The sequence below is a fragment of the Equus przewalskii genome, chromosome 22, assembly GCF_037783145.1.
Source record: "Equus przewalskii isolate Varuska chromosome 22, EquPr2, whole genome shotgun sequence".
In the NCBI taxonomy this organism is placed as follows: Eukaryota; Metazoa; Chordata; class Mammalia; order Perissodactyla; family Equidae; genus Equus; species Equus przewalskii.
Window position 1 is genome coordinate 53,205,076 of NC_091852.1, and position 257,016 is coordinate 53,462,091.

The window sequence follows — 257,016 nt, forward strand, 5'->3', positions numbered from 1 at the left end:
ACCTTCAACGTGAGCTCGTTTCTCTGAACGTCAGTTTCCAAGTTAGTCCCAGGTGGTGGAGGGACCTAGCTCCGGGCTGGGAGGGAGTCACTGATGGAATTCGCAGGCCCAGCAGCCCAGGAGGACTGAGATGTGGCGGCCGTGTGGGGCTCCGGCCATTTCCTGCCTTGGCGTCGTCTCCTCGCCGGTGGGACCTGCCCGTGGAGAGGGGAATGGCCCTGATCCAGGGGATCCGTCAGTCCCCATTTCCACAGGGGACTTGGACACTCGGGGGTCTTGGCCACAAGCTCAGGACCACAGAGCTGGTGGGAGGGGTGTGGGCCTGTGGCTCCTGTGGACGGAGCAGAGAGAGGGAGCGTGGGCAGCTTGGCGGCCACAGGTCTGGCATCCGCCTGATGGGCCTGGTGGGGGGTCCTCAGACCAGAGCCCACGGCACTGTCCAGGACAGGGCCTGACAGGTGGCTGAAGCAGGTTGTCCTGCCAACTGGGGTGGCTGACGCAGGCCCGGGGGTCATAGGGGTCTCTCCCACCAGAGTTTCCCTGGCACTCAGTGGGCCCCTGCAGCCCGGTGATGGCCCCGGGCCACACCACTCTCCGCACAATGTGGACGAGGCTTGTCCTCTGGCCGGGCACCCCACCTGCCCAACTTGGGATTTTTCAGCAGGCTCAGTGTGAATGGGGTGCCGGCCCCAGGAGTGCCTGCTCGTCCAGGCTGAAGAGGTGCCGGGTGACATAACGCACCATCAGACACCTGCTGGCCTACTGTGCGCAGACCCAGTGTGCACAGCAACATGGAGAGTGACCACATCGCACAGGGCACTGCCCGCTCAGGGCAGCAGGGGGGCCGCCCGATGGAGGGGAGGCCGGAGGAGGAAGATGAGAAGCGTCACTTCCTAAAGGACTCCGGGGGGATGCATTCTGAAACTTGGTCCTCCATGTGCACTGTCGATCCCTGTAACCCACAGTAATTACGTCCGTAAAGTCCCTGCGAACACTGGACCAGCGTGCACTGAACTGCTGCACCGGGGAAGACGCAGGGTGGGTGTGCACGGGCCCCAGTCACAGCGTCCCCGTCAACCAGCCAGCACACAACTGTCCATGTGTTTCTGGTCACTACATCTCACGCACGCGTGTTGATTCGCTTGGGCAACAGCACTGCGACTCATGCTGAGAGGCTAGTCCACACCTGCTCCCTCCGTGAGGCCCCCTTGCACTCGGGAGCAACAGACAGTGCAGCTGCACCACTCAGGGCCATTGAGACAGTAAAGCCACCAACAAAAGGCACAAAAAGCAAAAACGTGGTGTGAAGAGCCTGCCAGGGGGACGCTTGTTCACAGCCTGGGAGCTGGACCATGGCGGCTGGCTCCACTTTGTGCCCCTCAGCCGGGGATGTGCCCATCGGGCGACTTGGGGTTTTCATCGCTCTGCGCACGTACACAATGGCCTCGAGAGTGCGGCAACTGCCGGTTCTGGGGGCACAAATAAATTTTAGCAAGAAGGTAAGTTGGCAAATACAGAATCCTCGAATAATGAGCGTCGACTGTGTGTTATCTGTGTAAAAGATGAATTTAATTGTCTAAGACTCTGCCTAGCAAAAAGTACCATAAAGCAGAAGGACACAGGACACATTTCCTTAATTCATCCAGAGTTCCCAGAAATCAGTAAGTTAAGACCAACGATCCAACAGAAAAACAGACTAGTGATATAAATAGAAAATTAACGATGACAGAATACAAATGGCTCCTAAATATGAAAACAGTGAAACTTTGCTCATAGCAAGATAGTTGCCCCCAGGAGCTAAGGGGACCCTCCCAACGCCGCGCTCCAGGGTCAGCCCGGTGATGGAAAGGACGTGATGGGCACTGTGGCCGTGGGGACAATGGTTCGTGGTGGCGGCAGGCGGTGGCTCAGATGAACGACAGTCACACCTGCCCTCGAACGCCAAGACCCTGCCCAGGAGTTCACCTGAAGACACACGGAACATTACCCCTTCCTGAGCCAGGACAGACGTTTATCGTTGTCGCTTTCCTTTGCTTCTCTTCCTCTGGCAGAGGGTGTCATCCAGACCACTTCAGCGATGTGCACGGGAGCGCTTCACCCCACATCTCATCTCCTCTGACGTCTGCCCAGTGAGGCCCGCAGCTTTCAGCCTCTGAGACCTTCAGAGTGGTGGGTCAAATGGCTCAGGGATGGGTCCCCGCTGGGCTCCCTGGGGGAGGAATCAGCCTGTGGGTTCATAGCATGGGTCCCGGGTGCCGGGGAGGGTGGGTCCCAGGGCTGAGCTTGCTCATCCTTTCCCTGGAGGCCTGGGTGGGCTGTGCCCCATCTCCCCACCACCACCACCCAGGACTGGCAGATTGGGGACACCATGTGCAGTGTAGACACAGTGGGGCTGCCAGACACGGCACAGGGCATGTGCCCCCAGCACCCTGCTGGCACTGACCGTCATCCCTGGGCTGGTTGGTCCAGGTCGCATGCACACGTCCTGATTTAGGGTCCTGCGACCAGCCCATGAAGTGGGAATTGTGACTCTGCATTTGCAGATGGGAAAGCTGGGTGCTGGGACCCAAGCTCCCTCCCGAGGTCACACGGTGGGGCCTGGGGGGCAGATACAAACCAAGGCAGAGGCCGCCCGCCCGCCAGGTGATCCACTCCTGGGTCTGCTCTGGGCAGCAGCCCCAAAGCCCCTCTGCGGCCAAAGTGGGATTGGCACAGGCTTGTTCTTGTTTTTCTCAACTTTGATTTTGAAAAATTTAAAATTCACAAGGAAAGTTGTGAGATTTTGCCACATTTGCTTTTTATTCTCTCTTCTCCACGCACACCACACACCGGCCACGGCTGCCGCTGCACCTCTGTCCCCTGTGCCCTTGCCCGTCCCCTGGGCTCGCCGCCTGGAGTGACCTGACAAGGCTGTAGGTCCCCTCCCCTGCTCGTAGACTCTGGGATCAGAAGTGGGGCTGCTTCTAATTCTGTTTCTGTCCTTCTAAGGGTGCACATCACCCAGGACACTTTCTTACAAGTGACAAAACTCTGGCTCAAACTGGCTTAAGCCAAAAAGGGAATTTATTGATTCACATAGCGGAAAATCTGGTGGGCAGCCACAGTTTTAGGTGTGGCTGGATCCAGGAGCTCCATTTCTTGTCTTTCAACTCTGCTTCCTTCTGTGGTGACTTCATGCACAGGCTGACGCTTCCTGGGGCACCACCCACAGCCCCAGGCAGCTCCAGGCTGAGGTTCCGGCTTCTCCCTCCACAGTCCCGTGAAAAGCCCTGGGACTGGATCTCTTTGGCTGACAGGCCACATGCCCATCCCTGAACCATCCCCGTGGACAGGGCTGGAATGCTCTGATGGGCCAGACCCGGGTCACGTGCCTCCCCTGGATCCCAAGAGCTGAGTATGAGAGGAGGGTTTCTCCAAAGTAAAGGCAAGCATGCCACCCACACCCTGACCTTGACCCTGGGGAAGCAGGCTTGGGTCCCCCTGCAGGTCTGTGCCCACTCCCAGGGGTCCCTCGTGGCCTCAGCTTGCTCATCTATTAAATGACTGCCTCCTCCATGCGAGGGGGATGGGAGGGTCCCGGACGACCTTTCTCACAGGAGGGGCTCCTTAACACTACCCGCCTCCCAGCTCAGCGCTCCCCACTCACCCGCCAAGGGAGGGGTCGCAGCCTCGTGGACCGCGGGCCACACGCCTGTCTTCGGGAAGGTTTTGTGTGAGCTGCACATCAGGGCGAAGCCATCCATCAACAAACGGCAGCCGCGACCCTTAGACGAGTGAACACTTGGTGGTCTTACACACAGAAGAGCCGTTTTGCGAGATAACTGGGCTCTGACACCAGAAGCATCCTCTGCTTTAAAGCAAGGCCTGCCGACCCCGGGCTCCACAGGCAAGGCAGGCCTTCCCACGGGGAGGGCTCCACATCAGGGCGCAGGGGCGGCGGGCGGGAGCGTGTGGCGGCCGGCGCTCCGTGGGTCTGACGTGCCCCAGTCTGTGCCACTGAGGATGTGGGGCTGGGGGCCTGGGCCTGAAGCCGAGGGTCAGAGGTCAGCACAGACACCAGCGAGAGCAAAGCAGCCCTTTTCACAGGTGAAAAATCGAGGCCCGGAGAGGCAAGGGAGGTGCCGAGGGCAGGCCACGAGCAGACGCAGAGCCAGGGCTGCAGGCTCAACGGAGGCCTCCGCCCGGCCCGGGGAGCTTCCCGAGGACGCGGGCCTCCAGCGAGAGATCCGTGGGCCTGCGGGGGACTTACGGAGGAAAGGCCAGACCCCTGGAGTGGAGACATTCAGAAACAGGACTGAAGGGTGGGCACAGACCTGAGGAAAATGTTCGCAGCAGATATGAGAGGTGAGGGGTCGTTGCAGAAATGCGAAGCTCACGTGAATCAATATGGGTTCAATATGGGTGGAAAAGGCCAAGTTCCCGAGGAACAAGCAAAGGATGAGCCTCATTTTCATAACAAGCCCAGAGCCGGGGGTGGGGGGAGGCTGAGGGGGGTGGGTGGTGGATGGCAAGGGGCCGCACAGCCTCCAGGAGAGCCGCTCGCAAAGTCTCCGACTTGTCCCCACTCCTGGAGCCAGTTTCAGAATCTACCCCAAGGACAGCAAGGATTCAGGCCAGAGCTGTTTGTCCCAGAATCTCTAAAGATCCCGAAAGATTGGAAAACGATCCACTTCCCACAGGAGGCCTGGCTTGCCCTTCAGCATCCAAGGCCAAGGACTGGAGGTCGCCTGTTCCCGCAGCGGATGCTGAGTGGGACTCTCGGCACTGGGTCCTGGCACCACAGGAGAGCTCGGAGCATCGTGGAGGCTCTCGGGACAATTGTTAGAACAGCAGACAGAGGAATGATCTCAGAGGAAAGTGCAGATCTTTCTCCACTCACGATGGGGTTACGTCCCGATAAACCCACCATACGTTGGAAATATCGTAAGTCAAAAATGCATGTAACACAACCTACAATCGTCATAGCTTACAGACCTCCAAAGTGCTGAGCGCACTTACGTGAGCCTACAGTCGGGCAGAATCTTCTCACACAAGCCTGTTTCCTAATAAAGTGTTGAAGATCTCATTCATTCTACTGAACGCGTGTCGCTTTTTCACCGTAATAAAGTCAGAAAATCATAAGCTGAATCATCGTAAGTCGGGGACCATCTCCACTGCAAGAAGTCACCCTGGATGTCAGCAACGGTTATTTCTGTTAGGGCGAATTTCATTTTTTTCTTTGTGCTTTTCTGGCGTTTTAAACGCCTGCCACAGCTGTGCCAGGCGCCGACCCGCTCGGGTGGGCCTGAGTGAGCCGCTGGCTCAGAAGTTTATGCTTTGTGGGTCGGCCCCGGGGCCGAGTGGTTAAGTTCACGCTCTGCTTCAGTGGCCCAGGGTTTTGCTTGTTCGGATCCTGGGCGCAGACATGGCACCACTTGTCAGGCCACGTTGAGGCAGCGTCCCACATGCCACAACTAGAAGGACCTGCAACTAAGATATACAACTGTGTACTGGGGGGACTTGGGGAGAAAAAGGAGAAAAAAAAAAACGATTGGCAACAGCTGTTGTTAGCTCAGGTGCCAATCTTTAAAAAAAAAAGAAGTGGAAGCTTATGCTTCGTAATTGTGATAGATTTTGCCCCATCACCCTCGGGAGGGGTCGTACAGTCAACACCCCCACCAGTGCTGCCCCCACAGAGCGTGTTAACTGACTTTCTCGTTAGGGGAAACTCGGTTCCAAGTGCGGCTTTAACTCCACGCCCCTGTTGCGTGTGAGTCCAGCCTCTGCCACGGCCCAGGGCCGCTTGGCCGTCTCTCTTCCTCCAGCTGCCCACACAGGGCCTGGCGTCCCCCTGCCCCCAACACCTCCCCTCCATTCTGCGTGGCTGTTCTGTCTCCTCTGTGGGCCCTCAGTTCAGAAGTCACCCTTGCAGAGGGGAGGTCTCCACGGGCCCACAGCCCGGCCGGACATCACCATCATGCTGCCTCGGCCTCTCTCACCCCACAGTCCAGCCCAGCAGAGCCCGAGCCGGCAGAGGGACCCCGTGCTGGTGAATGAACCCACTTTGCTCTTCTGGGGACCCCACTGAGCAGGATCTTCGCCCCGAGACGGAAGCCAGAGTGGTGGTCATCAAGTACATGGCCCGGATTCAAGGCCAGCTGCCCGAGGAGCTAAGCCAAGGCCGGGGCCTCAGTCTCCCACCTGCCCACCCCCTGGGGTGACTGTGCGGGTAGCAGAGTGGACGCCTGCAGTGCGTGCAGCAGGCAGCTCAGGCCAGATCGGAGGAGGGTGGGTCGCTGCAGCTCCAGGTGGCCAAGACCCCATGCCACTGAGCCCCCAGCCTCCCTTGGATCACTCTGGGCCAGGTTGGCATCTCCCCTCTAGGGCCCGCTGTCAGCCTGTGCCCCAGCTGGGATGGGAGCTGCTGGATTGGCCACTCAGTCCATACCTGGTCCCTGTAGACCTGACCCCTAACCCCCAGCCCCAGGCCTGCCTGCAGCCCACGCCAGCACTCGTGGCAGAGGCCAGGGTCCCCTACGCTGTGGGGACCGATGACTGTGGGTGGTAATAACTGGGGTGCAGGGTGTTCTCGGGGTGGCATCTGGGGAAGGCCCAGCATGACCTGCGGCTCATGAAGCACGAGCACTGGCATTCACACATGGGGTCCAGGCAGCCGGGGCCATTGTCACCCCTGCAGAGGAGGTGGCCGGCTGAGGGCAGGGACCTCGTCAGCTTGCCTCAGCCAGGGCTCTGCGAGGTTGTGCCAGACGCCATGGCCCCTGCCTGCCTGCAGCCCTGGCCGGCGCAAACACCACAATCAGGTGAGTGGGACACCGGCTCGGGACATCATCACGGGTGTTTGATCCCACCCTTCCTGGCAGGAAGAAAGAGCAGGGCTCCACATTCTGGGCCGGACGGTGGCTCCCCCATCTCCCTCCAAGGGGCTCAGAGGCGCCAGCTGCCGTGTGCCCAGAGGCATTTCTGACGTGGACCCTTTTGGCTGCGTTACCCACGTAGGGCTGGCCAGCCACGCTGCTCCGTTCCTGAAGATGCCGGTGACTTAGCGGCTTCTGATGCTCGCGGTAGCCTGTCCTGCTGTGGAGAAGCTCCCGTACCCGGGAGAGTGCCTTACGCAGCAGCCATTGCTGCTGAGCGCACACCCCGGGGCCTGGTGGATCTGCCCTCCCCTCTCAACCCCTCTGAGCCCACCTTGCTGATCTGCAAGACGGAGATGGTGGTGACAGAAGGGGATGCCATCCTGGATTCCCAGTACTGGGATCCCGGGCCCAGCGTGGTTCCGGCACATTCCTGGGCTGTGTATTTTGGGAAGCTGGCCATCGTGGGTGCTTTACACAAGGTTGTGGGCAGCACTCGGTGTGCTCCTTGCTGTGCTGGGCTCACAGGGCAGGTCCAACTTGGCCTCACTCTGACCTCAGCAAGGCCCAGAGGTCAGAGGTCGTTGCAGGCAGTCAGGCAAAACCAAGAGATTGCTGACCAGGATGCACCTTCAGCTGCTCTGTCCCAGGGCCAATTGCAAAGCAGCATTTGTCATTCAGCTGAAGAAATTAATCTACTCCAAGGTACCCTTTGTAACTTTGGAGCTGTTTTAAACATGTGCACATGGAGCCGCCCCGTGGCCTGGTGGTTAAGATCACATGCTCCACTCAGGTGGCCCCAAGTTCACAGATTCGGATCCTGAGCATGGACCTACACTTCAAGCCGTGCTGTGGTGGCACCTCGCATAGAAGAATTAGAATGATCTACACTAGAGATACAACGATGCACTGGGGCTCTGGGGAGAAAAAAAAAGAGGAAGATTGGCAACAGATGTTAGCTCAGGGCCAATCCTCCTCACCAAAAAAAGCACACACAAAAAATCCCAAATAAAGAAAAAGGAAAATAATAATCAAGTATTTTTAAAAATCCGAAAAATAAAGTAGAAAAAATAAATCAAAAGTGTGCATATTGTGAAGACACAGACAGTCGGTGTGTGGGGTCCGGTCCCCGCAGACACAGGAAGCTCCTCCCTCGGGTCCATCGGTCCCAGTGGAATCTCTCCAGGACAAGATGCCCAGACACAACTTCCTGCACACCTGACCCTCCTCTACTGTCGCTGCCCTGGGGCAGCCTGGCTGGGTCCCGGGCACAGTGAATACCCCAACCCGGGCTCACACAGCCCGGCCCTCACTGTGCCCCAGACACAATCCTGTCTGCCAGATTGCAATTTTCCATCACATTTACCCCAGAGAAAGAATCACGGGGTGAAATGAATGAGAAGGTGAATTGACAGAAAAGCACCCATCAGGCCTCAAAAATGTCTGGAAACTGGGCAGAAATGCTTAACAGCGCCCTGGGGGGTGCCACCAGCCAGTGTTGCAAGGACATGCCCACCCTCAGCCACCATACTTTCACACTGACCAAAAAGTGTTTTTTTAAATTGAGACGTTATTCATATGCCCTAAAGATCCCCTTTTAAAGTGTACTGTCGAGTGGTCATGAGCACATTCACGGACTGCGCAACCATCACCAGTAAGTCCAGAACATTCTCATCACCCCAAGAGAAGGCCTGGCTTTCCTGCCGAACCCTGAGGGCCAGAGTGGGAGCAGGGACCAGGACAGCCTGCGACCACCACGACCTGCCACTCCAACGGCCGAGATGAAAAGAATTTGCGGAGTTCATTGTCTGGCTTGAAGATCAGAAAACCAGACACCATGAGATGGAAGACAGAGGTGACCTGAGGAACGTCCCGGGGCGGTGACCAGCCCACGCTCCCTGAAGAGCATCTCAGAGACATTAAGTGTCCTTCAAGGTTCCAGACGGACAAGGGTTTAGCTGTTAGACTTGAATATGGACATGATGCTCCGAATTCAGAGACTTTACCCAATAACACAAAAAATGCTGACCATGTAACTAAAAATGTAGACCCGCGGTCCGGCCGGGTGTGAACGACCCTGCCTCCAAGCCTGGCCTGGCTCTGGCCAACCTTCCGAGGCAGCGCTCCAGGCCGGCCACGTTTTGGTCCGGGAGCCTGACGCAGGAAGCAGTTGGGACGCGAGACTTGCCTGCCCCTGCGGACCAGCGCGGTCTGGGCTCTGACCCGGGAGAGGCAGCTCCTCACGAGGTGCCCACACTGTGCGATGAGGAACTCAGGGAGCTGCAGATGAAGGCTCCTGAGGCCTGGGCAGTGGTTCAGGCAATTGCTGCCCATGCGAGTCGGCCCGGGGACTGGGGCCGGGAGAGGCATTCTGGGGTTGCAGCCTCTCGCCACCTTAGTGCGCTCCGGCTCGCGTGTGGAAGTCAGAGGCCACGTTTTCGAGGGAGGAATCCTAGAAAATTGGTGATGTTCTAGAGAGCCACCCATCATTGTCTTTTCTTTAATAAAGTTTGGGAAAGCGGAAAAAAAGAAGACCCGAGCCCGTCAAGCGGTCTCTCCACCTCCTCCCCCAGCTCACAACCACTAATCCACTTTCTGTCTCTGGATCGGCTTTGTGGACGTTTCACATAAATAGAATCACACTACGCGGCCTTTTGTGTCTGGCTTCTTTCACTCAGCAAAATGCTTTCCAGGTTCTTCCGGTTGTCAGCACTTCACTCCCTTTATGGGTGGCTCACGTTCCGGTGTGTGGACCAGTCTGTTTATCCGTTGCCTGATGACGGACACTCGGGCGTCTCCACTTTCTGGCTGTCATGAACACTCATGTACACGCTTTCGTATAAACCTCCGTGGGGTTTCTGGGCCAGAAGGTCATGCTATGTTAGCCATTTGAGGAATCCACAGTGGCTGCAGCATTTCACACTCCCACCAGCAGTGCGCAAGGGTTCCAGTTTCTCTGCATCCTTGCCAACGCTTGTCCTCTGTCTTTGATGGTAACCGCCCTAACGGGTGTGAGGGGCGTGTCATTGCGGCTTTGGTCTGCATTTCTCTAACTTTAGTGATGTTGAGCATCTTTTCATGTGCATATGGCCCACTTGTCTATCTTCTTTGGAGAAATGTCTGTTCTAACCCTTCTCTCACTTTGGAACTGGCTTGTTTGTCTTTTTGCTCCTGAGTTTTAGGGGTTTTCTATATATTCTGAACGCCAGACCCTGGTCAGACCTGCGACTTGCAAATATTTTCTCCCACTTTGTGTGTGGTCTTTCGCTCCCTCAATAGTGTCCTTTGATTCACAAGAGCGTTTAATTTTTTTTTTTAAACATCTCTCTTTATTTTTTTAAAGATTGGCACCTGAGCTAACAACTGTTGCCAATCTTCTTTTTTTTTCCTACTTTTTCTCCCCAAATCCCCCTAGTACGTAGTTGTATATTTTAGTTGTGAGTACCTCTGGCTGTGCTGTGTGACACGCCACCTGAGCGTGGCCTGATGAGCGGTGCCATGCCTGCGCCCAGGATCCGAACCGGTGAAACCCTGGGCTGCCGAAGTGGAGCACACGAACTTAACCACTCGGCCACGGGGCCAGCCCCAAGAGCATTTAATTTTGATGAAGTTTACCTATTTTTCCCGTGGTTGCCTGTGTCCAACGTAATCTTTCACTGAATTCTCCACGCTCCTCTGGCCAAGTCCCCCTCGCCCCCAGTCCTGGACTTCGCGGCTCCCATGCCCGGGTGCGCTGCGCCCCCTGCTGGCACCGGCCGCACTGGATGCCCTGCGGGGTGGGGTCAGGACGGCTGGACTCGGGGGGCCATTGGCTGGGGCTGCTCTCTCCCTCTGGGAAGAGGGGAGAGGAAGCCGCTCCAGCTTCCCAGTTCTGCCCACGGCAATACGAGGTGAGGATGCCTGTCGCCTTCTACGGAGGAAGAAACGGAGGCTCGGGACGTGCAGGAAGTGCCAAGGTCTGGAGTTCCTGCTGGGGCTGTGGGGATGACTGGTTCATTCATTCATTCAAAAAACACTTATGAGGATGCATCCCCCACAGACCCCGGCTGAGCCCTGGTGAGCACACAGCATCGTGGGACAGACCTGAAGATCACTGCCCTGGGGACTCCAGGTCAGGGCCCCGAGGAGTCCCACCTGCCCGGGGTCAGGCTTTGGGGTGGCGGGATCGTGGGAGAAGGGACGTCACTTTCTCCGGGCTGGCAGCCCAGAGCTGACAGCTGACTGAACAAGCCCAGGAGGGGATGTTGGAGGCCTCACTGGTCCTGCTACTGCTGTGAGCAGACCTGTCGCCCACGGAGCCCTGAGCCCCCGGGGGCTGGTCAGGTGGCCCCACCACCAGACAGAAAACTCGGGCAGAGGTGCCGAGTGCAGGACCATGAGGCTGCGGGCTGCTCTGGGCCACGCGCCAGGACAGAGAACGTAGGTCTGTCTGCTTCACCCCTTCCCAGCAAGAGATTCCAGATGGAAACACAAGACCCGAGGACAGTGGCACCGGGCTGTGGGGCGCTGAGTGGGCGGGGCAGGCACAGAGGGGAGGCCTTAAAATGTTTAGGTCGCTTGAAGGTGACCACTTGAAATTAAATTAAAAATAAAGAGGAATGATCAAAGTGTCTTAGAATGGATGATGGTGACGGATGCACAGCTCTGAATGCACCTCCATCAGCGAAGGTGCACGTGAAGAGGGTGAAACGTATGGAATAGATTATATCCCAATCAACTGTTCAAAAAGGGAGCTTGAGGCCAGCCGGGGAGCCTAGTGGTTAAGTTTGGTGGGCTCTGCTTCGGCGGCCTGGGTTCAGTTCCCGGGCGCAGATCCATACCACTTGTCAGCCACACTGTGGTGGTGAACCACATACAAAATTGAGGAAAGCTGGCCCAGATGTTCGCTCAGGGATGATCTTCAGCAAAATAAAAGGGAGGGGATTGTCTACAGTCCTGAGTGTTGCTCAATGAAGCAGCGAGAAGGACAGCATGAGTTCTGGGCTTCCAGCGGCGCAGACGGGCCGGGCCTCTCAGGCAGAGAGGTGTCTGCAGGCTCAGGACCCCCGCAGGTTGGCCAAACTGTTTCCTGGTCTCGCCCCCAGACCAACTACTCAGCGGATCTGGGGGAAGATTCCCCATGATGCTGGTCCGGATCTGGGACCCACCTTGAGAACTGCTGGCCCAGAAGACCTCTGGTGGCGCTGAGCACCCCTGGGGGCAGTAGCACGAGGGAGAGGTCCCCCCACACCCTTTGAGTCTCATCGGGTGTGATTAGGCTACTTAACAAAAATATAGAAATAAGATTTGAACTTAAATTATTAGAACTTCTTAGAGTTGGGGATGTGTACAGAGATGGCTACGTGTCCTCCACTCTCCGTTCTCTTCTTCCTCTTCATAGAAACCCTGAACTTTATCTTGGAACATGGATGCCTGGAATAGGAAGTACATCTCCCTGCTTCCCTTCCACCCAGGCAAGGCTATGGGGCTGAGCTCTGACCGTTGATGCGAGAGGAAGTGTCCAGAAACTTCCAAGAAGTGTCTTAGAGTGTAGAGTGCACCATTCTTTCTCTCTTCCTCCTTCTTGCTGTCTGGGAAGCAAGCATGATGGCTGGAACTCAAGCAGCTATCTTAGGCCTTGAGGTGGAGGCTACATATTGAGAATGGCAGAGCAGAAAGGTAGGAAGAACCTGGGGTCCTGACAACATGGAACTGTCACACCAGCCCTGTCCTGCTCACCTTGGCACATCCTCTATGTGATAAGAAAGAAACGCCTTTCTTGCCTAAGCAGCTGGTACTTTAGGATTTGTATCACTTGTAGTCACACAGCATATAAAGTACCTGGCCTGTCCCAGGCGTCCTAGCTGAGGAGCTGACGCAGTCACATGGCTACCATTGGGGTAGAGTAGAAACCAACCCAGGCCTGAGAGCCTGGGAGGGCAGCTGACACAGAGAAGACCGTGAAATCCCAGCGCCCCAGCCCCACCCAGCTTCTGGGCTGTTGGTCCTTGGTCTCTGAAGGCCAGCACCACCCAACAAGACGACATGTGTCAAGCCACATGATTTTCTGACCGTACATTCTGCCAAGTGAATTAGATTTCCCTCTGGTTGGTACTAGAGCGAGTCTTCATTTCCTGACCATCTGTTGTTTGGGTGGCAGGAAAGTCCTCTGTGCGCCAGAGGAGCAGCCAGCATTGAGCACGCTCTGCAGACGCCCAGGCGCAGAGGGACCGGTGGCAGTGTTCCAGGAAGGCCCCACGGCCGTGCACAGGGAAGCTCAGGGGCTGCCAGCCCAGGGTCTGAGCCACGTCCACAGGCCTTCCCACTCCAGACACTCATAATATTCTTCCATTTAAAAAGGAAGGAAGTTCTGACACCGGCTACAACACGGACGATCCTTGAGGACACTATGCTCGGTGAGGTAAGCCAGTCCTCATATGGCCCCACTCATGTGAGGCCCTCAGGGGCGTCGCATAACAAAAACAGAAAGTAGGACAGTGGTGCCAGGGGCTGGGGGAGGGGGATGGTGCGTGAGTGTTTAATGGGGACAGAGTTTCAGTTTGGGAGGATGAGAAAGCTCCAGATCTGTGAATCACAACAATATAAATACACTTAACGCTACTGAACTGTGTACTCAAAAATGATCACAATGGTAAAAACACACGCATCTCGTGTCTCGCTGGTCACAGGCCTTCTTGGACGGTGTCTCTGTGACTGCATTGGTCTGTGTCCAGTCAGGCAGTAGGGACCACACAAGGACCCTAGCGGGACGTTTAATATGACCAGTTGGTGAGCACCGATGAGACGACAAAGCTCCAGGGAACCCAAGCGCTGAGGGCAGGCCAGCTGGGGAAGGGCTAGGCCTCCAGGGAAAAGGCTCACCTGAGCCCACTAGGCACCAGGGAAGTCGGTCTGCAGCCCCCACAGTGCAGGCTCTGGTGGCTGGTGCACAGCGAGCTTGGTGGGTCAGGACGCGGGGGGAGGCCTGGAGAGCAGAGCCTGGATCAAGGAGCCATGGGAAGGCCATCACCAGGCTGGGGTGGGGCTGTGAGGCTGCAAGGGAACACCATCCAGGGTGTGTGGCTGGGCACAGACGTCCTCACCCCACATCTTGGACCCCCTGGCAGCGCCCTGTCCTGGGAGAGCCTGACACTGGGCTCCTCAGGGGAAAAAGAGGCCTCCTGGACAGGTTGCCAAAAGAAACAGCCACAAAATCTGATAAACTGGACTTCATAAAATTGAAAACATCCTCTTATCAAAAGAAACCGTTAAGAAAAGAATAGACAAGATACAGACTCGGAAAAAATATTTATAACGCCTCTATCCAAAAAAAGACAGGCATCCACAATACAGAAAGAGCTCCTGAAACAGTCAAGCGACAGATGAATGACCCGGATTTTAAAATGAGCCAAAGACTTGAACAGACACTTACAAAGGAAGATATACGAACGGCCGAGCACAGGGAAGTGTGCTTGATGCCATCGGTCGTCAAGGAAATGCTCGGGGAACCCCAGTGAGATTCTTCTCCCAGTCTCTGCAATGGCTGAAAGTCTGAAAGACAGAAAATGCCCAGCGTCGGGGCACAGACGGGGCGACTGGGACTCCAGCTTTGCTGGTGTAAAACGGTACAGCCACTTTAAAAATTGTCTGGCAGCTTCTTATAAAACTAAATACACACTTAACCAGAAATTCCACTCCACTTGCCCAGGAGAGGTGAGGACATGTGCTTACACAAGTCCTTACCCACAAGTGCTGAGAGCGGCTTCGTTCCTATCAGCCCCATAAGGGAGCCGCCTCCGGGTCCATCAGCAAGTGAACATGTTGTCGTGCCGGATGCCCCACTATCGAGCACGGCTCGGGGAAGAGGGAGGAGCCGCGGGTACAGGTAACAACACCGATGAATCTCACAAACATTCTGTGAGTGAAAGAAGCCAGACACATAATGATTCCCTTTCTTTGTGGCTCCAGAACAGGCAAAATGAATCAGAACAGGGTGCGCTCTGCAGTGGGGCAGAGGGCTTGGCTGCAAAAGGGCCTGCAGGGACTTTCCAGCGCAGCGACGTTCGAATGTGTCTAACGTTCTTGATATCTGTGATGGTCCGTGTGTACGATTTTCAAAATGCATCAGTCTGGACCTCCAGCACGGGTGGTTTCTTGGTGTTTGTGAGTTATAATTCAACGCTAACATCTAAAACGTGGCTCACTGTGTCCAGCCCCGCTCAGCCACAGGATGCCACAGGATCCCTCTTTGAGGGAGCCCTGGACCTATTTGAGAGAAGGACCATGATGGAGAGGGACTGAGCACGCAAAAGGAAGGTCTACGGATGGTGAGAAGGTTTTGTCTGGAGAAGAGAAGCAGCCCAGGCCAAGGATCTGAGGAACGATGTTTCACTCAGCCGACCAGCGGGAAGCCAGGGTGGTGGTCTTCCCACATCAGCGCCTCCCTAACAGCCACTGCTCCCCTCCTTCTGATGAACGAAACTCGTGTGTTGAGGTGGTGGGTTAGAACTTAGTTACGTGGGCACGGCTGGCTGCCTTCAACTTAAATAGTAAATCAGCCAGCCGTCTTATTTGCAAAACAAATTTATTCAGGAATAGCCAAAAGAACTGCAATTCAGGATGTGCAGGCTATGGTCGACCACAGGCAAGTCCAGAGGACAGAGGAGGGAGCTGCATTTATGGAGAAAAAGGGGGAGAGGGAGGGGCTGCTCTAAAGGAAAGTCCACTGGGGAAGTGACAGTTCAGGGAGGCAAAGGCTTCTCATTGGCTGGGCTGCAGCATTTCTCATTGGCTGGGCTGTGGGATTTCTCATTGGCTGGGCTGTGGGATTTCTCATTGGCTGAGCTGTGCGTTTCTCATTGGCTGAGCTGTGCGTTTCTCATTGGCTGAGCTGTGGGATTTCTCATTGGCTGAGCTGTGCGTTTCTCATTGGCTGAGCTGTGTGTTTCTCATTGGCTGGGCTGCAGCATTTCTCATTGGCTGGGCTGTGGGATTTCTCATTGGCTGAGCTGTGCATTTCTCATTGGCTGAGCTGTGTGTTTCTCATTGGCTGGGCTGTGATGTTTCTCATTGGCTGAGCTGTGCGTTTCTCATTGGCTGAGCTGTGTGTTTCTCATTGGCTGAGCTGTGTGTTTCTCATTGGCTGAGCTGTGTGTTTCTCATTGGCTGGGCTGTGGGATTTCTCATTGGCTGAGCTGTGTGTTTCTCATTGGCTGGGCTGTGGGATTTCTCATTGGCTGAGCTGTGTGTTTCTCATTGGCTGGGCTGTGATGTTTCTCATTGGCTGAGCTGTGGCATTTCTCATTGGCTGGGCTGTTGCCAGGTGGGGAGAGAAGTCTTCTTGGTAGTAAAGTACTTGTACTTCCTGTCCCAGGTGCAAGTCAGTCTCCTCCTGGTTGGTGTAACTGAGGATGTGTGACGGGTGAGGGCGCCCCCTTGCAGGCCTCCCTGATCCAGTTTCGTTAAGGTTTCTTTTATTAATTTCCACGTTGTCTGGGAGACAGAGAGATGTGGTCTTTGTGCTACTGAATCTGAAGTTCCCTCATGCATCACACGGCAAGCCAGTCTCTGACACCAGGTGCAGTGGAAGAAAGTCAGAATTTCACTGCAAAGCTCTGAGCAGGGAGAGCAGGCAGCTCATGCCATGATCCCCAACTCCCTGAAAAGCTACAAGCAGGGGTTTTTATCTGTGGTTTTAGGTGGGGGAGGGGGAGCACGTGGCCTTGGGGCTGGGGTTCTGAGAGGCCTCTGCGCAGGCGTGACTGTTCTGCGTGTTGCACGCGGTGGGTTTTCAGCCTGTGACGGCTAGAGTTGACCATGAGTCACTTTAGCTTCTCCGTGCTCGTGGGGACGCTTTGTCAGGCAGCGGCTGTCAGCAAGCTCCTCTCTTATCAGTGTCCTCCTGCTGTTCTGCAGAACGAGCTCAGAAAGTAACTTTGGTCACTTTGTTTCCCACGTTAACCTTGTGGGTACAAGCACAGTGTCACCCCAATCCAGGTAAAGTTTAACTCCTTCATTCCCAGTTTCATTTATTTGGGGTAACCCAGATAAGCTGTGGGGGTTCAGTTACTAAAAATCAAGAGGGAAAGAATGGATATTGGGTGGCAGTCTCTGCCCCTGGGACAGCATATCTGACCCAGGGCACAGGTCAAGACTGGGCCAATTCTGTTCCATATTTTCCACCCTGCCTTGCAGCAAGGGGTGGCCCTGCGACCTAAAGGGCAGTCTACTGGGGAAATTTGGGGCTTTTACTTTTAGGATAAAAGAGAGCAGAGATGACTTGTGGGCTCCTCCTTGTTTCTCCCGGGCCTGCACAGACATGATGCCTGGAGCTGTAGCAGCTGGATTGTGACCATGAGGCATCAACCCTGAGAAGGCCAAGAGGGACCAAAGCTTCCACCTTGACAACATCAAGCCTCTGGGCAAAGCAGCAGCTACCCAGGTCTGATCGCATGATAGGAGGGAAAAACTATTTCTATTACGTGAGCCCCAGCCATTCCTAAGGGGTGGACACGTTCAGCTTGTAAACCAGCTCTGACAGCTGCCCCCAAGGAGGAGTTCTGAGGATTCAGTGAGGGTTGCACGTTCTCGGGCCACACCCCCCAGGTCAGCTGCAGACCAGAGGGGAGCACACACGTTTGGTGGCACAAGTGCTGCCCAACCTCAGGCAAAGGGTGAGCATCCCGCCCACCTCCGTGTCCCCGTGGCCGCAGCTGTATTGCTCCTGGAACCCGTCTCCAGCGAGTCCAGTGCTGCCCTCCCGCCTGATCAGCTTGGGCCAGGAGCCCAGTGTGGAGGGAAGGAGGAAAGAGGTCATTTGGATCCACTCTAATTGGCATGTGTTTCCTAAGCAATTTCTGGAAAACATTAAAAAAAAAAAAAAGGCAGAGAAATAAATGCTGCTATTTTCAAACATGGCTGTAATTTCTGAAAAAGAAAAGAGCTTCTGAGTCCTTGGTCCTGATGTCCTTTGGACACCCGGGGCCAAGGGCCAACAACACAGGCAGACCTAATGTCATTTGTTGCTTTTGGTCCCTCCACACAGCCGGGGGCATCAGTAAGCCCAAGGGAGTGAGGGCAACTGTTAGGACCCACGCCTGGCCTCTGTGAGGCCGGGCCCCCCCAGGGGTGTCCCCCATCGTGGCCTCAGTGCAGGGGTGACATTGCATTGCTGGCCTGAGTGGAGGTGGGCGCTATACTGAAGGAGGAACTTCCACGCCAGCGGGGAGCTGGACACCAGGGTCCAAGGGCCACGGGCAGAGGGTGGACCCCGGGCCCAGGAAACCTGTCGCAGGGCGGCCTGCAGGAGGCCTTGTGTCACGCAGGCCAGCACTGCACCACAAGCCCATCCCTGAGCCCGTCACTGGACGTCTCCCTCTCTGGAGGAGCTAGGAGCTGCCAGACACCTGTGCAGGTCAGCAACGAGGTGGGCGGAGGCTTCCCTCTCCCCATCTCTCTCTCTCTCTTTCTCCACTGTCTCTCATTTTTGTCCTTCTCTGTGAAGCTTTACAAGAACCCTCCTCCTTTTCATCTTTTTTGTTTTCTCAGATCCTTGACAGCCGGTGCAGGCTGTGGGGTAGAGAGGGACCACGTGTCTGGGCGATGATGGACGGAGAGCTGGGCTCGGCGTGAGGACCCCCTCGTGGTGTGTGGCCCTGAGCGGAACATCCCTCCGTGACATGGAGCTAGAGGGAAGCCCCGTGTGGCCATTCACACGGTGCCCACAGGTCTGGGTTCGCTCTGCTCCCGGTTGCCCTTGCAGTGCTGGGCTCGCACCACATCTGTCTCTCAGTCTGGGCCGCCGGGACCCATCCAGGTTTCCCACAGGCCCTGAGTGGAGGCCTATGGCCTTGGGGACCTTGGGCACCCGGTGGCCTGGCCAGCACCCTCCTCTCCTCCTCCCCAGCCCTCTGCAGCCCCCACTGCTGATGCCCGTGACCTTCGCCGGCCCTCACTCCTCCTCCCTGGGAGGCACCAGCCACTGCCCCCAGCCGTCCGGTGCTTCCCTGCTGTCTGAGCTTGCATGGCGTCCCGGATCGTGGCCAGGGCCTGAGCCCTACCTGGGCTCCCATCCGCATAGATCTGGCCTGTGCCAGCATGGGGCTGGGGACCACCCCTGGCAGGTGCCATCCCCTCACTGCCGCCATGTGAGAGTGCTCTGCACGGCCCTCTGAGCTATCAAGCCTTCCCTTCCACACACCAGCTCTTCCACTTTCTGGGCCTCAGTTTCCTCGACCTGTGGTCCTGGGGAATGGTGCCCCTGCAGGGGGCGGGGCCGGCCTGCACAGATCCCTCACAACCAACCAGGCGTAGGTGCTATTGTTCCATTGTATAGACGAGGAAACAGGCCCAGAGGGTGGAGGCCAGCCTTGGTGCAAGCGGGTCCCTCAGGCCCCCTCTACCTGCCTCCAGCCCACACCCTGGTGACTGAATTCCAGACCTAGGGCCTTGCCAGGCCTCGCTCCTCACCCCCAGCCCAGGCAGGTACTTCCCTGGAGGGCGCCTGGTGGACAGAGCAGTCAGTGAGAGGTGGGCTGGGAGCAGAGGCCACCACTGGGGCCCCCACAGTACCATCAGGGTGCCGACAGCATTGTGGGGTTGTGCACACCATGGGGGGTAATAGGAATCATGGGGTGGTGGACATCACGGGTGCCATGGTCGCCGGGGGCGGTGGGCATCATTCGTGAGGGCCATCAGCATCTCGTGCTTGTGAGGTGGGAGATGTCCCCAGGCTTAGGCTGGGCTCTCACTTGGGCCTGACTCCCAGGAGTTCAGGGTGGTCTGCGCCTGGTCCCCAGGGATGCAGGCTCTCAGACGCATCCCCACTTCTGCCCAGCCTGTGCCCCAACCTGCGTCCACTCCTGGGGAAGCTTCGGGAATGCTAAAGAGCTGTTGCCCGGGAGGGGATGGTGAAGCCAGGGATGTGCCTTTGATCAGGGATCCAAATGCCAGCATCGCCTTTTAGTTGTTTCTTTTTCCTTTTTTGCCTGCTTATCAAATAACGTGGGAAGCAGACACACAGAACTGTACCTGACAGAGGCACGTCCCCTAAAGAAGGGCATTTTAGCTAAGAAATAGACAGAGGGGCAGAGAAAAAGTCCAGTAGGCTTACAGAGGTGCCACGGCCCACGGGGGAAGCGTGGCAGCCAGCGGAGGCGTGGGGCAGGCAGACCTGCTCCCGCCCTGAGGCACCCGGACGCTCTGCTTCCTTCCCTGTAATGTTTGCATCATTGTGTTTGAATGTTTGCATCGTTGTGTTTGCTCAGTCTGCCGCCTTCCCGCAGGACACAGCAGCAGCCGCCGTGCCGAGTCGCACCGCCAGCCCCGCTCCTGTGGCTGTGTGGTGTTCTGTCATGGAGATGCCGTGGTCCGTCCCCTCCGGGGCATAAGCTGAAGTTGCCCACAATTTGTCTTGCTTCGTATAACACTGAGGCGATTGTGCATGAAGCTCCCCAGATGGAGCAAGACCATCCCGGTGGCAGCATTGTCGGCCGGAGGGTGTAGATATTTTACCGCCCTCGATACAATCTGCGGAATTGTTGCGCAGAAGAGTAGCTGTGGTTGCAGGTGTTTGTCCTGCGGCAACTGTACATGTCCGGATACTCTCAGGTTTAAAAAGAAAGAAAGGTTTTATTTATTCCACAGGAAGTGAAAAATTGTGGATCATGGTTTCAATATGTATGTCTTTAGTTCTGAAGTTATTAAAAAAAAATACGTAGTAGCCGTTTCTAGCGTTTTTGGTTCACTGTGGCAGAGACAGTGCTCAGAAGTTATCCAGTTATTTTCTTGGCCCCGAGTCTGGGTGCTATCACGTGACTAATTCTCACCCCTGGACGTGAGGGGCAGTGACCCCCTACTGGACTGAAACACCCTGGGTCCCTGGCACCTCGGGGTGACAACAAGTTGTCACAACAACATCCTACCCCCCTCAGACGAGCACGAGTGAGAAACAGACCTGACTGTGTTGGGCGTGGAGACACTGGGGTCATTGATGCCACCACTGAGCTTGGCCTCATGACCAGAACACTCATTGTTTTAGTCATCACTGTGTAACAAATTACCCTAAAAGTTAGTGGCTTAAAAAAGCCATAATCATTTAGTGTCTCTAACAGTTCCCATGGCTCCAGAATTCAGGAGCGACTCTGCAGGGTCTCATGAGGCTGCAGTCAGACGTCGCTGGGGCTGCGGTCTCTCCTGAAGCCTTGACTGGGGCTGGGAGCCACTTCCAAGTCATTCGCTCCCTCGTTGCAAGTTGGTGCCACTGTTGACCGGGGGCCCAGCTCTGCCCCCACGGGGCTTCCACGGCGCAGCCTGAGCGTCCTCGGGATGCAGCAGAGGGCTCCCTGGAGCGAGTGACCCAGGAGAGAAGGCGGAAGTCACAATGCCCTTTATGACCAGCCTCAGAAGTCATGCCATCACCTCTACTGTACTTTATTTGCCACCCAGACCAGCCCTGATCTACCGTGAGGGGAGACCACCCAAGGGCGTGACTACGAACGCAAGGATCTTGGGGGTCTTGAGGCTGGCTATCCACTCACTGAATCCACTTTCAGAAATTTATTCTTTAAAAAATCACAGATGCTTGCAAAGATTTAGCTACCAGGAGAGGATGTTCGTTGTAGTATCGCTTTTAGATGGTAAAAAAGGAAAACATCTATGTCTGTCTGGTGGAATAAGTCATGACGTGACCATGCGCAGTCGTGCGTTGCACAGCGTGGAAGGATGTGTTGATCACACACCAGGTGACAAAATGGCACAAGGAGAATGATTCTGCTGTGTAAAGATCGCGTCTTTATTCAACAGAAGCATAGAAAAGGTGTGGAAGGCTGTGTACCTGTGGCAGCCTGGCGGGGGTCCACCCGCCTCCCCTTGCGCTGTGGGTGAAGGACACTCTCCCGCCACATCTGTCGACCTTGGGCTGGGCCTAGTGACTTGCTTTGTGCCGTGGGACGTGGCAGCAGCAGGGTGCCAGTTCCGAGCCTGGACCTTCAGAGGACTGGCTTGCGTGCTCGCTTCTCTGAGAGCTCCAGACCCCGACAGGAGGAGCACCCTGAGGAGCGGGGTTCCCGGGAGAACGGGAGACCCGGGCAGCAGACATGCACGGAACCTCGGCCGAGCCCCTGCCGACCCACAGCGCACGAGCAGGACCAGCTGCACGCTTGGGCACCGCCAAGCAGTCACGGTGGCCGTGACCAAGGACACAACATCCGACTAGGAAAAGCCATCGATAGAGTCACTTCCTCCTTTCCTCCCAACTTCACTTTCTAAATTGCCTACAGTGAAGACATTTTTATTATAATAAAACTTTATTTAAGCAAGTTTTATTTATTATTATATTATTGTATTTGTATTTGTATTTATATATTTTATTAAATATATCTATTATTTATATACAATATATCATTTTATTATTACTTTATGTACATTTGTATTGTTAGCATATTTTATTACTCATGGAAATGTTACTATTTTACATAAAGGACGTGTGTGTGTGTGTGTGTGTGTGAGAAGTTTTGGGGAAGTTTACAAAGTTTAAAGCAGAAACCGTGCCTGTGAGGTGGCGCTGTCTCTGCTCCGCACGCAGAGGCTGGCCCGCCACGATGGGCTTCTGAGTCCCTCCCGTCTTTCTCCGCGGTGCGGCTGTAAACACCTCTGCCCGGAGTCTCGTTCAGAGACTGACAGCATGTCCCACCATGTGAAGACGTCACAGCGTGCTTGTGGGTTCCCTCTGGTGGAAATTTGAGTTATTTCTAAATTATCCGGCTTAGTGATCACGGGACCATGACTACACCCCTGCGTGTGCATTTTGTTTCTCCCTTTGAGTTGTTTCCCAGACATAAAGCCACAGACTTGGTTCTATACGGGAGGGAAGGAGTTTTCTCCCTCTCGATACTTATTTAAACGTTTGCCTTCCAGAGAGAATCAGCTACTGCACCCTCCACCAGCTACTCACAGACGCCAGCCTGCGGCAGACACCACAGATCACCCACCCCATGTCCTTCAGGAAATGAGCCCTGATTTATTCTGGGGGCAATTTGCCCAGCCCACCCTGTAGCTAGGGGTAGCTAATGAGATGTAAGGAGAATTTATTGAGTAAGTCATCTGAAAAGTTCCTTAAGATAGGACAGACAACTGGAAATCAGCCCCTTTTTGCCTCCTATGCCTGCTTCTTGATGTGATGGTTGGCTCTCCAGCAGTCATCTTGCACCATGAGGCTACTTTGAGGATAGAAGTTCCAAACTATGCAAGGCAGAGAAGAAAGATCCCCAACAACATTGTGGAGGAGCATGCCAGCCTTAGATTGCCTATCTTCAGGATTGTTTTATGTGAGGGAAAATTAATCCTGTATTAGTTAAGTCTTTGAGTTTTAGATCTCTATTGCCAGCAACTGAGCTGGTTCTTAACCTCTCTAAAACATTACTAGCATTGGTCTCAGTACATCAAAAAATTATTTATAGGTGTCAAGTGGGACTTAGTTTTTGCTTAATTGTATAGTTTGGGAGGGACTTTATAGGCAGAAGGAGCGGCACAAGCAAAGCTGTACCAGCTGGAAGGACGGACGTTCCAGGATGCAGAAGTCACTTCCTGTAGCCTGAGGCAGTCTGCGTTTGTCTTGGTGGGAGGGAGTTAGAGGAGACACACCCACATGTCATTCACGTCACGGGGACCACTGAGGCAGCGCCTCCACCGGACACTTCCCCTGTGCTTACACGCTTCCATTCTCCATCTCTCCCTCTCCCCTCCTTCCTCCTGCTCTCAGGAGAGGGAACAGCCAGTGCCCGCTGGGACTGGGTGAGACCCTCACCACGAATATGCAGGCTGCACAGCCCAGAGAAGGAGCCGGAAAACTGACACCCTCGGAGCAGCAGAGCCCAGCCCTGCTGGAGCCCTGTGAAAGGCTGCTTCTGTCCTCCCCTCCTTCAGACAGAGACACGCCGTCCAGTCGATAAATGAATGCCCCTTTGTGCCCGATGGGCTTCCACCAGCTCGTGAGCAGCCCTGGATGAAAGCCACGGCGTGCTGCCCAGCAACGGGCCTGCGGGGCCGGGCCTGGCCAGGCGGACGCCATCAGAGCCAGGGGCGGGAACCGCAGTATTTCGGGGAGCTGCCCAGAGACTGCAGCCTCTGCACAGCACAGACAACATCCACGGGCTGGACAGGCAGCTAGCCTCACGGCCGGGCCGGTGGGTCGCACGCAGGGCCTGGCTTGCGGACCTGCCTTGAACGTGCAGCTGGGGGCCCAGCCACCTGGCGGGTCTGCCCGGAGCAGCGGTGGCCCCAGGACAAGCCCCTGGGGCCAGCCAGCACCCCTGCCCCTGCCCTGTGCTCAGCATGAGGATGCACTGCCTCCTACCTGCTCCTGACGGGACATCCCCAAACCCCCGCGCCCCCCAGCCTGCTGGTGGCAGCTCTGGAACTGGAATGACCTCTCAGCTCCCAAATTCTTCCCATCGGCCTCAGCAGAGAGAAGAAAAGAACCAGAGGCCAGCGACCGACCAGGAGTCCAGGGAACTTGAACACGAGGCCGTGGGGACCCGCGAGCACAGACCGAGCACAGGGCAGGCGGCCCGGCCGGCGCGGCAGAGCTCTCCCTGCGCCCTGCACCTCTTTTCAGCAGACAGGGGACCCTGGGTCCTGCTTGTCGACCCGGACAAGGGCAGCCTTGCTGCTGGTTGAACTGAATTTGCTCATCGACCACCAGACGTGACTGGGGACAGGACTCCAGCTGGTCACCAGGAGCCCAACCAGCGTGAAAACCGTGTCCACCGCCCAGGGACCTGGTCAGGATCTTCTTTCCTCCATGGATTTATGCAGGGAAATAACTGAGCACGAGCCTGTGCAGGACACCATTCCTGACAAGTGACACTGTGGAGCCTCGCTCTCCACGGCAGAGGGCACGGCCCGGGCTGGGGGGCATCAGCGACACAACTGTGCGAGGTGCCGGGCCCAGGGCTGGTGCTCAGAGGTGGGGACCCTCCCCTCGGTGCCCCAGTCAAACCCATGACTTAACCCAAACTCCCACCTCGGGGGTCTGGGGAGTGCCGGGACCTGGGTGGAAAGGCAGGGCGGCCGGCGAGCCACGTCCCTCAGCCCCTCCGAGGTTGGCCCATCCAGAAGCGGCACAGGACGTCCCTCGGGGCCGGGACGCATGGGGTCTGGCAGGCACAGGGCTGGTCGCTGTCCTCTCCCCACCTCAGAGCAGGGATGGGCATGGGAAGGGTCCAGGCCTGGGCTCACAGCCCCCGCCCGCCGCAGCTCCTGGGCGGCTGCCAAGGTCTGTGTGCCCAAAGAGAACGAAGCCAGGGGTCAGCCTGCGGTCTGAGGGGCTGCGCTTCTCCTGGGAAGAGAGGAACAGGCCTCGCCACCGCCTTGAGGTACCTCCCCATGTCACCACCCCCGGGGGGTCATCTGCCCCCACAAGATATGCCAGCAGTCGAGAGGCAGGGTGGGAGGAGAGGCAGGGGGAGGATGGCGGACTCATGTCGGAGAGAACCCTCTTCCAGAACAAAGACCACTGGTGGTTATACGGGGGGCTGGTCTCTGAGTGGGGCCGACATCTGGTCACAGTTCCTGGTAGTCCTTTGTTTCACGGGATGTGCATCAGAGAGAGGAGCAGCGCCCGGCACCCTGCTCTCTTGGTGGTCACTGACGACGGCCATCAGCACAGGCTCTCTGCCCGAGGTCATCACGTCCCTAAGGGTCTCAAGAGCAAAATTATCGATTTATCGCAGCTGGGAGGGGCCATAAAACCTGCAGAGCACGTCTGGGCTAGTTAATCGGAGGTCATTCACAGTTACAATACAATTTCTCCTCTGCAATATGGCTTCCCTCATGCCAACCGGTGTGGAGCTGGTACCACCGCACCCATCGAGGGCAGGCGGGTGGACCCAGGAGACCTGGATTCAGCTCTCGGCTCTGGAGCCTCGGTTTCCCCACCTGTAGAACGAGGCAGCGCCCACAGTGAGAGAGTGCACACTGAGGCCCAGCCCAGGTCCTCTGGCAATGCCTGCCAGCTCCATCCTTGGCCTCTCGGTGGTGGTGTCTCCATGTGGTCATAGCGCATGGGCCGTGGTGGAACTCAGGGCCTGTGGACGGCCCCCCAGCAGGGGTGAGAGGTGCCTGGAAGCTGTGGTGCCCAAGGAGGCAGCCCCTGGGCCTCCTGAGCCCTGGTGGGGGAGGGGCCGGAGAGACCTGGGGGCTTCCTGGAGGAAACAGTCCCAAGACTTGGAGAATGAGGGGGCTCTGTCCTCGGGCAGGGGGACACAGGCAGACGGAGCTGCGGGCTGGAGTGCTCGGGCCCCACTGGCCCCTCAGCAACTGTTCTCTGAGCTCCTGGAGTGGAGTTTACTAAGGAGGAGCTCATGGGGCCTCCTTGTGGCCCAGGTTTGGGCCCTCAGCCCAGCCGGCTCCCTGAACAGGCCAAGGCCAGCAGCTGACCTTTGGGAGAGGAAGGGGATCCCCAGACTAGACATGACCTAGCAGGGAAATCTCTTCGTCAGACCACAGACCACCTGCCCCACCGGGGCTCCAGACACCCGTCCTTGCTCCAATGCTCACCTGTGGCCCAGCGGCTTCGTGGCCTGAGTCTGTGGTCAACGTCAGGGCCAAGAATACGCAGCCCTGTCATTAGTGGTTTTTGGAGCATGGGCTGGGTGAGCCAGCTGCGCTGAGGGACACCTGGAGGTTGGACAAAGCAGACATGGCCAGGGCATGCCCCGGGCAGCCACCTGGCGTGGGCAGAGGGTCAGCCGTGCCTGGGACTCTGCGTCTGGGCGGGGCGGTCAATACACCAGCAAACAAGCACAGTGCTCCCAGGCGCTGACCCAGGACAAGAGGAGAGGGCTGCTGCAGACAGGTGTCTGCAGTCAGGGGACAGGAAGGAGCCAGCCACTGGGACGGAGGCCTGAGGGCGGGAATCTCAGGTGGGAAAATGGGAGTGCAAAGGCCCCGAGGTAGGGCAGTAGGGGACGAGGGGCGGGGGATGCAGGGTTCCAGGAGTGTGGAGTTTTGGGAGATCTCAGAGGGATTGAACCTGGCCAGTGACATAATCTGATTTACTTTTTCAAATAGGATTGAAGGGGAGAAGGGAGTGTTACAACCCATGTTCTGTGTTTTAAAAAGAAAACATTTGTTAATGAAAAATATAACACATATAGAAAAATAGGCTTGAGATCTGCTGTATCAGAAGAAAACAAGGGGCCAGGAGTGCAGTGGGAAGCCAGCCCCCACAGGTGGGCCGGAGCGGAGGCCTGCCTGCTCAGCCCAGCGGTCCAGCCCGGCTCTCCCCCTGCGACGCAGAAACGCATCCCCGCCTGCAGCCTCTGGGCGAGGGAGAGGGCCCCCCCCACCTGCCCTGTGGTTTGTCCGGACACATGTCTTCCCGGCCCCAACGACGTCGGCGCTGGGCGTCCTGGATTCTGACTCCCCTGGGGTGGAGCCCGCCGCACTCTTGGCTTCACACGGGCTGGGTCACTTCATCACGGCTCAGACGGGGCAGGTGACCTCGACCCCACGCTGCGCGTGTCTGCGGTGCCCACACTCTCTCCTGGGACCCTCACCGACGGTCCCTTCCCCCTGGGTCCTCACCATGGTCCAGTGTCTGAGAACCAGTCTTGGACACCCACGCCGGTCTCTCCAGCAGGACATGAAACCACGTAGATGTGGGGACACACGGTGGGCACAGCCCCTGTCCATCTGTCCTGGGAAGATTCAGGGAAACAGGAGACACTTCACAGACAGAGGAGAACAACTCGGCAGACCAGGGAAGTCCCTCCCTGAGGACCGCTGCGAGGCCGGGGGGCCTGCCGGACGGAGTCCAGGTCTAAAGGCCCCACTGGTGCATCGCTCTGGCCTCCTGGACGGAGGGAACAGAGCACCTGGGCTCGGAGCTGCTGTGGGGCCCACAGGTGAGACCCAGTGCCCTGAGCCTTCCCACAGCAGCCCTGCACTGCCCACCAAGACCCCCGCCTCCCCTCCGGCCCTCCTGGCCCTCCCCCTGCACCTGCACTACCCCAGCCTCCCCCGTACCCTCAGTGCCCTCTCTCCTGCCACCCTCTCCCGGGCCCCTGGGGGGGGGGGGTTGGCCCATACGCCCATGGGAGGAGCAAGTGCTTTTGCAAAAATGGTGCCAACATTTTAAAATCTAGATTTCCAGCTGCTTGCGATTGGCAGGCGTGGTTTCTGTGGGAGTAACAGTAACGGCTGCTGCAACGGCCATGCCCAGACCTGCCTGAACCCCCGCCCCTCATCTTGGGCTGCTTGTCCCTGCTCACTGGACCCCTGAGGCAAGATCGAGGCAGTGCCACCTCTGTGAGCCTCAGTTTCCCCAGCTGTGAAGTGAGTCAATAGCAACATCTCCTTCATGGGACAGCCGTGCGTGGGCAGACCCGATGCCCCTTGGACCAGCCAGCTGTCCAGTGAGGCCACCGGGGCGACCTGGGGGTCCACGCCTGCCCACCACGGAGGCCTGGGAGCCTGACCCATGGGCTGCGGACTTTGGGGCGTGGTCAGGGCGGCCTCCACGCCCTTGCCCCCAAGCCCCCCGGATGGGCAGATGCTGAGGGGTCAGTCGAGTCCAGCCACCTCCTAAGCAGACGGGGAACCAGCCTCCTCACTCAGCGGGCAGGCCCAGCTGGGGTTGGGCCAGGCCCTCAGCACCCCGCTGCCCCCAGCCCAGCCCCAGCACAGGTGGTGTGGACATGCCTTCGGGTCAGGAGCAAGGTCCAGACCAGGGCTTAGCGGAAGATCCCTTTTTTCCGATAAATCTCCAGAGTGACTTGCATTTTCCATACTTTCACTTCCACTTAGAAAATCCCCCTGGCAGCAGGGGTAAGGCAGGGGAGACCAGGAGGCTCTGCCCCCAGTGTGGAGGGCCATCACTGGCAGGCAGGCACTAGGTCCCAGCACCCACGGTGTCCACGTGCCATGCCTCAGTTTCCTCCTGGTCGAGTCAGGGGGCATGCCGACTGTCCAGGGCTGTAAGAGAAGCAAAGCTCCTGGCCCCACACAGGGCCACCCCACACACCTCCCGCCTGCCCCGGCCCACTCAGCTGCCTTCTGCAGCCCCAGCACCTAAACAGGGCCTGGCACATAGCGGCTGCGCCGTGCCAGACCCAAAGGACAGCCTGTACCTGGGGCCACCCAACGTGTTGCGTCCTGACCTTAGCCCTGCTGCTGACTCTCTCTGATGCCATCCCATCATGGATGGGGAAGCTGACGCACAGAGAGGTCAAGCCACCTGCCTGAGCCCACACAGTTACTGCAGTGGTTCAGGGTCTAGAGTCGGCCAGCCCGGCCGGCGGGAGGGTGACCCCTCCCCAGGGCCGCTGGGAGGACGCAGGGGGGCCGAGGCTCAGCTCCCCGCGCACTCGGGGCCTTTGTGGAGACGTCGGCAGACGTCGGGGCGCGACTCAGGAGGGGCGCAAGGCAGCTGGGCCCGGGGCGGGGCCGAGGTCAGGCCGGGGGGACACAGCGGCGCGGGGGCCTTCGTACCAGCGCGGGAGATACCTCCCGGCCCCTGTGGCCCCTCGGGCCCGTCCGCACCCGGCTGGCCTGGAGGCTCGGCCTCTCTGGGACACAAGGGCCGACCGCCAAGGGCCGGAGGAGCGAGCGGCGGGTGCGGGTGCGGGCGCAGGGCACCCGAAGGCCAGGGGCCCGGCCTCCCCGGGGGACACGGGGGCCGCTCGGCGGGGCGGGGCCGGCACCAGCGGCGCGCGCTCTCCTCCCCGCCCCGGGGGCGGGTCCCGGGCGGGTCCGGGGGCGGGAGGGCCGCCGGGTCCCCGCTGGGAGGCGCGGGCGGCGCTCTGGTCCGGAGCGAGGCGGCCAGGCGGACGCAGCATGGACTCGGTCCCCGAGGACTTCGAGCTTAACGGCGAGCTGCACCCGGGCTCGCTCGCCTCCCCGGACGTCCGGGTGAGCCCCCAGCCCCGCGCCGCGCTGCGAGCCTGGCCGGCGCCCGCGCCCCGCGCCCCCGGGCACCTGTGCGCGCCGCGTCTGCCCTTGGGGGGGAAGGGGCTCCCCGCGCCCCGGGCCTCGGCCGCGCCGTCGGGGGCCCGGGCGGTGGTCCCGGGGGCTCCGGGCACCCCTCCAGGTGAGCGGGCGCAGGGCGGGCCAGGTGCGGCTCACGCAGAGCCGCGCGGCCGGGGGCCTGGCGCCGCCTTCCATCCCGCTCACTTGAGTCCGCGGGCGGCGCAGGATCCGGCCTCCGGCCCCGGGCCAGCGGCCGGCAGACGGTTACGTCACCCTCGAGTCCGCCGCGGCCGCGCAACCTGGTGCGCGATGGGGAACTCCGGCCGCCGTGGCCGCTGCTCTCGCCACCCGCGCGCCCCGCGGCCTGTGCAGAGCCTGCCGCCCGCCTGGAGGCCGCGGGCACCGGGAGGCCCCCGGGGTCCCGCCCCACGTGGGAGCCGGCGCCCTCCCGCCCCGTCCTGCCCGCGGTGCCTGCTCTCCCGCCCCCACTGCCCGCGCCTGTGTGTGCGGCCAGCCCGGGGCACAGCCTGCGGGTTACTTGTTACTTTGGACCTTCCTTCGGTTTCTGGCCCCCGGGGCTGGGGGCAAGGACGGTGGCCCCTCAGCGACGTGAACCACATCGGGGCAGAGACTGGCACTGTCCAGGTGTGAGTGACCAGCGGTATGCCATGCTGTGGGGACAGGCCACTTTCAGGGATGAGGACCAGGGGCTGAGCTAGGCTGGGGACAGGGATCGGAGTGGAGGGGGCAGGCCTCCCTGTGCCCCTGGCCCTGCAGGATAATCCTCTCCATCGTTGGCGGAGCCTTGCCGAGGAGACCCCAGCCGCTGTGCAGGCCCTTCAGTGGACCTGACAGCCCTGGGGTGACACAGGCTGTTCGTCCCTGGGTTAGAGGCGAGGAGACTGAGGACTGATGGGAGGTGCAGTGACCCCTGCGTGAGCACTTTGCAGCAGTGGGCTGTGTGTGCTCGGGGAGGCTGCTTCACCTCTCTGGGCCTTCTATCCATGGTCTGAAAAGGATCAGCCCTGCCTGCCTTTGGGCAAGTGGGGGCAGCACATCAGGGGACAGACAGGTAACAAACGGGGCAAGTGCCCAGAAGCCAGTGTGAAAAGAGGGGTTCCTGCTCCCCTCGACCCTCGGCTGTGCCCTTCACCCCGAGCCCGCTCTGCTCCCTGTGGCCTCAGCAGGCAGGACCAGTGCATCGCTGGTGGGTCCCGGCACGTCTCAGGCCCAGGGAGGGCAGATGGATGTGCTCGGGGGTCACGGCGTTGTCTGGGCCGAGCAGGGGAGACACGACCACGGAGCCCCCTCCCACAGAGCTGACCGCAGCCAGGCGAGGAGCCAGGGTCAGAGTGTGAACTCCCCGAGGCTGTCGTGGGGGTGGAGAGGTCAGGAAGGCTTCCCCACAGTGGGGACCTCGGCGCCAGGCCCTGGTGGACTGAGCGGGTGGTGGGCACGGCCCTGTGCCATGTGGGGAAGGGCGTCCCAGGCAGAGGGAGCAGCCGTGAGGGGTCTCCAGTCGAGGCCGGGAGGCTGGGAGGGTGCTGGGCTCCAGGCTCTTGGCTCACTCACCTGGGCCAGGCCCCCTCAGGCCCTGCCTCGTGTTCTCCGCTTGTGGCTCTGATCCCGTGTCTTGTCTGTGAGACAGGGCATGAGAGGGCTGGTGTGGAGACGTGGAGGTCTCCTCACCTCCCGCCTGCCACTCCGTCTCTCCCGGGATAGCGCCAGGCAGCACCTCCTGGTGCAGGACCCCCAGTGGACAGGCACGGCCTCCCCCGGCGCCTCTCCTGGTTCTTCTGTGACACACGCCCCCTGGTGCCCAAACCTGAGGGACAAACCCCGGGGTCTTGGGACACATCCGCACTCGAGCGGGAGCCCCGGACAGCAGGGTGGTGCTGCCTAGCCACCACCGCATCTGACGGGGAGGCCCAGGCTGAGAGCCCCTGTCGGCCTGGGGAGGCCGTGCTGCGTGGCCTTGGGCACGTGCAGACCCTCAAGCCTCAGTTTCCTCTTCTGTGCAGGGGAGCGGGTCTCACACCTCCCAGGGTGGCCGGGCTCGATGAAGAGTCACAGGTGTAACCCCCGGGCAGACGCGCCTGCTGGGGGTCCTGCAGATGCCCCTCTGCGTGCCGCGCCCCCACAGCCCCCACGAGAGGCTGGGCTCCCCAGGGCCCTGCGGGAGGCGGTCAGCGTCCTCCTCACGTCAGTCCCTTTTGGCCACTGGCAGGAAGAGCAGTGAACATCACCTTTATTGTGAAAATGACTGCAGCTGTGTCTTGGCTTGGGGGCAGCCGTGGGGACACAGTAGGGACGGGGCCCAGTGGCCGCTTCTGGGCTGTACATCGTCTCAGCTGCTGGGGAAGTTAGCTCTTTTTCCCATTTCTGCTTTCCTGGCAGATCCCGAGGCCACCAGGGTCTTGGCCAAGTTCTAAAGGCAGCCCTGACGTGGCTGCCAGGTCACTGCTAGCCACTGCTGAGCCCACAGGAAGCGAGGCTGCCCAGCCCAGCCCGGCCCCGAGGCCCAGCTGCTGTGGGAACCCCCCCGGGGGACTTCCTGCCGGGCCGGGGCAGTGGGGAGGGCCTGTGTGGTCCGGGGCGGGTGCTGTCACGCTGAGCCCAGGCCGGGGCACAGCAGCTCGTGCCCATGCAGGTGGGTCGGACGAGGGACAACACAGGCCTTCCCAGACCCTGCTCCGTCTTCAGGTCCCACCTCAGAGGGGAGGGCCCCGCAACCCCCCATCCGTTGGTGCCTGCTGAGCCCGAGGGGAGGGCCCTGCACAGGAGGGGCTGCATCTCGGGGCCCCGGGGCCCTTCAGCTCACACGGCCGTTTCCCGGGCTCGTCCTTTCCTTACTTGGTGCAGATTTGTGTCAGGCGTCAGTTACGACTCGGTGCAGTCTTTCAAAGTGGTGAGGGCTGGGTGGCGAGGGAGAGGAATGTCCAGCCCTGCCTCGTGCCAGCTGTGCTCCTGGGGGCCACCCAGTCCCTGAGTTCCCATTCGGTCCCCTGTCTGGCTGTTTCACAGAGGAGGAAACTGAGGCACAGAGCCGTCCCCCTGCTGGTCCGTGGTGTGGCGGGATTCAGGGATGATAGAGAGGAGGTGGGTTGTTTGTTGGGGGCCTTGGTCTCAGGCTCTGGGAGGGCAGGTGGGAAACCTCATGTGGGCTCCTTGCTCCAAACTTGTTCCCAGGATTTGGAGTCCATGGCAGAGTCGGGGCAGGCAGGGTTCTAGGGAGTCAGTAATCAACACCCCACGTCCTGCAGGGGCTCAGCGAGCGTCTGCCTGGCCTGTCCTTGTCTCCCAGGAAAGCAGGGTATGTTCGAGCAGGAGGCTGGGGGTGGGCCAGACCACCCCGGCTAAGCTGGAGGCCCTGAGCAGCCCCCCATCTTCTCCCACTGCAGCCTGGGCTGGACCAGAGCATCACTTGCGCTGCGCCCAGAACTGGTGGTTGTGGTGCCGTAGACCTGGGTTCAAATCCTGCTTCTGTCCCAACTCCCTCCCTGTCCAAGCTGAGGATGCCCCGCAGTGTGGCCCTGGCCCAGGTGGCCCCGCTTCCCCTCCAACTTCCTGTGAACGGCTGCCACAAGGCCTCCTGTCCTCAGAAGGTGGGCTCCGGAGCCGGCTGCCTCCCCACAAGGCTTCTTCCTGGCATGAGGAGAAACCCCGCGTCCCAAGCTCAGCCAGCTCGCCCAGTCCTGGGACCTCCACTGAGGCCCGTGGCTCCGGGACGCATTAAGCAGGATGCCTGTTCCCTGCTCTGCACAGGCCGTGGTCTCTGTGGGAAGTTCCCAGAGTGGCTCCTGGCAGCCCGGGGTGAGGGGGCAGATGGTCCAGGCCCACAGGGCTCTGGACCTGTGGGAGGGGGCCCCCAATTGCCCTCCGACCCAAGTGGGCCTCCCAAGACAGTGGCCTCCCTGGGACTTGCCCACAGAGGGGTCACTTCCATGGCCCAGAGCTCGTGGTGGGGGAAGCGGCTCAGCCCTGCAGCCCCCTCCCCAGGGGGGACACGAGGATGTGCCGTGTCCCGGGCAGCTCTGGGCTTTGGGGCAGACAGGTGGGGTCTGAATTCTGATCTGCCCCTTCCTCAAGGTGGCCCTGGGCAGCCCCCTCTGAGCCCCGTCCCCACGCTGTAGAAGGGAGAATAACGCTCCCTCTCAGGTTAGTGGCAGATTCGATGGGAGCACAGCTTTCCAGAGTGCTGCCGGCATAGAGATTGGGAGCCCGAGGCCAGCAGAGGGGGAGTGCGTTGTCAAGGCCACAGAGAGGCTGTGGTGAGCTGGGGCTTGACAGGCCCCCAGCCCCCCGGCCTGCAGCCTCCAGCTGGCCGTTGCTCCTTATCACTACAGGTTGAACTGGAAGCAGATGGCCGCGTGGGCAGGAAGCGCCCTGCATCTGGAGGGGCCTGTGGGCCAGGGCCCTTGCTTGCCACCCAGGGCTCTGAGGCAGAGGACAGACCCCCAGAGCCTCCCGTCGCCTGCTCCTTTGCTCTGTGGCTCCGTGGGGACTGAGGCCCAGAGGGGCTGGCTGTGCTGAGGCCACGCGGCTGGAGCCTGGGGCAGGGCCCTCCCAATGCTCAGCCCCCACACAGGCCTGACCCCTGCCCCCTCTGCCGGGACCGTGGTGTGAGCCACCAGCACTTCTGTGCCCTGGGGCCTGGGTTGAAATCCCTGCACAGCCCTCACTTGCTGTTGACTTTGGACAAGGCGCCTCCCTGTGTGGCCTCAGTTTACCCACTGGCAGTGGGTGTGAGCACAGCGGGGGACAGGCTCCCTGTTGCTGGGGGTGCTGGCAGTGTCATTCTGTATTTCAATCTTCATGTGGCCACATGGCTGTGAAATAAAGGTTTAGGGAGCTCAGAATAAAAAGACGTTCCACCTCCTGCCCGGGGGCCCGCGCGGCAAGCCTGGGTGCACACGTGTGTGCACGAGTGTACACACGTGTATGTGCAGGCATGTGTGTATGTTTCCACGCGTGTGTGTGTGTGGCTCCCCCACCCCAGCAGGTGGCATTTCCTCTCGAGCTCGGCACCCGGCTCTTTTCCGGGACTGGGGACGGGGGTGAGCGCTGGGGGTGAGCCCACTTTGGCATTTCTGGTTTATGCGTGTTGGGAGCACATACGTGACGAGGTGTCACCAGCCACACGGCTTTGCGAGAGCGGAGCATGGGGACAGCCTCGTGCCCTGGGCACGCCGGGCGTGGGGGCCGCCCACCCAGCTGTGAGTGCAGCTGGAGGCCCCTGTGGGAAGGCAAAGTGGGGTGCTGGTGGGGCTCGGCTGTGTGTTAAGGCCGCAGAGAGCGGGACCAGGGACCTGGGCCTTGGAGGAGGCTTCCCCTTGGACTCTGGCGTCTAGAATTTCAGACCAGGTGGATATGCTGCTGAGAGTGCCGTCGGCGAGGGGAGGGGGGGCAGGGAGCAGAGCCCACCCTCCCTCGCTCCTGTGTGTGTTAGTCTGGGTTAAATTTAAACTTGAAAAGACACAGGTAAAAGCGAGGCACTGCCCTCCTGTAGCTGTGTGTTTTCTGCTGTGACAGGTGACATTTCCAGAGGTGGAGCAGAGGCGTGTGGACACCGGGTCCACCCGTAGCAGGGCTGTTTCGGCGCCCCCTGGGCAGCCTGCCTCCGTCCCTGCATCTTTCATGAGTCTGGAAACAGGATCTCCCGAGTGACCCCAGGAGGCCCGCCAGGTGACGGGTCCCGGGAGGCCCCAGTCCTGGGCCTGGTGGTTCGGGGGCGCCTGTGGACAAGGGCCAGGGCCGAGGGGCACGGGTTTGTCCTGGGGGCTGGGGTGGGGCCCGGCAAGGGGCAGCTTAGAAGGGCCTCCTGCCAGCGGAAGTCTGGAGGCTTCCTGGGGGCAGTGACCTCTGGGCGGGGCCTCAGGGCATGGAGGTCACTCGGGGGTGCGGGGACCTGCCCGAGGCCGGAACGCTCTCTGAGGGAGGAGGTGTCAGAACGCGTGTTCCTGTTTTCTGATGTTTGCGTGAAGGAAGAGTGAGTCCCAGAGGTCAGTGTGCAGCACGTGCGCTGGCCGCCCTGTGAGGGCCGCCTCACGTGCAGTGTCCTTAGCACAGGGAGGAACAGGAACCACCAGGCGGGAGGGGACTTCTGGAGCGGGGATGTGGTGGCCTGGACGGGCGCACTTAGCTCCAGGCTCTTCGAGCTGTTTGCAGTCATTCTGTACAGCTTTTTGTACGGCAGTCGTACCCAATAAAGTGGTTAGAAGTTGTTCTTAAAAATAAAAATTAAAGGGGCCGGCCCCATGGCTGAGTGGTTAAGTTCACGTGCTGCATTTCGGTGGCCCAGGGTTTCGCCGGTTTGGATTCTGGGCACAGACGTGGCACCGCTCATCAGGCCATGCTGAGGCAGTGTCTCACATGCCACAACTGGAAGGACCCACAACTAAAATACACAACTATGCACCGGGGGGCTTTGAAGGGAAGAAGAAGAAGAAGAAAAAGACTGACAATAGATGTTAGCTCAGGGTCAATCTTTAAAAAAAAAATTAAGGCAGATGCTAAGCTCAAGTGCAGGGTAGATGTCAGGCAGCTATTGAGCGCCTGCTGTGTGCTCTGCACAGCTGGGAGGGATGGCCGTCAAGGAACGTTCGCTTCACATCTGGGCGTGTGTGCAGGAATCCGGGATCCAGCTCTCGTCCCCACACGTCAGTTCCCGCCCTGGCACCAACTGTCAGCCCGACGGGAGGAGAGGCGGGCCGGGCACCTCGGCGAGGGCGTGCAGGGAAGCCTGCCAGATGGCCTCGCCCATTGCGGGCGGCCCCAGGCAGCGTTTTCCAGCCTGAAAGCAGAGTGTGTGCTGAGGCCGTTCTGGCTCCTCTCTCCTGGGGGCCTGGTTCCCAGGAGGGGCCTGTGGCGGCTGCACACGTCCTCTGGCCTCTGGTTCTGTTGAGGAGCACTTCTCTTTGGAGCCCTCACCAGCACGCACCGGCCCCACACCCCTGCCCATTCCTGGGGAGGAGATCGAGCTCAGAGGGGGCTGGGGACACAGGGCAGGGGGTGGAGGGGGCCAAGCCTGCAGCCCTGCCCTGCCCCCTGCCCAGGCCCAGGCTGACCACCCCCTCCCCGCAGCGACCCCGCAGGGGCCCGAACCGGCCCATCAACGTGAACCATTATGCCAACAAGAAGAGTGCAGCCGAGAGCATGCTGGACATCGCGCTGCTGATGGCGAACGCCTCCCAGCTGAAGGCCGTGGTGGAGCAGGGCCCGAGCTTTGCCTTCTTCTTCCCCCTGGTGGTCCTCATCTCCATCTCCCTCCTGCTGCAGATCTGTGTGGGCGTGCTGCTCATCTTCCTCGGTGCGTGCAGGGTGGGGCTGGTGGTGGGAGGGCCCTGCAGCAGCCCCAGCCGACAGTTGGCTGGTGTCTGCTTGCACATCGCTTGTGACGGAGCGCTCACTGCCTGATATGCTCTGAGCATATCAGGGTTTGTCAGTCCTCCTCACTCAGCCACACGGTGCTGGATGTGGCTCCCGGTTCACCCCTTGGTGGGCCCCCATCGCCCTGTCCTTTCACTCACCCAAGCTGAGGACACAGAGGAAAGTGTCATAAACATAGTAAGACTTGACGTGTATGGGGCACTGAGTGTGCACCAGCTAGTCCTTACGGTGGTCGACAGGAACTCGATGGTGGTGCCGCTCCCCAGGTGCGGGTCAGGGCTAGGAGCAGCAGGGCGCTGGGCTCACCCCCACCTCTGCCTGGCTGTGTGGCCTCGGTCTCCCTGTCTGTAGAGTGGGTGTCGGGACAGGGCCTGGAGTAGGTTTGAGGAGCTAGATTACCGCGCACAGGCGCTCAGCACGTGAGCCTGACGACCCAAACCCTGGCCTTGGGCTGGCGCCTTCCGCTGCCTGACTGGGTGCCAGGCCCTGGGGTGCATGTGCGGAGCGAGCGGAGCTGCAGAGGTGAGGGCACAGACGGCAGGCAGCCCAGGCCAGGCCCCGTTGGCAGCGTGTGGAGTGGGCGTGTCTCTCTCTGAGGGACAGAACTCTCCCCACACGGGGTGTCCGTGGCTTGGTGCTGGGCTGAGTGCAGGCGGCCCGACAGTGCCACTTGCTTTCACTCGCAGTCAAGTACGACCTCAACAACCCTGCCAAGCACGCCAAGCTGGACTTCCTCAACAACCTGGCCACCGGCCTGGTCTTCGTCATTGTCGTGATCAACATCTTCATCACCGCCTTTGGCGTCCAGAAGCCCGTGGTGGACGTGGCCTCCCAGCAGTAGGGGCTCAGGTGAGCTGGGAGGGCCAGCCGGGCAGGCCTTGCTCCACCACGAGCCCGCGCACCCTGTTGGGCTGCTGACCTACCAGCAGGCCTGGGGGCTCAGGGCCTTTCAGTTGGAGCCCTTGTGACCTCATGTCTGCCCCTGCCCGGCCTCACAGGATGGGTGCCCTGGCTGCGTGTACCCCCACACCATGCTCAGCCACTGTCTTTGCTCAGAGAGCCCAAGGGTCTGCCCAAGTTTGCCCAGCTAGGGAGCTGGGGCCACAGGGAGGCCAGGTGACCCTCGTAACATGCTCAACAGAAACATCTAATGTATGGAGCCCAAAGGGGGTGCCCAGACACAGGCACCCCCAAGTGTCGTGAGGGCAGACACAGAGGTCACAGAATTCGATGCTATGCTGAGCCTGGTGCAAGCTGCCAGGCTGTGGGGCACAAGTGTCCTGCATCTGGGGCCCTGGCCAGAGCTGACCCCATGGGTCCACAGGCCCTCAGGCCCAGTGGTCACTCCTTGGGCCTGCCCCAGAGGACGGGTGGGCACCACTGACAACATCTGTCCCGCAGTGACGCCCTACGGCAGAATGGACAGGGGCTGTCCCAGCCCCGTGTGTCGGGGCGTATGAGATCTTCCAGAGTGGCCCAGCCGATGATGAGGCAGGACACTGGGAGTGGGGCCTTTGAGCGGCCCAGCTGGAAGTTTCTGGCCTCCACTGGCCCACACCGTGGCCATCGGCCCCGGCTGGCGTCCGATTTGCTGCCCAGCTGCTGGCCCCAGTTTGCTGTTAAGTCTGTCCTCCACAGAGCCCTCTGGACCCTCGCTCATGGCGTGACAACCTGGCCATTTATTAACTGCCTGCTGTGTACCCCAAGTAATCCTGACTCTCCCCGAGCATCAGCCCAGTGAGGAGGCTACGAGCCCCACGGCACCGGCCCCTGCTCTCCGAGGACCCTGCCAGAGCGTGTGGGGCCAGTCTCTAAATCTTGACCATGACCCAGGAGGAGAAACTGAGGTTTGCCCAGGTCAGAATTGAGCCTTTCTGGCTCCAGTGTTGGAGCGGTGCCAGTGCTCGTGGGCTGCTCGCTGGACACACGGCTAAGGCAGGGTCCCCAGGCAGGACGGGAGCCCCTCCAGCCCAGGCCCTCATGCCTCTCCTCTCTCTTCTTTGCAGATCCCCCCACATCGTGCCCAGGAGCCTCCTCACCCTTGGGACCCGCTGCCCTGTGGGCAGCTCTCCCCGAAACCACCAGAGCCCAGGCTGACTCCACTGGACCTAGTCCGGGACAAGCCTCACGTGGTTGGGTCACTCTGGCCGGCGTGGGGCCTGTTCTGTCCTCGGCTGCTTCTCCTCCTGGAGCATGGGGCGGAGAGCCCCTGGAAGGTTCATGGCCACCACGGACACATGCAGGCCCGAGGATGGGCAGCAAGGGGCCGGGGCCACCTCGGTCTCAGGATGTTTCCAGAGGGACAAGGAGATGCCGCTCACTCTACCAGCCTCCTGTGTGGCCACTGTGGGTCACCCGCAACCTCCGTGCTTCCTGACCCAGGACACTGGACCGCCAGGCCCCCTTGGTCCCCGCAGTGGCCACAGGCCCTGCACATACTCTCCACCAGCAGTGACTGGGCAGGACCCCAGCTCCTCCTCAGGGGTCCAGGCCCCCACTTTTCTAAGCATGAACGACCAGTAAAGCTGATGCTCCTCCTCGGCTCCCAGTGCCGTCCTCCCCTCCTCTGCAGCCTGAGCCCTGCCCCGTGACCACTGCCCCCTGCCAGCCCCCCAGCCTGTGACCTTGAGGGGACCAGCCTCCATTGGCATCTCGATGTCACCCCCACGTGTCCTCAGGGCACTTGGCCTTGTGACCCCTGACCAGCCCCTATGGAAAGTTCCAGCACTCTCATGTTTCCTGCAGTCTGCATGCCCTCTATCCACAGTGCTGCCCAGCGCTGCCCTTCGGCCAGGCCGAGGGAGCCAAGGAGAGCAGGCCTGGAACCAGGTGGGCCTTGACCCTGTGGAGACCCCAACAAGGGCCAGGTGCTGTCTCTGGGGGGCCAGCCTGTCCCAAGGGTCCTCACCTAACCTGGCTAGAACCCCCAACTCCTTCAGTCCACCCGGTGGCCCCCTTGTCCCCTCCTTCCCAACCTCCACCAGCCCCACCCCTCATCTCCCTGAGGGAGCAATGCCCTTACCAGGTCCCCTCCAGGTGGGATACCTGGGAACCCCCACGGCCTTCTGCCCCCTCCTCCAAGCAGCCTTTGGGGCCTGGGGTGGGCATGTGGCCTTCCCCTTTGCTTTTCTCCCTGCTCTCATGTGGAGGGGGTTGCCCTCCAGGTGACCCTGTGGTGGTCTCTGTGGGGCTGAGTGATCAGCTCCCACATAGTGTTTATGGGTGGGATGATCCACTTCTGGGATTTGCTTTAAAAAATTGCAGGAAAAATCATAGGGACGTGGATGACATAGGATTGAAAAAGTGCTGGGGACTGCAGGACACAGCAGCACTCCGCTCCTGTGAGCGTCGGGATGTCCCATAAAGAGGGTTTGCAAGGTGATCCCCCCCACACTGGTTACCGGGGGCACATCTGACCTTCCCCTCCCTCTTGCCTAGAAGCAGCGGGGTCAGGGGGTCAGGCTCCTGTCTATGACCTGGCCCTCTGCCAGCCCCGCAGTCCACCTGGTCCTGTCCTCCTTGCCCCTCACCCAACCATCACTGTGCGTCTAGGACGGTGTCTGGGCCCAGGCTTCCAGGCCCAGCCCTGCCCAGGGCCCGGCACTGCCTCTGTGGGGTGGCCTGTGGTGGCCAACCTGGCTGGCAGCCCCGAGGAAGAGACTCACAGGGCAGCACTGTGGGCGTGGCCAACAAATGAACAAGTGGCTCAGTTCCTCCTTCGGCCAGGACAGGAAGTTCTCCCAGAAGCAGCCAGAGGGAGTGAACCCAGATGGCTGGCCTGAGTCCTGGGCCACCAAGCCAGGCTGTCCTCCATGGGTGCTGGGGGCATTGGAGACAAGGCATGGCAGTGGGTGGTCCTATGCATCCCAGCCCCCCACAGCCCCTGTCCCAGGTGCCCCCTGCAGGCACACATGACAGCCTCCCACCTCCCCACCCACCAGCTCCCAGGCTCCCACCTCAACAGCCCTCCAGCCCCAGGGCTTTGGCATGTGCTGCCGCTCTCCGGGGTCAGGGCTCAGCTCTCGGGTCCTCCACGTAGGTCCTCCCAACCACCTCCGCTGGTCACTCATCCAGGCAGTTTCAGTTGACTCTGCCTTTGATGCCATGGACTAATGTCACCATCCACAGTGTCCCCATGGAGCCTATATCTGAGCTTCACCACACCCAGCCCAAGGCCAGGGCTGCTCCCCAGACGGAGGGTCCTGCCCTTGGCTTAGGCTGGGGGAGGAGGTGGCCCCTCCTGCATGCCTGCCTATGGACCTACTTACAGCACCTCGGTATGGCCATGGCACCATGTCTGGCATACAGTAGGTGCCCAGTAACTCTGCAGTAGGCCCACTCGGCCGGGTAAAGGTGACAGACTTCCAACTATCCGTGGCCCACCGAGTCTTGCCTGCTAAGCCCAAAGCCAGCCTTTGAGCCCTCCCTCACAGCCTCCTCACACTCCCTCACATCCACCTCACACCCTCCTCGCACTCTTCCTCACATCCTCCTCACACCCTCCTCGCACAGGCTCTCACACCCTCCCCACACTTCCTCACATCCTCCTCACACCCTCCTCGCACAGGCTCTCACACCCTCCCCACACTTCCTCACATCCTCCTCACACCCTCCTCGCACAGGCTCTCACACCCTCCCCACACTTCCTCACATCCTCCTCACACCCTCCTCGCACAGTCTCTCACAGCCTCCCCACACTTCCTCACATCCTCCTCACACCCTCCTCGCACAGGCTCTCACAGCCTCCCCACACTCTTCCTCACATCCTCCTCACACCCTCCTCGCACAGTCTCTCACACCCTCCCCACACTTCCTCACATCCTCCTCACACCCTCCTCGCACAGGCTCTCACACCCTCCCCACACTCTTCCTCACATCCTCCTCACACCCTCCTCGCACAGGCTCTCACAGCCTCCCCACACTCTTCCTCACATCCTCCTCACACCCTCCTCGCACAGTCTCTCACACCCTCCCCACACTTCCTCACATCCTCCTCACACCCTCCTCGCACAGGCTCTCACACCCTCCCCACACTCTTCCTCACACACTCCTCACACCCTCCTCGCACAGGCTCTCACACCCTCCCCACACTCTTCCTCACATCCTCCTCACACCCTCCCCACACTCTTCCTCACATCCTCCTCACACCCTCCTCGCACAGGCTCTCACACCCTCCCCACACTTCCTCACATCCTCCTCACACCCTCCTCGCACAGTCTCTCACACCCTCCCCACACTTCCTCACATCCTCCTCACACCCTCCTCGCACAGTCTCTCACACCCTCCCCACACTTCCTCACATCCTCCTCACACCCTCCTCGCACAGGCTCTCACACCCTCCCCACACTCTTCCTCACACACTCCTCACACCCTCCTCGCACCCTTATCACACCCTCCCCACACTCCCTCACATCCTCCTCACACCCTCCTCGCACCCTTATCACACTGTCCCCCATACCCTCCTCACACCTTCCTCACCCTCCTCACACCCTCCCCACTCCCACCCTGTTGGACTTCATTCATTCCAGGTCATGGGCACTAAATGGCCTAGTGGTTGGTAAGGTGAGGGCCTGATGGGGGGAGGTGTGCCCAGACATAATGCTCCCTTGTTCCCCGTCCTTGAGCCCCAGCCTAGGAGAGGCTTTGCAGGCTCAGACCAGCCAGGGTGGCAGATAGGAGAGGGGCCTTCCCAGAGGTGTGGGCGTCACAGGGCTCGGCAGCAAGCACGAAGACCAGGCTGGGTCAGGGAAGGGCCATCGAGGCTCAGAGCTAGGGAGGAGTCCAAGGACAGCCTGGGCTTGGGCTGGCTTTCGGCCTTAGGGGCAAGGCCTCAGTGGGTCATGGGTGGAAGGAGAAAGTCAGCAGTCAGGGCAAGTGGCCTGACCCGATCCCCAGGGTCAGGCATACTGGACCATCACAGCTCACCACATGGGTCCTGAGGCCCCTGGACAGCACTGACCACCCCTCGCTGGGGGTGGGACACTGCTGGGGCCCCGGGAGTTGAAGCCCAGTGGCTTTCAGGGTGGCAGCCAGGCCCACATGTCCCTCAGATGTTCCCTCAAAGACACTGTCTCAGTTCGGGGCTGCTACTGCAAAGTAGCACCGACTGGGGGCTCAGAACCACCGACACGCAGTTCAGGAGTGGAAGTCTGAGGTCGAGGTGCTGGCGGATTCTGTGTCTGCTGAGAACTCGCTTCCTGGATTCTGGACGGCGTCTTGTCCGTGTCCTCACATGGCAGGAGGGGCTGGAGAGCTCTGTGGGGTCCTTTATAAGGGCACTGATCCCATCATGGGGGCTCCACCCTCGGGACCTAGTCACCTCCCAAAGGTGCCACCTGCTGATACCACCACACTGGGGATTACGATTTCAACACATGAATTTGGGGGCACACAGACCTTCAGAACATGGCAGGTGTCTTCAGCTCAGGTAGAATTTTAACACCTCACAAACCCCCCTCCCCTCTGGCGAATCCTGCCCTGTCTGCACCCTTCATACAGTGGCCTCATTTACCTTTACCCTGGCATATCTGTCACCTTCATCCAGGTGTGTCTGTCAGAGAGCAAAACAAGCATCGAGGACAGATCTGGGCAACTGCCCCGGGAGAAATTTACCCCAGGAATCAGGATCTTGCCTGCTCATGATGGGCAAAAGGGCTGCGGACTGGATAGGACATGCCACTCTGAGCCTCCGGGGTCTGCTGCCCCGAGGAGCCCTGCTGACTCTCAGCTCTGAGTCCAGAGCGGGGTCAGCACCAGCCCCCTGGTCTGGGGAGGCAGCCTCCAGTCCAGCCTCTGCAGCGATGGGAGCAGTTTACATGACGGCCTGTCTGCAAGGGATCTGGAGCACAGCGCATCTTTCCAGCCCTGGACGGGCCCCTGAAGAGGGCTGGAGGGGAGTGGGCAGGCTCACCATGTCCCTCACCCTGGACCCCAAGCAAGGTCAAGAGAGACTCCGCACGGGCACAGCCATTGGGGGCCCCGTTATGCCCACCTGGCTTAGGGCCGCACCTGTGTCCTCACCACTGAGCACTGGCAACTGAACCAGCTCCACCCAGTGGGGGACTGTCCCAGAGAGAGGCATGCATCAGCTGTGACTTCCAGAGAGCGGTAAATTTTCACTTTGTGAGTGGAGCCATTTCCAGCAAACCACACTTTCACCGAAGGGGCTGTGCTCAAGGGGCAGTGCCCAGTCGTGTCCCATTGGATGGATGGGCACACCAAGGCTCAGAGTCTGGAGACACGCGCCCAGGTCCTGCAGCTCAGGGTGGAAGAGCGTGGTCAGCCCTACCGTCCTGCGGTGTCCAGGCAGGCGAGGCTCGCGGTAGGGCTCCCTTGCCCTCACCCTTACTGCTCCAACTGGGCACGGGGGTGGGCACCGTGCCCAGAGCTGATTCCTCTGCCCATCTTGTCTCCCTCCCACGTGCCCCACGAGCCTGAGACCCGGCAGCAGAGCCCTTCCAGGACCCAGCGGCGTTTCCCTCCTGGAGTCAGCCTGCCCTGGCGCCTCCGGAAATCCCCGTGGGAAACGCAAACTCATGATGACATGACTCTTAGGTTGACAAATATGTTTCTGTTTCCCCAAAAAGAGGCTGTAGAGAAGGAGCCGACAAGGGGAGGCAATCAGGAGAGGGGCCCGTCGGGCAGCCTGTCCCTTGTGTGTGTGTATGTACCCGTGGGGAGGGCAGAGGGAACCCCACTCTTGGCGGCCGTGTGGTCCCGGGCTCTGAGCCTCAGCTCCTCCTCTGCTGTGAGGTGGTGACAGGGCCCCACACAGAGGATGGCGCTGTGTAGTCATAGCCTGCAGGGGGGCTGTGGGCATCCACCGGCCCGGTGCCGGGGACTGGCCAGTCACAGGGCCCCCAGGGGTCTGACCGCAGGCGCCAAGGGCAGAGCACCAGGCCCCTGGGACTAGTGAGCTCACCTTCTCACGTCCACAAGGGAGGGACATTTCCACGATGGGATCCTGAGTCTGAGGCCAGAAGGTCGAAGGGGCACTGTGGCCCGTGTTCCCAAGACGAGGACAAGGGGCCCAGTGCAGCCAAACCCCAGATTGGGGAATGAGGAGCCAGAGCCCAGGAACTCGGACAGCACAATGACGTTTTCATCTCTAAAAGTTCTAGAAAGTTCTGTGGACTGTTTTGTTCTGTCTCGATCTCTTTCCCTCTGGGATCCAGGACAGGACTGTGTTCATTTCCAGGCTCTGACGGTACTTACTATACTCCTGTGAGCCTGCGAACCCGCCCCAGACCCCCGAGCCCATCCCAGGTCTGCAGAGCCAGGCAGGGGCTGGGACCGAGGTGCCAGCTCTGGTAACTGAATGGGGCCAAGGGAGCCGGTGGGGGGAGGGGTCCTCCTCGGGATGTGTCACAGGAAAGGAACGAGGTCACATGCCAGTCCCCCTTTCCTGGCTGAGTGACCTCCCCTCTCGGCCTGTTTCCTCATCAGGAAATCGGGGACAGCAGCTCCCACCTGCTGGGGCTCCTGTGAGAAATCAAGTTAACCCCCGTGGCACCGGGCATCACAGGGTGTGTGGCTGGCGCCCCTACGTCCACGGCCCATGCTCCCCATGGGGCTGGGGCTGGGGAAGGAGAGGCAATGGGCAGAGCTCGAGGTGGGGAGGCAGGAGCTCAGGAGAGAAGCAGCAGGAGGGCCATGGACGGAGGGCAGAGGGACGTCTGGGGGATAGTGAGGTGGGGGAACATCTAGGGGTGGGCGTGGGGGGATGGCAGGGGTGGGTGGCCTGAGCAGCAGGCTGGACACAGGACACCAAGAGCCCTCAGGGTCAGTGTCAGAATCATCCAGAAAACACTCCTGAGAAGGGACAAGACTCGAACATTTAATATCATTGAGCACCTTTATGAGGCGAAGGTGAAGTGCTTCTTACACAAGTTATAAATAGTGAAAAATAAGCATTTAGAAAAAAAGCAGGCTCCTGGGCGGCGTTCTTTGGTGGGCGATGGGTGGGCCTGGGGTCTGTCAGAGCCCCCCCAGGTCGTCTGTGAGGAAGGTCAGCAGGAAGCGGCTGACGTGCCTGTCGATGATGACAGGGGAGAAGCCCAGGACGCGCCGGGACCCCGGCAGCACCTTGGGGTCTGCAAGACAAGGGGTCTCAGAACTGCCACCACAGCACCTCCTCCCGGCCTCATGGCATCGCCAGCCCCACACCTGAGGGACAGGTCCCCCAACCACGCGGGCCTGCTCGGCAGTGGCTCCCCAGGACCTCGACAAGCTCAGTGTGGCAGGAAAGGGACAGCAAGGCCACCATGCTGGGCCGCAAGGAGGGGGCCTTGGCTGGGTCCTCTCGTCCAATGGGGGTACCCCAGACTGCGGGGTGCCCTATTCTAGACCCCATGTGGGGCAGGGCCTCCTAACCCCAGAGCCCCAGCTGCACCCCTCCTCCTGCAAAGGACTGTCACTCTGACCCCTGGGGTTGGTGGCCACTCAGGGCTGGGCCTGGTCGCTCCGGCCCCACACCCCCTACCTGTCCCGTGTCCTGCAAGGGGGCCCCTGCCACAGCCCCACTGTGCAGGTGAGGTGTGGGGAGGCCGGGGACTCGGGGCCTTCCTGCAGAGCCGAGTAAGCAGCGAGCCCGGGCACGTGGGGGCTGGGGGCAGCAGGCCCAGGGTGGGGGCCCCTCTCCTGGGGTCGGGGGCACGCACCTGGAGGGCAGCAGTAGAGGAGCAGCGCCAGCCCTGCGGCCAGGCCGAGGCAGGCCAGGAAGGCCACGGGTCCTGGGGAGACACGTGCGTGAGCGGCTGCCCAAGCCCGGAGGGGGGAAGGTCAGCCTGGCGGGGATGCCCCCAGCGAGCACCCTGGGGGGTCTGTCCAACGGGAAGCCAGGAACAGAGCCCGACTTGGAGTGGAGAAGCCCCCGCGGTGGAGATGGAGCCCTGGGTTGGGGGGCAGGGGTGGAGGACGCGGGAGGCGGTTACCCCTGTCACTGAGTTCGCCACTTGCAGCGCCCGAGTCTAGCTCTGTGCAATCTGAGTCCTCTGGAAACAAAATCACAGAGCACGGTTAGTCGGCAGCCAACGGCGAAGGCGGTGCCCTGGCTGCAGGAACCAAGGGGGCTGCCAGGACCCCCGGGGAGCCCCCAGGTCCCCAGGCAGGGCTGGACCAGGCTGTGCGGCACCGAGCCCTCCACGGGGCTGCATTTGGGGAGTCAGTGCCAGCGCTGGGGAGGGGACCCTGTGACCAGACTCGCGGAACCCTGCAGTTTTGGGTCTTTGCCTTTTGTCCACTTCCTGGGACCTGGAGAGCCACGGGGTGGGGGACCATCGTTCCCTGGCAGCCACGAGGCACCAAAGGCAGCATGAATATCTGCCTGTCCAAAGTCTGAGCACATCCACATGAGGGCAGGGGGCCCCCCTCTCCCCAGACCTCCCGGGGGCTCCCCAGCCAGCCAACTGCTGGCCGGCCCTGAGGGCACCAGGGAACCCAGAAGGTGCTTGACTCCCACCAGGGCTGTGGGGCCCCGACAGCTGGCGTGAAAGGACCACCCCGTGCCAGAGCTCAGGGCTCAGTCCTGCTGGCCTGTCCTCGGGGTCAGAGACGCTGTCCCCGGGCCGGGCTGAGTGGCCTGGGGTCAGCCACTCCCATTCCTTGTCCCTTGGGGTCTCCAGCCTCTCGAATGTGAGGATCAAGGGACAGCCACCACTCTTCCTGGGGACCAGGGCACAGGGGCCTCAGGACTGAGCTGCCATCCCCTCTGCACCTCCCCTTCCCCATCCCAGCAGCTCAGAGGATCCTGCAGGACTCATGTGCCTCCTAGGCCCAAGGGCAGAACCCTCTAGACCCAAATGCACGTGCCCTTGACCAGCCATTCATGCCTGAGACTGTTCCACAGAAACACCCACACGCTGTGGTCCAGCTGGGGGAGGGGTGGACGCAACCTCGGTACTCCCCGCAAGGGTCAGTTCACACAGGCGGGCACCACCCACAGCTGGGAGCTGCTGACATCAGAAGTGCAAGGATGCCCAGCTGCACCAGTTACAGAGGGGAGGGGCAGAGCCCCATGGACGTGATGCGCCTTCTGTGCAAAAACTGGCACAAGAGACCGAGATAGAGGTGGAGAGACAGGGACACAGAGAGAGACGGGGAGAGACACCTGCGCCGCCCCGAACACCCTCTCCTCTCTCTGGGGGCCACTCGAGACCCGGGCAGAGGTGGTCTCTGGCGAGGGCCCGAGTGGGTGGGGTCGAGGCCTGGGGACCAGCCGCGCACTTACGCAGGGCGTGCCGGCTGGGCAGATGGCTGTGCAGGGGCTGGGCGTGGATGTACAGGGCGCGGTAAAACTCCTGGCAGTCCCGCTCACCGCTCCGCTGCAGGTGGCCCAGGAGGTCGCAGAGCCGCATGCGCAGGGACGCCTTGGGGCTCCGGAACTGGGGACGCAGGGGCGCAAGGAAGGTCAGGTGGGAGGGGCCGGGCCCAAGGCGGCTGTGGGGCAGCTGGGACTCCGGCTTCCAGGTGGGGGGCGACGCCTGGCCTGCCACCTGGGAGCTCGGCACACCTGGGAGGAGGCGGCGACGGAGCCACATTCACATTCACAGCACACACCACCCTTGCACTCCCTGTGGAGGCCAGAGGTCACCAAGAAAGATGGCAGCGACATTATTCCAAGTGTGGCGACTTAGCGGCTTGCTGTGTGACTTCAGCAAGTCGCTTCACCCCTAAAATTCGGTTTCCTGATTTGTAAAAAGGCAATAAGAAACCCACACAGTGGGCTCATCACAGACAACCAGTGAGGTGACGGCATGATAACTTCTTGTAGTTTACAGTCTAGAGGAATATGACTCAAGTATTTAAAAAACAATTCAGGGTCAAGGAGAAAAAATCTGATTCTTTTGACGCGTGTAACTGAGAAAGGTGTGGTTCTAAAGGTCGGTGGACAGGGCTCTTGGTATTGACACTCCAGGACCTGGAAGCCGTGGCCCCGTGCTGCCACCTGGTGGCAGCGTACCATTCTACATGGAACACGAGCTGAACCACAGAAGTGCAGAACTTACAAAGCGGACTGTGGCAGGGGCCAGGTACCTATGAAGAGAGGCATGTGTGGGTATGTGTAGTTTCCTTTTCCTTGTAGAAACGTCTGGAACTTCAAACTTTTTTACAATGGACGTATATTAGACTCTTAATTACAAGATATAAATTTGAGCCCTTTTAAACCTACTGTACTGCTTTCATAACTTGAGAAGCGTCTGGGCTAGGAGCAAGGCTCATGTGGACTCCAGTTCTGTCAGGGATCAACCTCACCCATCCCCAAGAGAGGGCCCAACCATCCGGACGGCCCTGCATGTGGCACTGTCACCCTGTGCCAAGGGAGGAATCTGCAGCTCCCAGAAGGAAGGGCTCACTCAGTCACCCAGCTGGGAGGCAGGCTGCTCTCTGGCACCCACACTCCACCCCTCGGGGAGCCAGACACGTGCTGGGCAATCTCACCCAGGGCCCCGACCAGGAGGGGCTGGTCCCACCCCAAAGGTGCACATTCTGCACCTTCAGAAGAGGTGGAGTGAAGAGCCCTGTACCTCAGGGGTGGAGCCTGGCCTGTACCCCTGCCCCAGCCTCCTCCCCTCCCCCTGCTCCCTCTCCCACCTCAGCCCTCCTCCTGCCCCCTCCCTCCTCACCTCCCCTGCTCCCCCTCCCACCCCAGCCTTCTCGCCCCCTTCCTCCTCACTTCCTCCTGCTCCTCCCCCTCCTAACCCAGTCCTCCCCTTCCTAACCCAGCCCTCCCCCTGCTCTCTTCCTTCACCTTCCCCTGCTCCCTCCCTCACCTTCCCCCGCTTCCCCTCCTACCCCAGCCCTCCCCCTGCTCCCCTCCGGCCTCACCTCCCCCCTGCCCTCCTCCCTCACCTCTCCCTGCTTCCTCTCCCACCCCAGCCCTCCCCCCTGCCCTCCCTCCTCACCTCCCCTCACTCCCCTCCCTCCTCACCTCTCCCTGCCCCCTCCCTCCTCACCTCCCCCGGCTCCTCCTCCCAGGTTTGTGGCGTGCTGTCATGTGTTGTCTCCTGTGATTCCCCCCAGCACCTCCCGATGACATATGAAGACACTGAGGCTCAGAGAGCTGATGTTCTGGATCCAAGGGCACCCCCAGGAGACAAGCTTCCACCTCGGAGCTGTCCTGCCTCCCGCTCTCTCCAGCCCAGAAAGGAGGGGCAGGAGAGCAGCCTCTGGCCCACCCCTCGGCACCTTTTCCGCGTCCTTGTTGCTGAGGATCTGGGGGTAGTAGCGGTTCAGCTGGAGGATGATCCTGTCCACCTGCTGCTCACTCAGGCGCCCAGGGCCCGTGAGGAAAGGCGTGTCCTGGACCAGGCGGTCACAGTAGGTCTGCTCTGAAACAGAAGCAGAGAGTGCAGAGGGCATGAGCCAGCGTGGCCTGAAGAGGGAGTGGCGAGTTCCACACACAGGACGTGGCGTTGGCGCAGACCCCTCCCAGCAAGGCATTCCAGCACACGGGAGGCGCACTCACTGCAAACAGCTGGACAACTGCTGACATCCTAGCCCCGTGGGCTTGGCACACAGCTCAGAGCCCCGGGGCCTCCGGGGCCTCCTGACCCCTCGCCAGAAGATGGGGATGGGGGTGGGGCGGCAAGAATGGTCCAGAGTTCTGAAAAGCAGAGCGGAGCCTCTGGGCTCTCTCTTCTGCACCTGAGAGCTTCCCACAGAAAATAAACTCAGAGAGGCCGAGGGCCGCTGCCCACGGGTCCCCGCAGGGCCCTCTGGAAATAGCCAGGCCTGAGGAAGGGCAAAGGGCAGGCAGGATTGCAGAGGAGTCAAGCTTTGTATATAATTGAAGTTGGTATCAATTCAAATTAGACAGTTATAACTTTAGAACGTTACAAGTAATCCTCATGGTAACCACAAGAAATATGTCCACAGAATATACACGAACCCAAATCAAAATGGGGGCCAGCCCAGTGGTGTAGTGGTTAATTTCATGCGCTCCACTTCAGCGGCCTAGGATTTGTAGGGTCGGATCCCGGGCATGGACCTACACACCACTCATCAAGCCATGCTGTGGCAGTGTCCCACATAAAATAGAGGAAGATGTTAGCTCAGTGACAATCTTCCTCACAAAAAAAAGAAAAGAAAAACGTCTTACCACAGAAAATCAACTAAACACAAAAGCAGTACTAGAAGAAATGAAGGACTTTAGGCTACAAGACGTACAAAAGACAAACAGCACAAAGGCAGCACAGTTAGTCCTCGCCTAAATGTAAATGGAGTCAACTCTCCAACCAGGAGACAAGATCAGCAGAATGGACTTGCGATACTGTGATTTACAATAAGAAACACAGACTTGGTCTTCATCCCACTTCCTGGCACACAGTTTCTAAAACCCTTGGAACTTCCTAAGTGCTAAGAGCCAGGGGAAAGGGTATCTTTTGTTACTCATAACGAGCCCCGAGCCCCATTCAACTTCATCTGAGTGTGTGTTAATGAGGCGACTTCTGCAAAGCCCCTAAATAACCACAGGCTGGGAGCTGGTCACCAGGAACCAACCCCAGGATGGGAGGGGTGGGACTTTCGGCCCTCTGCATCCCCCCACCCCCAGCCTCCCAGGAGGGCAGAGGGGCTGGAGGTTGAATCAATCCCCAATGGCCGATGATTTAACCAGTCACATCTACATAATGAAGACTCCATAAAAACCCAAAGGACAAGGTGGTGCACTTGCGGTCAGTGAACACGTGCAGGTGCTAGGAGGGCGGCCCACCTGGGAGGGGCATGGATACTCTGCGCCCCTTCCCACAGGCCTGCCCTGTGCATCTCTTCCAGCTGGATGTTCATCTGTATCCTTTGAAATATCCTTCTAATAAATCGGCAATAGTAAGTAAAGTGTTTCCCTTAGTTCTGGGAGCTGTTCTAGCAGACGACCAAACCTGAGGAAGGGGTGTCATGAGTCAATCAGAAGCTGGCTCAGTTCAGCTGACAACCTGAACCTGTAACTGGCATCTGAACTGGAAGCAGTCCTGCGGGACTGAGCCCTCAGCCTCTGGATAGACAGTGTCAGACTGAGTTAAATTGTAGGACCCCCAGGTGGTGTCCACGGAGAACTGGAGAATTGCTTGGTGGGGAGGAAAATCACACACTTTGTGACCAGAAGTGTTAGAAGTATGAGTGTGTGTGTGTAGGAGTAGAAGAGAAAAAGAGTTTTTTTCCTCTCAGGATTGGAAAAAATAAGACTCAACTATATGGTATCTTCAAAAGACTCACTTTAGATCCGAAGACACAAATAGGCTGAAAGTAAAAGAACGGAGAAAGCTATTCCATGCAAATAGTAACCAAAAGACAGCTTAGTGGCTATAGTCATATGAGAAAGAACAGATACTAAGTAAAAAACTGTTAAAGAGACAAAGAAGCACATTATATGTTAATAAAAGAGTAAATTCACCAGAAGATATAACAAACATGTGCACCAAATATCAGAGACCCAAGATATATGTAGCAAACACTGGCAAAACCGAAGGGAGGAACAGACAGCCTCACAATAATAGCTGGAAACTTTAATACCCCATTTTCAGTAACAGAACAACCAGACAGCAGATCAGTAAGGAAACAGAGGATGTGAACAGCCTCACAAACCAACGCTACCTAACAGACACGTACAGAACACTCCACCCGACAGCAGCAGAATATACGTTATCCTCAAGTGCACAGGGAACATTCTCCAGGATAGATCACAAAACAAGTCTGGCCACAAAACAAGTCTTAATAGATTTTAAAAGACTGAAATCATACAAAAGATCTTTTCTGATCACATGGAATAAAGCTAGAAATCAATAACAGAAAGAACACTGGAAAATACACAATTACATGGAAATTAAACAACCAATGGATCAAGGAAGAAATCATGAGGGAAACTAATACCTTGAGACAAATGAAAATAAAAACACAGAATACCAAAACTTAAGGAATGCAGTGAAAGCAGTGTTGAGAGAGAAATTTACAGCTGTAAACGCATTAAAAAAGAAGAAAGATCTCAAACCAGTAACTTAATGTTCCACTTAAGGAACTACAAAAGGGAGAGCAAACTAAACCCAAAGCTGGCAGAAGGGGACATCATGAAGGCCAAAGTGAAGACAGACGCAACAGAAAACAGAAAATCAGAAAAAATCAACAAAACCAACAGCTGGTTCTTTGAAAAGATCAACAAAATTGACAAACTGTTAGCTAGAGCGACAAAGAAAAAAAGAGAGAAGACTCAAACTACTAACATCAGAAATGAAAGTGGGACCATTACTGCCAATTTTACAGAAATAAAAAGGAGCATAAGAGAATACTATGAACATTGTACGCCAACGAACTAGACAACTTAGATGACCTGGACACAATTCTAAAAACACAAAATCTACCAAAACTGAATCATGAGGAAATAGAAAATCTGAATAGACCTATAACTAGTAAGGAGATTAAATCAGTAATCAAAATTGTCTCAACATATAAAAGCCCAGGACCAGATGGCTTTGCTAGTGAATTCTACCAACACTTAAAGAATTAACACCAATTCTTCTCAAACTCTTCAAAAAAATTGGAAAGGAGGGAACACTTACTTCCTAACTCATTGTTTGAGGCCAGCAGTACCCTGATACCAAAGCCAGACAAGGACACTCTGAGAAAAGAAAACTACAACCAACATCCCTTATGAACATCAATGCAAAAATCCTCCACAAAATATTAGAAAATTGAATACAGCAAAATATTAAAAGGATTATATATCATGACCAAGTGGGATTTATTCATGGACTGCAAGGATGGTTCAACATATGAAAATCCATCAACGTAATACACCACGTTAATAGAACAAAGGGGGAAACACACACGATCATCTCAAGGGATGGAGAAAAAGCATTCGACAAAATTCAACACTATTTCTTGATTAAAGAAAAAAAATTAGGAATAGAAGAAAACCTCCTCAACATGATAAAGGTCATATAATAAAAGCCTACAGAAAATATCATTGTGAATGGTGAAAGACTAAAAGCTTTTCTAAGATCAGACAAGGCTACCCACTCTCACCACTTCTATTTGACACAGTACTGGAAGTTCAACAGATAAATTAGGCAAAAAAAGGAAATAAAAGGCATCCAAATTGAAAGGAAGAAGTAAAATTATCTGTTTGCAGATGACTGACATGATCTTATATATAGAAAATGCCTCAGATTTTTAAAAAACAACTGTTAGAGGGAATTCAGCAAAGTAGCATGATACCAAATCAACACACAAAAATCAGTTGCATTTCGAGCCAGCCCTAACGACCTAATGGTTAAAGTTCGGCGTGCTCTGCTTCGGCGGCCTGGGTTTGGTTCCCAGGCGTGGAACCACACCACTCATCTGTCAGTAGCCATGCTGTGGCAGCAGCTCACACAGAACTAGAAGGACTCACAACTAAAATGTACAACTATGTACTGGGGCTTCAGGGAGAAAAAAAACAGAGGAAGATTGGCAACAGATGTTAGCTCAGAGCGAATCTTCCCAAGAAAAAAAAACAGTGTTCTGGGGCTGGCCTGGTGGCACAGTGGTTCACATGTTCCACTTTGGCAGCCCGGGGTTTGCAAGTTCAGATCCCGGGTATGGACCTATGCACCGCTTGTCAAGCCATGCTGTGGCGGTGTCCCACATATAAAGTACAGGAAGATGGGCACAGATGTTAGCTCAGGGCCAGTCTTCCTCAGCAAAAAGAGGAGGATTGGCAGTGGATGTTAGTTCAGGGCTAATCTTCTTCCAAAAAAAAAGGGTTCTATAGTCAGTCCATTTTAAAAAAAAATCAGTTGTATTTCTATACACAAACAATGAACAATCCAAAAAAGAAAATAAGAAAACAATTCCATTTACAATAATGTCAAAAAGAATAAAATATTGGGGCTGGCCCGGTGGCACAGTGGTTAAGTTCGCACATTCCGCTTCAGTGGCCTCGGGTTCAACAGTTCAGATCCCAGGTGCAGAACTATGCACCACTTGTCAAGCCATGCTGTGGCAGGCATCCCACATATAAAGTAGAGGAAGATGGGCACAGATGTTAGCTCAGGGCCAGTCTTCCTCGGCAAAAAGGGGAGGACTGGTGGCAAAGCTAACCTTCCTCAAAAAAAAAAAAGGAATAAAATATCGAGCCGGCCCTGATAGCCTCACAGCTAAAGTTCAGTGCACGCCACTTCGGCAGTCCAGGTTCAGTTCCCCAGCGTGGAGCAACACCACCCATCTGTCAGCAGCCATGCTGTGGCAGTGGCTCACACAGAAGAACCAGAAAGACTTACCACTATATACAAGTATGTACGGGGGCTTTGCAGGGGAAAAAAGGAAAAAAGGAGGAAGATTGGCAACAGACGTTAGCTTAGGGGGAATCTTCCCCTGCAAAAAAAAAATAAAACAAAATAAAATATTTAGGAATAAATATAACCAAGGAAGTGAAAGAGTGGTACAGTGAAAACTACAAAACATTGCTGAAAGAAATTAAAGAAGACCCAAACAAATGGAAAGACGTCCCAAGTTCATGGACTGGAAGGCTTAATATTGCGAAAATGATAATCCTATCAAGGTGATCTACAAATTCAATGTAATCCCTATTCAAACCCCAATTTTTTTTTTCTTTTAGCAGAAATAGAAAAACTCATTCGAAAATTCATATGGAATCTCAAGGGACTTTCATAGCAAAAACAATTCTGAAAAGGAAGAACAAAGTTGGAAGACTCACACTTTCTGATTTCAAAACTTACTGCAAAGCTACAGTAATCAAAACAGGGTGGTCCTAATATAAGGACAGACATATCCACCAATGGAACAGTAGAGACAATAAACCCTAGTTTGTGGTTTGTGTTGTTGTTGAGTTGCAGGAGTTCTTTATTCCAGAAATAAACCCTAGTTTGAATGGTAAAAAAAAAAGAGAGAGAGTCAAAAGAAAACCCATACAATGGGAGAAAATATTTATAAATCATACATCTGATAAGGGATTAATATCCAGAATATATAAGGAACTCCTACACCACAACAAAAAACCCCCAAGCAATCCAATTCAAAAATGGGCAAAGGACTTGAATAGGCATTTCTCTAAAGAAGATATACAAATGACTACTAAGCACATGAAAAGATGCTTAACATCACTAGTCATTAGGGAAATGAAAATCAAACCACAATGAGATCCCACTTCACACTCATTAGTGTGATATATATGGACGAGGATGTAGAGACATTGGAACTCTCATGCGCTGCTGGTGGGCACGTAAAACGGCACAGCCACTGTGGAAAACAGTACAGCAGTTCTGGGGAAAGGCAAACAGAGTTATTACATGACCCAGCAATTCCACTTTTCGGTACAGATCCAAAAGAACTGAAAGCAAGGACTGAGATACTTGCATACCCATTTTCATTGCAGCATTAGTCACAATAGTCAAAAGGTAGAAATAACCCAAAAGTCCACGGACAGATGAATGGATAAAACAAACCCGGTATATACACAAAATGGAGTATTACAGAGCCATAAAAAGGAATGAAATATTCAAATACATGGATGAACCTTGGGAACATTATGCTCAGTGAGATAAGTCAAACACAAAAGGACAATGTCGTATGATTCCACTTAGGTAAAATACCTAGCATGGGCACATTCTAGAGGCAGAAAGTAGAATAGTGATTACCAGGAGCTGAGAACAGGGGAGAAAGAGGAGTTACTGTTTAACAGGGGCAGAGTCTCTCTTTCGGATGATGAAAAAGCTCTGGAAATGGATAGTGATGATGGTTTCACAACATCGTGAATGTATTTAATGCCACTGAAATGGTTAAAATGGTAAACTTTATGTTCTGCATATTTTACCACACACACAAAGTGAATGGATAATTAAACTGTGGCTCATCCATACAATGAAACATAATTCAGTGATAAAAAGAAAAGACCTATGAAATCTGAAAAGATAGGTAAGAAACTTACGTGAATATTGCTAAGAGTAAAAGAAGCCAATTCGAAAAGGTTACATACTACGTATGATTCCAACTATACAATATTCCAGAAAACGCAAAACTATGGAGACAGTAAAAGGGTCGGTGGTCGACGGGGGTTAGGGAAGAGGGAGGGATGAATAGGCGGAGTACAAAGGATTTAGGGCAGTGAAACTAATCTGTATGATACTGTAATGGTGGATCTAGGACATTATGCACTTTCTAAAACTCACAGAACGTACAGCACGAGGAGTGAACCACACCGTGAACCACGGACTTCAGTTAGTAATAACGCATGCACAGTGGTTCATCAGTCGTAACAAAGGCACCACACCAAGGCAAGACGCTGAGGACAGAGGACACTTGGTGGGGGTGGTATGGGACCCTCTGTGCTATGTGCTCAATTTTCTGTAAACAAAACTGCTCTAAAAGTAAAATCTATTAACTAAAAAGAAATATTATTTGGAAACTCCATTGTTGAATTTTAATGAACAAATGGGGGTCACGTGAAAGCAGATGAATCTGTGGGTCAGTGCTGGGGCGATCTCTTGACATCCAGACTTTCCGCCCCTCTAACTGACACACTTATTAACTGTGCACTTAGCTGCATCATGTCTGTTCCCGGCCAGGCTCACAAGGGCAGGCCAGAGGCTATCCTGTCTAGTGCTGCCTCCCCACCGTGTGCACCTGTGCACAGGAGCGGCACACAGTAGGTGCTCACTAAAGATTTCTGGAATGCATGGACATAGGCCCAAGGCCCAGGGGCAAGGGCTGTCAGTGGATGGCAGCCAGCACCCTGCAGCAGCTCCTCCGCCCTGAGGGCCACTAGCCAAGCAGGCCCTGCAGGCCTCTGCTGCCCAGCCATGAGTCACCTGGCACAGCGGCATGGCACAACACAGCAGCACGGCGAGGCGGCACTGCCTGGGGGCCAAGGCTCCAGGCTTTGCCACACCCTGTGCTTCCTGTAGTCGCTGTGAGCTGTGTACACAAACCACACCCGGATGGCCACTTGGAGGCATGAAAAAGCACGGAAAAGGAAACCAACCACCTTGGTCCTGGGTCCTGATGAACAGTCTTTGCCGGGTTTTATAGAATAAAGGAAGAGGAACGCTCTGGCACAAAACTCACCAGGCTCTGCCAGCTCCCTTCACGAAGCCCCATCTCCCCGACCTCTTTGCCCAGCTGCACCACAGGCCCCCAACCTGTTATCCTGGCCTGGCACTCAAGGCCCTGTGGGAGCTGGACCATCTGCTCTCACCTGGCCCCCGACGTCCTTGAGCCATGGGGGCTGCACCGTACTGCCTGGGACCCCTGCCAGGGGCCAAGAAGACCTGTCCCTGTGGTTTCCACCTGACTAACTCGTGCTCAGCTTACTGTCCTCCCCTCAAGAGGCCTTCCTAAGTTCCCCTGACCCTGCCCCCCTGCAGTCCAGATGCTTGGGCCTCAGCTTCCCCTGCTGCCCCAGCACCCGCCCCGGCCTTGGCGTGGAGCTGAGACTGCTCACCCCCAGCACACCACACGGCAGGGATGCTTCCAGAGCAACAGGCACAGCTGCGGTGACCCCTCACCGGTGCTGGCCCTATGCAGACACCATCCCAGCCTCCAGGATGCACTGTGTCCCACACTTGCTCACCCTGCAGCCCACCATGGAAGCCCCAGAACTAGCACGAGGCGGGCCCCTGTCAGCACCCAGGGCCAGTGAGCCAGCAACGCCAAGCATGCAGCCTTGCACGGCTGCCCATCTGACCCCCAAGGCCTGCACTCTCTGGGCCTCAGTTCCACATCCCGAAAATGAAGGGCCATGAGGGAGGTCTCTAGAGGCCCAGCAGATGGCAGGAGGAAAGGTCATCAGGGGCCGGGCAGGACACAGGTCTAGTCTGGACTCTGCCACTGGGTTTTTGTTTCCTCATCCACACAGAGAGAACATTCCACGTGTCCCCCCATGGCAATTCTGGTTGGGCCGTGCCTGACATAGGGCCGCGCACACAGTAGGTGCTCAGAAACAGCAGCCCCAAATACAAAGGATTCAGAGAGACGACAGGGGAGCAGTTGGCAACTGCGGTCTCTTATGGACTAGGCTGGGATGCTGGTGTCCCAGAAGTCATCAGGTTCCAACCCACGAAATCCTATGCGTGCAGGACCCAGGCTGCAACTCCAGTGAGCTGTGGGGAGAGAGAAGAGGGACTTCTGGGGTCTCCCTGACCCCCTGGGCTACCCCTTGGTGAATTCTGCTCCACCAGGCAGAAGAGTGGGGCCCTCAGGAATAAGGCATGGCTTCTGGGAAGCCCCACAATCCCTGACCACCTTGCTATGGGATCTCGTCCGTCATCAGCCCATCACCCTAATGGGGCTTCTCCAACTGAGAAAGGTTCATAGAGCAGGGTCACTCTGCTGGGCTGGGCTCAGGAGGATGACGGGCAGGTCCTCAGTATAGAGAAGGTCTCAGAGGATGGCTGGGCTGGAGACCTCATCCTGGGAAAAGCACAAAGCCTTGGGGAGCCCAGTCTGGGTCCTTGATTCTCCTGGTCTATCGCCCCGGAAGGGTGTGGCCGGGGAGGGAGCACAGAGTCCCAAGGATGCCACACACGGCCCAGGAACACACGGCCTGCTGGGGCGTGGCGTCTACGGCTGAGGATGGAGCTTCTGGATCTCCCGCCAGGAGCCCAGGAGGACCGCAGAGCGCTCCCGGCCCGTTTTCACTTTCACCTCCCACTCTGTCAGGCTGCATGCCCACCCCAGCACCTCTGCACCCACAGATGCCTAGTGGCCCCCCGGCCCCCAGAACCCTCGTGGGCCCGACGGCGGCCCCCGCCTACCGCGCGGCCCCAGGCTGGTCGCCGCTCTGCCGTCGTCTCGCCGACAGGGAGGCGGTCGCGGGCAAGGTCACCAGGCCGCCGGCGAGGAGCGGCCCCGGGCGACGTGGGGGCAGCCAGTCCCTGGGGGCCACCGGGCCGCGCGCACGTCCAGGGACAGCAGACACCACCGGCCGGCCCGCGCTCACCTGTCATTGCGGCGGCACGGCGCGCCCGGCCGCCGCAGCCCGTCCTCCTGCCGCGGTCCACCTGTCAGTCTGTCCGTCTAGCCACCGCCCGCGGGCCCAGTTACCACCGCCCGCCTTGCTCGGCCCGCCCCATCCCGGAAGGCCCCGCCCCTGGCGCACGCGTCGTCGCCACGAGCAACCCTCCCGGCCCCGCCCGCGGTGAGCCCGCCCCTTCCCGGGAGGCCCCGCCCCCGGCGTACGCGACGTCGCCGGGAGCGCCCCAAGCCACGCCCCCGCTGAACCCGCCCCTTCTCGGGAGGCCCCGCCCCCGGCGTACGCATCGTCGCCACGAGCAACCCTCCCGGCCCCGCCCGCGCTGAGCCCGCCCCATCCCGGAAGGCCCCGCCCCCGGCGTACGCGACGTCGCCACAGAGCCCCGCCTCCGAAGCTACGGGCCTCCAAGCGCCTCGAGCCTCCCTCCCGCCGGGGTGGGATACTGAGTTCTCAGGAGGCCTTAGCTCCGGCCCTCACTGAGTCCCGCCCCCGCCGCCTGGACTTGGTCGCCACCTGAGCTGTAAGCCCTGTCATCCCACTACCGCTCGAGCCCCTCCCCTCCGGCGTCGGCTACGTCGCAACCGCCCCTCGCCCCGCCCCTCGCCCCAGCCCCGCCCCCGGCCCCGACGCCGTCTCCGCGACAGCCAGTGCGCACCTCCCGTTTGGCCCCGCCCACGACGCCACGCCCCACATTGGCCACGCCCCACATTGGCCCCTCCCCCCCCGCCCCCGGCGGCCGGGCTGTGGGTCCAGTTGGCCGGGCGCTGCCCGTCACGGTCCGCTGCTCTGCCCGGGGCCGCTGCGCCCCACGCCTGGAATGAGGAAACTGAGGCTCTGAGACAGGAAGTGACTTACCCAAGGACACGCCGGAGGTCAGGCCGTGGAGGGTACGGGGCCAGGCCTGGGGCAAGAGCCGGTGGGCGTACGGTAGCCCAGAGGGATTAGTGACCGGGGCGGTGCCGAGACAGTGACGTTCCCCAACCCGGGGGAGACTCGGACTCAGCGGGTGACTTGAGTGCGGCACTCCCGCATCCGCAAGAGGGGACACCAGCCCGCCGGTGTGACCCCGACTAGGAGGTCGTCTCACTTGCCTGAACCTGAGGGTTCCAATCTGTAAAGTGCGTCACCTCCAGCCGACCTCTCCTCCCTGGAGCCCCCGCCCCCTGCTGTCAGGAAGCCCCCAGCCCCAGACACGCGCGTGCGCACGGTCCCAACGCAGAACGGAGAGCGTGCGGGGAGGAAAGGGGCCTTCTCCGGCAGCCACAGAGTCGGTTTGTGCCGCGTTCCCCCACTCGCCAGCTCTGATCTGAGATGCTGGGACCTGGACTGGGGCTCAAGCTCTGGGTTCACTTTCGGACAGCACAGGAACGCTCCACTCCCCAGGGGCCTGTCAACTTAAAAAGCAAATCTGCCTGTTACTTTATCTCAAAACGAGTTTATTCGGGAATAGCCCAAAGAATTGCAATTCAGGATGTGCATGCTCTGGCAGACCAGAGACAAATCCAGACAAAGCAGGAGAGCTGCCTTTATAGAGGAAAGGGGGAGCAGGGCTGGGCCGTCCTAAAGGAAAGGCCATTGGCGGGGAGTAACAGATCAGGGGGCCAGCGGCTTCTCATTGGCTGGGTTGTTGCCGGGTGGGAAGAGAAGGCTCCCTTCAGCAGGAAAGTAGTAGTACTTCCTGTCCGAGTTGCAAGCCTCTGTCTCTTCCTGTTTGGTGTAATTGACCATGTGTGATAGGGCGTGAGAGCTCCCCTTGCAGGCCTTCCTGACTCCAATTTAGTTGAGGTTCCTTTTATTAATTTCCACAATTGCATACATGTATGTGCGTGTACACGTGGGGGCCTTGGGAAGGTGTAACCGGCTGGTAGGCAACTGAAGGTGTCCTTTGTTGTGTTAACGAGGAGACTTTTGGAATGCTCCTAGGTCACCTAAGATGAGGGCTGGTTGCCGCGAGAACCAACCCTATAACTGGAGGGTTGGACGTTTCAGCCCCAACCCCTGACCTCTGGGGAGGCGACAGGGGCTCGGGGGAATTGATCACCAATGGCCAAGGCCTTAATCAAGCATGCCCATGTACTGAGGCCTCCATAAAAACCCCAAAAGGATGGGGCTTGGAGAGCTTCCAGGTTGGTGAACACGTGCAGATTTGGAGACAGTGGTGTGCCTACCTTGGCTTATGCATCTCTTCCATCTGGCTGTTCCTAAGTTATGTCCTTTTACAATAACTTGGTGATCTAGTCAGTAAACTGAGTTCCATTAGCCACTCTAGCAAATTAATTGAACCTGAAGAGAGGGTCTTGGGAACCTCTGATTTATAGCCAGTCAGTCAGAGGCACAGCTGAGAACCTGGACTTGCAACTGGCGTCTAAATTGGGAGGGGGGACAATCTTGTGGACTGAACCCTTAACCTGTGGGATCTGATGCCATCTCTGGGTAGATAGTGTCAGAATTGAGTTGAATTGTAGGACCTCCAGCTGGTGTCTGAGAATACCTTGTTGGATGTGTGGGGAAGCCCCCACTCCACACGTTGGAAACTGGGTGCTCAGAACACAAAAGACCAAGTGAAATGAGCCAGTCACAAAAGGACAAATACCGTAGATTCCACCTATATGACGGACCTAGAGGAGGCAAATTCATAGACAGAAAGTAGCATCATAGGTGCCAGGGGCTGGGGGTGGGAAAAATGGGGAGTTACTGTTTAATGGGGACAGGGTTTCATTTTGGGAAGATGAAAAAGTCCTGGAGATGGATGGTGGTGATGGTTGCACAATGGTGTGAATGTACTTAATGCCACTGAACTGTACCCTTCAAAATGGTTAAGATGTTAAATTTTATGTTATGTATATTTTACCACAATTACAATTTTTTTTTAAAAAAAGCAACCCTCTGGTAGCTGTGTGGCAAGTCACTTGGTGGGGGTTGGGGGGCTTGAGAGGAGGCTAGGAGGAGACCAGGAGATTCCTGCAGAGATCCAGGTGAGCAGAGGGGAGGCTGGAACCAGAGGGGTGGTTGTGGAGGAGGGAAGATGGGGTGGGTTCCGGATGGATTCTGAGGTTGAGCCAAAAGGACTTGCTGTGGGATGGGATGTGAGGTCCAAGAGAAAGTAGACTCGGGGTTCTTGGCCTGGGGGGTGGCGGGAGGGAGGGAGAGTCAGGAGTTCTCTGGCATGCTGAGTTCAGAAGTCTGACACATTTCAGTCTCCACTGCTCAGCCAACAAGGGATTGTTCTGGGCTCAGGCCTTAGGAAGCCCCTCTTCCTGTTTCTTGGGACCCTTACTCTTGAATCCCAGCCACCAGGCAGAAAGGACTCAGGCCACATGTGGTGTTTCCACCAAGAGCCCCAGCTGAAGTCCAGGACAACTAGCGTGAGCTGCCACACATGTGGGTGGAGAGGCCTCTAGAAGATTCCAGCCTGGCCTCTGCTAACTGCAGTCTCAGGGGAGATGCCCTAGCAAGAACCCACAGAACCAGGAGGGAGAGCGACAACATGGCAGCCGCAGTTTTAAGCCAATGAGTTTTGGGGTGACTCACTCTTCAGCAGTGGGAAAGGGACACATAAGTAACCAAATTGTTGAGGAATCCACTCACGAGGCCCAGTTTTTTCCCAACCACTACCCCCAACTGGGATGTTCTGCCTGGTAATGAGGTCCCCTCTGTGACATCTTGGCCTGATTCTGCTCAGCCACTTCTGGGGACAAGAAAAGCACGCTCCAGTATTTAGGGCTGACCGGTGTTTCTCTGATGACTTAGCTGTCAAAGCTACTGAAAACCACGGGCCTCGCCAGCACCATCTGTGAAAGAGCTGACACAGGCCTCAGAGGACATGGGTGACGAGAAGGATGGCATGGGACATGAGCTGTCCCCTCTCCTCTCGCACATGGGGGTCACCCTCCTGGCCTGTGAGGTCGGTCTGGTTGACATGTCATGCACACAAGTGAGGAGCGTCCCCACCAGGCCAGACCACTGCATCCCTGGTACAGGACACTCAGCGCCCCTCCCCTTCCTGGAGACTGAGGATTGCTCTGGACACACAGTGTGAGCAACGAATAGATGAGGCTGTTGGAGACCCTGCGACTTGGGGGGTTCTTATAGACTGAATGTGTCCCCCAAAATCCATGTATTGAAGCCCTACCCGCTGTGTGGCCTTTGGAGATGGGTGTCTAAGGGAGTAAGGAGGTGAAATGAGGCGTGAGGGTGGGCCCTGATCCCACGGCATTAGTGTCCTCATAAGGAGACAGCACACTCAGGCTTGCCACCCTCTCTGCACGCACACTGAGAAAAGGCCCGCGAGGCACAGTGAGGTGGTAGCCACCTGCAAGCCAGGGCGAGAGCCGGCACCACAAACCAAATCGGCCAGCACCTGGATCTCAGACTCCCAGCCTCAAGAACTGTGGGATATAAGTCTCTGCTGTTTGGGCTGCCCAGCCTGAGCTGACGGAGACAGGGGTCGTGTGTTTCCGCAGCATAACCCGGCCTTGCTGGATGCTGTGAGGACAACAGCAGGGGTGAACCTGAGTGGGAGGGAGCCGTGTGGCCGGCAAGGGAACAGCAGGTGCTAGGACCCCTGGTGGGAGTGAGCTTGGGGTTTTGAGAAACAGCAAGAAAAGCTTTACTCTCTCTTCCCAGTACGAGTTGGAACTGATTTTAGAGGGGATCCAGGCCCAGGTCCCCTCCCTCCCCCTCTAGGGCTGGGTGAAGCCCCTCTGCTCTGAAATGCCTGTGGGAGGTCACAGCTCTCTCCTCCCTGCTTGGCCGGGATGGCTCCCATTCCAGCTGAGCTCCCCGGACCGCAGCACAGATAGACCGGGGTGCAGCAGGATACACTGCCGAGGCCTCCCGCCCCCAGCTCTCCTGGGAGACGGCTCTGCTATCCAGGCTGCACCCTCTCCAGCTGGGCACCACGTCCTTTCCCTCCTGCCCCTCTGCCCTGCAGCCCCCTCATGGCCGTCTGGACACCCACCTCTGTAACTCTCAGCTGCAGGGAGCTGGAGTGGGTGGGGCTGCCCACCCTTCACCACCTCCCCCCAACCCTCCTGTCCTCTGCTCCAATAGCCCAGGGTCAGGCACCAGGGATAAAACCCACCTCCCTTTGCAAGCCTTCGTGACAAGCCTGTCATCACCTCATCTGGACAAGGGCTAGGAGTTGAGAGTGCCTGGGGGGACTAGAGCGTAGCCAAGAACTGCGAGCCTTTTCCTGTCAGCACCAACCGCTGCAGAGCTGCTGAGGCCCTGGAAGGAGCCAGCGGAGCCTGACAGCATCAGTATGCATTGATGTCACCCTCCGCAGGATCAGGGCGGCAGACCCCACCAGCCCCCACAGCTGAGCCCACAGGACCCTCAGAGGCACCTGGCAAGGGGCACCACTTGCCACTCCTGAAAAAGCTGGGGGGAGCCTGAGTCCGCTGTGACCCAGCATGTGAACTCCCTGCTGCTCTGGCTGGGGCTGGGTCTGAGCTTGCCCACCCCGGTCCCACTGCATCCCCCAAGGAGCACGAGGTGAAAACCTCCGTGGGCCAAAGCAAGCACCACACACACCCTCGGGCCTCACGACCCCACTCCAGAACCCACGCTGTCGAACAGCATCCCAGAACAGAAAAAGGTAACAGCCGAAAACATGGAACCACCCACGCGTCCCTCAGTGGGGGCTTCCCATGCAAATCACGGGACAGACGACTGCTCTGCATACCCTGTATCAGGACGTGTTTGTAAGTGAGGGGAAAACATGACAGAGGTGGCTTCAGGGGGCAGCACAGGCTCCTTCAGGACGGCTCGCTCTTCTTCACCAGGCTCCCCTCCTCGCAGCCCCAATGTGGCTGCGGGGCGTCCAGGCAGGAAGCAGGGAAAGTCAGAGGGCAGACCTCAGCGATGATCCTCAGTGGCCAGACAGGTCGCACCCCAAAATCGCACCCCAAATCGCAGGGAGCTGGAGGGAGGACTGACGTGGGCTCCGCTGGTGAGGGAGACACAGAGGGTGCGGCCTGGAGCCTGCCCTCAGCCATGCGGACGAGGTGGATGTGGCTCCAGAACAGCCCCGAGACCGTTTTAGACGCAGCACACAAGCTGCGCGCCGGCAGGTGCAGACGTCTAGAGCGTACCCGCGGGGCGTCCACACGGGCGCCGGCGGTGGGGGGGAGGCTGAGAACACACGGGCGCTGGCGGGGGTCGCGGGCACAGGGACATGGGGACACAGGGGCGCCGGCGGTGGGGCACCGCGGGGACACAGGGACATGGGGACACAGGGGCGCCCGCGGGGGATGGGGTCGCGGGCACACGGCGTCCCGCCCGGGCTCCCGCCAGCGCTCCCTCGCGGAGCGGAGCTGGGGAAAGAGACTGGCCGCTTTCCATCTTCCTGCGTCCACCAGGGGCCGGGTCGGGGCTGTGGCGGCCGTGGAGGGGCCTCCATGCCTGGCGCCCCCGGGAGCCGCGCCCGGCTGCCTGCCCTCGTCGAGCGGGACCCGGCGGCGGGGCCGCAGTGCGTCGTCCACGTGGGGCTCCGGCTGCCGGGCGCGAGGCGGCCCCGTCCACGCGGTCCCCGCGGCAGCAGCGTGCGAGCGGCGCCGGGGTGACCCAGGGCCAGCCGGCAGCTGCGCGGGCGCCACGCGGGGCCCAGGAGACCCGCCCAGCCGGCTGGGCACGGAGGTCACACGGGACTCCAGTTCACGCCGCTCCCTACGCTTGAGGTTTGCTTTCTCAGGGATTAAAAATCGAGATGGTGATTTTTACCTTTGTATTTTTCAGGATTAGAAAAATTACTGCGTATGTCACACCCCTTACCACAACTTCCAGAGAGAGGGTGCGGCACCCCGCTGGGTCCCTGCGCACAGGCAGCAGCCCCGGGAGGGCGGGCCGGGGAGGGGGCGAGGCGGCAGCTGCGACCGCTGCGGAGGAGTTGGCGGCCTTCCCCCTCGCTATGCAAAACTAGATGCGCTTAAAACGTCCCCAGCATCTGGAAAGGAGCCTGGGCAGAGGGAGGGCAGCGGTTCTGTGACCCTCACCGGCTTCAAGCCTGCCTATAAAAACTGCTACAGCTGGGCTCCCTCGGGACAGGGCACCCCAGCCGGGGTCCCAGCTCGGCACCCGGTGGGATCCCTAAACCCGGAAGCTGCTTTCACTGACCCATCTGGAGCTGGAGACATGTCGAGATGCAGGCGGCAGGCTGGTGGGGCTGGTGGGGCTGGTGGGGCTGGTGTGGCCCTCCATTGTGCAGGGCGAGCTCCAGCCTCGGCTTCAGTCACCCTGGGATGTAGGTGGCGGGCTGTCTGGGCATCCTCGAGGTGGGCCTGGAGGCAGGCAGCCTCTGCCCTGGGTACACCGTGTGCACCATCACCTGGGTGTAGGGTGAGTCAGCGGGGCCACTGGGAGCCCAGGGGTCCTTGTCCACGCCACAGGCCACGCCGGCCAGCTCTCTGGTGCCCTCACCGATGTCTCTGCAGAGAGAGGAGGTGTGAGCTGGGGGAAGAACAAGGACCCTGTTTAACCCCAACTCCATCCCGTGCTGAGCACCCAGGCCCCAGCCTTCACTGGGCCTGGGCAGATAGCTGACCCGAGGCTGGGGAGCCCGCTTCTCCCGCTGGAGCTGCCCTGAGCCTGAAGAGGCCCTTTCCCCACACGAGGAGGTGGTCCAAGGAGCAGCATGCCTGCCTTGCAAGGGCGGGAAGGGCCTCCCGGAGCTATGCTGGGGAAGGGCTTCTTCAGAGGGTAGGCAAACCAAGGGCCAGGCTGCCCGGCCGGCCAGGATGCCCAGGCAGAGAAGGGACAAGGCCAGGCACGTCCTTGGCATACTTCTGCTCTGGCTGGGCGGTCCTCTGCAGTCTGGGGCCAGACCACCCCCTTCTACCCCCTTCAGTTCCCTGTGGCCCCCGAACCCTCCAAACACACACCAACCCATTCTCCAGGCTGTTCAGACGCTGGTCCCACCCCATCCACCTAGTCTCTGCTCCCAAAGGCCAGAGGGAGGGGGAAGGAGAGGTGCAGACCCACGCCCTGGAGCCCTGGCCAGTCCTGGCGAAGGGAGTACTCCTGTGCTGAAGCTTCGCCTTCTCTGCAGGTTTGAATTCTCAAGACAGGGCATGGGTGGGGTCAGCGCCAGGCGCTGGGGTGTGGGGTCTGGACCAGGGCCAGAAGGACAACCAGCCCCCATCTTAGGGATGGTGGCTGAGGTCCCAGTGAGCCTGGACAGCACGTGGGGCGGTGGCACCCCCGGGTCCTGGTTCTCAGGCCCGGTGTCCTGACCGAGCCAGGGTGGCCCTCGCCCCCGCCCCCCTCCCCCCTGCCTCCAGGCCCATGCCCACGTGGTGAAGCTGTGGTTGTCGTGCGCCTGGCCGTGCCGGCTCCCCAGCTCCCCGCCACCACCGCCGTTGTTTCTCAGGCCCTTGAGACCGAGGTAGGCGGGCTGCATGGTCTCCAAGTCCCCCTCTCTCAGCTGGAGCCACAGCTGGGCCGCCCTGGGGAGAGACGGGTAAGACGGTCAGGGGCCTGTCTCCAGGACATGGCCGCGGCCCCTGCAAGGCCGGCTGCCCGTAATTTAGGGCCATACAGTCCCTGTCACAACTACGCCGCTCTGCCGCCGTGGGGCGGGGCGATCAGTCAGTGCCAGGACAGTCTGCTTACAGAGACGGACGGGGAAGGTCTGGCGATGGACGTGCCAATGGTGGCACAGCACCGTGAGGGTAACTGATGCCCCCGGAATGTACACAAAGGTGGTCAAAAGGTAACTTTTGTGTTATAAATATTTTGCCACAATTAAAAGTTACAAAGAAAGGATACATTTCAGTGAAAAAGAAGTGGAACATGGGCCAGACCCGGCCTGAGGGCTGCAGTCGACCCGCTGGCCGGCTCGCATGCCCCACTGCAGGGCGCAGGCTGCACAGTGGACAGGCGGCAGGATGGCACAAGCCACGTCCCCACGTCCCGGCTCAGTGAAGGCCACGTGCCCATGTGCCCTCCAGGCCACAGTTCCCCATGAGCAGCAAGATGCCAAGTCCCCGGAAGCCCCACTCCATGCGTCCCCAATGCCCTCGGGAGGCCCAGAGCGGCCCAGGCTGCTGCACCTGTCTGAGCGCCGCTGCTCACTCCTCTTCACGCACTTCAGGAGGCAGCAAGTGAGGAAGGCCATGGACATGAGCAGGATGATGGCACTGCTGACGATGGAGGCAATCACAGCCACCCGGAAGCCGAAGGTCTCGGAGGGAGGCACGGCTGTGAGGGAGACATGACCAGCTCCTGGGAGCAGCTCGCCCAGACCTGCTGGGCCCAGCGGTGGACAGGCCCAGCCCACCCTCAGCGAGCCCCATCCCGTAGGGGAGGCAGGGAGGCACTGGTGGCTAAGGTGAAGGTCTGTGCAAACTGTTGTAGGGGTGGAGCTGTCAGGGAAGACTTCCCCCAAAGGAGGGGTGTCTGAGCAGGGTTTTGGAGGGTGTGTAGGAGTTCATGGTGGCACAATGGGAGAAGCTCTGACACGGAGTTCAGTGATGGCCCCCCTGGTTCCCACCCACTTTGGCCTGGGGCTCTGAGACCAGATGACAGAAGATGGCCTATGGTCTGTTGTCACAATGCTCTAAGCTGGCAAAACCCTTCAGGGGCCTACATGTCTTCTCAGGTCACTTTCCAGGAAGGCACGAAGGCAAGTACAATGCCCATGTTTGGGGTTAAAGGGCCTTCACCACATATCAACCATGTGACATCAGCCATGCACCAAGAAGTGGTTCTATCAGCTTCTAAAGGACATTCTGGAAAAACAAGGCCTGGGATCCTGATTTGAGCAACGCTGCATACTCTCCCCCGTGCCGGATGGCTCACATCCCCCGGTGCCCCGTCCCCTGCCCTGGCTGGACACCAGCCATTCAGAATGAAGACTACATCTCCCAGCCTCCCTTAAAGCTGCCTGTGGTCATATGACTACTATGTTCTGTCCAGTGGTGGACAAGGGGAAGGGGAGTGGGACAACGTCTGAAAGGCTTCCTTGCCCTGACCCTCACCCAGAATTACTGCCTAGGACACAGTTGCTGCCATCCTGGATCACGCAGTTGAGGTCATGCCCAACAGAGCCACAACACAGAAGGGGCCTGGGTTCCCACAATGGGACCAGCCATCCGAGCCATGTGAGCCTAGGACTGCCCACCTGAGGGCCAAGGGCAAGAGAAAGCTCCATCTCGGCCAAACTCTGTTATCTTGGGTTTTATGTCTCTCGGAATGGAATCCTGATGGACACCATCTTTCTCAGAGACTCACCCAACACGTGAGTGTTTTAAAGCCTCTGAGAAGTCCTGTAGCCTATTAACCCAGCCTTTTCCAAACTGTTTTGACTACAGAGCCATTTGTAGTGCACAACACAGATTAACACAATACACATGGCCTCAACTTGGAAAACACTATGCTGGGTATTATCCTTTAACACCCCATACAACAGACATGAGAAAACCATCTCTTCCCCTGACTGAGGCCCCAGGGTGGGCACATCCTGGCCCTTAGTGTCCCCAGTTCTAGAATTCTTGGCACGTGGAATATCCTATTAATTTGCCATATGCACGCAAGAAAGAATGAATGAACACATGTGTACCTTCCCACCCCGCAGGTGACAAAGTGCTAGCTCAGAGAGCACAAGTCACCTCTCAGAGGTGACAGGCCCTGTCAGTGGCAGAGCTGGGGTTCTGGCCACCTGCTAGGATGTAAGTCCACACTGCAGACATGGAGCCCTGAGGGCCACCAGCCACTGTCCGGCCATCAGCCCCGGAATCAGGACCCTACACAGCTGCCCAGCTAGGACTGGCCACGCGCCACGCCTCCACCTTGGACACCCACGCTGTCCATGCGACAGAATCGGCAGCCCCAGGGCAGCTGCTGAGCTGGGGGCGGCTCAGGGGAACGGGTCTCACCCTTGCACACAGGGGTCCCTGAAGACCACTCAGCAATGCTCCCCTTCCAGGTACAGGTGAGGAGGCCGGACCCCACCATCTGGTGGCCTGAGGGGCAGTGGAACACGATGACAGTCCCCACAGAAGCGCCATCACCACGAAGGAGCTGGAGCGTGCCCCGCGGGGGCGGCTGCACTTGTGCGCACGTGCCTAGGGAGGGAGAGAGGAGAGACGGCTGAGGATCCCACCTGGAGGGCAGTGGCTGGGCTGCAGCCCCCAGCTGGGGTGGGCGCCAGTGCCCCAACCGCCACATGTTGCTCTGGAGAAGGTCACAAGGCCACCCAGACCACCGGGGAGTGGCGTGCTGTCCGCATGGCCGGTGTCCTGGGGACAAACATGGAGCTCATCCCTACATTAAGTGAACTCCGGATGCTCTGAAGACCATGGTACTGAAAAAGAAACATGCATCACAAGACAACCAAAGCAAATACACAGCCACCATGCCAGCACAGCCCCAAAGGCAGGACCAAGAAAAACGAGGGGGACAGACAGGCGTGATTCGTGAAAGGTCAAAGCAACACTTGTTGTTACTCCTTGATAACTGAGAAGCATCAACTCAGATGAAAAATGAAGAACAGACATTTGGAAGACAGAGGACAAAGGTCCTGCACCCTGAATTTAGAGAGACCTTACACAGCAGGAAAAGTCGAACATCCAAATAAAACAATCACAAAAAGAGACACACAAGCAATTCACAAAAGAGATGCAAGTGGCCAACAGACGTGAACGGACGCTTGCCCCACAGGATTGAAGAAATGCTAAATCCAGCCAGTGCGAGTCTTCCCCTCGTCAACAGGGCAACGAATAAAAGAAAAAGACAATGAGCGGAGTCAGCAAGGGCAACAGCCACTCCTCCAAATCTTTCTGGACCAAGTTGGTAAAATATCTTGAGAGCCTTATGCTGTGTGTGCATCTGCGAGTCTAGCCAGAGGAGGTGATGCCGAATCTGCTGCCAGGATTTCTACGGCCTCAGAGCCGTACAGACGGTGAGAAGCGGGAACCACCTATGAGCCCAGCTGTGGGGCAGGTGCATTAATGAAGGTGCATCTGACCATGAGTGCCAGCAAGAGTGTCCTACAGGTTACAACATGTCCCTGTGTAAGGACACAGAGAGACGCTCCAGATGAGGTGGCAATCAAGCGTTTTTGTAAGATATTAACAACAGCAACCGGCACTTCTATGAACTGACTGTGCACTGGACACTGTTCCACATGCTTCACCCACACTAACTCATCTGTCCATACGGCACCTTCCGAGGAAGAACCCCATTCTCCCCACTTGAGAGGCAAGCAAACTGAGGCACAGAGTGAGGGAGCCATTTCCCAAGATCACACAGCTCCTATGTTGCAGAGCCAAGATTCGGAACCAGGAAAGGTGGCTCCTACCTTCTCAACACACACATGCAGGCATGCATGCATGCACATGCAGACATCACGTACTCTTTGTCTGGATTCCCTTGCTTAGCATGATGCAGGAGAGAGGCGCTGGGCTGCCTGCAGTGTGGAAATGAATAAAAGAAACCTTAATGAAGCTGTCCTAAGGTAGGCCTACAGGGAGGACTCTTACCCATCACACACGGTCAATTACACCAACCAGGAAGAGACCTAGGCTTGCATCTCCGACAGGAAGTACAACTACTTTACTACAAAAGGAAGACTTCTTTCCCCACCCAGCAACAGCCCAGCCAATCAGAAACGCACAGCTCAGCCAATGAGAAACGCCGCAGCCCAGCCAATATGAGAAACGCTGCAGCCCAGCCAATGAGAAACACACAGCTCAGCCAATGAGAAACACACAGCTCAGCCAATGAGAAATCCCACAGCCCAGCCAATGAGAAATCCCACAGCCCAGCCAATGAGAAATCCCACAGCCCAGCCAATGAGAAACACACAGCTCAGCCAATGAGAAATCCCACAGCCCAGCCAATGAGAAACGCACAGCTCAGCCAATGAGAAATCCCACAGCCCAGCCAATGAGAAACACACAGCTCAGCCAATGAGAAACACACAGCTCAGCCAATGAGAAACGCACAGCTCAGCCAATGAGAAATCCCACAGCCCAGCCAATGAGAAACGCTGCAGCCCAGCCAATGAGAAACGCACAGCTCAGCCAATGAGAAACGCACAGCTCAGCCAATGAGAAATCCCACAGCCCAGCCAATGAGAAACGCTGCAGCCCAGCCAATGAGAAACGCTGCAGCCCAGCCAATGAGAAACGCTGCAGCCCAGCCAATGAGAAACGCACAGCTCAGCCAATGAGAAATCCCACAGCCCAGCCAATGAGAAACGCTGCAGCCCAGCCAATGAGAAACACACAGCTCAGCCAATGAGAAATCCCACAGCCCAGCCAATGAGAAACGCACAGCTCAGCCAATGAGAAATCCCACAGCCCAGCCAATGAGAAGCCTTTGCCTCCCTGAACTGTCACTTCCCCAGTGGACTTTCCTTTAGAGCAGCCCCTCCCCCTCCCCCTTTTTCTCCATAAATGCAGCTCCCTCCTCTGTCCTCTGGACTTGCCTGTGGTCGACCATAGCCTGCACATCCTGAATTGCAGTTCTTTTAGCTATTCCTGAATAAACTCACTTTGAGATAAACAACAGGCAACTGTGCTTTTTAAGTTGACAGTGGGCGGCCATCCCTGTTTAGGTGGAGTAGAGCCCCAGTTTGCTTCCCAGTTTGGCCTTGTTTGCTTCCCTGTTCCCTGCTGATGGGCGTGAGTGTTCCAGAGTGTGAAACAAAGCTGCCGTGGATGTTCCCGAGCATGCCTCCTGGTGCCGAGTGAAGAGGCACTTCCTTCTGCTTTCTGGAATTTTCTGACTTTGAGCACTGACTGTACTACAAGCACGTAAAGGCAGAGTGGTGGGTCTCAGAGAACAGGGAAACTGGTAGTCCGGCCTGTGCCCATGGCAACACTGACCCAGAGGCAGCCTCACGCTGAAGGGGCCCCTCCGCACCTTCGTAGGGGCTTCGGCGCCCATGCTCCTCCCAACGCACAGACAGGCCAAGGCGGGAGCAACGAGCCAGGGTACAGGGACAGAGGCCGGCTCCACCCAGGCTGAGGACCCTGTTACTCCATGCAGACACGAGACAACCCTTCACCTGTCCTCCTCGCAAGGCCTCCTGCCAGGACCATGCCAGGCATGGATGTCCTACTGCCCACCCCGCCTGCCACGACCCAGCCCAGTCCTGTACTCCCAGGCTGTTCATCACATCCTCCCTGTCCTCACCCTGATGCAGGCATCAGCCCCTCCATCCTTCATTGCTATAGCCCCAAAACTTGGAACCTACTTGGACTCTTTTTCTCAATCCACAACCAATTCATCAGCAAACCCTGTAGACCCTGCTTTCAAAATATACACCCAGGACATCTGTAGAGGCTGGAGAGTCCCCAAAACTCACGTCCACCTGGAAGCAGCCGTGCAGGGGCTCCATGTGGAAGGCACAGCACCCCACTTTGCGAAGGCTGTGGGGACAGAGCATGCCCAGGAGTGCCCAGGGCAGTGGCAGTCACTGGGGAGGGCCGCGCACATGGTCACACACCCATGACAGGGCTTCACACGTCTGCGCACAACCAGCCCCATCCTGAGGGGAAACTGAGGCCCAGGGAGGTCAAGGCACCTCTTGCCTGGCCATGCTGGCCCTGACCCACTTAGGGCGAGGGTGGTAATGGGGCAGCGGGAGAGCCAGGCTTCAGCCGTGGCCCTGCTTTCTGCCGCTGGGGAAGCTGAGGCTGCCCGAGCCCCAACTGTGGGCAGGGACGGTGAGGGACCGTATTTGGCTGCGCTTGGCAAAGCCGCATTTATTTCACCCCAGCTCTGCCCCACCAAGAACCTGGGGGCCCCATCACACTGAAACACTGGGGGGAGTGTGAGCCTGGGGGGCTCTTGTGGTTTGTGCACTTGCGGGGGCTGACGTCGGAACCAGCACAAATGACACTGGGTGCTTAACGGGTGCTTCACCGTGCTACAGCCCTACGAGAAACGCTGCCCACCACCACCTCACCACCAGGGAAATGGAGGCACAGCAAGGCCAGATGACACGCCAAGGGTCACCCAGCAGGAAGGTGGTCCAGCTGCAACTGGGCTGGTCCATGGCTGCCACAGAACCACATGTCCCAGCCTGCCCCAGAGCTGGGCGGGTTTGGGCCTCTGTCTGCAGATGTCCGTCATCAGCATCACTACTAACAGCAGCAGTGCGGGTCTGATGGAATCTTCCGGTCAGGAAGCACCCCCATTCCTGACCTCAAGCAGCACCCACAACCATCCACAGAGAACAGTCGGGAAGAAATCATTATCATCCCCATTTTAACACGAAGAAACCAAGCTCAGAGAGGTGGCTGACCTGCCCAACGCCACAGATGGAGGGGCAGCGGGGGTGGACACAGGGCTGACTCCTAACTTAACAGCAGAACCAGGTGTGGGTGTTTGCAATACGCATGTAACAGAGGGTGTCTATCCTATATAAACTGCAGTCACATGTTAATAAAACATAACAAAAATCACAACAGAAAAGAATGGTAAATTAGAAAAGAAAAAGATGACCCCCAAACCAGGGGCAGGGCAATTGGTTAAGAAAGTTAGGGGGCCAGGCTGGTGGTGCAGTGGTTAAGTTTGCACGTTCCTCTTCAGCGGCCTGGGGTTCACTGGTTCGGATCCTGGGTGTGGACATGGCACCACTTGACAACCCATGCTGTGGTAGGCGTCCCACATATAAAGTAGAGGAAGATGGGCACGGATGTTAGCTCAGGGCCAGTCTTCCTCAGCAAAAAGAGGAGGATTGGCAGCAGATGTTAGCTGAGGGCTAATCTTCCTCAAAAAAAAAAGAAAGTTAACTAAATGGCATCCACATCAGAAAGGAAGAGGCAAAACCTCTCTATTAGATGACATGATCTTGTGTCCAGAAAGTCCTCACGAATCTGCTAAAGATGTATGGGAACTAACAAACAAGGCCAGCAAGGCTGCAGGATGCAAGACCCTCACACCCACTGTATTTCAGGACGTGGCAATGCGCACACTGAAATGGAATCAAGAAAGCGACTCCTTTTACAAGAGCATTGGGAAGAACAAATTACTTAGGAATAAACTTAACAAAAATGTACAAAACTTAAATTCTGAAGACTACAAAACACAGACAGAAATTAAAGACCTAAATAAATGGAAAAACACCACATGCTCCTGGGTCAGAAGACTTAACAGTGTTCACATAGCAATACCTCGATTCTGCTCACATTCAGCAGGATCCCGTCAACTTCCAGCCCCAATCTCTGCAGAAATTGAAAGCTGATCCTCAAATTCATAAGGAAATGCAAAAGACCTGGAGTGGCCCAAACAAAAACAATCTTGAAAAAGGAGAACAAAGCTGGAGGAGTCACACTTCCCCATTTCGAAACCTCCCACACAAAGCTAGGTGACCGGCAGAGCAGGGCTGGGGGCAGAGCTGAGCGCCCAGAAATAAGCTCATGTTTGAGTCAGCTGGTTTCGACAAGGCTGCCAGGACCATTCGACGGGACGAGAACAGTATTTCAACGATTGATCTTGGGACAATAACATCCACACGCAAAAGAATGAAGGTGGACCTCTCCTCACACCACATACAGAGATTAACTCAAGGACCTAAATATAAGAGCTAAAACTGTGACACTCTTAGAAGAAAGCATAGGGATAAATCCTCGTGACCTTGGATTATGCAAGGGTTTCCTAGATATGACGACAAAAGACAAATAAGAAAAGAAAAAAACAGACAAACTGGATTTTATTAAAACTAAAACCATTTGTGCTTCAAAGCGCCTTACCGAGAACATGAAAAGACAACCCACAGAGGGGAGAAAGTATCTGCAAATCATGTCTGATGAGGGACTTGTATCCAGAACGTTTAAGTTATTACATGGAATTATAAACAGACAAAGCAATTTATAAAGGGGCAAAGGATCTGAACAGACATTTCTCTAAAGAGAGGCCAGTGGCCGCCAATACACCCCGAGAAGATGCTCAGCATCGTCAGCCTGCAGGGAAGGGAGGTCCCCTCAGCAGGTGGCCCTACTCCCCATCCCACACCTGCTGTACCCGCGAAGGGCAGAGGGTGACAGGTGTGCCAGGGTGGCAGAAATGAGCCCTCACGCCCTGCCGGGGGGCTGTGAACGGGGCAGCAGCTGGGGCAGCTCCTCCAACAGTGACACGAAGAATTACCACACAATGCAGCGACACCCTCCTCGCTAAATACCCCGGAGAAGGGGACACGCGTCCGCACAAAACCTCACACCACCAGCATTCAAAGCAGCACTGTTCTTAACAGCGAAAAAGGAGAGACAACCCAACGTCCTCAGCTGACGATGGGTACCTAAAATGGGGTCCATGCACACGGGGGAACGTCACTGGGCAATAAAAGGAGTGAAGCACTGACACACGCACAATGTGGTGAACCCTGAGGACGTGATGCTCCGGGCGTGGGGCCAGGCACAGACCACAGTGTGTGACCCCATTTATGTGAAAGGTCCAGAACAGGCAACTCCACAGAGACAAAGTGGAGCAGAGGCAGCCAGGGGCTGGGGGGAGGTGGGTGGGGAGTGGCCACCAAGGGGTGTGGGGTGTCTTCTCGGGCTGATGAAAATGTTCTAAACTTCACTGTGCTGAAGGTTTCACATATCTGTGAATGTATGAAAAGCCACTGAGTTGTACACGTTAAGTGCACAATTTAAACAGGGGAATCGTGAGGTGGGTGAATTACATCTCAAAGCTGTTAGAAAAATTCAGGAGAAGCATTTATGTCAATCAGAGAAATGCAAATTTGAAGCCAAAGACATTATTTCTGGCCCCTTAGCTTGGTCAAGATTAAAAAGACTAGCCCACCAGGTTGGTGGGGTGCAGAGGAGGGGTACATAACCCCCAGGGTGGAGGGCAGGGCAGGGTGGGCTGGAGAGGCTATCTGCCGTGCAGCAGGGGGCTGAGATGCAAGCCTAGAGAGGCAGGGCCAGGAGGGCGCAGCGCCCACCCTGTGCTCCACATCTGGACATTTTCCCCCTACCCACGCTGGCCTTGGGTCACCCGGCACTCAGTGGTACAGCAGGAGGCCAACTCTGAGGCCAGAGTCTGGGCCCTTAATTAACCATCATGCTGTCTCCACAGGCACCAAAGCCAACTGAATGGATAGATGGATGGATGATGAATGAATGAATGGATACATGAATGAACAAATGGATGAATGAATGAATGAATGAATGGATGAATGGATGAATGGATGGATAGATGGATGGATGGATGGATGGATGAATGACCTAATGGATGAGAGCTGTGGTCAGCACTCCCCAGGAAGAACCTCTTTTCTTTTCCAGGACTGTGGACCTGGACACGTGCTGTCCTTCCAGCCAGGGAGGTGGACATGGGGTTTTAGAACCCGGTAGAGACACAAGAAGAAAGCCACAGACCGGCCACGTGGCCCCTTCGCCTGGGTCGCCAGGCAGCCCGCACTTCCCAGTCCCCAGTTTAGAGATGCGACTTCTCCATTCTCCCGTGGCTAAGCACCTCTTTCTCCCCTCCCCTCCCCTCAGGGGAGGCCCCAGAGGCAGCGGGGTCTGCAGGGGGAGAGCTCTGGGGGCTCACGGCCGTGTGCCCAGCACCCACAGCAGCACCTGGCGAATGAAAGGAGGAAGGGACAGACGTATATTCCTCCTGCAGACACAGCTGGAGCATCATGAGAAGTGAGAAGCCACGAGGTATGGAGAGAGGGGGCAGGAGCTGAGATGAAGCGGCCCAAGGCAGTTAGGGTAGCACCTAGTGGAGGTGTGGTTACAAGTTCTTTCCACGCTGTGGTATGTCTGACGAAACTAAAAATGTGGGGAGAAAGCCCCAAGCATCACTCTGGACGTAGCTGACCCCCTGGGTGTGCCCAGCCCGCCGGTCCCAGATGGTGGCCGCCCCACTCCCGTCCTGGCCCAGCCCAGACCCGGCAGACCTCTGCTGAGCCTGCACTGCCCGCACTGACAGCCCAGCGCGACTGTCCTTCTACCGGAGTTGCAGGCGTGAGCACAGGCTTCAGGAATTGAGGCCACAGGGCAGCTCTGAGGCTACAGAGGCCTGGGTGTGAGCCACACACACCAGCAGGGTGACCAGCCATGGCTGTGGGCATGGCTCTGGGCCTGTGAACCCATCAACGCTGCAGCGGGCGGGACGGGGCTGACTGAGATGAGCACAGCCCCAGGCTCTCAAGGACACACCAACTGTCACCTCAGAAAGAGCGCGGCCGGGACTGGGGCGTGGGGGGATGGGGGACTGGCTGTCACCAGCCACATCCGGGCTGCCGGGGCCACTGCAGGGTGCCTTCCCGAGATGGTACTGCAGGTGGGGTCACCACCAGGGCGGTCAGAGCTGACCCAGCCCCAGACACCCAGAGCCTGTCCTGCCTCCTAGAGCCTCCTGGGCGGGAGGGGAGGGGCCTGGGCACCCGAGAGCTGGGACAGGCCCGAGAAAGCAGGGCGCGGGCCTAGCTGCACGTGGGAGGGGCCCCAGGCCTAGAGCTGGGGGTCTTTAGGGGATCCTGGTGCCCTTGCCCACGGGAGGCAGGGAGCCCTGCTCCCAGCGTGGGGCTGTGTGAACGGGTCTCCTTGAAAATGGGAACCGAAAGGTCCAAGGTCTGAGGCAGAGGTGAGGAGGGTGGGGGCGGGTGAGCCCTTGCCTGCCAGTGAGAGCATTCCCTCCAGAACCTTCCCTGCCCGCTGGGGGAGCAGGTGCTCAGCTGCGGAGGCGGAGGCGGGGGAGAGAAGCCAAGTGGCCGGCTCTGTGGGGAATGCGCCCTCGACACCGGGTCGGACCGGCTCCACCACCGCCAGCAGGACCCCGGACCGGTCCTCACCTTGCTCAGCTTCAATTTCCCCACCTGCCCCTCAGGGTCATGGGAGGAGTGAGCCCACCTGAGGGGCCTCAGAGCACTGCCCGGAGCTCAGGAGCACCCCTACAAGGAGACTTAACGCCTTGACCCGATCCCCCAGTCCACGGGGTCCAGGAACCTTCACCTGCCCCCACCCCCGGCTGCATCCCCCACCTGGGCCGGGAAAGCCAGTAAATGCTTCTCTGGGCTGAGCCCTCTTTCTAGAGGGGAAAACTGAGGCCCACAGCACTGCCTAAGGCCCCGGGATACACTGGCAGCTGGCAGCACCCTGCAACCTTTCCACAGGACAGATGACATGCAGCCAGGAGGGGGCGAGGAGGCGGCATGGCGCGGGGGCGCAGTCACATCTACCTGGGCCCCTCCCAGGGACATTCCGAGGAACCACCAAGGCCTGGCAGAGGAGCCAGCTGGCTCCAGCAAGCACATTCCCTAACCAGCACAAAGCCAGCCTCCGCTCAAGCCTGCAGCGCACCCTCCCCAACCTGGAGACCCCCAGACCCCTCCCTGCCCCCCCCAAATTTGCTGCCTAAGATGCAAATCCCACCTCTTCCCCCTCCTGCTGAAACCCCCCTGGACGCGCCCCAGGCCTGGCCCTGCAGGGATGCCCTGGCTGCATTTCCCCAGCTCTTCCTCAGCTGGACCCACGCAAGCCTCAACCTTGGGTGCGTTTCTCCTCGCCACCCTTTACGACCCACTCTTTTTTATTATATGCAGATAAATCTCAAATGAAGGAAAACAACAACGAAAAAAGAGAATGGATTTGATGCAAGCCAAACACAAACCCTACGGGGCCCACAGGACAGTGGTGGGCAGACCTGCCCGTGAGGGCTGCCGCGGCCGACACCTCCACCCTCCCAAACCCCCCACACACATACTGGTGGGGCACGGCCTGACCTGGGCGCCCATCCTCCCGGCCCGCGCTGCCCACAGACTGCCCAGCCAGCACCAGCGGGGCGAGAACAAGCTGGCTTGTTAATCTTTTATCTGGAAACTCGGATCACAGGCCGGGCCTCCTTCCTCCTTCCTGGAGCCCACACAGCCCCCAACCCTGAGCTCAGCCCCTGGGCACGAGGTAAATAAGTCACCTTGTACACTGGCTGCGGCCGTGGATGAGGGGTACACCCGGGAGACGAAGGCGGGCGCTGGGCCAGCCCACCTCAGGCCTGGGTCCCTGCACAACCAGAGTCACTTCCTCACTCTGAGTCTCAGTTTCCCCAAATGGAAAGGGGAACCCTCAGGAGGAATTTCTCGGAGTTCAAAGGGTGACATGCACACACAGGTGCTGTCTGGAGAGTGGGGACAGCCACAGGCAGGAGGCCCACAGACCTGGCTGTGTGTCCTAGGGAAGACCCTCGCCCTCTCTGAGCCCATCTCCTCTCCCCACGGAGAGTGGGCACGAGTCTATGGCCATACCACCCTGAACGCGCCCGATCTCGTCTGATGTCAGAAGCTAAGCAGGGTCGGGCCTGGTTAGTACTTGGATGGGAGAGTGGGCACGAGGTAAGAGCCACTGCAGGCCTGGAGCCTGGCCACCGTCCAGACCTGCGTCTCCCAGGACTCTCCTGATGGCAGGTCAGCTCACAGTACAGAATTCACATTCTCCTCCACAAGAACAGGCTCATGCCAGCCCGGGAAGGTGTGCCTCCAAACCCCTCCGGGGAGAACACGGAGGCTCCCGGGAGCCTCTCCCATCCAGCAGCCCTGCCCACACTGCAGGAGCCAGAGCCGCGCTTAAGGGCACACAGGCGCTGTGCGGATTCCCACCCACCCCCTCTGGGCCTCTGTCTCTGTGAAGCGGCCCAGGCCAGCCGTGGGGCAGGGCTGCAGAGGGAAGCCAAGAGGATGCCCACGGAGCACAGTCCTCCCCCTGCCCCTTTCCGGGCCCCTCCTTGAAGGTCCTGGGGGGCACCTCCGGCCACTGGAACCCTGTGTTCCTCCTCCACAGGGCAGTGTTCCTGGACAAACTCCAGGATCAGGGAGTGTGCTGCAGCTGCCCTGGGAGCAGGGAGAGGCTGTGGGGGTAGGAGGGCGGCCTCCATGGCGTGCTGGGCGCCCCCTCCCAATCAGCCATTCAACAAACACTTGCACCCCTGCCCTGAGCAGCCTCCCCAATCTGTCCCTCACAAGCGCGCACAGGGGAGGAAGGAGGAACTCGCACCCCAGGATGCTGTGTCCGTCAGGTTGACTTTCATTCCTGCTCTAGGAAGAGCACAGTAAGGAGCCCAACTTACAGATTTGGGGAAAACACTCCTCCTGTTGCTCTGTTTCAGACAATGCCAAACCATCTCCAAAAGACCCCACACCCACCTTCACTGCACAGCCCCAGAGGGAGAGAGGGGCCCGCCTCACAGCCCGAGAGACAGGGCCAGGGCAGAGGAGGACGGAGTCTGGACAGCGTCACCCCAGAGCAGAGCAACCTCGGCTGGGGTGGGTCACTGGGCCCTCTCTGGCTCCTCCGCCTGGCCAGTCCACAAGCCTGGGAGCAGGTGTACAGTGCCCACCACTCAGCACATGGGGAAACTGAGCCATAGGGGCAGAGAGATGCACCCAGGTCAGAAGGGGGTTCCAACCCCAAATCCTGGGGAAGGGCTCGAGTCTAGGAGGAGGCTGAGCTGCAGGGTCAGAAGCAGGGCTGGGCCGGCTGGGCAGGCCCGAGGGCAGGGACTGGACTCTGACACCCTCTCCCCCGGGAGAGTCCTCTGCGAACAGCCTTTTGCATGGCACACACACTAGGGCCTCCGCGTCCCTGAGTCCCTCCAAGTCCCCAGGCAGAGTGCACAGCCACATACTGCTCCCCTCACACTCACTCACACTCACACACACACACACGGACAAAGTACCAAATTTGGGACAGGGCCGCAGTCTGTCTGGGGGAGTCAAAGAAAATGAACGCATCCCACAAGGCCAGGCGCAGGTCTCAGCACCTCTGCTCTGCCCAGCGACATACCCCCCGGGCCTCAGTTTCCCCACCTGGAAGGGAGCAGCCCTGCTGTGCCCCCAGGGTGGCAGGTGTCTGTTTTAAGGGTAAGTGGCTGCACCTGGGATGTGACCCGGGTCAGCCCGCCCCCTCCAGGCCCCGCTTCCACCTGCGCAGAGCCCGAGCCGGCCTGGCCTGCGCCAGACCCTCAGGCGTCAGTGTCCACCACCGTGAGCCTCGGGGACATGGAGGCCCAGGGTCCAGGTGTGGCTGTTCGTAAGGAGGTTAGATTTTAGGCGCATTCATGGAGCAAACCGGCATTCGGACCGCGGCTTAAGGCGCGTCTCCCCCACCAGCCAGGACCAAAGGTGAGCCCTCCTCCAATGATCTCGAACCAAAGGCTTCAAGTAAAACAACAGCCAGCCCCGCTCCCTCCGGAGACCCCGGAGCCTCCCCAGGTGGGCTGCCGGCACCTCGGGCGGTGGCCCCCTCCCTCCCAGGCTCAGTTTCCCCACCTGCGCGTGGGCTGGGGCGCCAGCAGAGACTGAGCGCTCCCGCGGGGTGAGGCCGGTTCCGATTTCCCCACGTCCGCCCACGCCCGCCAGGAAAGGGCGGCACCTGCTCGCCGCCGCCTGGTTTCGGGCCGCTCGCCGCCGGGCTTCGGCTCCGCCGAGGGGGCCCGCTGGACCGGCGGAGGGGCGGGGAGGCTCGTCCCCCTGAATCTCCGGTTGTGCGCGCCCCCGGGCCGCCCCCACCGTGGCTGTGCGCCGCCACCAATCCTAGTGCGCCCCCCGCCCCAGTGCGCCCAGCCTCGGCTTCCCCGTCCGTGAAACGGGCGCAGAGCCCCTCACCCGTGCGGTTCCCCGGGACGGCCGTGGCGTCCCCCGCGCGCCCCCCGGGCCTCGTCCTGAGGCGGAGAGTCGCCGCGGGGTGCATCCTGCGCGCTCGGCCGCGCTCGGCTGGGACTGCGGGGGGACACGCCCAGGGTCACGCCCCGGGCCACGCCCCCAAGGTCACGCCCCCAGGGTCACTCCCCGCGGGCCTGGGGGCGGGGCCGGCCCCGCGGGAGTCCGAATCCCCCAGGGGGTGAGGCACCCGGGCAGGAAGTCTCGCTCCAGGGCCTTGCGCTGGCAGTGCCCTCTGACCCCGCCCTCCAACCCCCGGTTCCCCCAGGCCAGGTGTCCTCAGTGAGCAGCACGTGTGGACCCACCGGTGCCTCTGTGGGCCGGGCCCTCTGAGTGCTGTGCTGTTGATGTCACAAATCCTCACTGGGCCCCCCCCCCCCCCCCCCCCCCCCCCCCCGGGGTCCAGCACACACACCCGGGGACCCGCCCTCTCCAGGCTCCTCCCCTGCCGCCCAGCTCCCTCTTCCGTGGCCCCTGACTGCCCCTTCCCCTCCCTTGGACCCTGCCCAGCCCAGGCAAGGGATAGGGGGCTCTCAGACCACAGCCGCCAGAGCTGGGGTGGCTTTTGAGCAGGTGACCCGCCCAGCAGAGCTGGAGAAAGCCATCCTGGCAGAGAGAACAGCAGGTGCAAAGGCCCTGAGGTCGGAATACTTTGGAAGCTTGAGTGATAGCCAGAAGTCCAGTGTGGCCAGCCCAGGAAGTCTGGGAAGGTGGTCCAGGTGGACAGGGTGGCTCTGGAGGGCCTGGAAGGTGGCAGTGAAGAGGTGGGTGTTCTCCTGGGGCCACAGAGCATAGTTCCAGCAGGGCAGCCCCTCCCACCTCTGCTTTCTAAGCCCTGTAGAAGCTGAGGTTGGTATGATATGCAAGGGGCCCTTTCCTGGGCCAGGGTTGGTGTCACCCATAATATCTGGTTCCCACTCCAGGCTTGTGGACCACATGTGATGACTTTCTTCAACTCCCTGATGTACAACCAGGCATGTGTGTCCATCTGCCACATCGGAAGCCAGGTGAGTGCCCACTGTGACCCTGCCTTCCCCAGACCACACTCGGGGACCAGGACCCCACAATTCCCTGCCAGATGCCCTGAGCCCACTTCCAGGGCCTCGCGTGGCCTTCCCGCTCAGTCTGGCCCCCAGTGCACACTGCTGTGCAGACGACAGCTGCCTGCCGGCGTGTGGTCAGGGCTGCGAGGGGAGGTCTGGGGCCACCCTGGAGTTGCAGGATGGAGCTGGTGGGAGCTGCCTATAGGCTGCCCACATCACCGCACTCTGGCCCCGGCCGCCAGGAGCCCAGAAATGCTGAGTTCGAGCCCGGCCATTTAGGGTGGTGTCAACCTACCAAAACAGAAACCGGTTGGAGAGGCAGAGCGTTGACTGGGGGTCGAAGGGTTGCAGCTGGGGGAGCACAGATTCAGGCAGAAACCCAAGGAGTGTCCCGATCACAGGAGGGGCTCAGGGTTTGTACGGGAAAAAGGGAGACAGAGGAGGTGAGTTGTGTTGAGGAAAGTTCACTGGGGCTGGATGAGGTCAGGCTGGGTTTGTGCTTCACGGATGGGCCTGCGGGCCGGTCATCAGGCACAAGGCTAGACCTGTGCTTCATCGATCGGCTAGTGACCCGGTCACAGATGTTCTTGTCCTTACTGACTCTTGTAATGTTGGCGGTTTGGTCCAGTTTGGAAGATACAGAACACAGACGTGCGAGGCAGTTCCTCTGAAATAGCTGCTCCGGCCCTATTTTAATGTGGCTCCACCCATGTCGTCTTTCACAGTGGGCATGCTCTGGGGCTACCGTGACACCGCGCCACACACTGGGTGCCCTGGGATGCAGAAACATGTGGTTCCAGGGTTCTGGGGCCAGAAGTCTGAGACCAAGGTGCTGGCGGGCCGCGCTCCCTCCAACAGCGCTTATCCCGGCCCCTGTCCAGCTGCCCACGGTTCCCAGGCATGTGGTGGCATCACTCCAGTCTTCTTATTGGTTTTTTTTTTTGAGGAAGATTAGCCCTGCGCTAACTGCTGCCAATCCTCCTCTTTTTGCTGAGGAAGACTGGCCCTGAGCTAACATTCGTGCCCATCTTCCTCTATTTTGTATGTGGGACGCCTACCACAGCATGGCTTTTGCCAAGCAGTGCCATGTCTGCAACCGGGATCCGAACCGGTGAACCCCAGGCTGCCGAGAAACAGAACGTGCACACTTAACCTCTGCGCCACCAGGCCTTCACAGGGCCATATCCTCCCTTTGTGCATCCAAGTGTCCCCTTGTTATAGGGACACCTGTCCTAATGGATTAGGGCCACAATGACCTCACATAACTTGACTGCCTCTGTAAAGGCCCTGTCTCCACACAAGGTCAAGTTCTGAGGGGTGGGGGTTCGGACTTCAGCATAGGAATGTGGGGGGACACAGGCCAGCCCGTAACAGAGGGGATGGGGGCGGCCTCTTTTCCCGGCAGCCTGTGCCTGCTTACACGCAGCGAAGGCCTCCATCTGTGCCATTAGTGGGCGGGGGTGGCCCAAGACCTCTGCCATGCACTACAGGAAACCACTGTCACACCTCAGAACAGCCACTCCACCCAAGCCACCTTCAGAAGCAGTGGGAGGCCCCGGGGCGGGCTCTGCGGGAGGAACCACAGTGACAGGAACTGCGAGCCCGGCTGTCTCCGCCTCCTGTCCACCTTTTCTGGGGCCTCTTGCAATGGCACGCGAGTGCCAACAAACCAACCCTGTGCAGGGAGGGAAACTGAGGCAGGCAGGGGAAGGCGCCCAGTCTACCTCAGAGGACAGACCTCATGGGCCACCCTGCCACCTCGCCCCCCATCCACAGCAGGGCCCGCGGCTCTAACAGGCCTCCCAGGGGCCCGGGCCTCATGTTCTCACCTGAGGGGTGGAGGAGGGCCTGCTGCCCTCCTGCCCCAACTCTCTCCCCACCGCCCCCCGAGGCGGGGAGACCCTGATGCCACCTAGGATGGGGCCCCGCCAGCATTGGACTAGTCCTGCATCCACCCTCTCCCCCCGCCCCCTCCCCCCAGCTCTCCACGTCATGGCCCAGACCGGAAACAGGGCTGGGTTATGCCAGGCCAGTGTCTCCTTGCCCTGAGGCCTTGACCTCCTCCTCCAGGGAGTCCTCTCTCATGCCCTGAACCGACAGAGCCACCCCGTGTGCGTGGCCCCAAGGCCTGTGCCACGTCTGTGAAGCAGAGAGTGCACATGGCTTCCCCAGTGGAGGCGACGCGTGGGCAGCGGGCAGGGAGGCAAGGAGAACCCAGCACAGACGCCTGAGGAACTGACCACAGCCTTGGCCTCTCTGCATTTGGGGGCTCAGCCCCCACCCCACTACTGCTCCGGTCTCCGTTTGCAACTGGGAGCACACAGTACCCCCACAGGAACGTTTGTTGAGTGAATGAATGGCAGGAAGGAACTGGGGAGATGGGGGTGGGGTCTGAGAGCGGCATCAGTGTCCCCGTCTGCAGAAGGGCTGACGGAGGCCGAGACCTCGCGGAGAGTGAGTCTGCGGGGGGGTCTCCTCTCCCCACAGGGCTTAGCTGAGGCGTCACCGTCCCGGGGAGCCCCCTCCACCCTGATGCCCTGATGCAGTGTCCCTGGGCCCCAGTGGCCTCGGGACCAGGCACAAGCCTGGTGGGGGGAGGGGTGGTTGTTGCTGTGTTTCCCTCAAATTGGGGAATAACTGTAGAAATGTAAACTGCTTTTTGTTTTTCTTTAAATATTCTTCATTTTTGCTTCCACTCAATAGAAAATGAGATTTTCATCCTAAGAACCTCTCATAATTTAGGACCAAGTTCAGAAAGTTCTATCGCAAATTAAGAGTCAGAGAAGGAAAGGGACCTCCAGGACTTTATCTCTTTTTTTCTTTTTCACCTTTTAAAATTATAAGCAAGTAAAAAAAAAAACTAACCTGAGCTTGTGGTTCCAAGGAGCTGGATATCTGGGGAGAAAAGAATTTTCCCAAACCCGTTGTCTGCCAGGCCCTGTGGTGCCCTCTGCGTGAGCTGACCCCTCCTGCACTGAGCCCGCCTGGCTCTGACCACTGGGCTGGCTGCACAAGCGACGCTGGGCCTTGAGGAGGGGGATGGGGAGGTGGCTCAGGGACGTGCACACCTGGGAGGAGGGGAGGGAGCCTCGCTTCCCTGGAGGGCAGCCAGGCCTGGGGAGCTGGCCCTGGGCGCAGGAGGGGGAGAGCCTAGCCACCCGCCCCTGGGGCTCCTCCTTGGCCTCTGCGCCCAGGCTGTGGGTCAGTGGTCCCTGCCTCGTGACCCTTCTCTGTATGGCCTGAATTTTCTGCAATGAGCACACGTCTGGCCTCTGATCAGACAACAGGAGACTAATAAAGATTTGGAGAGTGGGGTGTGTGTAAATGATTGCACACATTCAAGACCCCTTCTGAATTCTGTGAAAAAAGTGGGCTGACCCCTCATTTATAGACGGGGAAACTGAGGCTCAGGGAAGGGAACTGTCCTGTCCAAGGCCACTGGCCTGCTGGATTGTGCCTCATGGCTGTGGCCTGAGGGCCACTCCGGTTAATGGGATTCACGGAAGCAGGGCACAGGCGGGTCAAGGGCAGTCCAGAGGCTTAGTGCTTAGGAGCCAGTTAAGCTTCTTTGAGGCCCGGCACCTGCCCAGAGAGTGCGGTGGAGTCCGAGAGTTCCCGTCACCTGAGAAGTGTGCGAGCTGGCCCCCTGGCCCTGCCCCCTGCCCCCCCACCCAGCACAGACCCAGCCCATTCACCAGCCCCGCAGGCTCAGGATGTCTTAGTGCCTCTTCCCTTGCTGGCCTGCCGGGGTAAGCCCCTCCCCTCTCTGGCTCTCACCCCCTGGAGCCATGCCTTCTGAGGCTCCATCTGCTCAGGGTCACCTCAGAGGCCCAGGCCTGGGGGGAGGAATTCCTGGGGCCTCCTGGGGGTGGCCTCTCACGAGGCCTGGAAGGCTGGCCGAGGCCGTCCAGATGGACAGATCAGAGAGACCTGGCCTGGGGCGGCTGCTTGAAGGGCTCCCGTTTCTCAGATGGGGAGACTGAGGCCTGGAGGAAGGGTCTGTCCTTAGCAGCACAGCTCATCCCAGACCTGCTCTGCAAGGCCCGGGCTCTGGGGCCCGGCTCTGTGCCTCTCAGCTCTCCCACCTGAATGGGGTGACAAATAAAAATGGCAAGCAGTAGGCCATATTGGAGAATATGAGGAAGCCATTTGGTGTAAACCTAATTCACCCTGACCTTGTCTTTCCAAAAGGGCCTGACCGAGGCTGTTGAGCATGCATTGTATATCTGCTTTAGAGATTCCCTATGGCAAGAGCAAAGGCCCTTGAGATAAAGGTGCAACTTCCCTCCCCCTCCCAACGTTGGCATTCCCTTAAGGATTAAACATCTTTCCTTAGGCTAGGAACTGATTGCTGTGCTCACCTGTGACCGCCCAGCTCAAGACAATAGACTTGCCTCCTGCTGCGCCCACTGAGAGAGCAGACCCACTACCTGCTGTGTCCATCAAGTGCTGTGCCGACAGGGCAATCTCGTGACTATTCTGGGAGGGACATTTCAATCATATGTGAAACGTCCTGTTTGGGGGTATATAACCACTCTGTACACCTCACTTCTTCGGTGCCCTTTCTTCCTTCGGGAAGAAAGGCCCCGGGCCATGGTCCTCAGATTTCAGCTCAGAATAAACTCACCCAAATTTTCATTTATAGATTGGTTATGGATTATTTTCGTCGACAGTGGGCACACGACACTCCTACCAGGGCTGCAGGAAGGACGGCATGTCCAGCGCGTGAGGCCCACGGTGGGGGCTGGAGGAGGGGTTTCGTGCCGCAGCTGGAGGCTGGAGTCTGCAGGACAGCAGAGCACGGATCGGGTCTGCCCTGGGCCCCTCGCTCCCTGTGCTGACAGCTGCGCCCCTGCAGTAATTATCCTGAGTGCTCAGTTGTCCCCATTTACAGCGAGAAACTGAGACTCAGGCCCGTGAGTCACAGGTTTGCTAAGTGGCTCCCTTTGTCGTCTGCTAGGGACAGAAGCCCAGCGTAAACCGGGGGTACGGCTGCTGGCAGCTCAGAGTTCTCAGGAAGGCCTTGTGGCCGAGGGTCCCAGGGCAGGGGCGTGGTCCTCCTGTCGTCCAGCACCCCTCCCAGGGACCCGCTGGACCACATGCTCATCCCTGGGCCAGTCGCCATGGCCAGCAGAGGCACCAACGGGCCAGGGCTCCCACATGTCCCCCCCGACAGCAGGTGTGCTTCCAACAGCGACAGTCGGGTCTCCTGCCTGTGACTCCGTCTGGGCCGGCTCGGGCCTGGGCTCTGCTCCGGGCGAGGCCTCGCCTAGAGCACTCATTGCAGGGCGTCGATGCCCATCCCCAGGCTTGCCAGAGCCTTTATGCCGCATGTCGCTGGCATCCCGAAGACAGGAAGCGGAGGCTGCCCGCTTCTCGAGGCCGTGGCCCGGATGTCCCTTCTGCTGTGTTCTCCCCATCCCACGGCATGGAGCTCAGGTTCAAGGGGCACAGACAGACCTCGCCTTTCAGTGAGAGAAGCCTCAGCAAACTGGAGGGCGACGTGGGGGCCAGGCACTGGACCAGGTCGTCCCGACCTCTTCTTGGGTGTCTGCAGGCCACACTCCCCCGGATTTTGGGAGGACAGAGGAGAGGTGTTATGGGGCTCTGGGCTCAGGGCCTGTCCCCGCGAATGGCCCTCCCCCCACCGGGAAGTGGGTGCCTTGGCAATGACCCTGACACTGTTCTTCCTGGAAGAGGTTGGGCTGCTCGGCTGTCAGCAGTTTTCTGATTCCCATTTGAGGGCAGATGCTGTTTGGGGTGTAATTGGCTCTCTGCATCCTGGTAGGGCACAGGGAAGCAGAGCTCCTGTTGGGGACCGAGATGCACGGCAGGCGGTGGGTGGCGTGCGGTGGGTGGCGTGGGCGGTGACGGCAGGCAGAGCTGGAGTGCTGAAGCGCGGGCTCCCAGGGCAGGCCTGGCCCTGACAGGAAGGGGGTCCTGTCCCTCTCAGGGACATGCAGCCTGGATTCCCATAAGGAGACAGGGCCAAGGCAGGGCGTTTGGGGTGCAGGCTGGCTCCTGTAGATGGGCTGTGGGGTGGGCAGGGCGGCCTGGAGCAGGACATCGACTCCACGTGGACTTTCTCTCTCAGGCCGCTCAGGTGGAGTCAGACGGCCTCCTCCAGCTGCTGTTCACCCATCCTGTTCCCACCCCCCCGGGGGCCCTTCCTTCTGGTTCCAGGACGGCCGGCTCGCTCCGCCACCTGCAGCTGAGGGCCACTTTGGCCCACACGGCCGTCCTGTTCCCTCCTGGCCAAGGGAGCGCGAGTGCTATCGGCGAGCCTGTGCTGCAGGAGGCCGAGGCGAGTCCCTTCCCTTTCCAGGATCTCGGGCTCAGGTGACCCACCACAGCCACCAGCTCTTCTCCTTGGCAGAGAGTCCCCTGGCATGGCCTCGTGTCTTTCACCCTGCTGGTCCAGCTTGGGGCCATTGGGAGGGTGACACAGGGCTGAGGGAGCAGCATGGGTGTGCCACCGTCCCCAGGGACCCCTGGGACACTCCTCACAGGGGGCTGGGCACACTTGTGCTGCAAGGGGAGGAACCCACAGGCCGTGGAGCTGTGGAACATGCCTTTCTGGGGCATCAGGCCTCCATCAGAGCTTCACACCTGTGAGCAGGGCACCCAGCCCAGAGTCCATAGGGTCAATGGGGCCGGCCCAGGAGGGCCCTGTGACCAGACGCTAGGGGAGGCTGGCTTTCCAGGACGGAATGTGCAGAATGTGGGGTGGACACCTGGCTGCTCCCCACAGTCTGCCCCAGGCCCACCCAGCTCCTATGGCCTCCAGTTTCCTCCCTCGTAAATGGGGGAGCAGAGCAGAGAGAGAGGAGGCATGAGAGAGAGCAGCCTGGCTGCCTTGGGACCACTTGGAGCCCCTCAGAGTGTCGTTCGCTGGCCTCCCGTTTCTCTTTTCTCTTCTGCCCTTGTTCCTGTGGGCACGTTGCTGCTCAGGTACGCACCACGCTCAACTGCAGCCCCTGCGCCTGGAACCAGGAACCCCAGCCAGGAGGCTGGGCCAGCAGCAGTCTCTGGGGCACAAAAGACCCTGGCTCAGGCCCTGGACTCCTGCAGCGATTGGGCATCTCACACCCTGTCCTGCCCCATCCGGCGTTCTTCAGGACCCCAGAGACCCCCGGGGCCACCTCCCGCCCAGCCCACTGGCCTCCTTTCTCCTCCTGTCCAAGGGATGGCCTCCTGTGCCTGTAGGGTGGGGGCTGGACTTGGTGAGGAGGAGGCACAGGATGGGGCGGGAGGACAGCGGAGAGGCTGAAGGCCAGCGAGCATCTGGCCTCTATCCTCTGTGGATGGGTAGTAGAGCGTGCCCAGGCTCCAGGCTTCCAGGCAGGATGATGGCGGACAGGGTGGGCAGTGTGGGGGTGGGAAGGAGCCCAGGCCCAAAGAGCCCCCAGACACGTGGTGTAGAGGCCCCGGTATGGGCAGCCTGCTTCCCAGCGCCCTCCCCGGGGTGCCCAGAGGGAGCAGAAGGGGTCCCTGGGGCAGACCCGCCTTGGGGTGACTTCAGACTCCAGAGTGGTTACTAACATTTACCAGGATATTGCACGAGAACATCTGACCTCTTTCACCTCCGGAAAGCTGGGTACACGGGTCCGTGCCTGCCTGGGGACAGTGGTGGAGGCTTCACGTTGCCGGGGCCACCGGCCTCTGGCGTGCCCATCGCAGGGGTCTGCGTCAAGACCCGCTGAGGATGCAAGGCCATGCCTCCATCTCGACCCCTATGATTCCATTGCGTCCAGCGGGATGTTAAGACCCCCAAGCCTGCCCCGTGGCTCCCGCCTCCCAGAGCAGCGCCAGAGGAGGCCTGTGGAGGCCCCACGACCAGCCCCGCCTCCCCGGCTCCCCAATGAGCCCCACTGGCCCCTGCGGGCCTTGGTGGCCGTGCTCTCAGCCTGGGGGCTCTTCCTGCCACCCCTCCCCTGGGGGGCTCCCAGGGACCCCCTGCCCCTGCCGTGCCCCACTCCTCTTCCTGCCTCTGTTGCTCCAAAACCAGGTTCCGTTCTCAGTGTCTCCACATGGGAATGGGGCTCCACATGGGGCATTTCCTTCCCTCTGCGTCGGCAGGGCCCAGCACCGATCGAAGTTGGCAGCACGGGCATTTTTCCTGGTCCTGATGCAGTCACAGCCCCTGGGGACACTCCTGCCTCCACCTTCGAGGCTGGCCCGGGACACTCTGATAGACGAGAGGGAACACAGCGTTCTGGTGGCCCTCGAGCTGCTGGGGGCAGGGTACCCACCTCGCCCGCCCTCAGGTGTGCTGAGGGAGGAAAGAACCCTCGGGAGCTCACGCAGAAGCCTGCTGCGAGGACAGGGCCCCCAGGCTGGAGGGCGGGAGAGGAGAGGGCCGGGTCTGCCCCAGCCCACAGAGAGCTCGCTGGGGACCATCCGTGGGGACCCCAGGTGAGGACCCTGGGGGAGGATCTCAGGTGGGGGCCCAGTCTCGCCCCCGCAGACCCCAGCCGAGTGATGCCATGCCCAGAGAGTCAATTCCAGCTGCCTGCTCAGTCTGGAGTTGTGGGACTTGGGGGCCTCCTCTCTGTGACTCAGTTTCTTCAGCTGTCAAATGGGAACATCCTGGGGTTGTGGTGATACTGGAGTATTAGGGGACAGAGGCAGCGCCAAGGAGCCATCCCCCTGTAGGTAGTGGGCACTCAGTCAAGGTGTGAGGCAGAGAGAGCAGAGCTCACGGATGGAAGGGGCAGGAGGAGGGGCCAGCTGGACCCCAGGTGCCTTCACTGCCTCAGCCACCTGCTGGCCCTGCCCAGGCCCCGTGGGCATGGGGCAGGAACCCCGCCAGGGCCCTGAGCCGTGGAAAGGGCAGCCTCCCCTCCCACTGGGCAAGTCACTTTGCCTCATGAGCCTGTTTCCTGGTGTGAACTGGAGCCAGAACACCCACTGCAAGGTGGTGAGCTCTCAGATGGTGGGGGCCCAGGTCAACAGCAGGTATCCTACTGAGGCAGCATCCAGACACAGGCCGGTGAGTGAATACATGGGGGTGGGGGTGGCACTGGCTCCTGCATAAGCTCACCTATACCCCGCCCACCTCACCTGGGCCCTGCCCCAACTTCGCCCGTGACTGGTCGCCCAGTTCTGGCTCCCACGCTGGTGCCCTGCAAGTCTGCCCACAGCTGGGCAGTGACAGGTGTCCCCACAGGGTGCTGTGTGGATGTTAGAAGGATGGGGGTCCCGAGGGATGGACAGTCCTTGGTCATCAGTCCCTAATCCCTCTGCTCTCTCCCAAGGCCCTTGTGGCTCTGGCCCAAACAGCATCCCCCACCCTGACCCCGACCTTCCTAAGACTTTGTGACAGCGTCTCTGGGCCTGACCCCACCTGCCACATGGCACATGCCCATCCATAGAGCAGGCTGGCAGGCATAGCACCTGGCCCGAGGCCCAGCTGTCCGATGCCCCTAAGTCCTGGGGCCCCCACGGGGTAGGACTTGCACGCTGCAAGCCTGGGTTGGGGTCCAGGGCCCCACTGCCGGCTGTGCCTGTCTGTCACTCTCGTATCCCACTCGACCACCAGCGGGACCCGGGGGTGATGGCCTGAGGCTGTGCCCACTTGCTGGCTGCCAGCATTTATTTACGCAGACAAGCACCGCCTGCCGCCTGCTGCCCGCCGCCCACCAGGGGAGACAGGCACTACACGACCCAGGGTGGGCCTCCCGTCCAGTTTCGCAGAGAGGTTATTCAGGAACCTCGAGCCCCGTATGAATCGCCCAGGCCTACGGCTCCCTCCTCCAGGGGCTGCTCCGCATGGGATGGAGGAGGTGGGGTGGAGTCCCAGGGCCAGTTCCATCCAGCTCACACGGTGCAGACAGTGTAGACAGTGTGGACAGGCGGGCAGCAGTGTGGAGGGCCAGCATGACTGTAGCCTTTACCAAGTGTCCCCGGGCACCGCCCAGGATGCTTCTCTTGCCCTTAAGAGCCGAGTGCCCCCGCAGGGCCACTCACGACACTCGCCCACGCCCCACTCCAGGCCACTCTGCTGGGGCTGGGGCAGAGGCCAGGCGCTTCTTGGGAGTGTGCTGGGTGACCCTGGGCAGTTGGCCACCCATCTCTGGGCCTCAGTTTCCTCCTCTCTGAAGCAGAGGGACCCTCCAGGGCCAAGTGCCCTGTGACCTGTCAGCTCCTCAGCAGTCCCAGTGCCTTTCACGCAAGCACGTGGCCTCCAACGCCATCTCCCAGGTGAGCATAGGCCCTGCTGTGGTGGCCGCAGAGCTGGAGACACAGCCGAGACTCAGCTCACGGGGTCTGGGGTTGCAGGGCTCCCCGGCTGGCCCGGGCCAAGTCCCCAAGGGCGGCTGTGCTCAGGGCTTCCAGCCACTGCTGCTGCAGCTCTTCGGACGAGGTGCTCAGGTACAAGGACCGCTGGGCCTGGTGCAACCGCCACACGTGCCCAGCCTCTGGCTTCTCTGTGGGGTCCAGCACGCTCACCGTGCAGCCGGAGAGGGGGATGGCGCGGAGTGGCTGGCCGTCCTGCAGCGAAGGAGAGGGAGTCAGCACCCTGCCTCCGGAGTCCTGGCATCACTGACCCCATGTCCCATGAGTGGGCCGCATGGCGCTGGTTCTGGGTGGCAGGGGAGACTGGGCCCCAGGGTCATGTGAGCCACCCTCCAGGCAGGGTCACCCCAGCGGCCCGGCCCCACCCTCAGGGCGCCACGGGCTGGGGGTTCTGGGCTCCAGGAGCAGGGCGGGCCCAGTGTGGGCGGCAGGCAGGGGACACACCTGGCTGCCTCCCTGTGGGTGCAGCACCAGCTCCAGGGGATCCGACGCGGGGATGGCAGCCCACACCTCGCTCCAGGCTGAGCCGCAGTCTGACACCCGCAGGGGGCCGCAGAACAGGTTGGGCAGGGGGTCCGCAGTGGCCGGCTTCTGGGGACACAGAGGACAGGTCAGGGAAGCCTCGCTGCCAGCGGGTGTCCCTCCCATGGGGCTGCACCAGCACCAGGGCTCCAGGGACAGAGGGGGGACAGGGAGACGGATAGACAAGGGCCTGGGCCAGCCTGACCCTCCCCAGGGTCACTGCAAGGCTGCCTGGTAACGGGCCAGACCCTCTAGAGGAGTGAGACCACGGGGTCAGGCTGAAAATAAAGATAAAACTGGAAAAAGGGAACAGCAGGAACCAGAGTGTGGCTCACAGGGGAAGGGTTGGGTGTGACTCAGCTGTACACGGATACTACGCACTACATGTGCACTCACACACATACATGATGCACTTACACACACACACGTACACATAAGCACTCACACACATGCACACACCACATACAGACATACACACTCACATACACATCACACACTTACACACACCCCCACATACACACACCATGCACTTACAGACACAACACACACTCACACACATACCTCTGCACTTTTTCGGAAAGCCCCGTTCTCTCTTTTCCCGCTGTCCTGCCCCCCCATCAAATAGGGACTGTGCCCTTGAAGGAAGGCAGGGGCTTGGAGGCAGCTGGTGCTCCCCCACCGTCCCGAGGCTCAGCAAGGCCTGGGCAGCCCCTCCCCTCACCGAGGCCTCCAGGCCTCCAATCAGGGTGACCATGCGTGAAGACAACGCTTGCTCCCATTGCCATGGGCTGAAGCGTGCACCCCTGAATTCGTGTGTTGAAGCCCTAACTCCCATGTGACTGTGCTTGGAGATGGGCCTCTGCGGAGTTGATTAAGTTAAAAGAGGCCATCAGGGTGGGTTCTAACGCAGTGTGACCTGAGTGCGCATAAGAGGAGGAGGTTACGCCACAGACACGCACAGGCGGGCGATCACCTGAGGACACAGGAGGAGACGGCCACCTGCATGTCCAGGAGAGAGGCCTCAAGGGGAACCAGCCCTGCCCACACCCTAATCTTGGACTTCCAGCCCCCAGGGCGGTGAGATAATAAATTTCTGCTGCTTAAGCGGCCCCATCTGTGGTGTTTGTTACACAGCTGAGCCGACTGAGGCACTAACTCCCAGGTGCAAATGGATCCCAAGCCCTCGCTGTGCCTGGATCCCGAGAGGCCTGACAAGCATGCACAGGATCCTGAGAGGCCCGACCTGCACACACGCGATCCTGAGAGGCCTGACAAGCATACATGCAATCCTGAGAGGCCCGACAAGCATGCATGTGATATTCTGCGTTCAGTTCTCGGCTGCCCCAGGGCCGGTGGGCCCCCCGAACCCTGTCAGTCCTGGGCCCAGGGAAGCCGACAGCCCTGGGAGCACCGTCTGCTAAGCCTGCTGGGGATGGCGGCTTGTGTCTTGGGATGCAGCTCACCCACCTCCATGCCCTGCTTGGGCTCCACAGGCTCCTCAGGGCTGGGGCTCACGGTGGCCACCGGCTGAGTCAGGAAACACTGTCGGCAGACACGGCTCTGCCTGCCGTTCTCGGCCTTGAACTCAGAGCACTTCCCACAGATGACCTGCAGGACAGAGGGCACCTGTGACCCCGCCTCCCGTAGCCAGAAGACTCCGCCAGGGAGAGGCTGGGAGGCTGCAGGGCCAGGAGAGATGGGACAGTGCGCAGAGAGCCGTGGGGCCCGGAGCCTCGTCGGAGGGCAGAGACCCCGAGGCTGGCCCCCAGTGGGCCTCCAGGACCCGCCTCCTTGCCTGGAGGGTCTGGGGTGCAGGGTCTGCACCCACGGAAAGAGGCCCAGGAGGAGCCACCAAGCACCCGGAGGCCCAGCCACCACCGCCTCCCGCCTGGACTCACAGCCCCGCACAGCTTGCAGTGGTGCTTCCTCTTGGTGATGGAGTTGAAGGTCTCGCCGCAGCTCCTGCAGCCCGGCTTCTCCTTGTCACGCCTGGTCTTAGAGGACGCTCTCCTGGGCTCGAGCTACAGGGGGCAAACGGCTGCCGTCAGCTCCCAGCACAGGCGGACGGGCAGCTCTGTGAGAGACACAAGGCACACGCCGGGCAAAAACGCCACACGTGCCGAAGGGGGCGAGGCAGGAGCCGCATCAGCCACGGCCCCTGCCCAGCGTGCTCCCCAGAGGCCGCCCTGCTGTCACGTGGGCTGAGACTCTAAGTGGATTCGGACCTCTGTGCCAGTGACTTGACCTGGTGCGACTGAAAGGATGGCGGCCAGAGCTGGGGGCGACGGCTGCTGAACTGCACAGATGCCCAGACAGGGACTGGATGGCACCCGTGCCTGCCGAGCACTCAGGGGCGTGCAGGGGCCCATCTCACGCCCGTGTGACAGACTCTCTGGGGCCGTCAGGGCTCCTGTGACGCCATCTGACCTTCCCACACAGGAGGGGGGTGCTGAGTCGACAGGAGCCACAACAGGAAGTCGTGAACTCAACACGGTTTGTGTTCACAGACAGTCAAAGGACACTTCAAACTGCTTTCAGGCTAAACAAGCTGTTTTGTACAAGATTTCTCAAAAAGATTTGCAAGAACTCCATGGAAACTCGCAGCGAAGAGGAATTGGGGGGTGGGAGGGCGGCAGAGAGGGGTTTCCATTTTACTCTATCACTTTAGTTTCCTTTAAAAGAGTATTTATTCCCTTTATAGTTAGGATGCTTAAAATTTTTAAAAAATCTTACGCTGTCCCAGACTCGGGAACGGGTTGTATGAACGGCACAGCTGACGTGCTGGGAGACTGTTTAAAGGCGTCGCGTTATGTTGCTAACGGAAAAGAGCCCGCTGCAAATCACATACAGCAGCCTCGAATGTTTATACCAAAAGGATGTTTATAAGCACGGAGAAAAGCCTGGACGGAAGCACACCCAGATGCCCCTATTGGCTGTTTGGGGCTGGGGTAAATGCTTGTCTGACTCTCTCACCTGGGTTTTCTCAATTGCTCACCAAGAATGGTTTGTGAAAGAGAAAAAAAAAATCAATGAACACGTAGAACGTGACCAGCCCCGACCCTCCTCGAGCCCCCCGCCCCGTGCTGCCCGGACCCCTGGGACCAGGTGCCCTTTGCACTGTGGACAGCAGCTTGAGAGCTGGGCGGGGGTACCTGCATGGCCTGCTCCCAGGCGCCTGTCCCCAGGCCACAGTGACCTCAGTTGTGTCCAGGCCCCCAGCCCCACTTGGTGCAAGGGCTCGGAAACTGAGCAGGAGGCAGGTGGGAGGGGGCACCGACAGGCAGTGTGAGGCTGGGGTGGGGGCTCAGCAGGGCCACCCAGCCCCGCCTCAGTTTCCCCTGCCCCGCCCCTCATCAGCCGTGAGACTCCACGGGCCTTGGTGTCCTCTCCTGTGAAGTGGGGTGCGGATCTGCTCCTGGGCCCTGGGCCCCATCAACGCACAGGAGTCCTGCCTGGTTTTGCCGTTTCGTGTCACCCTGGCTCTCGTCCTGGAAATACCCCTTGTAGTAAGATGAAATCACTTCCTGTGTTTTGAAAGGCCCCAGCCCACCCACATTTCCTCTCTGGGGGCTGGGGTCCCAGCAGGGGCCCAGGTGGCTCCTTGCTGCTGGCATAGAAAACACAGCTGGTTCACCACAAACTTAAGAAGATTTTAAGAAATGCCAAAGATGCATATGGCCTTCTCTGGGGTGTCAGAGCTGGAATGGCCACTGCAAGTGCCTATCTCAACCTCCACCTGCACGGATGGGGAAACTGAGGCCCAGAGACATTGTTTTCTGTTTAAAAGAAGGACACTTAAAATAAAGTTAACATTAGTATTTCTGAGCAAAATAAAATGAGATCTGGGATTTGCTGATATTCCAGAAAAAAGAAGAGCATGTTGGGGGTGCGGGGAGGGAATGACAGATGAAACAGGAACAGCGCAAGGTTGAAGCTGCTCCAGGCTGGGGGGGCGGTTGGCTCCTTGTACCGTTATCTCTACTTGTGTGTGTCCAAAACTTCCCTAACAAAAGTCTGAACAACATAAGCTGGAAATCTGTTTAACACAAAGTCTGTGGCTTTAAAGAGAAAGAGGTGTACGGGTCGGGGGCCAGAAAGGGCTCAGGTGGGGCTTGTGCACTGGAGGCTGTTACAGGCTGAACCGTGTCCCTCAAAATTCAGAGGCTGAAGTCCTGACCCCCGGCAGCTCAGAACGTGACCGCGTCTGGAGACGGGGCCTTTAAAGAGGCGACTAAGTTAAAACGAGGCCATTAGGGTGGGTTCTAATCCAGTGTGACTCGGGTCCTTGGAAGAAGAGGAGATGGGGACACAGGAAGGACAAGGCGTCTGCACTCCAGGAGGCAGGCCTCAGGATGAGAGGGAATACGTCTGTGGTTTAGGTCACCTAGTGTGTGGCACAGCCGCCCGGGCTCGCCAATACTGACGTCTCGGCCCAGATTTTGGCCTGTGCCTCCCAGTTGTGTGGCGTCTGTGCACCGCAACCCCCGGCCCACCACTGTGGCGCCAGCACTGCCACCTGGAAACCCTGGGTGACACGGAGTCAGCTCCTCCTCTGTCTCGAGACCCCCACCCCCGGGGGGACCCAGGGTGTACTACGGCCTCATGCCCCTCTCAGTTTATCCCATGCAGCTCAGGACCACAGGCCCTGCCAGGCAGAGAGGGGATCACAGACCCAACGAGCAAAACTGATGCTCCCCAAGGCCATGCGCGCTCCCCCAGGCCACCCTGCCACCCAGCCTCAGCCACCAGCCACACCAAGCCCCTCAGCCTGTGCCCCAGTTCTCCGCCCCGCTCAGGGCTCCTCCCCTGGAGTCCACCTCTGGGATCCTTCCACGGACAGGAGCCGCAGAGGAGGCGCGTGGGGCCTGGGGAAGGAAGGGGAGGAGAGACGAGGGCCAGCAGAGGTCTGCCATGGCCCAGCAGCCCCTGCCCTCCACCAACCTTCAGGGTGACCACTCGATCCCCGTTTTCCAGCTGAGGACTCGGGGGCCCAGGAGGTGGGCGTGGTCAGCACACAGTGGCTGGACTTCCCCACGAGCCCCAACGCATGCCTGGGCCCAATGCAGACCCTCAGCTCTCAGGACCCCATGGGCCACGCTGCACGGCCGCTGAGAACATGGGGGGCTGTGGAGGCTACCAGGGTGACCCGAGGGACAGAGGGCAGTTCCTGGAGCACGGTGGCTCGAGCTGGGGCTGGTGGGGCGTCCCACCCAGCTTCCTTCGTCAGGCAAGGCTTCCCCCGGATGGACGGCAGCTGAGCTAAGCCGAGAGCTCAGACGGGGTCCTGGCCGGCACCAGCTCCCTCAGCGCTGAGGCCCGTGGCCTATGGTGGCCCACCCTTGATGCGGCTCCAGCAGGCCACGCAGTTTCCCGACCCCAAGGTGGGCAGCACTGGCAGAAGGGCCGTTGACCTGGCTGAGGGGCAGGGCACCCACCTGTGTCGCCTAGGGCAGGTCTTCCTGCCCGAGCGACTCCCTTTCTGGGTGAGGATGTGGGACAGCTCGACCAGGGGCAGGGCTCAGACTTTCTGTCTGGATGTTTGGACATTGGAAAGGATGGGGTTCCCCAGGAAGTGCACAACTCCAGCTTCTGCAGTAACGGGCAAGTGACTCCACTTGTGTCCGCAGTGCCAGTGTGGACCCGGGAGCAGGTCTGCGCCAGGGCCAGCCAAGCCTTTTTCACCTGGTGTTTTCTCTTTAGCAAATTCACAGCGGGGAGGCAGGAGGAACATCCAGTTAGAATCGGGTCCCAAACATCGGCTTTGACAAGCAGCCACAGAGGATGGAGCCGCATTGCTACCCTGGGGTCCCAGAGGGCGTGAACGCAGGCCTCAGGTCTCAGGCCCTGCTCAACACCTCTGTCCCTGGCAGCAGCTCCATCCAGAGCCCTGGAGGGTGGACACGGGGTGGAAGGGCAATGCCAGCTTTGTGCATCCCCAGGCCAGGTCGGAGTGTCTGGCGCGGGGCTCGCTCAGCATCGCGGAGGGGTCCACGTGTCACCACGGTGGGTGAGGGGCCCGGGAGGCCTTTCAGACTCTGACACTTCTGTGCTTCTGTGAAGAGTGATGCAATTTTGCAGAACGAGGAAGTCTTCAGATTCTGCAAGGCCCCCTTGTGAAACTTCCTGGTTTGGGTTTAGCTTCTCTTAGGAAAGAGGGGCTGGAGGAGACTGTGCGTCTGAGGACGCGAAAGCTCAGGAAAGCAGACCAGCACACCACAAGTGGGCTGACTTTTGCTCTGCAAATGTGCTAAGAAAAAGCTTAGGTCTGTATATTGTAGCAAAGATCGCTCTTTTTGGTGTCAGCATTAAAAGTCACTTTTAAGCGCCTTCTGTCACCAGGGAACCAGGCAAAGAAACGGTTACTGAGGATCTGGTCAACAACTAACATGGTCCGTCAGATGTTTTTCAGACAGGAAGAAACCAGGTGTCCTGGTTTGCAGCAGCTGCTGTCCCCGTTTGGCAGATGTTGCCACCTTGCAGAGAAACTCACACGTTTGCAGCAAGACCCCTGCAAAGTGTCCCAGCTCCAGGCATCCCATGTTAAGGTAACATCTCGAAGTTACCTTAAACTCATTAGCATCTTAAATTCTCCTCCTCTGCGAGGGTCCCAGCAGCCACTTTCAGATCGGGCGATGCATGCAGTGGCGTGTCTACCTGCTATGCACGTGCCTGAAGGAGCACAGTTCTTACAAATAACCCTGTCCTCCCCTGCTCTCTTGTGGGTGGTCTCCAGCAGCCCTGGGCCGGGGAGGCGCTGCCTTGGGAGCTATGCCAGGTGCCCTCCATCGCTTGTGGAGCAACAAACCTTTCTTCACTCACTTCTGCCTTGGTTGTGCTTTTTGGCTCCACACCCAGCAAGAAAGGAGCCCACTGAGTTTGGTTACACGCCTACAAACGTCCACTGAGCACGTCTCAGTCACACTCTGCACACTGGAACTCCACAACCACACTCAGCTGCCCTGGACCCACCAAAACCTCTGCTCCCGGGGGACACTCACGAGAAAAACTGGCCAGGCCACGTGTGCCGGGGCGGAGCCGTGTGTCTGTGGCCGTTTGTTGTGGGGCCAGCCCCAGCTTGGGGTGGGTGAAGATAGGGACAAGGAGGCCTGATCTTGGATTGTGACCCAAGCATTCAGGAATTGGGGGCTGCGGAGCTTACGGAAGGCTGAGACCGAGGGCTGGAGAAGGCAGGGTGGCCCGCGTCCACCTAGCAGAGCGCGGCTGTCACTGCCCAGCTCACCACAGCCTGGCCGGGGCTGACCCCAACACTGGGCTGAGGTCCTGAGCCTCTGGGACTCCCAGTTACCTCTGCACCCGTCAGGTGAGTTGGGCTGCCAATCGGAGGGGCACCTGGCTCAGCTTCCCTCTCATCTCCAGGCCCAGAGGAGGAGGGACTCGCCCAGTCCACAAGTTAAAACATTTACGTGTGGCCTTCAGGCCCCTTCCAGCTAGAACATTGTGATGGGCACTGACCGCCCCACTCCTGCTCCTCTCTCCCTGCCTCGGAGTGGGGTCCTCCCTGGCCGGCCTTCCTGACCACGTGGCCTACAGCCACTCCCACTTCCCTGCATGGGGGCCTGGGCCGCGTTTCCAGCCGCCTGTGGACTCGCCCCAAGGAGAGTGTACCCCACAAAGAACAGCGGGGTGCGAGGCGGCCTGGATCACCATCCTGGATGCCTCAGGGCCTGGCCCAGGGCCGGGGGATGGATGGCGAGGATCCTCAGAGGGGGTCCAGCTTGGCTCCCCGAAGCTGATCAGGGAGCTCCTCACACACATGTGTGTGAGGCCCCATGTGTGGTTCTGCGGCTGGCAGTCAAATGCATGACACACGAGCGTGAAAGCTGCTTTTCACAACGTTCCTAGACCTTTCAGAAAGGAGCCCAGTGGAGCACCACCAGCCTTGCACTGACGTTTAGCGAGTCAGAGAGCAGCTGCTGGGCTTATTCACGTGGGAAACATGGAGGGTACAGGAGGGGCACTAACGCTTCCTTACTAAAAACCCACTTTGAGACAGCGGTGCTTCCTCCCCGGGCAGCTAGACTGCTGGCCCGCCTCCGCTGCTGCCCCATGTGTGCCCCAAGCTGCGGGGTCTTGAGCCAGACAGCCAGGCCCTGTGCCCATCAAGCCCGTTTCCTCTTCCTGAAACGGGGTTGACCATGATGACTTCCAACCCAGAACGGCTGCCAGAACCTAATGGTGGGCTTGGAGCCAGAAAAGGAGAAGCTCTAGGTACTGGTGTTAAACTCAGGCGACTCAGCTGGTCTACACCCGTCCACCTGGGAGCACCTTCCCTGGGGTGGGGGGTGGTGGCGAGAATGGGAGGCAGACACGGAGGAGAGAATGGGGGGACACGTCGCCTGGGGAGTGGTCCCACGCAGGAAGGGCTGGGCTGGGCCAGGCCTCCAGCCACACGCCCCAGGCGGGAGAAGGGCGGTCCAGAGTCTTAACGGCCGCCAAGTGGGGCCCCGGGTTAGTGACAACGTGCACTGTAGGGCGCTGGCCGTGCCAGGCACCCCCTCGCCTCCTGCCTAATCTCCAAACCACCGACGATGTGCACGCTTGTGTGCCCCAGCCTGGCCCCGGCATGGGGGATGTGTCCACATCCCTTCCCACCTGCACTGCCCAGGGGAGACAGCCGCGTAGGCTGGGGGTGAGGGCCTCAGCGCACGGCCTCCCTGGGCCCGCCCACCTGGGCCTGCGTTGAGACCCTCCGCCACACTCTTGCGTCAGTCGCCGCTCTGAAGAGCCTTCTCTGATAGCACCCCTGCAAGCCCTCCCAGCAGGGCCCCTGCCTGCCCAGCCGACACCCAGTCCATGGGCTGACCTTCCCTCTCTGGGGTACTGAGTCTCCTAACTGCTGGGCAGCGCCTCGATTCACATTTATCCCAGCATATTCCATCTACTCCGATCTCCAGAACTCGCTGTGTGACCCCCACCCACCCGAGGAAATGGACATGCAGGTCCCATGGGCTCTGCAGAGCCCTCCACACAGGCCCGGAGGACATCACTAAGGGGATGCAGACACACCGGGAGGGCTGACCACGGGGCCTCCCCTCAGGTGACCCTGGTCTGACCCCAGCCTCAGGTGTCTGAGCCCATTCTCCACCTCCCGACCCTGCCGAGATCTGGGGTCACTCACCGCTGCACCCCCTCCACCATCGGCAGCGGCGGGCTCCCCGGAGCTGGCGCTCAGCGTCTGGAAGGAACAGAGGCAGCCGGGTGAGGGGAGGTTCCCCAGCCACACTCTGAGTCCAGTGCAGCACTGACCGCGGGGAACACCCTGCACTTCTGTCTGACCAAGGTCGCGGGAGACCACGGGGCCCAGTGCTCGCTGTGACTTCGGGAGTCGCTCCTCCCTGGTCACTGAGGGCCTCTCCGGAGGGTCATCGTGCCCCAGCTCGGGGGCAGGCAGGTGGGAAGCTCCTGGCGGTCCACAGGCCCGGCCGCCTACACCACACCCCTGGTGAGGTGGCCCTGGGTCTCGCTCACTCTCGGCGTCCTCGTGGAGAGCCCTGCACCCCTGCCACAGTCAGGCTCCCCCTCAGCGCCTTTGCGGCAGGATGAGGGGTTCCCAGTCCCCTCCACTCCAGACAGGGCACAGTAGTTTCCCTGCCCAGGAGTGATGCAAGTTTTCTTCCAGAATAGTCCGGAAAGCAGAAAAAAGCGAGTAGATCTGACTCAAGTATTAAGTGGATAACGAGGTGGCATGCGGGCTGCAGACCTAGTGAGGCCGCAGGGAGGGCCAGCCAGGCCTGGCGTCTGGGACTCGGGGCTGCTGGGGGGCTGGGCTGGGCCCCTCCGCCTCTGGGATGCCCCTGATGGGAGGCAGGGAGTGAGGGACCCTCACTCTGAAGCCGCACGTGGTCGTGCCAAGACGGAGGAGGTGGCCGCAGCCCAGGCCAGCATCCCCGGGGCAGCTGCAGCCCTGACCTCCCCGGCCAGGCCCTGAGTGGGGACCCTGCTCCTTGCTCCCCCAGGCCCCGGGGCCGCTCCACGTGGGGAGTGAGTGCCGACAGCCCAGCCAACCATCCAGCCGTCCCCCAGGGGCTCTCAGGAAAGGGTGGGCAGTGAGCGCACATCGCCCGTCCACCAGCCCCTGGTCCTTGTCACCAGGAGTGCTGGGGGACCAGCTCCCCTCCCAGACACCAGCCCTTGTGCCACAGGCCTGGGCCTCCACAGTGGGCACCAGTTCCCCGCAGCCACGTCCCCCTTGTCAGCAGGCAGGAGGTCCCTCCCACTCCCCCAGGGGTGTGGCGCTCACCGCTGGGTCTGGAGTGAGGGAGGGGTCCTCATCCTGGCCGCCGGAGCCGCTGAAGGCCTTGAAGGTCTGGCTGTTCTGCTTGTGCTTCTCGATGGTGGCCTCAATGACCTGAGAAGAAACCCCGAAGAGCACAGGCCCTCAGAGAGCATGTCCCAGGGGTGGGATGGGGTCCCGTGGTCACCACGTTTCCCCGACCAGCAACCTCGCACACCCCAGCCCCACAGGCCCGTGCTTCCCCACACGTGGCGGGTCCCCCACAGTGCTGCAGGCCGCGGGCGCACGCTTCCCGGAAATGCTCTACTCAGACTCCGGGACGGTCTCCATCCCTGTGTCAGCGTTCCCGCCTCATCCCTTCTGTCGTAGGGCTTCTGCAAGCTGAGTCCCTCCTGGTCGACGTTTGGGCTGGCGGCAGCTGTTCCCTACAGCTGTCCCCTGCTCTGCCACCGCCCCCCTGACTTGGCTCTCACAGGCTTGTCTCTGTCCCTGGCGTCCCCACCATGGCCCGTCCTGAGCCAAGTCTGCTCTGGCTGCCCCAGGACGCTGCCCGCCTCCCTGCCCGGCCTGTCTCTGGAAGCACAGGCTCCGTCCTGCACGTCAGACTGCTCGTCCTCTCCCCTACGACCCACCGCGGAGAGAGGGCGAAGTGGGCTCCCCTTGGAGGCCGCCAGCCAGTGGAGATCTGGCCCAGGGTGGGGGCACCTCCCCACATGCCACCTCTCCAGGCCCCTCTATGTTTACTTATTTACTGGGGCCCCAAACAGGCGAGTAGACTGAAAGGCTTGTGGTGTCTGAAGGTGCTTATGAACAGGCCACTCCACCCCTCCAAGGCAGACAGATGGGTGTCTTGGGGTCACGGGGCCACCCATCCCTACTCCAACATGAAACGGCCATACTGCCCAAGAAGTTGGTCATTTGGTTACTTTAAAACTTTAGGAGTTTCACCTGAATCCATTCTTTCTTCTCCTCTTCTGTCCTATAAAAGCAAAAACAGTATTTTATTAATCTAGTCTAATCTGGACACTGCTGGTAAACCGCCAGATTCCTTTCAGTCCTGCAGCATGTGCCTGAGCCGCTCACTGCCCTGAAGTGCAGGTCAAGGCTGGAAGACTGGCCCCGAGGGCTCTGGAACATGGTGGCCAGGTGTGGCCAGGTGGGCTCAGGTACAGCCAGGTGGGGTCAGGTGTGGCCAGGTGTGGTGTAGAGCCCTCAGCAGTGGAGGAAAAACACTTCCCTGGACCACAATGGGTCACTACAAAGATCTCACATCCCTGGCAGAAGTGAGAGACGGGGTCTTGCACGCAGAGTACAAGCCTGTCACTGCCTTACAGGGTAGTGTGACAAGAGCCACCAAGATTTAAAGCAGACATGCTGCTCAAAGGGATCCATCTGACGGATACAACGACACATATGCGCGAGAGCTGGTTTGAGTATGCTGCATGCAGCACCATTTGTAATAGCAAGACCCCAGAGGGGAATAGGTGCCTGTCAATGGGAGCTGGTGAAGGATCACAAAGGAGAATTATGCTGCTTCAGAAAATGACGCTCAAATATGGGATGATTCCTGATAAATTAGGTGAAAAACGCAAGATGCAGAACAGGCTGTATGGTAAACAGCCATCTGTGACATAGACACCCATGTATGAGCCTAGAAATTCTGGAAGGACACTTCAGAGACTGTTAAAAGTGTCCACTGGGGCAGGGAACAGGGGTGGGCAGAGGCTTAATTTTCATCGACTTCCCTTTGGTACATTTATGTTTGGAAACCACAAATAAGTGAATGAAAGGAAAACTAAAAACACATCGCAAAGTTATCCAGTTTAGAAAAGACAGCCACGTGCTAAAATTCCAGGTCTGAGACGCCCGTGCAGCAGTGGACAGGGAGCCAGCGCGTACCGGGTCAGCAGCTCCAGGGACCTTCTCTTCCCCGTGATGATGAATGTGTGTACTGCATTTGGCTTGACGACATCCTGCACCTAAAGGCACACGACCAAGGACCAAACAAAAACAGCTGGTCACTTAGCAGTCCTGACCCACGTGAGGCCTCACGCTCTCAGACTTGGAGGTCTCGCCTGAGTAGGGCAGAGGTGACCCAGCAGGTTGGCGACTTCGTGAGCTGGTCAGTGGGGAAGGGTGGACCACTGTCCTGCCCAGGGAGGGTAGGACTGCCCATCTGCCACGTGGAACTTTGAGACCAAACCCACCTGCCCTCAGGCTTCCCAGGAAGTCGGCCACCAGTCCCTGGACAGGCAGAGGCTTTGCCCAGCAAGGTGCCCACAGGCACGTGCGCCCCCTGACTGAGGGATGGGAGTCCTAGGAGAAGAGCCAGGAGGATCTCCACCACTTGAGGCGTTTCTGAGCCCCTGTGGGCAGGCGCCTTGCAGCCGCCAGCCCCTGAGAAGGGAAGCACCCTCATCACCCCATGCCCCACCCCCACGGCCTTTGGCTGTCCCGAGAGAGGAAGGGCTATGCTGGGCAGGTGACGAGGACGCACCCCATGCCCTGAGTTTAGAGATGATAAATAGGATAACGGATGCAACAGGGTGATTTCTTCACAGACCCCCACCCACTGTCGCTGGACAGAATCACAGGGCACGTGGCAGGCGTGGCGGCTCCCAGCAGCTCTCAGGCCAGTTGCCATCAGAACCACTGACGGAGCTGTAGGGCCACCCAGAATCTCGGGCTGAGCCTCGCAGCAGGACTTTCCCCAAGGCCCCAGAGTCGAGAACTTCTGTGTTAACATGTCCAATTGATTAAATACAACTGATTTCTTACAGAGAAACACTAGAAAGATGGTTTCCTCTAACTATGGAAAAAAGAATTTTTTGTCTAGTTAGTCACTGCTTTTAACGATGTTTCTTAAACCTAGATTCAGGGAATTTCAAGGTAAGACGGAATTTTTGTATCACTAAGGCAAACCTTCACTCTTTAGAACTGATTAAATACCTTGATTAGCCAGTATTTTGGGAACACCTGTTAAATCAAAGTCCTTCCCCACGGGAGAGGGGGACTGATTCCAGCTCCCGGCCCCCAACCCAGAAGACACGGGTGGGCTCAGGGAATGGGGACAGCAAGGACAACAGGGTGGTCTGGACCTCAGGCACAGACCTACAGAGCCTTGACCAGGCTCCGAGGTGGTGCAGGAAAGGAGAAAGCCCAGGACTGGGTGCTGGGGACCAGGCAGGGCGGGCACCCTGTCTGCATTCCTGCGAGCTTCACCCTCGGGTCTGTAAATGGAGCCCTGAGTGCTGAGTTCACAGGGGACAGGGCTCAGCCCAGGTCCTGGCACTGTCCTTCCTCCTGTGAGCACGAGGCTGGCAGCACCCTGGCAGGTGGGCCAAGCAGAGAGCTGGGGCAGCCTGCCCCCTGGCCCAGGGTGCCAGGACCCAGGTGCCTTCTGAGATATCTGGCCACACTGGGGTCACCGACAGAGCACAGGCTCAGAGAAGGGCAGGCAGCCAGGTACACTGCTGTGAGTGCAAGGGGCCAGAACCGGGGGTTTGCCCCTGCTCAGTGCCCTACTAGAAGACCAGGTAGGGAAGGAGGGGGTTCACCCACCTGGAGGCCCGAAATGTCCATCTTCTCCCGGACACTGAACTTCTGGCCCATGAGCCGCAGTTTGGGCACACAGTAAAGGATCATGCTGTTGAACTGTGGTAGGGATGGGCATGGTGAGGAGTGGGCCATCCCAAAGAACGGGCGCCCCAGGGAGCAGGTGGGGCAGGGCTCGGGGACCAGGAGGGCTGGATCGGGTGGGACTCTGCGGCTGGGCGTGGCCGGGTGGGGGCCGGCTCTGAGGATGGGCTGGAAGGGGCGTGGCTCGGTGGGGCGGGGCTCGGAGGTGGGCCTGGCTGAGCCAGGTGGGGCAGGCTCCGAGGATGGGCTGGGAGGGGCGTGGCTCTGTAGGGGGCGGGGCGGGGCTCCGAGGTGGGCGTGGCTGAGCTGGGTGGGGCCGGGGGCTCTCAGGATGGGCTGGGGGCGTGTTTCTGTAGCGGGGGCGGGGGCGGGGTCATTGTTGGGCTCCGCCTCTGGCCCCAGTGTGGCCGAAGGGGTTCACCAGGAAGAGGTGGCGGTCCTGGGCGGTGCCGTTCTTGGGCGGGGGGGGGGGGCGGGGTCATTGTTGGGCTCCGCCTCTGGCCCCAGTGTGGCTGGCGGGGCTCACCAGGAAGAGGTGGCGGTCCTGGGCGGTGCCGTTCTTGGCGGACAGCTTCTGGATCTGGCCCTCCTTGATCAGCTCGTTGGCCGGGTTGACGATGTCTTCCTCACCCCCCAGGCGCTCATACACTTCCAAGAGCTTGTGCATCTTCTCCTGCAAGAGACACAGGGGTCTGGCAGCTGCGCGGCACAGGGACCAGAGGCCTGTGAGGGGCTGCTGGGGACCTAGAGGTGAGCTGAGCCCTGCGCTGCAAGCGTGGTCCAGAACCAAGATGGAGCCTGCTGACAACAGGGTCGGAGGAACACATGAGATGACATTCAATTTGGGCATTGAAGGATGAAAAGACATTCACCATGCAGAGAACAATAAAGAGGAACAGCAACAGCCAACACCGTTGCTATGTGCCAGGCCCTGTCCTGTACACAATACAGGTATTAACTCATTTAATTCCAGCACCAACCCAAAGAGGTGGGTGCCATTATTCTCCCTGGGTGACAAACAAGGAAACAGGCACAGAAAAGTCAGTGAGCTGCTGGAGGAGTTTTGTCTGGAGAACTGGGCTTGTTCCTCAGCCTCCGCGCTGCACGCAGCTCCTTCTAGGGCTCCCTTCTACGGCAGCAAAGGGCATCGGGTCAGAGAGGACACCTCGGGCAGCTCAGCTCACCCTGGAGGCCACACCTCCTGTGTTGGCCTTGCCTGGTTCCGGCTCCACCCTCAGACCACGTGGCCCAGCGCCATCATGAGCCCGGACCTCTGCCAGTCCGCAGGTCATCTCCCTCTGGCTTCCAACACCAACAGGTTGGTGCCCACAGGGAGCTCCAAGCAGAGGAGGTGGATCAGAGGCTGAGGAAGCTGGAGTGGTGGTCCAGGTTGGGGGCTGGGGCAGGTGGAAGTATGAGCAGACTCCCATGAGCACATACTGATAATTTTAGGGGTCAGACCTCGCCCACACCAGAGTCCCCTGCCTGTCACACCCGGTGGGCAGAGGCCTCACCAGACTTGGGGAGAGAACTGCCATGCGGCGGGCACGCTATGAGTGGGACCGGAGTCCACCCAGGCCTCATCCATGCCCCTCAGAGATGTAGGCCTGTGGGGGCTCCCCCAAATGTCCATGGGCTCCGTGTGAGCTCAGAGACAGAAAGAGCAGCTCTTTCTCCTCCGTTAGATTAGTCTTGGGGAGGAAAAAAGGGAAATTAAATAAAAAGGACCCAGAGTGAAATGTGGATGCCCTACTGTGGGCCCAACCGCAGGCCCATCTGGTCCGGGGACCCCAGACCCAAATCCAGGGACAAGCTGGTAACAAGGACACAGGACACACGTGCTGCCTCTCATGTCTCACTTTTGAGAGATGTAGGATCAAAGAAATATTTCACTTTCTTTTCCTCCCAAAACAACAGTGCTTGTGTGAAGATAAACAGGTCTCAAGATTGGGAGTACCAGGGCTGGGTGGGGACTGCAGCACCTGGAGAGCTGGCCTGCTGGGGGATGCCAGCCTCACCCCAACAAAGCCACAGGTTGCAGTGCGGGCCTGGGGCTTCTGCAGTTTTCCAGTAAAGCCAGGAATTTGGATTCTCCTGTGAAATGCCCTGATCTGTAATTCTGGGCAAGGACTTAGAAACTCTTACACCCCGCCCTGAGCAGTGTTGGGCCAAACATGGCCCCATGAGGACAAGGCCACCTGCATCACAGGGCATCAGCCTGGGCTCAGGGACACCTCCCCAATCCACAGACCCCATTACAGGAGGTGTTCGATCAACAAGAGGACGCTCCACAGACCCCATTACAGGAGATGTTTGATCAACAAGGGGACGCTGTCTCCTCGGCCTTCGGGCTGTATTTGGAGGTGGAGCCTTTGGAAGGTGATGAAGTTCAGAAGAGGTCACGGACACCAGGGCGGGGTCCCCACAATGGGATTAGGACCTCATGGGAGAGACACCGGGGAGCTTGCTCTCCTCTGCCACGGGAGGACACGGCCAGAAGGTGGCCCCTGCAAGCCAGGAACCGAACCGGCTGGCACCTTGATCTCGGACTTTCAGCCTCCAGAACTGAGAAATCAATCTCCTGTTGAAGCCAAGTGTCTGTGGTAGCTCATTATGGCAGCCCCAGCTAAGACAGCTTGATGAAGGAATGAACGAATGATGGGAATACTGAGAGCTAACCCTTGCTGCGCCGGCTCCTGTCCTGGCTTTTGTTAGAGTGATGGAATCCCCACAGCAGCCCAAGGGGACAGGTTCTGTCAGTGACCTCGCTTGGCAGGTGGGGAAATGGAGTCCTAAGTAACTCACTCACCACCGCCAAGCTAGTGAGGGGCGGGCCTGTCTAGCTCCCCACGAGCCCCTGTCCACCAGGGACAAGGGGGTAAGTGTGCACGCCAAGGCGCCCAGCGCTCTGCGCCCTCCCTGCACCGCACTTCGGCCCAGTGGCATCCTCCAGGAGCCCCACACTCACCATTTTCCGAATGGCGGCGTTGGAGTGGTTGGCGGCTGTGGAGATGAGCTCCAAGGACCCTGCAGGAGGAGGGCAAAGTCAGGCTGCGGGGCTGTCGGTGGCTCCACACAGGTCCTGGCCACTTGAGGCCCTGCGCCCGGAGCTGCCCTGCTCCTGCCCTTTTTCTCAGCGTCCGGGGCTGCTCACCAGGCTTAGGGGGTGTGATCCTGCCCACACCCCATTTGCTGGGGGCCTGCTGGGGTTGGCACCCCAATCCCTTGCACAGACCCCTCCCAGTGCTGGCTGCTGGCTGCAGCCCCTGTACCAAGAGCAGCTCCCGCCCCCTGCTGGGGCCCTTCCTAAGCTCTGCCCGCACCCAGCAGACCCCTCTGGGAACCAGCGTCCACGCCTCACACTGCAGTGGGGGCGGGGCCTGTTCTCCTCTGCCCTCAGAGGCTCTCAGTCACTTCCCAAGACGTGTTCGGGGGCGTTTGGAGCTCTCTACCTCCTCTGTCCCCGCCCCTCTCTGTCTCTGCCTCTGCCTCTGTCTCTCTCTGTCTCTGTCCCTGTCTCTCTCTTGATGTGGCTTTTCAGCATGGACCCAGCTCCCACTGCCCAGGAGCCCCTGGGCCTGGCGGCCGGCCGGCTCACTCTCTGCATCCTTGCGGTCGGGGGCATCCCCTGGGAGCCTCTTCAGATAGTCCTTGAGCAGCAGCTCGTAGCGGGGGATCCTCTGCACGGGCTCCAGCATGTGGTGCTGCAGCGTCAGGTTCCCACACACCTCCTCCTTCTGTGGGGACACAGAGGGGCCGTGGGGCACCCAAGGGCACACGCGGACCCTGGGCCCCACCTCTCCCTCTGGCCACCACAGCCCCCAGGAGTGTGCCCGGAGCACCTGCACCCAGCTGACTGAAGACCACATTTATAGTAGGGGAAACTGAGGCTTGAAGCGGCTGAACAATGGAGCAGACCCCAGACCCCGTGTGAGCCTGCTCTAGGCCCAGCACCGGCTCCTTCCCACCGGGCCTTGCTGCAGATCAGTGTTCGGACAGGCTGCCCCCTCCTTGGGGTGACTGCCCCACTTGCCTTCCCAGCTCTCCTAGGGGCAGGCCCGGAAGCCACTAAGGGCTGTCGGTTCCTCCCTTCTAAATGCCGCATGGAGTGTTTGTGGGGGGTGCTGGGGCTCTGGCAGCTGGCTCCTGCCCAGCACCACGACAGGCTCCCCACCCTCTTCCTGAAGCACAGACCCCTGTGCAGACCCCAGACCACGCATGCTGAAGGCTGTCAGCCGCCCCCTGCGCTGGCCTGGGAGGTCGCTGCATCGTTCAGGTTGCAGCACTAGCCAGCCACGTCCCCACCCACTTGCCACCCTCGCAGGCTCAGGGCCCCGACAGAGCGGCCTCCAGCTCAGATGGGCCTTAGACACAACAGGCTGGAAGAGCATGTCATAAAAACTAGCGTTGGGGGCGAGTATCATCAAAGGACCACGAGGTAGAGGGTGTTTACATGAGCTGACAGTACCTCCCCACAGGAAACTTATTAAGATGGTATGGGGCACACGCTTCCTGGAGAAGGAACCCTGCTGTAACTCCGAAAACAGGGCTTTGTTCTCAGTTGGTTCCCCCGGCAGGAGTGCAGAAGCCTGGCTAACCCTCCTTCCCAGACGCCTGCTCGGTGACCCTCTGCCCCACCCCCACCCCAGCCCCCGCAGACTCAGGCGGCTTGAGCGCCCAGTCCTGCCTGGCACTCAGGGCTGTGGGTCAGCTGAGGCACAGCTAGGAGGCTCAGGAGAGCGTTCGGTGGGGACAGCCGGGGGCCCAGACGTGAGTGAGGGGTGGGGTGTGGGGCGGAGGGAGGACTCAGCGTCAGAACTGTCCCCTCTTGGGGGGACGGGACGCCGAGGGACCAGGGGAACCTGCGACCCCACACTAGGAAATCATGGGGGACCTGACGACAGCAGGGTCTGGGGAAAATGCAGAAAATTGTCGAGGGGCCACCCCAAACCCGGGCCTGGCCTCCAACTCTCAGCACAGCGGGCCCAGTGCCCATTAGCCCTCCAGGTTACAGTGAGGGATGTGCGTGCGTGTGTACAGATGCAGGTATGCACACGTGTCTGTATTTCACATGTGAACGTACAGTTGTCCCTCCATGTCCGCAGGGATTGGTGCCAGAACCCCCGTGGACACCACAATCTGTGGACGCTCAAGTCCCAACATAGAAAACGGCGTGGCATTTGCATAAAACCCACACACACCCTGCCGAATACTTTAAATCATCTCTAGATTACTTATAATACCTAACAATGTAAATGCTATGTAAATAGCTGTTACACTGCATTGTTGAGAGAACAATGACAAGAAAAAAAAAGTCTGTACATGTTCAGTACAGATGCAACCCTTGCAGGCCTTTCAATCCATGGCTGGCTGAATCCCCGGATGCAGAACCCACGGATGCGGATGCAGAGGGCTGACTCTATGCATGTATGTGCACGTGCACGTGTGTGTGCACGTGGGCAAGCATGTGTGTGCACGTGTGTGTGTGTGCATGGTGCCCGGGGTCAATAGGATGTTGGGACAAGCAGCTAACTATTCACAAAAATAAAACTGGGTTTTACCTCATACCACAATCCATCTGGAAACTATTCTGGGATAGCATTTTTAATTTTTAAAATGAAGTCATAACATTAGAAGAAAACATAATTTACATAATCATGGAGTGGGAAATGCATGTATAAACATTATTTTGAAGATTTTTTTTTAAAGCATTACTTCATTTAAAAATTGGTGAATGTGCCCACTTAAAAACCAAAAGTTTTGTATGGCAAAGAACATCATAAATAAAGTTAAAAATTCAAGATCAATGGGGAAAAATAATTTGTAACATGTATGACAGAAAACAGCTGACATTCTTAAGATATAAAAACCTGGTTAATCAATAAGAAAGAGACCACCGTGGCAGGAGACAACAGCAAGCTGTTTGCAGAAAAAGAGAAAGAAAAGACGAATGTGACATTGTCCGGAGTGCCTGCACCGGCCACTGAGGGACACTGCGGAGGGAGAGGCCGGCATCTGGATCTAGGTTCTATCATATGGCAGTTCATGATGGCACAGATGGCGCAACCTCTTTGAGCCATGACTCTCCCATCTGTGAAATAGAATGATCTGTCTCTGGGAGTTATTTTAAGGATCAAAACATCAATAGGGCATCCGGACACATCCCACAATGTCCCTGACTTTCTCCATGTTGAACATGAACCTAGCGCCTTGCCCCTGAGGCCGTGGCAGGGCTGCCCTACCTGGATGCTGTGGACGATGTCTTTGAACAGCAGTGAGCGCTGGGTCCAGGTGCTCACCAGCTCCATGGCCCGGTCGAAGTTCTTGATGTACTCGCCATACATCTTGAGGAATGGGGCCAGCTTCTGCAGGATGTCCCCAAGCCGGGGGTTTGAGTCCCTTCATAGGGGAGTGAGATAATCAGAGAACTAGCTCGGGTGAGGGGTCAGGGTGCGATGGGGACTTCACTAGGGGGTTACGGGGCCACAGCCCGACTCCCAGCTCCGTGTGCTGGTGGGCAGACTGGTCACCCTCCCCTGAGCCTGAGTGCCCTCCCTGTATCACGTGGGTGGAGCATCGTGTTACCTGGAGGGAACGAGAAGATCGTGCACAGCCCTTCGAGGTGCAGGCACAGAACCCCTGCTCAAGACCAGGGGACTAGCGGTAACGGGACCATGCTAATGAGGGCACAGTTGTCAAAGAGAATCAGCAAAACCCCATTTACTCCTTTTCGGGGAGCCAAGATCAGGAGCAGTGGGGCATCCCACGCTGGCCACGCCACGGGAAGGCAGCACGCGTGCGCTGACGGCAGTTTGCACAGGGATTTGGAAGTAAGATTCAAGAAGCATAAACGCATCAAGTCAGTGACCTCAGACTGTGTGCGATTTGACTAAAGAATCATCACTTATGGTACAAGGAGCCGCACAAGCATCTGTGTGCTGATGTCCCCTCCAGGGCCTGGAGGAGAAAGCCCGCTTCTAGCAGGTGAGGACTATTAGCCAGAAGGCCAGTCCAGCCCTGAGCCTTAACCCACAGTGCAGCCTGCCCTGCAGGCAGAGCGTGTCCTCCTGAAGATTTACAAATTGACCCGGACCCTCGCTGGGCCTCACTGGTGAAGAGAGACCCCCAGTCGAGCCCTGGCCTCTGCGGTGTCCCTGGCCCAGCCTCAGCCAGGGAACGAGCTCCTCGGGACCCCAGGGGGCCCAGCTTCTGATGCTCCCAATGCCACAGGAGAGCCGCGTGCTGGCTCAAGCCAGGCCCGTGAAGCCTGGACACAGCAGGGCTGCCAGAGCGAGGCTGCAGCAGCACCTGGATGGGAGGAAGCAGGCACGCGAGAACGGGAGTCGGGGCCCACCCAGGACGTCTTATTATCTTAACTTGCTACCGCCAAACTGTCCCTCTGCTAAGGATGAACAGAAGCGGCAGAGGGACAGGACAGCCGCAGGGGCAGTGGGAGGACCTAGGCGCACTGTTGAGGGGCTCTCACGTTTTAAAGCGTAGGTGGAGTGTACACTGGGAGGAAAAGAACCCGACCAGCTCGCTTTCTCCTCTGGTTCGTGTTTGCAGATCGTCAAACCTCAGTGGAAACCCCATAAACCCTGAGCCTCTGAGCAGGTGCTCAAGTCCCTTTGATTTGCAGATGAAGAAGCTAGGGCTTGGAGACACTGAGAAACTGTGAGGGCAGGGCCGGGCACCTGAGACAGCACTCAGTGCCTGCCTGCCTCTCAGGCATGCGAACCCCAGACTTAGAGGCCACTTGGCACTGAAAATTCAACAAAACTACCCTGACAGAATCACCAGGACCCTCAGTGGCCAAAGGGGTTGGAACAAAACTCCCCTGGAGACACTGGCCCCCCACTTCCCAGGAGCCAGGAGCCACGAGCCACACTCACCACTCCTCCGTGATCCGCGTCTGCAGCTCAGGCAGGAGGAACTGCCCATGGAAGCAATAGATGGAGGAGATGTTAGAGAAGATCCCTGTGGTGACTTCTGGAGGGATCCCCGCTTCCGTCAGCCGGGTGCAGAAAACCTGGGCACAGAGAAGCCCACACACGGTCACGGAGTGTGGGTCATGGGGGACGGTTATGATGGTGCTTCTGCTGTGAGTGTGGGGGCTGAGGAGAGGCCCCCACACCTCCTGCTTTCTTAGTGAAATGCCCACTCATCAGACTGGCTCAAACAACCTTATGGGCTTAACACAAGCTTATTTATGGCTAAGGATGGGGGTGAGAGCTTATTTATGGCTAAGGATGGGGGTGAGGCAGCGACAGCGCCCTTTGGACGGGGATAGGCCACCTCTCCTCCATCTACATCTTGTGGGAAACAGAAGGACCCCATTTCCTCTCTGTTTTGTGAGCTACAAACAGAAGCAACAGCTTTAAGAACCCTGGGTTTCCATTGCAGCTTTACTTCCTGTGCTCACAAACCCCATGTAGCCACGTGAACGGGAGGGGGGGGGTCACACCCACTGTCCCAACTATTTATGCAGAAAGATGTCCAGAGGCCATTTACATGCTCAGATAGTGCAACTGCCAGGAAGAAAGGCCCCAAGGTGACTGGACAAGACGTTTGCCCCAGGCTCTGAAAGCAAAAAGTAGGAGTTTCTGGAGGAGACGTGAATTTGTCCCAGTTTTAGTATTCAAGTCATTCATACTCCAACTGCAAGGCCTAGCCAACGCTGCAATGGGAGTTCATCACTGAGACTCTGGAAGTGGACAGAGGTGGGACCCAGCCATGTGGCTACCTGGTCCAGCAGGTGCAGCCGCCTCACGTAGGTCTCCTCGGTGTGCAGGAGCTCCTGAGCAATGTGAAGCAGCTTCTGGGGCTCAGAGCACTGTGGAGAGAAGAGCCACAGCTCACCCCGGGCAGACGAGCCTCGGGAAGCAGGGTCTGCCGAGGGCCACCAGCTGCAGCCAGGGGTGACCGGGGCCCAGAGGGCAGAGGAGGCCCCCGAGACTGGGATGTGGGGCTCATTCTCACAGATGGAATTTCCAGGGAGGTTTCTGGGAAAGACAACAGTTTCTGCAAATCCCGCAAAGCTACTGCAGCCCAGAGACGACTCTACGGTCATCCTCCTGGGCTCTGACTGCAGCAGCCACATTCAAATACCTGGTGGAGTGATGTCAGCAAGACAGCAGACTGGAAAGCTACAGGCCCTCCTCCCCAGAGACACGGAGTTAACAATATATGGGCCAGAATGCCTCAGTGAGAACTCTAGAGACCAGCTGAGAAGCTATGGCCCACAAGTCACTGTAAAACCAAGAAGAGATTCCAGCAAATGGGATAGGAAAATTGGCAGCACTGGCCCTTTTGTGTCCCCCGCCCCACGCAGCACAGCACAACTGGGAGGAAACCCCCGGACTGGGGCTCCAAGAGTGAACAGAGCATTCAATGTGCTGGCCTGTCTGGGGGCTGCCTGAGGGGTTAGCCTCTGTCTTGCCTGACTTGGAGGGTTGTCATGACCAGCACCAGAGTTTGACAGCCACCGAAAACAGCAGTGAGCAGCATGTTAGAGCTGATGTTGTGCAGGCAGAAGCCAGGGCAGCAAGAGATGAGAGAACATTTCAGAAGTCCTAGACCCTCCAGCCAGGCCAACTGCTGAAGGTCTGCCCCCACACAAAGCCAGTGGGAGAGCTGGAGAGGTGGTTGTTTTTCAAACGCCCAAATCCCAGCAAAAAACTACAAAGAAACAGGGAAACATGGTTCAATCAAAGGACAGAATAAAATTCCAGAAACCAACCCTAAAAAAACACAGATCTTGGGCTGACCCAGTGGCATAGTGGTTAAGTTCCTGCACTCTCCTCCGGCAGCCCAGGGTTCACTGGTTCAGATCCCAGGTGTGCACCTTCACACTGCTCATCAGGTCATGCTGTGGCAGCGACCCACATACAAAATAGAGGAAGACTGGCAACAGATGTTAGCTCAGGGCCAATCTTCTCCACCAAAAAACCCCACAGATCTATGAGTTGCCTGACAAAGAATTTAAAGTAGATGTCATGTAGATGCTCAATGAGCTAAAAAAGAACACAGATAGACAACTAAACAAAATCAAGAAAATCATGCATGAACAAAATGAGACTATAAACCAAGAGATAGAAACTATAAAAAAGACCCAAATGAAAATTCTAGAGCTGAAAAATACAATAAATGAACTAGAAACCTCATTAAAGGAGCTTAACACCAGACTTGACCAGGCAGAAAAAAGAGTAAGCAGACTTGAAGACAGGTCATTCAAAATCACTGAGTCAGAGGAACAAAGAGAAAAAAGGATGAAGGAAAGCTGAGAGAGCCTAAGGGACACAGGGGACACTGACGAGGAGACCAACATGTGCATTATGGGAGTCCTCGAGGGGGAAGAGAGAGAGAAGGACAGAGAGCTGATCTGAGGAAATAAGGACTGAAAACTCCCCAAATCTGAGGAAAGGAATTAAGATACAAATCCAAGAAGCTCAAAGAATTTCAACTAGAATAAACCCCAAAAGAATCACACTGAGACCCACTATGACCAAAAAAAGGAGTGAGATGACGTATTTAAAGTGCTGAGAGGAAAAAACTGTCATCCAAGAACTCTATATCCAGGAAAGCTGTCCTCCAAAAGTGAAGAAGAAATTAAGACTTTCCCAAATAAACTAAAGCTGAGGGAGTTCATTACCACTAGATCTGCCATACCAGAAATGTTGAAGGGAGGCCTTCAAGTTGTGAAAAGATGGTGGACAGCCATGTACAGCTGTACAAAACATAAGGTTTTCCAATAAAGGTAAATACATGGGCTAATATAGTAACCTGCACTATTGCAATTTTGGTACATAGAATTTAAATGATGAAAACATTTAAAAACTACAAATCTTTGTTAATGGGTATATAATATATAAATATGTAATTTGTGACACCAAAGGAGCTGTAAAGGAGTAGAGTTTTTTGTTTTTTGTTTTTTTGAGGAAGATTAGCCCTGAGTTAACATCTGCTGCCAATCCTCCTCTTTTTGCTGAGGAAGACTGGCCCTGAGCCAACATCTGTGCCAATCTTCCCCTACTTTATATGTGGGACACCTACCACAGCATGGCTTGCCAAGCAGTGCCATGTCCACACCCGGGATCTGAACTGGTGAACCCCAGGCTGCCGAAGCGGAACATGCAAACTTAACTGCTGTGCCACCGGGCCAGCCCCAGGAGTACAGTTTTATACGTGATCAAAGTTAAGTTGTTATAAGTTTAATAAAGAATGCTACGACTTTAAGATGTTTTATGTAATTGCAATGGTAACCATAAAGAAAATACGTATAGAATATACACAAAACAAAACGAGAAGGGAATTGAAGCATATCATTACAAAAGTCTATGAAACAAAAGTAAGGCAGTTAGAGAGGGACAAAAGCTACAAGACATAGAAAAAAATTAACAAAAGGGCAGTAGCAAGTCCTTCCCTGTCAGTGTTTACTTAAATGTAAACAGATTAAATTCCCCAATCAAAAGACATGGATTGGCTGAATGGATAAAAAACCAGCTTCCAGCCATATGCCGTCCACAAGAAACTCATTTCAGATTTAAGGACACACATAGGCTGAAAGTGAAAGGACGGAAAAAGATATTTCACGCAAATGGAAACCAAAAGAGAGTAGGAGTGGCCATACTCATTTCAGACAAAATAGACTTTAAATAAAAAACTGCTACAAGATACAAAGAAGGATATTACATAATGATAAAAGGACCAATTCATGAAGAAGATATAACAATTACAAATATTTATGCACCAAACCTCGGAGCTCATAAATACATGAAGCAAACTTTGACGGAACTGAAGAGAGAAACAGATAGCAACACAACAAGAGGAGGAAACTTCAAAACTCCACTTTCAAGACTGGACAGGACACACAGACAGAACGTCGGTAAGGAAACAGAGGACGTGAACAGCACTGTAGGCCAAATGGCCCTAACGCATGCGCAGAGCCCTCGACCCCACGGCAGCAGACACATACTCTTCTCAAGGGCACATGGAGCAGTCTCCAGGACAGACCACAGGTTAGGCCACAAAGAAATCATCAACAAATTCAAGAAGACTGAAATCATAAAAGGATCTTTCCCAATTACAACAGAATGAAGCTAGAAATCAATAGCACAAGGAAAACTGGAAAATCCAGAGACAGGTGGAAATCAAACAACACACTCCTAAACAAGAGTGAAAGAATTCACAAAGGAAATCAGAAAACAGCTTGAGAGCAATGAAAATGAAAACGCAACACACCAAAACTTCTGGAATGCAGCAAAAGGAGTGCTGAGAGGGACGCTGATAGCTGTGAATGCAAGTGTGAAAAAGGAAGAAAGCTCTCAAATCAACACCCACCTTCACACCTCCAGAAAGTAAAGAAAGAAAGAACTCACCCCAAAGCAGTCAGACAGGAGGAAATACTAGAGATCAGAGCAGAGATAAATGAAACAGAACGGAAAAACAATGGAAAAAAATCTACAGAACTCAGAGTTGTTTTTTGAAGAGATAAACAAAATCGACAAATCTTTATCTAGACTTACAAAGAAAGATGAGTGAGGACTCAAATAACTAAAATGACACTTGAAAGAGGAGATACTACAGCAGAGACCACAGAATGCAAAGGATCGTTAAGAGGCTACTCTGAACAATTACACCAACAAACTGGACAACCCAGAAGAAATGGATAAATTCCTAGAAACACACAACCTACCAAGACTGAGTCACGAAGAAACAGAAAACCTGAAAAGACCATTAACAAGTAAGGAGATTGAATAAGCAGTAAAAAATTTCCCAACAAAGAAAAGTCCAGGACCAGATGGCTTCACTGGAAAATTGACACCAATCTGTCTCAAATGCGTCCAAAAAATTGAAGAGGAGAGAACCCCTCCAGGCTCATTCTTTGAGGTCAGACCTACACTGATGCCAAAGCCGCAAAGACATTACAGGAAAGAAAACTACAGACCGTTATTCCTGATGAATATTGATGCAAAAATCCTCAAAAAAACACTAGCAACTTGAATTCAACAGCACACTAAAAGGATTATCCCATGACCACATGAGATTTATTCCTGGAACGCACCAATGAGTCAATATATGAAAATTAACCAAAGTAATACACCACACTAATAGAATGAAGGAAAAAAACCACACATGATCGTCTTAATTGATACAGAAAAAGCATTTGATAAGACTCAACACTGTTTCATGATTAAAACTGTCAACAAATTATGAATAGATGGGAACTTCCCCCACACAACTTGATGTGTGTGTACTCCTGCACCACCTCCCCACCTCAGACCCCCTCATTCTACCCGGGTCAGGGATGCGAGGCACACGGTCCCGGCGCTCCATCCCGAGGATGGGCCAGCATGTGATGAAGGGCGTTCTAACCAGACACTCTGTGACGGAGAAAACAAGCCGTTCCACCAGCCACAGGAGTGTCGGCGCCTTCACACTGCAGACACAGACCCAGGCGCTCCCCAGCAAGCCTCTGCGGGCACGACTGGGCCAGGCCCGTCTGCGTTTTCCCCCGCACCTGGGAGACTGAGCAGCCCCTGAGCTCTCCCTGGAGCACACCTGAGAGCCACAGGAGGTACAGCCATACTAACCACGTCATTTAGTCTCTGTATTTATGATATTTTGACATTGGGGCCTCCCAGTGTTAGCTGATTCCTAGAGACAGAAAGGACTTGCCTGCAAGAGGGTCTTTCAAACGCAAACCAACCACCCGGAGCCCACATCCCAACCACCTCCTTTCTATTTGCTATTCCGCTGGCCCCCTAGTCACCCAGGCTGGGTGCAGACGCCCAGGGACAGCCCCTGTGCCCAGAGACAGCTCAAGTGATGCTAACTGGCCTGCTCACCCTGCCTCGTTTGCTCCTTCCCTCAGAAACCTCAGGAAAGGCTCTCGCTCACACTTTGCTCTCCCTCCGCCTCCTGACCCACCCTGTGCTTCCCTGTGTGGCCCTGTGGCGTGGCACTGCCCCCTCCTCTTGGGATCTGAGTACCAATCTATGTCTCAGAGGCAGTCACCTCCTCATCTCTTGGCCTCACCGCACCTGAATAATAATGACACCTAGATTAAAACACAGCCCCAGCCTGCCCCCCAGAAGCTGGCTCACAACAGTGCAGGTACGCAGCCGCCCTTCGCTGACAGTCCTGTCTCCCAGCGCTGGCCGTGTCAGATGCCCTGGTCAGATGCCACCTGTGCTTCTCTTGGGACCCAGTCACGTGCAACTTATCCAGGCCGTTCTCCCAGCGCACAGGCGGTCTCTCTACGCCGGGGGCCGTCTGCTTTATATCCGCATCCCCATGAGTCGCAGCACAGAGCCCAGAGCCCAAGAGGCCAAAACGCCGCAGACGGGCTTCCTCCCAAGGCGACCTGCGCGGCCTCGGGCACACCTGCTTCCAGGGCGGCCATCTGCTTGGGGCTCCGCTCATTGCTCGGGCTCCTTTCCCACCACTGCCACGTCCGCGGGTGACCCTGGGGTTTTCTGCTCATAAACTGGGGTGATACTCACACTGCTTTCCTCACAGGGGTTCCGCAAGGTGGGCAGCAAGCACCAGCGAAGGGCGTTGGTGGCACTGTCACCACTAAGACAGGCCACTGTGGCCGCCCTGGGTGGGGTCCACTGTGCGGCCTCGGGAACTGAGGCTCAGGAGTGAGTCTGTCACCCGAGGTGCTGGGGACCCCACTGCATGATCTCCCTCAGGGCCTGCCACTGACCCGCCACAGGGGCCTCTCTGAGCACAGTATCAGGGTGTGCACCCGACTACCAGCACCAGGTGTGGGTGACACTACCGAAACCTCAAGCCCCCAGGCAGGAGGCCCCGCCACCCAGGGCAGGAGAGCAGCCTACCTTGGCCGGGTCCGTGTTGGCCCTCGGGGGGCCGTCCTTGGGGTCAGGCTCCTTGACACTGCCCTCGCCCACGTCGCTCTCAGCCTCCTCCGGTGGGGCCTTGCCATCCGGGGCCGTCTCTGGGTGCAGCCCCGGGACCGGGGGGTGGGAGGCCGCCTCACTGCCCTCCTCACAGGGGAAGTGCTCGCCGGCCACGCTGCAGGGTGGGCTGTCGATCCCGCTGTCCCGGTTGGGGATCTTGGTGCTGCTGCTCAGCTCCCCCGCAGGGCCCGTGTCTGGCGGGCTGGCGCCTGCATCGGTCTGGCTGGCAGGGTCCCCAAGGGGCAGCGCTCGGAACTTCCCCGGGGCTGTGTCGCACAGCTCCAGGGAGGAGCAGCCAGGCCCAGTGTCCAGCACCCCCTGGGCAGCAGCGGCACCCAGGGGGGTCGAGGACCCCCCATCTGCCTCCATCCTGAAAGCTCCCCGAGCTCCGTGGGGGGCTGGCTGGGGCTTCCTGTCGGGGAGAAACGAGCACAGTCAATGCCAGCGGGACCAGACCCGCCCCCGGGGCAGCCCCTGAGAAAGGTGGCAGGGGTAGGTGGGCTGGTGCTGTGTGTGGAAGTGAGCCCCCCGTCACCTTCCACTGGGCCCTGTCCAGACAGGCTTTTGGGAAAGGACAAATGGAAAGCATTTTATTTTAAAAATAAATTTATTCTACATAAAAAAAAAAGAAGGAAAGTAGAGACAGAGGGGAGGCGTGAGAGAGAGAGAGAGAGAAGGGAAAGGATCCTGTAGCATGAAGACGCCCTCAGCTCAGTGAATTAAGTCACCGAACAGAGTCACCGCGGTCACGTTGTGAGCGCAGCACGTCAGGTCCATGGTGTGGTTTTCATCCTGTGACGCGGCTCCAGGTGAGGCAGGATCCCCCACAGGTGCCACGCACCTTCCAGAGACTCTGGTCTCACCCCAAAGTCCTCCCCACCCGCGCTGGACCGGCTTCCGCTCCCACCCCAGCCTCTCCTGGGCCCCGAGGAGCAGGGGCATGTCCACACGCACAGAGAACTGCCCGGGCATCAGCTCGGGGCCTCAAGGGCAGGATGGGCCAGAGGGAGATCGATTTCCTCGAGACCTTCCTCCTGAACCCACAGCGAAGCTGCAGAGAGGAACGGGGACCAGGAGCCGGGGTCGCTGACCCTGGGGGCAGGCCGGTTACCTGGGCCAGCAGACTCTCCGCTGAGGGTGCTGAGGCGGGAAGGCGTCGGGCTCCCTGCTAGCTGCGTCGGGGTGTCTGGGCTGGCCGGCTCAGGCCGTGAGGCTGAGAGGTCACTGAAAATCTGGTCCAGCAGTGTTGGAGCAATTCAGCAGGTTCTAAAACAACAGGAGGGGACAATGACAAGCTCCTCCCTGGGGCCGGACGGCAGGGGCGAGGGCCCAGTTCCAAAGGGAAAGGGTGGACAGGCAGCTGTGTGCCTCTGAAAGTGAGGGGGACCTGGGCTGGTCATAGGCCTGCAGGGTGGCCAGAGGCCGCTTCCTGCCCTGGGGCAGGGTGGTACCCAGAGCAGCGCAGGAGGCCTGGGGCTGCCCCAGGGCCAGCTTGAAACTCGACAGACCGAGCGCGTCCCCAGCCACGCGCACCCAAGCCAGGGAGGCGGGCTCCCCTTGAGTGTGTGGAGCCCACCCAGTGTGAGGAGGGCCTGGCCTGCACACGTGTTTCCCAGCCACACCCCAACATCTCCCGGACCCCCCAGGCGTGCGCAGCCCTGCCCTCACACTCAGCCGAGCTGCCGGCAGTTTGTTTACACACTCAGCGCTCACTCACTGAACAGAACAAAGAACCACCGGCGAAGGCACAGGTCTCACACGCTCGACCAGAGAGACGTCCAGAGCCTGCCGCTTGGCCGGCTGGGCAGCACGGTGGGACATGGGGCGTCAGCTGCCTCCCCCGGCGCCCAGGGCTGGTGAGGCCGGGACCAACACCAAGTCCGCCCCGAGACCATCTGGCTCACTTTCTCCAGTGGCCAAACTCCTGCGAGTGGACCTCTCCTTAAGCGACACCAAACCAGTGCCGGGTATGGGTTGGTCACTGGCCACCGCCAAATTCCTAAGGAGCTTAACGGGAAAATATCAAGATTTCTAAAGAGAAAATACATGCTTTGCTGCATTCCTCTCATAGCATGGGAGATAAACTCCAGTTTCCAGCAATCAGACCCAACACCACAGTAAAAATATGCCAGATGCAATGCATGTGCGCAGTTAGCCTCAGTGCCAGCGCAGTGTCTGGCACCAGGTGGAGCCCGCTGCAGCCCCACCGCAGGGCTCCTGCTTCCGGTCAAGACGGAGTGATGGAAGCCGCATTATGATCTCGCCTGAAACAACCAACACATGGACACACCTGACGGAACGACAGCTGGAGAGACGCCCACGCCAGGCAGCCGGCCCGGGGCTCCTGAGGTCACACAGGTGAGGGAAGCCCTCTGTCGCCCCAGCTTCCTGCTGGGAGAAGGGGACCCCAGTGGAGTCAGGAGGACCCTGAGTGAGGAGATGGGGCGGAGAGTCCAGGAGGAGCAGGCCCTGGAGGACACGAGGGGGCTGCAGAGAGAGAGAGAGCAGAGAGCTGAGGAGGGGCCAGGATGGGGCAGCTCAGAGCACTGTGGGGAAGCCACACGGCCCGAGAGGTCAGAGGGAATGTTGCCTGGCGCTCACACAGGGCAGGACACCTGCCTGTTCCCACCAGCCAGACTGGAAACCCACGGTCCTGGCGTCAGAGATCTTGCCTTGATGTGGGGCTAATTAGCCCCAGAGTGAGCTCCGCCCAGTCCTGCGTGACAAGTTTTGACTAATCTTAGCATGAAGCCGACCTGTTTGCAAGCAGCTTAACCGCATCCCTGAACAACGCTCAAGAACAGTTCCAGGAGCCAGCGCATCTGCACCCAGCGAGGCGAGGGTCGCGGCGTCGGGCACCCAACTAAAGGTCGCCAGGCGCACAGCAGCCAGAGGAGGAAAACTCAGAGTCGAAACTGACCTGCAGCTGGTGCCAAGCGGGGCTTAGCGGGTCATTAAGGCGGCCGGGCGGCCTGCAGTCTGTCTTGTTCAAGAGGGGCTGGAAGCACAGAAGGTACAAAAAGATGCCCACCCAACGTCTACGGGAGAAAACCACAAAGTGTGAGAGCAAGACCCACCGGAAGGACTGACCGTGGCAGAAAAGCGAGCGGATCTGGAGAGACGACAGGAGCCTCCCCAAAGAGAGAACGTGCGTGAAAGGGAAACCTCAAGCAGCACCACGTACGTGGAATCGGAGTCCAAGGACAGGGTGGATGGGACAATGTCTGAGGAAACCAGTTTTCCCAGAGTTGATGAAAACTGTGAATCCACAGACCTCAGGAGCTCAGTGGACACCCAGCAAGAGACAGGTTGGTGTTTAAACATCTTTCCACGTGGAAAACTCAGGCTCGGCTGGCTTCACTGGTGAATTCTATAAACATTTCAGGAAGAAATGACACCAATTCTGCACGAACCTTTCCAGAACATCGAGGGAAAAAGACTGCTTCCAACAACACGGATGAATCTGGAAATAATTATGCCAAGTGAAAGGAGACAAACGGAGGGAGCCTCCTTGTTTCTTCATTCACACACAATTCTAGGAAATGCTCACCAATCCCTGGTGCCAGAAAGCACGGGGTTCCTGGCAGGAGGGGCAGGGGTGGGGTGGGAGTTACAACAGGCACGAGGAAGCTTTGAGCAATGAAGACACGCTTGGCATCACAACTGTGGGGTGGCGTCAGGGTCGGTACACATGTGTCAAAACATCACGTTTATGCCCTAAACGCACACAACAAATTGTGTATCAGTTACACCTCTTAGAAGGTGACACCTCTGAGTTGTGCCAGCTTGGCGCATTGCCGACAGTTTCCTGGTTCACCTTCTCGTTACAGAGGGGACGTTGATGAGGCGTGTGGAGGCACATAGCCTGGGAAGGCTGCAGCAGCCCCGTGCCTGCGCAGCGCTTCCATCCAGAGGAGAGGGGAGCGTCCTCCCCTGCAGGCCCTGACCCGTGGCCATCGCATCTTCCAAGGGCTTTTGTGCAAGAGCAGCGGAGCCAGGCTCCGCCGACAGGAAAGCCCAAGGCTCAGCACGAACATGTCCTCCAGGGAGAGTGGATGCCGGCAGAGGGAGGTCCTGGATGCCAACAGCCGAGAACACCCCCTGGTCTGGTTCAGGAAGCCGTGAGATACAGCCACGGCCTTGCCCACCTCAGCACTGGTCTCCCAGTCCAGTTCCAGCCTCCCCTCCACACTGCTCAGGGGGACAGGAGGTCTTGGAGGGGACACACACATGCACATACACACACACACACACACGGACATATACACACATGCCTTCACAATACACACATGTGCACATATGTACCCACGCACACACCCCATGTGCTGGGAGCTGTGCCCAGCACTTTTGCACACTCGCTCAGTCACTATCATCAAGGTGGGTGACATTCTGTGTTTCAGACGGGGACGCGAGGCTGACCCTGGCCACGCTGGCCTGGAGGAAACCGGCGCCCAGGAGCTGGGCCCACCAGACGTGCTGCTCTGAAGCCCTGGACTGGGCTCCGGGCTCACTCTGACAGCTGGGGCCAGGGACATGTCACTACGTGGGAGCCCAAGAGCCATTGTTGGTTCTCTCTACCAGGCCACTCAGCTCTCCCTTTAGGAGCCCTGAGTTGCTTAAGCTGAGTGAGGCTGGCTCCTGCCAACCCCAGGTGAGCCGGGCCCAGGTAAGCTGTGCCTGCTGCAGGACTAAGCCAGGGTCCAGGGGTCCCCGACACCCGAGGCTGCCACCACCCAGCATCAAAGGCCCCAACACTGGGACTAGGGGAGGTGTGGGGACTGCACAAGTACAGAGAAATTAAATGCCCCACCACCCAGGGTGACGTGGACCGTTTAGTGGCTCCATCCGAAGCAGCCAGCAGACAGGGCAGCATGAATGCTGAGGTTCCTGCCCTGGAGCCCCTACACTGCTCAGCAGCTACTCGGGATGGACAGGGATGGTCCTGCAGATGGGCCACGAGTCCACCCACCACCCAGCTCCACCTGCCCCAGACATCCCGTCCTCAGGAGCCCCAGCTAAAACTACCACCGCATCCCTCCACTTGCTGTCACCTGCACCCCGGAGGCCCCGGGCAGGCAGGGGCTCCACTGTCTTGTCAGTGATGTGGCCTAGGGGCCCCGGCATATGGAGCCCCAGCTGACGGCCAGCAGCAGCCACCAGACGGAGAGCGTGAGAGAAGAGCCCTTGAAACGGCTCCAGCACCGTCTGGCGACAGACGCCCTGAGTGAGAGCCGCCCGCTGCGCCTGGCCAGCCTGGGGTCCCCGCACCCTGAGAGACGACAGTGCTCAGTGGGGTTGCTCTTTACAAGCGGGAGGTAGTCCAAACAATGCTGAAAGCCCCAGGAGGCAGCATCAGAACCGCTGGGCTGCGCACACCTGCTTGTGGGGCGCAGGCTGGAAGATGGGGCTGCAGAATCTAGAGGCCGTGTCCACAGTGACGAGGGCCTGACTGCGCTGGCCGTGCCAGACGGAAGGAGTGAGGGCCGGTGAGTGAAGCTACCAGCTCCAGGGGCAGGCTCCAAAGCACGCTACTTGCTCAGGTGGCCTGGTCCCCACCCTGTGAGCTGAGAACACAGAGATGGACGCAGACGCCGTGGGCGCCACTTGTTCCGGGATGTGGTGGGGTCAGCGGGAGGGGCAGCAGGGCAAGCCGAGCTGGGAGCAGGGAGGCGATCAGCACACACTGCCCCTGCTTGCTTAGATGCCAACCAGACGCTCCCCAAACAGCTCACACCATCACTTTTGAAAGCTATTCTGGCTTTTTTAAACCATATGAATGACGAGTTCTTCTTAGAAAAACTTAGAAAATACGGAAAGACAAAAAGGAAGTAAAAATTTCCCATCACACATGCGCCGAGAGACTTGTGAATGTGTGGCGCTGCAGGCTGGACAGCGGGTGGGGGTCTCAGTGCTCCTCAGGGGGCTCCAGCTGCAGTTCCGCCAGCACCAAACTCCAGCAGGAGCCCGCTACGTCCTCAGGAACACGTTTCTCCCGAAGAATTGAAAGCAGAGACTCGAACAGGTCTGCACCCCTGTGTTCCAGCAGCATTATTCACAACAGCCCAGAGGTGGACGACCCAAGTGCCATGGACAGATGGACGGATGAACAAAAAGTGGTCTATCCTGCAGTGGAATATGATTCAGCCCTGAAAAGGAAGTTCTGACACCTGCCACAATATAGACGAACCTCAAGGACACTACGCTCAGTGGGATAAGCCAGTCACAAAAGGACTCTGTGATCCCACTTACATGAGGACCTAGAGGAGTCCAAGCCATAGAGACAGAGAGTAGGACGTTGGTCCCAGGGGCTGGGGGTGAGTGTTTCAGTTTGGGGAAAAACGGGGACAAGCTTTCAGTTTGGGAGGATGAGAAAGTTCTGGAGACAGATGGTGGTGTTTGCACAACACTGTGAATGAGCCTAACGCCACAGGGCCGTACACTTAAAATTGGTTCAAATGGTAAATTTTATGTGATGAGTATTTTATCACAATAAAAAAGAGCTTAAAAAAAAAAACCAATGCATTTCAGAAAGGTTTTCATCAGAAGTTTTGTAAATTAGCACCAAGGGGACAGCGATTCAAAACCACCTAAAACTTACTCCCTGCCTTGCCCCCATTGCCCTGGGCCTCACCCCTGCCCTTTTCTCCACACGCCCCCGCGGAAGCCTAAGGCTGTGAGACCTGCGGCTGTGGGAGGCCTGGGCCGGAGCCAGCGCTGCTGAAACCTCTCCACGGCCGCTGACGCACGCGCCCTGCCCGCCCTGCCAGCCCTGCGCCTGCCCTGCCCCTCCTCCCCTGCCGGCCCTGCCCTGCCCCGGCCCCCCCTCCCCCCGTACCCTGCTGGCCCTGCCCTGCCCCTGCCCCCCTGCCCTGCCGGTCCTGCCCGCCATGCCCACCCTGCCCTTCAGGACACGGCTGGGCGCGCCTGCACACGGTCGGGGGGCTCAGACCCCAGGCGAGGCAGCGCACAGACCCGGGCAGGTGGACTGAGCTTGCGCTCCCAGTGGCCCTGGCCCCGGCCTGCAGCCGGAGTCTCGGGTCCCCCAAGCGGGGTGAGGCTCAGGCCCGCGCAGAGCCTGGGTGTCATTCTTTGAGGCCAACAAATGACGTGGGGACACGTGGCATGACTCCCTGCTGGACCGCGTTCCTGAGACCGTGGGAGCCTCCCCAGGAGGCACCTCGGGCGTGAGAGCAGCGGGCCAGCGCCCGCACCCCGAGGTCCGGGGCTCCTGCGGCGCGGAGGCCCTGCCTGGACGCCCCGCTCCGGCCAGGCCGCCCGTGGGTCTCCCAGCGACAGCCCGCGGCCGCAGGGCGCACGGCCACCCCCCTGCGCGGACCCGGGGCCACAGCGCGCGGCCTGGCCCGAGGTTGCGGTCGGCGTGGTCGGCCTCCGCTCACGGCCGGCAGCCGGGGACAAGCGCGACTTGCGCGGGCCTCGGTTTCCTCGTCTGTTAGACGGACACGGCGGCCGGACCCCTCGCCGGCGCGGGCTCGGGAGCTGCAGGCTTGGGCCCCTCAGAGCGGAGCCCGGCGGCCACCGCGAGCTCTCGGGCCGACCCCCCGCGCGCAGACCCCCGGGGCTGGCACGGGCCTGGCAGGGCTGGGCCAGGACTCCACGCCTCCCCCGCTTCCCTCTGTGCTTACATCCTGACTTCATAGTTTTCTTTTACTTCCTACTTTAATTTTCTGTACTTATTTATTTTATTGCTATTTCCTATTTTGTTCCTGATTTTATTCTGCTTTCGTCGAGGAGGAACGTAAACGTTACAGTCACTGTCCATTCCCACGCCCCTCACAGCCGCTCTAAAAATAAAATCAGACCTTAAAATAGAAAGAGCCCTTCCTGCGGGACAGACTGGGAGAGGGAGCCGGGCTCTCAGGGCTGATTCGCTGCAAAATTCCTGGAGCTTTGCTGTGTCTGAAACTTTTCATAACCAAGTTTTGGGGGAAAACAATTTACCCCCACAGCACCAAGACCCCCAGGCCCATGACTGGGGCCAGGGAGGGGGCTCTTCAGTCCATTCTGACGCCCTCGGTTGGGCACCCTGGGTTCACTACAGAATTCTCTCGACTTTTGATTAGACTGGAAATATTTCATTAAAAAGGTGATGAAACAAAACAAACAAGAACCTTCCAACAGCTTCCCAATGTTACAGAAATCCTTCACCAGTGTGGCTCTGACACTTCTCCCACACGTCCCTGGCTCCAGGAGCCACCTCAGGGCCTTTGCACAGCTGCTCCCTCTGTAGGAACAGCCTGGCCCAGCTACCTGTGCACTGGCTCCCCGCCTCCGTGACAGGCCTTCCCCCAGGCACGCCCACACCTTCCCACCCTGCTCCCTGCCAGGATGTAGGCCTCTTTCCCGAGGTGCCTGCCTGCAAATGGCAGGACTTGGTGAGTGTGTTTGGTGAACAGAGGGTAGATGGACTGAGTCAGCATCTTCACTCCGTTCTAATGTGCGCTCCCACAGAAGCACACACACATGCTTCAGCTGAGTCCAGATTTTGAAACTATAAATCTAAACTGAGTTTACGGAAGGTCAAGTCCCCCTCTCTCGTCTGTCACGAGGCTTGGCTCCCCCACGTCTCATCTAACTGCACAGTGACCCCGCCCGGTTATTCCCGGGTAAGGGCAGCCCAGCCCGAAGATGCACCCTCCCGGAACCACACGCCTGCAGCAGCAAGAGCCCCATGTCCTGGGTACCAACAGGCTGCACGTGCGCCCCACCAAAGCCCCCAGAACTGACTCGTAAGGTCCGTCACCGCCCACCTCACTGGGCACCTAGGTGATCAGTCATCACCACCACACATGGGGACTCAGACAGAGGGGACAGCATCTCAGACAGAGGGAATAGCATCCTAGACAGAGGGGACAGCATCTCAGACAGAGGGAAGGGCATGAAGGCGAACCAGAGTGAGCCAGGCCATTTGAAGAGCTGGCAGTGAGCCCCGGTGGACGAGTCCAGAAAGGGAGGAGGTGGGACCCAGGGGTTGGAGCCAGGATGGATTTCACAGCCACAGGCAGCCAGATGGCTGTGCAGGTGGGTGACTCCTGCTCAGGTCTGGGTTTTACATCTGTCCTACACTGAGTAACACCCAAGGCTGCATTTTGACTCCCATGCTCACCCCCTTTACTGCGGAGCCTCAGTTTCCTCATCTGTCATTGGGGGTTGTCAGAGCCCACCTGGAGCAGGTAGACAGGATGTGCCGAGGCGGGTGCTCCTGGCTCTGGGACCAGCAACTTCTTTGTGGTCACTGTTCTGCATCCGGGGACAGGACTATTGAGGGGCTCAGGGCAGCAAAGCCGGGCTGTGCTCTGGGGCTTCTCTCAGGCCTCATCTACACTCTGACCTTGACAGACCAGCGCAGGCCAGGCCTGTGCGTGCACAAGCACACGTCCTGTCCAGCTTCGGGGCCCTGTGTTGTGGGAGGTGCTGGTCTTGTGCGGAGACGACGTCAGCCCGGAGGAGCGGAAGCGGGGCCTCTGGCCTCCTGAAGCCACCCAGCTGGGGACAAACCACTTCCTCCCCTCAGCACCCAGCCCAGCTCAGCCAGGGGGCCGTCGCCGAGCCAGTGGTCAGGCTCTGAAGGTTGGGGTTTGGGCCAGCTGGGCAGGTGCAGGCTGCAGCCCCGGGCAAGTAGTGGGGCTCTGTGTGTCTCAGTTTCCTCTCCCGAAAGAACGGCCGAGCCAGTCGGCCCTGGGGTTATCCGAGGGAGGCCCTGAGCAACTGCAGAGCTGCCCTCAGCATGCCGGCCCACAGGCGTGTGCTCCGCTCAGAGCCGGGCTCCACTCAGCTCTACCTCGCGGACAGGAAAGCAGAGGTGGGAGCAGCTGCCCAAAGTCACGGAGCAGGGCCCACGCCGAGCGTCCCAGTGGGCCAAGGCATCACCCCAGCCCAGCCCCTGCGGCCCATGCCCAGTCTGCCCTCTCCAGCGGGGTCTCAGAAGGCCCCAGGCCTGTCTTTCCTTCCACCAGGGGGACCCCGCAGCACCTCCCCGCCCCGGGAAGCCGTGGACAGGCTGAGCATCCTGTCACGGGGAGCCCCGCACCGCCAAGCAGGAGGGTGCAGGAGCCAGTGCACTGGGTGCGCTGTGCCCTCCAACCACCCCACTGCAGGGCTCATCGCGCTATCTGCACCGCGCGCACAAACACGGTAGCCTCTGGTGTTTCCACCGCTATCCGAGACCCTCCCCTGGCCCACGAGCCCCTCCCAGTGGCTTGGCCACTGCCCTCGAGTGGGGGACCCTGGGAGGCCCTGGTGGGCTGGGGCCTCCCTCTTAGAAGCGCCACCATACATGGGCCTGTCTGTCAGTATCTAAACTGCAGATTGCAGAGGAACCTTCCGGAACCCCCTCCGTGTGGGAAGGCCTAGTCCCCTAGGGACTGCGTTTGGGACCACCCGCCCTCCAGGCTCAGGCAAAAGACGACCTGTATTGCCCTGGGGCCTCAGCGACAGAGGGGGCCGGGCCATGGGCAGGGGCACTGGCCGGCTGACGCAGGGATCACCCTGAACCGGTCAGCCGCAGACCCCAGCCCCTCCCAGGCTCCAGGTAGTCTCCGCTAGAGTCTGGGCCACCCCAGAAGACACCGGCCCTCGGTGTTTACTAAGGATCTGCTGCCCACAACACCAGCGGTACCGACTTTCCACAAACAGGGCCAGAGGCAGCACAGGAAGCCAAGGGCAACCAGACGCCACGGGGGCCCCCTCGGCAGCTCCCGCCTTAAAGACACAAGACCCAGACTCCCGCTCCGACCCGCCCCATCCCAGGAGTGCCCGGACGATGGGACCAGTGCTGGCTCTCAGGAGACCCCGGAGCCAGCCCCACTCACCTGCGCTCGGCGGCGCCTCCCTCCCGGCTGATCTGGCGGCAGCAGACACAACTTCCTCCTGCTGTTTTCGCAACATGGGTCCCCAAACGGAGGTGCATTTCCGCACTGCCGCCCGCCCAGCTCGCTGGTTCTCCAGCCACCGGTCTTGCAAAAATGCAGCCCAAACCAGCCAGGCGCAGTCTGAGGCCCAGGTCCCACCGCCTGTGGCCGTTTAAAGTTTAACCAGCCGCTCCGGCCCTGAGGGGTCCTGGGCGTGGAGGTCGCAGCCCTCCTGCCTCTACCTCTGTGGGCTTTTCTGAGCAGAACTGAGGGCCACTCGGACCCTCAGAGAGGGGCGTCTGAGGAGGTCCAGCAGGCCACACACATAGCAGCCTGGGCCCAGGCCCTGCTCTGGGACACAGGTGCAACCCCTCCAGGGACCTGAAGACCCAGGTGGGGACAAGCTCCGTCTGGCCCAGCCAGCGGCCCCCAGCACTGAGGGCCCAGAGCTGCTCCCCTGCCCCCAGCAGGTGGCAAAGGATGAGTGTGTGACCTGCACACGTCACTGGGCCCCAGTCCTTCCTCCATAAAGTGAAGAGAACAGGGGACTTGCTGTGGGCGTCTGTGAGGAACAAGAGCCTGGCCTGTGGCAGGTGGGCCATCTGGATGCTTCCTGCCCAGGCTGGAAAGGACAGCACCTCCTCTATTCCCCAGCACAGCCCTTCCCCACTGACACCCCTGAGCCTGGAGACCAGCAGCAGGGCCCCGTCAGGGCCTGGGACCCAGGCCAGGTCCCCACTGTACAGAAACGAACTGAGAAAGCAGAGATGAATGCCGGCCACACAGCAGCAGGCCAGGTGTAAGGACCCAAACGGTGAGGGTCCGGGCAGGGGACAGACAAGAAGTAGGCCAGGCAGGGCAGGGCTGGAAGGCAGAACTGGGGTCCAGAGTCCTCCCATCTTGGGGGGTATCTCCACCATGAGGCAGCCACCCTCAAGGTGGCCCGTGATGGTCATCTCCTGGTGACCCTGAGCCTGTGTGGCCACACCCACCCTGAATAGGGCTGATCCAGTCCCGTAGCCAATAGGACTCCGTGGCAATGACGGGGTGACTTCCAAAGCCAGGTCACATACCACATGCAGTTTCTGCCTTCTCTCCTAGGTCACTTGCTCCAGGGGGCCCACTGCCACGTCCTGAGGATGCCCAGGCAGCGCTATGGGAGCCGCGGGTGGGGAGGGGCTGGGCACCCTGCCAATAGCGGCACCAACTTCCTGCGAGGGAGCAAATGACTTAGAAGTGGGTACAAAACTAACTGAGTTAAGTGTTTACTGTCATTGTAAGCCACTAAGTTCTGGGTAGTTTGTTACACAGTGATAGATAGGTGACATAAGACCGTTATCAAGAAGAAGGGCAAGGGGCGACCTGGAGGTCAAGGGGTCAGCCCCCAGTAGAGCCACGGCCACAGGGCATCAATGGGCACGTTACCATTTCTCTATCCAATTACTTCATTAATGACCCAATGGTCCAAACCGAATGGTCAACCCTGCAGGGCTCCCTAGTGACAACAGTGAAGACCCGTGCTGTGCGGTTCACTTCCCATGACCCCAAATAACTTCAGGGGTTAGAGGCTCTTCAGGGGAGGACCGCGTGCCTGCTGTCCACCACCCCCTCTCCTGTCCTCTGGGGGCTGCTCGCTCCTCCCCCAGACAGCTCTCTGCACAGGGGGCAGCTCTGATGGGGAGGGGTCTTCCCAGGGCCCTGGCTCTGCCCCAGGGACCCCAGCCCCACCTGCTGGGCCAGCTGGCAATGACCTGGGGGCAGCCCATCTGCAGAAGGCAGAGGAACCCTGGAGGCCGGGCACTCAGAGGGATGGAGCTCCAGGCTGGCTGAGAGGAAGCAGCCCCAGGACGCTGAACTGGGCAGCGCCTGCATCCCGAGAGAGCCTCACGCCCAGTGCCTGCCCCTGGAAGAGGAGGGCGTGGGGCATCTCTTGGGATCAGGGACTGGCCGGTGAGGAGCCCAGGAAGGTCCACACAAGGGGCAGTGGACAGCATGGGGACAGAGTTGTGGGGCCAAGTCCAGGGTTCAGAGAGTCCACAGACCGCAGGCGCATTTCCTGTCCAGCCCTGGCTCAAGCTCTCTCCGTGAGCACGTACACCCCGCCATGTGCCAGCTCTCCAGACACCAAGGTCATCGTGACGACACGTATGGAGTTCCCAGCCCACTGCCCACCACCACATCAGCCCTTCCAGTACCATCTGCTCTTGTCCTCACGAGAAAGTCACGAATTGGCACAGGTCCCCGCTCCACAGATGAAGGATGGAGTCTCATGCCACAAACCATACCGCTCATGGAGAGCGAGAATGTAAGGCCCGCCCTCTGAGGGCTGCTCAGAAGCTGGAGGAGACAGACCGGCAAACAGGCCCAGCTACAGTGCCAGGTGCAAGGCCGTGGATGAGAAGGGCATGTGCATGCGTGTGCAGGTGTGTGTGTGCGTGTGCATCTCATGCACAGATGCACACACAGTAGAGACGTCATTTTGAATCAGTGTGGAAAGGATGGACCACTCAGCAAGTATGGAGAGGGATAAAACGGGGTTGCTGCCTGTCACCATACATGAAAATATCCTCCAGATGAATAAAGGACCAAATATGAGAAGCAAGAACACTTAAAACCTCCAGAACAAAATATGTAGACATGTCCTTAGGACTTCAGGTAAGAAGAATTTTTAAGGCATAAACCATAAAGGAAAAAGATCAATGCATTTGACATGAAAGTTTAGACTGTCTACTCAACAAAAAAAATTTCAAAACTAAGATAGAAAAGAAACAACCCACCAATTGGGAAAAAATATTTGCAAGTCATATATCCGACAAAGGGTTAATCTCCATACTATATAAAGAACTCACACAACTTAACAACAAAAAATCAAACAACTCGATCAAAATATGGGCGGGGGGGGGGGGGACACGAACAGACATTTCTCCAAAGAAGATACATGGATGGCCAATAGACACATGAAAAGATGCTCATCATTACTGATCATCAGGGAAATGCAAATCAAAACTACACTAAGATATCACCTTACACCAGTTAGAATGGCAAAAATATCCAAAACAAAAAGTAACAAATGTTGGAGAGGTTGTGGAGAAAAAGGAACCCTCATACACTGTTGGTGGGAATGCAAACTGGTGCAGCCACTATGGAAAACAGTATGGAGATTTCTCAAAAGATTAAAAATAGAAATACCATATGACCCATCCCACTACTGGGTATGTATCCAAAGAGCTTGAAACCAGCAATTCCAAAAGTCCCATGCACCCCTATGTTCATTGCAGCAGTATTTACAATAGTCAAGATGTGGAAGCAACCCAAGTGCCCATCAATTGATGATTGGATAAAGAAGATATGGTATATATATACACAATGGAATACCACTCAGCCATAAAAAAGGATAAAATCGTCCCATTCAGAACAACATGGATGGACCTTGAGGGAATTGTGTTAAGTGAAATAAGCCAGATAGAGAAGGACAATGTCTGTATGACTCCACTCATAGGTGGAAGTTAAACATGTGGACAAAGAGAACAGATTAGTGGTTACCAGGGGAAAGGGGGGGTGCAGGGTGGGCACAAAGGGTGAAGGGGTGCACCTACAACATGACTAACAATAATGGACAACTGAAATTTCACAAGATTGTAAACTATCATAATCTAAATAAAAAGTTAAAAAGAAAGTCGTGACTGAATACTATTTTAACAAAAAATTATGACTTAAAAACTGAGGAGCTGAGGGTGTAAGAGAACTGAATCTTCATCTTGATGGTAGGAAATCAGTGGATGGTGTTAAAAATTGAAATAATCAAGAAAGAGAAACGTGGAGTTAAATACTAGAAGACAAAGTTAAGAGAAAAAAGTGATGGCTTCCGGGGAATGAAAACTAAAGTTGAGATGGGCTAGGAAGGGCCAATTTTTACACTAAGCATTATACTTTCTTGAGCTAGGTACACATATGACTTTGATAAAAATTAAAATTAAATGCCACTTAAAAAAAAAAAACTCAGGTAGAAAGGGCGGGGGCGGCCCGGGAGGTCTCCTGCGGCGCACAGCCACAGCGGGCACAGAGAGGGAGCTGCACTGACCAGTTCTCAGGGCCACGGAGCGTTAACAGAGCTCGGGGCTGATCTTGGCCAGAATATGAGGCCTGAAGGAGGCGGGGTGAGGCTCCTGGGCTCCGTCATCCAGGGCGAGTGTCTTTAGGCAGCCTTGGTTTTAAACAGGAAACGTCGCACAAGGCTTGGGTGTGCACAGTGTGAAGTGAATCCCCGCTCCCAGCCCCGCCCGGCCAGCCTCGCGTCCCCTCCTGGGTGCACATGCACCCTGCAGTGGTGCACGCTCCCCCACCTGGACCCAGGGTGTTCCCACCTGGCAGCACATCTTGGTGAGTGAGAGAGAAGGAGGCTGGGAGGGGCCGGGACCTGAGAGGTGGGGGAGCCAGGAGGATGCTTGTAGGGGGGCTCCAGCAGGGGAGACCCAGAGACACCGGGGCGGGTTGCCGGGCCAATTTCCTCTCTGTGCGGCCACCCCCAGGCCCCGCTCAGACCCGAGGACAGCCACACCTAAGACTCTCCAAGCCGCCTCCCTAGATCAGCACCAGAGTCGTTCAGCTCTGAAAGGAGAACGCGTTTGAGCATTTTGTTGCAGCGTTTGTCCAAGCCCAAGTTTTCTGACGGATGCACAGAACTTCCGAATCCCAGCTTAACACTTTCAGATCCCTGGATGGTCTCGAGTCCGGATTGGAGCCCCTGCCATAACGCAGACCGGCAGTTTTGGGCGGCAGACAAGCAAGATGGCCCGAGTAGCCGCCTCCCTGGCCAATGTCTGCCATCCCTGCTGGGGTCGGGATTGGAGCTGCAGGCAGGGACGTGTTTAAAAACAAACTTTTCCACTGAAACATCATTTGGCTAGGGTGGCCAGATTTAGCAAATAAAAACATAGGACACCCAGTTAAATTTAAAATTTAGGCAAATGACGAATAATTTTTTGGTGCAAGAATATCCCGTGCAATATTTAGGATATAATGTTAGAAAACTATTCACTGGTCACCTGAAATTCTGATTTAACTGGTGTCCTGTGTTTTGTCTGGCATCCCGAATTTCCTGCCGACGACCCAGGAGCAGCTGGCCCTCTGAGCCCGAGGAGACACACTTGTCCCTGAGAAGCGTTTCGGTGCCCTTCCCAGCCCCACCCTGGCCGGTTTCTTCCACTGCCAGCCGCCCTGGTAGCTTTGGGCTCCTCTCTGGGTGGGGACGGTGACTCCTTGTCGGCACCACTGGCTAAAATTGGAGTGATGGACACACTGCGCTGTGCACATTGGCTGCACTGACCAGGTTCTAGGAAAGTCCTCAAGTCTTTTAATGTTCTTAGGACCTGGCCATTTGAGAGGGTCTGAGCTCAAACAGCATCACCACTGTGAATACCCTTTTGGCAAATGCTCGGGCACGTTCCAGACACGGCTCACGGGGTCCCCGGCCCCTGGGGCTGTACAGAGGCAGTGAGGGGATGCCTGGCACGTGTTGACAAGCCGCCATGCAAAATCATCAGAACAACAGACATTAGAACCCACAGTGACCGTTGCAACACCCTTTGCCAGAAACGAGTATTTTCATAGTATGAAACGTTAAACAGCATGAAACGGTCCCTCGTGTTGCTTTTGATCTGCACTTCTTCGCGAGCGAGGAGTACGGACAGCAAACCACCCCCGCCTTCTTCTGGAGAGTGGAGTGTCCATGTCTTATCACTCAGGCCTCCCCTGCACGGGGTGGGGCCGTGTGACCCAGCCCTGGACACAGGGAGTGACGCACCCCCACAGGCTGGCCCCTCAAAAGCCCCATGCCATCGTCCAGCTCCCTCTCCCCCATCTGCCGGGCAGACGCATGGAACACGGGCCCTGGAGCCAGACGGACAGACTGGGGCTGGCCCATCGCTGGGCTAGCTGGACTGCTGTCTCCCAGGTTCCCTTCTGCCAGTGGGTGAGTCAGGGCAGCTCTGGGAAAAGAGATCCAGGGGCGGAAGCAAGCAGCACCTCCCTCCAATTAGAGGGGAGAGACCCGCTCAGGGTGTTGGCAGGCTCGAGCCGGCCCCACTCCTCTCTGCTCGGTGCCCAAACCAGCACCCCCAAAGCCACCACCATCAACACAGGACGAGCACCAGACAGGGGCCACAGCACCCCCACTCCTGCCCCAAAAGCGGGTCCACAGCCCCCCTCGTTCCCGCCTGGTCTGCTGTTAGGCATGCCAGAACCTTCCTTCTTGGTGTCTCATGTTGTGGACCATCCAGCTCCTACAATCAACCCCTTACTCCACGTCACCCGCTGGGGAGTCACAGCTTCCCCCCAAAGCTGGCTGCTCCCCTGAGTCCCTGTGAGCCTGCGTGGAGCAGAGCCCTCCCATTGCGGCCTTGGGCCACGACGGAGCCTCCGGAGCCAGCTGACCCCGACTGATACACACATCTCCTGCCCACTGCTGCTACCAGGTCACCCTCCTGGGGGACACGTCCTGCTGGCATCCAGAGGTGAGACTTGGCGTGCCTTCTCAGTGGAGCCGTCACCCACGGTGGTGTCGGAGCCTTTGAGGGAAGATCCGAAGGGGACAGCAGCGGCATTTACTCAGTACACGCGCACAGGCAGACCTGCCTGGGCTGGATTTGTGGGGTAAGCTGGACCCACCCCAAAAGATGCTCAGAATCAGGTCACTCACCTGGGCACACGGAGGGTGTCCCTGGCTGTGGATCCAGGCCGCGGGGCCGACACCACTTCAGTGTCCCTGATGGGGTGTCCCCGCACCAGCACAGCGACCCAGAGTGGCCTCAGTAAACCCATCTTAAGCAGCTGGCATGGGTGGTCCCTGCCACACGGCCGTGCAGGGCAGCTGAAATGGCCACAAAGGGTCCTGACCAAAGGGAAAACGATGTTTGTTCCGGGACCTGTAGAACATCTGCCAGACGCCTGAGAACTCTCTCACTGTTGCTATAAATGTAGAGAGATGAAAAACGGCAAAACCAACGTTTATTAAGTACACTGGGACTTAAAAGATTAGAAATATGGAGAATTAAGGTGTTTTATCTCTTTGTAAAAAAACTTATCGAGAGAACCTAATTCTCTCTGCTGTCTTTCAGCAGAATTCTGGGTACAGACGACGCTGAAATTCAATATTTACTGAACACCGTGTGGCAGCCCAGACCAACGCCCGTGGAATCCGGCTGTTGACGGCGTTCTGCCAGCTTCACACGGAGCCGGCTGTTGGTGGAGAAGCTGGTGAAGGCGCAGGAACCAGGGATCATCTGTACACACAAAACTATTCCAAAATAAGAGGTTTTGAAGTCCAGCGTCCAGTGCTTTACTGAGGTGGATCAGCCCTATAGTGGGACCATGAGGGGGGCAGCTCCTCGCAGATCTCGCCTCCTGGCACCTCACACCCCGAATAACCTCCTGGCTCACGTGTCCACCTCAGCGCAGCAGGAGAGACAAGCAGGAGGTGAAAACGGCCACCAGACAGAAGTCTGACGTTTGTCTGGGATCCGTGTGCAGAGGTAGACAAGGGGATCCAACTCAACCCACATTTGGTGTAGGTGCAAAATGCCTCAGTTTTTAATTTTTTTAAAGATTCAGGTGGCTGACCCCCATCCCATGAGTCACCCTCATCACTCAGTCCAGGTAGGGGTTGGGGGATGAGCGGACTGTGGAATGATCCAGAAACCAGTAACTCTGGGCAAAGGGCAGGAACAGATAATTCAGAGAAGAGACTCTAAGAGGCTCTTACACTTGAGACACGGCTCCACCTCACACACACCAAGGGACCGCAGATCACAGAACTGGCCCATCATATCAGCAGAGACTGGGTGAGGTAGGGGAAGAGGTCCCGCACAGGTGGCTGGGAGGTGACAGGGATGATCGCCCTTTGACCCCGCGTGCACCCTCTGGCAGTCGGTGCAGCCGGTGCCTCTGCACAGCGCACATCGATGGCGTGCCGGTGGTTCCTGCGTCTGGGAAACAACTCGGCCAGTGGAGGGGCCTGCTGACAGACCCGGGCCACCTACCAACTGCAGAGGCACCTGCCCAAGGCGGGGCAGGACCTGCCATGACACCCTCACGACCACGGGTGAAGGGCCTGGCCGCCAAGTGCTCCACTGTGAGGTCAGCAAGTCTTCTTTCAAACGGTTCTGACACAAGTGTCTACCTATGTGTATGGGAGAGAGAGTAAATATGGGGAAATACGGACACGGTGAATCAATTCTTGCAACTTTTCTATAAGTTTGAAAATGTTTAAAAACAGTTAAAAATACTGCTCTATAGAGAACAAGGGAGAGGGTGGACGGAGACAGGGTGGCAGTGAGAGCTCTCTTGTATCTCTTTGGTTTTACAACCATGTAATCATATTGTCTATTTTCTCAATATAATCACTTTCATAAGACTATGATAACAACAAGAACAAACAAGAGATTCCACGTCCTCCCAGGGCTTGTCACCACGACAAGGCAGCACAGAGCTGAGACATGAGACAGTGCTCCACAGGCACAGCACAGAGGAGCACGCAGGCACAGAGGAGGACGGGAGCACAGGGAGCATGGAGGGGCCCAGGGGAGCACGAGGACAGGGGAAGCAGGAGGAGGACAGGGAAGGACGGGCGCATGAGGGAGAATGAGGAGTATGGAGGAAGCAGAGGGAGCACAAGGGACACAGGGGGCATGAGGAGTGTGAGGGAGCATGGGGAGCTTGAGGAGCATGGGGCAGTATGAGGAGCACAAGAGAGCATAAAGACAGGAGGAGCACATAGAAGGATGGGAGCACGAGGGAGCACAGAGAGCAGGAGGGAGCACTACGGAGCACAGGCAGCATTAGCACCCCAAAGGCAGGAAGGCCTGAAAAGGGGCAAACTCGTTGTTGGGGTGCCCCCTACCACCTTGTGGAAGACCGTCTGGAGCCTCAACCAAAACAGTGGTGAGAGCACACAGCTCCCACCCCTCCCACCCATGCCCCTGGGGGTCACTCCTCTCACCACCACAGACGAGCAAGGACGTTAAGCACAGCGATGTCTGCAAAGGGAAAGCTGGAGACATGCTGAACGTCCCACAGCGAAGAACTAGTTTGATACATTACCACAGTCAAGGACTCACCATAACAAGTAAAATAATTTCTATAACAATAAGATTAAATTAAAATCAAGACAGTGCAGTATCGGTATAGAGATAGAGAAATAGACCAATGGAGCAGATAGAGGGTCCAGAAGTGGACTCACATTCATACAGTCAGTTGATTTTCAGCCAAGGTGCCAACGTGCATGAGCGGGAAAGGAAAGGAAAGCTGTGTCAGCGAGCGTGCTGGAACGAGTGGACGCCCACAGGGAAAAACGACCCTGACCCCCACTCCCCACACACCTAAAAATAACTGGAAACGAGTCACAGTCTTAACTGCAAACACTGCAACTACACAGCCTCTAAGGACACACAGGTCACAACGCTCATGCACTTGAGGCAGGCAGAGCTCCTTAGGCCATAAAGGGCACAAGCCACAGAAGAAAAACCCAGTAAACTGAACTTCATCAACACAAAAACCTGCTCTCAGGGGCTGGCCCAGTGGCTCAGCGGTTAAGTGTGCACGTTTCGCTTTGGGAGCCTGGGGTTCACCGGTTTCGATCCCGGGTGCGGACATGGCACCGCTTCGCCATCCATGCTGTGGCAGGCGTCCCACGTATAAATGGGCACGGATGTTAGCTCAGGGCCAGCCTTCCTCAGCAAAAAGATGAGGATTGACAGCAGATGTTAGTTCAGGGCTAATCTTCCTCAAAAAAAAAACAAAACAAAAATCTGTGCTCATCAAAAGGCCCACTAGGAAAATGAAAACGCAAGCCACAGACTGGGAGGAAATATTTGTGATACATCTATCTGACCAAGGACTTGTTCCAGAATACATAAAGAATTCCTACAAATCAATAAGAAAAAGATAAATGATCAATAAAAAAATTTGAGGGAAAGACTAGACTGGGCACTTGACTAGGAAAAGTTACCTAAATGGACAGTGAGCCCATGGGGAGGTGCTCGACACCACCTGTCACCAGGGAAATGCCAACTAAAGCCACAGCGGGATCTCCCCACGCCCCATTGGAATGGCCACAATGAAAAAGGCCGACAATACCGAGTGCCAGCAGGAAGTGGAGGGACAGAACTCTCACCGTACCAGGAAGCACGAAACCCTGCAACCGCTGGGCACTTCCTCCTGGAGGTGCACGTACCTCTGCCCTGTGACCCGGCAGTGCTGCTCCTAGGATCCCACCCAAGAAAAAAGAAACACCTGTCCACACAGAAAGCTGCGCACAGACGTCTGCAGCAGCCTTGTTCTTAACAACTCAAAACCGGTTAACCCACCTCCTCCCACTGGAGAACAAGCAAAGCTTGGTATGGCCATGACAAGGAACGTCGCTCAGCAGCAGAAAGAAGCGGACTGCTGTTGACCAATGACATGGGTGGCTCTCAAAGGAAGCGAGAAACCAAAGACAACACTCGACGAAGCTCAACGAGTTCAACTGGATGAAGCAGAGCCACGGAGCCAGGGCAGCGGTGACCTGTGCTCCGGGGCGGGCGTGTGAGCCTGCTCTGGTTGCCAGAGCAAAATACCACAGAAACAACAGAGTCTTATTTTCCCACAGCCCTGGAGGCTGGAGGTCTGAGATGAGGGTGCGGGCAGGGCTGGTTCCTCCTGCGGCCTCTCCTGGGCGTGCAGACGCCGTGTCCTCCCTGTGTCCTCACAGGTCGTCCCTGTGTGCCTGTCTGTGTCTATCCTCCTCTTCTTATGAGGACACAGTCTCACTGGATTCGAACCCACCCATATGACCTCTTGTTAACTTAATCACCCCTTTAAAGGTCTTTCTCCAAATACTGTCACATTTCGGGGGACTGGGAGTTAGGACTTCAACAGAGGAATCTCGGGGGGCACAGTTCAGCCCATCACACCCCCTAAGAATGTTCTCACTATTCTTGCCCATCAGCGAGGTGAGCTTGTGACCAGCATATAAGGCGAGGAACAACACGCCCGCAGAGCGGAACGGAAGAAATGGAAATGTCCACATCTGCAGATGACGTGACTGCCTGCAAAGAAAATCCCAAGAATCTACAAAAATACTCTGAGAACTGATAAGTGAGTCCAGCAGGTCAAGCATACAAGATCAATTCAAGACCGCTTGATTTCTTTATGCTGGAAATGAAGGTGCAGACACCAAAATTTAAAAAGACAATGCCATTTACACTAAAAAAAGCCCAACAAACAAACCTCAAACGTAAATCTAACAAAACATGTACCAAGCTCATATGCTGAGAACTACAAAATGTTAATGAAAGAAATAAAAGATCTAAAAAAAGACATACTGTGCCCATGGATTCATGATACAACACAGTAAAGATATCAGTTCTCCCCAAAATTATCCACAAGTTTAATGCAATTTCTATCAAAATCCCAGGAAGATTTTTTTTGTAGATATAGACAAGGTCACTCTAAAATCTACATGGACAAACACAGGCCATAGGGTCGCTAAAGCTACTTTGAGAAGGAAGGATAAAGTGGGCAGAGTCACTCCGTCAATATTAGGGCCCCCTCTGTGGCCACAGGGAAGAAGACAGTGTGGAGCTGGTGGGGGAGACACAGATCAGTGGGACAGAACGGAGAACCCAGAAAGAGACCCAGCAAGTACGGCCAACTGGTTCGTTTTTTTTAAAGATTTTATTTTTCCTTTTTCTCCCCAAAGCCCCCAGTACATAGTTGTGTATTTTTAGTCATGGGTCCTTCTAGTTGTGGCATGTGGGACACCACCTCAGCATGGCCTGATCTGTGGTGCCATGTCCGCACCCAGGATCCAAACGGGTGAAACCCTGGGCCGCTGAAGCAGAGCGCACGAACTTAACCACTCGGCCACAGGGCCAGCCCCGGCCAACTGGTTTTGACAAAGGTGCAAGAGCAACTCAGTGGAGAAGGACAGCCTTTAACAAGTGATGCTGGAGCGACAGCACATCCACAGATGAAACAGCGAGCCTCGAGCCAAAGCTCACATCTCATACAAGAATCAACTCCAGCGGATCACAGACTTAAATGTAAAACTAAATGAATTTTGGAAAAAAATAAGACAAAATCTTTGGGATCAGGACTGATCAAAGGGTTCTTAGACTTGACACCAAAAGCACGATCCATAAAAGGAAAAACTGTCAAACTGGAGTTCCTCAAAATTTCAAGCTTCTGCTCTGTGAAAGACCCTGTTAAGAGGACGAGATCACAAGCCACAGACCGGGAGAAAACGTTTGCAAACCACATGTCCAATAACAGACTAGTTTACAAAATACATAGAAAACTCTCAAAACTCAACAGTAAAACAAAACGAACAATCCAACTGGAAAATGGGCAAAAGACACTGAAAGACATGCACCAAAGAGGGTCCACGGGTGATGGAGACGCACATGGCAGACGGTCCTCGTCGTCAGCCGTCAGGGAAATGCTGACTAAACCCACAAGCGAGATCTTGGCACACTGCTTGGAATGGCTGAAATAAGAAATGGAGACAACACCAAATGCTGGAGAGGATGTGTCAGAAGCCCGTCATCACACTCTGCTGGTGGGAATGCAAAATGGGACAGCCACTCTGGAGAACGGCCTGGCAGATTCTTTTAAGAGGAAACATGCGACTCAGCAGACCCACCCCAGGCATTCGTCCCAGAGAAATGAAGACCTGTGCTTGCACGGAACCTGTCGTTCAGCTTCAATCTCAACAGCCCCAAACTGCAAACAACACAGATGTCCTTCAAAGGGTGTGAGACTGAACCACGGCACGTCTACACCCGACACGACTCCGCAGTAGAAAGGACAGGCTCCTGACACTGTAATCCGGGGGAACCCTCAGTGAACACTATGTGAAAAAGCCAGTTCAGAAGCTTCCATCCTGCATGAGTCCACTTAGAGAGCCTTCTTGACATCAAATTACAGGCATGGAGAACAGGTTTGTGGGTGTCAGGTGAGGAGGGAACTCGGGGTGGATCAAAGGGCATCGGGGGGTCCCTGGGTGGGGGGACAGTCTGCAGCTCAGCTCTGTGGTGCCGACATCCTGGCTGTGACATGGCCCGCCACAGCTCTGCCGGGCGCCACGCTTGGAGGAGGCCACGGAAAGGGTGCTGGGGATCCCGGTGTGATGACTTCCAACTGAGGTGAACCCGCAGTTCTTTCAACCAGAAAGTTCAACCAGAGAAAAGGTCAGTGGAGCCCCTTGGCTCTTGGGGAAACAATGAGCCATCAAGTGAAACACAGGAGTTCCCGGAAACCTTTGCAAAACCAGAGATGGCGGGCGGCGAAACCCAGGGCCCTTCTGAGCCTGGACCCCTCCCACCTCCCAGGCCCGCTCAGGCACCTTCACATCACCCGGCACCCCACATTCCCATGCACCCACATTCCCCTGCACCCACATTCTCCTGCACCCCCGCATTCCCCTGCACCCCACATTCCCTGGCACCCCTACATTCCCCTGCACCCCTGCATTCCCTGGCATCCTCTGCCTTGCCTCGCACAGGCCCACTGTCTCAGGCCTGTTCCTTCTGCCCAGGGGCGCTGCTCCTGGACCACTGGCCAGTCCTCTCTCACCCGCCCACACCCAGCTCAAGGGTCCGCAGGGGTGGTCACTCCTGTCCTCCAGGCCAGCTCTTTTACCTTCCCCTATGGACATTTAGACCTGGTGTCACAGTCATTCTCCAGCCAGACTGAGTCCTCGCAGACACAAAGTGAAGATGAACCTCGGAACCATCCTCCTTCCCCATTTCCAGAAGGGGAAGATGCAGCCCAGAAGGAGAAGTAACCACCACAGCCACTCTGCTCAGAGCCCGGCAAAGGATGCAGCCAGGACAGTTGGCCACTAGGACACAGCCTGACGTGCAGGCTTGAGGGCAAGCAAAAGCCCTGGAAGTAAGAGCCTTAGTACCGATGAAAAAACTGAGGTTCAGAGTTGCCAGATGCTTTCATTCAGTCAGTCAACAACCATTTGCCGAGCAGCCACCAGGTACAGAAGAACATGAGGCAGGTTCTGAAAGCAGCTCCCGCAGAGGTGAAACTGAGGATGAAGGAGTTAAACTTTCCCTGGATTAGGGTGACACTGTGCTTGTACCCACAAGGTTAACGTGGGAAACAAAGTGACCAAAATTCCTTTCTGAGCTCGTTCTGCAGAACAGCAGGAGGACACTGATAAGAGAGGAGCTTGCTGACAGCCGCTGCCTGACTGAGCGTCCGCGTGAGCACAGAGAAGCTAAAGTGACTCATGGTCAACTCTAGCCGTCACAGGCTGAAAACCCACCGCGTGCAACATGCAGAACAGACAGTCACGCCTGCGCAGAGGCCTCTCGGAACCCCAGCCCCAAGGCCACGTGCTCCCCCTCCCCCACCTAAAACCCCAGATAGAAACCCCTGCTTGTAGCTTTTCGGGGAGTTGGGGATCACGGCGTGAGCTGCCCGCTCTCCCTGCTCAGAGCTTTGCAGTGAAATTCCGACTTTCTTCCACTGCACCTGGTGTCAGAGACTGGCTTGCTGCGTGATGCGTGAGCAAACTCGCTTCAGGTTCCATGTCAGAGGGAGGCGTGTAGAGGCTGCTGGCTCCCCCTGCACGAGTCGCCCTGTGCCCCCATCCCTCCACTCACTGGACACAGAGGCCACAGGAGCATCGGGCCCCGGGGCACCCCTCAGACCCCAAGGATGGGACAAGTGTCCAGTGCTGTCATTCTCCCCACAAGGCAAGCGAGAGCCATAGAAATGCCAAACCACCCAGGCCGGGAGGCTGGGGTCCAACACACTTCAGCTGAGGCCCCTTTGTGGGCTTTCAGGCCCCAAGACAATCATAGTGAAGGTCCTCCCTTCCCCTAAGGCAGCAGACAGGGCCGGGAAGGGACAGGGGCCTTTCCAAATGTGTGGGAGCTGATGACCCTGCCTCTGGGGGTGGCTCCTGGGAAGGGTCGTCCTCCTCTCTGTGCTTCTTGGTGAGACACAAATCTCTACAAAGGACAGGCATTATATTAGCAATCAGGAGAAAAGCCAACCTATTTAAAAATAAGAATAAAAGCTCGGTTGCTCATTTGAGAGCCCAAACCTCCAGGGATTGCAGTTGGAGCCGGCTGTCTCCATGTCTGTTTATGAATTTCTATTTAGCATCCTAAATCTCTCAGCAAAAAAGTGGTCAGAAACCAAAAAAGAGGGAGGCTGAGTGTCGTTCTGCTTTCTGACGACACTCGTGCAGAAGGTCCTCCAGGCTCCCTTGACCTGAGGCTGCGTTTTGTTCAAAGATGAAAATACTCCCCAAACGTGGGCGCCGCCTTGAACCTCACGGCGCTCGCCCGGGTCGGGAGGCTGGAGGGTGGACAAGGCGGGACCGGAGCCTGGAGGCCGCATCGCGTGGCACGGGGAGCCGCCACCCCGCACCCGGGCACGGGGCTCCCGGAAGGTGCACGTCGGTGCCGAGGGGTGAGCCGGGAGGGCCACTGATCCTCCTTCGCTTTACTGCCTTATCACCCAAACCCCACGCCACCAGGATCTCTTTAAAAATGCTTGACGTTTAGTCGTCTCAGCAAAGGAGCCGTGGGCGCGGCTCAGACCCCCCGACGAGGTCCCCGCGGGGCAGGGCGGCACACAGAGGCCACCTCTGTGGAAGTGGAAGCCACCTCGGCGCTGCGCCTGGGTTTTCACCCCGTAAGAAAAAGGTCGCCGTGTGGACGGAGAGGCGCGCCCCGCGCTCGCTCGGCGCCGTCTGCGCGCCACGGGGGCCGCCCTCTCGGCTCCAGACCCCGCCTCGGCTCCTGCAGTCCCGGGGGGTTCAGAACCCTACAGCCCGCCGACGCAGAGGGCGGCCCTTCGGGGCGCTGCGCCGGGAGAGGACGGGGGAGGCCGGCCCGGAGGCGCCAAGGGCGCACGCAGCCGCACCGCGCCCGCGAGCAGGGAGGCAAGACGGGACCTGAGTGTCCCTCGGCGGGCGCCCGGAGCCCGGACGTTCTCACGAAGCAACCGCAGGCTCAGGAGAGGCTGCCCGCCCCCAAATTAATTATTTCTTAAGCAGCACAGTTTGTTTTGCAGATAAAATGTTTTGGAATCCTCTTTTTAAACAAAATCGTGGGAAGATCAGAGGACCAGATGCCCCTTTGCCACCGAAGATCTTGGATTCAGACTGCGCCTGCCTCCACCCCCCGCATCGGGCGGGGCAGCTCCGCAGCAGCTCCCGGCATTGGCCGGCCAGGCCGCGCTCTACTGCAGACCCAAATGCACAGGATGCAGGGCACGCCCCAACGCAGGCCGCATCCTCGCCCACACCGCGTCCCTAACCCACCACCCAGGGCAAGACAACAGACACGCGCCCTCGGACCCCTCTCTGGAGGAGCAGTGGTGGCCGCCGCCAAGTCACAGCCTGCTGACCCGGCGCCCCAAGCCCACATCTCAGAGGCCAGTGGTTTATCCATTTTGCAGCCACAGCGGCAGCTATATGGGATCCTTCAGACACAGATATTTCAAGGACTAAGAACCCTGGGGTGGACAGAAGTAACCCCACATCTGCACGAACAGACATTTATTTCAGGATGTTACAAGTTCCGCATAAGATGTATTCAACAAAAAATTCCAGCCTGGTCCAGCTGGGTCCAGGTGGGATATTCTGAGATGCAAAACTATATACTGGAGAAGACAGGCCAGGAATTACTAGAAACTACCAAAAACGAAAGGGCTTCCTCTTTTTTTTTTTTCAAGGATTGGCACCTGGGCTAACAACTGTTGCCAATCTTTTTTTTTTTTTCTGCTTTATCTCCCCAACCCTCCCCCCCACACAGTTGTATATCTTAGTTGCAGGTCCTTCTAGTTGTGGGATGTGGGACGCCGCCTCAACGTGGCCTGACGAGCGGTGCCATGTCCGTGCCCAGGATCCGAACCCTGGGCCGCCGCAGCAGAGCGCGCGAACTTAACCACTCGGCCACGGAGCCGGCCCCAGGGCTTCCTCTTTTATCCGTGCAGTGTGCTTCACCAGTACCTTCGCTGTAAACATCCCAGTTGAGTCTCTGGAAAGCCCGGTGGAACTCACAGATGTGCCCTCAGGGTCTCGGCCTCAGGGTGCAGCCCTCCTCTCCCAGCCAAGTGAGGGGACAGGCCCGGCCACCCCAGGGTGTCCCTCTCCCTTGTTCTTTCCAGGGCTCGCAGACTCTCAGCGGCTGAGCTGCCCGGCAGCAGGAGCCAGGAGGGGATGGGGCGAGTCAACGCTTCCACACTGGAGAGGGAAGTCTGGTCCTGCCCATCCTCCTCTGCTCTCTCACCGCGTGTCCCAGGGCCGGGAGGGCAGCGCTGTCCTGGGGCCATCCTGAGGCCTTTTAGGGGCTCCTGCTCCACAGACTCCTCTGAGTGGGCTCGTCGGGCACGAGTCTGGGCTCCATTTTTCTGACTGAAGGTCACAGGTGCCCACGGGGGCCTGCCTGAGGTGAGGAGAGGGTGGGACTGCACTGGCCAGCCTTGCGTGCACAGGTGGGGAGCCTAACTCTCCCTTCCTTCCCGCAACCAGGCAGGCTCTCAGAAGGGTCCACCCAAGCCCAGAATTCCCCCAAACTCAGGCAGGGCCCCTCTGCCCACAAGTTCTGTCTGTAAATACACCAGCTCCAAGGTGTGCACCTGCTTCTCTTTATCCCACACTGTAGGCTGAATCACATCCTTTCTGGAACAAGATGGGAAGGAAGGAGGAAGGGAGGGAGGAGGAAAAAGGAAGGAAGGAGAGAGGAGGAAGGAGGAAAGAGAAAAAAGGAAGAGAGGAGGAAGCAGGGAGGAGGAAGGAAGGAAGGAGGAGGAAAGAAGGAAGGAGGGAGGAGGGGAGGAAGGAAGGAGGGAGGAGGTGGGAGGGAGGAGGGAGCAGTGGAGCAGGAAGTCGGCTCCCGGTTGGCTCGGGATTGCAGCACCTGGCTGGTCAGTTAGCTGAGCCCTCAAGAGGACTCTGAGGCTCTGGGGAGCGGGCCAGGAGGACGGGTGCCCATGCCCTCTGCTGCCCGCATGGGGAGCCCTGCACACAGAGCGGGTGGTGCTGGCTCGAAGGTGACAGCCTTCTGGTCCTTCTCGGGCAGAAGGCGGCCGACACAGGTACCTCGCCTCTCGCTGGACACATGGGCCCAGGCAGACGGACGCAGGTGGAGAACCGCTGCCAGGCAGCCCCCAGGTGGGCGGTGAACACTGAGCCATGATGGCATCTCAACCCACCAGCTCCCAAAGGCCCCTGGGGCCCCTCCGCTGATGTCCTGGAGAAGGCAGACACCCTAAAGCTGACGTGAGGCTGCAGGACTGAGCAGAACCAGCGCCTGTGAGCATGGGAAGGGTGTCCCTGCGGCCAGGGCAGGCCCTTCAGTTGGACAGGCTGCACAGGGTGAGAGCATACCGCTCAGCTTCTTTCCCCCAGAAAGCACCACTGGATGGCTGGGGAAACTGAGGCAGTGGCCCCAAGGTCACGTGGCAGGGGTGGGGCCACCTTCCCCCATTGCAGGCGGACACATGCTGCTCTGACCCCAGACGTGTGTGAGTTGGTCTGTTCCCGGCACCCAGAGCAAGGCCAGGCCCTCGCAGCACAGGCTGAGGTCACTGAGCGAGCCCATGGGGCCGAGGAGGAGCAGTCACAACCCTGCGATGCAGATGAGGGAACCGAGGCCCACCCAAGTTCTGCCCAGGGGTCTCCGTGCTGTGGACACAGCCCAGCCCACTCGCCTGTCACCCCGTCACAACCTTGGCCCTCAGGACCCTTGCCCAGCACAGAGAAGACCCTGCGTCCAAAGCCAGCTGGCCTTCAGCCGACGCATCTGCTGGCGTGACAATGGCTGGAGGGAAAGCCACCCGCTGAGGCGTGCTTGACTTTCCTGCACGACGTAAGCTCCCGTGACAGCCACTCTGGGACCAGCGTGTGCTGCTGTTTCAGTAGTTTAAAAACTGGATCTGTGTGCGTGTGGACACAGACACAGCACACATTCCTTCTTTTCACTCCAAGCTGATTCAGACAATGGTGCTGCTTGTCCGGGACACCCTGGAAATCCACACGGCGGCCAAGAGGTTCTCGCTGTCCTGATTCACAGACTAGTGCGTCAGAAACACACTGCCAAGGAGCCAGGGTCAGCTGGTGACCAAGGACCTGGAAGGCGCATCTTACAGCCTCAGTAAAGCAAAAGTTGGTCTTCCCAGTGAACCTCGCACTTCCACAGGCACCCTCTCCCCGATTTCGTTTCCTCTGCTACAAGAGGCCACACTTAGGAGAGATGCTGAGCAGGTAGTTACACCAAAAGAGTAAAGAAAGAGAGAAGGAGAAAAACACAGTCCTGGAGCCTTCAATGCACATCCCTGAGAAGGGAACCCCTGTGTGACTCCAACTCTGTGACATCTTGGAAAAGGCAGAACTATGGGGACAGTAAAAGGATCGGGGCTGCGGGGGTAGGGGACATGAACAGTGGAGCACAGGATTTTAGAGCAGTGAAACTACTCTGTATGATGTTATAGTGAAAGATACATGTCATTATACATTTATCCAAAACCACAGGATGTCCAACACCAAGAGTGACCCTAACGTGACTTTGGGCTTGGGTGACAATGACCTGTCACTGTGGGTTCATAGATTACAACAAACGTGCCCTCGGGTAGGGATGTTGATAGTGGGGGAGGCTGTGCATCTCGGGGGTGGGAACTCTCTGTGCCTTCCCCTTAGTTTTGCTGTGAAACTAAAACTGCTCTAAGAAATAAACTCTGTTTTTAAGAAAAGACAGTCCTGGCATGTGAAATGGGGTCCCTGCTGTCATAGCAACCTCAGGCAACATCCGTCTAGAGCACACGCTCTGTCCCCTTCCCGTCCATTTAGAAGACATGGGAAGAGGGGGTGAGGGTGGGGAGTCCAGAAGTGAACCAGGTCTCCCACGGTGCCCACAGCGCCCATTTGTTCTCTGAGTGTCCTGGGCAGTTCTGTTCAAGTGTCAGGGCCCAGGGGGTCAGCCCTGACCCCAGCGCTGAGGCCGACTTGGAGCCACCTGCTGGGGAAGACCTCCTCCCAAGTCAAAACAGGCCGCCCCCACCACCAGGGAAAGCGGGACAGGGGCCCACCCAGGGCCTCCACTGCTCCTTCTCACACACCAGACTACTCACCACCATCCCCTGGAGAGCAAGATCATGACAAACACCAACAGGCAGAGCCAAGGTTCCCCGTGGCACTCTGCCCACAGGACGGCTTCCTGGAGGAGGCCCCAGAGGGTCACCCAGGAGCAGGACACCACCGGCCTCCTCCCTGCGGGCACCGGGGGTGGTCAGGAGCCAGCCTGGCGGTCCGGATGGTCAGCTCCCTGTTCGGCTCTCAGGGCCCCCTTTCTTCTGCGCCAGTCCAGCAGCCACAGGAGACACAGCCTGACAAACCCTCCTGTCCAGAGCCAGCAGGAAGGGAGCGCAGCCGGGGAACGCCACTGTCACCATGGCAACGCGGAGGGGGGTGGGGCGGGCCTGGGGACGCAGCCGGTCCGACAGCCACGGGCCGGCCAGAGGGGCGTTGCTTACTGTTCTGGACACCTCTGCTCCCCCTCTGCTCACTTTTAGAAGGTCCCGAGGCAGCAGGGCGGGTCTTAAACCCTCCAGCGTGATGAGCCGCCTTTTGTCTGTGTGGCCGCTCACCACGTACCTGTTTGCTCCCCGCAGCGCACCTGTGAGCTATTATTACATCATTAAGGGAGCCAAGGAGGTAAGTGCCCCGAGGTCATCCCTGTGTAAGCGAGGAGCGTGGACGGCACGGCCACGTTGCACGTTGCCCTAAGTGCCAAGACCCCACCAGTGGCCCAGGTGGACGGGCACCCACGGCTGCCCGGGCTGGCCAGGTACTAGCGGCGGGGCCTCGGCTTCCCGCTGCGTCCGAAGCACAGACTCTGAGTGTCCGTCACCCACGTGTCCATCCACACCCACGTGTCTCACGCCCACAGTCTCGCCAGCATCTCTGCGATTCAGGGGAACGTCCGCAAGCCGCGATCCCCCGCCCCAGGCTCCCTCTAGGGACCCGGTGGGGCGTGGAGGGTCCCTGGGGGCTCGCAAGGCCTCCCTCCCCTCCACGTGTTTGCAGACCCTCCGGCAGAGCCAACGCACCTGGCGAAGAGGGCGCACTAAGATCTGCTCCTGACACTGAGGACAAACGCAAGAAGAGAAACGTCTAACGGGAAAGCGACGCCCTGAGCGCACGGAACCCGGCTCGGGCTCAGCCGCCCCGCCGCGTCTACGCGAGCCCCCAGTCTCCCCACGGAGTCCCCGCCCACGGCGCGCTGCGGGTCCCCGAGGCGAGGCAGACCCCGGCCTGGCGTCCTCGGCCCGCGGCGCCGCCTGCCGGCGGAGCGGGCGGAAATCGTGGGAACCGGCGTCCAGCGATCCCTCCTTCTCCAGCGGCGCCGCCCCACGCCCCGTCCCGCCGGGCCGCCGCCCAACCCCGCGAACGCCGTCCCCGCACACGCGCCGCGGACGGGGAAGCTACCCGGAGCCCCGCTCCCGCTGGCTGCCCAGACCGCGTGGGCGGAGCCCCGACCCCGGGCTCTGCGAGTTCCGGGGTGTTCCCAGGAACGAAGGCAGCGCTGCAGGCCTGCGCCCCGCGCCCGCGTCCCCTAGCGCCAGCCCCCGCGGCCACCGTCACGCTCAGTGGGGGACACGCCCGCACACGGAGGCCCTCGGCGTGGGAAACGCCTGTGCCCCCGCCCCCCGGACACAGCTCGGGCCCGGGACTCGAACGTGCCCACGTGGCCTGTACTCTGCCCGGAAAGCCCGCGAATGGAAGCACCGGGTGCGGGGAGGAGAGAACCGGGCTCAGCGAGCGCGGCCTGCGCGGGGGGGCGCCTGCGGCCGCTGGGTAGTTGGGAGGGTCGCGTAGCCACGGAGCAAACACGGGGGAAAACCAGAGTCTAGAAGCGGCGGTTCTGCAACGAGAGGAGACAGCCGGTGGGACTCAGCAAATGTTCTTTTTCCACGCTGTTGCGATGAAAAATGTGTGATCAACAACTGGGACAGAAGGGAATTTCCTCCGTTTTCTGGGCACTTGTGAGTCTCAGGCATTTTCCTGGTGGCTTCATTTAACCGTCCAAATCCAGTGTCTTCACCCAAAACTAACACCTGACTGCCTCTCTGAGAAGCGCTCCTTCACAACTGAAACCCGGAGGGGGGCGGCGTCCCAGCTTTCCGGGAGTCCTGTCCGTGAGGAGTCCCACCTGACCCGTGTCACCAGGTGACGCAGTCCCAGCAGCCTGAACCCACGGGTGACATCTTTGTTCAAAAACCTCAGCCAAGAAAAGCCGCCTTTATTTGAGGTTTGAGCAGTGATTTTCCCGTGGCACGTAGAAAAACGGCAGAAATACTTTCACTCCAAGCACTTATCTGCTGGGCGTGGAACTATCCAGGCGGCTGCCCCGTCAATGGGATGTTTCTCCGTGCCACCCAGGAGCATCAAGGGCAGAGGCGCATCCTCCCCAGTAAGCTGGACACACCTTATTTTCTTTGCACGTTTCCCCTGACCTTCTGACATTTTACAGAAGCTCGATGGGAGCCTTTTTGTCACTCTGCAGACTCAGTCTCACACCCACTCCCGCGGGCACCCACCTGGCCTCTGACCCTGGAGCAGAAAGAACAGAGGTCGTGCCAATGAGGTCCAAACTCCTGCGCTAGTCTGATGAGGTGGGACAATGCCCACCTGCAGCATTGGGTGTCTGAGATCTCCCAGGCCAACAGCCCAGAAAACAGCAGCATCCCTCGGAAACTGAATCAACCTGCCTGGGCACACATGACTGCAAATAAACTATTATTGTATATTAAATAAATATTAAATAGGAACCACTTACCAAATATGGACGTCTTGAATACATAGTGAACAAATCGTTTGAACAGGTGTGTGCCAGGCCCTCACATAAGGATATTATCATTTGCCCCCTGGGAGATGGGCATCATTAATTCTATTCACAGATGAAGAAACTGTGAAGTGTGTAAATGCCTCTGGAAGAGCAGTTTTGGGGAGAGAGCATGGCACCTCCTGGCACGGTGGCTCAGGCTCCCCTCCTGGGTTCCTGGTTCACTGACCTCAGCACGGGGGCCAGTGCACTCAGGGCTGGCTTACCTGGGCGCCACCAAGGCTCCCACCTCAATGGCAGGGGGGTGGGACCACACACACGCCCATATCCATGCACGTACACGTGCTTACCTACCTACACACGCTCACACACATCATGTGCACACATGTGTGACACAAACATGCACATGTGTGCTCCCCACACACGCACGTGCCCACACACCCAATCTCTCAGTTCCATCACGACACACCCAGAATTCTCTAAAGGATCGTAACCAGGAAGACAGGTCAAACTGCTGGCCTGTCTTAGGCACAGAAGATGGCTGTGAGCCAAACCCATAGAGAAACCTCACCCAGAGGGGCTACGACCCCCTGAGAGCAGGAGGACAGACACAGCCATGCCCCCAATCCTAACAGCTGGCAAGTGAAGCTGGGCTCCTGCCCCTCCTGCCCGGCTGCAAGACTCAAGTCAAGGCTGGCGGGTCCTGGGTGGGCGGGACCTGGTGAGCCCCTTTCTCCCAGGGAGGCCCAGGCGCAGCCGCTCACACCGTCAGCCTGGGGCATCGGGGTCTCTGGGTGAGAGCCCCTCCCCAGGTGGCCTCAGGAGCACCCCACACCCGGCAGCCTAGGCCCCCTTGACACCCTCCTGCTCCCTCCAGTGACAGCAGCCCTGCAGCGGTGCTGAGGCCTGAGCACATGGCAGGATGGATGCAGGTGGCCACCATGGCCCTGGGGAGGGGAGCCTGTTATGTTTGCCGAGTCCTCTCCATAACCTGGGGAAGATGCTTCACCAACACCCTGCATTGTCCACAAAGTGCCTCAGTGGGAACGACATGCACGCTGCACTGGAATTTGTGAAGTTCAGATCTGGGCAGTGTTGCCTGGGCCCTCCCTGCCTGGTGCCCAGCTCTGGCCACACACCAGCACTCTCAGAGGACGCCTCCCAGATCTAGGATCCTCTCCTTTCAAATCGAGCAGGGTAACCTTAGATCATATCCCACTTTAAGCTAAAGAGTTTAGGCTCGAAAGTTGGGAAGAAAGTAATCAGTGATAAAGGATCAGACAGAGGTCAAAAACACAGAGAGAGCGTTGATCCCAATGGGGAGGTAGAGAGCGACCGCTCGTGCAAAAAGAAGGGATGTGTGCGACGCCTCAACACACACTCGCGGAATATGGACCACACAGTGTGTCAAGTGGAGGAGATATGGCTCTTCCCTCAGCAGGTTTACTAAAATGCTTTATTTATGATACAGAACCTATTTTCTCAGTGAATCTAAGAAAAAATTCTAATAAATTGATTTATTTTATAACCATTCAAGGTGTTTGTTGATTCAATAAGACCAAATTCAGTCAGTACAAAAAAACGCAGTCAGTATAAAATCTAAATTCCAAGATGACTTTAACTCTTAGCAGTGCATGAAAAACATCCTACTTCATTACTTGTTAGGAAAAGCCTAAACTCCTAAAGTTCTTACGACGGAGTTTGGGGAGATGGCAGTCCTGATGGTTCTACTTACACATCCCGGCCGTTCAGACGGTACCAACAAGACTAGGCAAGCCACCAGTGTAGGGCTTGGTTTTCCAGTAGGTTCTATCAACAGTTCTTATTAAACAAAATATCCAGCATCTGAATTAAATGTTGCTTTGCCCCATGTGGTGTGTTATGATTGTTATTGGTATTCAGTGGAACAGTTTGACAGCCTCTTCCCAATTAGAAGCCTCACCCTTCTTTCTACTTTCCAAAATCAAGGCAGAAAAGATAACCTGTAAAATGCAAAAACCAAGTAAATGGAAGAGACCAAGACAGACAGAGACAGAAAAGGAGACAGAGACAGAGACAGAGAGACAGACAGAACACTAGCTACCACCCTAAAACATTAGGACAAAAACTATTCCTTTGATTTATTGTTGTTTCCTTATAATGTTTGTGATCTTCAAAAATGAGTCATATTTCAGCTGCACATGTTAAGACCCACACAAAATACTACATTTTATTTTAACTTAGGAGTAAACATGTGGTTTGGAGTTTTAAAGTAACTCAGAACCAAGTCGTACTTTCTCCCTTCTCAACTCGCTGCAAAGCCACCTGTGATGTGTCAGCACTTGTGTGAGTCCAGTCACAGAAGCATCGCATGAATCAAGCTGCGTCCCTGAACGATGCTCAGGGACAGTCACAGTAATCCAAACATAGCCAGCACTCACAGTGTCTGGCATGCAAAGACAGGACAAAGTGACCCAAAATGAGAAGAAAAAGTCAGTTAATAACAATTGACCCAGGAATGTCATAGATAGTAGGATTAGCAGATTGGACCTTGAAAGAATTACCATAACTGGATTCCATATGTTCACAAAAGATTGAACATGTTAGTAGGGATAGGGGAAATGTGAAAAAGGCCCAAACTGAACTATTCAAGATGAAAATACAATGTCTGAGATGAAAAGTACAATGGATGAAATTAACATCACATTAGACAATACAGAAGCCAAGACAGGTCAACTTGAAGAAACAGCTATAGAAACCATCCAAAGAGAAACACACAGGGAAAAGACTGAAAAAAATTAATGGAGCCTCAGTGAGCTGTGGACAGATTCAGTCCGACTAAAACACATACAGTTGGAGTCCCTACAGGACAGAGAGGGGAGGGCAACATGATGGAAGAGTAACATCCCCAAATTTTCTCAGTCTGATAAAACTCAAAGCCAGTCATTCTCAATCGGGGGCAGTTTGCACTCGAGGACAATTGGCAATGTCTGGAGTCATTTCTGGTCGTCACAGTTAGGGGGATCACTACTGGAATCTAGTGGGTAGAGGCCAGGGATGTGTCTAAACAGCTGTAATGTGTAGACAGCCCACCACACCCCATAGTGCTGAGACCGAAAACTGTTCTAAACCCAGAGGTTCAAGAAGCTCAATTAGCCCCAAGCAAAAATAAGAGAAGGAAGCAAGGCCAAGGCATGTCACAGCCAGATTGCTTAAATCAGTAACAAAGAGAAACCGTAAAAGTAGCCAGAAGAAAAGGCACGTGATGTACAGCGACAGAGATAAGAACGACAACAAACTTCTCAGAAGCAACGCAAGCCAGAGACAGAGCGGCGACACCTTTAAAGCACGGGGGCTGAGACCGGGGCCGTCGGCCTTATAACCAGCATGTATACATAACTTCTATAGCAAATATATTATAACTTCTTTAACCAGCAAAAATATTTTGGAAACTAAGACAAAACAAAGACTTCTTCAGACATAGTGAAACTGAAAGAATTTGTCACCAGCAGACCTGTAGTATAGGACATATTTTTAAAAGTCCTTCAAGCAGAAGAAAATGATATGGGATTGGAACCTGCAAGGAGAACTAGACAAATCACAATAGTAATCAGAGATTCCAACATCCCTGTGTGGACAATTGGAAGAATGAGCAGACAGAAAATCAGTAAGGACATAGAAGACCTGAATAATATTATCAATCAACTTGACCTGACGTTTGTAAAATATTCCACCTAATAACAGCGGAAGAGGCCTTGTTTTGAAGTGCACACGGAACATGTATGAAGACAGACCATATTCTGGAGTATAAAACAAGTCTCAATAAATTTAAAATAATTTAAATCATACAGAGTGTGTTCTCTGGTCACAACAAAATTACACTAGAAATATGTGCTAGAAAGATATCCAGAAAATCACCAAACACTTGGAAACTAAATGATGCACTGCCAAATAGTCTGTAGGTCAAAGAAGAAGTCAAAAGGGAAAGTATAAAATATTTTGGACTGAGTGAAAAAAACCCCTGAAATATATTCAAACTTGGGGGTTCAGTAGTCAGCAGTGCTCCCAGAGAAGTTTCTAGCACTAGACTCTTGTCACAGAGGAGCAGGAGGTCAAGTCAGTGACCTACTCGATTTCCTCTTTAAAAACTAGAAACAGAAGAAGAGCAAATTAGCACTAACCAAACAGAAGAAAGGAAATAATAAAAAGCAAAAATTGATAAGACATAAAACAATAGAAAAAATAAATGAAGTCAAGAATTGTTTCTCTGAGAACAAAATTGAAAAACCTCTCAACACACTGGTTAGGAAAAAGAGAAGAGATAAATTACCAATATCAAGAGTGAGAGAGGTGATAGCCTCAGAGATTTTACAAATATTTTTAAATAGGAGAATAGTATGAAACACTTCAGTCAATATATTTGACAATTTATAGGAAATAAAACTACCAAAGTTTTCTCAAGAAGAAATAGATAATTGAGATAGCCCTATGGATATTAAAGAAATTAAATTTGAGACTTAGAAAACCTTCTCACAACAAAAAGTGCAGGCCGAAATGGCTTCAATGTGAACTCTAACTCGATATTGAAGGAAGAAAGAGCACCAGATCTTCACAAGCTCTTCCAGACATGTGAACCATCTCATTCCACAAGACAAGCATTATTGTGACACCAAAACCATATAAAATCATTCCAAAGGAAGAAAACCACAGACAAATGTGGAAAAATTTGTAACAAAATTTTAGAGAATCAAATCCAACACAGTTATGCGTCACTTAATGACAAGGATGCGTTCTGAGAAACACGTCGTTAGGTGATTTTGTCACTGCGAGCATCACAGAGTGCACTTATGCAAACCTAGGTGGCACAGCCTACTACACACCTAAGCTGTATGGTACTGATCTTATGGGACCACCGTTGTAGATGCCATCTGACATTGACCAAAACGTCACTGTGCAGTGCATGACTGTAGTATATGAGAAGATAATACATCATGACCAAGTAGAATTTTCTTCTAAGAATGCAAGATTAGTTAAACATTAAACAAATCAACCAATGTAATTCACCACATGAACAGACTAGGAAATAAAAACTATACGATCATCACAATAGATAAAGAAAAAGTATTTGGCAAAATCCATCACTAAAAATTAAAAATTGTCAGCAAACTAGGAATAAAAGGGAACTCCCCAACCTGATAAAGAACATTGATTAAAAAGTACAACTAACGTTTAATGGGGAAAGACTGAATGCTTTCTGCCTAAGATGAGAAACAGCGTGAGAATCTCTGCTCTCACCACTTCTCCTCCACGTAAAAGACACACATATTGGAAAGGAAGAAGTAAAACTCTCTCCATTTGCAGTCAACGTGATTGTGTATATAGAAAATCTTACATAATCTCCGAAAAAAGTGCTAGAACCAATAGTGAATTTAGCAAGGTAGTAAGACACAAAATCAATATTCAAACTTCAGTTGTTTATCTATATAACAGAAATGAAAAACACAAAATTCAAAATTTTAAAACACCATTTACAATCATATCAAAAATACTAGGGAAATATGTAGGGGTAAATTTAGCAAAAGATGAGTATGACTTGTGCACTACAAAATATCGCTCAGAAAAATTAAGGAAGACCTAACTAATGAAGAGATACTGTGTTCGTGGATCAAAAGAGTCAGTTCTCTGCTCACTGATCTGTGGCTCAGCCCAACGCCAATCAAAGTCCCAGCAGAGGTTTTCGTAGAAATTGACAAGATGCTTCCAAAATTCAAATGAGTATACAAAGTTTCATTAAAATTAAAACTTTTGCTCCGTGAATACTACTGCTAAGAGAATGAAAATGTAAGTTACCCACTGGGAGAAAATATTGGTAAATCACACATCGGATAAGGTTTTCGTAGAAATTGACAAGATGCTTCCAAAATTCAAATGAGTATACAAAGTTTCATTAAAATTAAAACTTTTGCTCCGTGAATACTACTGCTAAGAGAATGAAAATGTAAGTTACCCACTGGGAGAAAATATTGGTAAATCACACATCGGATAAGGTTTTCGTAGAAATTGACAAGATGCTTCCAAAATTCAAATGAGTATACAAAGTTTCATTAAAATTAAAACTTTTGCTCCGTGAATACTACTGCTAAGAGAATGAAAATGTAAGTTACCCACTGGGAGAAAATATTGGTAAATCACACATCGGATAAGGTTTTCGTAGAAATTGACAAGATGCTTCCAAAATTCAAATGAGTATACAAAGTTTCATTAAAATTAAAACTTTTGCTCCGTGAATACTACTGCTAAGAGAATGAAAATGTAACCAAACAACTTTGAAAAATAATAACAGAGATGAAAGACCTACACTGCCTGATTTTGAGACTTACTGTAAAGTTAAAGTAATCAGGACAGTGTAGTATTGATCTCTTGGAACTGAATCAAGAATCCAGGCATAGATCCACACATAGATGGTCAATTGGTTTTCCACGAAGATACCAAAGCGATTCATGGGGGAAAAGATAGTCTTTTCAGCAAATGGTTCTTGAGATAAATGCCCAAGAATGTGATTGTGGGGTACCCATGGCAACTTCATATTTATTTTTTAAAGAAATTGCTTAACTATTTTCTGGAGTGGCTGTACAATTTAAAATTCCCACTAAAAATAGATGAGAAGTTCAGTTTCTCTGCATCCTTGTCAGTGTTTGGTATTGTCACAATTTTTTATTTTAAACATTTTATTTTTCCTTTTTCTCCCAAAAGCCCCCGGGTACATCGTTGTGTATTTTAGTTGTAGGTGCTTCTAGTTGTGGCATGCAGGATACTGCCTTAGCATGGCTTGATGAGCAATGCCATGTCTGCGCCCAGGATCCGAACTGGCAAAACCCTGGGCCACTGAGGTGGAGCACGTGAACTTAACCACTTGGCCACGGGGCCAGCCCCACAATTTTTCATTTTAGCTGGTCAACTGATGTGTACTGTTATCTTGTTATGGTCTTAATTTGCGTTTTCCTAATTACTAGTGAAGTTGAAGATTTTTTCATGTGCTTATCTACCATCTGTATATCCACAGCTGTGAAATGTCTCTTTGAATCTTTTGCCCACTTTCTAAAATGGATTTTTTTTACTGTTGAGTTTTTAGAGTTCTTTAAATATTCTAGTCCTTTGTGAAACACGTTTTGTCAATATTTTGCCCCAGTCTTTAGTTTGTCTTTTCCTCCTCCATCTCTGAATGTCTTTCACAGAGCACAAGTTTTAAATTTTGATGAAGACTAACTTATCAAGGTTTTTCCTTTAAAGATCTTGCTTTTTGATGTCATTCCCTGCCTCAATTCCCAGCAAAAAAAAAATGTATAAAGAATGGAAATATGAGCATCATGGCAGAGTGAACTTGCCAGGGACTCTCTCCCCTCCAACATACAACAAAACAGGACATCCATACTCCAACAGAAGACATCCTAACAACACAAAGTCCTTGGAGAGACACGCAGCCACAGGACGGAGGCTGGAGAGGCTGGAGCCCCCGGAGGAGCTGGGACGGGGTAAGAGAGAGCTTCACTCCGTCCCCTGAAGACTGGGATCGCTGCCGTAGGAGGACCCGTCAGGGAAGGAGGGGACATGGGTCACTCATCCACCAGACCATCAAGGACTCCCTAGCGCCCTTTCAGCCTACAGGGAAGCCCTCTAACAGGGCGAAAGCTTTCATGGGGTGTGACCTCATCAAGCCAAGACCCCAGGAGACCAGATAGTGAGACCTAATCGAGAAACCCTGGACTGCGCACTAGAGAAAAGGTGCCCCCACGCACGCTGTGCCGCAGCATCTCCGCTGAAGGCGGAGGGCTCAGAATACGTGGCTCTCGACCCCCACCCAGTGACATAGGCTGTAACTGCAACAGAATCATATCAGAATGAGGAAGAACCGAGCTTCCGACGTGTGACACTACATCAAATCTCCAGACCACAGAGAAAACGACAAGCACCCAGAACTCAGTCCTGAGGACACAGAAATATGTAAACTAAATGACAATGAATTCAAAATAGCTATCTCAAAAAACTCATCGAAGTAAAAGAGAATGTAGAGAAACAACTCAGTGAGTTCAGGAGCTACTTCACAAATGAGATCGAAAATATAAAGAAGAATCCATCAGAAATATTGGAGATGAAAGACACAATGGAAGAGATCAAACAAAATACAGATTCCCTGAATGCTCGAGTGGACATCATAGAGGAGCATATCAACATAATTGAAGATGGACATGTTGAAGTGCTCCAGACAGAGGAGGAGAGAGAACCAAGAGTAAGAAGAAATGAAGAAAGTCTTCGAGAAATAGCTGACTCAATGAGGAAATGCAACATAAGAATTATAGGTATTCAAGAAGGTGAAGAGAAGGAGAATGGAGCAGAAAGCATGTTCAAAGAAAAAATTGCAGAGAACTTCCCAAATCTAGGGAAAGAGAGGGAAATATGTGTGTGAGAAGCTTCCAGATCTCCTAGATTTGTCAACGTAAAAAGATCTACTGCAAGGCATATAGTAGTAAAACTGGCAAAAAAGAATGACACAGAAAGACTGCTCAGGGCAGCAACGCAGAAGAAAACAACCTAGAAAGGAACCCTATCAGGTTTTCAGCGGATTTCTCTGTAGAAACCTTACAAGCTAGGAGAGAATGGAATGACATATTCAAAACTCTAAAAGACAAGAATCGTCAGCCAAGAATACTCTATCCAGCAAAAATAGCCTTTGCATATGAGGGAGAAAGTAAATCTTTCCCAGACAAACAAAAGCTAAGGGACTTCCTAGACATGAGACCCCCACTACAAGAAATCCTCAAGAAGGCCTTCATACCTGAAAAAAGGAAAAAAGGGAGAAAAGGGACACAAAACACAGACTAAGGAGATAAATAGGTAGACAGAATCAGAATAGGATAGCAAACAGTCAACTATAGCATTAGCTAAAGGGAAGGAAAACACCACCAACAAAAACAATCTTGTCACTTTAACCAGAAACTCACAACACAAGTTGGAATAAGATATGAGCACAACAACTTAGAAGAGGAAGAGGAAAGGGACTGAATCGGTTTAGACTAAGGAAATAAGAGGCCATCAGAAAATGGACTATCTTACACATGAGATTCTGAATACAAACTTCAGGGTAACCACTAAACGAAAAAGCAGAACAGAGACACAAAAAATAAGTAAGGAAAAAAGAAGAAACACATCATAAAAAACCCACATAATTCAATGGGTAGACCAAAACATACAGGACGAGAAACAAAGGAAATGCAGGAAAATCAGAAAACAAGTGATATAATGACAGCATTAAGCCCTCATACATCAATAATCACCCTAAACATAAATGGATTGAATTCTCCAATAAAAAGACACAGAGAGGTGCGATGGATTAAAGAACAAGATCCAACAATCTGTTGCCTCCAGGAAACACATCTCAACTCCAATGACAAACACCAGCTGAGGGTGAAGGGATGGAAGATGACACTCCAAGCTAATGGCAAACAAAAGAAAGCAGGTGCCACAACATTTATATCAGACAAAGTAGACTTCAAGATAGAACAGGTAAAGAGAGACAAAGAGGGGCAGTGTATAATGATCAAAGGGACGCTCCATCAAGAAGAAACAACACTTACAGATATCTATGCACCCAAAACAGGAGCACCAAAGTTCATAAAGCAACTATTAACAAACCTAAAAAAGATATTTAAAAAAAACAATAGTAGTAGAGGACCTCAACACCCCACTCACATCAATGGATAGATCATCCAGACAGAAAATCAACAAGGAAATAGTGGAATTAAATGAAAAGCTAGACCAGTTGGACTTAATAGACATATACAGAACACTCCATCCAAAAACAGCAGAATACATTCTCCTCAAGTGCCCACGAAACATTCTCAAGGATAGAGCATATGTTGGGAAAAGAGGCAAGCCTCTATAAATTAAAAAAAAATTGAAATAATAACAAGCACCTTTTCCAATCATAATGCTATAAAGCTAGAAATTAATTACAAGAAAAAAGCTGAGAAAGGGACAAAGATGTGGAGACTAAACAACATGCTATTGAACAAGCAATGGATCATTGAAGAAATTAAAGGAGAAATCAAAAAATATCTGGAGACAAATGAAAATGATAACGTACCATACCAACTCATACGGGATGCAGCAAAAGTTATATTAAGAGGGAAATTCATCGCAATACAGGCTCACCTTAACAAACAAGAAAAATCCCAAATAAGCAATCTCAAACTACACCTAACTGAATTAGAAAAAGAAGAACAAACAAAGCCCAAAGTCAGCAGAAGGAGTGAAATCATAAAAATCAGAGCAGAAATAAATGCTATTGAAACAAAAAAGGCAGTAGAAAGGATCCATGAAACAAAGAGCTAGTTCTTTGAGAAGATAAATAAAATTGACAAACCCCTGGCCAGACTTACAAAGAAAAAAAGAGAGAAAGCTCAGATAAACACAATCAGAAATGAAAGAGGAGAAATAACAACAGACTCCACAGAAATACCACGGATTATAAGAGAATACTACAAAAAACTACATGCCAACAAAATGGATAACCTAGAGGAAATGGATAAATTCTTAGACTCTTACAACCTCAAAAAGCTGAGTCAAAAAGAAACAGACAATCTGAATAGGCCAATCACAAGGAAAGAGATTGAAACAGTAATCAAAGCATCCCAAAGGATAAAACCCCATGACCAGATGGCTTTCCTGGGGAATTTTACCAAACTTTCAGAGAGGATTTAATACCTATCCTTCTCAAGCTATTCCAAAAAATTAGGGAAAATGGAACACTTCCTAACACATTCTACGAGGCCAACATCACTCTGATACCAAAGCCTGACAACGACAGCACAAAAAAGGAGAACTACAGGCCAATATCGCTGATGGACATAGATGCAAAAATCCTCAACAAAAGTTTGGCAACCCAAATTCAGCAATACATCGAAAGAATCATACATCAAGTAGGATTCATACCAGGGACACAGGGATGGTTCAACATCCGCAAATCAATCAATGTGATACACCACATATCAACAAACTGAGGAATAAAAACCACATGATCATCTTGATAGATGCAGAGAAAGCATTTGACAAGATCCAACAGCCATTTATGATAAAAACTCTGAACAAAATGGGGACAGAAGGAAACTACCTCAACATAACAAAGGCCATATATGACAAACCCACAGACAACATTGTACTCAATGGGCAAAATCTGAGTGCCATCCCCTTAAGAACAGGAACAAGACAACGATGCCCACTATCACCACTCTTACTCAACGTAGCACTGGAGGTTTTGGCCAGAGCAATTAGGCAAGAGAAAGGAATAAAAGGAATCCAAATAGGGAGTGAGGAAGTGAAACTCTTGTTGTTTGCAGATGATATGATCTTACGTATAGAAAACCCCCAAAAATCTATCGGAAAGCTAATAGAAATAATTAACAACTACAGTAAAGTTGCAGGATACTGAATCAACTTACAAAAATCAGTTGCTTTTCTATACTCCAATAACGAACCTAGAGAAAGAGAACTCAAGAACACAATTTCATTTGCATTTGCAAATAAAAAAATAAAGTACCTAGGAATAAATTTAACCAAGGAGGTGAAGGACCTATACAATGAAAACTATAAGACTTTACAGAAAGAAATTGATAATGACATAAAGAGATGGAAAGAGATTCCTTGCTCATGGATTGGAAGAATAAACATAGTTAAAATGTCCATACTACCCAAAGCAATCTACAGATTCAATGCAATCCAAATCAGAATCCCATGACATTCTTCACGGAAATAGAACAAAGAATCCTAAAATTCATATGGGGCAAACCATAATTGCTAAGGCAATCCTGAGAAAAAAGAACAAAGCTGGAGGTATCACAATCCCTGACTTTAAAAGGTACTACAAAGCCATAGTGATCAAAACAGCATGGTACTGGTACAAAAACAGGCACACAGATCAATGGAACAGAACTGAAAGCCCAGAAATAAACCACACATCTACAGACAGCTAATCTTTGATAAAGGTGCCAAGAACATACAATGGAGAAAAGATAGTTTCTTCAATAAATGGTGTTGGGAAAACCAGATAGTCACATGCAAAAGTATGAAGACAGACCACTGTCTCACACCATACACAAAAATAAACTCAAAATGGATCAAAGACTTAAAGATACGTCTTGAAACTATAAAACTCCTGGAAGATAATATCAGTAGTACACTCTTTGACATTGAACTAAAAAAGATCTTTTCAAATACCATGTCCTCTTAGACAAGGGAAACAAAAGAAAAAATAAACAGGTGGGAATTTATCAGACTAAAGAGCTTCTGCAAGGCAAAAGAAACTAGAATCAAAACAAAGAGACAACCCATCAACTGGGAGAAAATATTTGCAAATCATATCTGACAAGGGGTTAATCTCCATAATATATAAGGAACTCACACAACTGAAAAATAAAAAAACCAAACAACCTGATCAAAAAATGGGGAGAGGAGATGAACAGACATTTTTCCAAAGAAGATATGGATGGCCATTAAACACATGAGAAGATTTTCAACATCACTAATCATCAGGGAAATGCAAATCAAAACTACACTAAGATACCACCTTACGCCTATTAAAATTGCTATAATCACTAAGACTAAAAATAACAAATGTTGGAGAGGATGTGGAGAGAAGGGAACCTTCACACACTGCTGGTGAGAATGCAAACTGCAGCAGCGACTATGGAAAACAGTATGGAGATTCCTCAAAAAACTAAGAGTAGAACTACCATAAGACCCAGCTATCTCACTACTGGGTATCTACCCAAACAATCTGAAATCAACAATCCAAAGTAACATATACACCCCTATGTTCATCACAGCCCTATTCACGATAGCCAAGACACAGAAGCAACCCAAGTGCCCAATGACTGATGATTGGATAAAGAAGATGTGGTATATATATACAAAATGGAATACTACTCAACCAGAAAAAAAGACAAATTCATCTGATTTGCAATAACATGGAAGGACCTGGTGGGAATTATGCTTAGTGACATAAGCCAGACAGAGAAAGACAAACACCAGATGATTTCTCTCATATGTGGAATATAAACAAATACATGGACAAAGAAAACAGTTGAGTGGTTACCAGGGGAAGGGGATGGGGGGTGGGCACAGGGGGTGAAGGGGAGCACTTACATGGTGACAGTCAAGAAATAATGTACAACTGAAATCTCACATTCATGTAAACTATTATGATCTCAATTTTAAAAACATCTTAAAAAATAATCTCGCTGTTTGCATCATGTCTAAGAACTCTTCACCAAGTCCTAGGTCCCAAACACCTCCTCCTTTATTTTAACCTAAAATTTGTATAGTTTTACATTTAAGTCTATGACCCATTTTGAGTTAGTTTTTGTATGATGTGTGAGTTTAAGTCAAGGTTCACTCTTTTTCCTATGGACATCCAGTTGCTCCAGCACCGTCTGTTGGAAACACTATCCTTCCTTCATTGAATTGCTTTTGCATCTATGTCGAGTCAGCTGTCCATCCTTGTGAGGAGATTTCTGGACTATTCCTTCTGTTCCACTGACCTATGTGTCTATTCCTGCACCAGTACCACACAGTCTTGATTACTGTAGCTGTGTAAAAAGTCTTAAGATTGCTTTCCAATTTATTCTTGTTTTTCAAAATTTTATTATTTAGAACACTCCTGTCTATATCTACAAAAAAAAACCTTGCTGGGATTTTGATGGAAATTGCACTAAATCTGTATATAACTTTGGAGACAATTGACATCTTTATTATGTTGAGTCTTCCACACATGAACAGGGTATATCTCCATTTATCTAGATCTTGTTTGATTTCTTTCTTCAGAATTTTGTAGTTTCAAGCATTGGAGTTCCATTCATATTTTCTTAGGTTTATGCCTAAATATTTCATCTCATCTTGAGCTATTGTAATTATTCTTAAATTTTGATTTCAGTGTTTTATTGCTAGTATCCAGAAATACAGTGGATTTTTGTATGTCGATTTTGTATCCTGAAACCTTGCTGGATTCACTTATCAGTTATAGGATTTTTTTTTGTAGATTTATTGGGGTTTTCTACATGGACTACCATGTAATCTGCAAATAGGGACTGTTTTATTTCTTCCTTTCTGATGTGTATGCCTTTTATTTCACTTTCTTGTCTTATCATGCTCGCCAGAACTTCCAGTACTAATTTGAGCGGCAGGGGTGGGAATGCATCTGCGTGCCCTGCTGCAAAGTTAGGAGGAAAGCCTTCAGTCTTCCATCATTAACTTTGACACTAGCTGTAGGGTTTTTTGTAGACACCTTTTATGAAGTTGAAGAAGTTCCTTCTGCTTGTACATTCTTGATTTTTTATCATGAACACATATTGGATTTTCCCAAGTGTTTGATTTTTTGCATGAATTGAAATGAATGTTATGATTATATTTTATTCTATTACTGTGTATTACATTAACTGATTTTCAGGTATCAAAGTTTCTTTAGGATAAACGCCATGTGACCATGGTGTATAATCCTTTTCATATATTGCTGAATTTTATTCAGGAATATTTTGTTAAGAAATTTTGTGGCTATGATCAGGCTACATTGCTCTAAATTTTTTTCTTGTGATGTCTTTGTTTGGATTTAGGATCAAGGCCTCATTGAAGAGGTGGGGAGCCTGCCTCCTCCTCAGTTTTCTGAAATATTTGCAATGTGTAATTATTATTATTTCTTATTAAATGTTTGATAAAAATTCACCAATGATACCATCTGGGCCATGCTTTTCTTTGTGGAAGATTTTTTATTCCCAATTAAACTTCTTTCCTTATTATAGGTCTATTCAGATATTCTTTTTTTTCTGAGTCAATTTCAGTAATTTTGTGTCTTTCTAGGCATTTGCCTGTTATAACTAAGTTGTGTAATCTGTTGCTATAAGTAGTTCAGAATATTCCCTCATAATCATCTTGACTTCTGCAAGGTCAGTTGTGAAGTCTACTCTTTCATTTCCGGTTTTGGCAATTTGTTTCTTATTTTCCTGGTTGATATAGCTGAGGGTTTGTCAATTTTGCTGGTCTCTTCCTAGAATGAACTTTTGGTTTCAGTGGTTATCTCCACTGATTGCTGTTTTCTCGCTCACTGGTTTCTGCTCGTCCTCTTTGTTATTTCTTCCTTTTGTGCGCTTTATCATCAGTCTGCGCCTCTTATTCTAGTGTCTCAGGGTGGGTTCTTGGGTGTTGGGTTGAGATATCTTTCTTCTTTTTTGTTATAGTCATTCAAAGCAACAAATTCTCCTCTAAACGTTGCATCCACCGAATCCCCTATATTCTGATTTGTTGTGTTTTTGTTAAAATTGAATTAAATCTTTTAAATTAGAATCTTCTGATATCTTCTTTGGCCCATGGATTATTTAGAAGTTTGTAGTAATTTTCCACATATTTGAGGTTTTCCCAGTATTCTCTTAGTTATTGATCTCTATTAATTCCACTGTGGTCAGAGGACATACTTTACATAATTTTCATCTTTTTTAACTAAGTAGGATTTATTTTGTGTCTCAACACATGGCCTATGCTGTGGAACGTCCCATGAATTCTAGAGTGGATCGTGCTGCAGTTGTGTGCATGTCCTCTAAACGTCCTCTAAACGTCACGTTGGCTGGTAGTGTTGTTCAAACTTTCTTTGCCCTTTCTGGTTTGCTGCCTGCTTAGTCTTTCAGTTACTGAGAGCGGTGCACTGAAATTTCCAACTATTATTTTCGAATTGTGTATTTCTCCTTTCAATTCTGTCAAGATTTGCTTCATGTATTTTGGGACTCTGTGCATAGGTGTGTATATTTTTTAATTTTTGTATTTTCCTTGCTTATTGACGCTTATTTGATAATGAAATAACTCTCTTTGACTCTAGTAACATTTGTTTCCTTAAATCTATTTTGTCTGATGTCAGGACCAACTGAAATATAGCCCTTCTACTTCTCTTATGGTTACTGTTTGCCTGGAATATGTTTTCCACACCTATTTATTTGAATCTAAGATGTACCTCTTGTGGAAAGCAGAGTTGGGTCTTGATTTTCCATCCCGTCTCACAGACTGTGCCTTTGAGTAGAATGTTTAGTACATTCACATTTAAGGTGATTACAGATATGGTTGGATTTACATCTGTCAATTTGCTGGTTGTTTTCTGTAGGTCTCATATCTTTTTTGTTCCTCTGTTTCTCCTTTTCTGCCTCATTTGTTCTAAACAATATTTTTAGAGAACACTCTTAATTCTTCTGTTGATTATTTTACTATGTTTTTTAGTTATTTTATTAATGATTGCTCTAGGGTTACAATATGTATCTTGTCTTTTTTTTTTTTTTTTTTTTGCTTGAGGAAGATTAGTCCTGAGCTAATATTTGTGCCAATCCTCCTCTACTTTTTATATGTGGGACATCTCTGCAGCATAGTCGGTGAGTGAGTGCAGTAGGTCTGCACCCGGGATCCGAACCCGTGAACCCGGGCCATCGAAGTGGAGCGCATGGAACTTTAACCATTCAGCCACCAGGCCTGGCCCAATATGCATCTTATCTTATCACAAGGTACTTCAAAATTATACTAACTGAAATATGGCAAAAGACAGAACACCTACTCAAATTGATCATCATTTCCTTTCCTGTCCTTTATATTATTATAGTCATTTACATTACAAATCCAGTAATACAGTGTTGTATGTAATGCTTTATATGTTATGCATTTTAATTAAGAGGATAAATGAGAAAAAATATACCTATGGAGTCTTTGATATTTTCTTATATGTTCCTTCATTGCTTCCTATGTACTCAAGTCACTATTTGGTATCATTGTTTTTAGCCTGAAGGACTTCTTTTAGCAGTTCTTGTTAGGCTAATACACTAGCATCTCTTGATCTTTATCTGGAAAAAGCTTTATTGCATCTTCATTTTTAAAGGACAGTTTTGCTGGATATAGAATTCTTGTTTGTCGATCTTCCCCCAGCATGTTAAATATGTCATTTCACACGTGCACGTTCTCCAGTGCGTCTGGTGTGACATCGTCTGTCAATTGTCCTATTACTTGAGTGTATTTGGCTTTCAAGAGCTGGGGCAATGAAGTGTCTAGGTGTGGATCTCTTTGTGTTTATCCTTCTTTGATCTGAAGATTCATGTTTTTCATCAAATTTCTGAAATTGGCCCATTAGATCTTCGAATATTTTCCCCTTTCTCCTCTCCTGAGACCCCATTATACTTATGTTGGCACACTTCATGTAGTCCCACAGGTGCCTGAGGCCATCTTCCTTTTTCCTTAATCTTTTTTTCTCTTTATTTTCAGACTGGACAATTTTTATTTATCTATTAAGTTTACTGTTTCTTTATTTTGCCATCTTAATTCTGCTTTTGAGCCACTTTAGTAAAAGTTTCATTTCAGTTATTGTAGTTTTCCACTTGGTTCTTTTGTATAATTTCTGTATCTTTATTGAGATTCTCTGTTTGTTGAGTCGTTGCTGAAATGCATTCCTGTAGTTATTTAGTTCTTTTAGCACTTTGAACTTATTTCTAGAAGCTGCTTTGAAGGCTTTGTCTGATAAATCGAATATCTGGGGATAGTCAGAGCCAATTGCTATTGACTTCTCTTTTTTTCTGAGTATGGGCCACACTTTCCTGTGCCTTTGCATGTCTTGTAAAGTTTTGTTAAAAAGATTATGTATTGTAGCAACTCTGGATTCCAGTTCCCGTCTCTCATCTATTATTACTGGGGGGTTGTTTTGTTTGTGAACTCTCTCTCCCCAGCAATGTATGGCTGCTGATGTATCTGCAGAGTTGTTTATTCTTTTTTTTTTCTGCTTTATCTCCCCAAATACCCCCAGTACATAGTTGTATATCTTAGTTGCAGGTCCTTCTAGTTGTGGCATGCGGGATGCCGCCTCAGCATGGCCTGACGAGCGGTGCCATGTCTGCGCCCAGGATTCGAAACAGTGAAACCTGGGCTGCCGCAGCAAAGCACACAAACTTAACCACTTGGCCACGGGGCCGGCCCCTATTTATTCTTATTTTTATATTTAAGCCCTGCTTCCCAGGTTTTGTCCCTGTGACTGCATAGCTTAGCATTCAGGCAACTATTAGTCAGATTACGCTCAGAGTCAATAAAGCTTCCACGTCCTGCTGATGGATCTGTGTGTGGGCAGGGCAGCACCTTATAAGCCAAGGTGACTTTCAAGTCTACATTGGCTTTCACATTCCACTAGGATGTCTTGCATCTTCTTTCCATACGAAGTCATACTCTGCTGGCCAGGGATGTGTGAGTGTCTTCAGCCTGCTCTAGTCTTTCTCACATATATGCACATCCTCTGGTCAATCTGAGATATGCCGAGGGTTTACCAAGCCCCCTATTATTGTCTCACCTGCTGGAACTCCCTAGTAATCTCTAACTCCCCTTCTGGTCCACTGCTTGCTCAAAACAGCCCTGAACTGTTTGTAGAACTGTTGGCCTTCCCTGACCACCGGCCAATGAGATCTACTTTAACTGAAAAAACTCCCAATCAAATGAGATCTCTCTGGCAGTGGAATCAAAGATGATCGTTTTCTTGACTTGTCCCCACATTTATTAAACTACAGTGATGGGAGGCGATGGCAGCTCCCACAAGCAAGAACATCACAGATTCTTGCTGTTTGTAGCTGAATTTCAGTAGTTTTCATGAATAAACACTTCTCGGTTTGACATGTACATTTGGTGAATTTCCAAGGACTGAAATAGTTGTTTTGGACTCTCTTGATAGTTTTCTCCAGCTTTAATAGATGATTTTTGGGGAGAAGATTTGTGGACCTGCTCACTTTGTCATGTCAAAAATCCAGATCACATTTTTATTGCAAGAATTCTCTTCTACTGTTGTAGTGCCAGACCTTGTCTATTTTCACTCACCATCTATTTCTACAACATTTATTCTCCCATTCCCTGTGTTGCAAGGGCTGGAAGCTAAAACTACATTTCCCAGAGACCTCTGCTCTTAGGGTTCTGGACTGATTGACTTGGGTTCTGCCAACAAGATATGATTGCATGAGATATGGAAGGCAGATGGGAGGAGGGTGCCCTTCTCCCGGCAGTGGTGGCACGTGATGTGCAGGCTCTGGCTGATGTAAACTTTTGCAATGGCCTGATTCCATGTCCCACTGACTTTTCGCCCAGCTTTATGGGTGTGGGCAGCTGTGCCTGTGCTAATGGTTTTTTGTAGCTTCTTGATCTCTGGATGACAGCTGCCATGGCATGACTCTGAGGTCTAATCATAGCCCTGCTGACTTTGACTCTTTCAGTCCTTTCCATGATGTGCAAGCAACTAGTTCCCTGTATTAAATCCCTTTCTGTTTGAAACATCTAGAGTGATTTCTATTTCCTGCATTACAACTTCATCCATGCAATTATACTTTGGGGATCTTGGGGTGATTAAATTCTTCTATGAGCCAATGGTCACCGTCCTTTGGGGAGCTGCATGCAGCTCTGACTGAGCTCACAGATCACCCATTCTTCCTGGGCTAGGATGCAGCAAATGGATGAGACTTGAGTCATCTCCTTTGCGCCGGGCTGGTATGCATTTTATGTAGGTGTGGGTGTTATTCAAAGTGCTATATGGGTAAGGAGTGGTGCGAAGACCAGTTTGTTGTCAAAATCTCAAATGTTTCAGCTCAAGTGCCCAGACTCCAGCTGTGCAGAGCCTGGGAGGTAAGAATCTCTTTTGGGCTTCAAAACTGGGAGGTCAATTCATCTTCCACTAAGACTCACATGGCGAGGATTTCTGCTGACACAAGAAAGGGTTCCGATCCTGGGGGCCTGGAAGCAGCACAGGTCTTCACGGTAGCTTTTTGGGTGAGAGCCTGGAAAGACAGGGGGCCTCCACGGGGTGATGTGTTTAACGCAACCTTGTAAATCCAGTCAGAAAGGCCGTGTCAGCGGGGGATCCAGGAGGACCCAGGGAAGGGGTAAGACATGAAGAACAGTTTAGGGGGCAGTGGGGTGATGATGAGCGGGGCTGCAGACTCCCCTCCCCACCTTCCATTGCTCAGGGGTTCAAACCCACGGCCATATCATTCCAACTCTGTACCTCGGTTTCCTTGTCTGAAAAGTGAGGATAATAGCTAGCCCATAAGGCTTTTGTAAGGGTGAAATAAGATAAATGCTCGTAGTTTCAAGACAACCGAGAATAAAGTAGGTGCTCAACAAATGATAGCTTATTATTATGGAAACAGCAATGGTAATCAAGTGTCCGGGTGTGTGGTGCACAGCATGATGCCTGTGCTGCGTCCAACAACCACACTGGCTGCAAGAGCCCACTGTTAAATCCGCAGAAACGCTGGGGCCTGTTGTTACACTCAGCCTCCATTAAAGGTTCAATTATATACACACGACTAAATAGATTACAGTAAAAGCACAGTAAATGCACGAGACACCTCATCTCCTAGTGACTTTGCTACGTTTTCCTATCACTGTGCTCGAGGTTATTTACCTGTATTTATCTGTGCGGGGGGACACACGAGTGGCTGCTCGCATGCATCTCTTCCCACCGCCATTCAGTGTAGCTGCCATTGCTCGCTTGAAATTGGCCATGGGGAGTATTCGGAGCGCAGAAATCACAAAATCCTGCAGTCAGGGCGTTTACTTTTAACAGGAAAGCGGGTAGTTAAATATCTGCCAGCACGCCACGTGACTTCTGCTGTTTTTGTTGCCGCGGACTGAAATGTGTTCCCCTAAACATCACAGGTTGAAGCCCCAACCCCTGGTGCGCCTGCATGTAGAGCTGGGGCCTGCGAGGGTAACGGTTAGGGGCAGATATTAGGGCGGGGCCCTAATCCGACAGGGTCAGCGCCTTTGTACAAAAGGAAGAGACTCGAGTGCTCTCTGCGCGGTGAGGACACAGGAAGCTGGCTGTCTGCAAGCCAGGAAGAGGGCTCTCCCCCGGACGCCACCCAGCCAGCACCTGATCTCAGCACCCTGAGAGAAATGTCTGTTGCTTAAGGCCCCTGTCTGCCGGTTTTTGTTACGGCAGCTTGAGCTAAGACCCTCGGTGTCGCGGTGGCGTTAAACGCAGCATTTGCGCGGGAAGGTTTCCCCACCTGCGCACTCCCTCCTCCCTCCTCCCCGCTCCCTCTCCCTCCTGCCCCCTCCCCTGCCCTCTCTCCTCCTTCCTTCCTCCCCGCCCTCCCCGCTCCCTCTCCCTCCTGTCCCTTCCCCCGCCCTCCCCTCTCCCTCCTCCCCCGCCCTCCCCTCTCCCTCCTCCCCCGCCCTCCCCTCTCCCTCCTCCCCTGCCCTCCCCGCTCCCTCTCCCTCCTGCCCCCTCCCCTGCCCTCTCTCCTTCCTTCCTCCTCGCCCTCCCCTCTCCCTCCCCCGCCCTCCCGCCTCCTTCCTCCCTCCTCCCCGCCCTCCCGGGTCCTCTCCCTCCTGCCCCTTCGGTCCAGGCCAGTCCTCCGGGCAGAGCCGCCTGCGGCCGGCAGAGGGCGGGGCGCCGGCCTGAGAGCCGCGCGGACACCAGCGCCTCGGGCTGACTTTCAAGTCCACCTGCGCTCAGGGAGCTCTGGACGCTAGACCTTTTCAGACACATAATTCGAAAATTTCTTCCCATTCTGTTTTTAATATTGTCCTTTAAAGCACAAATTTTAAATTTGATGAAGTCCAATTATTGTTTTTCTTTTTTGCTTGTGCTTTTGGTGTCATATCTAAGAAACCATTGCTTAATCCAAGGCCACGAGGATTTATGCCTATGTTTTCTTCTAAGAGAATCATAGCTTTAGCTCTTCCAGTGAGTCTTTGGTCCATTTTGAGTTAATTTTCATCTGGTGTGAGGTGGGGTTCCAACTTCATTCTTCTGTGTGTGGATTTCCTGTTGTCCCAGGAACATTTGTTGAAAATCAACTCATCATAAAGATGTGACTGGATTTCTGGACTCTCGATGCTATTTCATTGACCAATTTCTGCAAAAATACCCCACAAGCCAGCTGGAATTTTGATCAGGATTGTGTTGAATCCATAGAGCAATTTGGGGAACATGTCAAAACTTCAAAGGGCAGAAGTAGCCGCGTGGAGGAGCAGAGAGTCTTGCAGACTATCTTGACTATTGGATGATTGTCCCCAATGAATGCCCTCTCCAGAGCTGTCCTGGCTCAAGCAAAAGGACCCCTCGCTACCAGGCACAGAGGACAGAAGTGAGGTCTTGGCAGAAAAGCCCAGGGACAGAGGTGTCCATTCAACAGTCAGAAGCTGGATTAGGAGGGCCACCCAAACAGCTCGCATCCCAGCAGCTACATCACTGAACAGTGGCGGCAGTATTAATTCAACAGCTTCACTAACTGAACGGCCTCCTTCCGGGAAAGGACAGAGCTCAGGCCTTGAAGATGATGGGCAAAGACAGTTATTGCTGCACTGGTGTATTTGTAAAAGACCAAAAACAACCTAAAAGTCCATCAGTGGAGTGGAAGTATGGCATATGTATACTATGGAGTACTATGCAGCCTTAAAAATAGATGCTGATAAGAAACACAAACACCATCACGCATTATATTTGGACAAGAAACAGTGTGTACCATATACCGTCACACATCATGTGCTGACGGGAAACAGTGTGTACTGTACATTATCATTTTTCTAAATGAAAATATATGCTTGTATATCTCCTTGTGGGGGAGCTTACTTTCCTCTGTATTTTTTTGTGTACAAATACGTATAATTTTAATATTATTAGTTTCTTTTCTCTTTGACGGAAATGAGCACTTTGGGTTAAAAACTTGCTCATCAAATTTTTGCACACCATATTTTCTCAGTTCTGTTTCTCATAACTATCGTACAGTATCATGACTGGGAAGCTGGTTTGACACAAGCCGCCCTTCTAATTCAGAACCCACGAGGTTTACATGTGCTCCCTGTGGTGAGTGCAAGTTCATCGCCAGTGTATATTCATGTCAGGGCGAGACACAGAACAGTTGTGACCACAGGGCCCCTCCTGTTGCCCTTTTATACCGTCCCCCACCCAACCACTGATGTGTTCTCCATCTCTGCAATTTTGTCCTTCCGAGAGTGTCATGATGGAATCATATACTGGGTAACCTCTGGGGACCGGCTTTTTTCACTCAGTGTGACTCTCTGGGGATTCACCCAGGTGGTGTGTATATCCATCGTTCGTTCTTTTCATTGCTGAGTACTATTTCATGGTGTGGGTCTACCACAGTTTGTTTAACCATTAACCCAATGAAATGCATTTTGTTTTTTTTCCAATTTGCCAGTTTTATGAATAAAGCTGCTATGAACATTTGTGTACAGGTTTCTACATGAACACAAGTTCTCATTTTTCTGAGATAAATGCCCAGGAGTAAAATTGCTGAGTTCGATGGTGATGGCATGTTTGGTTTTAAAGATTTTATTTTTTTTCCTTTTTCTCCCCAAAGCTGCCCTGGTACATAGTTGTATATTCTTAGTTGTGGCTCCTTCCAGTTGTGGCATGTGGGACACCACCTCAGCATGGCTTGATGAGTGGTGCCATGTCCGTGCTTGGGATCTGAACCGGCAAAACCTTGGGCCGCAGCAGCGGAGCACTCAAGGTTAACCACTTGGCCACAGGCTGCCCCTGCATGTTTGGTTTTAAAAGAAAAAGCCAAATAGTTTTCCAGAGTGGCTACACCATGTTGCCTTCCCCAAAAAGTGTATGAGTGATCTCGTTTCTCAACATCTTTGTCAGCATTTGTTGCTGTCACTGCTGTTGGGTTTTTGTCTTTTTAATTTTAGCTATCCTGATAGGTGTTGTGAAAATTAATATAGGAAATCTCAACTAAATTGAAGTGGGAAAGGCCTGGAGGGAGGGTGCTCAGACCCTATCACACCTCGTCAATTACTCCACCAGAAAGAGGTGCATTTGCATCTACAACAGGAAGGTGTCTTCTACTTTACTACCCAGCAGAAAGAAGATTTCTCTGATGGCCCAGCAACAACTCAGTCAATGAGAGACTGCAGCAACCCAACCGAGGAGAAGCCTCCACACTTTGGACTCCCAGTTTCCTCCAGTGGATTCTTTGTTGATTACAGCCCATGTCAACTCCCTTTTCCTCCATAAAAGCAAGCCCCTTCCTCGGTTTCTCTGGACTTGTGCACCACAGCTTGTACATCTTGAATTGCAATTCTTTTGGTTGTTCCTGAATAAACTCATTCCGCAGATAAAACAACTAGCTGATTTATTTAAGTTGATGGTGTGTAGTTGTATGTTCTTTTAAACTGAAATTTTAAACATGTGCATATTACCTACAAACAATAACAGTATTTTAAAAAATAAAGGCACGTAAGAGCAACTGACAAATGGGATACCAGCAGATTCCCCTTAAAATAAGAAGTAGGTCAAAGCATGAGGTCAGAATTCATGTCTACTCGTCAGGCACTCTGTCCCTAGCAGGGGCAGCCACCTAGAAGCCAAGTGGCACTCAGATGTCAGCCTGACACATTCAGAGCAGACAAGTAAATGATTTCTCTTTTTTCTTTTCTAGCTTTATGAAGATGATATCATTACAAGATTAAAACATTTGAAAATTTTTATTAAAAAAATTTCAAAAGACTCCAAAGTCAAGAGCACAATGTAGTAGGGTGCGCCCCCCCCCCACCCCCGCCCCAATCAGCTTCAACTACCATCAACAACTTCTGCTTGTTTCATTATCCCCATCTCTCCTTTTTTCTGGAGTATTTCAAAATAAATGCCAAACATTATGTCCTCCACCTATAAGTCCTTCAGGATGTGTTTTTACCCAAAAAGACATTTTCTTACATAATCACACCTAAAATTAACAATAATTCCTTTATTAAAAAATCTTCAAGGAAAAAAATTCCCCACACTCCCAACACCATTCAAACCCCTGTGATCGCACTTCTCCCCTCCCAGTTCTGCAGGAGTGTGCAGGGCTCGGTTCCAGAGTCGCAAGCACAGGGACTCTCCCTTGTTCCCTCCCCCTCTTAACATTGTGTCATGTTCAGTTCTATGCAGCCCCATCATCTTAACCAGGGGAGTGGGATGATTTTCATATACCTTTAAAAATACCCTCCTTATAGACCAATTATCCCTTATGAATATTGATGCAAAAATCGTCAATAAAACAATAGCCAACCAAATTCTGCTGCATATTAAAAGGATTCTACATCATGACCAAACAGGATTTATTCCCAGAATGCAAGGATGGTTCAACATATAAAGATCAACCAATGTAATACAACACATTAACAGAATGAAGAGTAAAAAAAACCCATACAATCATCTCAATTGATGCAAAAAACCTTTTGACAAAGTTTAATGCCCTTTCATGATAAAAACACTCAATGAACTAGGAATAGAAGCAAACTTCCTCAATATGATAAAGGCCATATATGAAAACCCATGGTGAACATCATACTCAGTGGTGTAAGACTGAAAACTTTTTCCATAAGAGCAGGAACAAGACGAGGATGCCCATTTTTGTGCTTCTATTCAACATAGTATTGAAAGTCCTAGCCAGAGGAATTAGGCAAGAAAAGAAAGAAAAGGCATCCAAATTGGAAAGGAAAAAGTAAAATTATCTTTGTCCACAGATGACATGGTCTTATACACAGAAAACCCTAAAGATTTAATGCCAAAAAAACCTATTAGAGCTAATAAAGAGTTTATCCAGCAAAGGCGTAGGATACAAAATCAACACACAAAAATCAGTTGCATTTCTATACACTAACAATGAATCTGAAAAGGAAATTAAGGAAACAATTCCATTTACAATAACTTGAAAAAATAGTTAGGGATTAACTTAACCATGAGGCAAAAGACTTGTACAGGGAAAATTACAAAACATTGCTTAAAGAAATTAAAGAAAACATAAATATGGAAGGACAATCAGTGTAAACGGACTGGAAAACAATATTGTTAAGGTGACAATACTACTCAAAACATTCTACAGCTTCAATGCAATCTCTATCAAACTCCCAACAGCATTTTTTGCAGAAATAGAAAAACCCCTCTTAAAACTCATATGGAATCTCAAGGGATCGTGAATAGCCAATAGGTCGCTTGTTCCTTCTCCCTTCTTGTCGGTACATCTCTCCCACTGAGGCTGAAGGGCGTGCCCAGGCCTGAGGGTTTCTCCGAACTTGGGACTTTGAGTGCTAAAACCAAGACGGTCCCAGGCAAACTGAGCTGGTTGGGAGTCCTACTCCTACTGTGGCTGAATGCTCTAAAAATTATTTTTTAATTTCGCAAGTAAAATTATGACACATTCTTCTCATACAAATAAAACATTAAACCAGTAAAAGGAACCAGGGCTCCTTGGAGAAACGGCTGATTCCAAGTCTGGGATACAGACAGTATAAGACGATCCGGGAACAAGTGGTACTAGAAAGTAAGGCAGTGCTCACAAGTTGCGACCTGTTGCAAGGACACGGAGCCCGCTTGGAGGAGCTCCCACCGGCTAAACGCGCCGCCATCTGAGCATCTGAGTCAACGAGGAGAGTGACGGACTGAGTAAAACAGGAATCCACGGATCCGCAGGCTAACGAACGCAGCCTTCGCCAGACCACACAGCTAGCGCGTGGAGCAGGGACGATGGGAACAGAAAAGCAGGAGGATGGCCATTCATTTAGCCAAGAAACGCCGACGAAACCCAGCAAGGGGGGAAGTCTGAGGATCGGCAGGGTGTCTGCCTCGTCTCAAGGGGTCTGCGCCCGGAACGACCATCGCAAGGGGACCCTGCGCCCCGCGAGAGCCGTGCTGCGGGGGTCGGCGCGGGGCCGCGTGGCGGGTCCCGAGTGGGTCGCCGGCCCCGCGCGGTCGCCTCCCTCGGCGATCGTCCCTGGCGCGCCGGCTTCTGCCCCATCCCCGGAACGCGAGTGCGCCGCGCGTCTCCGCCAGCAGCCCGCCCCGTCGGCGTGCAGTCCCAGCCCCGCCCCGCCCCGCCCCGCCCCGCCCCGCCGGCCCCCGGCCCCCTGACGCTCGGGAGCTCCACGAGGGGAGCGCGGCGCAGACCCGAGTATGCCCTTAGCGGTCCAGCCGACCCACTGTCAGCCAGACCTCGCGGGCCCGGGTCGTGGGCCCCGGAAGGTACCACTGCTTCCGGCTTTGCGACGGCGGCCAATCACGGCAGGGACGGGCGGGCGCGGGGCACCACGGGCCTTGTAGTTCGGCGCGCGGGAGGGACTACAGCCCCCACAATGCCCCGGGCCGCGTCGGCCGAGGCGATGGCGATGGGAGGGGCCGCCCAGCGCGGGGCGCGGGCCAATCACGGGCGCGTGCGGGGCACGGCGGGCCGTGCAGTCGCGCGGACGGGACCACTGCCCCCAGAGTGCCCCGCGCGGCAGGGAGCGCACTGCGGCTGCGCGGCGGCGGCCCGGGCGCCGTCGGGCTGGGCGGCGGCGGGGACGGGAGCCGGCCAGAGCCTCGGTGCGAGCGGCGCGACCCGGGCCGCGGCCACCATGTCGGCCCCGTCCGAGGAAGAGGAGTACGCGCGGCTGGTGATGGAGGCGCAGCCTGAGTGGCTGCGCGCCGAGGTGAAGCGGCTGTCGCACGAGCTGGCCGAGACCACGCGCGAGAAGATCCAGGCGGCCGAGTACGGGCTGGCGGTGCTGGAGGAGAAGCACCAGCTCAAGCTGCAGTTCGAGGAGCTCGAGGTGGACTACGAGGCCATCCGCGGCGAGATGGAGCAGCTCAAGGAGGTGAGGGGCCGGGCCAGCCGGGCCCCGACCGACCTCCGACCCCCGACCCCGACCCCGACCCCTTACAGGGCCGGGCCGACCCCCTTGCTGCGCCGAGCGGACCCCTCGCCGGGCCAGGCCGGCCAGCACCGGGCACCCGGGGTCGGCGGGCCGAGGTGTGGGGGGCGGGCGCTGGGTAGCCCGCTCTGGGGCAGGCTTCGGGGCGCGGGGTGTGTCCTCTGCGGTTTCGCCTCCCGGTGGGGATGGGGGGCGTGGGATGGATGCAGGTGACCGGCAGGGAAAGGCCAGGCGTCGGCCCCGTCACCTCCAGCAGATCCCCTCCCCTCCTGGTGCAGCTGCCTTCACCGGCTTCGGTGAGCTCCCTGAGGCCGGGAGGGGGCTCGCTTTGCCTGTGGCCATCCCGGCTGGCTGGGGTCCCCCAGTCCCCTCTCCCGGCTCAGCGCTCACCTGGGCGCCCTTCCCACAACCATCATTACTTGTCTGGGATCCGTGCTTCTCCCGCCCTCTTCCTGTCCCAGCCGCTCTCCCAGGCCTTTCCCTGCGTTTGGGTGACAGGTCTGGGGGTGTTCGTCAGGAGGGAGCCTTGTGTGGTTTCCACTCCGCGATGAGGAGGTTCGACCCGGGGCTGCTTGAGAGCATGGCAGGGGAGAGCTGGGCAGGCCTTCCTGAAGGAGTTCTCCTGGGTGATTTAAACATTGTTTTTCTCTCAGTCTTCCTGACTCCCCAGCCCTGCTGTAGGGGGTGGGGAAGGAGAAGTGGGTTTCTGGGTGGAACACCCAGGTTTGGACCCTGGCCCTGCCCCTGGTGATGTGGCTGTGGGCAGGGGCCTTAGCTTCTCTCTGTGCAACATTGCTCACCCAGAAAGGGTTGGTCTCAGGGTCGTGTATTTGAAAAGGCCGGGTATGGTGTCAGGCATTTGACCTGTGTGTTTCTGTGACAGCAGGCTGCTCCCCCACCTGGCTCTTCCCTTGTCCAGGTGGGCTCTTGGCCCTTGGTCTCAGGATCCACCCTTCTTGCTGGTTCCTCACCTGTCCACCTCCTGGCAACTCCGCTCCTAGTGGCCTTGGGCAGGTGTGTGGACTGTTCAGAGCCTCCATGCCTCACTGGGGGACCAGTAGGAGCCTTTTCTGACAGTGAAGAGGAGAGAATGAATTAATCCACATAGGTGCTTAAGTCCTTGCCTGGCGAGCAGGTGCACGGTTAGCAGCAGTAAACGACTGACTGGGGGCGTGGGGTCGGGGGTGGCAAGTGGTGGGTCATCCGACCCATGGTCCTGTCCTCTGTTAGCAGGTATCGGTGCCTCCTCTGAGCCAGGCTCTGCTGGCATTGGATCTATAAGCGGGGTGGGGGGGATGCACCCACCGCAGAGGGAGGCCAGGGAGCTGTGAGAATGTGGAATAGGAGTGCCCTCACCCCATTCTGATCTTCTGGAATGGGCCTCACCTCTCCGCAGCTCAGAGGCAGGCTGGGCTCTTGTCCTCCCTTCAGAGTTTGTCCCGAGCGCCTCTGGCAGCGCGCACAGTTCCCTTCTGCGTTCACAAGCTGACATCCATGTGTGCTGTAAGAACGGACTATTGTAGATGGGGCTAGTTCTAGCTTAGGGATCTTTCACTTGTCAGCTCTTCACTATCAAAGACACAAACGTTTTGGCCAACGTAAGAATCTTGGCTCAGTTTTGTGGGGTGCGTCTGGAGGGTGGGCTGCGGGAACCAGGAGGAAGGGAGACCTGCATTCTCTGCCGGTGCTCTCCAGGCAGCTGAGTGCTTAGCTTGATGTCACCTCTTGGCTCCCATCCGCACTGGCCACATGGCCTTGGACATGATGCCCCACAGTGCTGAGCCTCAGTCTCCCCTGTTGTGGGTGAGATGAGAACAGTTCAGCTGGAGGTCCCAGCAGAAGCTAGAGGAAGGTGCGTCTGTCTCAGTGGATCCTGCCGGAAAGCTTGCACCAGTTCACTCGCAGCTGTGCCAGCTCGGGCTCTTACCAATGTTTAATTTTGGCTAGTGTCATGCTTGAAGATATTAATCTTTATTTTAAAAACGCAGACTTATGGGGACAATATTCGTTGGGTCTTTGTTTTCACCTCTAGAGATGTGGATTGTTTTTATTCTTAAACTTTACTTCTTGAGCTGAAGTGGGTTCCGTTACTTAGAAATGATGCTGCGCACGGAGGAGCTTCTGCTTCTCCCAGTGTGTGCAGATAATGCCGTCTCAGAGGGAGGGACACTGGCTGGCTGGTCCCGGGTGAGTGGGTTCGAGCTGCGGAAGGTCCTGTGGTGGGCTGGTGTGTGGTGGAGCTGGCCCTGCAGCCCTTCTCCCTCGGTGAATGTGTTTGTGGCCCTGTCCGGGTCCTGCTAATACAATGGTGTGTATTTGGGGGGCACCCACTGGCCCATTTTGCCTAATTACTTTGCTGGTGATCAAACCTGGCTTAATAAGGCCCCCCATCTGTCCCAGGTCCCACTGTTCCTGCTCTCCGCCATAGTGGGGAAGACAATCTGACAGGTTTTAGTCAACCATGTAGTATTTCCTGTCCTGAGTGGCCGTGGGATGCCCCACTCTTTGTCCTCAGCTGTACCTTCAGTGGGGCAGGTGTGCTGGGTGGGCAGCTCCTACCTGCAGGGGAGTGGGTGGTTTCTGTGGGGACATGACGGGTGGAGGGCAGGCCAGGGGCAGGGTCCTGGTGCACTCTCAGCCCCACCCTCGCTGGGCTCCCAGAGAGAGCAGGAAGACCAGGTCTGGACACCCTTGTTGCTGTTGGTGCCACCTCAGGCACTGGTCTGTGCAGTGCGCTTCCATCCTGGGGAAGCAGTGGATGGAGTTTGTTGAGCTGAGGCAGCGTAGGCTGGGCACGGCCGGCCCACGGCCAGTGCTTCCTGATTCAGCGTCAGCAGTGCCTTCCCTCCCCCTCGCTCAGGCCTGCATCCCCTCCCTACTGTCCCCACAGTCACCTGGGCTCTGCTCCTTGTCCTAGTGTGGTCTGGAGCAGCCCTTGTCTGTCCCACTGCCTTCACTGCGCTCACCCAGCTCCTGAAGCCCTGCCTGCCCTTCAAGCCTGGACGCTTCTGGGAACCTTCTCTGCCACCTCGGGACTTGTCTGAGCCCAGCTCCTGGATGTCCCTCCCATCCTGCAGGCTCAGCAGCTGCATGAAGTGGGGGAGTGGGGGTGGTCAGGGCTGGTGGGAGCGGCTACTCTGTTCTCTCTGCTCCTCCCGCCCGCCCTCCCATCCGTCTTGTAGTCTCCTCTCCCAGAGGATGGGGAAGCAGAGCTGCAGGGAGGGAATGACTGAGGAAGGCCGAGAGCCCAGACGAGTTAGAAGGGTCCTCAGTACTAGTTTCCATCCGAGTCCTTGTGTGGAAGTCACGCCCATTTAGTCCTACAGCCTCTCCCCTGTGGGTGAGCTGCTCCTGTTGTACCTCCCCATGCCTGCTGACCCTGCAGTCCCCACACCAGCCCTTGGGGTCACCGTCCCACCTGCTCTTGCAGGCGAGGCACCTCACTCTTGTCTTTTCTTTCCTTTTGCTTTTTTAAAAAATTGGCCGCATGCTGCCTTCTGCTGACGCAAACCTAGCTCTTGCATGGCTGGGTGTTGCCGCCCTCTAGTTCACCTGTCAGCCCAGTCTTTGTTGTGCCTACTCTGCCTGCCTCGGGGCTCGTGGTCCCTGTCCAGTGTGTCCTGACTGTGATGCTGGGAGGTGCCCAGCTCCGTCTGCACCAGGAGGGAGGAGCTGTCAGGTCCCCGTTCCACAGGTGGGAGCGCCAGGGCTCAGTGTGAGGGCTGTGTGTCAGCAAGACGTGATGTGGCCCTGAGCGGTCCCTTCCCTGGGCCTTGGTTTCCTCCCTGAAGCCCTGGCAGTGGAGCAGTTCTCCCTCCGTGACGGCATCAGGGCAGCCGGGGACCCCAGTCTGCAGGCTCCTGTCCTCTGCTGCCTGGGCCCACTCACACTCTGTCTGGCATGCACTGCAGAGGTCTCGGCTTGTCTACCAGCCTGAGGGATTCCCTGGGTGGTCAGAGGGGATGCTGGCCCCTGGAAGGGGGCGCACCAGGCAGGCTTTCTACAGCTGTGTTCCCCCGGCCCTGCCTGCTGTCACCCCGTCGCCTGGCGCAGAGGCTGGGAATGTGGACATTCCACTCACTCGGGCGGGGCAGCCTCACAGTGGACGAGCAAGTCTGCGTTCTCACCAGCACCCGGTGTCTTCTGACTTTGTCCTCCTGGCCAGTGTGGTGAGGGAGAAGTGGTGTCTGGCCTGTCAGGTTTGATTGATTTCTTCTGTGAAGCAGTCTCTCCTGCTATGACACTTGTTTTGAAAATGGGAGTTTGTTCCAGAGTGGTCGACATTTGAGGGAGCAGCATGAGCACGATGAGAGTTTAGCATGTGCTTCTGTGTGACTGAGTTCCCAGGAGATGCCAGGTGAGCGCAGAACCTGCTCCTGCGACCTGCCCGCCTGCTCTCCGTCCCCTTTCGGAGGCCTGCCTCCCTCGAGACACACGCCCGGTGCCAGGCCTCGGGCCTTGTCGAGATGCAGCCTGCCTGGGTTGCAGGGTTTCTGTTTTTAAACTGGTTAACACGTGTACAGCTGTCCTGCCTTTTTTCATTGATTTTTCAAAGTAAGCTGCTTGAGAATGGTTTTAGATTTACAGGAAAACGGTAAAGATGGTTCAGAGTCCCTGTGTGCCCACCACCCTTTGCCCGTCTCTGACGTCTTCACCACTGCGGAGCGTTTGGTACAGTTGATGACTGCCAGCAATGCACATCTTAACTTGAGTCCATCCTTCCTCCTCCTCCCTGAGCTCTCCCTGCCCAGGACCCCATCCAGGCCCTGCAGGGCACTTAGTCCTCGTGGGTCCCCAGGCCCTTGCTGTTGAGTTTCTCAGGCCTCCCTTGTGTGTGGCGACTCTGACAGCCTTGAGGAGGACTGGTCAGATATTTTGTCCAGTGTCCCTCAGTTGGGATCCGTCTGATGTTTTTGTCATCATTAGACTGGGGCTATGGGTTTAGGGAGGAGGACCACGGGGTGAAGTGCCCTTCTCCTCACGCCTGTCAGGGGTCCGTGACTCATCTCTGTTGATGCTGACCTTGGCATTGATCCCCCAGCTGACGTGTCAGTTGGGCGCCTCCACTGTCAAGGTGCTCCCCCCTTGAAACTGCACAGCCCCCACCCAAGGAGTAGGGAGTATGCTCCCCTCCTCGAGGGGAAGAATCTACATACATTACTTGGAATTTTTCTGCATGGGAGGCTTGTCTCTTCCCCTTTATTTATTTGTTCATCCATTCATTTATATTGGTACAGACTCATGGGTGTTTATTTTATGTTTGGACTATGATCTAATGCTGCTTTATTTCCTTGCTCAACTTGTTCCAGCTATGGCCCCTGGCAGCTCTTCCATTTGGCTGCTCTGCCTTTTGACATACCATCGTTGTGATTGTTTCCCTCCTTCTGTCCTTCCTTTCCTTCCTCCCTCCCTCCTGTCCTTTCTTCCCTCCTTCCTACCTCCCTCCCTCCTTTCCCTCTTTCCTTCCTTCCTCTGTCCCTCCCTCCCTGCTTTACCCTCCTCCCTCCCACCTTCCCTCTTCCTTCTGTCCTTTCTTCCCTCCTTCCTTCCTTCCCTCCCTCCTTCCTTCCTTCTGTCTCTTTCCCTTCTTCCTTCCTGCCCTCCCTCCCTCTTCCTCTCCTTCCTTCCCTCCCTCCCTCCTTCCTTCCTTCCTTCCCATGTTCCCTCCCTCCCTTTCGTTTTGAGCACTACAAGATGCTCCAGGCTCATCCTGTGTGTTTCCTGCCCCTGGAATCAGCTGTTTCTTCAAGGAGCCCTGGTTCCCTTATCGGAGAAAGGTGTTAGAAGCCAAGACATGGGTGCTGGGTGTGCTCATTGCTGCTGGGCCCTCTTGGCTGACAGAGCCAGGAGACAGATGTGTGTACACTGGCACAAATTTACACACACATCTATGAACAGTTCAGATGCAGCCACCTGTGTGTATGCTAAGCTCAGCATGAGTTCACACTGATGTCTCCAGCTGTGTCCCCTCCCCACATGGATCGATCCCTCTGCCTCCCCTTGCTCATCTGTAACCTCCGTCCACCAGTGAGACACCTGGCTCCCCAACAGCCACAGTCACATGACCGCCTTGTCCAGCACACCTCACAGTGGAGTCAGAAGTGCTGATCTGTACCTCCTTGGGAAATAGTCTGTCAATTAGAGCACAGTGCTTATGTGCAGTTCCTTTTGCCTTTGGTCTTATCCATGCTGCTCGTTTCCCAATAAGTTACTTAAGAAGCACCTTGTTCCCCATCCCTTCAGTGAGGTGGTTTCATCCGTTTGTAAAACAGTTAGATTGTTTTCCCACATTCTGTATTCCGTTCTGAGATCCACTGGCCTCCTAAATGATTTTTTAAAATTTGCATACATTAAGGTTCACTCTTTGTGCTGTTATCTGGGTTTTGAGAAATGCATAGTGTCGTTTGTCTACCATTACAGTGTCATACGGAATAGTTTCACTGCCTCAGAAAACCCCCCTGTGCGTCACCTGTTCACCCCCTGCCCTGCCCCACGAACCCCGGCAACTGCTGCCTTGCTGCCCCCGTAGCTGCGCCTTTCTAGAATGTTGTGTGACTGGAGAATGTTGCGTGACTGGAGTCATACACCGTGCAGCCTTTCTGATTGGCTTCTTTCATTTAGAAATAGCATTTAAGATTCATCCATGGTTTTCTGTGGTTTGATAGCTCTATTTTTTCTTAAATCACAGAATGATACTTCATTCTCTGGCTGTACCACAGTTTATTCAAACTGGGCATCTTGGTTGCTTCTAGTTTTGGATGATTATGAACAAAGCTACTGTCAACATCCATGTGCAAGTGTTTGTGTGGATGTAAGTTTTCACCCATCTGGGCAGACACCAAAAGTCACGATCGCTGGATCATAGGGTGAGAGTGGGTTTAGTTGTATAAACACCGCCAAACCTTGTCTTCCACAGCCTCTGCGCCGCTCTGCCTGCCCACCAGCTGCAAGGAGAGTCCTGCTGCTCCACGTCCTCGGCAGCACTTGGTGGTGCTGGTGCTCTGGATGTTGCCATTCTAGTTGGTGTGGTGGCCTCTCATTGTGCTTTAATTTGCAGTTCCCTCATGACACATGACATGGAGCATCTTTTCACGTGCTTATTTGCTGTTTGTATGTCTTCTTTGGTGAGGTGTCTGTTCTGATCTTTTGCTCATTTTGAAATTGAGTTGGTTTGTTTTTTATTGTTGAGTGTTAGGAGTTCTTGGTCTATTTTGGACACAAGTCTTGTTCTGCAGATATCTTCTCCCGGTCTCTGGCTTGTCTTTTCATTCTCACAGTGTTTTTCAGAGCAGAATTTTTACTTTTTTTTTAAGGAAGATTAGCCCTGAGCTAACTACTGCCAATCCTCCTCTTTTTTCTGAGGAAGACTGGCCCTGAGCTAACATCCATGCCCATTTTCCTCTACTTTATACACGGGATGCCTACCACAGCATGGCTTTTGCCAAGTGGTGCCGTGTCTGCACCCAGGATCCAAACCAGCAAACCCTGGTCCGCCAAGAAGCAGAATGTGTGAACTTAACCACTGTGCCGGCCCCAGAATTTTTACTTTTAATGCCACTTTGCTTTCATAGATCATGTTTTTGGTGTTAAGATCTTCATCACCAAACCCAAGGTCACATAGCTTCTTCTGTGTTTTTGTCTACAAATTGTAAGTTTTGCATTTAACATTTAGGTCTGTGGTTCATTTCTAGCTAGTTTTTGTGAAAGGTCTAGGGTCTGTGTCCGGATTCACTTTTTTGCATGTGGATGTCTGGTTGTTCCAGCACCAGCTGTTGAAGAGGCTATCCTTTTTCTATGAAATTGCTTTTTGCTCTGTTGTCAAAAATCAGTTGGTCGTGTGTGTGCTCGCCTACTGGGCGCTCTCTCCTGGCCCGTTGATCCATGCGGTTATCCTTTTGCCAGTACCCCGCTGTCCTGATCGTGTGTTCTGGTTTTATTGGGTTTCTCTCATTTTACGTGTCACTGATAAGTCTTTCCCTTAGGCCCTGTGGTTTGTGTTGTGTGGTCTGCACTCCTGAGCAGGGTTTGCTGGCTGGGTCTTCAGCCTGGGACTGGCGGGGCTGATCATGGTCACCATCAGTCAGGGAGAGTCCCTTTTTTTTAACCTTGAGAAGTAATAGAATGCACATGGTTGAAAAGAAAAGTCACTGGTCGAGTTGGTTAGATTCTTGACAAAAGAAGAGTGTGCTCCTTCTGTGTCTTTGTGCCCTGTGCTTTCAGGAGGTCCCTGGGACTTCCATCTGGGCTCAGCCTGTCGGTGTCGGCTTGGCTCCTGGTGAACCTCCTGGTGAGCTGCTAGCTTCCTGGCCTTGTGCATTTGACCCAGGCAGCAGTCAGGGGAGGGTGTGGAGATGGCCACTGGTCAGACTTGCGATCAGCTCCCGCTCGGGCGTTCACTAGCTGCTTGCCCTGTGGGTCCCTCCGAAAGTGTGACATATGTGCCCCATTTGGTGTCGGGTGCCTCCACTGTCGTTTCAGGTGCCCGCCACCCTTGGGAGACCCTTTCTGCCCTGCCGTGCCCCGTTCTGGCCCCTCCTGGGGCGCTCGGGTTGGACTCCATCCCAGAGACGCCTGCTCTCTTCTTCACTGGCCTCGGGACGGGTCTGCAGGACTCACTGGATCTGTGGTCGGTGTGGGTGTGCTCCAGATGCCAGGCTGGGGAGGCGGGGTCTCCGCAGGCTTTGCTGCCACGCACACCTCCTCCCCTGTTCTCTCTGGGTATCCATGTCTCTCGCCTCCACTGTGGAGGCTCTCTGTGCCTGCGCCGGCTGAGTCTAGAATGCCTTCTGTTTTCAGGACCCAGGTGGGACAGTGAGGCTGGGAGCTGGAGTGCGCCTGGGCCAGAAGCACTTTCCTTGGCTGTGGTTTGCTGGGCGGCTGCTGCGACTTGGAGCGGTACTGCAGCTGTGTGGGCTGCAATATGGCCCTGGGCTTCTGCACAAGCCAGTGCCCAGGATGAGTTAGGAGCAGCGCATGGTGAGCCCCCGTGCCTGCGCTGGGACAGAGTGGACATGTGCATACGTGCCTGTGTGCGTACGTCTGCATGCACGTGTGGCAGTCAAAGACAGCACAGGAAGGATCCCGCAGGCCTCACTCCTCCAGGTGACCTCGGTGTGTAGGAGGAAGGGAGAGGCTGGGAGACCAGACGCCTGGCTTCAACAGAGGGTCCAGGCTGTCCTGCCCTGATCCTCAAGTTCTCACCTCTTTTCATGGGCATAGCAGAGTCCTCAGTTCCTCGGGATGTGGGAACCTCTCTTGGTCCCTTGGGCACCCTGCTGGGGTGACTGACGGAATGTCAGATGTAGGGGCACTCCGCCCCTGAGACCCTTTCTCTCACCTTGGCTGCAGCTGCTGACAGGCCCGTCTGCCTTCAGAGCCTCTCTGGGCAGAGGTGAGCATCATGTCAGCATCGCAGCCCACGCCCACCTCTCCACAGGCTCCACTCTCATCCCCAAAGCTGCAAATTCCGAGTCCTTACAGGGACATGGCCTGACTTAGAGTCTCGGGCCACTTGCTGACTGTGAGGCTAGCTGAGTGTCCCTTCCCAGAACGGGCCTGGTGAGTGTGGAGACGTGCTGAGGTGGGAGGTGACATGAGAGCTCCTGGGCTGCTCTTGTGGCATTGCCACCATGGCGTCTTTCTGACAGCTGTGCCTGCCGAGCCATCCTCCGTGGCCTGGGACAGACGGGCAGGCAGCTGCCCCTGCTGCCCTCACTGCAGCCGTTGAATGGAGGTTTGTGTCTGGAAGCCAGCTGCTGTGGAAGACAGGCTTGTCCACAGGCCCCAGGCATGGCCTCTGTGTCCCTGGGCAGAAGAGCCGGGGCTTGTGGGGACCACCACCAGCCCCAGGGCTTCGCTGGCCAGCAGCCTGTCTGCTGACCCTGAGCAATCAGCGTGTAATCTCCTCTAAACGGGGCCGATGCTGGCTAAATCCCTCCCGCCCAGGAGCGGATCCCAGTCTCTAAAGGCAGCTTAGTGCTTGGACACAGCCCAGGCTGGCTGGGGAGCTCGGCGGGCGATGGGACGAGCGTGAGCAGATGGACGGCGGGGCCACGACAACCACCGCAGCCCACTCTATCCCTGTGTGGGCGCTGGCCCTCAGGTCCTTTCTTCTGACCCTCATGGGAAACTGAGGCTGGAAGCCACATGTGGGCAGGGCAGCCTGTGGAGGACAGATGGCAGGCACTTGCCCCTCCTGGGCCTGGGAGGGGGTCTGGGTGGGGTGGGCTCTTGGCGTGCTGGGCTGACGGATGAGGGTTGTCCGCTGGGCACAGTGTGTGCAGGTGTGCCTGCAGCCTCTGTCCTGCCCCTTGGCCCCAGGAGGTCCCGCCCTCTCCTGCAGCCTTCCCGGCTCCTCCCTGCTGCCCCTCTGCCAGGTGAGGCTGTCAGGGATCCTTGAGTCAGCTCAACCCCTTCCCCAGCACACATCACCCACCTTGGGACACCCCAGCTCTGGGAAGCACCTGGCTACAGAGAAGAAAAGTGGTTTTGGAGTGAGAAGCCCTGTGGTACCACGCGGGTAAATCCTCTGGCCTTCCTGAGCCCATCTGCTCACCTGTGAAACAAGAATGATAAAGATTTCCAGTTTGCAGGCTGTCCTGAGGGTCACATGAGAGTCATGCCCACTTCTGTCTCCTTAGGGTGGTAGCTGGCCTTCCAGGGTGCCTTGAAAATGCCTGCGGGCCTGAGTCAGACCCCCCTCCAGTCCCCCTCCCGCTCAGGAGACTCACTGAGGGGGATGGGAGCCCCCCTAGGTGGGAGTGGATGGGAAGAACCGGCTGAGGGTGGTGAGCTGAGGTCTCAGGGAGTGTTCCCGGTGGTCCCTTTGGGTGATTGGTGGGTGCATGAGGGCCTGGCTAGGAGACGGGTCTCTTCTAGTTTCTGAGCTGACTTGGGTTCCGTGGAAGTGTGTGTGGAGCCAGTGTGGGACATGACATCTCCTGAGGTCCCCCAGGAGCTTTCAGAAATCCCGCAGCATGGGCCACACTCAGACTCATCGAGTCAGGAGTGTCACGCTCCTGGAAGGGTGCCAGTGGGAAGAGGAGTTGGGGCCCCGCCCTTCTGCTGCAGCTTACTTGTGGGGTCTGAGCCTTCCCTGCCACGTGCGTGGAGCGTCACTCTGCTTGCGTCTGCACGGTTGTAGGATTTATCCACATCTCTCCACCTTGTTCCACAGTTGGGACCTAGGAGTACTGCCGGCCCCTGTGCATGAGCTGATCGGAGAGCCCCCCCGTGTCTGTGGACAGGTTGGGGACCACCAGCTGCCCTGGACTGGGCCTGGAGAGGACCCCTCTCTGGAGGTGTTGTGAGCTGAGGCAGACCAAGGTAGATGGGGAGCCTGGGAGCCATTCTTGCTGCTGAGTCACTGGGGCTGTGTCCCCTGCCACCGGTGGAAGAGGGATAACGAGGAGACACCTACAGGGCCTGTCCCCAGCTCCCCAGCAGACCCCCCAGCACCTGTCCATTCATTGGACCTGCTGTCCTTGTTCACCCACTCGTAATGTGGGCCTGTCACCCCACACCATCCTGTGGTGTCCCCATGTCCTCCCGGTCTTCCAGTCTGTCCACAGGTGTTTACTGAGTGCCTGTTGCTTGCCAGGTGTGGGCTTGCCCACTCCAGCTCTGCACCCCAGAGAAAACGCAGACTCAGTGCCAGGCAGAGGGTGCCTGGTGCACCAGTGCTGGCGTTCCCCCACACCAGGCCCACCCCTGTGTGAGAAGCCGCCTTGCCCCACTGCCCTGGCCCATACCGTGTGTCTGGGGGTTCTGGCCCTGCCTCCCGCACCCGCTCCCTGTGTCTGAACTGGAGTGATAGTGCACCAGCCAGAGTGTGGCGTTGGACGCGGGGAATTCTGCAGGGAAGGAGGCAGCTCCGGGTAGCCCCTGGCGTGTCTCCTGCCTGCCACCTGCTGTCCCCCAGACTGGCCACCCTGAGCTCCTCTGGCAGTGGCGGGCTGCGTTTTTCAGGCCGCCTCTGACCTCAAGGTCAGATGCTTCTGGAGCAACTCTGACTGCTTCCCAGATGACTTTGTCTTCTAAGTGGCTCTCGTTTTCAACACTGCAGCATCATTTACCTGTCAGAAGATGCAGAGTTGTCTGCGCTCTTGTGGCTACCCCGCGGTGAGGGTCTCCCACACATGCCTCCCAGCCCGGGCAGCCCTGCGGCCCTCCTGCCGTGGTCAGGCTCTGCTCCAGACTTCCGGGTTGGTGGGCTGCCCCAGCTGGCCTTTGTGTCTGCACCTCCAAGGGGTGTCAAAGTTGTGCGTGTCGGCAGTCACCTTCTCTCTGAGTGGCCTGCGAGTCGTGGTGGCTGAGTCACCAACACCTCCCCTTGGAGGACAGCAGGTCACTGGGTCTGGTGCTTGGGAGCACGGCCGCTGTGCACACCCGTGCACAAGGCCCTGTGGCCCTGGCTCTCACCTCTCTCAGTGACACACGCGAGCGGACCCGTCTCCCCTTGTCCAGGACGGACATGCACAGACGGCCACCTGGTCCCCTGGTGAGAAGGCCAGGCCCTTCACGGGCTCTGCCGCCTCAGTCCCCCAGCGCTGAGGGCGGCCGGGCCGTGCCAGGATGGAGACAATCTCCCTGAGTCCTGTGAAGTAGGGCCGGGGACTAGCATGACCAGCCTCAGCCAGATCTGGGGATTAACAGGCACTGCCCCAGTCAGCCAGAACATTCTAGATTCCAGGGCCCGAGACCTGGAGACCCAGAGATGGAGGGGCCAACTGGCAGGTGTGCCTGCACTTGTAACCATGTTTCTGGCTCCCAGATGATTCTGAGGCTTGGGCAGCTGAGCAGCGGGCCACAGGCCAGGTCTTGGTTCTGCCTCTGATCCCTGCCACCTCTCCTCTACCTCTCTTGCCACCTTGCTGCTTCTGGGAGTTTGGTTGCTCCCCTGTGAAAGCAGGTCCCTCCTGTGAACAAAGCTGATGGGCTCACATTGTGACGTGCACAGACCTTGGGTTGTTCCCTCCTGGGGCCCCTCCCAGCTGCTTCATCTCCTCCCAGACCCCATCAGAGCTAGAAGGGTGCAGGGGGCCTGGAGTGTGGGGGCAGAGCTGGCCCACCGAGCAGGGGCGGGGCCGTGCGCCGGGCCTTGGAGCCGCTCCGAGTGTGGGTGCTGTGTAAGCGCCCCTCGTGCTGGGGTCTTCCCCAGGACCTCTGTGTGGATGAGTGCTGTGGATTGCTGGCTCCAGCCCTTCTCACACCCCTCTCCCCCAGCCCCATCCCATCTGAAGTGAGTTCTCTCCAGCTGCCAGCAAGGCTGTGCTACTGTTTGGGGTGATTGGAGGGCTGTGGCCTGGGGTGAACCTGCAGTCCACTTCTTGCCCCGTTTCCTGCCTGAACTTTGCATTCTCGTGTCAGGTTTTTGCTGAAGTGCATTTATGGAAAGTTGATCTTTCATCATGTCTCTGATACCTTCAGTTTCGTATGTAGTGAGTAATTGGGCTCCCTGGGGCACATTGTAATTCAGACCTGGGGCACATTGGGTCTGGGTTCTGTGAGTCTCGGGACGGATTCTGTGCAGTAGAGCACAGACATCAGGTGTGCCTGCGCCCCACCTGGGCACACCCGCTCATCTGCCGCTTGTCCTCTGAGCATCTGTCTGTCTAGTGCTGTGCATTTGGATAGCATTTCAGATACTGGGTCCTTATTGTTGGGTGGCTTCGGATGTTTTTTATAATGGTTTGATTCTATTTCAATATTCGGTTTGAGAAACCACTTTGTTTACTTTTTATTGAGATATAATTTACTTTCCGTTTATGTTTAAACCCTATTTATAGTAGTTTTGATAATTGTCATATTGCACTGTTTTTTTTTTTATTAAAATGAGCTTTTGTTGGAGTGTAAGAAAATATGGGAACTACACAGATCATAGCAGTACAGCCCGAGGCCCCCCCCATAGCCCCACAGAGGGAGAGGCGGCTTGTTGTCAGTGTCCCAGGACTGCCCTCTGATGCTGGTGTGGGGGTGATGTCTGGTTCTGCCCCTTAGCTCTGGCTTGCTTGTCATCGCCTGCTCGAGGCAGCCCCACAGTGCTCGGGTGTGTGTCACTTGGCGTTTGTGTCATGAGGTGCTGTTGCCTGAGTGCACAGATTGTTGGCATGTGTTTCTGGTAGGGTTCCGTGTGGACGCACAGTGCTTCCTCACTAAACAGCAACTGCAGGCTGGTTCCACTGCTCTCTGCCCTGCTGCTGCAGGCCTTCTCCAGGGAGCTGGCCCCGACTGGAGGGAGGACAGGGCTTGTTCTGCGTCCCCTCGCACCTGTCTCTGGGCCCGTCCCATATGGGTGTGTCAGAGACTAAGGGACCCTCTGTGAACTAGGACCATGACCATGTGCACTGCACAGATACCCACACTGTTCTGATGGGGTGGACAGTGAGGCTGCTGCAGAGCAGATACACCTCTCTGGGGGGCCTCAAGAACTGGCCACCCATGTTGTGAGGGGCAGCCACTCGAGGGCTCACTCTTCATGCCCTGGCACTCCTCCTCACTGGACTCGACGTGGCTTATTTCTCTTGGGGCCCAGGTCCCAACAGCTGCGTCAGCACTGGACTGGGCATTCTGCACACAGCCCAATCCGCAGCCAGGCTCCGTGAGGGGAGGGACTCACCCCGACTCACAGCCAGTTTGGGGGCCCAGGCAGCGAGCACCACAGTGCCCACACCTCCCTCCTGCCCAGTGGGTTCTGGGGCCTGCTGTGGCCGAGAAGGAAGGGGGCTTTTTGTCCAGGGCTTAGTGGCAGGTGTAAGGCCTGGTCCCCTCCTAGCCCACCTTGTGCTGCCTCTGGGCTCTTGCTGCACCTGACCCTGCACCCGGAGCACCCCATCCCTCCAGGCTCTGATCTGATGCACAAGTCCTCCCCTGCGCTGGGCTCAGGGACGGGCCCTTCCAGCCTGAACTTAACCGTGTTCCTGTAATGAGCCACAGAAAGTGAGTGCCGGGTGACGACGAGGTGCTGGCCGGTCCTGGGGTCAGCAGACTGTTGCCTTCAGGACACATGTGGTCGTCCACCTGGTCTGCTTTTGCCCATTTTTGCGGCTGTTGTCTATGGCTGCTTTCGCACAGTGATGGAGTTGAGGGTCACTGCAACAGACCCCACGCCTGTGTGATGGTTAATTTATGTGTCTCCTGGCTGGACTGAGAGACACCAGGTAGCTGGTGAAACATCGTTTTTGAGTGTGTCTGTGAGGGTGTTTCTGGAAGAGGTTAGCATCTGGTTCAGCAGGTGCCTCCCCAGTGTGGGCGGGCATCATCCAGTCTGTTGGGGCCCAAATGGACAGGAGGTGGAGGAGGTGCCAGTTCCCACACTCGCTCCTCCAGCTGGGGCGTCCGCCTTCTGCCCGTGGGCATGGGTGCTCCTGGTTCCCGGGCCTTTGGACTCCGACTGGCTGCAGCACGGGCTCTTGGGTCTCCAGCGTGCAGACAGCAGATCATGGGGCTGCCAGCCTCCGCACCTGCCTGAGCTGGTTCCTAGCATGAATCTCCTCTTAGGTGCATCTGCGTGCATCCTCTTGGTTCTGTTCCTCGGGGAGCCCTGACTAATACAGGTTCTGGTACTGAGTGTGTGGAGCTGCTTGGAGTCTCTTCTTTTTGCTTCCCTGTCCCCTCCCTCCTGTCCTTATCCCTGCCCCGGATGCCCCCTCTCACGGGGACTTTGGGCTCTTCCCCTGGGGGTGGGGCAGGGTCTAGGCCCAAGGCATTTTGGAGACCTGTATCCTGAGCACGGTGGGTTAGGGAGAGGAGGATGGGGCCTTTTGTCTCGAAGGTCCACACACTCCTGTGGGCACCAGGCTCTCAGGCTCCATCGGGTTGCTGGCCCAGTGTGGACCTCAGACCCAGCGGCCCTCTGAGCCCCAGGCCTGGCGCCCACACTCTCAAGGCAGTGGCCCAGCCTCACGCTGGCCCGCGCCAGCTTCCCCATTGAGTTGTGTTCCAGTGCACCGCCTCTGCAGAACCAAGCCTGGGCCTGATGTGGCCCGTGGGGCTGCAGTGTGCCAACCCGTGGTCTAGGAGTGCTTCTCATCAGTAGATCTGTGGAAGCCCCTTGTCCGTGACTGTTATCTCTGCTTCTCTCTCTGGATCTTAGCCTTTTTGGGGTGGTGGGGACCCAGGCCTGGCCTTGGATGGCAGAGCACAGGCTGGTGTCTGGGGCCCCCGCATGCCGCCTTCTTCCTGGGGGCATCGGGAGTCTCGGCATGTTGATACCAGTCAGCAATACCAGCTCTGGAGGCAAGAGGGGGCTGCCCGTCCACTGTGGGGGGGGGGCGGGTCCCAGCTTCGGGGGAAGCAGAGGTTTGCTTTGCTGTGTGAATGTCCTCGTGGGAACCCCACGCCTGCTAAGACCCCACCCTCACAAGGGGTCAGTGGTCGGCTCTTGTCTGCGGCCCGGCAGGCCCAGTGGGAGCTGTGGTACAGGAGCCCTGCGCTTGCTCCACCTGCGCATCCTGCTCTCCTGGCGCCTGCAGCTGAGGCCGCACCGCCCCGGGCCCCGGGTCCAAGCGGCATCGGCCCTCCTTGGGTTCTTGGGGGCCCCTCCCCCTGCTCCCTGCTTGTCTTTGTCCTTGCTCTGCCAGCAGTTCTGGGGCAGCCACTCCTGCCACGCCCCATGCACATCACCAGCACCCTCCCCTGGATTTGGGGTTCACTTGGCCTGGACCTCTGGTCCTCCCACCTGCCTCCGTGTTCTTGTTGGCATGGTCTGGGCCCAGCCTCCAGGTTCCTCCTGCCAAGACCTCCCAGTCCCCAGTGTCCCTCTGCTCCCCCTGCCTAGGGGACTGGACTGTTGGATTCAGTCAGATGATTCTTATTTGGGGACAGGCTGGGTGCGCTGTGAACAGCACTGGTCACTCTCAACGCCAGTCTGGGGGTGGCGTGGGGAGCTCGAGGAGAGGGAGGCCAGGCTCCTGGGGGAGGCCCAGACTGAGTGGGGCCAAGAGAAGAGGGTGTGTGCTGGGCCAGGGGCAGATGCCTCACAAAGCGCCCGGGACCTTCTGCTGGCATGTCTTGTGTGTCACACGCTGCTCCGTGGCACGTGGCCCCTTCCCCATGCTTGTCTCTGAAACCCTGCCCCTGGAGCCCCCGCGACGCCCCTGCCGCAGCCCCAGGTGTTTGTGCAGCGTCCACATGAGTGTGGGTGAACTTGAAGCAAGACTGGGCTGACCTCAGGCCAGGGCTCGCCGGCCGTGTCGGGGCTCGCCAGGCCTGGGCAGCTTCAGAGCCCTGGGCAGGGTGTGGGCCGAGAGCCCATGTCAGGAACAGTGTCAGCCCGCCTTCAGCTGGGGCAGCCCCTGGGGGGCATCACAAAGGCACCACCACTGCCTCGACACCCAGACGAGTGTCCCGTGGTCCAGGAGGGCATGACCCGTCTTCCCCAGAGCAGCTGGGAGGTTTGTGGGCAGGGCTGGGGTCGAGGCCCCGGCTGGATCCCCGAACTGCCGCGGGTCTTCTGGGGGCCCTCGGGGGGCACCCTGGGTGGGCACCAGCCTGGGAGTTGTGCGGTGAGGCTGGGAAGGCTGCAAGGACAGGCATACCCACAGCTAGACACCCCAGTCAGAGGGTACATGCCGCTGCTCTGAGCGCTCCCCCTGGCGGGGAGGCAGATTTCGAGGTGGACTCGAGGCACACAGGACGGCGCGAGGTAGGGGCGAGGTTGCTCTGGTCAGAAGAAATGTAGACAGGTGGGCTGAGTGGCCGGGGGCTCACCTTTCCGACCCTCAGCCTCCTGGCCTGTGAACTGGGCAGTGAGCACAAGGACAGCATCTCCTGCGTTCCCAGTCTCCAAGCCGGGAGTAGGATGCTTCAGAAACGTGCAGGTCATTGTCTTAAATGGCTTTATGGAGGCCTGAGCATCTCTGTTTAAAGGATTCAACCTGGTCAGTCTTCACATGGGCATGCACTCCTGAGGCCAACAACATGCAAGGGGACGAAGGTCTCCAGGCACCCAGGTGTCTCCTCGTCCCCATTGGTGATCTCTCCTCCCCGTCCCCAACCACTGTACATGTCTTTCCGCATTTTCTAGAGTTTTATGTAAATGGAATCATACAGCAAGTGTTGGTTTTTGTCTGGCTTTCCACGGAGCATAATTTTGAGATGTATCCATGTTAACGTGAGTATCAAAAGCTGCTCCCTTTTGATTGCTGAGTAGTATTCCACTGTTAAGCTGCACCACACTTTTTAAAAAATCCGTTTTCCTGTTGATGGTCATTGGGTTGATTTCAGTTTGTTTGGTGGTTAGAAATGCGCACATTCCTACAGCGTCTGTGTGGACATGTGCCTTCGTTTCCCTTGGGTAAATACTGAGGAGTGGGTGGCTATGCCATCCATCAGGGAGGTGCTTACCTTTTTAAGAATCTGAGAGTTCCTTCCCCATGTGGTTGTAACGTTTTACATTCCCCGCCAGCAGTGTGGGAGAGTTCCCACTGCCCCACTCTCAGGCCGGCGGCCTTGGTAGGGTCAGGCATTTTAATGCTTGGCGTCCTCCCAGCTATGGAGTGTTGTCTTGGGGAGCACTCATTTGCATTTCCGTCATCACTTCCAGGGCTGAGTGTCTTTTCATGTGATTCTTTCCCATAGAAATATCTTCTCGGGTGAAGTATATGTTCATTTCTTTTATCTTTTTTTTTTTGGTGAGGAAATTCGCCCTGAGCTAACATCTGTGCCAACCTTCCTCTATTTCATGTGGGATGCTGCCACAGGATGGCTTGACGAGCAGTGCTAGGTCCGTGCCTGGGGTGTGAACCTGCGAACCCTGGGTCACTAAAGTGGAGTACATGAACTTAACCAGTACGCCACTGAGTAGCCCCTCTTTTACCCACTTTTTATTGGATTGTTTTTCTGATTGAGTTGTGAGAGTTTTTATATTCTGGATACAGGTCCTTTACCAAGTTTGTAATTTGCACAGATTTTCTCCCAGTCTATGACTTAACTTTCTTTCTTTTTTTTTTTTTTAATGAAGAGTTCTGGAGATTGGTTGCCTCACACTACTGAACTGTACACTGAAAAATGATTAAGATGGTAAAATTTATGTTGTGTATTTTATGACAATCACAAGATTCCTGGTTAAAAAAAAAAGTCCTAAGTTTTATCAATAAACGAATTATTTGTTTTACTGTTGTTTTTGACTCTGTCTGTTCGTGGTAGTGCTTTTTGTCTGGGAGTCGTATTTTGTCTGCTATTAGTGTAAGTATGCCAGCTTTCTTATGATTGTTGTTGCTTGGTAGATCTTCTTATTTCTGTTTGCTTTCAGCTTTCTGTGTCCTTATTTTTGTCCTGTGTGTCCCATAAATAGCGTGTAGCTGGACTTTGTGTAGGTGTGGTTTCTCACACAGTCACGTGCCGCGTAACTGTTGGGTCAGCAGCGGACCGCAGGCACGACGGTGGTCCCGTGTGATTCGTGCCGTGCAGCCTGGGTGTGTGGTCGTCTGTGCCATCTAGATCTGTGGAAGCACGCTCCGTGATGTTCACACATCCACAGAGTCACCTAATGATGCGCGTCTCAGGTCGTGTCTCTGTCGTTGAGTGACGCGTGACTCATCTGTGAGCTTGTTTTCTGTTTTTGTTTTAGATTCCACGTATAAGAGAGATTCTGTGGTATTTGTCTTTCTCTGTGTGATTGACTTCACTTAGCATAATGCCCTCGATCACCGTCATGCTCTTAACTTGTTTTTCAAACACCTTAAGTTCTTAGTTTTGAAGACCAGATTTCCAGTTTTTTCTTTCATGGGTCATGTCCAAGGTCGCAAACATTTTCTCTTATTTTCCCCTGGAAGTCTTATACCTTTAACATTTAAGCCTATGATCCATTTCTAATTAATTTCCGTATATGCCATGAGGGTGGATTGAAGTTCATTTTTTACATATAGATACTCATTTTTTTCCAGCACCATTATGTTAAAAAATTATCCCTTTTCCTCCAGATTGCCTTTTTCAGATCAGTTGGCCATACGTGTGGGTCTGTTTCTGTGCTCTGCATCCTCTTCAGCAGACCTCCTTGTCTGTCCTTATGCCAGTACTGTGCCGTCTTCCTTAGTGGAGCTTTATAAGTATTGAGCTCAGGTGGTGCTAGTCTTCCTTCTTTGGTTTTCTTTTTCAAACTCCTTTTGATTATTCCAAGTCCTCTGAATTTCCATATGAATTTTAGAACCAGCTCGTCCATCTCTACCAAAAAAATGCTGGGATTTTAATCAGCCTTGTAATGAATTGGAAGATCTGTTTGTGGAAAATTGATATCTTAACAATCTTGAGTCTTCTGGCCTATGAACATTTATTTAATTTTTCTCAACAATATTTTGTGGCTTTTAGTGTATAAGTCTTGTACATCTTCTGTCAGATTTAAGCATAAGCATTTGATATTTTGATGCTATTGTAAGTAGCATTTCTAAAATTTTCACTTTATTCCTAGTATATAGAAATAAGTTTGATTTTTGTATATTGATCTTGTATCCTGCCACCTAGCTAAACTTACTTCTTCTTTCTGGAGGCTTCTTTGTAGCTTCCTTTGGGTTTTCTGTGTAGACTGGTGTGATGTGTGAGTAAAGACAGTGCTGCTTTGTCCTTTGCAGTCTGGATGCCTGTAGTTTTCTTGCTTCCTTGGCTGTAGGCTGGGAGCCGTGGTGCACTGTGGAGCAGAGTGGGAGACTCAGTTTCCCGCATGGAGTAGTGTCAGCTGTCAGGAGTGGGAGAGGCCCTTCACCAGGCTACGGAAGCTACCGTCTGTTTGCTGAGCGTTTGTCAGGAGCGATGTTGGATTTTGTCAGATCATTTTCCTGCATCCTTTGAGGTGATCATGTGGATTTTCTTTTTTGCCTGTTAATATGCTGAATTACCTTGACTTTTCTCCTAATGTTCATGAACCCTGCATTGTTTGAATCAGCCCCTCACTGTATCACAATTTCTTATCCTTTTCACATATTGATGAATTCTATTTGACAAAATTTTGTGAAGAATTGTTTGCATTTATGTTCATCGGGATAGTGGCCTGTTGTTTTCTCTTTTATACTGTCTCTGGTTTTGGTCACAGGGTAATGCTGGCCTCATAAAATTAGTTGGAGAATATTCTCTCCATTTCAGTTTTTGGGGAGAGTTTGTGTACAGTTGGACTCACTTCTTCCTTACGTGTCTGGTAGCATTCACCAGCAAAGTGCCCTCTGGGCCCGGAACGTTCTCTGTGGGGCTTTCGTGGCACGTTCAAGTGCTGTGACGATGCAGGACCCCGGGTTGCCTGTCTCCTGAGGGGCTCTGTGGTTTGTGTCTTTCAGGGGTTGCTGTTTCATCCGAGTTGTCACACTTGTTGGTGTAGAGCTGTTGGTGGTGTTCCCTCATTATTCCTATTCATATCTGTAGTGCTGTCCCCTTTGTTCCTGCTGCTGGTCTTCTCCCCACCCGGGTGGTTTGGCTAGAGGTTTATCGATTTGATTGATCTTGTCAGAGAAGTTGCTTTTTTTTCTTTTCATTGATTTCTATTCTGATCGTTATTATTTGCTTTTTTTCCTTTGGGTTTCGTTTGCTCTTACTCTAGTTTGTTTGTCTTTAGTTTTTACTTTTTATTGAGGAAAAACATATAGAGCACAAATCATGAGTGTGAACTTTCACAGGCTGAACACACCCACGTGATAAGCCCCCAGGTCAAGAATCAGAACATCTCCAGCCGCAGAGCCCCCTTGAGGGCCTCCCTGACCCAGGAGAGGCCTGCCCTGACTTGTACCCCCAAAGCTGGTTGTGCTTATTCTGGGCAGTGTACGTGTAATTGGAATCACACAGTATATGCTCTTTGTGTCAGGCTTCTTTCACTCAACATTATGTGAGATTCATCTGTTGTCTGTATAAGAGTAATTTACTCATTTTCGTTTCTGTGTGGTATTCCGTCCTGTGACTATATGTCTCACAGTTTTTCCCTCTCCTGTTGACAGACACAGGGAAACTTTCTGGTTTGGGGCTTTTGTAAATAATTCTCCTGTAAACATGTCTTTTCACGCATGTGTGTAAGCATTCCTCTCCAGCGGGAGTGGGAACACTGGGTCATAGGACAGCTGTGTGCTCAGCGTTAGCACCTGCTGTTTTCCTCAGTGGTTGTACCAGTTACACTCCCGCCACCAGAGGATGGAGTTCATGAGTGTTTTAGGCTGGGTGTGACTACGTGTGTCCTAGTCTACCATCAGTACTGTCCAGTGTTTGTTGAGCAACTGATTGAGTGAATACACAAGCACACGGCTGAAAAAAGAGACAGTTGTGACTGGGGCTGGCTGAACTCTTGTCAGATACCATCTGGGCCCAAAGACCAGCCATAAACAAGAGTCAGCCCCTGCCCTAAGAAACACACAGCCAGTATGGAGGGTTTAAAACTGTGCTCCTCCCATTGACTGATGACTGGATAGAGAAGACGTGGTGTGTATATATACAACAGAATACTACTCAGCCATGAAAAAGACAAAATCATCCCATTTGCAACAACCTGGATGGACCTGGAGGGTATTATGCTAAGCAAAATAAGCCAGACAGAGAAAGACAAACGTCGTGTGACTTCACTCCTGTGTAAAATATAAACAAACAGTGGACAAAGAAAACAGTTACCAGGGGAAGAGGGGTAGGGGGTGGGCACGGGGGTGAAGGGGAGCACTTATATGGTGACAGTCAAGAAATAATGTACAACTGAAATTTCACAATGATGTAAAACTATTATGAACTCAATAATTTAAAAAAAAGATTAAAAAAACCCCTGTGCTCCAGTGAGCTTTATGGGCTCTGTGTTCAGTACAAGGGAACTTGAACTGTCTGGCACTGGGAGGTGAGGAGCATGGCAGCCATGAGGCACAGCTTGAAGGCCGTCATCCCTCTGCCTGGAGGAGGCCCCAGGGTCATTTGGGCGAAGGCCATCACCAGCTGTGTGTACACAGGGCCCAGGCTCTTGGCCTCGCGAGCCTCCGTGGTCTCCTATGTTGAGAGGGCTCCACCCCACAGGGCTGTGAGCTGCGCCTTGAGCTTTGCACACAGGGCCTGGTCGGGCTTTTAGGGTGCAAGCTGAGGTTATTGATTGGGTTGTTCTTTTTCCCTAACATAGTCAGTGCTGTAAATGTCCTCCTCAGAGCTTGCTTTAGTGGCCTATCACAAATTTGCATATTGATTTCATTTTCATTCAATTAAACATACTCTGGTTCCCTTTCAGCTTCTTCTTTCACCCATGCATTACTTAGAAGTGTGTTGTTGAGTCGCCAGATATTGGGGAATTTCCCAGAGATCTCCACACTTAATTCCCTGTGGTCGGAGCACACGCTTCGTGTGACCTGAGTCCTTTCCGTTTGAGGCACGTGTGAGAGCCAGTGTGGTCCGATGGGTGGATGCTTCTGTGCCTTGGATAAGAGTGTGTGCTGCTGCCCCAGGCGGGGTTCTGCCCCTGCCTCAGGCCGGTTGGTGCTTGTCCTCTGTGTCCATCCTGACGAGCCGTCCCATTGTTCTGTGAATTCTGGAGAGGTGGTGTTGAACTCTCCCAACTGGAGTTTTGGATGTCTGTTTGTTCTCGCAGTTCTGCCAGCTGTTGTTTCCTGTATTTTGTAGCTCTGCTATTAGGTGTATAAACATGTAGGCCTATGTTCTCTTTGTGAATTAACCTCCTTCCTCATTATTATGAAAAGACCCTCTCTCTCTGATAATATTCTTTGCTGTGAAATCCAGTTTATCTGATATTAATAGAGCCATTCCAGCTTTCTTTTGATGAGTGGTAGCATGGGTTATCATTTTTCATCCTTTAACTTTTTAAAACAACTTTATTTATAAATTCTTATACCATATCATTTACTGATTTAAAATGTGAAATTCACTGGCTTTTAGCATATTCACAGAGTTATGCATCTATTACCATAGTAATTTTAGAACATTTTCATTAGCTCAAAAAGACACCCCGTGGCGCTTAACTGACACCCCCTCCAACCTCCCCACGCCACCCCCAGCCCTGGCAACTCTTGATCAGCTTTCTGTCCCTAGGATTTGCCTGTTTAGATGTTTCATATAAATGAAATCATGCAGTATGTGGCCCTTTGTGCCTGGCTTTTTTCATGTAGCAGAATATTTTCAAGGTTGGTTTGTATTGTGCCATGGATTAGTAATTCATTTCTTTTTATTATCAAGTAACACTTCCTTGTATGGATAGACTACATTTTACTTATCCATTCATTAATTGATGGATGTTTGGATGGTTTCCACTTTTTGGCTATTATGAACATTTGTGTACAATTTTTGTGTGGATGTATGTTTTCATTTCTCTTGGGTCTGTATCTAAGAGTGGAATTGCAGGACCATATGGTAAGTGTATGTTTAACTCTTTGAGGCTCTGCCAGGCTGTTGTCCACAGCAGCTGCACCATTTTACATTCCCACCAACAATGCACAAGGGTTCCAGTTTTTCTATATCTTTGCCAGACTTGTTATTTTCCTTTTTTTTTGCTTGCAGCCATCCTAGTGGGTGTGAGGTGCTATCTCATTATGCTTGGACTTGCGCTTCCCTGATATATGTTGATGTTGAGCATCTTTTCATGTGCTTGTTGACCATTTGTTTATCTTCTTTGGAGAAATGTCTGTTCAAGTCCTCTGTCCATTTTTTAATTGGGTTGTTTGTCTTTTTATTGTGGAGTTATAGGAGTTCTTTATATATTCGGCATACTAGACCATTATCAGATATAAGGTTTGAAAATATTTTCTCCTATTGGGTAGGTTGCATTTTCACTTGATAGTGTCCTTTGATGCACAAATGTTTTAATTTTGGTGAAGTCCAATTTATTTTTTGTTGTTGGTTGTGTTTTTGGCGACACATGTTCCCATTGTCAACAAGGTCATGAAGATTTATTTATCCGTGTGTTTTCTTCTAAGAGTTGTGGTTTTAGTTCTTTATGTTTAGGTCTCTGATCCATTTTGAGTTAATTTTTTTTTTTTGAGGAAGATTAGCCCTGCGCTAACTGCTGCCAATCCTGTTTTTGCTGAGGAAGACTGGTGCTGAGCGAACATCTGTGCCCATCTTCCTCTACTTTATATGTAGGACGCCTGCCACAGCATGCCGTGCCATGTCTGCACCCGGGATCCAAACCAGCAAACCCCGGGCTGCTGAAGCGGAACGTGTGCACTTAATCGCTGCGCCCCTGGGCCCGCCCCTATTTTGAGTTAATTTTTGTACCTGATGCAGAGTCAGGATCCAACTTCGTTTTTTCCTGTGGATTTCCATCTGTTCCAGTGCCGTTTGCTGAGAACTGTTCTTTCATCACTGAATCATCTTTGTACCCTTGTCAAGGGCAGATGACCCCCAAGCAAGGGTTTCTTTCTGGACTCTCTTGTGCCCTTGGTCTATAGTGTCTGTCCTTATGCCAGTACCGCACTGCTTTGATCATTGTAGCCTCATATTAAGTTTTGAAAGCCAGAATTTGAGTCTTCCCACTTGTTCTTTTTCAATATTGTTTTAGCTGTTCTGGGCCCCTTGCAATTCCTTATGAATTTCCATTTCTGCTGAAAAAGGCCATTGGAATTTTGATGGGGATTGCATTGAATCTCCAGTTAATTATCTTTTAAAGGGACTTAAATAATAAGATAAACAAGTCATTTACCCACATAATTACCATTTCTGGTGCTTTTCACTCCTCGTAAATCTAGATTTGCATCTGGTGTCGTTTTTCTTTGCCTGAAGGATTTTAACACTTGGCAATGCAGGCCTGCTGGTGATGAACTCTTTCAGCGTTTGTTTGTCTGACATCTTTGTTCCACGTCTGTTTGTGGACAGTGTTCAGTGGCTAGAGCACTGTGGTTGATGGGTTTGGTTTTTTTTTTCAAGATATTGCTCCACTGTCCCCAGGCTCATCAGAGGAGTCCGCTGTTATGTTTGCTGTCTGCCTTCTCTTCTGGCTGATGTTAGTCTTCTCCCTGCATCACTGGTTTTCAACAATTTTGTGATATGCCTTGGTGTAGTTTTCTTCATGTTTCTTGTGCTTGGGGGTTGACGAGCTGCTAGTATTTGTGGATTGATAGTTTCCATCAAATCTGGGAAATTTTTAGCCAGCGTTTCTTCAAGCCTTCTTCCTGCACACCCCTCTTCCTGCCCCCGGGACGCCCGTTACTGTGTGCAGGGTGCCTTGCGTGGTCCCTCAGCTCGCTCGTGCTGTTTGGTTTTCATCCTTCTTTTCTCTGAGTGTTTCACGTTGGGTAGACTCACTGCTTCTTCAGGTTACTTGCCTTTTCTTTTGCATGCGTGATCTGCTGTTAATCCTGCCCAGGTGCCTTTTCATCTCCTGCCTCCTGAGCCTGCGGAACTCAGGCCCGCCGTGTCTCGCACTGTCACTCGGTCAGTCTGGGCTCCTCTCGACCTCTAGACCGTGGACTGGCTTCCCTGACCCTTTGTGGGCCGAGTCGCCTGTGACCGGGTGCCAGGCTCTGCATTTCGCCATGTCGGGAGAAGGTGCCGTTACTCCTGTGTGTGTTCTCCACTTTGCTCTGGGATATAGTTTGATCCTTTTGGGTTTTGCCCTTAGGCTTTGTTGGTTGGGACCAGAGTGCATTTCCCTGGCTCCACAGTGGCCTGGCCCTGTGAGTGCTCCCCTCTGGCTGGTGGAACAAGTGTGGCTTCCTGCCTGTGCAAGCCATGAACTGTCCCTCCAGGTGGTCCTGCCGTCCTCCATGGCTTCCCTTCAGGCTCGCGCTGGCCGTCTGTCCCCTGCAGAGACACGGGGCTCGGGGCTCGGCTGTCCACGGATTGGCCGCCTTTGCTGCCTTGTTCACCGTCTTCCAGCACCATCCCCTCCACTCAGGCCTCCTGGCCGCCTTGGTCTCTCTGCACCGTGGCTAGAGCTGCTCCTTGCTCCTGGGGATTGGGGGCCGTTGTGGAGCACCCCCCGTGCCCCGCCTTTCGTTGCCTGGTGTCCAGCGACTTGAACACCGATCCTCAGCCTCCTGGAGTTCCGTTACTTTTAGTTCTCCCCACGGGAGGTAGATCTGATGCGGGGTCGGTGAGCCAAGGAGTTGAAAGAAAGATTTCTTAGGCTCTTAAGATCGGGCAGTAGTGCTCTTTTATTTAGAGAATAGAATAGCATGGGGACAGGACCCATGGGCAGTCAGAGTTTCTGCTGCCCCAAGTTGAGGGTTAGAGCTAAATTTAAGGCATAGGTATGTGAGTTATCTCTTTACAAGACAAAGAATATGTAAAAAAGTTAAAGGGGTATCAGTGCCAGTAGGGTCCGGCCATTTGGCGGTCCCACAACTTTTGGATAAGAATCAAACCGGATTGAATAAATGGCAGAAGTCACCGCTTGAATTTTATCCTCAGCTAAAGACAAAGGAGGATTTGGGGGGGGGGGGGGGTCAGTTACATGAGGTTGCCAGACAGTAACCAACTTAAGTTCTTGCCTCTGGCATTGATTAAGAGCTTCTAGAGATAAGACCATCCCCCTTCTTCCTGACACAGAGAGGGAGGCATCTTCACAGATAGAGGTTTCCCTTAGAAATGTAAATGTTTCCCAACAAAGGGGCAAACAAATTCCACTCCTTGGAGCCTGAATCTCTTCTGTAGTTTTAAAACTAACCAGCCTAAAAATCCTCATCATAAGCCATTTTAAAATTAAGCAGCCTAAAAATCCTCATCAGATCCAGTCCCTGTGGCTGTTTTGTCTTGGCGGGAGGTGCAAGTCTCCAGCTCCACTGTCTTTGAGAAGCCGTGTGGAGCTCCTGGGCCAGGCTGGGAGCTGGACAGAGGTGAAGATTCGGGCCTAGGCCAGCAGGCCCAGACTTGTGTCAAACAGGAAATGGGTGGAAATGTTCCTCTCTCTCTCAAGAGATAAGGGCCTCGGTCTCCAGGAATCCTCTCTCAACTTGCTTTCCTTCCCTGAGCCAGGAGCCCTGTAGAGAGAGAGCGTCTCCCAGAGGTCTGCATGGTGGCCAGTGGGTAGGGGCCTCTGGAGAGGATGGAGAGTGAGGCCTGCCGGGGTCCCGTCCTGGCTCCTGGGGTGGTGCAGAGTGGGAGGGAAGGAGAAGCAGAGGCGCTTTCTGGGGGCCTGGCCCCTCTCCTGTGGGGACATGACCTGGTGGGAGGTCCCGTCTGGGACCCAGGTGTGGACTGGGCAGGCTGGCACCATTTCTGATTGCCGTTGCTCATGGACTCCTCCCTGAGCTCCACAGCCCTCACTGGGTCTGTGGTGGCATCCTCTCCTCTCTGCCTGGGTCTTCAGCTCTGCATCCAGGCCCTGGCCAGGCGAGTGGAGTCTCCTGACTTGGGACATGTGGTCCTGTTGGCTGGTTCTGAATGTCCTGGTTCACGTTCCTGTCCCCTCACTCGGGCCAGGCCTGGATGAGTGAACAGAGGCGTCAGGGTCAGGCAGCGGGGGAGCATCTCACCGAGCCTCAGTTTCCCCATCTGGAGGGGGCCTCGCACCCACCCTGGTCCTAGGGGCTTCCCTGCCCAGCCCCCAGGCAGGGCCTGGTTCCGCAGAGGGACTGTGCTGCAGCGATGTCAGCTGGGCCTCCTCTCCGTGTGTTCCACTGGGGGTCCCACCCTTACCTCGCCCCCTCCTTGCCCAGTCTCCAGGCCGGTCCTTGACTTGCTAGGCCCTCTTTAGTCCTGCCCCTGGGATCCCCAGACCCTCTGCGTCCCATCTGTAGGCCCCTCTACCCCTCCTTAGCCCCATGTCTGGCCACAGGACTGGTGCTGGGCTCTCTCTCATGAGCGTCTTGTCTCTGCCAGGCGTTCGGACAGGCGCACACAAACCACAAGAAGGTGGCCGCAGACGGCGAGAGCCGGGAGGAGAGTCTGATCCAGGAGTCGGCCTCCAAGGAGCAGTACTACGTGCGCAAGGTGCTGGAGCTGCAGACGGAGCTGAAGCAGCTGCGCAACGTGCTCACCAACACACAGTCGGAGAACGAGCGCCTGGCCTCAGTGGCGCAGGAGCTGAAAGAGGTTAGCAGTGGGCCTGGGCGGGGCCTGGGCGGGGTGAGGGTGTCTGTGGACTCGGGCTGGGATGTGGGCTGCTGAGAGTTGGGGGTGGGGGACCACACCATCAGTCATCCCACCTGCCCGCCCAGCCTCTCATGGTGCGGAAGGGCCCGAGTGGACGGTCCCAGCTCTGCACTTGAGCTAGTGTGAATCCTGGGTCCCACGGGCAGCCAGCCTGTTCCTCTTCCGGAAAACAGGACTGTAGCATCTGCCTGCCAGCTCCTGACATCGAAGTCAGAAGGGGCTGCCATGAATGGCTCCCGGGACCAGCTTAGCCCCTCATGGGCACCTGGCCATGAGAGGCCTGGCTGAATAGAGAGGGGAGGGCAAGCAGTCAACTGCCCTCAGAGGGAGGTGGAAGCCCAGGCTGCTGCCCCCAAGATGGGGTGAGACAGTGGCAGGGTCAGCAGGCGTAGCCAGAAGTCCACATGAGTGCAGTCCTGGCCGTGGTCTTGGGGACCCTGGTCCTTGGAGCCCCCAGGTTCTCATCAGGAAGGGTGAGAGGCCTTGTTCTGGGCCCAGGGAGACCCACCCTCTACTCTCTGTTCTCTTGGGGGGCAGTGACAGGTGACCAGATGGGTAAATGGTTCTGAGCGGTGGGCAGCTCTGAGGTCAACATCTCAGACAGGAGAGTTTGTGGTGGTCAGGGTCCCACAGAGCTGGGAGGGGACACTGGCGAGGTTTGGGACGGAGCCCAAGGTCTGACAGCAGCAGGCAGTGGGCAGCAGTCACCGTCCCTCCCCTGCTGCAGTTTGGGGTCAGCCTGTTGCCCGAGTGGAGCTTGGCCTGCATCCATTGGGTGGGCAGCCCTTGGAGGCTGGGAGCCAGAGTGCACGATCTGGTTTTCTCCTTTGGGATTGCTGTGGTCGGGGTCCTTGGTGCAGCACCCTCCTTGGTGCTGTCGGCCAGGCCCCTTTTTCCAGAAAAGCCCGGCCAGGCCCCTTTTTCCAGAAAAGCCAGTACAGGCGGTCTGCCCAGCCTGGGCACATTCTGCCCCTTCCCTCTTCCAGGAGGGCCTGTTACAGGCTGTCAGGAGGGCATGGATCCTGCTGACTCCTGGCTTTGGGCATCAGGAAATGAGCTCAGCCCGTCCTACATGCTGTGAGAGAAGAGCAGGTCTGGTGGGGCCGGGATTCCTGCTGTTCCTGTTGGGGCATCAGGAAGAAGCCTGCTGCTCCCCGCCCCGTGCACCCCGCCCCACCTGTGCCCTTCGCAGGCATTGTGGGATGGGCCGCATGGAGCCTTCTTGTGTTCCTGGTTTGGGTGGATGTTCCTCACTGCCACCTGCTTGGACCAGAACCCTGGTCACTGTCCCCACCATCATCAGCTCTGTCTGTCCCCGTCACTCTTCTGCCAGTCCTGGTCCTGTCACTTCGGCTTGAGCTGCTGTGCTGAGCTCCTCGGTGGCCTCAGGTATGGTGATCGCCCCCCCACACACCATCATGAGGCTCACACCCAAGGCTCAGGCCTGGCTGAGGAGCTTGGACCAAGAGGACATGATGTCAAGCACTGTCCTCCAGAAGCACCAGCCCATGCCTGCCTTGGTGTGACCCGGCCACGCAGGCCATGTGGGGTCGCCCGAGGAGATAAGCTTCCACGAGGAAGGTGTCTGCATCCCGGGGCCCAGTCCTGCCACTGTCCACGTTCAGTGACTGATGGACTAGCCGCGCTGTGCCCTCTGACCCACCCCCATCCTTCCTCCCTGCGATGACGGACTTAGGTGTCGATCTCCTCATGCCCAACTCTCCAGGAAGACCCTGTGGCCTCTGTCATGTGGCCCCTGTAACGGTCAGCATGTGGGACAGTTCCAGCTGCCCATAACTCATAACTCATCTGCTTGGTGACTCTCTGGGCTTCTGGTCACTTCCTTCATCTCACAGGTGGAGAGACCAAGGTGCTGTGTTCCTAAGGTCACTGGGCCGGCAGCTCTAGGGTCCTGACCTCTGACTTCTGCACAGTATGGACAGGTCCAGCCAGCTTTGGTCCTAGGACGTGGTCTTGGGCTCCATTTTGCAGATGGAGAAGTAGAGTCCCAGGGAGCCAGCTGGAGGCAAAGTCAGGTTAAGAAGACCAGCGTCCACCTGGACAGGGTGACTGGTCCACTGTGACCCTGCCCTGGCTGTATCAGTGGACCCCATCCTTCCTGTCCCACTGGACCCTGTCCTGGCCTTCCTGGTGGACCCTGTCCTTCCTGTAATGGTGGACTGTGTTCTAGTGGACCTCTGTGAGTCTTGGGCCCTGCACATGCCCAGGAGTGAGTGACAGAGATGTCCCAGCAAAGTCCCCTCTCTCACACCGCATGGGTCGGGAAAGGGCTTGTCTCCTGCCTGCTGGCATCTGGGCTGCGGGAGCCTCCTGGAAGGAAGCTGAGCATCAGGTCACAGCTGAGGTGGCTGGTGGGTCAGCAGGGGCAGTGCTGGCAAGCTCTGCAGCATGGGGTGGATGAGCTGGGACAGGAGGACACCCGTGTCTGGAGCCAGGGGATGGAGGATGGGGACTGTCATGTGGGTAGGTGGCCCAGAGACAGGAGGGGACGGGTGTGTGGAGGAGGCAGCAGGGGTGGGGCCCCGCAGTGGGAGGAGGAGCTGGAGGCCTGGATGGGTCCTGAGGGAACAGACCCTGTGAGGAAGCACACGTTCCTCCTGGGGAGCAGGGCTGGACTGACTTGCTTGGGGCACGTGCAGCATTCCCCCAGGAGATCAGGGCAGTTGGCGAGGGAGTGTCCGCAGGGGCAGGGTGGACGCCCCTGCCTGGGCAGCCTGCACAGGGTGAGCTCACTCCACCCCCACCTGTGAAATTACACATGAGAAACACTCCCTGCCCGGGCACGTTGGGGTTCCCCAGATTCTCAGGACCCCCAAGGGAAGGTGCCCCCCGTTCTGTTCCCCCTCAGACCCCGGCTGGTGCCCAGCAGTTGCAGTTGTGGGTACCAGGGCTTCCTAGGAGCCGATATCTAGTTTATTACGTTTACCTAATTTTAAGATTTTATATTTTTCCTTTTTCTCTCCAAAGCCTCCCGGTACATAGTTGGATATTCTTAGTTGTGGGTCCTTCTAGTTGTGGCATGTGGGACGCCACCTCAGCATCGCCTGATAGGCGGTACCATGTCTATACCCAGGACTTGAACCGACGAAACCGTGGGCTGCCTGCAGCGGAGCGCGCGAACTTAACCACTTGGCCACGGGGCCGGCCCCCGTTTACCTAATTTTAATGACGTGTGACCAATCCCGTGTGCATCATGGCTGCAGTGTGCACAGAGTTCTGGAACCTTCCCCGGCCCTGCAGAAGCCACATTGCCTGGCCTCTCCCAGGACTCTGGTCAGACTAGCTTCAGTGTCTGCCTCAGGACAGTGGGCCAATCCTGGGCAGTCACTCATCACCTCCCTGGAACCCGGTGGGACAGGGGTGGCAGGAGGCAAGGCTGGGTCCAGGCCCACCGGGCCCAGAGGAGAGAGCCCCCACCCCTGGGATTGCTGCCCCTGCCTTGCCTCACTGTGCTGTCTGGCTGGCATGGTTGTTGCTGGTCCCCAGGTCTCCTCCCCACGTGCCCTCCTGACCCTGGTCACCTTGCTCCCCCTCCCCTTGCCCACCAGAGCCCCTGTGGCCACAGCCCAGGCTGCAGGACTCCACAACCCAGGGTGTCGCATCGCTGCTCCAGAACATTCCGGGCAGGGAGTCCCCCTGCCGTGTCTGTCCCAGGGCCTGGGGCCCCCACCATGGGCCTTGGTCCCTCCTCCAGGAGTGGACTGGGAAAGTGGGTGGAGGCCCGGCCAGAAGAACAAAGGCCTCACTCGTTGTGGTCCTGCACTGTGACCTGCCAGTGCCTCCCACCCTAAAGCTGCTTCTCTGCCCTCTGGTGTGAGTCCCGTCTGCGTGCTCCTTTGTGGGCCTCTGCATGGTTTCCTGTGGAAGGGGAGTGTCTGCCCACACCCCCTCAGGGCACCAAGGGGGCGGAGGCGTGAGTGTGCGGGGTGACACAGGGGCTTTGAGGGGCACAGGAGACGTGACTGACCCAGCAGATCCCTGCTGGGTTCCCGAGGCTGGCACAGTCACACTGTTTTTGCCAATGAGTAACTGAGGTCCAGAGGTCCCGTGGAAGGGGGAGCTGAGGTGGGACCCCTTGCGCCCACCTTCTCCATCTGGCCTGCGCCACGTCGGGTGAGGCCTCCCATGTCTGCTGTGGCTGCCCCTCTTCAAGGCTGCTGTTGAGAGGCTCACCTGGCGAAGGTTCCCCCCCTTGGGGAACACCGAACCCCACGGTGGCCAGTTGGAGCTTGCCTGAGCCCTCAGTGGCTGGGCGTGTGCCAGGCGCAGGCACCCAGGCCTGGTGGTGCGGGGTGGACGCTCCATCGTCATGGGAAGTGCAGGGTGGGTGTTTGGGTCCAGCAGCTTCAGCAGACAGCTGCGCCCTCGCCTGCTGGCTGGTATCCTGGGGTAGCTTGTGACCTGGGCGTGCCTCACCCTGCTGCCCTTAGGGCCCACCTGTGGCCTTCAAAGACCTGCACGCCCTTTGTCAGCCCTGGTGCTTACGACAGGAGCCCTTGCTGGCCTGGTGACACATAAGGCAAGACAGGACTGCTGGGGCTCTGGAGACCTGCATGGGCCCCACTGAGCACATCTGTCCTGTCTGGAGCTGGGAAGGTCGCGTCTGCCTTGGCCGTGGGAGCTGCCCAAGTCTCTGTTTCCACACCTGGAGGGCCTTCCTGGTCTGCTGGTGTTGACGCGCAAACCCGTGGGGAGCTGGCGGGTTCCAGATCCTCCCCTTGGCTTCCTCCTCGCCTCGCCGGGTGGCCGTGTTGGGGCACGCCGCACGTGTTGGAGCCCGCCTGCGCTCCTAGCGCTGTGGCTTAGTGAGGAAAGCGGGAGGAGGTGCCAGGCGTTTCCAGCAGGGTCTGAGCAAGCCCTGCCTGTGTGTTCACGGAGAGTGCAGAGGCTCTATGTGGAGCGGTGGGGTGGGGCTCCAGGGCTCACGGAGCCGTGGGGGCTATGAGAGGCTCTGCAGCACTTATCAGGAGAGAGAGGACAGATGGGGGGGGGGGCGGCGCAATGTTGACGGTGTTTCTCAGCTGACGGGAGGTGGGGGAGTGGTTGGGCAGACTGGCATTATGGCTGCTCCTATGGCCTGCAACGGGGTGGGATGGCGCATCAGTTGGGTGTGCACAAAGCCCGCAGCTTCCCCGCCAGCTGCCCTCACTGCCGCCTTCAGAGTGGAGCTGAGGCTCTGCCAGGGGAGCTGAGTGTGGCGACCACGGGGTGTTTCCTTCCCAGGCACCCTGCGCCCCCGCCATGAGAAGGCAGGGCTGAGTCACTGCCTCCTGTCCTCTCGGTGGCCTTGCGCCTGCCTGAACCAGTCCGAGCCATCCTAGCCTTCACCACCTCGCAAGGTGTAGGTCCCCACGAGCACACATCCGTGTGGTCGCTGCCACCCACGAGGGCAGCAGGCACCCAGTGAGGACGTCTGGGTCATGTCCCTGCCCCTTGGAACTTCGAGTAGGGGTGAGCATGGTGCCCTCCCCACAGAGGCAGGCGCCTGGTGTGGTGCTGATAGCCCTACAGATGCATCGTGCTCTCCTTCCCCATGTTGGCGCCCGCACACCACACACCTCTGTCCAGGTGCTCTAGGCTCTCCCATTATCTGACCCCAACCCCCAGGGGGCAAGACCCAAATCTGTGTTCATTTCCCCAGGCTTCAGGCAGCAGAAACTGATCCCCTCACGGTTCAGGGTGCCAGACGCCCAAGTCCAGGCGTCAGGATGGCCTGTTTCTTCTGGTGGCCCTGCGGGTGTCCGCCATGCACCTCTGCCAGCTCTTGGCGGCTGCCAGCGACCTTGTGTCCCGGATGCGTCAATCCAGTCTCTGCCTGCTCTTCCCAGGGCCTTCTCCTGCTGTCTGTGTCTCCAGCTCTCCCTCTTCTAAGGTCTCAGTCACCGGATTAGGCCCGCCCTAATCCCTTGCACCTCAGCTCAACTGCACTGTGTCTGCAAAGGCCCTGTCTCCAAGTAAGGTCCTGCTCACAGGTTCTTGGTTAGCACTTCAGCATGTCTTTATGGGGAACACAGTTAAACCCATGACAGTCTACCCTCTGGCCCCCATAAGTCGTATTCTTCCCACATGCAAAGTTTATTTACCTCATCCTCACATCCCAAGAAGTCTTAGCTGGTTTCAGCATCGACTCTGAGTCCCAGATCTCATCTAAACCCTCTAACTCAGGCTGGCTGAGACTCCGGGGATGGTCTGTCCTGCGGTGAGCTTCCTCCCTGTGCAGACGGCTGCTTCCAGAGCACAGTGGTGGGGCAGGCGGAGGAGAGATGTTCCTGTTCTGAGGGAGAGGGAAGGGAAGGCAGGAAGGAGTGCGGTCCCAGCCAGTCCGCAGCCTGGCCAAGGAAGCCCCGCTCTCAGGGCCTGAGGGCCCTGGGGCCCTGTACCCCACCCTGGGGGGCCAGGAGGAATGGGCCTGCTGGCCACACAGGCCACAGGTGTGAGCTGCCCCTCGGTGCCCTCGGACACGCTTCCTCCCCTTGTGCCATGAGGACAAGCTGAGTCGTTCCCAGAGCTTCGAGGTCTGGTTCTTTTCTGCTTACCAGTTCTCCCCTCAGTTTCTCCTTTCACCTTTTATTATAGGCAGCAAGGAGAACCCGTCCAGGTTCTTGGTGACTCAGCCAGGTTTCTGCTGCTTCACAACAGGGACGGCCTTTCCTCGGTCCCTTGTCCCCCCCGGTCTCAGCAGGAGCGCCTGTCGCTGCTTCCCCTGCTCCCCGTGTCTTTCTTGACACGGCATTTGCTGAGACAGCGCAGCTCTCTCTGCGGCTCTGCTCGCTCCCCTAGAGCATGCTGGAAGCGGTCATGTTGATGCCGGCGCTCTCCTGGCCCGGCCATCCCCCGCTCCATGTGTGTCCACATTTTCAGTGTTGGTCACAGCAGCGCCTCCCTCCTGGTACTAGGCTTGGGTCCGTTTTCTTGGGCTGCCCTAACACATTACCACAGTTGCTGGCTTAGAGCGACGGCAGTTCCTCCTCTTAGGTTCGCGTCTGCAGCGAGGGTGTTGGCGGGGCCGTGCGCCCTTTGGGGCCTCTCTGGCTCCTGGAGGTGGCAGCCCTCGGCATTCCTTATCTGTGCCCGCATTGCTCCAGTCTCGGCTTCAGTTGGCACCTTCTCTTTGTATGGCTCCATGGCTCTGACAGGGCTGGCGCTCGGGCTGTGGCCTCCTGGCGGTCATACCCTTTCCGGGGAGTTGAGCAGACCAGCGGCCAGGGACCGCTTCTGTGGCACGCTGTACTGGCTGCTCTGTGGGCCAGACTCCAGGCCTGCCTTCAGTGTGGCACCCCTCCCCACCTGCTCAGGACCTTCCTCGGAGGCAGCTGACACCCGCGGGTGACTTGCGTGCGTCTGCGGGCGACTTTAGGGAGCCCCAGGGGACGGGATGGAGCCCAGAGCGGTGCCAGCGTGACCGGCACTCAGCAGTGGAGGAGCGAGTGGCACCCTTGGCGTGGTCAGGTGCTGAGCACAGCGCCTGTACAGACGGCACCCATGGGAGGTCCCCTGAGCAGGCCGGCTCCATGCGCCATCCAGGTCCGCTTCTGCGAACAGCCAGGGACGGAAAGCAGGTTGGTGGGTGCTGATTGTGTGTGGTTTCTTTTCAGGGTGGTGGAAAGGTGGGACCAGATAATGCTTCCCAGCTCTGGACACACTAGAACCGCTGAATTGTGCACTTTCAGTCAATGAACCTTACGGTGTGTGGGTTACGTCTCAGTAAAGGACAGAGACGACCCCTGTGCAGGAAGGCTCGATGTGGTTCAGCTCAGCAGGGCTCCTGGGTGCAGCCCAGGCACGTGGATTCGGGGGAGCAGAGGGCTCTGCCCTGGGCAGTCAGGCTAGCCTGTGCTCTCGTCTCCCTCTGTTCTCTTTCCATCCACCTCAGGGCCAGTTTCTGAGGGCAGTTGTGGAATTTTAAATAAAGCCCGTTCACAGGCACAGGAGTGTAACTTGTTCACAGCCAACCCTGCCTCCTCTGATTGTCTCACCTCCGTGTCCTCCCACGCTGCGTGGACAGGTGCCCCCACAGGTACATTGGGCTGAACTGCAGGTGGGGAGCACCCAGCCTGCATTACCAAGCAGTGCAGCGAGCAAACACAGTCATGGTTCTAACCTCCTGGTCATCGCATTAGTGCTGAGGGCTCTCCAGAAAAGTAGACCAGTAGAGAGTGTGTGTGTGTGTGTGTGTGAGAGTGATGGGTCTGTGTGTGTGTGTGTGTGATGGAGGGTGTGAGTGTGAGTGATGGGGGATGTGTGTGATGGAGGTTGTGAGTGTGAGTGATGGAGGGTGTGTGTGTGAGAGTGATGGAGGATGCGTGAGTGTGAGTGGGTGAGTGTGAGTGATGGAGGGTGTGTGTGTGTGAGTGATGGAGGGTGTGTGTGTGATGGAGGTTGTGTGTGAGTGATGGAGGGTAGGTGAGTGTTGGAGGGTGTTGTGTGAGTGTGAGTGATGGAAGGTGTGAGTGATGGAGGGTATGTGTGAGTGATGGTGTGTCTGTGAGTGTGAGTGATGGAGGGTGTGTGTGTCAGTGAGTGATAGAGTGTGAGTGGTGGAGGGTGTGAGTGTGAGTGATGGGGGTGTGTGTGATGGAGGGTGTGAGTGTGAGTGATGGAGGGTGTGTGAGTGATGGAGGGTGTGTGAGAGTGCGTGTGATGGAGGGTGTGAGTGTGAGTGGATGGTGTGTGTGTGAGTGTGAGTGATGATGTGAGTCTGAGTGATGGAGGGTATGTGAGTGATGGAGGGTATGTGAGTGTGAGTGATGGTGTGAGTGTGAGTGATGAAGGTGTGAGTGTGAGTGATGTGAGTGTGAGTGATGGAGGGTGAGAGTGTGAGTGATGGAGGGTGTGAGTGTGAGTGATGGAGGGTGTGTGTGATGGAGGGTATGTGAGTGTGAGTGATGGTGTGAGTGTGAGTGATGGAGAGTGTGAGTGTGAGTGATGGATGGTGTGTGAGTGTGAGTGATGATGTGAGTGTGAGTGATGGAGGGTGAGTGATGGAGGGTGTGTGTGTGAGTGTGAGTGCGTGGGTGGAGAGAGAGAAAGAGATTTATGGTGAGGAATTGGCTCCACCACTGGAGGCTCTGGCAGGTCCAAAATCTGCAGGATGGGCCAGCTGGCTGGAGACCCAGGGAGGAGTCCTTGTTGCAAGGAGTCCGAAGGCTGTGAAGAGGTAGAATTTTCTCTTCCTGAGAATTCTAGTCCTTTTTTTTTTTTTTTGTAAAGATTTTATTTTCCCTTTTTCTCCTCAAAGCCCCCCTGTACATAGTTGTGTATTTTTAGTTGTGGGTCCTTCTAGTTGTGGCATGTGGGATGCCACGTCACCATGGCTCGATGAGTCGTGCCATGTCTGTGCCCAGGATCTGAACTGGCGAAACCCTGGGCCATTGAAGCAGAGCGTGTGAACTTAAAGGACTATAGGAGTCCTTTTTTAAAACCTTCGGCTGATTGGATGGGGCCCAGGCACATTGTGTAGAGTAATCTTTGCTCAGAGTCTGCTGAGTTAAGTGTTAACCTCGTCTAAAGAATACCTGCACGGTGACATCTAGCCTGGTGTTGACCAGATGTCTGGGCGCTGGGGCCCAGCCCCGCTGACACTGAGGTTAACCTTCGCAGTCGGGTGGACGTAACTGGAGGAGCTGGCAGAGTTGGGGCTGTGTGCAGAACTTTGCTCGAGATTCCACCTGCCTCTCAAGTGAGTGTAGCGAGTGTGTTCCTCCTGCAGCCTCGTGCCGTCCTGGGTCCACTCTGCCTGTTTCTCAGGAGCCCTGTTCTCCTGTGGGCCTTGCTTTCCTCCGTTTGATAACTTGGCATCATCTCTCTCGTGTCAGCTCTCAGGCACCTCCCAGGCCACTTCATGAGGGGCTGCGTGCTTCCCTGTGCTGGAGGTTTAGCAGGAAGTGTTTGTCCGGTGTGCTGGCTGTACATGTCGACCCCCCCTCTCTGCTTTCCTTTTCCCACTTTACAAATCCAGTATTACTGTTCTTTGTGGACTTGCGTGGAATCGTGGACTCTCGTCTGCAAAGGGTGTGTGTGCAGGGATGCGATCACAAGAAACCCGGGCACCGTGGAGAGGCCAGAGTGCTGGGAGTAGTCAGAGCGAGCTGTGGGGCCCACTGGTGACAGTATGTCTAGCCGAGGGTCCGGTTTGGGGGCGTGGGCCTGGGGGGACCAGCGCTTTGCAGCTGTGCGGGAGGGTGCTTGGAGCCGTGGGAACAGGGGACTTGGAGGGAGATGGAGAGCGTGTCTAGGGACAATTCTGCCTCCAAGGGACATTGGCTATGTCTGGAGACAGTTTCAGTTGTCACAACAGGGGAGGGCTGCCTCGAGTGTGCAGGGGTCAGAGAGCCACTAAATGTCCTGCTACAGGATGGCCCTGGAATGTCGCAAGACGCAGGCTAAGGGACCCAGGTCCTGCGCGTGGCACGTGGCGGCAGCAGGTGGAGGATGCCTAGCAGTCTGGGTTGCGCAGTGACCGCCAGGTCTTTGCTTGCCTCACCGTGCGTGGATGCTTGGTCCTCGAGGCCTCTTGGAGGCAGGAACTATTTTTTAATGGCTTTATTGAGATAATTCACATCCTTAAGAGTATACAATTCAGTGGATTTTAGTATATTCACAGATTTATGCACTACCCCGAATCACTTTTAGAATATCTTGTCACTTAGCACTCCCTCTCCACCGCCCCCGGAACCACTGATCTGCTTTCTGTCTCTGTGATCTGCCTATTCTGGACTTTTCAGATCAGTGGAGTCACAGTATGTGACCTCTTGTGTCTGGCTTCTTTCACTCATGACAGTGTTTTCCAGGTTTGTGCGTGTACAGCGTGTCAGTACATCACTTCTTGGCATGGCTGCTAACACCCATAGACATGTCACGTGTTGTTACCCACTCAGCAGCTGGTGGACAGTGGGTGTTTCCACCTGTGGCTTTTGTGAGTGTGCATAAGTTTTGTGTGGACTTGTCCTCTGGTTTCTCAGGGGCATGCCGAGGGGGCATTGCCGCGTCATGTGGTCACGCTGCTGGCATTTCCATGCCGCACCACTGCACACCTGCCAGCAGTGTGTCAGGGAGGAGCTGCTTCTGACGCCATTTTACAGATGAAGAAACCGAGTTTCCAAGCAGGCTGAGACCCTGCGCTGTTCACCTTCACGCTGCACCACCTGGGGCCCTGACTCCCTCCAGGCGGCTGCAGCGGGCGCCACAGTGGGCCTGGGCCGAGTCCTGGCCATGTAGCCATCATGGTGGGCCTGGCCGTGCCGAGCTCCCTGTGCCCCAGGGGTGGTGGGGCCAGCTGGGGCAGGCTGCTCATACACACCTTCCTCCCGGCAGATCAACCAGAACGTGGAGATCCAGCGTGGCCGGCTGAGGGATGACATCAAGGAGTACAAGTTCCGTGAGGCCCGCCTGCTGCAGGACTACTCGGAGCTGGAGGAGGAGAACATCAGCCTGCAGAAGCAGGTGTCTGTGCTCAGGCAGAACCAGGCAAGTGTTGGGGTCAGGCGCTGGGTGGGTTGGCTCTGGGCCACAGGCCTCATCCCCATCACTTTGCTGTCTCCGTGGTGAGAAGGCGTTCCCCGTGCCTCCTTCACACTCCCAAGCCCAGGACCACAAAAGGAGGCCTTTGGCTATAGTTCTGGCTGACCACTGGCCTGGCCAAGACATCCTGGCCGGTAAAAATGGAAAAACATACAGGAGGTGATAAAGAGGTGAAACCAAAAAGCCCCAGGAGCTGGGTATCCAGCTCTGTCCCCTTTAGGTGGCGATGGGGGGGCCCGAGACAGCCCTGTGCCCTGTGGGGCCCTGGAGCTCTCAGCATGCATCCTTCCTGCTGTTTCAGATGTGCCAGCCCCCTTTGTCCCCGTGTGGCCCTGGGCCTCGGGGTGACCCTCTAGGTGAAGCCAGGTGGGCTATGAGGAGCAGTGTGGAGATGTCCAAGCTGTCGTCTCCCGCCCTTGAGTAACCCCAGGACAGTGGGACGGGAGGGTCACCTCCATCCGTGACGGGACACCCAGGTGGTCCTGGGCACTCCCACCACCTCAAGGCCTGCCCTTGCCACCTCCTTCCCCAAGAGCCACAGCTCTGCAGAATGTGGATGGGGGGACCTTCTTCCCAGGAGCCCCAGACCCTGGGGACCTGGATGCTGAAGTTCTGCACAGAGAAGCGTCGGCCCCCCTCTTTTGCTGACAACAAAACCCGTGTGTTTGTAGAACCAGCAGGGAATAGATCTCCTGGAATGCGGGCCCAGGAGCTCCACCTCTGGCTGCACCGCAGTCCCGCTGTGACACACACAGCGTCCTGAGGAGAGCGAGAAGGAGCCCTGGGTAGCACATGGTGGAGTCCGACCCCGTCCCTGGGCAGCAGCCCACAGTGATCCACTGGTCCTGCCTCTGAGTCTTGGCATCCTTATTTCTTGCACAAATGTTACAGAATAATGGAAATGTTTTAAAAAATTGCCTGGAGACCCTGAGCCCCCATCATACCTTCGTCTCTCTCTGCCCTCCCCTGCCTACCTGCACGTAGAGTTTCAGACTGTGCCTCACCCACTCCCGCCGGGCGTCTGCCGGCCTGGGTGCCGTGAGCTGCTCCAGCATGTCCCACCTCGGTGGAGCTCAGGGCCCTCATTCTGAGATGTGGTCAGATGTAACAGTCATCGCGCACATCTAGATGCATGTTTTATATATTTTAAAGTATTTAATCAATTTAATGTTAATTAAGTAGTCTTGCAGAATATAAAATCAGTGTGCACTTGTTAACGTTTCAAGTAACCAGACACGTTGCAGCATGGAGGTGTGTGTGTTCTGATTTCCACGGCATCGCTGGCCCTGAGTGAATCTCACACCACATGCACATGCGTCCCAGACATGGGCTGAGCATTTCTTGTGCGTCTGCACCTGATGCCCGGAGCCTCTGAGCATCCACATCCTCCCGGCTGTGGAGTCAGCACGGTCGCTTCCTCCCAGGTGGGCACAGACGAGTGTCGACCTCTCTTCCTCAGGTGGAGTTCGAGGGCCTCAAGCATGAGATCAAACGACTGGAGGAGGAGACCGAGTACCTTAACAGCCAGCTGGAGGACGCCATCCGGCTCAAGGAGATCTCAGAGCGGCAGCTGGAGGAGGCGCTGGAGACGCTGAAGACGGAGCGGGAGCAGAAGAACAGCCTGCGCAAGGAGCTGTCGCACTACATGAGCATCAACGACTCCCTGTACACCAGCCACCTGCACGTCTCCCTGGACGGCCTCAAGCTCAGCGACGACGCTGAGGCGCTGGCCAACGGCTTCGAGCATGGTGCACTGGCCAAGCTGCCGCTGGACAACAAGACTTCCACACCCACCAAGGACGGCCTTGCCCCGCCGTCCCCCAGCCTCGTGTCTGACCTCCTCAGCGAGCTCAACATCTCCGAGATCCAGAAGCTGAAGCAGCAGCTGATGCAGGTGAGTGGCTGGTGGCACCGGGATCCCACCCCATCCAGGTCTCCTCACGGCTCTGGGCTCAGGGCCCACGTGCACCGTCCCCAACTCCGCTCCTGTCCCCTCCTGGTGTTGGCCAGACCTGCTGGCCACCAGGACAGTGCCTGCCTGACACTGTCGATGGTATGCACCTTTTTGTACTTAGGTTTATTTCAAATTCCCCGTCATTACCATAGTGGAACTGCAACGCTGCAGGTGGAAGGTGCCCAGAGAAGCAGGTTCCTGATGATGAGATTGAGGTTTGGGCACCGTCCGAGGTTTTTGTGTCCCTCTGCAGTGCCCACATGCAGTCTCCTCCACCGTGTCCTGGGGACATAGCACATCCTGTCCCAGACCAAACAGAATCCCAGGGTCTGTACCACCGACCCTCGGTTTGCTGTGTGTCCTCGGAAGGGGCCCTCCCAGCCCCCCAAGCCTCTGGGCATGGGGAAGACCCATCATGGCCCCACACATGACTCCCCCGCCTGGACGTGTCACAGACAGGCCAGCAGAGTGACAACCGTGGCACAGCTGGGGTCACTACTGGGTCTGTCTGGGTGTGGGCCCTGCAGGCTGCTGACAGGCCCTTCCTATGTCTTTGCAGATGGAGCGGGAGAAGGTGGGCCTGCTGGCGACGCTGCAGGACACACAGAAGCAGCTGGAGCAGGCACGGGGGGCCCTGTCAGAGCAGCACGAGGAGGTGGGCCGCCTCACGGAGAGCCTGAGTGCTCTGCGTCGCCTGCAGGCCGGCAAGGAGCGGCGCACAGCCCTCGACAGTGAGAAGGAGCACGACAGCCGCGAGGACGGTGACTACTACGAGGTGGACATCGACGGACCCGAGATCCTGGCCTGTAAGTACCGTGCGGCTGTGGCAGAGGCCAGTGAGCTCCGGGAGCAACTGAAGGCCCTGCGTAGCGCACACGAGGCCGGTGAGGCCCAGCATGCTGAGGAGAAGGCCCGGCACGAGGCTGAGAGCCAGGCGCTCAGTGAGAAGGTCTCCCTGCTGGAGAAGGCCAGCCGCCAGGACCGTGAGCTGCTGGCCCGGCTGCAGACGGAGCTGAAAAAGGTGAGCGACGTCGCAGGCGAGACGCAGGGCAGCCTGAGTGCGGCCCAGGACGAGCTGGTGGCCTTCAGCGAGGAGCTGGCCAGCCTCTACCACCACGTCTGCATGTGCAACAACGAGACGCCCACCCGTGTTGTGCTGGACTACTACCGCGAGGGACCAGCTGGTGCTGGCCGCTGCAGCCCCGAGGCCCGTGGGCACCGCTCACCCGTCCTGCCCAAGGGGCCACCGGCCACGGAGGGTGGGGCCGGGGACAGCAGCCCCTCGCCTGGCTCCTCGCTGCCTTCGCCCCTGAGCGACCCGCGCCGGGAGCCCATGAACATCTACAACCTGATTGCCATCATCCGTGACCAGATCAGGCACCTGCAGGCGGCCGTGGACCGCACCACGGAGCTGTCGCGACAGCGCCTGGCCTCGCAGGAGCTGGGCCCTGCCGCGGACAAGGACCGGGAGGCGCTCATGGAGGAGATCCTCAAGCTGAAGTCGCTGCTCAGCACCAAGCGGGAGCAGATCACCACGCTGCGCACTGTGCTCAAGGCCAACAAGCAGGTGCGCACGGCGTGTGGCCAGTGGGCAGCCAGGCGTGGGGCTCCTTGCACTCCCCAGCCCCGAGTCCTGCTGGGCCTCCTGCTGGAGGAGAGACATGGGAGCCCCCTCGCCTCAGGGCTGCGGGGGCGGGGCATTGAGGCTGGGCCCCACTGCAGCAGGACCCCCACACCCCTCACCGCCCCCCGCACATCTCTGACCCCTAGACAGCTGAGGTGGCCCTGGCCAACCTGAAGAGCAAGTACGAGAACGAGAAGGCCATGGTGACCGAGACCATGATGAAGCTGCGCAACGAGCTCAAGGCTCTCAAGGAGGACGCTGCCACCTTCTCCTCACTGCGCGCCATGTTCGCCACCAGGTACCGCTGCGCCCTGTCTGCTGGCGGCTGGGCCTGCCCGCCAGGGCCCTTTCCTGCTGCAGGCGGCACCCCAAAGGGCCGACTCTGTTTCCCTTCACGTGGGGTGAGGGGCTGGAGGCGGGGGGAGTGGGCAGGGGGCCCAGCGACACGACTTGTATCGGGGCCAATAACTGACAAGTGAGGTGTGTGCCCCCAGAGCCCGGCGGAAAGTTTGCAGGCTCAGAGGGACGGGCCCAGGGTGCCCCCTCTGACCCTGTAGGTTGGGGGTGGGGGCAGCGGCCTTTTTTCCAGTCCTGAAGGTCCGTCAGATGCAGGCGTGGGCCAGGAAGCCTCCTCAGGAAGTGCAGGCCTGGAGGCTGCTCTGGGGCCTGGTTCCCAGTGTTTCTGCTGCCCAGAGGGGCGTGGCGCCATCTGCTGGCCAGTGCCTGGCGGGCCTGGGGCTGCCGGCCCTGGACGGTCCAGGCCTATGCTCCTTGGGGGCGGGATGCCACGCTTGGGTTAAGTGGGGCTGGAACCTCGCACAGGGCCCGCTTCTTGCGCGGGGTGCCAGGTGCTCCCCTCTTTGCAGCGACGTGGGAAGAGAGGGGGCCAAGACAAGAAGGAAAGCTCCAGGCTTCTCTGGAAGCTTCCTGTCCTCTGGGCAGAGAGCCTGGGAAAGGTCTTGGTCAGTCCCTCGGCGTGTGGTGTGTTGACCCTTGCTTCCTCAGCACGTCTTCTAAGGGCCCCAGCTTCTCAGACGGGCTGAGCCCACAGACCTGCTCGTCTCTGGGCGAGGGTTGAAACTCGCTGTCGGCCTTCAGCCCCTGGAAATGGGGGCGCACGTGGGGCCGCGAGTAGGGGTGCCAGACCGAGTGGGCCTTTCTCTCTCCCAGCCCCACGCCTGGACGGGGCACGCCTCACTGTGAAGCAGAGGCCGAAACAGGGCTGTTTACGGTGTGCACAGGTGCCGTCCCCAGGCTCTGGCTGCCATTGACACAGACGCACTAAGTACCTGTGTTGCGCACGTGCTGATCTGGGAACAGCCGAGTCCTGCCCTTGGGTTGACCCCGCACTCTGGGAGCCAGGGGATGTCACACCTCCAGCCGGCTGTGTCCGGGCCACCTGGAGGCCTTGAAGTGCAGCCATCACCTCTTTTAGTAAAAATTGGCTTCGGAGAGCCCCTCCCAGAGAGAGCTGACCACTGAGGGCACGGCCACTTTGCTTGCAGCCCAGTGAGCAGGGTGACCCCATCGAAGTCCCCTCTCCTTCTGCCCACGTGTCCCCTGCCTGGCCCCTTGGTGTGGGGCCTTGGTCATACACCGCTGCCTGCTCTCCCCATTCTTCAGCCGTGCTCTGGCCTCTCATCCCTGCAGGTGTGATGAGTACATCACGCAGCTGGACGAGATGCAGCGGCAGCTGGCAGCTGCCGAGGACGAGAAGAAGACACTCAACTCGCTGCTGCGCATGGCCATCCAGCAGAAGCTGGCACTGACCCAGCGGCTGGAGCTGCTCGAGCTGGACCATGAGCAGACCCGGCGGGGCCGTGCCAAGGGTGCCCCCAAGGCCAAGCCCAGCACCCCAAGCGTAAGTCACAGCTGCGCCTGCGCCAGCGACAGAGCCGAGGGTGCTGGGCTGACTGCCCAGGTGCTCTGCGGCGAGAAGTATAACATTTACTGCGACTAGGGCCGCGGGCCGCATGCTGCAGCTAACCTGCCACACGTCAGCGCCCGCTTCCCCTCGACTAACCCGGCCACAGCGGGGCCCTGCTAGGCTGCTCTTAACTGACTAACGCACAGAGCGCAGGACCTGGCCGAGGCTGCCTGCCGCTCCACCGGGACACTGCGAGCTTTGTGTCTGCTTCTCACCCCTCGGGACCACCTTTCCAGCAGCTCTTTTCTTGGGGGGGAGTCAGGGTGGGGTCGGAACTGCTGGTCCTTGCAAAAACATGGCTCCCCAGGGTTTGGATGTTGTCGGCTCCCACGGGGAGGGGCAGAACCTGAATCGAAACGTGCATGTTCCCCGCATGTGTCTGATGCCATTGGGCTGCCCCAGCACCCAGAGAGAGCGTGTCGTTCTGGCCGGAGTCCCAGGCGCAGCCTCAGAGGATGCCGTGTGCCTGGCACGTTTATGGAGAGAATTACTTTGTAGTTTGTGCAGCATCTCACTGCAAATCATATTCAGGACAGAAGTATAGAATTCCTGGCCCTTAACCCAGAGAAAGAGCAACCCTGTGCCCTGTGTCCTCCAGCCCAGGCACACACACGTACTGGGCACAGCACAGCACAGCACTGGCCACATCCTGGGACCAGAGCTTAGCTTCTCAGCTTCACTCTCTGGGATCTGCATGCTTCTCTGGTGGCCTGCGCGGTGACAAGTTGGCAGGCCCAAGGTCTGGGGTGTTCTTACTGAAGAAAACTTCTCAAGTACCTGGCCAGACTCTTGTCTTTGCAGGAAGCCCGTCCTTTTGTACTGAGGGTGTCCCCAGCTTTTGGGGTGGATTTCTCCATCCTCTGCCCGTTATCAGGCCCTCCTCCAGGTAGCTTCAGTCCCCCAAAAACGAGGCACTAGAAAGCACCAGCCTGAGCTTCCATCAGCTCAGACGCCGCCAGCTGTAGCTGAACCCAGTGCGGGGTGGGAAAGGGGCTCGCTTGGGCCCAGGGCCAGTTCCAGGATTCACGGTCAGAGGGATGTGGTTCTCCTCAGTGCAGTGCCAGGGTGCTGCGGGCAGAAAGGCAGCCTGGGCTGCCCTCATCCCCAGAGGCTGCGCCCCACCCCCCCCAAGTTTGGCGCAGCCTCCAGAGGGGGTTGTATTGTCCTTCACACAGCTCTGTGCTCACACTCCACTCCCTTCTTGGTTCCTGAGTGCGTCCCAGTCCCCAGCAGATTCCGGGTGCTGTGCAGACCGCCTCGGGTTTGGCCAACCGCAGAGTGGAGCGATGTTGCGCGGGCCGCCCCTGCCCCGGCTCCAGGCTGCTTGGCTGATGGAACGTCGGCTCTTGGGTTCCCCTCCACTTGAGAAGGGGTTGGGCTGCCCCCTCTGCAGGCAGGACTTGTGGGCCGTGGCTGCCTGCTAGCCCTGCGTGCTGCTTCTGCCTGCCTCACCAAGCCCGGCACGCAGCTTCTCTCTGGACTTGTGAGGGGTCTTCATGAAGCATTCAGGGCTGGTGACCCCCTTAACACATGCAGGTTCTTCTCTGCTGCCCACTAATGCACGCGCACCCACACCCTCACAGCTCGGTGAGAGCTCTAGGTGTCCGACAGGCGACTGGTTCTAACGCTGTCTTGTTTTCTCCCGTTTTCAGCTGTAGAGTAGCTGCCGGGAGGACTCGGCCGCCAGCCTTGTCACACTGCAGTCCCCTCCCCTTCCCTCCCGTGGGCCCACGCAGAGGAAGGAAGGGCAGCCTAAAAGTCCACTTAGAAACATTTTTGGATATGCCACTGCAATTCTTTTCAAAATAGCATTCCCCAAGTTTTTAATGCAGAGGAAAAAGCTTTAATGTTGAGATGCCACCAGCCGCTGCTTGGAAAGGCGTTTTACAAGCGCTGAAGAACCTGCTCGGACAGCGACCGCCAGGCTCGCTTAGGAACCTGCTAGAACACTCACACTGGGGTCTCCCTGTTATAGATACTCCTTTTTTATCCGATAAACCTGTGCACTTTTGATATTTTGATATTATATTTGCTTCCTTAATCCCTCACAGAGAGACGGTCTCAGATGCCGTGGTCTGTCTCGTGGTCCTGTAGCCTCCATCTTAGCTCCCGGTGTGTTGATCCCGCATCAGCACGTGGCACAGACGTGTCCTCCTAGCATGTAGGTCTGGACTGTTTAGATGAAGGCTTCGACCTGGCAAGGAACTCGGCTAAACGTGTCCACGCTGTGGTTCAGTAGCCTTTTAGATGATACGGCATTGTGGTTCATGTTTGAAATTACGGATTTTAAATGCCATGTTCATTAAGAAATCCAGGGTATTCCGATTCTGGGGTTTTTCATATTGTATTATTATTATTCTTAGGAATAGTTCAATGTAACAAGAAGAAAACTTGACCTTTGCTCTGGTTAAACAGTAATAGGCACTTGAAAACAAAAAGATAAATTATTGAAATGAGTAGTATTACCTACAGATTCCAGAATTTTCTGGGTTTTAGGACCTTGTGAAGCATGACCGATTAACAGAATTTTATACAACTGTACCAGTGAAATTCCAAATTGGAATTGTTTTGTTACTCTGGTTGTTGTGCCAGATTGTGGTACACTTAGAAAATTCTACAGTCGTCGATTTTTAGGGTGTTCTATTTCAACGCCTTTTTGTTAGTAATCATTGCCAGCAGTGCCTTCATCAGTTACAGGAGGTGTCCCAGCGTAGTTTATTCTCTAAAACAGAGAGTGAAGAGCTAGTTGGGAATGTTGAAGGCCAGTGTGGACCAATAGGTGTGAATGGGCACACACCTTCACACCTGAACCTGGGCATCTTCATGAGGGAAAGGAAATAGCAATTGTGCAAAATTCTGTTAGTCAGTGATTCTTTACTGCGCAGTTCAGGGCTGAGCCAGCGAGAGTGAACACGACTGTGTGTGCTGTGGGAACCAGACGGACTTGATGAGACAAGCTAAGCAGGCTGTGTGGACGACACGCCACGTGTGTGAAGAGCAGGGCGGCGGGCGCCGCGCTGTCAGCCTCCGCTATGGGTGAGGGCTAGCCATAGTATTCTTTGCAAATATGAGGAAGAGACGTCACATATTCTTTTGCTTGGTGTGACTAATCACTGTTAATTTCAGGAAACAGAACTCAATAAGCTCCTTAGCAAACCAGGCCTGCGTCTTGTCCGGTTTGCTGAGTGAGGCTGTGTGAATGGTCAAATTGGTACCTGCAGAGGAAGAAGAAAACGGTGTTCCCTCTTCCAAAATAAAGGACAAATTATAATAATATAAGTAACAAGAGCAGAAGAATTCTGTTTCCTGGAATAAGCATTTCTTATTCCTAGTTGTAGGGACCCCTATTTTTATCTTCTATTACAGTGTTGATTTATAAGAAATAATGTTACATTTACAATAACTTCATCTGTATGGGGTATTTATTTGCAATGATGTCTGAGTACTGTATTTTTTTTCTGTGCATTACCTTAGTGTCAGAATGTTGTCTTTATTTTAAGATCATATGCATGTTCTCCTGCCAAGGAACCTTTACACAGACCCAAACAAGCAAACAAACAAACAAACAAACAAAAATGCCTTCAAATTTTGAGAAAATGAGGCAGAGCGTGGAAAAGAATAGGAATAAGAAACGAGTTGCAACCTGGAACGCAGACATGGCGTGCATGTCTTCAAAGCCGGTGCACATAGGAACAGTGGGCCTGGGTACTGGGTCGCGTTGGCAGGACCAGTAAATAAAAAGTAATAAAGACAAAGCACACGGCTCGTTCTCTGTGGCTGCTCTGACACCTGCTCCAGATGACCGTGCGTCCAGCAACACGCTGTCGTTCTAGCGCCTAAAACACCACCACCACCAGCTGGTCAGTAACTCAGGTGGCGGGAGCCGGAAGCAACCTGGGGCCCAACTCTGGCACGGTGTGGGGTACCTCCTGCAACAGGCATTGGGTGTCCTGAGTGTGGCCTTGAGAGCATGTTGCCTTCACGCTGTCCTGCCTAGATGCAAAGAGATTTAGATAATGTGGGGTCTTTTCCTGTCCAAACTCTTGCTCTCTGAACTCAGGAGTGAATAGATGCAGCAACAAGAATTACCTGTTTGTCAACACAAAACCATGTGCATCTGCAGGAATGTGTGCAAGGCACGCTGAGTTCGGCCGGGTGAATACTTGTGGGTGTGAGCATAGGGGACACATAGTGGCTGAGGGAATAGGACGTCCTGGGGACGGTCTGCCACCTCCCTTTAGCCTCAGTCAGGCCTGAGTGACTTGGCCCAACCCTAAGGGCTTCTCTCGAGGCGGCTGTCTGAGTCCAGGGTCTTGGTGCTTTGCATCTGCCCAGGACTCCTCCCTACACCCTGGGTCTCCCCCGGCTTTGTGGCCACTGCGGGGCCACTCCCTCCAACGATCTCCATCCCTTTTTAGTAGCAGTTGCCTGGATGTGTGTTCAGTTTGAAACTTTCTTTCACAAGAGATTTGTTTTTCTAACTCAGTAGCTAGAAGGAATCTTTCTTCCTTGCTGGCCCATGTCGCCCCAACAGGCTCTTGGAAGAGGTTGAAAAGAGAACCCGAGCAGATCTGGATGAGACTCCAAGGAGGAAGGGCGTTGGCAGTGGGCCAGACAAGGCAGGCTCCTTTCCGGGTGGGGATTCCTCCCAGCCCTTGGCTTCCACCGTGTGTGTCGCACTTTGTGGCCCCACCCTAGCCCTGCTTGTTGGGGTGTTTCATTTGCACGAGCACAGATGTGAGCCCTCTCCCTCATTCCCCCCCCCAGTGAGAGTGAGCTCTGGGTCCTCACACTCGGAGCTCTTCATTTCAGGGGTAGAGGAGCAGCCTCCTGAATGGGTGGGGCCAGGAGCCTGTGGGAGGGGCCGTGGGCGCTGTAAGGTCTTCCACTCAGCCTTCCCTTCCAAGGAAGAGTGTTCCCGTTCCCACCACCTCCTCCGTCCCCGTGCAGTGTTCCTCACGGCGCCTCCAGCAGGTTCCCAGGGCTGGAAACCACAGCGGAAGCTTGGAGATGGATCTTCAGTTGAATTGCCCATGTCAGTAGCTGACCTACCCTCCCTGAGCCTCAGTTTCCCCTCTCTAGGTTGAGGACAATGGTTCTTTGCTCAGAGGTTGTTGTATGTCTGTCATGTAGCAGGTTCTCAACTGATGACCGTTGCTAATACGGTTCTTGCTGCTGTTGTCCTCATCAGCAAGGTCTGTGATGCCAGGCCATGGAGTTGGGCCTTTGTCCTCTGGGGAGCGTGATTTTAAGTCAGCTTCTTACCAAAGCATAATTTGTATTGAGGAAAGTGCACACATACTGATGTACTGTCCACATTTGCACACAGTAAACACAGCTGTGTAACCAGCAGCCACAAAGTTTCCTGGGCCCCCCGAGAGTGCTTTTTGGGGCACTCTGTCTGCCAGCCCTGGTGAGGCTCTGGGCTGCCTTCTGCCTAGGGAGCCTTTTGGAAGAGCAGATGTGCCTACATTCTGTCGTCACCTGGCATGGGATTTGACAGGATGGCCTGCCACCAGGTGTGCCTCCGTGTGTGCTCACCTCTCAGCTGTGCCCAAACAGTGGAGTTGAAAGGGCTTTTTGTGACCGTGTTGGCACGTTTCTCCTGGGCAAGCACACTGGCTCTTGTAAGTTCACCTCATTCATCCATGAATTGCCTTTGTGAGCCCAGCTCCTGGCTTGAGCCCCCCTGCACACACACACAGAGCACCTCCTCCTAAGTAGGAAGAGGCATGGGCCCTCACCCACAGAAGAGCCCTCCTATGGGTGCTGTGAGCACAGCCCTCATGGGCCTCCCAGGAGGAGAGAACAGTAGAAGTTGATGACCACACACACATACCAGGGTCCCTTTCATTCACGTCACTCAAGTGAGGAATCAAGATTTGTTTTATTTACCCTGAAGTATTTGTGAAGTATAGCACACATACGTAAGAGTGCAAACCAGTGTCCACTGGCTGGATTTTTGCCAGCTGAACACTGCAGCCACCATCCAGATGAGAAGCAGATGAGGACAGCCTCCCAAGTCCCCCTGGTCTGGGCACCTGCTCCCCCTCCCAGGGGTGACTCCCCTGTCAGTGCAGGCCACTTGTGCTGTTTCTGTACTTTAGCTAAATGCAAGCATACAAGAGAGACTCAGAGCTTTGATGGATTTACTTACCAAACTGCCTTGGTTTCTCACACCATGACTGAACTATGCATTTACAGGTGACTCGCTTTAGATACAAAGATATAAATCAACTGAATATAACAGAATGGAAAAAGACAGTCCATGCAAACAGTAGGCAAAAGAGAACAGGAGTGGCTGTATTCGTATCAGACAAAATAGACTTTAAGACAAAAATTGTTACAAGAGACAAGGACATTATATAATGATAAAAAAGTCAGTTTACCAAGAAGATGTAATAAGTGTAAACATATGCACCAAACAACAGAGCTCAAAACACACTATGCAGGGGCCACCCCGGGGCTGAGTGGTTGAGTTCATGCGCTCTGCTGAGCCGGCCCAGGGTTTCACTGGTTTGGCTTCTGGGCGCAGACCTGGCACCGCTCATCAGGCCATGTTGAGGTGGCGTCCCATATGCCACAACTAGAAGGGCCCACAACTAAAATATGCAACTATGTACTGGGGGGATTTGGGGAGAAAAAGCAGAAAAAAACCCCACGCTATGCAAAAACTATCCGAATTGAAAGGAGAAGTACACAGCTCAACAACAGTAGTTAGAGATCTCAATACCCTATTTTGTGTAATAGAACAAGACAGAATATAAAAAAGGAAATAGAATATTTGAACAGGACCATAAACCAGCTAGACCTAGTGAATCTATAGATCACTCCAGCCAACAACAGCAGTGCCCATTCTTGTTGAGTACACACGGAACATTGTCCAGGATAGGTCTAACCACAGAACAAGTCTCAGTAAATTAAAGAAGATTGAAATTACTCAAATTATTTTGTCCAATGACAATGGAATAAACTTAGAAATAATAATGAAATGTGGGAAATTCACAAATATGCATAAGTGAAACAACACACTTCTTAATAATCAATGGGTCAAGGAAGATATCGAGAGGAAAGAAAGATAGATCTCAATAACCTAACCTCCCACCTTGAGAAACTAGAAAAAGAAGAACAAACTAGGCTCAAAGTAAGCAGAGGAAAAGAAATAGTAAAGATTAGAGTGGAGTTCATGAAATAAGAGAATAGGGGGAAAGTGGAGAAAATCAACAAAACCAAAAGTTTCTTTGAAAGGATAAAAAATGACAGACCTTTAGACCAAGAAAAAAGAAGACTCCACTAAAATCAGAAATGAAAATGGGGAAATTACTACTGATTTTACAGAAATATAAAGGATTACAAGAGAGTACTAAAAACAATTATACACCAAAAAATTGGATAACCTAAACCCAAACCAAGCAGAGAGAAGATCAACGAATTGACAAACCTTTAGCTAGACTGACAAAAACAGAGATGACTCAAATTACTGAAATCGATAATGAGAGTAGGGACGTTACTAATGACCTTACATAAATAAGGATTACAAGACAACATTATACTGATGCCAACAAATTAGATAAACTTGATGAAATGGCAGATCATTAGAATCAAACACCAAAACTCACTCCAAGGAAGTAATCTTAATAAACTATATTAAGAAATCAAATCAGTAATCAAAAATCTTCTAATAGGACTTCTAGTTTCTGGTCCAACATGTAAGGAGCTTACAAGTCATCATTTTGTCCTAACAAATAAAAAGCTGAACAAACTGAAAAACTAACAACTCTTCTTGGATCCTTCAGAGAAGCGAGGTCATAGGGCAAACCGCTGCCCCCAAAATTGCAGACACACAGATACAGAGCAGTTGTAACCAGTGCCAAGCAGGACGCCCAAACTGGGATTTCCCAGCTGTTGGAGGCTCAGTGTGGAACGTCTGAGAGAGAAACTCCAGGGGACCCAGTCTTGGGAGCCCCTCACCCTTGGGTGAGCTTTGCCTCCAGGGGCTCTACCAGGTTCTCACAGCGGAGATCAGAGAAAAATCCCTCAGGCGTCCCGCAGAGGGAGGGGAAAAAGTAGCCATTTTGAGATACCCTAGAACTTTCTGTTCTTCTTAACCAGGCCTGCCCTCAAGACTATTTTACCACAGTCTAGCCAACCTGCGTGAAGGGAAATACCCAGCTCCAGTTCCCCTTGGCCACTCTTGTTACCACCTAAGGGGGTGAAAAGAAGAAAAACCCAAGAAGCGCTTGTGAAGTTCATAGCCCAGGGGTACTAGTGCACTGCAGACTTACAGAACATCCCCCCCCCCGCTTACCTTTGTATTACTAAATGACTATTTACAGCAGTTCCCTTTCCCCAGTACATGATGTCTGGCTTTCAACAAAAAAGTAGGCATAATAAAATGAAAAAAATCAACAAGCCAAAACATACTTTGAAGAGACGGAGCAAGCATCAGAACAAGACTTAGAGATGGCAAGAACGTGGGAAGTATCAGGCCAGGAATTTAAAATAACTTTGATTAATGTACTGAGGGCAGTAATGGAAAAAGTACATGTAAGAACAGATGGGTGGGGCTGGCCCCGTGGCCGAGTGGTTAAGTTTGCACGCTCCGCTGCAGGCAGCCCAGTGTTTTGTTGGTTCGAATCCTGGGGCGCGGACGTGGCACTGCTCATCAAACCATGCTGAGGCGGCGTCCCACATGCCACAACTAGAAGGACCCACAACTGAAATATACAACTATGTACTGGGGGGCTTTGGGGAGAAAAAGGAAAAAAGTAAAATCTAAAAAAAAAAAAAAAAAAAAAGAATAGATGGGTAATGTCAGAGAGAAATGGTCTAAGAAACAATTTTTAAATTCTGGAAATAAACAGTAACAGAAATAAAGCCTTTGATAGGCTCATTAGGATATTGGACATGGCTGAGGAAAGAATCTCTGAACTTGAGGATATGTCAATAGAAACTTCCAAAGCTGAAAAACAAAGAAAAAAGGCTGAAAAAAATGGAAATCAATACCCATGAACTGTGGGACAACTACAAAAGGTATAACATACACATAAGAGGAATACCAGAAGGAGAAGAAAGAGGAAAAGGAAGCAAAGCAATATTTGAAGCCATGATGACTGAGAATTTCCCCCAAATTGTCAGACACCAAACCACAGATCCGAGAGGCTCAGAGAACACTAACCAGGATAAATGCCAAAATAAAACTATACTTAGGCATATGATATTCAAACTGCAGAAAATAAAATATAAAGAATCTTGAAAGAAGCCAGGGTGGCAGACAGGGGAAGCTTCCTTATAGCAAAGAAAAGACAAGAATCCCATTCAACTTCTCAGAAACTGCAGACAAGAAGAGAGTGCAGCAAAATATTTAAACTGGGAGAGACAAAAACGACCAACTTAGACTTCTGTATCCTATGAAATTATCCTTGAAAAGTAAAGAAAAAATAAAGACTTGCTCAGACAAACAAAAATTAAGGCAATTTGTTGCCAGTAGGCCTTCCCTGCAAGAAATGTTAAGGCTTTTCAGAGAAGGAAAATTATATATGTCAGAAACTCAGATCTATATAAAGAAAGGAAGAGCATTAAAAAGGAATAAATGAAGATAAAATAAAACCTTTTTATTGTCAATTGATCTGATACATAAGTTAGTTAAAAATAATAAGCAGTAACAGATGATTATAGTTTATGAATAAGTGAAGTGAATGACAGCAATGATACAAGGAACAGGAGGGAAGAATTAGGAATATTTTGTTTTTATAAGGTACTTGCACTAACCAAGTGGCATAGTGTTATTTGAAAGTAGACTTGCATTTGTTGTAAATGTATTTTGCAAACTCTAGGGCAACCAAAAAAATAAATAAGTATAATTTATATGCTAAGAAAGGTAGAAGATGAAAATAGGAACAAAGAACAGGACAATAATCACTTTAAACTTCAGGGGTCTAAATACACCACTTAAAAGAGGCTGTCAGAGTGGATTAATAAACAAGACCCAACTATGCGTTGTCTTCAAGAAATCTATTTTAAATATAAAGATACATATAAATTAATAGTATAGGGATGGAGAAAGCTATACCATGCTAACACTGATCAAAAGAAAGTGGGTATAACTATATTATTTCAGACAGCAGACTTCAGAGGAAGGAAAGTTACTGGAGATAATGAGGGGTATTACATAATGATAAAGGGGTCAATTTTCCAAGAAAACATAACAATCCTTAATGTGTTTGCACCTAACAACAGTGCATCAAACTATATGAGGCAAAAGCTGATAGAATTGCAAGGAGAAATAGATGAGTCCACTATTGTAATTGGGGACTTGAACATCCCTCTATCAGAAAGGCACAGATCCAGCAGTCAGAAAATCAGTAAGGACATAACTGAATTCAACAGCACCATCAATCAAGTGGATATAATTGACAACTGTAGACTGCTTCATCCAGCAACCACAGAATACACGTTCTTCTCAAGCTCACAGAACATTTCCCAAGATAGACCACATTCTTGGCCCTAAAATACATGTTAACAAATTTAAAAGAAATGAAATCATACAATATATGTTCTCAGACCACAATGGAATTAAACTAGAAATCAATAACAGAAAGAAAGATAGAAAATCCCAACATACTTGTAAGCAACACACTTCTAAATAACACATGGCTCATAGAAGAAATCTCAACAGAAATTAAAAAGTAACTTGAAGTAAATGAAAATGAAAACACAATTTACCAAAATTCGTGGGATGCATTAAAGCAGTGCTTAGAAGGAAACTTACAAGACTGAGTACATATATTAGGAAAAAAGAAAGATCTTAAACCAGTAATCTAAGGTTTCTCTTTAGGAAACTAGAAAAAGAAGAGCAAATTAAATCCAAAGTAAGCAGAACAAAAGAAATAATAAAAATTAGAGGAGAATCAATGAAATTGGAAACAAGAAATCAGTAAAACGAAGAGCTGTTTCTTTAATAAGATTGATAAAGATGATAAGCTTCTAATCAGGCTAAGAAAAAAAGAGGTTACTAATATAAGAAATGAAAAAGGGGGCATCACTACAGATCCCATGGACATCAAAAGGATAATAGAGGAATACTATGAACAATTATATGCCCACAAATTCAGTAACCTGGATGAGCTAGACCAATTCCTTGAAAGACAAAATCTACCAAAACACACAAGAAGAAATAGACCATCTGAGTAGATCTATATCTATTAGAGAATTTAAATCAATAATTAATAATCTTCCAAAATAGAAATCAGTGGACCCAGGGGCTGGCCCCGTGGCCGAGTGGTTAAGTTCGCGCGTTCCGCTGCAGGCAGCCCAGTGTTTTGTTGGTTCAAATCCTGGGCGCGGACAAGGCACTGCTCATCAAACCATGCTGAGGCAGCGTCCCACATGCCACAACTAGAAGGACCCACAACAAAGAATATACAACTATGTACCAGGGGGCTTTGGGGAGAAAAAGGAAAAAATAAAATCTTAAAAAAAAAAAAAAAAAAGAAATCAATGGACCCAGACGGGTTCATTGGTGAATTCTACCAAACATTTAAGTAAGAAATTACGCAATTCTCTACAGTTTCTTCCAGAAGATAGAAGCAGAGGGAATACCAACTTCAAGACTTAATATAAAGCGACAGTAATCAAGACAGTGGAGTATTGACAAAAGAATAAACAGATCAATGGAATGACAGGGCATCTACATGCAAAAAATGAACCTAGACACAGATCTTACACCTTTCACAAAAATTAACTCAAAATGCATTATAGACCTATATGTAAAGCTCAAAATTATAAAACTCCTAGAAGATAACATAGGAGAAAATCTAGATGACCTTGGGTTTGGCAATGACTTTTTAGATATAACATCAAGGGCACAATGCATGAAAGAAATAGTTGATAAGCTAGACTTCATTACAGTTAAAAAGTTCTGCTCTGGAAAAAATATTGTCAAGAGAATGAGAAGACAGCCACAAACTAGAAGAAAATTTTTGCAAAAAACATCTGATAAAAAACATCCAAAATATACAAAGAACTCTTAAAACCAACAATAAGAAAACAGATGACCCAATTAAAAAAACAAGCAAAAGATCTGAAAAAACTCCTCACAAGAAAAGGTATACAGATGGTAAATAAGCATATGAAAAGATGCTCAACATCATATGTCAGTGGGAAATTGCATATTAAAACGAGATACCACTACACACCTATTAGAATAGAAAAAATAAAATGGACAGGGACAACACCAAATGCTGGCCATGATGTAGAGCAACAAGAATTGTGGGTAGTGGGAATGCAAAATAGTACAGCTACTCTGGAAGACAATTTGGCGGTAAACATACTCTTCCCATATGATCCAGCATTTGTGCTCCGTGTTATTTATCCAAATGAGTTGAAAACCTGTGTCTACACAAAAACCTGCAGCTTTATTCAGAATTCCAAAACTGGGAAGTAACCAAGATGTACTTCATTAGATGAATGGATAAACTGTGGTACATCCAGGTAATTGAATATTATTTAGTGCTAAAAATAAATGAGCTATTAAGCCATGAAGTACTTATAGGAAACTTAAATACATGTTACTGAGTGAAAGAAGCCAATGTGCAAAGGCTATAAACTGTGTGATTCCAACTCGATGGCATTCTGAAAAAGCAAAACTATGGAGACAGGAAAAAGATCAGTGGTTGCCAAGGGTTAGGAGGAAGGGAGTGCTGAACAGGTGGAGCACAGAGGATTTTTAGAATAGTGAAACAATTCTTTACGATACTGTAATAATGGATACGTGTCATCATACACTTGTGAAAACCCTTAGAAGGTACGACACGAAGAGTGAACCCTAATGTAAACCACAGACTTTACATAATAATGATGCGTCAGTGTACGCTCGTCAGCTGTAACAAATGCACCGCTCTGGTGCAGTGTATTGATAGTGGGGAAGGCCTTGCATATGTAGGAGTAGGGAATATATGGAAACTCTCTGTACTTTCTGCTCACTTTTGTTGTGAACTTAAAACTGCTCTGGAAAATAGTATCTTTTTAAAAGAAATCTTCCAACAAAGAAAAGCTGAGGGCCAGATGGCTTCACTGATGAATTCTACCAAAGATTAAAAAGAATTAACACCAACCCTCTCAAACTTTTCCAAGAAATGGGAGCAGGAACACTTCCTAGCTAGTTGATTCTAGGAGGCCAGTATAGTGCTGATGCAAAAGGCTGACAAAGCCATAACAAGAAAGGAAAGCTAAATGCCAGTATCCCTTATGAATATAAATGCAAAGTTCACAACAAGCGACTAGCACACCAAATCCAGCAGCATATTAGAGTGATTATATACCATGACAAAGGGGAATTCATTCCAGAAATGCAAGAGTGATTCAAGATAGAAAAATAAATCAGTGTGATAAGCCATATTAGTACAATGAAAGAAAAAAAGCCTGATGACCTTTTCAGTAGATGCAGAAAGCATTTGACAAAATCCAACACTTTTATGATAAAAAAAATTCAACAAATTAGAAATAGAGGGAAATTTTCTCAATCTGATAAAGATCATCTGTGAAAAACCCACAGCGAACATCATACTTAATAGTGAAAGATTGAGAGCTTTCCCCTTAACGTCAAGAACAAGCCAATGGTGTCCACTCTCACTACTTCTATTGAGCATTGTTCTGGAATTTCTAGCCAGGACATTTAGGCAAGAAAATAAATAAACTGTAGAGCTGAAGAGTACAATAACTGAAATGAGAAATTCACTAGAGGGATTCAAGGGAAATTTGAGTAGGCAGAAGAAAGAATTTGGCAAACTTGAAAACAGGACAATTGAAATGATTGAGTCTGAGGAACAGAAAGAAAACAGATTGAAGAAAAGTTAACAGAGCCTAAGGGAGCTGTGGGCACTGTCAAGTGGGCCCGCCTCACACTGTGGGAGTGCTAGAAGGAAGAGAGAGAGAGGAAGGGATACAGAGAATATCTGAAGAAATAGTGCCCCCAGACTCCCCAAATTTAATGGAAAACATGACTATAAACTCCAGGTATGATGAACTTAGATACTATACTGACACAGGTTGCAGTCACCCAGTTGAAAGACAAAGACACAGAGAATATTTTGAAAGCAGCGAGACAGAAGTGAATCACATATGAGGAATTGTCAATGAGATTATGAGAAAATTTCTCTCATATGAGCAGAACCTTTGGAGCCTGAGAGCAGTGAGCTGATCTATTCAAAATGTTAAAAGAAAGAAAACCTGTCAGCCAAGAATTCTGTATCAGATGAGACTGTCCTTCACAAGTGAGGGAGAAGTTATGGCATTCTCAGATGAACAAAAGCTGAGGGAGTTTTGCCCACTAGACCTGCCCTGCCAGAAACACTAAAGGGAGTCCTGCAAGTTGACACAAAAGGACACTGGACAGTAACTCAAAGCCAATATGGAGAAACAAAGATATCAATAAAGCTAAGTACATGGGCAATTATAAAAGCTACTGTTACTCTAACTTGGTTTGTAACTGTACTTTTTGTTTTGTACATGATTTAAGAGACTAAAACATTAAAGAATTGTTAGTTTACGGTTTTGGACACCCAACGTATAAGATGTTTTTTATGACATCAACTGAAAGGTGGGGGGGGGGGTGACATCAGCAATATGGCAGAAAAGGAATTTCTGCTATCATCCAACCTACAGAACACTAATTTTGATAATCACCTGCAGATGACAGTACCTTTGTGGGAGTCTGGGAATCCAATGGAGAAGTTCCAGCACACTGTTGGAGCAAAACATCTGAGAATGACACGTTGAAGAGAGTACGAGGAAGAATTTCATTTCACCTACAACACCCCTCCCTCAAGGGGCACAGCTCAGTGCCAAGAAACCCTTGACCCACGGTTTCTCCTACAGAGGAAAGTGAGAGCATATGAGTTGGCACCCGGCTTCCCCAGCTGTGTGGGTCATTGCCCAAAAGACTCACTTTTTTATTACCTGGAATGCTGAGGGAATATACACAGCTGAGGGGTTGGAAGAGGCTAGGAGCACAGCGACCAAGGAAGCGATCAGGAAGGATGCCCATGACCCATTGGGGACATCACAGCTATGGACGCCCCAGCTGGCCTGTGGGCACCCACAACTCTCCATGTGAGTCACCCACTCCACCCACCGTGGCTTGTGTGCACTCCTGCAAATGGCTAGTGTGACTTTTGCAGATGGCTAGTAAGCACATGCAGAAAGCCATCCCGACTCTGCAGGACTGGGAGAAGGCACACTAACCTGAGCGTTCCATGGCACCACCCTATAGAAAACAAATGGAGGCTCTCAGTACCTGGCCTAGCTTTGTGAGATCAAGAGAAGGCATACAATCTTAAGAAATCCCCACTGAGAAAGAACAACAAGTATCAAGTTGGTACTTCCATAGACAAGGTCTGAGAAACCTCAGAATCCCTAGGCAGACTGACTGGTAAAGGTATTTCTTTCCTGAAGCCAGGAAGTAAAGATGGGAGCATGTGACTGCTTCAAATGTAGAGATAGCAACACAAGACTTCATGGAACGTGAAAAATCAAGGAAACCTGACACTGCCAAAAGAAAATAATAATATTCTAGTAACTGACCCCAAATAAATGGAGATCTATGAATTGTCTGACAAAGAATTCAACATAATTTTTTTGTGTGTGTGTGTGTGAGGAAGATTGGCCCTAAGCTGACGTCTGTGCCAATCTTCCTCTATTTTATGTGGGATGCCACCACAGCATGGCTTGGTGAGCAGTGCTAGGTCTGCACCCGGGATCTGAACCTGCAAGCCCCAGGCTGCCAAAGCAGAGTGTGTGAATTTACATTCACATTACACTACCAGGCTGGCCCCTCAAAATAATTGTTTTAAGGGATCTCAGTGAAATACAACAAAAGACAGAGACAACACAACAAAATCAAGAAAACAATACCTGAACAAAATGAGAGGTTCAAAAGAGAGAAATCATAAAAAAGAACCAAACAAATTCTGAAGCTGAAGAGTACAGTGAATGAAATGAAAAAGGCAATAGAGATCATCGACATCACACTTGATCAAGCAGAAGAATCTGTAAACTTGAAGGCAAGTCATTTGAAATTACCTAGTCAGAGGAGCAAAAAGAAAAAGGTTGAAAAAGAGTAAAGGAAGCCTGTATGAATTATGGAACACCATCAAGTGAAACAATAGGCACATTACGAGAATTCCAGAAGGCAAAAAGAGAGAGAAGGGGACAGAAAGCGTATTTAGAGATACAATGGCTGAATACTTCCCAAATCTGGGGAGAGAGATGGACGTCCAGGTACATGATGCTCACAGGTCTCCAAACAGATTCAACTGAGAGACACTGAATCAAAGACAAAGAGAACTTTGAAAGCAGCAAGAGAAAAGGAACTCATCACATACTTGGGGACTCCTCTAACACTATAAGTGGATTCTTAGCAGAAACCTTGCTGGCCAGGAGAGAGAGGGATGATACATTCAAAGTGCTGAAAGGAAAAAAGCCTGCTTACCAGGAATGATTTAGTCGGCAAATCTGTCCTTTATAAATGAAGGAGAGACAAAGGCTTTCCCAGACAGACAAAAGCCAAGGGAGTTCATCTCTAGACATGCCCTACAAGAAATACTAAAGGTAGTTCTTCAAGCTAAAATGAAAGGACACTGATTAGTAACATGAAAACATATGAAACTATAAAATTCATGGTAAAGATAAGTATATAGTTAAATTCATGAATTATATTAGTTATATAGTTAAAGATAAATATATAGTTAAATACCCTAATACTGGCATGGTAGTGTGTAAGTCACTTAACTCTAGTATAAAGGTTAAAAGACAAAATATAGCCACAATAATTTGTTAATGGATACATAATATAAAAAGATGTAGGGGGCTGGCCCAGTGGCCAAGTGGTTAAGTTCCCACGCTCCACTTCAGTGGCCCAGGGTTTTGCTGGTTTGAATCCTGGGCGTGGATGTGGCACCACTCATCAGGCCATGCTGAGGCAGCGTCCCACATGCACAACTAGAAGGACGCGCAACTAAAATATACAACTGTGTACTGGGGGGATTTGGGGAGAAGAAGCAGAAAAAAAAGACATTGGCAACAGATGTTAGCTCAGGTGCCGATCTTTGGGAAAAAAAAGATGTAAATTGTGATATCAAAAACATAAAATCGGGGCCAGCTCAGTGGTGCAGTGGTTAAGTGCACATAATCCACTTTGGCGGCCTGGGGTTTGCTGGTTTGGATCCCGGGTGCAGACATGGCACGGCATGACAAGCCATGCTGTGGCAGGCGTCCCACATATAAAGTAGAGGAAGATGGGCACGGATGTTAGCAGGGCAGTCTTCCTCAGCAAAAAGCAGAGGATTGGCAGTAGATGTTAGCTCAGGGCTAATCTTCCTCAAAAAAACAAAAAAAAAAAAAAAAAGGAAAAAGAAGAAGAAAAACCAAAAACATAAAATTGGGGGAGTAAAAGGGTAGAGCTTTTATATGCCATTGGAGTTAGGTTGTTATCAATTTAATATAGACTGTTATGATTATAAGATGTTTTATGTAAGCCATATGGAAACCACAAAGCAAAAACCTACAGTAGATACAGAAAAGATAAAGAGAAAGGAATCAAAGCTTACCACTACAGAACATTATCAAACCACAAAGGAAAACAGGAAGAAAGGCACACAGGAACTATAAAACAACCAGAAAACAGTTAACAGCATGGGAATAGTAAGCTCTTACCTATCAATAATTGCTAAATGAAAATGGATTAAATTCTCCAATCAAAAGACATGGAGAGACTGATTGGATTAAAAAAAAGAAAAAGCCCCAACTAGATACTGTCTACCAGCTGCTGCCTCCGATCAGTTTAGCTTGAAGGGCACACAGGCTGAAAGTGAAGGGATGGAAAGAGGCACTCTGTGTAAATGGGAACCAGAAGACAGCGGGCTAGACAGACATCTATCACACACAACAGACTTTAAATAAAAAGTTGTAACAGACAAAGGAGGTCATTAAATAATGATAAAGGGGTCAATTTATCAACAAGATATAACAATGATAAATATCTATGTACCCAACATTGGAACATCTATATGTATAAAGCAAATATTAACATATATGAAGCGAGAACTAGACAGCAATGCAATAATGGTAGGAGATTTTAATACCTCACTTTCAACAACAGACAGATCATCCAGACAGAAAAGCAATAAGGAAATATTGGCTGTGAACTACACTTTTAGACCAAATGGACCTAACAAAATATACAAAACATTTCTTCAACAACAGCAGATGGACGTTCTTCTCAAGTACACATGGAACATTCTCCAGGATATATGATGTGTTAGGTCACAAAACAAATCTTAAATTTAAGGAGATTGAAGTCATATCAAGTATTTTTTCTGACCATGATGGTATGAAATTAGAAATGAATAACAGAAAGAAAGCTGGAAAATTCACAAAAATTTGGAAATTAACACAAACCTGAACAACCAGTTGGTCAAAAAAGAAATAAAAAAATATCTTGAAAGAAATGAAAGTGGAAACACAACATACCAAACTTGTGGGATGCATAAAAATCAGTTCTAAGAGGGCAGTTCATAGTGATAAATTTGTATTTTAAGAAAAAAAGACCTCAAATAAACAACCTTAACCTTACACCTCAAGGAACTAGAAAAAAGAAAAAACGAAACCCAAAGTTAACAGAAGGAAGGAAATAATTATTAGAGTAGAAATAAATGAAATAGAGACTAGAAAAGCTCAACAAAACTAAGAGCTGATGTTTTGAAAACATAAATAAAATTGACAAACCTTTAGCTAGACTGAAAAAAGAAAATGCAAATAAATCAGAAATGAAAAAGGAGACATTACAACTGAAACCACAGAAATACGAGGATCATAAGAGACTAATATGAAGAATTATATACCAACAAATTGGATAACCTAGAAGAAATGGATAATTCCTAGAAAAATACAACCTACGAAGACTGAATCATGAAGAAATAGAAAATCTGAATGGACCAGGAACAAATGAGATTGAGCCGATAATTAAAAAATCCCAACAAACCATCTATCTGATAAAGAGTTAATACCCAAAATATATAAGGAACTCAACAGAAAAAAACAAGTAACTCAATTAAGAAATGGGCAAAGGACCTGAATAGACATTTTTCCATAGAAGACATACAAACGGCCACCAGGTACATGAAAAGGTGCTCCACATCACTAATCATCAGGGAAATGCAGATCAAAACCACAATGAGATATCACCTCACACACTTTACGATGGCTATTATAAAAAGACAAGAGGTAACAAGTGTTAGGGTATGGAGAAAAGGAAACCCTTGTACACTGTTGGTGGGAATGTAAATTAATACAAGCATTATGGGAAATAGTATGGAGATTCCATACAATTAAAAATAGAACTACCATATGATCCAGCAATCCCACTTATGGTATATATCCACAGGAAATTAAATCAGGATCTCCAAGAGATCTCTGCACTCACATGTTCATTGCAGCATTATTCATGATAGCCAAGATAGGGAAACAGCCTGGGTGTACATCAACAAATGAATGGATAAAGAAAAGGTGGTGTGTTCATATGATGGAATATTATTCAGCCATAAATAAGGAAATCCTGCCATTTGAAACAACATAGATGAATCTGGAAGACATTATGCTAAATGAAACAAGCCAGATGGAAAAAGATAAATGCTGTATGATGTCACTCATATGTGGAATCTTAAAAATAAAGTTGAGCTCATAGAAACAGACTAGAATGATGGTTTCCAGAAGCTGGGGGTGGGGAAAATGGAAGAAAGGGTACAAACTCACAGTTATAAGATGAATAAGTTCAGCATGTTGATTAGGTTTATTATAATTAAAGCTGTATATAATTAGATAATTAGCATATGATTTAGATTACTGTAGTTAGTAATACTGTATTGTATGCACGAAATTTGCTAAGACAGATTCGAAGCATTCTTACTACATAAAAAAGGAAACTGAGGTGATGGAACTATTAACTTGATTGTAGTAATTATTTTAGACTGTATATGTATATCAAATCATCATGTTGTACGCTTTAAATATATACAATTTTATTTGTCAATTATATCTCTATTTAGCTGGACAATAAAATGACTGAAAGAGGAGAAAAGAGAGGTGTGAAAGGAGCAGAGTTTTTATGTTATTGCAGTTAAGCTGTTATAAATCCAAATTACAGTGTGATAACTTCAGGGTGTTAAATGTAATCCCATGGTAACCCCAAAGGAAAGAGCTGTAAACAGACACATAAAGAAATGAGGATGAGATAGAAACATTTCACTACAAAAAATCAACTGAGCACAAAAGAAGACAGGGACGCAGGAAATGAGGGACAAAAAAGCTAACGGGTGCATAGAAAACAAATGGCACAATGACAGAAGTTAGTCCCTTGTTAGTAATTAAATGTAAATGGATTAAATTCCCATCAAGAGACAGAGAGGGGCAAAATGGATTTATAAAATGATCCAACCTTGTGCTATCAACCAGTGACTCAACTGAGATCCAAAGAAAAAAAAAAGGGAAAGAAATTCTGATACATGTTACAACATGGATGCACCTTGAAGACATTCTACTAAGTAAAATAAGCGAGTAACAAAAAGACAAATACTGTACGATCCCATCATCTGAGGTATTTAGAGTAGTCAGACTCGTGGACACAGAGAGAACAGCGGGTGCAGGGCTGTGCGTGGGGAGGGATGGAGTTAGTGTTCAATGGATTTAGAGTTCCAATTTTATATGATAAAAAAGTTCTGAGATGGGAAATGGTGATGGTACACAACAATATCCAGATACTTAATACCACTTAATTGTGCACTTAGAAATGGTCAACATAGTACATTTTATGTTACGTCTGTCTTATCCACACACACACACATACAAAGTTGGAATTTCCAATAAACCACTCTCAATAATTGAAAGAACAACTAGGCAGCAAATTGGAAAGGATAAAGATTTGAACAACACTATCAACCAACTTGACCTAATTGGCATTTATAAAACATACACACAACTGTAGAATACACATTCTTTTCAAGTATTCATGGAACATTTTTCAGCATAGTCTATATGTTGAGACACAAAACAAGTTGAAAAAGATAGAAATTATACAAAGTATGATCTCTGACCACAACAGAATTAAATTAGAGGTCCATAACTGATAGCAATATGGGAAAACTCAGAATATTTGGAAATCAAACAACACTTCTTCTTTGTTTTAATTTGCTGAGGAAGATTGGCCCTGAGCTAACAGCTGTGCCAATCCTCCTCTATTTTATATGTGGGATGCTGCCACAGCATGGCTTGACGAGTGGTATGTAGGTCCACACCTGGGATCTGAACCCGCAAACCCCGGGCCGCTGAAGCAGAGCACATGAACTTAACCAATATGCCACTGGGCCAGCCCCAACAACACACTTCTTAATACCCCATTTCCAAAGAAGAAAAAGTTTTTAAAGATTTTAACTGAGAGAGAGGAAAAATGCAACATCAAAAGGTAGGGGATGCAGCTAAAGACATGCTTAGGGGAATGCTTTAAACATGTATGTGGAAAAAGAGAAAAACATGTCTGAGTCTAACAATTGCTTAGATTAAGAAACTATGAAAGGAATGAACTTATCATATAAGCAAATAGAAGGAAGGAAATTTAAAAAATCAAAGAATATAAACCAATTAAATGAAAAAATTTCAAAAAAGTCATAATAAATGAAACTGAAAGATGATTCTTAGAGAAAACCAACAAAATTGACAAATCATTAGTGATATCAACCAAGAAAATTTAAAATCTGAATAGTCTTCTAACAAATAAATAGATTGAATTAGAAATCAAGATATCTTACACACTCATACACACACACACACACACAAGCACAGCCCAGATGGCTTCCCTGGTGAATTCTACCAAGTATTTAAAGAAGAATTTTAAAGCCTTCACAAAATCTCTCAGAAAATAGATGAAGTGGTGACTTCTCAGCTCCTCTGTGAGGTCTGTGTTGCCTTAACACCAGAGCCAGACAAAGACATCACAAGAAAATAAAACTTTAGGATAATATCCTGCCTGGCCATAGACACTAAAAATTGTAACAAATATCCCCAAACTATATTCAACAATATATAAAGAGGGATTATACACAATGATGCCGTAGGAGTTATCCCAAGAATGCAAGGTGAGTCTTATATCTGAAAATCATTTAATGGAGTATACCATATAAATAGAATAAAGGATGAAAGTCATATAATTGACTTTTACAATGGAAACTATAAAACATTACTGAAAGAAATGAAAGAGAACAAATAAATGGAAACACATCCCATATTCATGGATTGGAATACTTAATATTTTTAAAATGTCAATAATGCCCAAAGTAATCTACAGATGCAATACAATCCCTATCAAAATCCCAATAATATTTTTGCCAAAATAGGAAAACCCATCCTAAAATTCATATGGAATATAGGGGACCCCAAGTAGCCAAAACAATCCTGAAAAAGAACAACAAAAGTGCAGGACTAACACTTTCTGCTTTCAGAACTTACTATAAAGCTGCAGTAATTAAACAGTGTCACACTGATACAGTGACAGACATGCACACCAATGGAACAGAACAGACAACCCAGAAATAAACCCTCACGTTTCTGGTCACATGATTCTTGATAAGGATGCCAAGACTATTTAAGGGGGAAAGGACAGTCTTTTCAACAAATGGTGCTGGGAAAACTGGATATCCACATGCTAAAGAATGAAGTTGGGCCCTTACCAACATCATACACAAAAATTAACTAGGAAGATGATTCTGAGAAGGTGGTTGAGTAGGAAGCACCAGGATCCTGCCTCCCCACCTAGACAACAATTGCACTGGTAGAATCCTACTGACGTTACTATATTGGAACCTGGAGTCTGTTGAAGGATTGCAACTTCCAGGGGAAGGCTTAGGCAATAAATTGTGATCAATTTCCGCTCTGAGCACAGTAGCAACTACCCATCCACCACCCCCCCACCCCCCAGCTGCCATGCGGCAGGCCACTGTGTATCTACCTGTTCCTGGAGCAGCTTGTACACAGCTTGTGGGAGCAAGGGTGGGTAAAAAAGACCCTGTCCTCCACATATTGTGGATGTGTGCTCTGGGTGCAGATTGCTGCTTCTATCACAGAGATGCAGACTGAGGCAGGCAGCCATTGTTGCTGCACCCCCTCCCATTGTTGCAGGCCCCTCCCCCTCTGGCTGAAATGACTTCCAGAGGCTTAAAGGGCCAGTATGCATCCTTATGCCCCTTCGTTCTTTGTTTTTTCCCTTTCAGAAGCCAGACATTAAAGACTAGGACATTCGGACACAACTGCTTATTTGGGGAAAAGTAGAAAGTGACTGCACGTGCCCAAGGAAAGGCTCAGATAAGACCTAAGAAGACATTAAGTTTACAGCTCAGACTGGTACTCAGCACAAACACAGCCAGCAACAATCAAAATGACAAAAACAATAACAAAACCCAGTAAACCCTGGGAAATGGGGGAGAACCTGATTTCAGAGTTCAAATGTCCAGCATTCAGCAAAAACACACAACGCATACAAAGAAAGAGGAAAGTATGGCTCATTTGAAGGAAAAAATAAGCCAACAGAAACTGTCCCTGAAAAAGACCTAATGGCAGATACACTAGACAGAGACTTTCAAACAGCTTCTCAAAGACGCTCAAGGAACTAAAGGGAGATGTGGGGAGAGTCCGGAAAATTGTGTGTGACCAAAATGGAAATATCAGTAAAGACACAGAAAACCTAAAGGAACAAAAGAAAATTCTGGCCCTGAAAAGTACAATACCTGAAATGAAAAATTCACTAGAGAGATTAAAAGGCAGATGTGAGTAGGCAGAAGACAGAATCAGTGAACTTCAAGATAGGACAATGGACATTCTCGAGGCTGAGGAGCAGAAAGAAAAAAGATTCAAGAAAAGCAAACAGCGCCTAAGAGTCTTGTGGGACACCATTAACCAGATCAACATACGCATTGAGGGAGTCCCAGAAGGGGAGGAAAGAAAGGGGCAGAGAGAATATTTGAAGAAATAATGGCTGAAAACTTCCCAAACTTGATGAAAGACATGAATATAAACATCCAAGAAGCTCAACTAACTCCAAATAAGTTGAACTCAAGAGACCCAAAACAAGACATATTATAATCAAACTTTTAAAAGACAAAGTATCTTGAAAGCAGCAAAAGAGAAATCACTTGTCACATACAATGGATTTCTCATCAGAAACTGGAGGCCAGAAGACAGTGGGCCAATATATTTAAAGTGTCAAAAGGAAAAACTGTCAACCAAGAATCCTGTATCTAGCAAAACTATCCTTCAAAAGTAAGAGAGAAATCAAGACACATCCAGATAAACAAAAGCTGAGGGAGTCTGTGACCAATAGACCTGCTCTGCAAGAAATGCTTAAGGGAGGGCCAGCCTGGTGGTGCAGCAGTTAAGTTTGCACATTCTGCTGCTTGGTGGCCCGGGGTTCGCTGGTTCAGATCCTGGGTGCGGACATGGCACTGCTTGGCAAAAGCCACGCTGTGGCAAGCATCCCACATATAAAGTAGAGGAAGATGGGCATGGATGTTGGCTCAGGGCCATTCTTCCTCAGCAAAAAGAGGAGGATTGGCAGTAGTTAGCTCAGGGCTAATCTTATCTTCCTCAAAAAAAAAAAAAAAAAAAAAAGAAAGAAATGCTTAAGTGAGTCCAGTAAGGTGAAACAAAAGGACACTAGACAGCAACTCAAAGCAGAATGGAGAAATAAAGATCTCAATAAAAGTGAATACATGGACAATTAAAAAATCTCGTATTGAGGCCGGCCCTGTTGCCAAGTAGTTAAGTTTGTGTGCTCCACTTCAGCAGCCAGGGTTTCACTGGTTTGGACCCTGGGTGCAGACATGGCACCACTCATCAGGCCACGCTGAGGCAGCGTCCCACATAGCACAACCAGAGGGACCTACAACTAGAATATACAACTATGCACTGAGGGGCTTTGGGGAAAAGAAGAAGAAGGGGGAAAAATCTAGTATTATCATAACATGGTTTGTAACTATATTTTTTGTTTTCTATGTGATTTAAGAGACAAATAC

The 257,016-nt window shown here is 54.6% G+C and overlaps 5 protein-coding genes and 4 long non-coding RNA genes across 22 annotated transcripts; 5 read left to right on the plus strand and 4 right to left on the minus strand.

Annotated features, from left to right (window-relative positions):
- Positions 1-12,958: 12,958 nt before the first annotated feature.
- Positions 12,959-20,553, plus strand: LOC139078535 (uncharacterized). Of its 2 annotated transcripts, XR_011531537.1 has the most exons (5): positions 12,959-13,254; positions 17,150-17,274; positions 18,158-18,246; positions 18,381-18,559; positions 20,117-20,553. It is a non-coding gene; the product is annotated as an uncharacterized lncRNA (long non-coding RNA). The 2 variants fall into 2 exon arrangements; XR_011531538.1 differs by lacking the exon at positions 18,158-18,246 and having other exon boundaries at positions 12,992-13,254.
- A 9,017-nt stretch (positions 20,554-29,570) lies between these two features.
- On the plus strand, positions 29,571-39,733 carry NINJ1 (ninjurin 1). Of its 2 annotated transcripts, XR_011531504.1 has the most exons (5): positions 29,571-29,744; positions 36,885-37,110; positions 37,877-38,039; positions 38,829-39,047; positions 39,197-39,733. XR_011531504.1 is itself a non-coding variant. In XM_070590071.1 (4 exons), exons 1-3 carry the CDS (start codon positions 29,670-29,672, stop codon positions 38,029-38,031), a joined length of 456 nt encoding a protein of 151 aa, XP_070446172.1. In that variant the 5' UTR covers positions 29,571-29,669; the 3' UTR covers positions 38,032-38,039; positions 39,197-39,733. The 2 variants fall into 2 exon arrangements, 1 of the variants encoding a protein (XP_070446172.1); XM_070590071.1 differs by lacking the exon at positions 38,829-39,047.
- On the plus strand, positions 33,203-34,666 carry LOC139078512 (uncharacterized). The gene is made up of 2 exons (XR_011531505.1): positions 33,203-33,406; positions 34,148-34,666. It is a non-coding gene; the product is annotated as an uncharacterized lncRNA (long non-coding RNA).
- Positions 39,734-46,005: 6,272 nt separating the features above from the next.
- On the minus strand, positions 46,006-60,330 carry CARD19 (caspase recruitment domain family member 19). 2 transcript variants are annotated; one of them, XM_070590073.1, is made up of 6 exons: positions 60,115-60,330; positions 50,376-50,518; positions 48,418-48,571; positions 47,123-47,182; positions 46,850-46,921; positions 46,006-46,282 (listed from the first exon to the last, which is right to left on the minus strand). In XM_070590073.1, exons 1-6 carry the CDS (start codon positions 60,119-60,121, stop codon positions 46,167-46,169), a joined length of 552 nt encoding a protein of 183 aa, XP_070446174.1. In that variant the 5' UTR covers positions 60,122-60,330; the 3' UTR covers positions 46,006-46,166. The 2 variants fall into 2 exon arrangements, with proteins under 2 accessions (XP_070446174.1, XP_070446173.1); XM_070590072.1 differs by having other exon boundaries at positions 50,376-50,513; positions 59,930-60,245.
- A 5,491-nt stretch (positions 60,331-65,821) lies between these two features.
- On the minus strand, positions 65,822-84,004 carry SUSD3 (sushi domain containing 3). 2 transcript variants are annotated; one of them, XM_070590084.1, is made up of 5 exons: positions 83,708-84,004; positions 71,022-71,210; positions 69,198-69,345; positions 68,439-68,591; positions 65,822-67,574 (listed from the first exon to the last, which is right to left on the minus strand). In XM_070590084.1, the coding sequence occupies exons 1-5, from the start codon at positions 83,790-83,792 to the stop codon at positions 67,379-67,381; spliced, it is 771 nt and encodes a 256-aa protein (XP_070446185.1). In that variant the 5' UTR covers positions 83,793-84,004; the 3' UTR covers positions 65,822-67,378. The 2 variants fall into 2 exon arrangements, with proteins under 2 accessions (XP_070446185.1, XP_070446184.1); XM_070590083.1 differs by having other exon boundaries at positions 66,861-67,574; positions 83,372-83,807.
- Positions 83,033-89,446, plus strand: LOC103542801 (uncharacterized). The gene is made up of 3 exons (XR_542775.2): positions 83,033-83,224; positions 84,685-84,768; positions 89,141-89,446. It is a non-coding gene; the product is annotated as an uncharacterized lncRNA (long non-coding RNA).
- A 4,912-nt stretch (positions 89,447-94,358) lies between these two features.
- On the minus strand, positions 94,359-155,958 carry FGD3 (FYVE, RhoGEF and PH domain containing 3). 9 transcript variants are annotated; one of them, XM_070590081.1, is made up of 19 exons: positions 135,273-135,411; positions 126,734-126,930; positions 125,555-125,709; positions 124,363-124,855; positions 118,263-118,352; positions 117,412-117,548; positions 115,762-115,918; positions 113,118-113,256; positions 112,488-112,546; positions 110,046-110,192; positions 109,442-109,534; positions 107,780-107,859; positions 106,829-106,859; positions 105,887-105,994; positions 104,765-104,821; positions 97,524-97,646; positions 97,093-97,233; positions 95,548-95,691; positions 94,359-95,298 (listed from the first exon to the last, which is right to left on the minus strand). In XM_070590081.1, the coding sequence occupies exons 4-19, from the start codon at positions 124,810-124,812 to the stop codon at positions 95,065-95,067; spliced, it is 2,190 nt and encodes a 729-aa protein (XP_070446182.1). In that variant the 5' UTR covers positions 124,813-124,855; positions 125,555-125,709; positions 126,734-126,930; positions 135,273-135,411; the 3' UTR covers positions 94,359-95,064. The 9 variants fall into 9 exon arrangements, with proteins under 9 accessions (XP_070446182.1, XP_070446176.1, XP_070446177.1 ...); XM_070590075.1 differs by having other exon boundaries at positions 95,548-95,694; XM_070590076.1 differs by lacking the exons at positions 126,734-126,930; positions 135,273-135,411 and adding an exon at positions 155,445-155,958 and having other exon boundaries at positions 95,548-95,694.
- On the minus strand, positions 142,299-145,849 carry LOC139078556 (uncharacterized). The gene is made up of 2 exons (XR_011531569.1): positions 145,673-145,849; positions 142,299-143,487 (listed from the first exon to the last, which is right to left on the minus strand). It is a non-coding gene; the product is annotated as an uncharacterized lncRNA (long non-coding RNA).
- Positions 155,959-185,439: 29,481 nt separating the features above from the next.
- Positions 185,440-235,659, plus strand: BICD2 (BICD cargo adaptor 2). Of its 2 annotated transcripts, XM_070590556.1 has the most exons (8): positions 185,440-185,821; positions 214,586-214,798; positions 226,193-226,345; positions 227,859-228,293; positions 228,913-229,920; positions 230,124-230,275; positions 231,628-231,838; positions 233,557-235,659. In XM_070590556.1, exons 1-8 carry the CDS (start codon positions 185,582-185,584, stop codon positions 233,560-233,562), a joined length of 2,418 nt encoding a protein of 805 aa, XP_070446657.1. In that variant the 5' UTR covers positions 185,440-185,581; the 3' UTR covers positions 233,563-235,659. The 2 variants fall into 2 exon arrangements, with proteins under 2 accessions (XP_070446657.1, XP_070446656.1); XM_070590555.1 differs by lacking the exon at positions 233,557-235,659 and having other exon boundaries at positions 185,465-185,821; positions 231,628-232,070.
- Positions 235,660-257,016: the final 21,357 nt, after the last annotated feature.

Bases quoted from the DNA above. Each gene is read 5' to 3' on its own strand.
- NINJ1 (XM_070590071.1), top strand. From the start codon at position 29,670: ATGGACTCGGTCCCCGAGGACTTCGAGCTTAACGGCGAGCTGCACCCG. The intron at 29,745-36,884 runs GTGAGCCCCCAG...CCCTCCCCGCAG, and splicing joins TCGCCTCCCCGGACGTCCGG to CGACCCCGCAGGGGCCCGAA. The intron at 37,111-37,876 runs GTGCGTGCAGGG...TTTCACTCGCAG, and splicing joins CGTGCTGCTCATCTTCCTCG to TCAAGTACGACCTCAACAAC.
- CARD19 (XM_070590072.1), bottom strand. From the start codon at position 60,121: ATGACAGGTGAGCGCGGGCCGGCCGGTGGTGTCTGCTGTCCCTGGACG. The intron at 47,183-48,417 runs GTAAGTGCGCGG...TTTTGTTTCCAG, and splicing joins GCCCAGCCGGCACGCCCTGC to AGGACTCAGATTGCACAGAG. The intron at 46,922-47,122 runs GTAACCGCCTCC...GTGTCTCCCCAG, and splicing joins TGGCGAACTCAGTGACAGGG to GACCCGTGGCCTTCCTGGCC.
- BICD2 (XM_070590555.1), top strand. From the start codon at position 185,582: ATGTCGGCCCCGTCCGAGGAAGAGGAGTACGCGCGGCTGGTGATGGAG. The intron at 214,799-226,192 runs GTTAGCAGTGGG...TCCTCCCGGCAG, and splicing joins TGGCGCAGGAGCTGAAAGAG to ATCAACCAGAACGTGGAGAT. The intron at 229,921-230,123 runs GTGCGCACGGCG...TCTGACCCCTAG, and splicing joins TGCTCAAGGCCAACAAGCAG to ACAGCTGAGGTGGCCCTGGC.
- SUSD3 (XM_070590083.1), bottom strand. From the start codon at position 83,792: ATGCACCCCGCGGCGACTCTCCGCCTCAGGACGAGGCCCGGGGGGCGC. The intron at 69,346-71,021 runs GTGAGACCCGTT...TCTCCCTCACAG, and splicing joins AGGGACCCCTGTGTGCAAGG to CCGTGCCTCCCTCCGAGACC. The intron at 67,575-68,438 runs GTGGGCATGGGC...CTCTCTCTGCAG, and splicing joins GACAACCACAGCTTCACCAC to AGACATCGGTGAGGGCACCA.
- FGD3 (XM_070590076.1), bottom strand. From the start codon at position 124,812: ATGGAGGCAGATGGGGGGTCCTCGACCCCCCTGGGTGCCGCTGCTGCC. The intron at 113,257-115,761 runs GTAGGGCAGCCC...GTGTCCCCACAG, and splicing joins ACATCGTCCACAGCATCCAG to AAGGAGGAGGTGTGTGGGAA. The intron at 109,535-110,045 runs GTGAGCCCCGCC...TCCCTACCACAG, and splicing joins AGGACCGCCACCTCTTCCTG to TTCAACAGCATGATCCTTTA.